General features: G+C 47.7%; 1 protein-coding gene and 2 long non-coding RNA genes across 3 annotated transcripts; all 3 read right to left on the bottom strand.

Annotated features, from left to right (window-relative positions):
- Positions 1–7,592: 7,592 nt before the first annotated feature.
- man1a1 (mannosidase, alpha, class 1A, member 1) lies at positions 7,593–130,041 on the bottom strand. The gene is made up of 12 exons (XM_064340144.1): positions 129,270–130,041; positions 96,990–97,086; positions 77,449–77,564; positions 69,228–69,308; positions 39,530–39,624; positions 24,868–24,991; positions 24,481–24,574; positions 21,284–21,399; positions 19,328–19,547; positions 17,589–17,761; positions 16,558–16,673; positions 7,593–10,937 (listed from the first exon to the last, which is right to left on the bottom strand). Exons 1-12 carry the CDS (start codon positions 129,774–129,776, stop codon positions 10,811–10,813), a joined length of 1,866 nt encoding a protein of 621 aa, XP_064196214.1. The 5' UTR covers positions 129,777–130,041; the 3' UTR covers positions 7,593–10,810.
- A 7,120-nt stretch (positions 130,042–137,161) lies between these two features.
- LOC135257428 (uncharacterized) lies at positions 137,162–139,211 on the bottom strand. Its single transcript, XR_010330650.1, has 2 exons — positions 137,505–139,211; positions 137,162–137,331 (listed from the first exon to the last, which is right to left on the bottom strand). It is a non-coding gene; the product is annotated as an uncharacterized LOC135257428 (long non-coding RNA).
- Positions 139,212–167,270: 28,059 nt separating this feature from the next.
- LOC135258023 (uncharacterized) lies at positions 167,271–168,523 on the bottom strand. The gene is made up of 2 exons (XR_010330850.1): positions 167,748–168,523; positions 167,271–167,558 (listed from the first exon to the last, which is right to left on the bottom strand). It is a non-coding gene; the product is annotated as an uncharacterized LOC135258023 (long non-coding RNA).
- Positions 168,524–237,989: the final 69,466 nt, after the last annotated feature.

Raw genomic sequence — 237,989 nt, 5'->3', positions numbered from 1 at the left:
AAATTGTGCAAAAACTAAGTCAAGACTGTGAATTCCATAGTACAAATGCTAAAAAATATATTTGAGGCCTTAAAAAAAAAAATGTTTTCCCAGAAAAAATATGTATATATTCCATAGCTTATGGTCATAGGTACCTATACTAGTATATACAAAATGTTTGGCTCGTCCAAAATCGAAAAAGAACCAATGTCCCAACCTTTCTTTAACCTGCTGAACACAGCCGTGAACTTGCCTCGACCCTCAGACTTACCGTTTTCATAACCCTAACCCTAAGTTGAGCCCTAAAACGTAATTGAAGCCATAGGAACTTCTGAAAACATGTGATTACTCATTTAAAATTGTGGAAAAACTAAGTCAAGACTGTGAATTCCATAGTACAAATGCTAAAAAATATATTTGAGGCCTTAAAAAAAAAACGTTTTCCCAGAAAAAATATGTATATATTCCATAGCTTGTTATGGTCATAGGTACCTATACTAGTATATACAAAATTTTTGGCTCGTCCAAAATCGAAAAAGAACCAATGTCCCAACCTTTCTTTAACCTGCTGAACACAGCCGTGAACTTGCCTCGACCCTCAGACTTATCGTTTTCATAACCCTAACCCTAAGTTGAGCCCTAAAACGTAATTGAAGCCATAGGAACTTCTGAAAACATGTGATTACTCATTTAAAATTGTGGAAAAACTAAGTCAAGACTGTGAATTCCATAGTACAAATGCTAAAAAATATATTTGAGGCCTTAAAAAAAAAATGTTTTCCCAGAAAAAATATGTATATATTCCATGGCTTGTTATGGTCATAGGTACCTATACTAGTATATACAAAATTTTTGGCTCGTCCAAAATCGAAAAAGAACCAATGTCCCAACCATTCTTTAACCTGCTGAACACAGCCGTGAACTTGCCTCGACCCTCAGACTTATCGTTTTCATAACCCTAACCCTAAGTTGAGCCCTAAAACGTAATTGAAGCCATAGGAACTTCTGAAAACATGTGATTACTCATTTAAAATTGTGGAAAAACTAAGTCAAGACTGTGAATTCCATAGTACAAATGCTAAAAAATATATTTGAGGCCTTAAAAAAAAATGGTTTCCCAGAAAAAATATGTATATATTCCATATCTTGTTATGGTCATAGGTACCTATACTAGTATATACAAAATTTTTGGCACGTCCAAAATCGAAAAAGAACCAATGTCCCAACTTTTCTTTAATTGGGCCCCACCACACTGGAAAATCCTATGGTCAAATATTTTTTGAGGCCCCTTTTCAGTCAGGGCACATGGAACCGTCCAAACGCTGCCGCCCCCCATCCCACCTTGCCCCAAACGCCCCCACCCCCCACCCCCCACAACACCCCTGGTGAAGAGCAGGGTGTAATTATAGTGAAGCTAATCGGCATTAACATACGCAACTATGGCTGGGATTCAGTAGTTGGCTTCAGTGAGGGAATGAGGGAATGCCACTCTCGTAGCCTGTGTCTGCATTACTGCGTGGGAGGCTGGGTGTTTAATTAAAGGAAATTTCTGGTTGGAGGGTAGCTGAAGGACACGTTTAAAAAAGGCCTCAGGCAGGTGAACTGCAGAGCAAACAGGAACATTAAATGGACAGGGGCAGCGGTTCGTGGTCTTATGAAAAACACAAGAAGTAATTTTCAGAAACACTGGCTTTGTCCTTCGGCAGGTACAGAAAGACCTGCCATTCTGGAGGCAATAGGCGAACTTGCGATCTTCTCTTTGCACTAGTGGGATATTTTTCACATTAATCTGATCTGCCCCCCCCCCCACCCACCCACCACCCCCAACCCCTTGCTGTGCCAGAGCATCAGTTTACCTCCTCGTGTTTCTCCTTCATGAAGAGTATGACACACTCCAAGTGCGACGCCCGCTCCCGTGTTTTGACACAATTCACACTCCTGGTATGACACTTTCCAAAACTCCATTATCATGTCCGATACCTGGCGGAATCCCAGGGGCGGCCCGGTCTCTGGCTCCCACTCTTTTTTTCCGGTGTGAGAAAACGGGAATATTTCACACGATCGTTCAGGGTTGAGTAGCCTTGTCCGTGTGCGTTATCCCCACAAAGAGCCGTTGCCTCCGGAGGGAGAGCTGCATCGAGCTTCCCGGCTTCACCCGAAGAAAGCAGAGAACAACGAGGCCTGAATATGAATTAGGTGCATTAAAGCTTGGAAGTGGCGGCCATCGCGGCTAATTTTGATGAGCTTGATTAATGCGATTTAAAATGCTGCAGAGCTCTTCAAAATTACAGATTTTAAAGCAATGTGTAAAGTCCTGTGCGCTAGACAAAATCTTTGGGGACAAACAACTCTGTAAAATGATACACCAGAACATTGTATATGGTCCCCAAATTTATTACCTAAGAGCTGATCTCAAAACATTCTTCACATTTTTGCTCTCAGGTAGCTTTCTTTCAATGTGCTTCCCAACGCTAAACAACTTAAAACAAATAAGTAGTGTAGGCATACATTTCATAGACTTATCTATTTTCTATCACAGATTTCAGTGAGAATTACCCCCAAAACAATTTGTCGACCTGCATCGTGGCTACGACTGTGATCGATGTCGAGTCATCACGCTACTACTTCTCTACCGTTAACAGATCAGTATTGGTATTCATCGAATTACCGACATCAAAGAAGGTTCATTTCCGCCTAACAAATCGACGTCATATCGTCCTCCACAGCTGCCGTTGATTAGACGTCTAACCGACATCAAAATGCTCGGTGGGGAATATGCTACGGCTGAATTCCCCCCCACCCCCAGGCAGCATCCCTGTTGCTTTTCTCACAAGTTCTGTGCTGCAGAGGAGATTTTCATGTACAGTGTATTCCCAGATGTGAGCAGAAAGCGGAAATAGGATGATGTGTCCTGAGAAAATCTTCCAAAATGTAATATTTATCGGGATTTGCAGCTGCAGTGCATCTTGCCCTTGATTATTCAGTCACACTGGTTTTACTATTAATCGCCAGGGTTACTATCACCGGCATGCTTGATGCCAATTGATGCCATCATGCAATGTGCATAGATCACACACTTAGAGACATCAATTATTTGCGGCCAACTCAAGCCTTTTTTCTGTGTATTTGACAAAGGTTTGACATTGCACATAACAAATAAAATTCAACACTTTCAGGCTACAGTCAATAGCTATTGCGAAAGCCGGTTAATCCTCCATAATACCACCACAATCCCTATCTATCCAGCAGCTGTGTGTTGGTGTTATTTAGATTAGAGGCGTGCCCTTGGTGTTTCATTGCAGTGACAATTCCAAGGCAGCACCCCCTGGTGGGGGAAAGCAGAAGGGTTAGGCTCCAGAGCTATGCTAATTGACTATGTGGGATTTTGCATCAGATAGCAAGGCAGAGCTCCACCAGAGCAGGTCTGCAAGAAATGTTTGGGAGCGAGAGGAGGGAGATCAAAGCAAAACTTAAAGAGCACTGCTGACGCATGTCTGTTCTTTCAAAAAGGAAATTACACGAATGACATTTATTTTATTAATTAGCTTGAATTTTCGCTTCCAAGATCAATGTGCATATTTTTAAATTATATTTAAAAATGTATTTCTATATAAATGTCATTAATATACAAAACAGAAAATGATTCTTAAATAGGATTGTGTTCTAAAAAGAGTATTAAATATATACTTAGAGTCAGCATTTGGATAAAGATAAAATTAACTAAGAGTGATAATTTGCTGAGAATGTAATGTTATTTCTTAATTTGGTGAGACACAATGTCCAGGGTGACTTTCATAGAACAAGTAGATAGTTAAATTAGACTGTGCTCAATCACAAAGCAATATATAGATTACTAAAAATAAATAATAAAAAAATAATATAGGACCATTGTATCCGTTCCTCCGGTTCTACAAGCACAATAAGAGAATAATGTCATTTAGAGCGCACGCGGGGGCTCACGAGTCAAGAGATCCAAAAACAGCAAATATGAAGGAAAAGGTGAAGCAGCGAGTAATGACCTGAAATTGGCTAGCTCAGAGGCTGGGCAACAAAACAATGGCTTTAGCTGTAGGCTACGTCGCGCTCAACAGTGCCATCGCCTTGCAATGAGCGAATATAGGCTAATATAATATGCTAAACAAATTAAATATTGAGTCATTGACAACGAAGAAAAAAAGTATTACCGCAGAATCTGCTTCGGGTATTTTGAAAAGTAGCCTACACAGATAAAATGTTGACAGGGGAATTGTAGAACGCAGTCTACAGCAGATTACGATCCCTGTTTGTTGAAAACAACCAGAATGCGTCACGTGCCATTAGTCCCTTTGCAGAGAGAAAATGTTTGACGCGCAATGTGCTACCGCTGGAAATGACATCGAACAAGGCAGTGACGGGCTCTTCTGTAATGAATGGTGACGTTAAAGAATAGAGGGCTGGAAGAGGAAGGAAATAACCATTTCTCTGAGCCGCTGAACACTGTCTCGCTGTCCCCCCGCCTGGATGATGCATAACTCTCAAGTTTCCGTTGCCATTCTCCAAAGCATGATGAAGCTTTAAAATACATTCCCTAGACAGACTGCCAACCTATTGTAGCTCCATTGCACCCTGTCGTGGGCTACAGAGTGCTGAAATGTCATTACAATATGATGTATTCGCTTAGTAGATGCCCCTTTCCAGGGCAGTGGACAAAATTCATATTTCAAATATTATCCCAGCTAATTCAATCGAAGCAACCGTAACAGAGAGTCTGCTCAAACTAACAGACAGCATTGTCTCGTGTGGGAACGGAACATACAACCTAGGGGTTAAATGCCCAGCTCCGCTACACTGCTGCTTGCGGACACTTTTCTTTCAGACCAGATAATGTGGATTAAAGAGTAGTTTGACATTTGTATGAATATTTGGAAATCTGAGGTATATTCTCAGATTCCTACATAGTGACGACCGAGTTTACTGTGTGATCATATAGGTACAGTAGTCAGTCTTGGATGGCCTTAAAATAACAACATATGAAGAGATACAATTTAATCTGAGGAAAAAAAAAAACAAAAAGAAAAAAAAACAAGAAACATTACTTTGCCTCACTAAACAAGTTCAACAAGACCTGATAAATTGTAAGATATAAATTTATGTTGTACTGCCACCTGGTGGCGACAACGTGTTTGAGCAGTAAACAGTATTATATGGGAAGCATATAATTTGCAGTTACCTGACAAAATCGTGTTGTATATCCTACAACTTTTAAAATTCACGGCAATGCGAGAAAATAAGACGTTAGATATTTTCATTTTCAATTAATAATAATAATTTTAAAAGATTTTTTTTTACTCAGTTCCGAATATTGAGAACATGGTTACAAAGAATTCTTGTTGCAAATCGACACTTCGCAAAAAATGTTCAGATAAAAAATGATGAAATAACACCCGTTATCAAAATTATTAAGTGTACAATTATTCTCAGGGCGTACAGGTAATATCGGACAAGGACTTTTAAATCGTTACGTACGCCATCTGGTGGTCATTACATCTCTTTATTGCACAGGCACCTGAACAGCTGAGGGCTTAGAGAATTTTTTTTAAACAACCTGGTGGGTTTGAAAAACAGCTGTTATTCTCCATCCGTGAGAAAATGAATTAACCTTCCGGTAAAAAAAAAAAAAAAAAAACACAATTGTTTATATGCATTTGTTATTTACTCGTTTTATGCTAAGCTTCCAGTCCTCATTAATTCAATCTTTTGATGTCAAGGCAGAGTAACACAACTGTAGGTATGGTTCTATCTTGCAACCTACCATTGTAGTGGAGTTCCAGATATTTAAATTAATCGAATTACAGGTGTGTACTAGTTTCCCCTCCCAAAATTACCCTTTATGAATTTCCATTTGTATACTGCAGTAGGTTTGTATGAGTTTTTAGCAGCACACAGATGTTGAGTTCAGTTTGATGTAAATGGCTTTACAACTCTCCTTTGAAGAAAGGTGAGGGCTTGAATATGGTCAGGCTAGCCAGACAAATCACTGTGCTTTCATTTCGGCTTGTTTTCACCAGGGCCTTATAAAGCTCCTGGTTTTTTTTTTTTTCGAAATTCAACGATCACGTGTGATCCAAATTCAAATGGAACCATCTATAATATTTTCCTCCCCATTTTGTCTCTGTACTGGATTATGCTACAATGTCTTCTGTAAACATCAGACAGGTATTTTCGCGCAAGCTGAATGTTGAAGTAACAGGAAGAATCGGACCTGCTGCAAAGCTCTAAGGGGAAGGCCATTATCATCACAGAAATAAAAATTCAGGAGTAGGTTTAGATCATTAAACACCACAATTAAATGGCACAACATGCAATTTAGTCACTAACATCTGAAAATGACCCAATAAAAATCAAAAGCCTCACTCTAAAGCCTATTAGGCCAATGTACCATTAGACAACTAAGAGTACTGACAATGAATGTGAATATCAAATTAAATACAGCAGAAAAATATCTATTTACCTCTTTACTGATGCAAAACAACTTCTAACTTATAACAACTTCTAGTATGCTTGTATTTTAGTCATCTTGATATCAAACATGGTTAAGTTTAAATTGGTACACATCCACCTGGAATGCTTATCAAACCAGGCCCACCAAAATACTGATATACCTGAAAAAATATTCTGCTTTCCAAAGTAAAACAAATTATTTAAAAATCTGCATTTCAAGGGGGTTAAAATGCCTGAGGAACACTTTACTTACAAAGGATCATTTTTCAGGTAGGCTATTTATCCAGGGTTAAAAAAAGTGAAAATGAACTGCATAAATGACCAGCATCCACAACGATCAAATACTAGGATGTTTTCATTTTACTAGTAGAATCAGCGAGACACAGTGCAGGTAGAGCAATCTTCCATTTTCATCCATAAACACAAAATTGATGAAGCAACACAGAAAGAAAAATGGGTGATGTAATGACTTTAAGGACCATTTCTGCAAAATGTTAACAAGTAAGGGTTCATTGCTAAGGCATTCATCTCCATGGTTCATATACAGCAGCTGAGGATTCTGGGTAATTTCCGCAGCTGCTGAACCCCATTATCATTACACATCTAAAATGGTAGACTTCTCCCTCCCTCCCTGGTTAGAGACAGTCAGATAGTGGCTGTCAAGGAAACTCACTGATTCGGCAATTTCTGTGTTCACCTTGCCAAGGTATTCTACGACAAATCAATTTAATCAATGTACAGCGTTAATAATGCACACATCAGGTTCAATGTAAAAGCCCATCTTTGATATTAAACTGGCTGAAGTCCAAAACGCTATGGGTAGAGTGTAGCAGTTGGCAGCTGTGTTGCTTAGTCAGACGACATAGGCCTACACAATCTAATTTGTTCATTTTAAAATACAACTGCGCTACCTACAGCAGAAAATACTGTTCTTTGAGCTATAGCCTTTGTGCATGTATACCAAGGACACAATAATGCATAGGTAACGTTTCATAAAATGAAGAATTTTCTACCTGTTGCCTCCATGGTTACCACAGTGTATAGTGTTAGTCTGATATTCCATGTCAGGATAAGGAAAACGTAAAAATGCAGCATGTATTTCTTTAAAAAAGCACAACACGCTTCAAACAATATATTAAAAGATTTCTTTTATTCACAATAGAAGTGTAACAAATATAGTTTATTAAAAATTTTGCTGCTTGGTAATATCTTTTATTCCATAAGGTCATAGGATTTATATAAATGTAGACCGGCATATTTGCCTGAATGGAATATTTACATAAAAAAAAACAAAAAAACACACACACAAAACAAAAAAACATAAACAAAACAAATAGAACAATCCCCCCCAAATTAATTGCATATAAATGAAAATAAAATATGTGCAATGGAATGATTATCGGCAATATAGTACAATTACATCTGGAGGTTGTTTCACGAAACCATTAACAAGAGATTCACAAATAAAAAGGCATTTTAAAGCAAGATCGTCAACACGATATTTAACCACAAATTCAATTGAAAAAAAAAAAAAACAGCACATCATCTAATATGCAAACCGAAAGAAAGATGCAAGGAAATGACAGAATAATGTACATTTTAAAGCGTTTCAGTGTGTTTCCAGCGCGAGCCTCGGGCTCACCGTGTCCTATTACTGTAGCGCCAAACCTGCCTGTCCTCGTCAAGTTCTCGTGACACCCATGCGGAACAGAGATGTCAGTTTAAAAATGCCATCATGAGCACAAAGCCGGAAAAAATATGATAAAGAGCGCATCTCAGCGTGTGGCAAAATGTCAGCGAAACAGTATTCTGAATGAACAGTGTCACAGTGATTAGCGATAGCTTTCCCTCGCACAGTGGCAGCTGAATTAGGAGTCTTGGTTTTTGTGAGGGCGAGTCTCTCCTTGCGGTACAGTACAGTATTTCTTCCGAACGCTAACTCCCGCGCATCTTAAAAAACACCAGGAGCTAAGAGCGGAATAGCAAGGGAAAGCACACCGATTTCACAACTCAGTGCCCTGCACCGAGGATTGATCTCAGGCTGCTACAACAGCACGATAAAGAGAGATGACAGTCCTTCATTATAGTCCTTCAAATAGAAAACAACAGGCTCGAAACGTGGCGGTTCAACGAAGCTCACTGCGGTTAGTCGACCGTGTCTTTTTAAAATGTACAACTCAGGGGCTATAGTGTTCTCATTTTGTAAAGGTCTTGATATGGATCCCAATAATGGACCGAAAAATGTCAGAAATGTCAGAAGTGTTAATTGGAACAACAAAGTGTGAGAGGGCAGAAACAAGTGTGATTGTCAGTATAGTCTGCAGCGCCCCCTATCGACCACAAATTGTTTGACAAAAGAGATCAGAAATTCCTTAGGTCCCGCAACACCAGTTGGGCACGCAATGCTGAAGGGGAGTTTTGAACTCACAGGACTTAGAAGAAATCAAAGATTCAAAGTACGTAGCTATTGTGTGTATGTACGTGTGTGTAATGGAATACTATCAGCAATATAATACAATTACAAGTATATGCGTGTGTATTTATGTGTGTGTGTGTGTAGTGCGTGCCCACAAGACTCCTGGAATGAGAGTGACGGAATTCCTACAAGAAAGACACGTCATTTCTCCCCTTTGCGTCTTATATACAGTTATACACAGAATCCAGTGTAGGACAGATCGTTTAGTTCTCGTTTTCCTTGCATCTTTTCATTGCATTTAATTACATTTTATGATATTCCTGCTTGTGCTCGTTTTTTCTAAATGGCACCCTGAAACATCTTTCTTGAGTTACGAGACACCGTTTCAGCATTTTGTGCTTTCGAGAGAGAAAAAAAAGCAACACAAAAGGCAAAATGATTTTCACTTCACATTTGATGGTACATTCATACGATTCATTCATTCCACAAAACTCCTACATCCTATTTCCTGCCGTCCTCTGCTCCATCTCTACTTTTCCCCATCAATTTAATATCAACACAACTCCACAGAGCCCCCTAGGGGAAACCTCTGATACTGCAGATGAACTTTATGAGTATTAAATAAATTAACACCAGTAAATGAACCAAGTGTAATCTCCTCGATAGATTTCTTGGTTTGTACTACAAACAGACTACCATGTAATTCTTTGTCGATTCCAGAATGCTGACTGGATGGATCTGCTGAATCTTGATTAGATTAATTAATGCGTGTTGATATGTGTGATTAACTAAAATGTCTACGCAATCCCCATTCTAAGAAGAAAGGTCATAAATACGCCCACCTCGTTAATTCAGTTTCAAGGGCCTCTCCTCAGGGTACTTCATTCTGTTTATTACTCACAGATTTGGGCATTGAGCTCTGGTGTGGTGGCCACCAGCAGGTGGCAGTGTGGCGCAGGTTATAAAATTATCAAGCTGAGAAAACCCTTCAAAGCTACATAAATTCTTTCAAGAAATAAATTAAAACCTTGCGATTTTTGTAAAAACTGCTTATTTTACACACCATTTTAGACTAAAGGCACTATTTTAATCTGACTGGATATAACTACTGAAAAACTGGCTACCAGCATTAAAACAGAGCCCCACGTCTGCATACTAAGACAAAATCCTAATTAATCAAACCATTTAACGGCCACTAAAATCAAAACAAAAACGAACGTCACAGGCAAAAATATTCGGATTTTAAAGATCAGTTTTTTTTTTTTTTTTTTACATATATGCACAAAACAAATGAACAAAATATGAGCAACTCCCAAATCATATAAAGCTTTGTCTTCAATTCCGTATGGCTTTTTTTTTTCTAGATTTTTTCTTGATTTTTTTTTTTTTTTTTTTTTTGTGACAGCAAAACTTACAGCGGAAAGTGTCCTAGGACTCCTCACGGAGGAGAGGGTTGGATCTCGCAGCCTCAAACGCTGGAGGGGTTTCGGATAAAAGGAGAAGGAACGGGCAGCATGCGGCCTGCTATCTTTGTTGGCATGACGACGACAAGGGCACTCGGGTCGACTGGCCATTTAGAGTTACTCACAGTCTCGGGGAGGAGGGAGGGAGGGAGGGAGGGAGGGGGGCGGTGCCTCTGAACATCAGCCAGCTTGCAGACGCGCGAGGGGGGGGGAGGGGTGATGGGCCGCGGGCGGGGTCGAGATCCCAACCTGGCCGCGTGGACCGGAACGTTCCCGGACGGCTCCGCCCAAAACAGGAAGTGGGAGGTCACTAGCCCTGCCCGTGAAAGGAAAAGCGGTTGGTCTCTCTGCCCGTTGTGGGAGGGGATCGTGTAGCTGCCCACTGGTAAGGGGGCGGGGCTGTGAGTGTCAGGGGGCGGTGCTAATGAAGGCAGAGTTCCGGCATGGGCGTGGCTGTGGGGTGGAGGCGGGCCTACTCCAGCTGGCTTGGCTTCTCTGTGTTGTCCTTCTTGATGACAGGCAGGGGGTGGGCCTCGGTGTTGAATACCCAGTGCTCGAATGACAGGTGGTCATCTTCAGAGAACAGAAGGTACAGGTATCTGCAAGAAGAAGAGGGCGGAAGGTTCAGGAACACTGTAGCACATGGAAACCAGTATAAACTGGCTGAATGAAACTGGTCACTGGTCAAATTTTTTGATCAATGGCTGAGGCAAACGCGTTTGTCTAACGCTGTTTCTAAATCTGTTTTTCTAACGCTGCCAAAAAATGATGCAGCAGATTATTTAATTTTCAGAAGACAACATGTTTCTGTCAGAAGGGCACTGCTGCAGCATGACTGTTGTAGCAAAGCTGTGGTAAATGTTGCCGCCTAATTTCCTAAAATCAATGATTTTCACTCACTGACATCATTACCTGCTCTTTGAATTCAGTTGAACGGGTTTTTAAAACGAGTCAAAATCACAGACTAATGGTTTACCTTTGAGCCAGCACCTCCCATTGTACAGTATTCCTATCACAGCACTGAAACATTTATGTTGTATTCTGTTTGGAGGAGACACTGCCACCTAGTGGTTGACCAGCACAACTTAGAGTAGCAATCTGGCATTCCCAGGCAGGGGGTGGGAAGTATATACAGTACCCAGCCCAAGACCAGCTTCCAGTGTTTGGTTTGGCAGGGGAAAACCATGGAAGGGTATGATGATGATTTTGCATTGATGAAATCACTGTATAACATTATGCTCTAAATAAGCTTTTCAAAAAGGGCCGAAATATAAATGTTTTTTTCCTGTGGTGTAGCTAAACTCAAACGTGAAAAGGTAGGCAGGCCTATTTGAGTTTGGGCATTGAGTTAGAGAAAAGTTCATACAGTACTAATGCAGCATTTAATAGCTATAGTGTAAATGCAGGATAATGAGTGGGCTTTTTTTTTTAACACAGCAGTACTGAATTAGCACAGACAGTGATATTACTCATTAGAACTAATTAAAAACACGTCGAAAGTTGTTAGCGCTTCTGACAAATAGACAGCTCTGTGAAACTGCCAACAGATTCGACCAGTAAATAGCGAGGATGCTGACAGGCAAACAACATCAAATATTGGTGACAAACGCCAAACAGAACGAAAGCTTGTCAGAATAACTTTAGAGCGTTTTTAAAACACTGCACGACTAATGATATCGGCCGTGTATTACGGCTACAGCCCTGCAGTTTATTTAATTTTTTACGAGAATACTGGAAGTCTGAAAGACGGGGATTGTTTTTTCTGAGCTGATTTATACACGGACCTTCGAAGCAATAAGTCAGAAGAGGCTGTGGCGTATTGTGAGCAGAAGCAGGGCTAGGGGCGTCTGAATTCCACATCAACGGCTCCCGAGCCCCGTCAATATTCACACCGCATCAAAGCCGCGAGCGCCTTATTACTTTCAGAAAAACAGATCGGCTCCCTCGCTGCTTTTAGATATTCATAGCTTTCCACAGAACTATATACATTTAAAAAAAAAATAAATATTGTTGTTTTTCTTTCGTAGTTGCACTTCACAACCAAAAATATAGTGCCTGTAAATTTTCATTCGTTGCTAATCGCCATATCACTGTTACATAAAAGTGTAAGTGTACATTTTTACGCATTTTTATTTTACGTCTTTGGGTTCTCGGATGACTAAGAAATCCCCAGTTGCATTTCCAGTCGAGAAAATACACAGAAAGGAAAGCTATACTCGTTCATACGTCGAAAAAAAAAAGAATCTTGTTAGGATGAAGGTCAAATGCAGGACTACGGGAACGTGCTAATGTTTGAGCAATTAGCCTGATGCTCGTCAGATGCAGCACACTTTCATTTGAACGCTGTGCTCAGGCGCAATCAGCATAAAGCTTCACCATTTTAAGGATGAAAATAAAAGATGAAAGACGAGTTCGTTCCGCATTAACTGTGTTCTGTAGCGTAGAGGTCTTACGCTTTCTCAGTGGGCAGCACATCACTCGAGTACCCACTAATCTTTATTTGATGGTTGCCAGCGACTACAGCAGGACCTGTGACCACTGAGAGATGTAATGTGCATATCAAAGCACGGCAGAGGCTGTGCTTAGAGAATGCTGAAGGTTACGCGGATAGTCTGCATTGTTAAGACCTGGACTGGCGTGCTCTAACCTCTAACTGACAACTTCTATCATCCCATGCTGGTTATTATCGGTCCTCAAAACTGAAATTGGCGAAGGTGGGGGTGGAATACCATGTTGCTGGAGCCATACTTCCCGGGTCACACATATTTTCTTAATATATACTGTAATATTGTATATTCATTTACATTTTTAAGTCTTAAGGCAGACTGGTCTACTGTGCTGAAAAACTGCGACTGCAGTGAAATTTATAATGAACACTCACCCAAGCAGCAGGCAGTGAGTGTGAGGGACAGACAGTTAATGAGTACTAGCAACAGAGACTTACTCAGTACCAGGAATGGACAGTTAATGAGTACCAGCAACAGATACTTACTACCAGGAATGGACAGTTAATGAGTACCAGCAACAGAGACTTACTCAGTACCAGGAATGGACAGTTAATGAGTACCAGCAACAGAGACTTACTCAGTACCAGGAATGGACAGTTAATGAGTACCAGCAACAGAGACTTACTCAGTACCAGGAATGGACAGTTATTGAGTACCAGCAACAGACTTACTCAGTACCAGTTATGGACGGTTAATGAGTACCAGCAACAGAGACTTACTCAGTACCAGGAATGGACAGTTACTGAGTACCAGCAACAGAGACTTACTCAGTACCAGTTATGGACGGTTAATGAGTACCAGCAACAGAGACTTACTCAGTACCAGGAATGGACAGTTACTGAGTACCGGGAACAGACAGTTAGTCAGTAGCACTGCTCGGCTGAGAGGCGGAGTTTTTGATGCGCTCTGCCGTTGGCGGTAAATCCCGTCCGCTGTGGCGGCTCTCTGAAGGCCGCGGCCCCCGAGGGAGCCGGCGGCCCAGACGCGATTACATCACGTCCCAAGGAGCCAATCACAGGCAGCCCCGGGGTTCGCGTGGCCCAGCGCGGAGCGCAGCCCTCCACGGCAACGCTGGCGGCGCGCCTTCAGAGCAGGCGAACTCCGGGAGCCAAAACCGACGGTCTGCCGTTCGCTTGCCAAGAGCGGCGGGGCGGGCCCAGCACAGCAAATCGATGAGCGTAGAAAAACAAAAACAAAAAACTCTCAGCAATTTATGTTTGGTGCCGGAGAACAGGAGGCGGTCCCAATCCATGGCAAAAAAACAAACAAAAAAACAAAACAAAACATCAAACCTACGCGTGACCCTCCCCCAGGCAACGAAAACCGTCAGCAGTGACGTATCGACAACGGCGCTGGAAACGACGGCCATTAAACTTCCGAACGATAACGTGAACCCGGCCTGGGTATGGAGCTTCCCGCGCTCCGGTGCGTGTGTGTGATCTCGTCCCGCTCTCGTTACTCCCCGCTCCGCCATCCAAGCCGCCGGATTGAAGACCCCACCCGGGGCCGGCGGTGCTGTGGCGCAGGTGATCGATTGACGGCCGCCTGACCCTCGCGCCGCCCGGATGGCGGAACGGCCGCGTACGGAATAAGGACAAGGACCCCCTGACGCCCTGTAAGGACCGTGTGCTGTGAAGGGGGGGTCAGTCAACCGCCAGTCAGACCCCCAGACTTTACACATTTCTGCAAGGCTCCTCCAATCACACAGCGCGTTGGTAACAAGTAATGGAAGAACATCCATGCTGATTGGCTATACCTCCTGGTAGAGGCCACAGGGCGCAAGGAAGTATAGCCCAGAAGTGAAACCATGTTTCTAATTACCACTGAACACGATTGGCTGATTCCTCTCTGATTTCTGCGCTTGAGACTCAGACAGGCCGTCCTGTCCCCACTTTACTGCGCCAGATTTCAGCAGTGCTCCGCAGACACCCCCCCAACCTCCCACCCCCAAGGGCTGCCCGCTCCCCCCCCCAAGCCCCTGCTGTAGATGAGAGGAGTCTGATTAAAGAGACAGCAACCACAGCAGCGGGAGGACTCGGGGGGGTGGGGGGGGGATGACAGGTCCTCTCGGTGTGATTACCCTCTCCTGAAGAGCACGCATCTGCGGCCCCCGCCGCCGGGATCCGATTACCGAGACCCCCCCCCCACCGAGCCCCGCACCTGTTTGTACCAGCCGACGCCGTGCTGTTTATCCTGCCGATTACGCCGATGCCCCCCCCCCCCCCCCATCCCCCGCCTCCGCGCCGTAACGAGCTCGGAGAACACCTCGGGGCTCCTGTTCACCAGAGCCCAGCTTCCGAGCGCGCTCACAAACCGCCGCGGAACAGAGAGCGTAAACGCCCCCGGAAAAAAACAACGCCCTCCCGGCAAAAAAACGGAGGATAGAGGAAGTGAAATGACGGGGAGTCGCGTTTTCGGAAGGGGGGGGCGTCCGGCGTTTAACACCGCTCTGCTTCGCGGGAGCGAGAGGGGGCGCGCTCGGGCCAGGAGAGGCGGATCTGCCCGCGTCGGGAGAAACGAAGACGTTCCGTGGGGCCGCCCTCGCAGGGCGAATCCGATTGGCCGAATCGCTGCGCTTCGCGGAGCCATTACATGCGAGAGGAAGCCTGGAATTGCCCAATTAAGGAGGGGAGTCGCGCCGAGCCTCTCGTTTTAACATCCGAGCGCAGCGTCAGCTCGAGCGCTTTCCAGCCTCTGAATATAACAGCCAATCAAACGGCTGCAGAGTTAGTTACTGTGCAAGGGGGGGGGGGGTAATGTTCCGGCCAATGGTCTATTCCCACGCAGCCCTCTCTAGCCAATCGCAGCCTTTGCCTCCTGGGTCTGAGGGGCGGGGCAGCCCTCGTACCGAGCCAGAGAGGAACATGCAAGGCTTATTCCACCACTGAGAAAGTTCCCCCAAAAACCTGTAGTTCTTTCTGACCAATATCAAAAAATAAACACCAAACCACAAATCCATTAAAGATAGTCTCTCAGGCCCCAGTAGCACTGAGTTCTTTAGGCCCCCTGGAGGTGAGTGGTGGAAGTGCAGGGCCTGTGTGGGTAAACTGCAGGACTCTGCCTCAGTCATAGCCCTCTCCCTGCATTGCGCTGGGTCGAATCTCGGGTTCACCGGACACGGCACCACACTGAGCGCGCGTAACCTTCCTGTCGGGTCTGAGGGCGGCAAGGCCAGGTTCTGCGGATACGGCTATCTCCCGTGGGGGGAGTGGGGTGAGGGGGGGAAGGGGGCTTGGTAATCCCTCACTCAGCATAACTCTATTTGGTAGACCGGGGCCAAGACCCACGGAAAACCAGCGGCACTGTCACAATCTGTCAAAACAATTCTCGCGGCCCATTGTGCTGACTGGGTGGAAACGATGGAAAAGTTTTACGGTGGCCATTTTTAAAAGCTTTTCATTTTTAAAAATAACTGTTTCCGGGCTGTCAGGAGGAGGAAACAAATTCACAGAGCACCGAGCTCGCGGAGCTGGTCCGCAGTTTCAAATCAGGGGCAAATTTCACTCTACTGTAGTTCCCCCTACCTAGGCACTGAACCTGCTCGCAAATCATCTATTTTACTATACACAGAACACAGGGCAGTCTGGGTAAGGAAATGTACCCAAATAATGTTCTATAACGTGTGACTGATGAAAGGGTCATGGACAGCTGGGACAAAGTCAAGCTGAAAACACCACGGCAGCTCTCTGTGCCCCGTGGGGGAGAGTCTTACTTGAGCGTCTCGGCCAGGTAGAAGCTCTGCTGGACGTCGTCGTGGTTGGGGTGGGCGGCGTAGACGTCCCGGACCCCACTGTACCCCCCCTCCAGCCTGCAGTGCTGCTCCAGGGCCTGTGCGGGGTTGGGGGGGGGGGATAAAGAAAGAGGGAGAGAGATACATAGAAAGAGATAAAAAGAGACAAAGAGGGAGAAAGAGAAAGACAGACAGAGGGGGAGGTGGAAAGAGATGGAGAGAGGAGAGAGGTGGAGAGAGAGAAGACAGAGAGAGAGAGGGAGTAAGAGTCAAAGAGAGAGAAAGAGAGGGAGTCAGGGAAATAGAGAGAGAGAGAGGGAGGTAGAGAGAGAGAGAGAGAGAGTTCAGAACGAACGGCTGTTTTATTTCCCCGTTAGATGTATCCTCTCTGCCGAGCCAGCACATTTCCCTCAGCCTTGGGGAGTGCGGGTGGCATTAAGCGCAAATGACAGGGGTTGTGGGGGGGTGGGGGGATGGGGGGGGGCGCGGCATTCATACGCTCACGCTGTGTGAACACCGAGAATCCGCAGGCGGCCAGGGATTTATGGGTAATACAGTGCCCATCAGAGGTAATCTCAAGCCATTATTGGAAACAATTACAGGCCTGGGGGGCGGCTGGCAATCTGCATCCCACATTATCATACCCCCCCCCCCCCCCCGACCCACTCCCAGGAGGGGGGCGAGTGTGTGGGGAGCACAGAGGGGTGACTGCGTCCTCTGCGCTCTCCCTGCGAAATTCAACTGCATCGGACTGCAGCAGGCGGGAGGGGGCGGAGCTGGATGTCGATGGGCGGGGTTTCACATCCAACTCCGCCCATCGATGCCTGCAATTTTTTTTAAAACAAACGTGCTTTCAAAGCTCCGGATTGGACTAGGGGGTTGAATGTCCAAGGGTTGAGTTTTACATTGAGCCCCGCCCTCCTGCGGCATGCAGTCAGATGCCTCTTGGGAAATCGGCTGCATTGTGGGAAGGCGGGAAGGGTGAGGGAGGAGGAGGGGGCGGGGTTTCTCACCTGCACGGCCTCCCAGCCCCACTGCCTGTACTTGGGGTCGTGGGTGAACCTCCACATGTACATGTAGGTCTCGATGACCTCGGGCCGCAGGATGAAGTACTTCTCGTTCTGCCGCGTGGCGATGGCCTCCACCCCGCCGTCGAAGCGGAAGGCTTCAGGGCCCAGCTTCAGACCTGGGGAGGGGGGGGGAGAAGGAGAGGAAAGCCAAAATAAACACGCGCGCCCATCCACACGCGCCAACACGGACTGTGGAAGTAAGCGTCTCGCCCCTCGACTACCGTGATAAGTACTGAACAGTGGAAACAGGGAGCGTAGCTAAAAAGCGTGAGATGAAAGGGGGAAGTCGTGCTACCGGATCAATGTTCCACCAGCCCTTTGTGACAGGCGTTTGATGACGGTCCCTTCTCACACAGACACACACTCAGGATGGGCGTTTGATGACGATCCCTTCTCACACAGACACACACTCAGGATGGGCGTTTGATGACGGTCCCTTCTCACACAGACACACAGGAGCGCTGAGGGGCCCCGTGTCATTTCTTCATAAGCGGAGCGGAGAACATTCCGGATCTGAGGAGCGCCCGTACGAGCCTCGCTCCCGGACACGGATCGGGGGATAATCCGGTCCGAGCCGCAGCGGTCGACAAAGAACAAAGAGCGGGGCCTCCTCCTCGACCCGGTCTCTCCATAAAAGCGCCGCGGTCGACCGCCGTTCGCTTGACCACATCAGTCTTCGCCGCCGAGCGCCGTCGTTTCCGCGGGCGACCGTTAACCGAGCCGCACGCCTCCCTCTGGCGGGGTTCGCTCCCCGCCCCACGTCCGGAGCCCACATTACAGACGGCGAGCCGAAGCAATCAGAGGGCGCCATTAATCATCATAATGCTCCGCGTGCGGGCGACTGATACCGGAGAGCTAGCTCCCCATTATTAGCGCTCACGCACGTTTCCATAAGCAACATCACACGCGCCGCGGCTAACGCAATCACAGAGTGTCATTAATCATCATATTAGCTCCGCGGACCGAGCGATGCGTCTGAAAGTCGGATAAGAGCCCTCTGACAGGCATTTATTCTCGGAGGAATGGGCCTGATATCGAGATCTGCGCGGATCCTTGGAAAGGAGATTTATGTATCAGCGGGACTCACCAAGATAAATAACGGATAAACAGAGTAAATAAAAACACACCTGTATAAAGTGTATCTCAGCTCCACTTAATATGTATTAGCTCAACTAACACTGAGCATTAACTCTGAGTTTAGCAGTCGAACCCGTGCTACGTCTGACACTGTACCCTCGCACCAGTCATGCTCAATCTCCCGCTAGCGCTAACTGCGGCTCGTAACTTTGTGCTGTAGGTGTACGTACCGACCGCCGTTATCGCTTCTGACACTGATAGCTGGCCACTGTCGCTGCTTATTACCTAAACCTTTATGCTTGCACTTCTGCAAGCTGCTCCAGGTAAGAGCCTCTGCTGCAGGCCTATGCAGCGCTCAGTGAGGTACAGTTTATCACAGTGGCGCCCAATCATGTGCCACAGAGAGTATGCAGGTTTTCATCCCAACCAATCACTACACTTGCTGATTTCACCAATTAACACAACTTTCAACCAGAGAGGTGGGAACTAATAGGTGAAATCAGCAGGTGAAATGATTGGTTGGAATGAAAACACTCTCAGCCATCGGCGGCACATGATTGGACGCTGCTGGTCCGGCGCTTCATCGGCAGGGCGTTCACACTCACTGGTGCGGGCGTACGACTCGTGGCACGTCCGGGCGATCTCCGCCGCCAGCTCCATCTGGTGCCCGGTCTTGTCGTCGGGGGCGCCGTCGGCCCCCAGGGCGAACATGCCCCCGGCGAAGCAGGTCAGGTGACCCATCTTGTGCTCCAGCAGCCCCCCCTTCCACTCGGCGATGTAGGTGAGGCCCCCGCTCGACTTCCGGATCAGGTTGGTCTCGATGGCCTGGGGGGGGGGTCACACAGAGGTCGCGGAGGTCATTAGCCTGCTGGGTGGGGGTCGTGTACGCTTCGCTGGGTAACCAGGCGCGTGCGGCGAACCATCGATCGCCCTGCACCTCATCTCTCTCCATCACGGGGCGGGTGCCCTCCGTCACCCGGTGACTGACGGCGTGGGTCAGCTTGTTACGGGAGCCGCGTGATGAAGAGGCTCCAGTGCGCCGCACTTCATCAGCCGATAAAGAACTCCCCCGCTCCCCCGCTCCCTCCCCCCTGGCGCGGCCTGCAGCCCATTCCTTCTGTTCTACTCCTCTGTTCTGTGTCGTCAGCCTTCTTTCATCCAGCAAAGGCTCTTACAGCCTTTTCATTTCACGCAACGGCTCGGAACGACGCAATGCTGAGGCAATCTCGCAAAAAAATCAAAAATAAAAAATAAAAATATCCAAAGTAATGTATATTATGTGGTCGGAAACACCGTCGCGTAAAAATTCTGAACGGCCTGTTTCCTCGGTCGGGGGAAACTGGGATGGGGTTCAGCTTATTGTTTAATCTTAAACACCGTAGGCGTGCGGCGTCCTGTTTAGCGAGTAACTGCAGCAGGGCTGCTTTGTGAAATCCAGAACGAACCGGTTACCTAAACCTGAGAACAGTGCTTGCGCCGTCGGAAGAGAAGGCAGTTAACCCGGACGAACCCCTTGTGACTGGGCGAAGGTTTCAGACGGCTTGAGAATCGACAGAGTTGTGTAATCGCTTATGACTTATTCCTGGAAGACTTCAATTAAATATACCGTGGCATGAAGTCAAAGTGTTTCCAAGGACACTTTGCAGAAATCAGTAAATACTATGACCTGTGCGTTACATACAGATCCAATCCACTAACACAGAGCCAAGAAATGCAGACTTGCTGGTTAACTGGTACGCGTGTACCGGAACCACAGAACAATTTAGCCGTGATTCGAGCACGTGGATCCTGTGACCCTGGGCTCTGCTTGTCAGCTAAATACCTACACAATCAGCGCTGCCAGGAGAAGCATTAAAAACACCGTCGACCTGCCGACACGAACCTGCCCGAGATCACGCAGGGATGCTCTGATTGGGCAGAAGGCCCGGGGAAAGACTGTGGGAGCGTTGCTATAAACAGAGCGCCTGTCGCCGTGTCAGTCAAACGGGACGTGACAGGCAGGCTGTATTTCGGCGGCTCTCTGTGTCTGCGTCCTCGCTGTGTCGCCTCTGTTTAACTCTGTGAGGAGGGCTGCTTCCTCTGAAACACATCCATTTTCCAAGATCGGGGCTTTTCAACCTTTTACGATGCAGAGACACCCGCCCAGACCGGAAGGCATCCAAGGGACCCCCATCAAGTTAAAAAAGGGTTATATTTAAAAAACGTTTTATATTTTGAAATATTTTCCTAAATCTGTGCTCGCCCCCCTCTTGTTGGGCTGAAGGCTCGCGGGGAGCGCTGCTGGCACCGCGGCGTGACGGGGAGCGAAAATTCGGCACCTGGCAGCAGAACGCCGCGCTCCGCTGCAGCCGACTGCACTGCACGCTGCAGCCTCTCTTTGGGGGGGGGGCTGTCAGCATTTCTGCACCCCTCTCTGCTCTGCTGCGTGTGGGGACGGGACCTGCATGCGGGAGAGAACAGAGAACCCCCAAACACACGCACCACACACCCACACCGCACACGCACACACACACACACACACACACACGCACCACGCACACACACACACACTCCCCGTTTACCTGCAGAGCGTCATAGTACAGCTTCTTCCCCTCCTCGTCCGTCTTGTCGGACATGAGCCAGGCCTTCAGCAGGTACTCGTAGAAGCTGTCTCCCAGCCCCCCCACCGACACGTGATCTGCAAGGCAGGGGCGCGAGCAGGGAGTCAGGAGGGGGGGGTCAGGAAGGGGGGTGGGGGGGGTCATGTGCACCTCTCTCCTCCCGCAGACAGAGCCCCCTGCTCTGGCTGACAAGGTAATGACTACTGCCGAAACCCATCCACCCCGCGAGCGTGTGTGCGCTGGGCCTGGATCCCTCCCTGGCGAGACCGCGCCTTTCCGCCAAGCCACACGGACGTGGACAGGGCCTGTAAGCAGGGAACTGCGGGGGGGGGGGAGGGGCTAATGGGACTGAGGACTGTCACGGCGAATGTTATGGAGGAGGTGTCTGGAAGAATGAGATTTCAGGGGGAGGGGGGAGAGCCTTTACCAGGGCCTGCGGTGGGGCAGGGCAGAGCGGGGGAGGGGCGCGCGGTTCGGAACGCCGCGGCGGCCCTCGGGCGCTCCCCCGTCCGCCTCGCTCACGGTGACGGATGAGCGCGAGGTCGCGGGAACCGTGTTTGTCATATCGATCGTCATACTTCCTCATACATATTTATGCGCCATTATCGGGCCGGCCTTGTTGGCGGGATAAAGATTGCACGTCAGCCGCGATATCGCTGACGGGCTCTCTGAAAGGCTGCCGGAGCGCGCGGCCTTGCCGTTCGACAGGGACGCACTTCCTGTGCGGGTCTGCGGCACGGTCATAGTGTCAATGCCACCGGGGGTCAGGACTGTGACAGCGCGGTCAAGGACCTCGACCGCAACGCGACCGTATAATTCCAGTGACAAGAAGGAGTAAGGCATGGAGGGGGCGGGGGTTGGGAGAAGACCTCCGCTGTAACATTGTGTCACCAAGAACACGGCAGAGGTTCTCCTCCAGGATTCTGACTGACATCTCCAGTTGCCACGGCGACAGTATCAAAAGGAACATAAGCTAGCTGGCTTTCATTCGGGGGGGGGGCGAGGTCATCGCCGGGTCTCCCAGAGGACACGAGCGTCGGCCGTCCGTCAGCCCTGAAAGACACCGGTTATTTACGACCGGCCCGTCCTCGTAAACGAGAAACGCGATCGACGGAGCCGGAGCGTCAGCGGGGGAGCGTGTTTCTGAGCCCAGGGGGGCGCGACGAGGGAACGGCGAGGGCGTGCGCGCGACGGAAGGCGCGGGATCGCCATCGATCCCTCCCGCCGCGCGAGAAATGTGAAAAGGGATTAGAGTTTAAAAAGCCCCGCGGGGCGGACAAAGGTTCATGCAATCGTTAGGCCGGATCACCTCTGAGACTTACACGGCCAAAGTTCAGGTCATCTAGCAGGCTTATTAAACCCCCTCACCCCCCCCCCACACCCCCCACCCCCCCCACACCCCCCACCCCCCCTCCACCCCCACCCCACACCCCCCCGCAATTCTTCAGCTTAAAATACGCAGTCCCTAAAATCACAATAGCCAGACGACATGTACAACAGGCAAAAAAAAAGATTAAAGATAGTTTTTTCTATCCTGGTTATATTATCTTCGTCCATTTTCATGCACTCCGCATTTTGGGAGGAGACGCGACTGATTCCGGATCGTTCCCGACGAATCCCCAGTGACCTCGGTGGAAGCGCTGCCATGTTTTCTCACGACCGCAGGACGCGCGTGGACTACATACGAGGCCGGGCCCGTGACCCCGGCCTTGGCGGCGGGGTCATGGGAGTTGTTGTTTTTGTCATAATTCCCAAGTCCGCGCCGCGCGCTTAAGTGAGCCCCTCTCTGCGGGAGAGCGGGCTGGTTTCGAGCGGGGCCATTAAGACCCAAAGCACTCTGCTGTTCCCGGCTCCGGGTCAGCGCCTCTCAAATACTCCTGGCGTCCCGCGAAATGACTGACCCGCGGTTTCGCCGGGATTAATCCCTCTGAGAGGCTCGCTGTGTAAACAGAACCGTTACGGGACAAACAGAGCGAGCGACCCCCTTTCCCATCTGCGCATCTGGAAGCTGGGGGTCGGGGGCGCGTGAGTTCTGGGGAGGGGAGGGGGTGTGGGGGGGTGTCGTGTTGGTCGTTGGCCAGCCCCCCCCCCAGCTGGAGAGCTCTCTGTTTATGGCAGGAGAGCTGAGGGCCGGTTCCTGGCTCAGAGCCCTCTGCTGCTCTCGCATGGCTGTGAACCCCGGCCCCTGGGGATTATCCCGCTTTAATGTGCCTCCGGCGGGAGGGCGGGCGAGCGGTTACTGGCCAGGTGGTTGTCATGGATATGGGAGGAGGAGCCGATGTAACGACGCGTCTTTGAAACGGGCCGTCTCGCATCGTCTGGAAGCGGACCAACCCAGACCGCTCGCCGCCGGGCGCTCAGAAGCCCGGCGACGGCTTCCGCGGATTGCACGTCTATGGTTTTCCGGTCGGTCGCGTGTGGCGTGAAATCACCGCCGTGATCACGCCGCTCGTCTGCCGGCCGATCCGTCCGCTTTTCCAAAAACAGGCAGATTTCCGCCCCCGGGGGGACGAGCGACCATCTGCTGTCCTCCTTCAGGGACGCGGCGCTAATGATCCCGTCATCCCGCCAGCGCGGTCGGGCTGGACGCCCGCCACGCCCGCCACGCCGCCGCCGCCTCCGTTACCGGGCTGCGGAGAGCCGGACTCGGGCTCCGGCTGGTACCGAGCGCAGGGCCGGGTGGCGCGGCTACCGGGCGGCTTCTGCACACACTGCCCTGAGAGAGCGAGGAATTTACCGGAACGCTAACGGCTAGGCTAACTCCGAGAGGGAAAAAAAAAAAAGGTGGGTGAGAGCTCACTTTGCGCCTGAATAGCCTCCCACAAGTTGTCCAAATTTCATATTTACTTTTTTTTCCAATATCACACACCTCAATCACGTCTTCCCCCCCCCCTTGAGTATTTTCTCTCCTCACGGTGATGTATAAAAGTATAAACTGTCCAAACTCCATTAAGTGCTTTGTTACGGTGCCGGTAAGAAGAAAGCAATTCAAACAGAGTGGGATGGCTCTGGTGCACAGCACTCGGGCACACCGAGTCCTAATGACGGGAAGATTGGTGTGTTTAGTCCGTCAGCTCTGCAGACAGTGCGCTGGGGGCTGGGTTAATAGAGGTGAGTGAAGGAGGAGGAGGAGGAGGAGGAGGGTCAGGCTGACTTACGCTGGCCCCACTGCCCGCTGTTGGGGTTCAGGTAGTTGGGGTACAGTCCCTGCGGCTTGTCCAGCCGATTCAGAACCTTCCGGATGTTCATAACCTTGAAGTGAAGCAAACACGTGTACGCACACACAGACAGAGAGAGAGAGAGAGACACACACACACACACACACACGGTCACACACACACGCACAGTATTAAAAAAAGCTGCACGTATGAAATGCAATGCGATTCTGACACACAGGCTTACTGTAAAGACAAGGCGTTGCATTAATAATGACTCTCTCACAGCGAGCTCGTACCCCGGGGGGGATAAAAATATACGAGGGCCGGGGCTCCGGGGAACCGCCGGTGCCTGCTAGCCGCTAACGCTAAGGCTAGCGCTAGCCTTACCTTCTCGGCGAACACGGGCTTCCCGGACAGCTTGCTCAGGTGCATGAACTCCAGGTGCAGGGTGCCGTACTCCGCCAGAATGCTGCTGCCGCCGGACGCCCAGGGCCAGTTCCTCCCGATCCCGCTGCAAAGCAGGCACACCCGCGACCTTTAGAGGGGCCGTCGCGCCACGGCGGGTCCCGGGAGCGGGACATCGCTTGCAATTTTCTAAAGTGGACGAGCGGCGTACTCTTCCAGGACGAGGGCCAACATTTTTTATGATATTTTTCTTTGTATTCCTCAAAAAAGCCTCAGCTGAGCGGTGACAAATGGTGGTGATTGACCTCTTAACGTGACCGCAAACTGATGCCAAGGCGTTAGCACCAAGTCTGGTCCTAGTGGAGACCACTGGCTCCTCCCACTACAAGAGCACATGGTAAAAGTGCAGCATTACCAGCCCATGATGACCATCTGAGAGAGGAACATGAGAACAAATGCAGTGTACGGCCAAAGATGCTACATCGAGAGTAGTCAAGATGCTCTACTCCGTATGTATTCGTTGCTGTCAATTTTCAGAACGTCTTGGCGCTGCTACATCCTTGGAAGTCCTCAGGTTCATTATCATTCATGCACGGACTAGCGAGCCCAAATGACTGTGACCTCTGACAGCGTGTTTCAAGACTCTTTCCTGCCGACGAACACTGCCGCACCGTCAACAGAAACCAGCCGTGTCTAGTCAGATTCTCGTGCAAAATCACTACAAAACAATTTGGAGGGCGAGAAAATGGCCTGGTTCCCCATTGCAAGAGTGTGGATGTCAGCACCTGGCCTGTACCTATAGTCCATATGAGACCTTAGCGTAGCATTCTGTCCATTCTGGCTAATTTCAATTACCGATAATTCAAGTGTAGCACTGCCTCCCGAGCTCACCAGATTGCGCGCTCGTGCCGGCACCAATTATTAAGACAAATAGTGTAGCGTCGGAGTGCTAATGGCGCATAATCACAGCCTCCCAAAAATAATGGCTATTGTCACTTTCGTTATTAAACCTTTTGTCTGGAAGACGAAGTGCACGAGACATTTTTTTCATTAACACTGTATGATTCGGTCGGATTAATGCAGAGGAGCTTGAGGAACGGGTTGATAAGGTGTAAAAGACTACAGCTCCTACAAACCTGAGAAAGAGATGGAGATGGGAGGGACAGAGGGAGAGAGAGAGAGAGAGAGATATGTATCAGTGCATGTACATGAGAGGTGTGTGTGTGTGTGTGTGTGTGTCTGAGAGAGAGAGAAAGACCGAGCGAGAGAGAGACAGAGATTGGAACAGAGTGGGGGAGCGTGTGTACGGAATACTGAGTAGGTCTTCACTCTGAAACAGTGGGTCTAATATCAGCACAGGAGATGGGATTCTGTTCATCACTTTGACTGTACTTTTCCAGGAGAGTTAGAGTGAACGCACTGTAAGCAGAACGAATGTGCTTTCAGTCCAGCCGACTCAATGTCACCACCTGGGGTTGTACCTCTGCTCACAGAAGCGTAGCGCTCGATAAGTCATAGAGATGACCTGAACAAGAGGTGAGCCCAGCCAACCATGATGAAATTTTGATATCTGTAACTAGGAGGGAAATGCGCCACTAGTGTATCTAACACTCAATCTTAATTCATTGTACATACTGTACAGTGTGAATGGATAAAATGCACCAGAATATAAGGAACATAAACTACCTTGATGAGGGAGGCATCTAAGTGACAAGTTGGCCACTGATGTCAAAGGAATAAGCTGCCTAAAAAGCGATTACTCAGCAGCTCGACTGATCACACGGTTTTACTTCCTGCACGTGGGCGTTCTGGAAGCTGGGACTGAGCGCGTGCACACGCCCCGCTCTCCTGCACGCGCTTCGCTGTTCAGAAATGCTGAAATGCTGGTCACGCCACCGTCAAGAGACCAGAGTATCGGTGTGCATAATGACAACAGATCCCTGCCTCTTCCCTGCACATCCAGGCAAAACGACTTGCTTTTCATTATACGGGTGATTCAACCACGTTACGCAAATTCTGCAAATCACAAAATATCGGTATGGAGGGAAAAATTCTTCTTTTCATGTTCCAGTCCCCGAAATGCATAATCGGCAGGTGCAGTTAACACATTGTGATGGTTGGCAAAGATGGGGGGGGGGTTGGACGCTCGGCGGGAGCGGGGCTCGCGGGACGAACGCCGCCGCCAGCCCCCGGTCGCTGGGAGCGAGGCCCTCACCGCCGAACCGCTGCCCACTTAAGCGCGGCGTGCGACCCGATGCAACCCGACGCAAGGTTGGAAACCGTCGCCGAGGCCATCGGCGAACTAAGATGAGGGTCAGACGGGAATCGCCATGGCAACGGCAGGGAACCGCGAACCCTCGACAAACAGCCTAACTCTATTTATGACCCTCCCTCTCCACCTTTAACCCGGGAGGAATCGGGGCCTTACCGCTTGGGACGGGTACCGTCAGGCTTTTGGGAGTCAGGCCTCATGTGCTGACTCATCTGCGGTGCTGAGCGCAGGACGTAAAAGCAGACGGCACCTTGAGAGAATGAAAATGGCCCCGGCGGCCATATTAACGGCAGAAGTGGCCGTGCTTCCCGTATCCAGATTGCGGCGACGCGGAACCTTGGCGGGCCCGCTCGCCGTTAACTTCCCCCGAACTGCAAACGTCGTAATTCTCCCCGCTTCCTGCGATTCCACCCCCCTGCCCCCCCCATCGCCCGGGAGACGAGCATCCGTCATTCAGGGCCTAATTAAATTCTTTAAATCAAGCTGGCGCTCCTGCGGGCGGAGCCTTCTGAAGGCCTAGCGGAGGAGAGGGAGAGAGGGAGGGAGGGAGGGAGGGAGGGAGGGAGCGAAGGAGGAGATAACTCAGGGAGCCCGGCTTGTCGTGGCGAAAGCCCGGCGCAAGGTGGGGGAATGAGCTACAATCCGTTTTGCAGCGCTAACTCAAGATCAAGTGCCCCACGCCCCCCTCCCCATCCCCAAACGACTCAGTAAATACTGAGGACTCACCCCACCAGTTTTATGCTTGAATTTGTTTCAGGATGTGGAGTCAATGGAGGGGGGGAGATAGCCTCAAGGGTGTGCAGATTCATAGCCATCATCACATCGCACTCTTAGCTTGTTCTTGAACTCTACAAAAACCGCTTCAGACCTGCTCAAAAACATCCTCTTTACATTCCTGTAAAAATATTCCCCCCTTCCTTTGTCTAGCCTTTTTTGAGGACTCCTTGCCCAATCAGCATGGAGGGGAGCCCAGTGCTTGTCAAGGCTCTCAGATAGTTTTCAGATCGGGAGAATGAAAGCTACGATGCATGGTGAAAGCAGTTGTACACGGCTGTGTGGGAGAGAGTGACCACAGCTTAAATTGGCATCTTAATTGAGCGTAAGAATGCAAGCATATCGATCGAGAAATTTCCCCAGATACTGAAAAATGATTACGCAGCTTGAAAAGTAAGGGGAAATAGGTCTGCTTGACGGCTATATTTCTGGTCGAGAGCAAGGGAGCGAGAGAAGGTACAAGTTAAACTGTGTGGAGGCATAAAAGAAGTAAAGTTCATTGACATCTGAAAGCAATTTCTTGCTGCTCGTTTTACCAGGGGGGAGAGAGGGGACTTCTACAAGACGTATCAAATAAGATATCTTTCCCGGGAGAGGGATGGTAATGTTTGATGTGAGAGCAAATTATCAGCACAGGCACAAAGCCCTGATGGACAATTTGAGAAGGGCCTACAGGGACAACCTCTCCATGCCTGAGAGAAAACAGACGGAGAGAAATGTTGCAGGTCTACATGCAGGTTACAAAAAAAACCTAAATCCTACAGGACTGGAGGACCACACAGAATGTACCCACACTTCGTTCTCAAACTCAGCTTGGAGACAGTCTCCAACATCTAGCCTTACACATTCAACTAAGAATAGTGCATTTTCTTAACCATATTTCCAAAAGTAACAGCCAAGGAAATGTCACATTCGTTTGCTTGATGTTGAGAGCACTCACACTGTTTCACTTCAGTTGCAGCATTTAGTTCAGATTATGTGTCACTGCGAGACACTTGACACTACTTCAAGCTGCAAGTCAGCTACATTTAAAAGATGTCACCGGCAGATAACGGAAATGTGGGCAGCATTGGCGAAAAAAGAAGAAGCTATCAGCCCTGTTGCTATGGCGTCACCAAGGACACCGAAGGTAGCGTTCTCAAAACTAGCCTTCCTTACTGTCCTGACACAACTCAAGATGCAATTACCAACCATTTCGCAGAAGTGGTCTCCGAAGGCTTTCGCCGACGGTGCCGGCATGTTGTTGCCTTGACGTCCACAGTGAACCGCGGGGTAATAACAGCCCATAAAAAGGCCGCGTCTAAATTACGTGGCAAGTACCTGGAGATTTAAGTGGCGGGAGCCGAGAGGGCAAGTGAGGGTTCTGGGACGCTGCCAGCCTTACCCTGAACACAAAAGTGCTCAGTGTCACGTGCAGTGTGGAGTTCTAAACTGTAAACATAATAATACTAAAAGATACATATTCTAAACATTTGTATTTACCCCCCCCAGTTTATAATGGCCATCTGTGACACTTCCACCTGCAGAATAAGTATGAGTTCTCCTCCACAGTAGTGACTGTTATAGGCTCTACAGGCTGCATAGTATTCTGGGAGAGAGCTAGCAAAAACAGCCAGTTCTTCCAGGCAGCAGCTGGTAGCTTATGGGGCAACTGCATTTTCTGCACCCCCACCATCTCTCAGGGGGACCACACAGACCATTTCCTCACTGCTATCCACTCTCGGTCATAAATGCCAGGCAGCACTGTGGCACCACGGACATGACTACATTTCCCAGCCTGCACCTGTGGCGAGCGGATTTTGTGCCAACTGAGCCAAGATGGTAATAGGAAACGAACCTGACCTGGCTGTGGGTTACTCTACACCCACTGAGTATGAGGCATTTTCATGACAAACTAAGCAGGACTGTTTGTTGGGGATGATATTCATGACGCTCGGTTTACCCAGAGACAAGGCGAGAGCAGCGAAAAGCACTGCGAGTGCCTTTTTTCCCCCCTGTAAAATACCTCATTCAGACAGGCCTTAACAACACTTACACGCGCAGCGAGGGACAAATAATACCTCTCGGTTCCCACGGCATTCATAATTCATGTTAGAGAATAAACAAATGTTTATACTCGCCTATGCCGCGTGCCAGTTCCTCTGCACATCAGAGATAACAGAAGAACACTCTTCCCCAGCCGAGGCTAGCGCGCAAACTACTGTAGCGGCAGCTTAAAGGCCCCAGATTAGATAGCTAGCTTTCCACACCAGTCTTCTCCAATGTCTCTTGTCAACCGAGAGCACGTCCTGCGGTATTAGCGCTACAACAGGAAGCTGAAAACCGCACCAGCCGCTCTGTAAACAGCGAGGTCCGAGTATCCGGCAGATCCGCGTGGTGGATGGGTTCCACCGTGTGGGTATTGGTGGTCGCCCGCTCCCGCGCCCGTGTCAGAGCCGGCAGCCCCGCGGGGTGGTGAATGATTGGCCGTAGCTTGGCAACGCGCGGACCGGCGCTCAGTCCTATGCTGCCTTGCCTGGATGCACTATGCACTATAAGGCTACTGTTAGCCGCTAATCCGGACACGCAGATGATTTTCTGAACACATGCTCAGAGGATAGTTGCCAACTGTCAATCACCCAGCAGCAAAGTACTAACCAATAACACACTTCACTAACGCTAACGCATCGCTGTCATCACAATAGCACCGACGCAATCAGCACACAAAGTTCTGCTTATTTCTTCACGTTTAGAACCACATTAGTGGTTTCTGATTACACCTTGTCACACAAACACCTCCCCTTCTGTGCCAACTTTTCAGGTATCTGGAAAAAGAAAAGTCTAAAACACTACCGCTGGTGAGGATAGCCAGAAACGCAAACGTCAACGTTTTATGAACAAACAGCCCCCCCCCCTCCCTCCCCCCCAACCCCGCCCCCCTGTGCGTTTTTAAGCCTTTCCCCCTCCCGGGGCACCAAACCCCCTTCCCGCCAGCAGAAACAAGACTGCGGTGCGTGCAGAGCGGATGAGGTCTAATACAGCCCCCCCCCCCCCGCAGCGACCATCCCCGGGGAGAGGGGGGGGGGGGGTTCGGGAGTGAGCGCGAGCGCTGCGTGAAGCCCCCGCTGCGCTCTCATGCCCCCTGCATATCAAAAGAGATATTTTACATTTATTTGCTTGATTTTTTCCCCCCAAAGCCATGTATGCTTTGAGTCTTCTGCTAAGCTTCAAACAAACTTCTATCACGTTTCCTTAAAGGAATACAACAGCTGCATAATGAAATCCTGTCATGTTTTCCCTTATTGTTCTGTGTTTAGGGTTTTGTTAGTCATGCTGTGCGTGTGTGTGTGTGCGTGTGTATGTGCGTATAATGTAAAAAGCTTAATATATTCCCTTCTGAGCAGGCAGTATTTCCATATAATGTAAACTGGCTCTCCATATCTGCTTTACAAGAGTGTAGAATGCACGTGTTACATTTTTCTGAACTCCTTTTATGTGCTTTATATTCAGACACAACCAAAATCAAGCAAATTTGCAGAGATGAAATTACTTCTCAGGAAAAAAAAAACCATACAAATTACTGTTCTTTTTTATTTTGAATTGCATGGCAAGCTACGAACGGCCAATGTTCAAACTGAGCACTGCATTAAATTGCCTAATCAAAATGACTCCATCGAAACTGGGTAGAGGGGGTAGAGTCCAGTGTTTTGGTAATACCAGCCCCATGCCAACGATACTGAATCGTCAACAATGACCGCGAACCAATGGTCTGGTTCTCACCCCTACTGAGAACACCCAGAAGGCACTGCAACGAAGCCCACTCTCTGTCAGCCTCTCTGCCAGCCTGCCTCTCTGCCTGTCCCTCTGTCTGTCCGTCTGTCTGTGTGCCTGGTAACAGTATCCCTGGACCCTGCCGGACCTCCTGGTCCCTGACCGAGCATCCTGCTCTAACGATTTCCCATTTAATTGAATTTAGGCCGGTTGAGTCGAGTCAAACTGATGTCAGGCTCCAGCAGCAGGGAAAATTTGATTTGGGAATCCTTTATCTTGCTTATGGTCCGAATAAAGGGAAGCGGGAGGGGGTGCGGGGCGCAGATAAGCTGGAGGAAATGGGTTCGGGAGAAATATCTCACAGGCCCACCACTGCCAGGGTTCACTGGCTCACAGAGTCCTGGAAAAGGGAAAGCGAGAGATGGTGTGTGTGTGTGTGCACATGTGCGTGTGTGTGTTTGGAAGGGTGTGTGTGTGTGAGTGTGGGCTGTGTGTGCTTGTGTTTGTGTGGGGTGTGCGAGTGTATGACTGTGGGGTGTGTGTGTATGTGTGCGTGTGTATGTATATGTTTGGGCTGTGTGTGGTGTGCATGTGCGTGTGTGCATGTGGTGGGGGGGGGGTAAAAGGATCTAAGGGACTGTGATCCTGAAGTGCTCATCAGAGGCCAGTTGCGTGTGAACCCACAGGACAGATGTTGAGCAGGAATGCACAGACAGACACCGCAGTGCAGAAAAGCCCTCATAGAACACGCATGGCGCCAAAGCTTGTTCCCCCTTGCAGAAGCCGCGCGTTTCAGCAGCACAACGCACAGAGGGGAAAAGAGCCAGTGAGCTTAAAGACAGCAGCGTCTGCAGCAGCGCGCAGAGGGAAAAGAGCCAGTGAGCTTAAAGACAGCAGCGTCTGCAGCAGCGCGCAGAGGGAAAAGAGCCAGTGAGCTTAAAGACAGCAGTGTCTGCAGCAGCGCGCAGAGTCTGTGAAGCTCGATCATCCCCGAGCTCGTGTCGCCCAAACCCGCGATGCCCATCGCCCCCGCGCCACGCCTCCGCCAGCGCTCGAGTCCCGGACCTCCCGCCGTTTGACGAATGAGTTACGGCTCCGTCTCTGGCGGCCGTGCCGACCACGTGCCCGCCCGCTGACGGCTCTTTTCTGTCAGCGGTGTGATTGACATCTCGGCAGGTGAGGAGGCGGGGCCTAACACACCTGGGCCGCCAGCTGTAGCCTCCGCCTAAACTGAAGTCTGCTAAATGAGATTTTTTTTTTCTCCGGGCTGTTTGATCTCAACCAATCCCTCTGCTCCCGATTCCATATCTGAGCTAAAATAAGCCCGCGTGCCACGCGTGGGGATGACAGGCATCCAATTTGCCACGTTACGGATCCGGCCGGGGGGGGGGGCCAGTGGGATTTCAATATCCGAGGAGCACAAAGGGCTAGCTGAAGATTCCTGACCCGCCATCAAATTTCAGTTTGTTTCATAGAATGTGAGCATTTAACCCAAGATCAGAAATATGCTGCAACGGATTGGCGACCTGTCCACCGTGTTTTCCTGCCTCTCGCCCGGTGCATGCTGGGATAGGCTCCAGCCCTCCCGTGACCCTGAGCAGAAATAAGCGGTTTAGATGAAGGATGAATGGATCACAAGTATGTCATCGGAATGTTCTTAACTGAACGTTCTAATGCTGATGTCACAATCACTCCTGGTAATTGAAAGCAGTGGAGTTATGGAACTGAATTCTGAGAAAACATTCCACAAAACCTGCACTTCAAAGGGGTTAAAGGTATTACTGCAGCAGCACCCGGAAGACAAGGGGACCGGAATGACACACATAATCTTTCTTTGGACAGAGAACAAATATCCCCTTTCACAAGACTTCACTGTGAACAGTCTTGTGAAATAGCACACACTTTTCCTCACTGCCTTGTCGCAGAGCCATTCCAATTAATCTCAACAGCTTTTATTTATTTTATTGGAGAGATTTTATAAGAGAAAAATTCGATCCTTTCATGTTTGGGAAAAGCTAATTAAATTGATGATCAGATCCCAAAGGTTTTGACTGGACTGATTATTCTGTGTGCGCGACTTCATTGTACACCATGCAAAAAAACCCCCCAAATTTTTAGTATTTTCCCAGAGTGCATAAATAAAAACTGGAGAAAGAAATGAAGACAAACTATTTGGGCGAAGCGGGGCTGAAATGGGCTCGATAAGGCGCCCAGAGCTTCGCCATGGCGAGAGACGGTTCGCGACCTTCGTTCTCTCCTCCGCCGCCGCTTTCCGGAAGCCCGTCGTTCTCACCGCTTCCGTGACGTGGGGCGCTTTTTTTAAAGTACGAAAATAAGTGAGATCCCTTAACACAACGCTGCCCAACCCTGTCCCTGGAGATCTACCGTCACGTAGGATTTCCTACAACAAAAAAGGTTTTCCTATGAACAAAACAAAACAAAACAAATCCGTCCGAAAATAATTTGACTTAGAGGCGAGGCAGGTGGCCGCAGGTTCAAATCCAGCTCTTGCAGGTCTGCTGCAGCCTTTAGATAATTATTTATGCGTTGACAATAAGGCATTAACCCATGCAATGTTGTTTTTAAGCTCACCACACCAACATAAAATATGGTTGCCACTCAAGCGACACGTCTACCGATTGACCTTGATCTAAGATTTATGCCACACTTGGCTGTTAGCTTTGAAGTTTCACTTTATTTCCCATCAAAATATCAATGCCACCACACTTGGCTTCCGCAAACGGCTATTAACCTTGAGATTTCCCTTTTTTTTTTTCCTCCATCAAAATATCGATGCTATATTTTTTTTGTACCGCGTCCATTTATATCAAACTGAAATCTAACTGATGTGAAGAGCAGTTTTACGGTTAATTAATTCTTCTAACTTTTAACTTGAAAATGAAAAAAAAAAAAAAACATCCCAGAAATACTTAGGATGTCAAGGCTCGCCGGTGAAACCTCTCATCGGTGCTGAGTCTTGCGCGCTGTCTAACTTTCAATGTCAGCCGCCTCTACCTACCTAGCATGCTCCCCAGCGGAATGTGGAGGAGAGCTGCCCCTGGCTTAATGAAATTGGGCTAGAGTAAATATTTAACGCGTTTAATGAAAGGGGGGGGGGGGGAGAGTCGAGGTGACGAACAGAAGTGGGTCAGACCGGAGATCCGAGCGCGGCTAAGATTACTGTTCCTCCTGTTTTCCTAACAAATTGAAAATGTCAGATCGCTGTCTTTCCGAATGGCGTACGAGCGACGCGGCCGCGCCCTGCAGCCGCGGGCAGGTCTACACAGGCCAGCACGTGTCCCCTTTTCACACCGCGGATACCGGAGACAGGGTCTGCCGGTTCTCACCGAAACCCCAGGACTTTCAGATGCGGTTCTCCGTTTCGACACTACAAATGAAGCGCAGTGCGGTACGGCCTAAACAGGAAAAACAGGCTGGAAAAAAACACACTTTAGTAACGGTTTAGCAACTCAAGAAGAGTCTAACAAGTTCTCGCTGCGAGCAAGCAGGGGAATGAGGCTGTTGACATTCACGTTTCTGCAGCGTTTCGATGCCTTGTGAGAGAAACCTGCAAACACACGCTACCGCACGCAGCCACGCATCAGGAGCAGGCCTTCCGCACACGCAGCACCGCCGCAGCCAGACCGCAGCTGACGCACCCGGGTCCGGGGAGGCCGGGCGGAACGCGCGACCGGGCGCGGGAGCGGCTGTCGGGCTGTAACCCGCCTCGCGGCGCTCGTGTGATCACGACGCGCCGGGGAACGCCGCGCGGCGCTAACGCGCTCGTCTGGGGGCGAGACGGCCCGTCCCCCGAAATACTCTGTACACGAACGTCCCGGGACGCACGGCATCAAAAACTGCACATGCCACACTGTCAGGCTTGTAATGAGACTTAAAGTCTTATTTTCTTCTCTCAGGTAGAAAATACTTGGCTTGTGTTAAAAGTTGCTTTTTGCTTGAAATTGTCTTTCCCCATTGGCAACTCTTAAAATGAGCCAAACTGTCTCACCTCATTGGCAATCTCGCGGTCCCATAGTAACAGATGCAAGGGTTAAGTCTGAATATAAGACTACAGGACTTATTAAGCCTGATTTATCTTCTGGTTTTCGCAGTGCAGCAATTGAAAAATCAAACTGTCCTGGCTTGAACCCTCAGAACCTGGGTGGTCTCAAGAGTTAGAGTCAGAAAAAGGGGGGGGTGGGGGGGCAGATAAAAGCTAAAGCATGGGGGCATTAAAAATAAAACACTAAAATATATTGCTATTGTGACTAAATCAGCAAATAACTTCCTTTCCACTGGGAGGGAAAGGTCATCTTCCTGTCACCATCTTTGAGAGAATTACTGAGCCCTCCTTTTAATCTAGCTGCGGTGCACTTTGACTCCAGCTATAAATAAAACTCTCGAGCAATAGATTTTTTAGAGTTCGGCGGCCCTTGAAGTAAACAGAATTTGTAGCGCTACGAGCTGAAAGTGTGTGCCTCTGAAGTCTCGAGTTTGAAGCAGTCTCTTCAGCCGAAGCCCGGGTTCGCCCGTGATGATCAGGGAACAGAGCCGGTGACTCAGAGGTTGCAGGTTTGATTCCCAAGTGGGACACTGCAGTTGTTTACCTGAACAAGGCTCTTAACCCGAATTGCCTCAGCACACAGCTGTATTAACGGACTGTGCAAAAAACTACAGCACGCTGTGTAAGGCGCCCTTGGAAGAAGCGCCTGCCAAATGCGCGAACGCGAATGTAAACGCAATTTAAACGCAGAGTGCTTTGCGGGTTAGGACTGCAGCAGATTGAATACAGGCGATCCCCATTCGGACGCGTCGTTGCCCGGGAACGGTTACTGCCGATCCGCTGCTGATCTGATCAGTGTTCATTACGGTCTTTATCAGCCCAACGCGAGTGGGTTTAGTGCTCTGCGGACCGGCGCGTTCAGGCCCGGATAAATAAATCGACATCGGCGCGTCCTCCCGTGGGGTGCGAAGATGGGTCGGGGGGGGGGGGGGGGACCGCCGGCTGGTTTTGGCGGGGGGCGTTCGCGGGGCATTCCGTGCCCCTGGGGCTGAGGGTGAGGTAGGCTGCCGGGACGATGCGTACAGAGAACCCTTTCATTCGCTCCCAAGCCCGGGGAAGATTAATTGGCTGCGCGCACACGTGCAGCTGTCTCCACGACAACCTGGAATTCAATTAATAACCTGAGAGCTGAACTACGATTGGGAAGAAAAAAAGAAAAGAACAAAATAGGTTCAGATGACATATAGGGTGAGTGAAATAACACTTCAGTCTGTTGACTAATTATTTTCTTTAATTTCCCTTAATGTGTATTTTTTAAATCCATTATTCGCGTCCCACAATTTTCGCAATTTCTCTCACGCAATTAAGAACAGTAGAAAGCTACCTTTTATATGAACAGCATTTTGAATATGAAATGCACTAAACATTATGTCTGAATGTTTACTGGGATTATTTAATTGTGAATACTCCGCTCCTAATTATTTTATTAGATTAATGAGCCATCAAATAATCAGGGAGGCGCTGAACAGCAGAGAGACAGGCCGGAGGGCCGGAAGGTGAAAAGCTGTTCCTGATAGAGACGATCAAAGACCGACTTCTTTTCATTCGCGAGCTTCCATTACGGCTCAAAACCCTAATCTGCTGCAAAGACGGACTGGAAACGAACCCGGCGAAACGCGGCAAGGTCGCCCAAGCCCCCCCAGGCCCGTTCAGAGATTTTTCAAAACTTACATTCGGAAACTAACGAGGTTTATGAAAAAAAGCTTACCAATCAACAGAGTGTAATTTCGCTGAACGTTAGCTGTTGAAAATCAGGCCTGTGGTTGTAATGTGCTGAGAAGGCCTGAACGCTGTCATCAGTGAGATTAGGGAGTTCACTGAGAGGTGGGTGGGGACTGCGGTCAGGTGACAGGGGACAGATGACTGAGAGGGGGGTGGGGACTGTGGTCAGGTGACAGGGGACAGATGACTGAGAGGGGGGTGGGGACTGTGGTCAGGTGACAGGGGACAGATGACTGAGGGGGGTGGGGACTGTGGTCAGGTGACAGGGGACAGACTGGGGAGAGCCAAGGGAGCATGTGACTCTGGAATGACTGATAAGGCCCTGAAATGGAAGGGCTGTGAATGTGGGATGCTGCAATGTGACGACTGGGACAGGCTAAAACTGGCTGCAGTTCCTCATTGTGCTGTGCTGCCGTCTCTCCCTCCCTCCCTCCCTCCCTCCCTCCCTCCCTCTCTCTTTCTCTCTCTCCCTCCCTCTCACCTTCACTATCTCTCTGACACTATCTCTCATCCTCTCTCTTTGACTCACTTACACACAGTCATACTCTCACTGTCCCACACACTCTCTAACACACTGTCTAGCTGTCTCCCTCGTTTTCTCTCTCTTCCTCCCTCCCCCAATCCCTCCCTCCCTCCCTCGCAATCTTTCTGACACTATTTCTCTTCCTCTCTCTCTCTGACTCACTTGCACCCTGTCACACTCTCACTGTCTCACTCTCTCTCCCACACTGTCTGTCTGGGTGGGGGCGCTGGAGGGGTTCTTTGCCATGTTGGTGATGATGGGTAGTTGACTTAATTAGGTTATTTTTAACTTGCCCTGGCCATGCAAAGCGTATGAGTTTTGTTTGTTGTGACATAAAAAGGGAAAATGGCTGAGATGTATTGACTGAGTATTGCAGTTGAGGTTAACCCACTACCAATGTAAAACAAATGGAACACTAAAGGCTTTATTAAACTCTAAACTCTCTCACACACACACGCGCACACACACACTCTCTCCCTGTCTCTCTCACTTACACACACCTTAACTGTCTCTCTCACTCTGTGTTTCAGAACCCTGTTACCCTGTAGGCTGACGTGACTAATCCTCACTGTGTGTTTGGAACAGAAACACAGACAGTGCAGACAATTCACCAGTCAAATCTCATCGAAGGGCTCCAGTTTTGTGTCAGTTTGACTTATTCATTCCAGAAGTTTTGAACATGGCTGCTAATGCATTATCTCACTGATATTTGACCCCCAAAAAAAACAAACAAAAAACAAAGTAAAAGCAAAACAACAGCTATTATGTAATTGTGGTCTATGACTGTGCACAGAAGTCGTGGAAGGTAAGCGGTTTGCTGCTGTGCAGTGCGTCAGCGCTCCAGTAGGGGCAGCAGTGAGTCAGTGCTGGTGTATTATTGGTAAGGCTCATTGTTTTCAGTTTTTATTCTTATTCTTATTGTTGATTTTGAATATCAAAAAAGGGTGTAAATCCTCTAAGATGACACAGGAAATCGTTTGATGTGAAACTTATTGATCGAACTAAAGCATTTGTTTTTCAAGTCACGTCGAGGAAATAACTAGTTAAAGCAAGCTTGCACATACATAACTGTCTATGTACTTAGACAGGAAAATAAGGAATCGCTTGATTAACAAGGGGGTAGTCTGTGTTCAATCTGATAAAGTCAATCAGGAGCCACAAATACAAGCTAATATAACTGACGGGTCCCCCTCAGTGGGTTTTCTATGGAAACAAGCCTTCCAAAGCGAAAGCTTGACGGAATTAGCAACAGTAACTAAGGAGAACGGGACTTGGGCGGAGCTTAACAATGGTCAATTTCGCCACAGGAGGACACTACATGCCTAATCTCACACAAACAGGAACAACTTTTTAAAAACGCGTGAAAACATAAAATCAGGGTGGAATTCGATAGGCTCCTTTTTAAAATCTGGGTATTTTTAGGTGAAACTGTAGAAACGGGGAACAATGAGCCCTAATGATTAGTGAAGGCAGCCTCAGGCAGCGGAGGGAAGTGAAAGAGCTCAGCTCAGCCGGAGAGAGCAGGCCGGCAGGGTCTGACCTCTTCATATTCAGCAGGGCCCAGGGGATGCCCGTGGGGGTTTTGAAGGCCGGCAGCAGCCTCTCACCCAGCTCCACCGCTTTCTTCCTGTACACCTGCGGGAGGGGGGGGGGGGAGAAACTTCGGTCAGCAAACGGCTCTTTCAGACCAGCAGGGGAGAGAGAGAGAGGCGAGCCACGATTTGAGAGGATGAGAGAGAGGGTTGATTACGAAAACCAGAATGTGTACAAACCGACCACAGTCAGTCTCTCACACTCTCTCTCACTGACTCACTGGCACACACACTTACACATACACACATATACACATGCACGCACATACACTGGCACGCTCGCTCAGTCAGTCAGTCTTTGCATGCTTGCTTGCTCACTCATTCACCGACTCTCTCCCACACACACACACACACACTTACACATACACACATATACACATGCACGCACATACACTGGACTGCTCGCCTTTCGAGGTTTTGCATGCTGTTACTCCTCATGCACTGACTCTCTCCCACACACACACACACACACACACACACACACAGTCACACACACACGCCAGCCCCCCTCCCCTCCCTCACAGACACAGTGAGACGGCTCTGCCTTTGAAAGGGGGGGCAGGACGGACCCTGAAGGCTGCTGATATGACTGGATCAGATAAGGGCCAGCGGGCTGTCCCGAGCACGCTGACTTCCTGCTTAACGCATCATCGCCACCCCCCCCCACCCCCCCCGCACCCCCAGCCTCTCCCTCGTCTCACACCAGGCCTCACAGCCCTACCCATCAGATGGCGGAAATGAGACGTCCGTCAATACTGCCCGCCAGAAAAATGAGAAAACGCTCACGAAGCACGAGGCAGACCCACCGAGCATTATGGGTAGACTGGCCAAACTCCCAGGGCTGTGGGCTCGAATCGGTTTTTGAGCCCGTGTCCCTGAGCCGCTTAACCCAATTGATTCAGGAAACAGCAGCAATGGTTTCCAAAAAACAAAAAAAAAAGTAATCTGGATAAGGGCACCCGCCAAACTCCGAAGTGCAATGTCATGTGCTCCATATTTCATGTCGGGGAAGGGGGGGAGAAAAAAAACCCCCCCCGGCCTGTCCCGTCCCGTGTTATTGAGGACGGGGGCACATGACACCAATCCTTCAAATTACAGAGGAGGGGAGGGGGGGAGAGGAGGCCGGGGGCGGGGGGGAGGGGAAGAGAGGTCACATCCTTCTACGAAAGGCAGAGTGATGGCGCTCCAGGGCGTGGGCCTGTGCGCCGCGGGTACTGAGACGCGCTAGCGGCGCGGTGGCGCAGGCTGATATACGGCCCGGGCCCCACACATCACCCGCCGTAATTACGTGTCAGGTGACGGCTCTGCGGCGGGGCGGCGGGGGGGAGAGATAGCGGGGCGCGGCATGCCGGATGTTTCTAGGGGTTGGGGTGGGGGGGAGATGGTATCGGCGCGCCCATCACTCACCGGCACCGGGGCGGTTCTGCACGGCGGCCCGTCCGTAAATCCCGCTTGTTAAACACGGGGGGGAGCAGAGCGACGGAGAAGGGAGGGGTGTAACACACACACCTAAACATACATACACACACACACACGCTAACATACATACAGACATACATACAAACACACACACACACTAACATACATACACACACACACACACACACACACACACACACACACACACGCTAACATACATACAGACATACATACAAACACACACACACACTAACATACATACACACACACACACACACACACACACACACACACACTAACATACATACATACATACATACATACACACACACACACACGAGCACGCACGGTTTATCTGCAGCCTAGTGTTACAGTAACAGTCACGGTGTGAAGTGTGCAAAGCGGATTCGGCTCTACAAAGGGATTTGCGTCCGGCTTTCAAGTCTCACAATAGCCAGTGTGAGACGCACAATGCAGAATACAGTCCCCACAGTGCTGCTACTGGAGCTGAATCTCTACACCAGCAGGTACACACTGCAGAATACAGTCACTCCTGAGGACAGTCCCCACAGTCCTGCTACTGAAGCTGAACCTCTAAACCAGCAGGTACACACTGCAGAATACAGTCACTCCTGGGGACAGGTACACACTGCAGAATACAGTCACTCCTGGGGACAGTCCCCACAGTGCTGCTACTGAAGCTGAATCTCTACACAGGCAGGTACACAATGCAGAATACAGTCACTCCTGGGGACAGGTACACACTGCAGAATACAGTCACTCCTGGGGACAGTCCCCACAGTGCTGCTACTGAAGCTGAATCTCTACACAGGCAGGTACACAATGCAGAATACAGTCACTCCTGGGGACAGTCCCCACAGTGCTGCTACTGAAGCTGAATCTCTACACAGGCAGGTACACAATGCAGAATACAGTCACTCCTGGGGACAGTCCCCACAGTGCTGCTACTGAAGCTGAATCTCTACACAGGCAGGTACACACTGCAGAATACAGTCACTCCTGGGGACAGGTACACACTGCAGAATACAGTCACTCCTGGGGACAGGTACACACTGCAGAATACAGTCACTCCTGGGGACAGTCCCCACAGTGCACCAGCAGGTACACACTGCAGAATACAGTCACTCCTGGGGACAGGTACACACTGCAGAATACAGTCACTCCTGGGGACAGGTACACACTGCAGAATACAGTCACTCCTGGGGACAGTCCCCATAGCGCTGCTTCTGGAGCTGAACCTCGACAGCAGCAGGCAGGCCGACAGGAAGGGCTCCATGGCAACACTAATGAAAGGGTGAAAGGGAGCAGGGAGTAATGACGGCAGTGCGAATGGCTCAATCCCCTCCATGCGAACGGCTGACGGCCCAGACGATGAGACGGCTCTAAGCAGGAGGCCGTGAACGAGGCCGCCGCGAAGAAACCCGCCGTTTCCGCGTAGGAATGCAGCCTGCCGCTCGCTCTGATGAGTCTCATTCGGGGCCCGGTTCCCTAAAGTAGGCCGAGAAGGGGGTGGGGGGGGGGTGAGGTGAGCGTTGGGAGAGTTCTGTAAATCGCTTCCAGAGCCAGGCGAGACTCCGTCCTCGTCCTTGGGGCCTCGGAGCAAGGTCGCCCCGTTACCCGTCCGGCGAAACTGGGCGAGGAATTCCCCCGACTCGCCCCGCACCGCGCCGAAGTAGGTAAGGAGGGCTTCCTGGAGAAAGCTTCCGGAAACTTCCATCGTTTTTCGCGCCGCGACTTTTAGGACAAGCTGCAGAGGACTTTTTGTGAAAAGTAACCCAAAGACCCGCTCGCTAAAACGCAACGCGCTGAAGTCGTCATGGCGATTCGCCGCGTTCCCGCGTCGGCGCACAGCCGGAGCGCTAAGCATCCCGTCCAGTCTGTTTGATTAACGTCTTTAATAAAAACCCGGGGCAGGCCGAATAAATAAATAAATAAATAAACAGGCTCCTCGGCCGCAATCGCTCAGCGGAGCGTCGCCGAGGGTTACCGACCAATTAAACAAGCCGCCTCAGACGGGGAGCGGAGGAGATGGAGAGACGCCGCGGCGGCGTATCCGGGGCGACCATCGCACGCGCGGCTTAAGCACGGGCGAATGGCGGTCGAGTCGTACGCGAAAAAACGACGCGGCCGTATAATAAGGCCATAGCGGTTTTTTTTTTAATACGCACGCGTGCATGCGCAGCGGGCGAACGTAAACGCGGACAACGCCGGGGCCCTGTCCTAAACTCAGCAGGCTCGCCGGCGGGGGCCCTGTCCTAAACTCAGCAGGCTCGCCGGCGGGGGCCCGGGGTAGATTAAAAGCCCTCGGGTGGACAGCGCGTGAGGGTGTGAGTGTATTCTCAACGCGGCGGCAGATAGCGGCGAGCCGTCGTGTGTCAGCGCGTCCCACCGCGTCCCACCGAGGCTTGACTGCTTTCTTCGCTCCTCCGCCGCGGACGGCGATGAGCGGTCCGACAGGCTAGCAATCTGCGTGAATAACTTAACTTTAAAAAAACGGCTGTTTGGATCAGGGACGGATTGGACGTGACGCTTTTCAAGGGGTGAGGAAAGAGAAAGGCGCTATAAATAACCCCGACGTGCTGAATCGCATTAAAGAACACAAGAACAGGTGTTCCGAGGGGGGGTGGGGGGGGTTGTGCTCGGCCGCCAGGTTTCTGTGAAGGAGGAGAGAGCGAGCAGGACACTGGTTCTGGGTGTGTGTGTGTGTCTGTGTGTGTGTACGCATGTGTGCGTGTATATGTGTCTAAGGGTGTGTGCACACGTTTATGGGTGTGTGTGTGTGTCTGTTTGTGTGCATGTGTGTATGTGTGTGTGTGTATGTGTGTGCGTCTGTTTGTGTGCACGCGTTTGTGTGCGTGTGGTGAGTGTGTGTGTGTGTGTGAGTGTGTACAGGTATATGCGTTTGTGTGTGTGTGTGTGTGTGTGAGTGTGTACAGGTATATGCGTTTGTGTGTGTGTGTGTGGTGTGTGTGAGTGTGTACAGGTATATGCGTTTGTGTGTGTGTGTGTGTTTGTGTGTGAGTGTGTACAGGTACATGCATTTGTGTGTGTGTGTGTGTGAGTGTGTGAGTGTGTACAGGTATATGCGTTTGTGTGTGTGAGTGTGTGGGGGGTTGGATAAGGATGGGGACCAGCAGGGCCGGTGTGCGGGACACACAGCTAAACAAGATGAATTACCGTGCTGTCTCAGGGTGACTGGGCCGCCTCGCGGGACGGGGCCTAAATTGCTCTGCACCCCCTCGTCTGCGGGGAGGGACTCGGAGCGGCTCTGACCTATCCCACCCCCGCTCCCACCCCCCCCGGCCCGTACCCAGCCGTCCTGCGACCTGTGGGGGTGAGGGCTGGAGTGCAGGGAGGCGCTGTAGGGATCTGGGGGTGGTGGCGGTGGAGGGGGGGCAGGTCCCAGAGCAGTATGAAGACTCTATCACTGTTCAGTAGCTACCAACGGCCTGTGTGCAGCAGGCAGCCCTGTAAGGAAGCACAGCTTCCTGCAGGTCCTAAAGCTACACAGCAAAAGGCAGCTAGTCACAGCTACAAAGCTAATGGCAGATACCGCTACAGCTACACAGCAAAAGGCAGCTACTGTTACTGCTACAGAGAAAGGCCGCTAGTCACAGCTACACATTAAATGGCAGCTACAGCTACAGCTACACAGCAAACGGCAGCTACAGCTACAGCTTCCCAGCAAAAGGCAGCTACAGCTACAGCTTCCCAGCAAAAGGCAGCTACAGCTACAGCTTCCCAGTAAAAGGCAGCTACAGCTACAGCTTCCCAGCAAACGGCAGCTACAGCTACAGCTTCCCAGCAAAAGGCAGCTACAGCTACAGCTTCCCAGCAAACGGCAGCTACAGCTACAGCTTCCCAGCAAAAGGCAGCTACAGTCACAGGCTACACAGCAAAAGGCCGCTGAAGCTAGTTCCACACAGTGGCGCTGTGCTCAGGGTACGAGGCGTGTAACCAGATGCTGTCGTTACGCCCGTAAACGATGTACTTACAATTCCTCCAGTATAAATGATGGATAGTTAGTTAAAAGCAAATGATGGATAACTGCACAAATGGATACATAAATAGTAATATGGATGCTATACTGCATGTACACACGCATGAATATGTAATACTGCAATACATATTTATCAAAGTAAAATATAGCCTAACGCTGCATTTGTAAACATGCAGAGGATGAATTCATCATGCTAATAATAAAGTGTGCATTAAGCATGCAATGTGAACACGCTTAATCCCAACCAGCTCCTCCATGCGAGTGTCAGCCACACAGCGTGAAAGGACGTTAAAACCGCAATTCCCAAAAGACACTGGGGCCACATACATCTCTGAAGATAAAGATGGCAGGAAACAGACTGGACCAGCAGGACTGATGCTGGAAAATTTAAAGGAGACGTCTGAGTGGCGGGGAGGAAACCACACTCTGCAGAGTGGGGGGGCGGGGGGGGGCGGAGGGGTGGCTGAAGACAGCCGATATTCCAAGAGAGGGGCAAGAACCAGGCAGAGCTGTTCCGTCCTAATTCTTCTTCATGAGAGCCTATTTAAGGCGGTTCGCTTCAGCTTCTCTTAACTTTACTTTCTTCTCTGTTTTTAATTTGAGCTCATTTAGAGCGAAGCACCGACACTCCTAAGTGTGATCTGTGAGTGAACGGAATAAGTAATGCCCCATTATTAAAACACCCCTCACCTCCTTCACACTCCAGCACTTATCTGATATTAGCCTCCGCTGCAAACGCGAAGCAGAGAGTGCGGCACTAATCAGCCGACGGACCCGGAGCCTAACAGGCCTGTGGAGGCCTCTCTCTCCGCCTGTTATGCATTACCTGTGGGGGCCTCTCTCAGTCTGTTAAACATTAGCGCAGGGTCAGGTTGTTCCGAAGCTAATGGGGAGGCACACTTTTTTAAGGGGAGGGGGGGGGGGCCTTTAATTGCGTTAGCTTTAATTGCGTTAGCTTCCTCGAGCTCAGTGACGTGACCTGAAAGATATTCTCCCAAACTTTCAGGGGCGTGATTCCAGAACACGCAGAATGTTCCGGAGGTGCCCGGAGATTCTCTCGCGGGCGTCGGCACGTGCCGTCGTTCTGGCGCCTCTCTCGCCGTCCGCGCCGCTCCCGCTCCCTGGCGCGGGACGCGGCCGCCGTGCGGGAGGCGGAGCCGAACGCGGTTCTGAGGCATTAACGGGCGGGGAAGAGTGGGCGGGCGGAGCGCGGCGACCGTGAAACGCGCCGCTGGAGGTCAAACCGCACGGCTAAACGGCAGCGCCCAATCGCGCGGCCCCGCTTTATTTACGCATCGAGGAGCCGCGGCTGACGAACGTCCCGCCTTCCCGGCCGTGCCGAGGGGGGCGGGGGGGGTGAGCGGGCATGGGGGGGGGTCTGGCGGGCCCGGCGCTGAGCAGCACTGCCTCGTGGGGAAGAAAATCAAATCAGAAAAGAGGAGTCAGTCCCTTCCCCTAATGAACACTAACACCGCGCCATGAAACTGAATTAGAGCTGTCTGTTAGCGGGAGAGGGAGCCCTGGCTGAGGCTCTTTACCGGCCCGGCCTCCCTTTAACCGCGTTAGGCCAGCTCCCCACCCCGCCGGCGAGCCTGGCGGCACCGCGGACGCGCCGCACCGAGCGCTACATCACAGCCGGGCAGCTGCCGCCGACGTCTGCGACAGGGCACTTCAAGGCAATTACCGCTCTAATTCGGAGGGATTTGTCTTTAGTCAGCACTGCGGGCCGGCGGAGTGTGTGCGCGTGTGTGTGGGTGTGTGAGAGAGAGAGAGAGAGAGAGAGAGAGAGAGAGGGGGGGTGTGTGTGTGTGTGTGAGAGAGAGAGAGAGAGAGAGAGAGAGGGTGTGCGCATGTGTGTGTGTGTGTGTGTTTGTGTGTGCAGAGTGTGTGATGTGTGTGCGGAGTGTGTGTGAGTGTGTGTGAGTGTGTGTGTGTGTGTGTGTGCGTGTGTGTGCGCGTGCCTGTGTTTGTGCCTGTGTGTGTGTGTGTGCCTGTGTTTGTGCCTGTGTGTATGTGTGTGCTTGTGTTTGTGCCTGTGTTTGTGCCTGTGTGTGTGTGTTGTGTGCCTGTGTGTGTGTGTGTGTGTGTGTGGGGAATGCCACTCCTCTGCCAGCTAATTTACTAAGAACACACCAGAGAGAGTGCAGGGAGAGGGAGAGAGAGATGCAAAGTGAAAGCAAATACATCAGAGAGAGTAGGAAGGACTGCTTCCTTGTAAAGCGAGGGAGGGCGGGCGAGAGAGAATTAAATGACGGTAAGAGAGGGAGAGAGAGTCTAAAAGAGAGAGGAATAATGAGAGAAAGTAAAGTGGGAGAATGAAAGACTGAGAGGAAAAGCAGAGAGACGGAATAGTACAGAGGCTGTACTCCAGATGGTAGGAGGGCTGGCTCCACAGGAGAGAACAGGTCTGAAGGGCGGGGCTATGGGCCTTGGGGGGGCGGGGCTACTGGGCTGAAGCTGAGGCTGAGGGGGTGGGGTGAACGTGTTATGAAGCCAGGGCTGAGGGGAGGGATTGGGTCTGTGAGGCGGGGCTATGAGGCTGAGTGAGGGGGGTTTGGGATATGAAGCTGGGGTGAGGGTGGTCACGAGGACGGGCTTTTGGGATATGAAGCTGGGGCTGAGGGGTGGGGTTGGCGCCGAGGGGCGGGGCTAGAGCTGGCACTGTATCCAGACAGAGCCTCTCAGCCAGTGCAACACTCTGTCAAAAAAAAGTAAATAACACAGCCGGAGGAAGCCTGGGCAGCTCCAGAGCTCTATAAATCTGACCCGTCGGACAGATCCAGGTGCCTGTCAGCTCTCTCCCATTTATCACCGTGGTGACTGGTGCACAGGGTGTGTCCACCAGTAGGTTGCTCCAAGGTGACTGGTGATGAGTACAGCAGGGGTTTGTCCACTAGCAGCTCGCTTAATGGTGATTGGTGGGGAATTTAGCAGGGGTGTGTTAACTAGCAGCTTGCTTAATGGTGATTAGTGGGAAGTTTAGCAGAAGTGCATTAACTAGCGGCACGCTTAATGGTGATTGGTGGGGAGAGTAGCGGGGGCGTGTTAAATAGCGGCACGCTTAATGGTGATTGGTGGAGGGTATAGCGGTCGTGCATTAACTAGCAGATTAGCTTAATGGTGATTGGTGGGGAGAGAAGTGTGGGCGTGTCCACCAGCCCTGCTCTCTGTTCCTCCTCCTCCTCCTCCTCCGCGGCCAGCGCTCCCCCCGTCGGCCTCTACATCAGCCCCGGCTCACGGTTCAAAAAGCAGGAGGCAGAGAGGCCCATCCATCAGCGCTCGCTCACACAGACGGTCCTGCTGCTCTCAAAGTGCCACCAGACCCCTCTCCAGCCCCGCTCCTCAGCCAGCCCACGCTGGGACAGAGCGCCTTTTGAAAGGGGGCTCAGCCGACGAGGGGGGGGGCAGGGGAGGGGGGGGCACGCTGTGTAGGTCACACAAGGACATCCATTCATCGAGGAGCCGGGGCTTCAAGGCCGAGCGCAATCAGAGAGAAGCAGCAGGACCCGGCTGATAGAGGCCTTTTCTTTTTCTGTTTTTCACTCAGGCTAAGTACGGGACGCCCGGAGACCCCGCGCCCCGCCCCACCCCACCCCGGCTCCCTGATTAGCCTATCGGCGACCGCGATCTAACTGCGGCTGAACCGCGCGGTCGATCCGACCGAGCCCGGAGGCGAGCTCTGGATGATTGCGATTAGCGGCTCCAAACTTTCAAGTGTTTCCCGAAGCCGTCTGCATGCAGAGGATTAACTTCTCTGAGAACAGAGCAGCACATTTCTGCCACTTAGTTCGTGACTTTCCTATGTCCTTAGCATCCCAGTGCAGGATCCTGGAGCAGTATGCAGTCTACTGCAGTTTCACACGCAAAAAAAGAGCACTGCTACAACAGGAAGTGACATCAGACATGGCGTAACTCTGGGTCACGACTTCTCCTTTTACTTTATTTTGTCCTCAGGATCCCCGGAAAGCCTCCTTGCACAATACACAATCTACTGCACAATTTCACACAAACAAAAACGAGTATCTTCATGTTCCTATAACAGGAAGTGACATCACGTGGCGTAATTCTGGGTCACAACTCCTCCTTTTACTTTATTATGTCCTTGGCATACCAGTAAAGCCTCCTTGCACAGTACACAATCTACTGCACAATTTCACACCAATTCATGATTCATGTCATTTGCGATGTCACGTCTTGTTATAGGAACTGACATCACAAATGACATGAATCTGGGTCACGATCTACCCTCAACAACACTGTCAGGACTTTGCCCTTTTTGGTGGGGGGGAGGAGGGTGGCAAACACAGACAAGGCCCCGTCTCAAAAAGCAGGAAACGCAGGCGAATCCTAAATGCCGTGTCCTTCCAGCGTTCTCTGAGGAAATTCGGTTTGCCGCTTGGAACGCGGTGCGCTACTCCGCCGTGACAGCTCATCGCTTTCCCGGCCCGCTCCTCATCAATTACCGAGCCGCGAAAATAGGAAGGGCGGGGGGGGGGGGGGAGGGAAATGATCTTCCCCCGACGCGCGGGTTCGCATCGACTGATTGAAAAAGGGGGGAAAACAGAGGCGGCGTGCGGTACGGGGATGATTGCGTTCGGCCCGCCGCCGCGTCTCTCCTTAATTAACTCGTTCCAGCCGCGACGGCGGGGACGCGCCCGGAGGCACGCGGCGTATCGGCATCACGGGGCGGGCGGGCCGGGGAATCGACCCCCCCCACCCAGCCCGTCTCTATCGCGCCGGCAGAGAACAGGGAACCGCCTGTTACCGCGTGAGGTCGGCGCAGGAACAGGATGACCGAACCGACCGGGGCGCGCGGTCGCAGTTAGCGAGACAGACGGCTTTGTCGACGCGCTCGTCCTGCCACAGAGCTAATGTGAAATTAGAGACGGAGAGAGCCGGGCGCACGGCGGGCCTAAGGAAAGCAGGTGGAGAGGTTAACGGCAGCCGGGCATATTTCCCTGGTTAGCGTAGCGTAGCCGTTGCCAGGCGACGGAGTCGTCTGCGCCGCTCAAACGGAGGACAGGTGCCAGGGGCGGGGCGGAGGGGAGGAGGAGGGGAGGAGGGGCTGTGGCTTCCTGTCGGCCGGGCGCCCGCGGGCCCCGCCGGGGGCGGCGTGTCGCGGGCGATAAAGCGGATTGGGGCGGGATCCAGGAGACGCGCCGGGGCCCCGGCTGGCGGGGGCCTTTGTTCCCGCCGCAGCAGAGGGAGCGGGGCGCTGGGTCTCCGCCACGGCGGCGTTCTCGGCGGTGTTTGGGTCACCGGGACCGCGGTCTAACGCTGAGCCAAAACCTCTCCGGTTCACTGAGGATAAAGCGCGCGAGCTGTGGCCCTCAGAGGAAGTGACATCATCGCTGGCGCGCCGTGAATAGGACTGAACGTACAGGGAGCTGCAATGCCTTACTGAAGCCCTGCACTGTGTAGAACACAACCTCTCAACACCAACAAAAACTGAATCCCTCACATAATGCCTTTCGCTGGGGAGATAAAAATGTTCTTCGCCTTCCCCTAACAGGCTTGGGAGAGGACAGAGCGAGTATCCGTTTCCCGAGCTTGCAGAATGTCAGCGCTATGAGGCTTGGATGTCGGCGATTTGTGTTGGGCCAGGAGAAGATCAGTGACTGATACACGACTGTTATAGCAGTCTGAGGGATAGAGGGAGGAGAGGGAGAGAGGGAGAGTGATAGAGAGAGAGCATGCTGGGAGAAAACGTCAGCTCTTTTTGCCTTCTTCAATCAGATGAAAAACCAAACGAACAGGAGATATGAATTATGGATCGCCATAAAAAACCAACAGAGGAGAGTCATGACTTCCCATACCCGACCACTGATCAGCAAACACATTAAAGCAAAGCATCGAGATGCCTTCATATTTCCACATAAACGTGTAGCACACCTACAAACACCTACAGCGATAATGTAGCCCAAATAGCACACTGTTTGGTATTTGACGCACTAATACCTGGGCCTAATACTAATACAGAATGTATCTGTGTCCATTACACATTCCATATGATTGCAATGAAGACCTCTGGACGCGAGGAACGAGAGTTATTCCAATCTCTTTAATGGCTCATGGCCCTGGACTGACAAGTTTCCCATCTGAATACCAAATTTCTGCAGCTCTGATGTTTTGTTGACACTCCCCCCCCCCGTCCTCCCGCTCAGAATATGCTATCAGCCGACGGGCTGACGCAGCAGGATTGTTGCGACTACGGGGACGAAACGAGGTCGTTTGCAGGGAAAACTGCGCCGGTCGCGGGAAAACCGCCAAGAAAGCTCTCGAGAAAGGAAACGACTCGCCGGTCTGCTCGTGCCCGACGGCCGCCGGTGCGCGGGAGGTGGACCCGAAGCGCCGCTACGTGCGAGCGAAGCTCCGCGGATGACAGAAGAGCCGCTCAGGCTTCGACGGGCCGCCTACCCCCCCAAAAAAAGGGCGCGCGCCAAACGAAAGCTCGGGGGCGCTCCTCGGGCCGTCGGGCGCGGGCCCTCAGATCTCCGGGACGCGGCTCGCCCCCCGTTTTTAAGATTCGGTAAGATACGCTAGACGGACTGGGACTCGAGCGCATACTGACACGCAGACGCACGGGCATAAATACTGCACCGGGATGACGTAACCGAGCCATAACTATGGAACATGCCGGTAAATAGTTCCCAGGGTCGTGAATATTCATGAGGCCTCGGAGCTCGCACGGCTCGGGTGATTCCAATGCGGCGTGAGGCTCGGGGGAGCGTGATTGGCTGCTGTGGTGGAGTCTGGGAGGGCGTGCTAGTGCGCCTGCGCGTGCGTACCTGTCAGCTTCTGACTGACTCAACAATCCGGGTTGCAGCCAGCGTGTTGGGTCTGCACCCTCTCTCTGGGCTTGGCCCGCACTTTCAACACTGCATTTACCCGCTTCATTATTTATCAGGGCCAGAAACTCTCAGCGCTTTTCCTCTGCCTGAAAGACAATGAGAAAGCACGGCACAGACTGAAGCTTTATGAATCCACGCGCTCCTTTCAAGCTTTGCCTGCGCTAGCCATACGGGCTCCACACCCAGAGAGCACTTAGCACCGGGATCGGGTGTGTACTGTACATGTGTGTATGCATACACACACTCAGTACACACACTACAGAATAGACTATGAAAAGGCAAAGCTCTGCAGCTCACTGTATAAGGACAGAATAACCTACAGGGTCCAAGTTAAACTACGCGGTCGTTCCCTGCACTTGGTACCCTACTTCCCTCTAGGGTTTTCAGCACACTTGTTCCTGGTTATGGTTACACACCTTGTTGTACGTCGCTCTGGATAAGAGCGTCTGCCAAACGCCTGTGATGTAATGTAATGTAATGTAATGTAATGGGCAGTACTGCAGTGTGTGGGGGAAACACACACGGTTCAGCTGGTCAGACCGGGCCTGAAAGCAGCCAGCTCTGGCTCTCTGTGAGGCGGGCTGCGCTCGGTCAAACTGAGGCCCCCGTCAGCGCCGCGCGAACTTCAAAGAGCCTCGCTTTCCGCGCCCCGATAGCGCTATCTCCATCTGCAGGAAGTCCGCGCCCGTCCCGCGCCCCGCTGCCCTGACCCCCTACTCCCCCACCGCCCCCCCCCACCGCTCCAATCCGCCACGCGCCGTGTGTACACAGACGCTGGAAAATAAACAGAACGTGCAAGCGCTCCCTTTCCCTGGTGTGAGTCGGGAAACGAGCAGAGATACGCCATGGGGTTGAGTGGAGAGACGAGAAGCAGGCAGGCAGTGCAGACCTGCAGATTAGGAGCGGGCCGGGATGAACGTGCACAGGCTGCTAAGTGCGCTTAACCTAAATACGGCCGGGAGTCACAGAAAATTCCGGAGCCAAGCGACGCGCAGGATTATGGGCGTGGTCTCCGGTGGCTCGAGTGCGCTAATTCAATTAGAAGAGGTCGCGAGCGGCGCGTTCCCTTTCCGATGATTGTATCGTAAGCGGGTCTGTCAGAGGTTGCCATGATAATGAATGCACCGTATGCTCAGCATTAATGCTCAGACTCCCCCGTGCTGGGTGAGCACGGCGCGGACCTGGCAACCCAAGGAGCCGGAGGCTAAAGGAAGTGCCCTTGAGCGCTGGAGGTGCTCCTGTCCACTGCTTAATGACTTAATTGGATCAGTCCCTGGCCTAAATCAGTGCTTCCCAACCTCGGCCCCGAGGACCTCTTGCGTATGCTGGTTTTCCTTCCAACTGCAACTGCAATCCCAGAATCTTAACAAGCTGTTAATTTTTCCTAATTAGGTGCTTTTCATGTTTTGAAGGCCTCTTAAGCCACATTATGCCAGAAACAACTATGCGCGCTATGTAGAATAAACTCCCATGTTTACATTGTGCTTATTCTGCTGGGTTGCAAACTGGCACAGGTGGTCATGGGGCTGGACACGCCGCTTCACCTTACGCACACAGAGCTAGAAAATCTCTGGGACTGTGGAGCATCAGGAGCAGGGCCAGTCTCGCCATAAATCACCATGACACCTCAAATGAGCTTCTCGATGCGTTGCGGCGCGTTAGCGCGGGCGGACGGACGGACGGCCTTTCTTTAGCCGGGGAGGAGCAGGGCCGCCGGCTCCCCCGCCGGGGCTCTCCAGAAACGAAGGAGCCATTAAGCAATGAAACTCATCACCGCCGCTTAGCTCGGTCGATAGCCGGCTCGGACCCGGCCGCATTAAAATAAGTTCGGGCCCGACGCCGGGGACGCCTCTGTCTTTCAGACACCGGGCCGGCCGCAGCGAAAGCTCCGTGCACTTATCTGGCAGAGGGATAATTAAGGAATAAGCCGCCATTGATTTTTCCTTTCTCCGAGCTACGTAACAAGATATATATATACGGCTTTACCGATAGCTGTCCGGCTAATGCCAAAAGTGTGTTAATTCTTTTTTTTTTTTTTTTGAAACCGCAGACCTTCTTTGTATTTAAGGATGGCTCGGAGTTCCCAGCAACCTCTGAAAGACATCCCGTTACCTTGGAAATAAGAGCTCAGAAAGCATTTACACCAGGGAAGCGAAACGCAGAGGGGAAAAAAAACCTGCTGACTTTCGATAGCATGCTTTGATTCGTCGGTGACGATGCGAAACGCAAAGGAGAAACATCCGAAAAGTTTGGGGTGCCTATGCCTTTTACACAGCCCAAGTAACGAGTCAAGTTAGCGCACGCTGAGCGATACGAGTCCAGTGCTGCGCTCGAACAGGAGCGTGCGGTTTCGTGGAACGTGGTTTCGCTCGCGCTGTGCTGAACTGACCGAATTCAGACGTGGAATGCCAACTCGCACACTCCATAAATCACGCGTGTCAGAGAGCGGGGGGGGGGAGGGGGGAAGGCTGATTAAAACCGCGGACGCCCGCCGGACGCCGTCCTGACGGACGTCTGGACTCGACGAGGGGGCGAATCGCGTGACTTCTCTATTTCCCCGGAAACCAGGAAATCGCGGCGAGTGCTTCAGCGACAAGGTTTTCTCCCGAAGAGGCGGGGCCAGAAGGAGCGGCAGCTACAGCCAACGCAGACGGGAACGTCCCGGGCGCTACTGGACAAACCGAGCTTTGAGCTGTCGGTCTTGTGACAGGCTTGTCGTTATCAATTCCGCTCAGTAGCGCTTCATTCTGACGTCTGCCTATCGCTCATGCAAATGGGGAGGGAAAAATTCAAATGCCCTCCTTTGAATGGACGCTTAACATGCGAGTCACGCATCGAGCGTCCTCGAATTTGCGTTGTTTGAACAGGTTCGTGCGCGCATATTTGCCTGTCAATCACCTCGCAGGTTCGGAAACAAGTCAGTCAGCCCCCCCCCCCCCCCCGAGGGCGGTCTCATTTTCGTTGACGTCCAATTCTTTGCTTGACGGCTGCGGAATGCTAACCGCTAATTCCTTTTTGCATCGTCAGGTTGGTCACCAAGCAACTGACCCGCACTTCCGAGCAAAGTCCTAAAATATTTAGCGGGCGATTCTTCTTTTGGATAATGCAGGTCACGCCGCACTGAAGCCGTTCACTGAGACAATGCGCTCCTCCGCTCTCGAGAGCAAGGCCCCTAAGCAGAATCAATCCGCACGCTTTCAATGCCCGAGAAAAAACACAGGGTTTAAAAGCTCCTGCTCTGGTCAGAGTGAATATCTCTCCATCCCAGTACAACACGTTATTAAAAGGGAAGATTCCATACATCTCAGAGCTTCAGGCCCTGACCACAGAGACAAGGGCTCTACACTATGCTTCAGGCCCTGACCATAGAGACAACAACTCTATACTACACTTCAGAATCTGACCATAGAGACAACAGCTCTACACTATGCTTCAGGCCCTGACCATAGAGACAACAACTCTATACTACACTTCAGAATCTGACCATAGAGACAACAGCTCTACACTATGCTTCAGGCCCTGACCATAGAGACAACGACTCTATACTACACTTCAGGCCCTGACCATAGAGACAACAGCTCTACACTACGCTTCAGGCCCTGACCATAGAGACAACGGCTCTGCACTACGCTTCAGGCCCTGACCATAGAGACAACCGCTGTACACTACAATTCAGGCCCTGACCATAGAGACAACGGCTCTACACTACACTTCTCATTACAGTCAAGAAACGTCAGCACAGAGAGTCAAACACACAGAGCACTCCACTCCACAAGGAACGGATGCTTCAGATGAACTGCAGGGCTTTCAGGGGTAAAAAAAAGAAAAAAATCCATTTAGACTTGTAGCCAGGACACACGGGTCACTGGGTGACAAATCGTCAGGTTGGGCTACACTCAACCGTGTCAAATTACAGTAGGAGGGGAAAAAACAAAACCCAAATGAGTAATTTTACGCTCATCAGATTAAGCGATAAAGCGGCATATGGGGGCTCGTGGTGAGGGAGAGAGAAATATGCAGGTGCCGGTAAGCACTCTGAATTATAATGAGCATACAGACGCTCTCTCGTAGAACGCTTACACGCGCCCACATAAGAGCTGCGCTTGCAGCCGTAAAGAACAACAAAAAAAAAAAAAACGATGACCAAAACACACAATTGTTTTCACAGGACTGTTGAGAATTGTTGAGAATGGCCAATTTCCAGAGGAACTACTTATTGTTCTGTCAAGACAATAAAATGATATCTGGCGGGATTTAATTAATGGTCCGCATTTTCGCGGTTCGGTTCTGAAATCCGTATTTAACGCCGTCCAGATGTGCTGCATGGTCACGGCTGGCTGCGCGAGGAGGCTGGAGACTGTAAACACCGCCGCTTCTCTCCGGAAGCCTCCGTCTCTGAGTGACAGGGACCCAGGTGGCGCGTCTCCGCCGCCGCCGCCTGTCAGACACTATCTGCGATCTTCAGCGCTTAAACAGCCTACCCCGCCCCACCCCCGGCGACAGAACACCCCCGGCGCTCGGTGTAAAAGATCAGAGCGCCGTCGTCCCCGCTCCGACCCGCCGCCGGTACCCCTGCGGGAGAACGCGGCCCCCGTCACGTGACGCGGAGACGGCAAAGCTCGAAACCCTCAGCCGGGAGGCGAGCGTCCTCGCTGCCTTCCTGGTTACCGGCCGGCTAAAAACGGAACGGCGGCTGCAAATGGCTCAACTTGCCGCCGGGGCCTGCGCTGGAAAAGGGCCTTGATTTACGACCGGGGGCGATTTACGGACTGCGAGGGAGAGGACGCTCAAACGGACGAATCAGGGAGCGAGCAGGCCGAGGTCAACGCCTCGCCCCGAAATTCGACGGCTCACGGAGGACTCGGAACCCGCCTCTCGGCGAGAATCCATTTCCAGCCGAGCGAACGACGCGTCAGTGAGAAATTGCACACTAATGATAAACACGTCCGACACGCTGTCGTTCTGCGCCATTCGTCGACTCTGCACATCACAATGTACATTACAGCCTGACTCGCGGATTGCTGTGTTCCCACGGTCGCTGTTCCAAAGCAGGCATCAAAACGGACGGAGCTACCAGCAAAGGCTAAACAAATCCTGCCGAGGACGACCTAACAAAAGAGCAGCCCCACGAATGAAGTGCTATTCAGCGCACTTGAAGAACCGGACAGGACAAAACCGCGCTCTCAGCTTCTGCAAGGAGCGCTTCGTTTTCAACCGCGGAAGACGGTTGAGAAAGACGTCAGACGTCGAAACTTCGGCCTCCTGGTGTCCTGCTCATTTTCTCGCGCTAAACACAAAAGCACCGCAGGCTGCTAATTCTGTGGGTGAGCCTCTTTTTGAAGTTACCTGGCTAATGATTTTCTATCGCACAAAACGTCCTGGCTGTGGAGCACCACTCTTCCTTCACAGTGTGCTCAGCGAAGCCCGTCAGGCACGACTTTTTCCAGCCACCGCCTAATATTTGGATAAGTGGTTCATTATGTAATCCGGCTAAAACGGTCTAACGTCATTCATTAGCGCTCGTTAAGCACTCCACCGCTCCTTCCATCTCCGAGACCGTTTGGGGGGATATTTTAGGCAGAGCCCTGACTTCCTGCTAACGGGTATCCACAACAGGACCCGAACGGCAGCTCGAATGAAACCAGCGGCTGGTAATTAGCGACACCCGGGAGGTTAGCCGATGAGCCCGAGGGCGGCGGCGCAGGGCTGTCGTGCCGCGGTAGCTTTGCAGAGAAGGCATCAACAGGTTGGCGGTGCCCGGCGGGTTTAATTAGAGGTGTTGGCAGACGTGCGGCGCGCGGCGTCGAGGGTTCTCATTGTTCCCGGGGCAGATGGCGCGGGCGCCAAGCGGCCCGGTTAGAGGGCGACACCGCCGCGGACGCGCGGGAGAGCCGGGATTCGGCACCAGGCCCCGGGACCCGGGCGGAGGTACCGCCGTGTCCCCGCGTCCAAAGCTCTGTCCCCGGGACCAGCTGGCTGCGTGTCCCCCCGTTCCGCCGGTCGCAACTCGCGGGAAATGGCGGGAATTGCCTGCGGGGCCGACCGGCGACCTCTTGCAGGTGTTTGGCAGGAAGCGTGGCGGTCCAGGCAGCGACTCAGAGATGGCGACCTGCCGCAATCGCACAGGAACAGGACAGAGCCTCCCCCCCTTGCAGAGGAAAAGTCGTTTCCCCAAATTTTATAATCCACTAAAGGAAATTGAACGGAAATGGCCACGTGTCCAGCAGGACCCCCACCAGACCCGCCAAACGGGGGGGAGGGCAGCGAGCTGCGCCACAAACGACGGAGGGGTAAAAGATCTCGCCCGGGCCAGAGAAAGAGAGCGGCGTCAGCGCTCACTTCCTGCTCAGGCTCAGGCACTGCGGCGCCCGCCGCGGCCGTCACGCTGATGAGGAGTTTGGCTGAGTTAGCGGGACGGAGCAGCGCTCCGGGGCAGGGACCGAATCAGACGCCTGCAATCTGGCCGCGGCGGGCGAGACGGTAATTCTGCACAGCTCAGCGGGGGGGCCGCCGAGCTGAAAGGAGGAGCGGCTTTTCAGAAAGAATTTTGGAGGAACGGCGTACCAGCGCCCTAAAGACCAGGGCTGCCCGACCCTGATCCTGGAGATCTACGTGCTTTCAATTCAACCCGAATTTGGCACACGATGCTACTAACTAGCAGCTCAAAGAGGTCTCTGGCTGTTGAGTGAGGTGTGCTGGGTTAGGGTCGGAGTGAAAAGCTACAGGACGGTGGACCTCCAGGAACAGGGCTGGGCAGCCCCGCGCTGGGAACCTAACGAGGTTACCGCACATGGACGGATGTTCGGTTATGATCAGCCATTCTGAACGCGGGGAAGAAAATAAAAAGGCAAATAAAAGTATGGAAAAGAATAAAATTCAAATCTCAAAGGTACTTTACTGCACACATTTGGATGATTATGCAGAATAAGACCTGCTATGCCTGCTGATATCTACAAGAAAATGAATATACCTTTTATTATCTCTATATATAGCACTAATTCAATCAGCACAAAAAATACTAAAAAAGGTACAATAAATAAAGTCAAACAACTGAAACTCCTAAAAAAAAGGATTCTAACTATCCATTGGTGCCTGTGGCCGGTTCAATATAAAACATCATTTTGAGAGCCACTCAAATAAAACGAGAGGTACAAGCAAGCTCAAGGCATCGAAAACTAGGGATAAACACAAAATTACCACATATATTGGAAGCGCGAACATGCTTCTCTTATTCTCACTAAAAGCACACTAAATAATAACAGGGAATATTTTTTCCCCCTGCAAGACATACAGGGGCTGCGAGCTTGTTTTTACAACAGGCAGGCTGTAAACACCAGCTTCTCGCCGCACTAAATTTTTGATTTCCTTAACCAAATTGCTTTTTTTTTTTTTATAGGTTTACCGAGGCGCTTTTCTGAACAGTCGTTGGGGAGGCTGTTGACATACAGTGCGTTAATACAAAGAGCACACACCGCGGGTCAGGTTACCCGCTGCATTAGGCAGAAACTCAAACAAGCCGGTTCCTGTTCCAACAGCAGCATTGCGGAGCGTGAAATCCGCACTCGAGCTGGATGAGACTCGCTCACTGTAAACCACCAGAGCGACCGCACTGCTGGACAGGCAATATCTTTAGTGCCTTCACCTGGGTCCAACACTACCGGCAACAGAAGCTCTAAACTCAAATTACCAATAAAAAAAAAACCGGGCCCGGAATATAAAATAAATAAACGCAGGGTTATTGGCTAGCAGAGAAAACTAACAAGCGGACAGAAAAAAACGGAGGGAAATGGAAAGCGCTGGCGGCCGTGGACTGAAAAGGCCGGTGCATTACATGCGCGTGTGATCTTTTTTTAAAATATCTTTTTCGTGGCCAGAACAGAAAGGGAAGGGTGGGGGGTGGTGGGGAGGGGGGGGGTGTGCGGAACTCGCCTCTCCCCCCCTCTAATGGCCCGGGCCCTTTGTGTGGAGGACAGTACGGCTCGTCTCTTCTGAAGGGGCGACGCGCGTCCACGGGGGGGTCCTCGACGCGCCGAGCGGCAGGCGCTCAGAAGGCAGACGTTTTCGGGCGCGCGCGGCGTGGTTAATTAGGGACCAGGACGAACGCGCCGTTCGCCAGTAACAGGCGATGTCTTCTTCTGACGGAAACAAACGGCTCCGCACCCAGGGCTGTGATTAATTTCCTCAGTGGCTGGCGGTAAACAACCGAAAAAAATAAATATATATATATATTTTTTTTTTAATCATGTGAAACGAAAACAGCGGTAAACAATGGTAACGAGCCTTCGGCCCCGCTGGTCGCTAATTAGCGGTGATTCACACGCGCGATGCGGGGGAGCGGAGAGGCCGCGGGAGGGGGGGGGAGGCGGGCCGTCGCGGTAATGCGGCCCGGAGGAGCACCGAGGTGCCGCAACCGATCCGCTACCGCGCCGCTCTCCTCACGCGGTCTGATACGACGGCAGCCGTCATGGGCGGCGTGGCGGCGCAGTGGTTAGCGCTGGCGCTAACCGCGAGAAGGTCCTCGGTCCGAATCCCGGTCGGGGCCTTTCTGTGTGGAGTTTGCATGTTCTCCCCGTGTCTGTGTGGGTTTCCTCCGGGTACTCCAGTTTTCTCCCACAGCGAAAGGCATGCATGCCAGGTTAGGTACACTCCTGCCATTGCTCTTGACCCAGCACTGTGGCTGCCCACTGCTCCTAAGTAGCTAGGATGGGTCGAATGCAGAGGACAAATTACCCCACAGGGTTAATAAAGTATAACTAGCTTTATACAGGACACCCAAATAAACGCTGTCGCAGCTCTGTGCAGCTCAAAATGGCGGGTGGAAGAGCGCGTGGGTCCGGATTCGATCAGCGGCTCCCGAAGTCGGTCTGTATCTCCCCCCAGCATCTACTGCTGAGTTCAGCAATCAGCGAAATTCAGCTCGCCCGACTGCGAGAGGAAAGCAAACAAAAGCGCGGAGTTACACAAACGCCGCTGGAACCCAGGCCCTCGCCTGCCCCGCTTTTCGCTTTCTGCTGATAAGCTCCATCCGCGCGGACGTGACGAGGGTTCGTTTGCCTGCAGGGCGCAGAGGATTTAGGAGCTGAGAGTTTTTGAAATGTTTTGGTAGAAGAGGAGGTTTACCCCCCCCCCCCCACACCCCCACCCCACAGGGCTCAGCTTCCTGCGTACTTTCTCTCTTCTCCCGGGGAAAACGCTACGCTTCTCGCCTGGCCGTTCCTGGCGAGGTAAAGCGAAAAAGGGTGTAAAGTGTGATTGTGGAATAAAGTTTGAGGGCTCGCGCTCTATCTGTCTACGCCGCGCGGATCAAACAGGGGCGAGGCGGGGGGGGGGCAGATAAACAGAGCCGGCTGAGCCCCCGCCGAAAGCACAGGAACGCATTTGGGGGGGGGGGAGGTGGAGGTAGAGGGCGCCTAACGAATGCGAGCCCAGCTACTGCTAACGAGCGGCCTCGTCCTCCTGCGGAAGTTCCGTTCCTCCTGACCGGCCGCTTGCCCTCGCCGCACTGACCGCTTCACGCTCTCTCACCTTTCCCCCGCAGCCAGCGCGCCAGCCAGGGCTAAAATTAGAAACCTCCCCCCCCCCCGCCACCTCCCCACACACCACACACACACACAACACACCACCCACACACACACACACACACACACACACACACACAACACACACACACACACGCTGCGCCTTGCGTCCGCCAGGAAAGTTTAACCGACTCGTCGACAGGAAATTAGCCGCTAATCCCACCGCCCATTTCCTTCACTTCTCCTTCCTCCCACCGAGCTTCACTCCACACACACCCACATGACACCACCCAGCTTAAACGGCCGGCCTTAGCGTCCAACTCTCCGATAGGTCGAAAGCCCTGGCAACATTCCGAAAACAATAGGCGGCCTTAATCCTTCGCCCATCCGTATCCGTAACCCGGCCGGAGAACTCCTCCTGCTCGACGGGATGGACGAAGCCCGCCCGGCAAGCGAGGCGCTCCGGCGCTTCTTCAGGATCAAGAACACCCGAACCTGTTCGCGAATGCTAACGGAGGCATACAGTTAGCGATCTTGAACGCACTGACCATTTTGCGGACGCGCAAGTTCCCAAGTTCAGCTACTTCATTAGTCCGACAACAACAAAGTCTACTGAGCGCAAAAAATTTTTTTTATAAATAAAAATAAAAAACTGAGGACACAAATCAAAGCGCTGGAGTCCCTGCTCATGTGTTTCATAAATCTCGGCGCTGTGTTTTATATGTTTCTGGGCTCTTCTGTTTGAGGCCTGTGGTCGTACAGAGGCTTAAAATCACTCTCTGGGGTCTGCACAGTCCATTACAGTGTGGGACTTACAGACCAGTGAAATGACTCAACACAGACCCCTCAGCACAAGGGCAGCTTTTACACACACCGAGCCGGAGTGAAGCCAGGCCAGGCCAGGATTTACGCCCCGCCGATGGAGCTCGGCAGGCTCACGTTTTTGTTTTCCAGAAAACCGGGCCTTTCTCCACTTACCACTTACAAAAGAATATATAAAACAAACAAATTAGAGCGGAGCTGGACTGAGAGAGCGAGAGGGGGAGACAGAGAGTGAGAGAGAGAGAGGGGGGTTGGAGAATGAAGAGGGGAGGGAGAGAGAGCGAAAAGAGGAGGCAAGTGAGGAGAGAGGGTGAAAGAGGGAGGGAGGCTTAAAGACTCAAACACAGAAGTAGAAAAAATGACAGCTAAAATGTTTCGCCATTGTGGCAAAATCGCTGTGATTGTGAAATACAGACAGAGTGCCTGTGAGAGATAGCGTGAGAGAGGGAGAGACAGAGAGAGAGAGAGAGAGGGAGAGGAAGAGAGAGAAGGACTGAGCTTGACTGTGTGTACTACATGGGAGAGTGAGAGGGAAAGCTTAAACTCGTCTTTCACACACATTCCAGCCTGTCACCGTCAGATACTGTATCCAAACATGGCTGGCAAACCACACTCTCACACACACATACACAAAGACACATACGCACACACAAACACACACACACGCTCTGCTAAAGGACCTCACAGGAGGCGGGGGGTGCGGTGGGACAGGAGGAGCAGGAGATACCGCCGCTCCTGTGGAGGTGACAGAGACACCTGCCAAAATAGCTGAGTCAGATGTGCCCAATTAGGGACCTATCCCTGCCCCGGCCCCGTTAAGACGGGAGTGTTTGGACTGAAGAGGCACTGCAGTTTACACAGGGACAGTGACACACTGTCAGCAGTGCTCCAAACACACACACACACACACAGTACGGAACACCAGTGCGGTAAGACAGACCGACCCACAACCTCACAGCTCGTTGGGTACACGAGGAGTCATGTCCAGCATCCGTAATGACTGCGGCGGGAGAGGCGCAGCTATTGGGGCAGGGCGCCGGTCAAATCCTCCCCAACCCGGCAGGGCGTGGGACGCAGCCGAGCGTGAGCGGCGCAAACGCGCCCAACACGCCCCCGTGCCGAGGCGGCTGCGTGTCGACACGGGACGGCCAGGCGACAGACGCCAGGAGAGGAGATGAAAACAGGTTTTTTTTGACGGTTTGCGCAGCGTGGTTTCCCGTATTGCACTTCCCACGTCTGTCAACTTTATCAACTCAAAACCATCTACACTGCACATGGCAAGAGCAATGTCCATGACTGCTATCATTTATTTTAGCTTAAAGGGGAATCCCACAGGCTAAACTTGGGTTTAAGAAAACACCCACACATACCCACACACGCACACGCACTCACACACATACCCACACACGCACACGCACGCACGCACACACACACACACAGAGGCTAATCTCATCGTAAAAATGAATGAAGCGTGGCGGGGACGCAGAAAGGGAAAGGCCCGTGCCGCGGTGTCGGCGAAGCGCGACCAGTCCGCACGGCCGCCGGCCCAAACGGAGCGAGAGAAGCGTTAAAAAAACACCAAAACCAAAACCAAACAAGGGGACGGGCGCCGCCGAGGGCCCGCATGCATATGAATGGAGCTCGTTTCTGAATGAGCTCGGCCGAGGCGTGAGGCGTGAGGCGTGAGGTGCGGGCGGGGCCTCTGACCTCCAGCTGGAAGAGCGCCAGGTTAACGCTCGGCGGCGGCGGCGGACGCGCTGCTGATGGACTCTTAATGAACGACGCTCCTGCTCCTCTCCTATCCACGGACACCTGGATCCACTTTTAAAAAGCCGGCGTCTGCCAGGCGGAGAAACGCAAAGCCCTTTGAGGACCGGAGAGGGGTCGGCTGCCTGAAATGGGCTTTTACTGAACCCTTTCCGAAAAAGGGCCACCTCTCTGCCGTCTCTCGAGTGGGGTAAATTCAGGCCAGACATGCCAATGGTGGCACAGATATGGAGAGAAGGCCTAGAGACCTGAAGACTGGTGATGCAGAGAGGACCTGGTGATCAGCGGTCTTCAGGTCTGGTGATATAGAGAGGAGCGGTGGTGGTCTTCAGGCTTGGTGATATAAAGAGGAACAGCGGTCTTCAGGCCTAATGATACAGGGAGGAGCAGCAGTGGTCTTATAGAGGACGGCTGCTCCTCTCTATATCACCAGGCCTGAAGACAACTGCTCCTCTCTGTATCACCAGACCTGGAGACTGCTGCTCCTCTCTAACACCAGGCCTGAAGACCACCACCGCTCCTCTCTATATCACCAGACCTGAAGACCGCTGATCACCAGGCCTGAAGACCGCCGCTCCTCTCTGTATCACCAGGCCTGCGGACCGCTGCTCCTCTCTATATCACCAGGCATTTAAGACCATCAGTCTCAGGAGCATCGTTGGAGCCAAACAGCTCTGAAAAACAGCCTCAATAACATAAACACGGCCATAAAAACATGCTCAAGCAGCCGAGATAACCTGAGCGATAACAGCAGGGGAGGCAGAGATGGTATCGGTGACTGGCAGACAGAGCAGAGTCTTAAAAACAGCCCATATTCCAGGCTCATTACTGCCACTGTCCCGGCGTCGCTGGAAGCGTGAAGCCCACACACATCACCGCGTTTAAATATTCATAAGTAACACATTTACACATCACGATTTTCTGTGTGAGTGAACAGCACATAGATGCTCTGTCATCATATGATTTCTCCCTGGTAGACGGTGATGCTGGGTTCACTGGGGGGATGTACGCTTAGCTTGTCTTGGTTTAGTGTGCAATGTCAAGTACAGAGACATTACCGTCCCCAGGATAGAGACTGTGGACTTAACTAGCCAAGGATTCTCATTTAGGTGCAACAATGTGAAGTACACACCGTGATTATATCTTGTACACGGGCACTAATGGCCTTGCACCCAAAACAAATTCTGACGTACCACTCTTCCAACCTTCAGAAGAGGCCCGAAATCCTCACGGTCTACCAGAAGCACCTGTCACCAGAAGCACATTCACATGTTTGTGAAGGCCGGGCGTGACGTTCCTAATCCCAAGGGCACGGGGCGGTGAGAACCGACTGTCCCGGAAACGCGGTGGCCTACCGGTCCGTCACGCGAGGTGATTAACGGCCCCCGGAAATGGATTCGCGGCGTCGGGGGCCGGGCCGCTTAGCCGCGACGGGACGAGCCGCCTCGGCCGCGATGAGAACCCGCTCGCGCGTAAATAACGGGGACCTAAATCAGCGGGCGGGTTAAAGCCCTCAATAGTCACGCGGAAGGAAGCGGCCTCGGACCCCAGCCGAGGCTCACCTTGGGGGGGGTGGGCCCTACACTCCAGCGCAACTTTGAAACGGTTCAGCGGTTCAGCCCGACTCTCGACCTCGCCTGCTCGGTCCGGACAGCCCTGGTTTTAATCGACGCGGTCGTAAATAACGTCTCCTTGCGCGGTGGTGTGAGGCGCCCCCCGCCTCCCCCCCCCCGAGCAGACAGGTGTCCGTAAGGAGCCTCCTCGCTGCGGATTTATGTAGTGGCGCCGGATTGGAATGCAGCCCGCTCCGCGTGCAGTTTCGCCGATAAAAATTTCATCAAAGGGGGCCGACCCCGCTTTGAGCTCCAGCCAAAAGGGGCCCCGGGAGCCTGCGATGGGGGCCCGATAGAAACCGCGCGGCTTGTGGGTTTTAGCGCTCCCCCCCCCCCCGGCGTCGCCCGCCGACGTCCGCTTTTTCTGCAGGCATGAAAAGGACGGCCTCCTCCTCCTGGCGCTCCCCTAGGACCGGCCTTATTCCTCGGGGGGGGAGGGGTGGGGGTGGAGGAGAGGGGGAGGGGGGGTTCTGAAGCTCACTTCAATGAGCGCTCCTCTCACAGAGGATGAAAGCCGTTTGAAGCCGGGCTTCCGGTTCCTTCCTTTTCCCCGAGGGCTTTTTTCCCCGAGAGTGAAAAACTTGCCGTCGTGCCGGGGGGGGGGACAGGCGCGCCGACAGGTGGCCCGACGGGGGAGCGCGAGGGCCGTCAGAGGGGAGTCCGCGCCCGATCCTCGCCGATGTCGCTGCCTCGCGTTTCAATTCGTACCTTCGCCCGGCGACAACGCCGCCCGCTCTCCGGTGACACGCACCGCGCTTAGAAAGATGCGACCGCGGCATCGCGACACGAGGACGTCGCAACGTTCGTCGCCTCCTTCGCCGCGAAGCGGGCTCGGAGCGAGAAGGTCACGGATTCGTATTCATACCGTCGCGCGCCAGCGTTCTCCAGCACGGACCCTTATTTACCGGGGTTGACATTCAGCTCCATAAAAGGACTCTGAGCGACGCGTGAATTCAAATTCGACATAATCGTTTCAGACCTCCTCAGCGGCCCCTAGAAAAGCAGCATTAACCCCGGCAGATATAAAAAGAGGAGAAGGGACACGGATGGACCGGGCTGTGGAGAGCTAGACCCACTCAGACACAGCTGTACGCCCGAGTTTATCTGGGAAGATTAGGGGGGGACGGGGGGGGGAAGCCGGCGCGGACGCTCCATTTGTTGCCTCTTTCAAGAGGCCATCGAATCTCGGGGCGGTAATGTCCGGGCGTGACTCGCGAGCAGATGCGCGCGCTGCGGTAAATCAGGGGAAGCGAGCGCGTTTCTGACTCTCCCCGAACTCAGCCGCGTTTTCCTCTAAAGCGGCCGACCCCCGTCGCCGGCCCCGTCCGCTCCTGAAAGCTGAGGGGGGGACGCGTCCTCCCCCCTCCTCAGGATCACTGAGGGGGGATTTGGGAAATGTAAAAAATCTGCATGTGTAAACAGAGCGGAAAAAGCGATTGGCTCACTAAACCGTTAAAAAAACCCTTCAGACTGGAACAATGCTGCCTTCTTATTAAAAAAGAAGAGGAAATAAGGAAGAAAATTAAGTCCGTACATCATGTTCAGCATCGCTGCGTTACTGTGGCTGTAGGTAGCGGCTTTCGCGGTTTATCTCCATGATCGCATCTACGCCGCGCTTTACCGTTCGGAAAACGGGCGGCGTCGAGAACACGTCGGCTAATTCGGCGTGCAGCGCCACTTGGGCCGGTGGCGGGCGCTAATTCGCTAATTCGTTCTTCGCGGGCCGCTTTCGCGTTCGTTAGTGGGAAGGAGGGGGGGTTTTCATAACCCGACCGGCGGACGCTTCCCTCACGCGACCGCGCAAACTGATGAATGGAGCGACCGAGCTCGCGGGAAATCCGCGGGACCGCTCCGTTATCCACGACGCATCCGTCCCGTCCGCAACCAGCGGCGGCGGGCGGCTTTTAGGGGGTTACAGCATTACATCATCATCACCATCGCCGCCGCCGCCGCCGTCATCATCTCCTACAGTAACACCCATTACCGGGACGAACCCATTCATCCCATTTTGCCGTAACCGGGGTGGAGATTACGTTTAATCGGATAACTTCGCCCGGAGTAATTGCCAGCCGGTGATGAACGAGTGAAGCGCGGAGTGAAGCGCGGCTACACGCGCTCGCCGCTGTGGCCCTCTCTGCTGAGGGGTGGGGGGGTGAGGAACATTTCTGAAAGCTCTACGATTCATTAAAAACCTCTCAGAGCCAAATGAATAAGATGAGGCTATTATTCTTGTTCAAAAAGCAGACGGAGGGCGCCTGCTTCCCTGGTCTCCGCGGTACTGTACACCGATTGGATGAGACTGAGACAGCCGCCGCCCGGCGATGACTGGAAACCCACAGAAACAGTAGCCACGCCGCAGAAGCAGCTTTCTTCCTGCTCTCCGTCTTCTTCTTTAATTAACCCGGAGACGACAAGATGGAGTCCGCTTGCAAGCGGAAGCTTTTTAGTTCTTTCAGTCCTATCAGCTAGTGAGTTTTTCATTTAACATATTTATTACATTTAATACATGTAATATACAAGATACAGTGGACAGTTCAGAAGATGCCTGTGTTTCAGCACCTTCGGCAGTCAAATTCCTTATTTTTGTACGTTGTAACTTGCAAGTTAGCACATTTAAAACATGCTAGAGTACAGACGTAACATTTCTATTAAAATTGTTACAATTTGTTTGTTTATCGCTCCGATTAAAAAAACAAATAAAAACCATGAAATAACTTATTAAAAATAAGCCCTTGAACAAAGCCTTCAGCTTCAGAACAGACCAGCCAAACTCTGTTGAGCCCTTCCACTGCACGGATTTGAGACCCTGAGAGAGAGCTACGGCTTCCCACAAATCCTTGAGGGGAGGGAATTCGCCTCCGTGGAGATTTGCAAAAAACCCTCCTTTGATAAGTTTCTAGCGGTTTCCGCCTCTACCTGAAGGACCGTTTTACACTCAGAGACTGGCAGCGGGAGCGGCAGCTCCTTCACATCTCCAATCCCATCATCTCCAGCCCTGCGTTTGGCACCTTCCGGATCGAAAATAAGTCCTGCGACTGTGAAGTGTGACTGCGGACGGTTTAAATGACGCAAGCAGTGAATACGAGGGGGAGGGGGTCGCAGACGTGCTGGTAGCGCATTATACAGAGAGAATTTTATATGCTAAATACCGCATAATTGGCAGATATCTGATAATTGGCTGAGTCTGATATTTGTACAAGCCTGTGGATTCATACGGGTTTTACAGTTAATCACAGAAATCTCTGCTCTACATTTCTGCTTGGAGTTACTAAGGGCAGAGGGGTATGTGTGTGTGTGTTTGCTTTGGAATGGCTCAGTTTTGAATGGTTCAGGAGTCTGCACGCACACATGCGCACGGACACATGCACACGCACACACACACACTGAGTCACTTGCTCTAAGGTACATACATCCCCATAGCTCTCACTGCTTCTCCGTGTGCGTCACACTCACACACTCGCTCACCCAACACGCGCGCATGCACACAACCACACGTCAGCACACGCACACGTTCCTCTCGTCAGCCCGCACAGTACAGCCTGTCCTTGTCTGGGCCCCGCATGCAGTCTCTGCAGGCTGCTGCAGCCCTAAATCACCCCCCCCCCCACCAGCCCCCCAGCCCTGCGAGCACTCACCTCTTTGCCCGAGAGATAGTAGGCCGACAGCAGCCCTCCGACGAACCGGATGTTCACTTCGAAGACGGACACCTCGGAGTTCTGTGGGGAGAAGAAAACAGGAGGAGGGGGAGGGGGAGGAGGAGGAGGAGGAGGAGAAGAGGTGATTAGCGTTGCCGGGCGCTGAGTCACCCGCCCGCGGCGCTGGAAGACGTAACGGAGGACAGGATACACCGCGGAGGAGAGGACAGACACCGCTGTGGGCTACACCCGCCAAAAAACCGCTAAGCCCTTCGGCGAAAAAAAAAAAAGAGAGAGACTAACACACAAAAAAAGAGAGATAGAAATCTGTCAGAATTTTCCTTTCAGCACTTCAAAGCAAAAAAAGAGTTTCAAAAACATTTCTTTTTTCTTCCAGTTGTTTTTTAAAAATAATTGCAGGTGTCGTGCACGGAATTGACGGAGCCTACGAGCTGACCGATATTCGGTTTGGGCACGCTTGACGTCGCCACGGCATCAACAGCCACATAAGCTAATTTGGTCTAAACGGCAACAACGCTGTGGGGGGGGGAGTTTTCCTGCAATTTGTCCACAGCTCGTACCAGAGGCTGTTAAGCTGGGTGAAACAACACGGATAGAGGTCAGCGCTGTAATGACAGTTGATTACACAGGCCTTTAAAGCGGACGCGTTGAACCGCGTGAGAGATGCACAGAAGGATCCTTTATCGTTGTTTTGCTTGTTAACCGAACAACTGGATGCGTCCAGCGAGCGGTCCCCACCAACCGGGGAAAACGACCAGCGGGAGGCCGTTCATTCACGAATCCGGAGAGAGGCCTAATTCTTCTGGATGGACGGGGGCCACGCAGAGGGTTCGATGGCACCCCTGGAGTCACGACCATTAACGCTTCCGTTTCTGGTCAGAAAGAAAGGGGGGATGGGGGGGGGGTCGGTCTGGCTTCAAATTCAAATTCAATTTCGTCCTCACGTCTGTGCAAAAGCTTCGAAACGGAACACGTTTCATGCCTAAACACCTCCTTCAAAGGTAATAACGGTCCACCGCGAATAGATGTGGATCTGAGCTCGGCGGTGGAATTTAATAAAAACGGGAGTGAGTTTAAGTGCGTATATAAAAATATATATATATATATATCTCGGGCCACGGAGAAAAAAATAAAACGTTATGCCTGCCCGCAAAATCGGTTTCGAGCGCTTTTCAGAACGGTCAAATTTAAAACAATGCTAAGGCTGGGAGCCTTGAGGGCACTGTCTTCCATCATAATAAGAGCCCATTACTCCTCTGCCTTCTCCAGGTGAGCGTAATCTCTAATGAAACGCAGCGCGGATCCTCTTCCGCGTTTACGACAAATGTAATTCTCTCCAAACACGGCGGCCTGGGTTTTCAGCAGGATCCTCTGAAAAATTCACTTGCTTTATTTCCATAAAAATTTTAGTGGTACGGCGGGCTTTTTTTGTCTCCCTCAAGCGTAGTACATGCAGAAGCGCAGCAACATTCAAAACCGCATTTCAGTCGAGCATCCGAGTAGGACTGAAGGGCCTTCGGGTAAGTTTGAAACATCCATTTTTTGAGAGTTTTTTTTGGAAGCAGCGGACAAACAATCCGTTAAAAAACGCACAAAATAAATTTGTGATGATTATTTTTTTGGAGGCGCCGTCGGTGCAGGGCGATGACCGTGGCCCCATAGCATTCTGGGAGGTTTCTGGACAGCCCGAAAGAACTTGTTCCAGGATCGCTACATAGAGGAAATTCACCAGAAAAATGAGGGATTTTTTGAAAATTATCACAAGGTAAGTTTCAGGGGAAGAACTGGCAATGAGAAGGGAAGTTTTGGAGAGCAGAGACAAACTTCTAAAAATATCTATGGGAGTCAACAGAAGACAGGGGATTTAGAAAAATATTTTGGTGAAGATTATCGAGAGCACCTGGCAACACAGTTCATGCATCACCGGAGTTTTTAGGTCAGACAGATCTTCATTATTTGCTTTAGGTTCATTTTTAATGACCAGATGGCAGCAGCTATGTTGGGCTATTTTTTTCCCCTCTTGCCTTTTGTCACTGCTCCAAGCTTTGTACATTCCGGTCAATAAAGTTCATTTTTATGTTTTATAAATAATTAATACGTCTGCGTAAAATATTTTCCCTGAAATTCTGGAGTGTCGTCATCCATTACCTTCAAAGCCTCCGGTTAAAAGTTAATTTCAATACAAATCAAACTCATGAACACACATATTTCACTGCACCTGGTCTAAAATTTGTTCTGGAGTCACCTGTGCTGAATTAACTTATGTTTTCTTACTCCGTATTCACTCAGCATAAAAACATGGGCTAAATAAATATGATGTAATGTCAGATATTTTAACATCACCCACAGTACCGCGGATAACATCAGGTTCAGAGAACCTCTAACGAAGCCTAAAAGATTGATTTTTGAGCAGTAATGGAGCAAAATGAATGAATAATTCCTTCACATCTACAACGTACCCCTACAGGTCCGTAATCTACAATAAGAATGGAAATATGTCTTCATGTCATATGCATGAGACAGGGGAGAAGCAAAACCAAAACCCCAACATTAACACAATAAAATGACTCGGTATATGCTGAATTATGCATTCACAATTCTTAATGCCACCATTTTTTTAATTAACAGACTCTAAAACTTTCCTCTCATTACGCCACCCTCCATCCCCCAAAAGAAACAAAAAGTATTCTTTTCTCTGGTCCACCAGTGAACTGGCCCACCAAGATAGAATTATATTCCCTGGCAAATAATACCAACTGTCTGCATTATCACTTAAGCTCTCCAAAGCAGAGAATGTATGCAAATTACACTAAGACACAATTTGCATAACAGAACAACAGGACGATTAAAAAGTATTTCATAAATTGCTGCAAAACCATAAACTTTCATGACAAGTTCTGATTACAGTTTCGTAAACTCTTTGCGTTAACCCCATGAAGCCAAAAACGCAAGAAGAAGAATCTTCTAGAGAAAACTTGAACATCCCTTTAGAGAAACAAACACACCACTCCCTCCTCTGTATGGCCCAAGTAAAGCCAAACCTGTCCTCCTGGTCAAAACGCAGGAAGCTAACGCACGGAGAGCTGGAGAGACCTCGATGCACAGAGACTCTCCTCTAACCCTTTCCCCGCTGCCCAGACAGGAAGCAGCGACTCGGTCCACTTCCTGCTCCGCAGCTCTTTCTTGATCACGGAGGGCTGCGGCCATATTGGATGCTAGCTCCAGCAGCGGTTCAGGGAGTAATTATCAGAAGTTTGCTTTGTGATTTTAATAAAGGAACACTAATAACACAACTGCCTTTAGCTGGTGGCTTAACCCCTCAAGGTGTAAGATCACAAATATGGGATTAGAATGCTCTGAACATTCTACCTGAACATTCTAATGCTGATGTAACAATCAGTACTGGTAACTGAAAACAGTGGAGGTCCAGAACACAGACAGGGGAAAAAAAGATCCCAAAAAAACCCTACTCTTCAAAGGGTTAAAATTAATCTCCAGCGTTCCGTTTAAATGCACAGTCAGTCTTGCTCGGCACAAACAAAGGGATGATCTGTAAACGCTCTGAGAATCCAACCAAGCCTTCCCCCAGGTGCTTCTCGTTCCCTCAGAAGGACATTGGTTCTTTCTGAAACAGGAGGACGAGGAAACAAGCCACTGAAGCTGCACTTGACGACATGACTTCTGTTGAGCGCGAGGAGTGAGGTTCGGGGTGCTGAAGAGACGGGGGCAGACGAGCCCCCCCCCGCCCCCGCCCCCCCGCCGCCCCCGCCACCGCTCGGCGCGGATGTCACAGACCGTAACGTCTGCATCAATATTTACCGTGCCAGAGCGAGTGTGTCGGCACACGGCTAAATACCAGTTACATTACATTACAGGCATTTAGCAGACGCCCTTATCCAGAGAGACTTACACAGCTTTTACACAGCATTTACACTGCATCCATTTATACAGCTGGATATACACTGAAGCATTAAGCAGGTTTAGTACCTTGCACAAGGGTACAACGGCAGTGTCCTACCCAGGAATCGAACCCGTGACCTTCATGTTACAAGACCAGCTCCTTAGCCATTATGCTACCCTGCCGCCCAGCGCTGCAGTGTGGGGACTATAGCATATTTGGGCTGTGCCTACGAGCCGTCTTGTGACAGCCCGGTTAAGAAAGCGGGGTCTTGGCGCTAGACGGACCCTGCCCTCCCCCCCGACAGACACCCCTGCGGAATGCCCCCCCCCCCCCCCGCAGGCCGGCGCGGGACGGACGAGCCCCCAAGGCCCCCGGAAAGCCGCGCCGCCAGCTGGCCTTAATCAGGGAGAGAGGCCCCGAGTCACACCCCGCAGCCCGGAGCAGGGGAACCAGAAATCACCGCCAATGCAGCCCGAACCACGCCTCGCTCCGGGGAGGGATGGAGGGAGGGAGAGAGGGAGGGAGAGAGAAAGAGAGAGAACATGAGAGAAAAAAGAGACCTGCCTTTTTTTTTTACAGTCCCTTTGTTTAAACACTATATGTTCTGTGGTAAGATAGAGAAACAGAGCAGGAGAAAGAGAAAGACTGAACAAGAGGGAGAGAGAGCAAAGGGAGAACAGGAGAAAGAGAAAGAGTGTGCGAGAGGGAGAGAGCGAAAGGAGAGCAGGAGAAAGAGAAAGACCGAACAAGAGGGAGAGAGAGCAAAGGGAGAACAGGAGAAAGAGAAAGAGTGCGCGAGAGGGAGAGAGGGCTGGAGGGAGAACAGGAGAAAGAGAAAGAGTGTGCGAGAGGGAGAGAGGGCTGGAGGGAGAACAGGAGAAAAAGAAAGAGTGTGTGTGAGGAAGAAAGAGCGAGAGGCAGGGACAGCCTGATTTAACACGACACTGAAGGGCTGAGGGGATATTCCTCAAGAAGAGCAGTGATGGCAGCGGCTCATTCATGTGTACTGTCATGCCACTGATACAGTGTGGCGGTGGCCGCTGGGTAAAGCAGTGCTGGGGGGGGGGGGGGGGAGGGGGAAGGGGGGAGCTAACGGCAGAATTGAACTGTAGTACTGAAGACGGAGGAGAAAAGGACACTGAAAGCAAGGCCTGACAGCCCTGCACTGTGACCACAGACCCAACGAAACGAACACAGAGGCGCAGCCCTTGGCCAGTTAACCCCCCCTTTAGGAAGACCCGTCGATTCCACGCTGCTTCATCGCGGCCGACAGCGTCCGGCAGCGATCCGGTCCGGTCCGATGGCGAGCGGCTGGCTCTCCAGAGCCTCGTAAGAGCGACTGCACAGCTCAGTACTGAAACGGAGCGCACAGGGCTAGAAGGGCCTAGCCGTGGTGTGAGCCTCCTCTGCGGACAACACATGCAGCACATTTTCACGGTAGCATTACAGATGCCAGCGATTTGTGTGACGGTCGCTCCATTCGCGCACGCCCCCAAACGTCCCCGTCCCCCCGTGTGGGAGTGTTTGCGTTCGGGTTGAATGGCGGCGACGCCAGACGTGTCGTTTCCTTTTTCCAGACAAAAAAGCCCTGCCGCAAAGTAAACATCACAGCAACGGATAAAAAAGCGCTAATCTGGAGCGAAGGCTCGGCGCGTTCGATAATCGAGGTTTTTAGGCGGAGCCATTTGCCGGGATTAGCCGCTACACAATGAGCCTGAGCCGACAGGCCGGAGAATAGCGAGCGCCGCCGGTCGCGGTGGCATCCCATTGTAAATTCCCAGCGCACTGACTACCCCATTGAGCGCTGACTGGCCCGTCTGGCTTTCATCCAGAAACATGCTCGATTTCATTTTAGTGAGTCGTAGAGCTTGTGATAGGAGTAAGTATGATTAATTATTCTGAGGGCTAGACGGCAGCCCCAGCGGGCCTGGGTGAAGAACGGGAGGCAGGGTAGCGTAATGGGCGAGGAGCCGGACTTGTAACCTAAAGGTCGTAGGTTCGATTCCCGGGTAGGACACTGCCGTTGCACCCTTGAGCAAGGTGCTTAACCTGCATTGCTTCGGTATGTTTCCAGCTGTATAAATGGATGCAATGTAAATCCTATGGATGCCATGTAAATCGTATGTAAACGTTGTGCAAGTCCCTCTGGATAAGATGCTAAATGCCTGCAATATAATGTAGGCTAATGTAAGAAGCGTGACTGGAACGCTCAATAGGCACGCACAAGCGGAGAAGGAGTTTTTGTTCCTTTATTTTCCTCTTTCTTTATTCATTTTCTTTGGTCTGAGGCAATTCAGCAGAAATGCGGCGGGTGCTCCAGGTGTCGATGAACTACCGACTGAGATCAAGCGCCCGCTCCCCGCCACCTGCGTCTGCAGTCGACAGCCAATCAGCCGTCACCCCCCCGCCACCCCCCCAGAGGACTGCCTTCCTCGTTAACCAGGGCTAAACAACGCCGGAATATTCTACGCTAGCATCTGAGCTCGTCTCAATGCTTCAGAGCAGCAGACGCCGTTGTGACGCCCTATGTAAGAGAGAGATGCCTGGATAAGAGTAGGCCAGGTTAATGCAGACGGTACGACCAGTCACAGGGATCAATGGAAGGTCAATGAGCCATTAAGAGGAGTCATTTATGTGCTGACCTGGGCTCTGTTACTCACTAATTAATGCAATCAATTATTTCGCTTTCTCCTCCCACTGTTTTAATGCTAACGAGAACTATTCTGGCAAAGAAGAGCAGCCCGGAAAAAAAAAAAATCTACAAAATACAAAACACCCACACGAGCTCAGTCACTGCAGCACAACACGCATCTGCACGATTGGTTAAAATAAAATAAAGAAATAAAATCCCATCAAATTAATTGCTGGTAGGCTTCCACTGGGTATTGCAGCATGTAGATACGCCTGGCTGCACTTCAGACTGAACGAGCCGCCAAAATTCGGGGCTGTTGTTTTGGCTCTGGCGGGACGCTTTGTTACCTGACAGGAAACCAAATTTTAAAAATAAAAAAAATAGCTTTAACCCTGCCAAGTACGATATCAGGCCATTTCGTCCATAATTTCAAAAAACATTATTACCGCTTTCATGGGCACATTATCTTTATAACGCACGTTCGCGAGTATTTGAACACTGCATTCGGTTGAACGCTGAAAAATCTCGCCGTTTTGCTATTGCCGCTGTTTTTATCCGGGCTCCCGAAGCGCGGGGCCGGCGTAACCTCTCAGTATTCTTCCCATCAGGCCCGGGGTTCGCTCGGGGCGATATGACGGCGACGGAGGTCAAACGAAAAAAAAAAAAAAAAAAGCGGGAGGGCCCATCTCCGAAGCGGAGGCGGCGGCGGCGGCGGCGAGAGGAGGAAGGAGCGGGGTTTTTATTTATCTTTGAATTAGGGCCGGGTATCGGGCAGGCGAGCGGAATGCTAATGCGCGATCCGCCGGGGCCTCGGCAAGCGCTTTTATTCTCCGAATTGCTGGAGGGCAGCGAAGAAAAGCCTTTCAATTAAAAGTTTGTTAGCGCCGTTCATTAAGGCTTCTGATCGTTAATATATTTTTACTCTCCCGCCGAAGAAAGCGAGAAGGGTGGACGGGAGAAATCTGGCGTTCTGCGCGGGGGTGGGGGCGGGGGCGGGGGGGCGGGGGTCTCGGAGGGGAAATGAATAATGAATAATCTTATGGGCGCAGGGGCGGGATCTCTGTAAACCGGGGAGGATGAAAGAAGAGGATTGTGGGTATTTTCATCACTCCTCCAGGTTCTGCTAACTGCAGCGCACGTTTCTCCCTCCATCATTCACCGCTTGCACTCCGAAGCCGTTATGTCAGGCGGTAATGCATTGCATCAGCACGACGGCAGGTTTTGTAAACATGCATTTAACATATTTGTAGCAACTTGCTGGAATTTATTTATTTATTTTTTTGGTGATTTGCTTTCTTGGCCAGACTCCCGCGGTGATTTGTAACGCCCGGCACGTTCTTCAGACGGCGCGCCTGTTAGGGTCCGGGCCGTAATGGAGACCGCACACACCGAAGTGCGGCGTTCCTCCCCGCCAAATGGCCAAGCGCGTGTAAATGGCGGTGGGAGGAATGAACCACGGAATGCGATTGGGGTAATGCCAGCCAGGAAAGACACACCCTGCGGTACCACGCTGCACTGAGCGTGCTCGGCCCGAGGGACCGCACAGCGGACGGAAAGGCGCTGGGTTGTGCCGAAACCGGAGGCTGGGGAAACTGTGGGAAAAAAAGGCACCTTGAAATGGAAAACCTCTAAATCTCCCAGTAACCCTGACGACGGTAGATTCTCACCACGTTGAAGTCCAGGTTCTTCTCCACCCACTCGGTGGCGGCGTCAAACTCCTCGTACATCTCCATGATGTACAGCGTGTCCAGGGCGTCCACGATGGTGGCGCCCTGGATGCTCCCTGTGGAAGAGAAAAGAGAATGGAAAACAACATGAGACTTTACACTGAGGAAGAGAACACAGTACAGAGAAAAGCATGAAAGAGCTGGACGCTCCACTTGGATATCTGAAGTAATTCAGGCCAAACCCCAGTCCCTAGACAGCAATGCCCCACCGAGGATTTGAACCTGCAACCTAGATTACATACACCTTTACCTAGACCAACCTCACATTGTAACACACTATCAATTTATAGAACTTTACATTCAAAGAAGCAAATCGGGTTAGGTCCCTTGCTTCAGGGTACAAGAGCGGTTCCCCGACTAGGAACTGAACTTGCAACCTCTGAATCGTAACTTACATATGCGGCGTAGCATAATTTATAGCGCGGCACTGGTGCTACAGCAAACCTCTCAGGACTAGGATGACATTGCAGCAGGATGAAACAGAGGCGCAACCGGGCTTTATGCCACACGGCTGCGTAGCTACAGATACTCGGCTATCGCCGAACGCCGGGAGCCCTCCACCGGGGGCCAGGCTTTTCATCCGCGCGCGGCAGCCTCAGACCGCCTCTTTCCCCGGGCCAAACTCCCAGCGACCGCCGAACGGATTACACCGCGAACAACGGCCGCCGCTGGTCTGGTCCGGCCGAACCAATGACACGCCGCCGTTCCGCTTAATTAGCATAAAAACCCTGAGATAAATTCAATCACGGGGCTATGAATAAACACAAATACAGCGTGAAAAAGGGGCCAGCTTAAACTCGCCAGTTTTCCTATTCCTCATAAGGAGGAGAGTGAGCGGAATTGGCTAAGTGCATTTAGTGCTCTAATGGCATAAAATTGTATCAGAGTAAATGGGAAAAGTGGGACTATAACATTACAAAACGCCATAAACGTCCTTCCATGTACACAGAAACGCGCGGCGCCCGACGTTAGCGTTGGTGTAGAGCGAGCGCTTTTAAGTCGCAGGCTCCGAATCAGAGGCCTGAATAGAGAGACGGACGCGGGCCGCAGGTCTCCCCCGCGGGGCTTCGTTTCAGCCTAAATGTCACGCGTAGCGGCGGGGAGGGGAAAAAGCACCGGCAGGTGATCCGATCCACAGCGGAGCTTTCAGTCACGGCGAAGATCCGACCGAACGCTGAGCGTAAAGTTAAAGCAGATTCATCACCGCTAGAGAGAGGGCGCCAGGAGCAAGGCATGCTGGGAAGACTAATAACGCGGTGGCGGGTTCTACGGGGGGAAAGGGATGTCCGAATACAGGATGGCAGTGTGGGACAGTGCAAGGAGTTTTGGAATGGCCAATCAGAGTCCAGACTTTAACCCAATTGAGAAGAGGCCTGACCTGAAAAGAGCTGTCCATGCAGGAAACCTGAAAGCAACACTGGAGCAGCACTGTAAGGAGGAATCTAAAATTCCACCTGACCATTGTGTAAGCATTACTGGCAGCTATAGAGAACATTTGGGGGAGGTTATTGCTGCTAAAGAGGTCACTCTAGTTACTAGACACGAGGGTTCACACACTTTAGCCAGCCTGAACTGTGAATGTTCAGACAGTGTGTTCAATAAAGACGTGAAAAGTGCAATCGATTGTGCGTTATTAGTTCAGGCAGAACGTGTTTGTCTATTATTGTGACTTAAATGAAATTCAGACCACATTTAAAATGCAATTAATGCCAAAATCCAGGCAATTCCAAAGGGTTCACAAACTTTTTCCAGTAACAGTATATAATGACACAGTCCACCTCACTTACAGTATTTGGATATGACTGTATGGCCAGCATTAATCATAGACGTCTTTCATGAATGCTAATAAGGGTCTTGCATTAGGGATGGAGCTTCTCTTCCTGACAAGCTGCTTCTTGCTCTTTGGCATTTCAGCGCTGAATTATTGAAGTCCTCAGCTTGCCTTTCAAATTTATTTCTCAGAGATTTCATTAACCTGACATTCCCGCTATTTCCCATGAGGGTGAGAGATTATGAGGGGGGAGGGGAATCATTTAAAAAAAATAATTTTAACAAAATCCTGGGGATTATGAGAACCTTGGAAAACATTTTTTGTAACATGCGCACACGAGTGCATACAAACGTGCACACGCATGCACACACACACACACTCACTTTCACAGACACCCACCCCCCACCAACACACACACACACATATACCCCCCTCCCCACAACCACCCACCCACCCACCCACGCACACCCAGAGGCAGATGCACACCCACCCACCACACCCACCCACACCCCACACGCACACCACACCGTACAAACACACACATCCCCCACGCACACTCAATAACCACACACACACACAAAGCGCACACAGACACACACAGCACACACACAAAAGGCCACACACACACACACACACACCCCCACGCACAAGCGGGACTGAGTGAAGCGAGCTCTGAAGCCTGAGCTGGCGCGCTCTGTGGCAGACGGGCTTTGATTTGAGCGTCTCTCTCTCTCAGAGTGCACCTTCTCAGGGGCCGGCGTAATCAAGCACCACTCGCCGCTCGACGCCCTTCGTCCGCCGCCGCCCCCGACAGCCAGGAGCTGAGTAGTCATCCTCGGCCGGGGCAAGGTTCAAACCCGCCATGTCTGGCTGCAGACTTCAGCCGTCTGGATCAATGCTCCTCTTCACTTGATTCGTGGGTTAATGGTGTCACTCCTCCAACTTCGGGAGTCTATATTTAATTATGCGGAAAACTGAGGCAAGCCGGAGTGTTTTCCGTTAGGCTTTTAAGTGCATCATGTCTTCTGAATTTAAAAAAATACATGTTCCATTTTATGCAATGTATGTTTATTAACCCAAAAATAAAATCCATTCCAATCGAATTCAGACCTCCTTCAGCTGGTCCTCCAACTGCTCTGAGGTCCTCATTCTCCTGGGTAACATGTCCTCACAGAAGAATATTAGCCAGGTGTGTACCATTCCATGGTATCCATGGCGTCTTCTACGCGTCTCTGATGTTGCCATGCGACTTCTTCCCGTCTGCGCGGCGGCCCGACTTAGCGCCGTTTCTGTCACGCCGTTTGGCATGTGCCGCCTTGCGCCCCGGCCCGCGGTCTCATCCCCGAAAACGCAGCCGCGGCGCGATTAGGGAACGCGGATGTGATGTGACACGTGCAGCCGTGGAAAATGACTGCTCGCAGACAGCCTTATTCGTGCGATCATGGGCCAGATTAAAAATAAAAATGAAAAAGCTGTACATCATCGACTGTGGGTCTCTCCGATACATTTCACAAGTGGCAACAGCTTTCTCCTGGTATCCTGTTCCACTGGGAAGGGTACTGAGACTATGGAACCCCTCCCAGTATCCTGTTCCACTGGGAAGGGTACTGAGACTATGGAACCCCTCCCAGTATCCTGTTCCACTGGGAAGGGTACTGAGACTATGGGACCTCTCCCAGTATCCTGTTCCACTGGGAAGGAAAATAAGATTATGGGTGGCTGCTGCTGAATGTTAATCGTGCCATGACAGGGACAAATTTTTTTGTTTTTTTTCACCTTCCAAGTGGATCAATCTTGCTGCCTCTATTGTGACCTGATTTTCACAATGCCCTTTCTTATAGCTCAAAATGTTAATCAAAGTACCAAACAACAATACCAGACTGGGGGGAAAAAAACAAAACAACAACAAAAAAGCAAGCGGTTTTTATCAATTCTCTCTTATGACAACAATGAGCGGCCTCTTAAAGAGGACCTTGTTTATAATTTCTCCAGGGAAATGGATTAAGCCCAACAGGCTCCTCTCCAGCGACCACCTCTTAATGCATTTCCGCCACACAAAAGAGGTCGGTGACTGATGTTAGCGTGTCAGCTAACCGGCGGCGGATGCATCATCTCCGAGCCCCCCACACCCCCCCCCCCCCCACCCCCGCGCTTCATCAGACGCCCTCCTCTCTCCTCCTCTGCCCTCCGCACGTCTCCCAGCAGCACAGCGCCCATTTACTGACGGATGATTCCCGCTAATAGAGTTCCCACATCGTTAGCGACAGCGTGTCAAACGAGGGCCGCGGCTGTGAGCGGAGGTGATCCGCCGACTAAACGAAGCAACGACGTTCGGAGAAAAAAAGGCAGCCTTCGCCTTCGAGTCGGCAAAGGTCGTGCCGGGTGTAGCCTCTCTAGGAAAACGGGGTCCGAACGTCTCTTCGTGTCGCCCCCCCAAATATAAAAGCTTGCGCTATCGAACGAACGGGGGTTCTGAAATGTTTTGACGTCCCTAAAATGCTGAGGTGTAGCTCAAGGAGCCAGCATTCGCCAGAATGTCTCCTTTTCAGCTCCCGTACCGAAGGCCTCTGCTCAGGAGCATCAGCGATGCAATGAAAGTGGTCTGCAAACTTTATACAAACCCGACAAAGCCATGAAAGCGGAGTTAAAAGGACTTCACATGTACACACTTCAAAGACATTCCAGACAGACGGTATTAGGACATTCCGAATTCCAAAGACATTCTTTTATTCTTCCCCCGGTTTCGGTGCTGCTGAGAACTTGTTAAAAGCAGCCCACTGATGTTCCGTAAAAAGGAATAAAAGATCCAGAGTTCCGCCCGCTGCCTAGCGTGTCAGGCGCCACGTACCCCTTTAGCGCTCTGAAAAGCTTCGGGGTCCCCCGAGTCAGACCGCAGGTGGAACGCGCCACGCGCTCGTCGAGCTAGCGGCCTTCACACGCGGGTATTTACGAATTCTCGGGACGTCCGACCGGAAAGTTTCCCCGGGTTTAGTATTCTGTATTGAGTAGCGCTCCGGCCGGCCCTCTGGGTAAATTGCTAAATTGCAGGGTTTGGCCGCCGAGCTGCGGCTCGAACCCGGAGCCAGGCTTTCTCCGCTGACGGTGACGGACGGGCGCTGGCGCGGGAGCCATTAGGTAATTATTCAGGACGCTGGCCGCCGCTCGGTCCTTTCGGCCTGCTGCAGGCGAGCCGGAGAATAGCCCAGCCTCTCTGCTGCAGGGACGCGTCCTTTGACAGAAAGTATGAAAGCACGCCTCCCTCATTTCCACCTATATTACCTGCCAGGGCGACGCGCCAGTGAGCTGAGGAAATGTTCTGGGACAACAGAAAGAAAACAAAACGAGAAAAAAAAAGAAAAAGAAAAAGAAAAAAAAAAGCTGTGGTTTTCTGGCTGTTCAGGAGAACCTGAAACTGGAGACAATAGCGGGGCATTGTTCATATTGTGTTCCATTAGACATGGCTCGTGCTACAGATGCCCAATTTGATAGAAGAAAATCTGTACTGCGTTTCTGTGTTGTGTGTGTGTGCATGCATGTGTAAGCATGTGTGGTGTGTGTCTGAGCGTGTGTGAGCGTGTTAGAGTCTGTGTGTGAGCATGTGTGTGTGTCTGTGTGAGCGTGTGTGTCTGTCTCTGTGTGTATGTGTGTGCGAGCGTGAGCATGTGTGTGTGTCAGCGTGTGTGTCTGTCTCTGTGTCCGTGTGTGAGTGTGCGAGCGTGCATGAGCATGTGTGTGTGTCAGCCTGTGTGTGTCTGCCTGTGTGTGTGTGTGTGTGTGCGAGCGCGTGTGAGCATGTGTGTGTGTCAGCCTATGTGTGTGTGTGTCAGCGTGTGTGTGTGTGTGTGTGCCTGTGAGACAGTAGGCTTCCTGGAGAGGGCTTAAGGAAATAAACACAGATATGTTGTTCTTGGCAGAATGCCCGTGCCATGAACGTGGAAACAAGAAGTGATACATCTGAGGAGGGGGGGAGTGGGGGAATGAGTGAGTGAACGAGTGAGAGAGAGCAAGAGAGAACATGAGAGAGAGATATATAAAATATGAAAGGAGATCTGAAAGGAGAGAGAATGAGAGAGAGTGAGAGAGAGATAGAATGTGAGTATAAGAGTATTAGTGTGTATGTGAGTGAGAGAGAGTGAGACAGAAAAAAGAGCAATAAAGAATATGAGAGAAAGAGAGAGACAGAGATAGAGTGTGAAAGTATTTGCGTGTGTGTGAGACAGAGTGTTTGAGAGAGAGAGAGAGAGAGAGAGAACGAGAGACAGAGAATGATAGTGTGAGAGTATGTGTGTGTGTACAGGTGTGTGCGTGTGTGTGTTAGAGAGAGAGAGAGAGAGAACGAGAGACAGAGAGAGATAGTGTGAGAGTATGTGTGTGTGTACGGGTGTGTGTGCGTGTGTAAGAGAGAGACAGAGAGATAGTGTGAGAGTATGTGTGTGTGTACGTGTGTGTGTGCGTGTGTAAGAGAGAGACAGAGAGAGAGATTAGGGCAGTATTTCTGGGGACGGGGGGGAGAGAGCAGGGTCTGCCGGCCAGGTGCAGGGCAGGATTAATCACATGCTGAGCAGGGCCGCGGTGCTCTAATCAAAACCAGGTAGGGGGGGAGGAGAGGGGGGTGGGGGAAGGCCTTAGTTACAGGGCAGGCCTAGGAATCGCACGCCCCGCGTTCCCCTCTCACCCACCCCCCGTGATAAATCTCCCCCTTCCGGCGTTCCCCGCTCGCCACGGGGGAGCGCGCCTCGTTCCGCAAACCCCCGCGGGACGTCCTGCCGCAGGCGGGGGGGGGGGGGGTGGGGGGGGACCCGGCCCGCGGAATACCGAACGGGTAAATGAGATGCACCGCGTGTGCTGCGTTCGCCGGTCCTTCCTCTTCCTCGCGGCCCCGGATGCGGCGAACATCAAGGGCGGTGCTCACCGGCCCGGCGGGGGAAAGGAAAGACAGCCGCGGAATGCTAATGGAGGCGCGGGCCTTTCTGCTGAAAACCCGCGTCTGCGCCGCATGTCTGATCTTCCATTAAGGAACAAAATAAAAGCCTTTTTTAAAGGGATCTGGTTAATAATAAATATTTGCGTGTGCGTGCGTCTATGTGCGTGTGTGTGTTTGTGTGTGTGTGCGCGTGCTTATGTACGTAGTTCTTATGTGTGTTTCTGTGTGTGTGTGTTTGCTTATGTGCAGGTGTGTGTGTGTGTTTATGTGCAGGTGTGTGTGTGTGAGCTTATATGCACTTCTGTGTGTGTACCTGCGTGTGTGTGTGTGTGTGTGTGTGTGTGTGTGTGTGTGTGTGTGTGTGTGTACGTGTGTGTGTGTGTGTGTACGTGTGTGTGTGTGTGTGTGTGTGTACGTGCGTGTGTGTGTGTGTGTGTACGTGTGTGTGTGTGTGTGTGTACGTGCGTGTGTGTGTGTGTGTGTGTACGTGTGTGTGTGTGTGTGTGTGTGTACGTGCGTGTGTGTGTGTGTGTGTTGTGTGTGTGTGTGTGTGTGTGTGTGTGTACGTGCGTGTGTGTGTGTGTGTGTACTGTGTGTGTGCGTGTGTAGTGTGTTGTGTACGTGTGTGTGTGTGTGTGTGTGTGTGTGTACGTGTGAGCACACGGTAGGTTAAGCAGACAGACAGACTTGGTGTACATGCTGGGTTCTGTCTCTCCCAGCCCGTAGCTCCTACTTAGCCTCTCAGAGCGAAACGCGATGACGGGGTCGTGACCCCTCGCAGCGAGGCTCGTCCGTGCGCGGGCGCTCCCCGCCGTCCCCACCCCCCTCCCCACCCGCCCCCACGCGGCTGCACGGCGCCGTCAGCGCTCGCGGGCCGACAGCAGAGCTCCGTTTCCAGGGGGTGGAGCCGGGCCAGGACGGCAGATGGGAGCGCGTTTACAAACTCCGCCAGGCCAGACGCTTCATTCGCCGGGGGTTCTGGGAGTGGGATCATCAGCATGCGAGCGCACCTCCGTAAAAATTTTTTGGCGGCGCCCGCGTCTCCGAGGGCGTCGGCCCGGGACGCCAGACGGCGTCCGTCGGCTATTTTCCCGCGAAAGCGAGGGACGGGACGCGTCAAAAATGAGAGCGAGGGTTCGAAGCGGCAGCGAGACTTCAAACGACGAGGCTCGTCACCCGCAAACGGCGGCAGTCGGCCGCACTTCACAGGCGATGTTTCTAAGTTACGAGGCGGCCGCTTCCCCGTCGTCTGCGTGCTTTACGCTGCTTTCTTGGCGCGAGCGCTCGATGAGTTTCTCTTCCCCGCTGGGGGGGGGGGGGGGGGGGGGTTTAGGGGGGTTGCAGTTGCTGTTGTTAGCGGTTTGGCCGGATAAATTGGCTTCCGTTCATACCCCACAGCCGCAACGCCACGGCAAGATGGCGTCCTCGGAAGACGACTCATCACTATTCACGCTTTCTGCCTCCTTGGGCTGGAGTCAGCAGGAAGCCGCCGCCGCCCCCGATGCGTCTCCCTGTCCGTAGAGCAGGTGCTGATGAATGCGCTGTACGCGAGCGCAGAGGGAGCCCGTCGGCTCTGCTCAGCTTTCTGTCCCGGCGCAATTAGGAGGGAGCGCTCAAGGGACCTCACCATGTGCAGGAGCAGGGTGACGGGGGGGGGGGGGGGGTTTGGGAACTGTGTCCCGCATTTTTCTTTGAGGAGCGTCCGCTGCGGAACACATCAGTCGCGAAGGTGCTTTAAAACGCGGCGTGACTCAGCAGGAGTGGGCGGGCGGACGCCAGGCGAGCGTTAGGGGCCCGCGCGGAAAAAGACGTCGGCGGCTTTCCCACAAAGGTGGACGGGACGGATCGGAACGGATCTTTCACTTAGAGAGCTTCCTCCTCCTCTTCTCCTCGGGGAGAGAAGTCGCTGACCTCAGGAGGACGACTGCGTTGGCGATTATGGCGTAGCCGGGCGGCCCGTTTCGCTCCGCCTGTTCGGGGACGCGCCGTGGCGTGACCCCTAAACCGCTCTCGGAGATGACCCGTCGCCAGGACGCGGCTCCAGACGGAGCGCGTCGCCCGCGGCCGCGTTCGCGACGAACGGGTTTGGGTTGAACCATGGCGCGTTGTGTAACCGAACACCGACTCCGCAGGCGCCGAGCCTCGTGAATCTCTGCCCGAGCAGTCGCTAATCCTGTTCTCTGGCAACCGAAATCAAAAAATAAACAGATAAATAAATAAATAAATAAAACATACAACAAACCTGTTTGCTTCCAGGCAAAAATTCACCTCTCTGTATCACCACCGCACTTCAGGTGACTCAGCTTCGAGAACACCGAGAGAAATGATTTCTCTCTCTCTCTCTCTCTCTCTCTCTCCTTTTCAGATTTTCTCTCGCCTTTCAACCCCCCACACTGTGCACCACCTCACACACTCAAACTGGGGCTGCATTCCACACCATTCAGTCGGGTATCAGAGAAAAGGGCCGTTTGTACAGAGGCCATGGGCAGCACAGGTGCTTCACGGTCCAGCGGCATTCTGGGTAAGTGAGTTCAGCGAGGTCCCGCTCTCTAAAGCCCGCCTCCGAGACCCGGGCCTTTTACCAGCCCAATGGATCTTTAACCTCGCTGCAACGCTGCACCAGGGTGGCAGCAGGGCCTCTTCATAACGCCGGAGAGCGGAAGGTTCCAGAAGGTTCCGCCCGCGCCCTGTCGAGGGGGGGGGACGGCAGCCCGGGCCAGCCCTCTTCCCGCCGGCTTATTACCCCCGTCCCTCAAAACGGGGCTTGAGACGAAGCAGAAAAGGCGCGCCCCCCCCGAAAAGGCGGTCCACTTTGGGGAGCGGCGTTAATGAAGTATCGATCCGAACACCTGGGCATTCGGGGCTGGGCGCCATGGCGGCTCCTCGGGGCACCTCCCCGCGCACCTCCGGTCACACGCGCCCGGGAAAGAGAAAGGGAATCAGTCATCCTGCTGGCGAAACGCCGAAAGAAAGAGAGAGAGGCCCCGTGACATCGGAGGCGGCCATCGCTCTGGCGGGGAGGAGGGCCCGACGGCTTCCGTTCCCCCCCTCATCTCACTCCATTCACTCCCAGATCCGCTCAGCGGAGCCATTACCCAAAGCTGCTGACAGGGCCCCCACCGCATACAGCAGAGAACGGCCTGACGCAGGCCCACACAATGTCAAAGACAAACGCACACACACACACAGACACACTCGTACACACACGCGCACACACACACACTAACTCACGCATACATGCACACACAAACACGCATTCAAAGGCAAACGCACACACACACACACACACACACACACACACACACACAGACACACTCGTACACACACACACACACACACACAGACACACACGCGCGCACACACACACTAACTCACGCATACAGGGCCAGACACACACTCGCACATGCGTGCACACTAACTCACACATACAGGGCCACACACACACACGCATTCAAAGGCAAACGCACACACACAGACACACACACACACATACATACTCACACACATACATGCACACACAGACACACATGCACACGCACACACAAAGTACAGTCAGGCCTCACTTATAACCACTCTATATGGGGTGGAGGGGGGTCACTGGTTAAGTGCAGAAGGCGGTTAATAGATGGGGCTCTACCAGGGACTAGCCTTTAAGGGAGCAGACACTCAAGGAGCGCTACAACCGCTAACCCAGCAACCTGTGCGCTAACCGCTTAAGGAGGACAGTGACGGAGTGGCTTCACGGGCCCTTTAGTGCTGACTGCATATTCAGATTGGGAAAGGGTAGGGGGGAAAAAAACGGGCTCGTAATTTAGACACGTTTCCTCGGGGTAGTAATAAAGCATCTCCCTTTGAATCCCTGCCAAACTGCACCGGTACTGCCGGCAGACAACGCAATTTACTCAATATTATGGATCACATTTAAACTAACAACGGATAGGAAATATTGCCTATACGCGCACGCACACACACACACGCACACATATACACACACACACATGCAGACACATACATGCTCGGTCACACTCACACACACACACACACGCGCACACATGTATGCTCACACACACACATATGCACACACATTCACACATACGCAGACACATACACGCTCTCACACACACATACAGAGGACCTTCATGGGACATGCATAAAAAGTCTTATCATGCTCCTTACTCAAATACTTGTTTTCCCCCCTTTAAAGCCAGAGAAGCAGGCTGACGTCCTCGTTTTTTGTTTTCGTTCCGGCTTCAGACGAAACACAAAGACGTGAGTGGCAGGAGGCCTATTTCCGGGATCTCTGAAGTGCGGAGCCACGTATGATGTTTTATTCCTATCGCTTTCAGACTGTCAGCCCGCATTACACTCCATTTCCCTATTTGCTCTCTCGTGAGCCGGAGGCTGGCATTAAGAGACGTTACGGTAATCCGGTAAAGAAGGGGGGGGGCTTTGCGCTCGCTAACGGCTGTCGCCCCGTCCAGCGGTTATTCATCTTAACCGATAATCACTGATAACTCGGAGTGACAGATATGAAGAAGCTGGCAGAACTGCGGTAGCTTGGATGCCGAGCCACTCTTCATAGCCAAATGTAATTAGATTCTGCGCTCCTCTCAAGGATCGGGGTTCTGCTTTTACCCTCCCAGCAACGGGGCGCTGCGAGACTTCGCAGAGACGGTGACGAGAAGGCCGAGCGAAATGCTGGCCCTGAATTTTCTCAAGTGCGAAATGAAAATGAACACGCAGCAAACAGGCTAATTTTGTAATGTACGGCGCATATGGTGGAGTCTGAAACATGCCGCGTGTGACACCAGCTCCTCCGCTGAATGTGGACGCAAAGCATTTTTACAGCCTTCAAAAACAGTATTTTTTTCTCCTCAAAAACAGGACAGGTTCTGCTTCTAAACACTGCAGCGGGCGTGGCTACTTTGTCCCTGGCTTCACCAGACAAACGGGCGGGTCTGTCAGTCTGAGGTTTCTCTTTGCACTGTTGGGAGGAGCCACACAGGCGAGCCCCGTCACCCACAGAGAATAGTCACAATCGCGTTGGTAAAGATCCTTTATCTGTGTGACACAAGACCCTGTCACTCCACACAAAGACGGGGAAAAACCCCGGATTCGCGCTGGAATGGCCGACCTCTCTTTCCTGACAAAAAAGCGACTGTTGACAAAACCTACTGTAAAGAAATTCCCCGTCCCTCGAATACCGGATGACCCAGGCACAGGTGACCGTGCCGACTCCGAGCAGCGAGGGACTAGCCAACAAAAGGCTTCTTTTAGCAAGCAGTCAGGGACACTCCCTCCCCCCCCGCCTGTAGAGGAACCACCTACAGGGTTCCCTCGAGGCCTCCCCACGGCTCCAAAGCCTGCTTTCGCCTGCATTCGCCTGCAGCGATGCATTCATCAGGCCTGCGACTAACCGCGCTGCGATTACCGCACTGTGCGCCAGGCCCGAGTCGCACAGCTCGGGCGAATCCGCGCCGCGGTCCAGGCTTACTACACGATCGCCGAACGGATATGGAACCCGGTCGGCCTGAAACGGAAGCGGGTCGCCTGCGGCTCCCGAAATTGACGTCGCGCTTAATCAAAAGGGGGGACGCGACGTGAGCCAAGATGCCCCAAACAGACTTTTAGGAGATTTTTAATATTAACGCTGGTGGGAGGGAGAGAGAGGACCGTCCTGGTATCAGAAGTGCAAAATAAGAACTAGGACTGTCTACAGGCCTTAGGCCTTACGCTAAATTTAATTACTGTAATACACCAAACCTCTTAAGCAGAACAGAAACTGCATTTTATTTATCTACTGGATAACAAATGTTATAATGATCCATAATGAAAAGTATGGGCGCTTGCATAAGCACAACTGGCAATTAACTTGTAATAAACATTGAAGCTTTTAAGTTAAATATTATTGACGAGGAGCCACTGTGACCTTTATATTTGACCTGGTGACCTGAGAATCAAGAACTGACAACATCTGTTGAACGTCATCTAATTCCATCAACACCACATGTATGTTTTAAAAAAACATTCTGACGCCTTTTTGACCTTTCGTCGCGACGATACAAAAGCCTCCACGTCGCAGCGATCGGTTGGGAAAAGTACACTGAAACGCGGCGTCAGCGATTTCCGGAAACGCGCCATTTTAAAAACCCGCTCCCACCCGCCTCGAGGTCGCGCACCGAAACTTTTCAAACTGTTTTAAGTAATCCGCGCTATCCGGAGCACTGTGCGGCACTCACCGTTCCATCTATTTACCCCTTTATTTATTTATAGCCGAGGGACGGCTCCCCTGTTAGCGGTTAGAGCGACCTTCCGCGGGGAGACGCCTTCTCTCCCTGCTCCCGGGTCCTAAAGGGAGCCCCCGCTCGATTGCAGACGAGGGACGGGGGCGGGGGGGGTGGGTGGTGGTGGTCACCAGCAACGTGGCGATCGATGCCTCTGCTTCAAATTTCCCAGGTAAACAGACAGTCGCTGTGCGGATGCCTGGGCCATGCATAATGCATCGGTCGGGCTCCCATTAGCCTAGCGCTCCCGTAAATGAATAAGGCCCCCCCCCCCTTTCCGCTTGATTAACGGCGGCTGACTGAGTTTATCTTTGGCGGGTCCCGCTCAGATGGACTCCAGCGAGGGGGGCCTGGGAGAGCAAACCCCTCCGTTTTCGGGCAGGAGGCCCTCCGAGCCGGGCCAGGAAATAAAAGCCTGGCGTCGGGGGAGGCCCGCCGGTAACGGCCGGGCAGCGCCCCCCCCACCCCCCCCGCGCTGGTGTTCAGTCGGCGACGCCCCCGCGCCTTCATAAACCGCCGTGGCGGAGAGGGACGCCAGCGGCGGTGCCGGTGCCAGGGCGCACGACTCCAGCCTCCCTGGCTAAATTAAGGGGGTTAATCAAACCCGCTCCATAAATCCCCAGCCTGTCCTCCTGCCCACTGAACGGAGCTGGAGAACAGCAGAGGGGGAAAAAAAAACACACACAGGCTTTCACTGCACAGGAAAAGAGTGCCGGCGTAGCGCGGATGAATCTTTCATAAGATGAGGTGTGTGGTTCGGTCGCTGGTTTGGCCCTGTTCCCCAGACACTAGCAGGTTGGGTAGCGCTCCGGTCACCCGCCCGAATGTTGCTCCGGGAAGCCGCCCGTACCAGGGCTCCACTTGGGAGAGGAAACGAGGGCGAACTCGGGCAGCGCCCGCCCGGTTAAGTGGGCACGTGCGCGGGGGGGTCGCGTCGCTAATCAGGCCGGGGTTTTAAAGCGCGCCACTTTCCACAGCAGGCCACCGGACCGGAACCGCGCGCCGCGAGAGCGAAAAGCCGTCCTGCCGTTTCGACATCTCCGGTCTTGGCTTTTTGTTTTATTCAATCGTTTTCATAAACGGAGAAGACGCCGGCTTATTTGTTTTGTTTGTTTATCCACACGCTCTCCCGCTCTAATAAGAAAAGGGCTGGATCGAGCCGATTTCCCGGGGTCCGAGCCGCCGCGCCCTTCCCCCGAGGCGTCGACGGCGGCTTTCAGCTCCGATCAATTTATTTCGCCGCTCCCTTTGTCCAGAAAACGGCCGACGAAATCACGCGGAGGAAAGGACGAGACAATCGAGTTGGAAACGGCGCGTTAAGCGGGCCGCGACTTAATTGGTTTCATCTTGCCTCCGCAATGCCGAACCGCACTAATGCAGTCGCTTTTCTTCACAATCAATTAGCCACCTTCAGCCACAGCTTGAATTGAAGTCAACATTTAAAAAAGAAAACAAAAACGCTTTAATTACAAACATCCTTCAAAAAGTTTTCGCAGCACGAGCACAAAACACTTTTTTTTGATGCTTTTCTATCGGCGGTTCTGTGATCTATCGTTTCTAATTCTAAACTTTCTCCGGTTGATGAAGAGCCCGAAAATGAGGAAGACGCGAATATGACTTCTGCGTGCAATAATCATGCTGGTGGCGCGTATTACGTTACAATGCTAATTAAGGGCTGATTAATGTCGTGAAGCTATTTTGCTGTAAGTCATTATAAGAAATTAGTCTAGCAGGCCAACATCATAAATCACGGCGTACCATCAAAACACAATCACGACAGCGCTCAGAGGAGCCATAAGCTACGGAATCCTGCATTAAATAAGAGGTTATTACAACGCGCAAATCCATTTAAAAGGTATTAGCTTTGGGCCCAACGCAGTGCGAGACCGACGGAGGCCTCAAACAGGCCTCGTTATCGCTCGCCGCACGCCGTCGCATCCAGGAGAGAGGTCCGCTAAACGGGGGCTCATTTCGAAAAATCGTAGGAGTCAAAAACCGCTCGGCTTGCAAGGTAAAAAAATCCGACTTCCGGTATCATCCGAACCTCCGGAGTGCCGCCCGAGGAGCACTCGGAGAGAGAGCCGGCGACTACCGCACCTCGTACGCGGGAACTCTCGGGAAAAATTTCGGAGCGCAGAAAAGTTGAAGCGGCCGGCGGCTGAAGTGGACCCTCGGACCTCGGGGAACGGGCGGGGGCGAGAGCGCTGCCGCGCCCGGGCCCTGCGTGCGGCCGATTACGCACTCGCTAAACGTCGCCTTTTTAATCCAGCCCGCGAAATTCGGGCCCTGCTGTTGTGGGGGACGTGGACACGCCGTGAGCTCCCGCGCTTCGGAAAGCCTAAACGCACCTTTATCTGCGATTCATCCGCGCTCGCTGATCCGCATTTGCTCGTCTTGCCACGGCTGAGCGAATGTCTTTCTCTCCGGATTTAATTACGTCTTGCGCAGAGAAAGAAAGTGAAAGTCAAGAGTGAGAGTCGGAGAGAGGGAGGGAGGGAGGCAGAGAGAGAGAGAGAGACCACGGTAACGGTAATCCTTCATAATAACACAAATGTCACTTTAAATGAAAACAATCATGTAAAGAATAATAGGTTTCCCATGTACACACCACTCAGTCTATGTTTAATACAATACAAAATGTTCTAGCTACTCACTTGCATAAATGTTTCACCTCCTTGGAGCATAAAATCTTTGTACCCTCACTGTGAAGTATTTAGAGCTTCGGTAGCAAAAGATACATTTGCAAAGTATACGTAAGACATGTATTCTGTGCAGAACTGATGACACAATCAAACATCAGGTCACCGGTACAGATTCTGACCACTAATGTGCCAGCACTGCAATGCTTCCTGTTCCAGGCAGAGTGCTGCAGTACTTCCAGGTCAATCAGGAGTTATTTCCACTGACAGACTCTCCCATTAAGGTGCTCGTGTCAGTTAACAGGGGAGAATGGACAGCGGAGAACGCGGCCATCTATCGACCCGAGCCCGGCTGGGGGATCGCCAGGAGCGTGCCGCTCGAGAAAGGCTTCGCGGGAGAGAGGTAGCGGAGGAAAATACCCAGAGTACCGTTGTACTTCCCTTCGGCGTCTCGGGGCGTCTAAAGAAAGCCGGTCCGCAGGGCTTTGTGAGATACAGAGAAAACTGCGCTCCGCAGTGCAAACAAGAGCGGAGGGGATGAGAACGGCGAAGCAGCAAAGCTTCCCCTGGGCTACATAACCCAGCAGCCACTGCTTTAATACCCCCCCACACTCCCACCTCCCCCCTGGGCTACATAGACCAGCAGCCACTGCTTCAATCCCCCCCCACATCCCCCCACTCCCCCCGGCTACATCAACCAGCAGCCACTGCTTCAATACCCCCCTACACCCCCACACTACCACCTTCCCCCTGGACTACATCAACCAGCAGCCACTGCTTCAATACCCCCCCACTCCCTTCTAGACTACATCAACCAGCAGCCACTGCTTCAATACCCCCCACTCCCCCCGGACTACATCAACCAGCAGTCACTGCTTCAATACCCCCCTACACCCCCACACAACCACCTTCCCCCTGGACTACATCAACCAGCAGCCACTGTTTCAATATCCCCCTACACCCCCACCTCCCTCCACCTCCAACTAGACACCTCGGAGCTTCCAACGCCACAGTGCTGCATGTTTAACACGGTTGCCGGTCTGCTCGTTAGGAGCGTGGAAGCTTAATGAACCGGCACGGTCGATACGCGGCGGCCCTGTGGCGGGGGGTGGGGGGTTTTAGGGGTGGGGGGGGGGGGGGGGGGTTGCACGCGTGCCCCGCGGGTCCCCGGCAGCCGCTCACACCGCCGTCTCCGGGGGGAGGCGGGCGGGACAAAAACAATAGGACGACGCTCGCCCCCGCGCTTCATTACGAACCCCGGCCACCAGGCAGGGGAGGCCGGGGGGGGGCTGTGAGTGCGGGGGGGGGGGGGGGGGGCAGCACGGCAGCGCGGCCCTTTTCATTCCTCCTCCAGTGATTTGTGAAACCCAGGCACACAATGGGCTGCTAATGAATATTCGGCAGGCAGAAACAAAGCGGTCCGCGGCGGGGCTCCCTGCTGGATTGCTCGCCGCGGCTCGGCGACTGTGACCTAGATACGGCGGCGATACACAAAGCGCCCCGCCAACGTAAATAACTCGTGTGGGGAACCTCTGGGGGTCCCCGGCCCCACGGGGGCGAAGCACAGCCCTGAAAATGTCCAGGGACAGGAGCCGTAGGTACGGGAGAGCGAGGTGTCAGGAACTCCAACAGGGGTGAAGCTCAATCACTGACTTGTTTGAACCAATCACAAGACACCGCACCCGACAGCAAAACACAATGATTGGCTCAAGCCAGTGAGTGACAGACAGCACACGTTGCTTGACTACCTCCTGCCATTACTAAGGGCAGAACCCCTGGGTTATGCACCAGTCGCGCTCCTGAGGAACCACTGACTGCAGTGACGAATCTGACAGCAGGGGCAGGCTGGAGCAAATGACAGCTGACAGCTCTTTGACTACATTTCCCACGTGTCCGTGCAAAAATGGGCTGGCTGTCAGTTACGACAGCTTGGCCTTTCGCATTCACACAGTGATCTCCAATTTAAACCTGGAGCACACGCCGCGATTCTTCAGAGCTCCAGAGCGGGAGAGCGGCGGGCGACCGTGACGAGCATCCGGAGCGGCACGCCGGCGGGCCGAGGGGGCGGCGGTCGCTCGAACAAACGAGTCTGAGAACCGCCGAATCACGTCGCCGTCGTCGCCGCGGGGGCCGTTCGGCGCCGCCCGCAGGCCACAGACGGCGGCCCCCACAGGGTCAGAAAGCCGCTCTCCGAAAAAACTTCAGCGCGCACACACGCGGGCCGTTCGTGTGTTCCGCGGTCAAACGCTCGGGCTTGGCGCTTCCATGGCGACGCCGCTGCAGGTGCCCGCGGTCGGATCTGCCGAGACCTCCCGCTCTCGCCCCGGCTCCCATAATTCCTCATCCAGCCGGTGTTCCCTCTCCCGGGAGCTCGCGTCCTTAGCATTCCACCCGCTACACGGCTCCCTGTCTTACAGGCTCTGCTTCTGGCTCTACAGGAAAAACCAGCCGCTTATACAAAACAGCGAATTTCCTTCTGCTGACTAATTACAGTAATTGCTCTCGGAAATGATGAAACCAGCCGCCTAACAATCTCTAAAACCCCCCCCCCACACCACCCTAAAAAATTTTTTTTTAAAACACTTGATTTTCATTTGCAGCTCACAAAGCACTTGTAAGTACTTTATGAGCTCCTCTATAAATTGCCACTGTCGAGGCTATAAATGGTCAGACACACCAGGCGCACGCACACACATTTTAAGCCAAGGTACAATTTTAGTACGTACTTGTCGAATATCAGCTGGAATCGCACCAACTAGCAAGCAAAAAGCGAAGGAGTGAAATCTGTAAAAATCGAGCGTGCAAACCAAGCGCAGACGTTTACGGGCAATAAGGTTTGCGGATTAATTAAATTAATAAAAGATGTTTTTTTTAATTGGACTTCAGTTACCAACGATGTTCGTTACTAACAATGTTCTAGCAAACACCGGGGACCTCGTTTACTGCGGCAGGCGCTAATTAATTTTAAATATACCGGCCTACTAAAGACAGGCGATTGGCTAATGGTGGGCAGAACTGGTGTGGCAGCTCCTTGTCTCGCGTCCAATGGGGTGGCTCGGGTGGCACTGGCCACCTCTGGGATTTCATTGGCCGCCCCAAGTGCCACCCCTGTTTTCCCACCTAAAATAGCGCATTATCATTGGCTGATTTTTTATTTAACCTTTATTTAACCAGGAAAACCCCCAATGAGATCAAAATCTCTTTTTCAAGGGGGACCTGACAATATATAACAGTTGGCGATAAAGTGGCCCTTTCTTATAGAGCCTGTGACCCCCCTGGCCCCCCCATGAAGAAAACCCCGGTAACCCCCCCTGTTCTCTCTTCCTACTGTGATAATCCAGCTCGAACGAGAACCGATTAAAAATTCTCTGAAGACGTGGCCAGTGCACACCGTGTGAATTTCGGTTAAATGCCAGTCACTGCAGAAGAAGATCTGTCTCTGATGAAGGGCCCCGTCACCAAATCCTAAATACGAATGAATATTCAGGGAGGTCATCAGTCAGCGTGCCGCGGAGTACCGGGGCGTGCCGGAGTCTGCCGCTCCTCCCTTAGCAACCGCGGTCCGGGACCGGCGCAGGCGGCGGGGAGGGGGAGGCGGAGCCGAGCGGCTCCACCCGGCACGGGCTGCGCCGTAAAGGGGGGAGGGAGGCCTCCCCCCCGCCGCTCTCTGAGGTCTAATGTGTGGTGACGTATTGATCGATGTCCCGGGCCGGACTGACCCATCGCCGATACGCCCCCGACGTGAGGGGCAAGGCCGATTAGGCGGAACCGCCACATCCGTCTCCCGGGGGAGAGCGGCGGGGCGGGAGGAGAGCGGGAGAGGGGAGGGGAGCGGGGGCGAGGGACGCAGGGTGGACACTCACCGAACAAATTGCTGGAGTGGCCTTGCTTGGAGACGGGTCGGAGTTCATTGGATCCCCAGGCGTAGCGCTTGTAGCTGTCCCAGGCGAACTTCATCATCTGCAAAGGGGAGACACGGGGGGGGGGGGGGGTTAGTCTTCAATCACACTGAGCCAGGCCGTTTCCACTGGTCCGTGGCTCTAGCCCGTTAGCGTCGCTAGCTACTGAATGTCCGATTAAAGCAGGCGAACAGACGCCGGGCTGCGCGGAGCACGTTTTAAGTCGCTCTTGGAGACCACCTGTACCTGTAGGAGTGTGCGTCGGTGGGCTTCGTGAATCGTGAGAGAGGAAAAAAACAACGCGGCAGACGCCACCGGCGAGCCGCTGAGAGGAACGGGACACGCGTCAGGCGAAATGCGTCAACACTACTAATGCGCCGACAAATCTGGGAATATTCTGTTCCTGTCCGAGATTTCGTAAAGGATGTCTAATCCTACATAAAATCGATCGAGTCACGGCTGGGAGACACTAAATGGAGATTAGAAAAGATAAAGTCTGTTTTTTTTTTTTTTTCTACCCACTTTCGTTAAGACATCCAGATGGTTTGAGATTCAGGGTAGGGGGGGAAATGTACAAAGCAGGCGGATGCACTGACTTTATTAAAAAAAATGAATAATAAATCAGCAGCAACAGAGGAAAAAACTAAATTAGGACAAAGTCTGCGTAATTGAAGGAGGAGAAAACAGACAAATGAAAGTAGGACGAGGTGGCGGGCTGGCAGGCGGCACTTTTTAACGGCGGTGCAATCGCGCCGGGCCGGCCGAGGCCCAACCCGAACCCGGTCACGGCCCAGCGGTGCCAGAGGCCCTCTCAGGGCCCTTCCTCCTTCCACGGCGACACGGAGGCTGACCTAACGACCGGAGCCCAGCCGGCTTCACTTAAAAACACCAGAGGGGGCGGGGAGGGGGACGAGGGGGGCGACCACGAGGCGGCCGTCGATTTTAACGCGCCGCTCGACCGCCCGCCCGCCTCACGCGGTCTCTAACGGGTGACCGTTACCAGCGTCCTCCTGGAGAAGGCCGCTCGCTTCTCTCTGGGACACGAGGCTCTTAAAAAGACCCGGAACGGAAAAGCTAGCGCCGCGTAGCTAAACAAACACGCTAAAGAAACCCCGAGATGTAGACAAACAAAGGAGAAAGACGAAATCAAACAATGTTCTCTACCCAGGATCCCCGCGCTTCGAGGTGAGCGAGGTGCTATCCGCGCTTCTGCAGAACGCAGACGGAAAACAATCGCAGTACGCCGGGCGGCGGAGTGGGCCCAGGCGCCGTTAAAAACTGAAGGGAGGCTCAGAGTCCTCGGAGGCCCAGACGAATTTAAATAGCAGCGGGTATTTCGCTGAGGGAAATCAATGGCGCGTGTGAGATTCTCTTGGTTTGTTTACAGATGCGCGCTTTTCCCCGCCGCGGAGTTACGGGAACAGGAGCCACGTCGAGCCGAGAAGGAAATAAAACGAGCGGAGAGCGAGAGAAAGCGTTTATTAACGACGCGTGTCCCGCCCCCGCGCGATCCGGGCACCGTGGCAACCGGTAACGCGACCGCTCGGGCGCAATGCTAATACGCGGGGGCGCTAACGGCTCAGGGCGGTGCGCGACTAGACCGAGCGAAGCAGGCTTGTGCGGCGGGTCTGGCGGGTCTGGCGAGGCCGGGGACCCGGCGCGTCGCTGCGAGCCCGTCGGCGCGGGCAACGGGCGTGTAACATGCGTAACGCTCGAGCATAACACCCAAGAGTAACACCAGAGAGTAACACCCGAGAGTAACACCAGAGCGTAACACCAGAGAGTAATGTGCGTATATGTGTGTGTGTGTGTGTGAGTATGAGTGTGTGTGCGCGTGCGCATGTGCGTGAATGTGTGTCGTGTATGTGTGTGTTGTGTGTGTGTGTGTGTGTGAGTGCGTGCGTGTCTGTGAGCGAGTGTGTGTGTGTGCATGTGTGTGTGTGTGTGTTTATTGGAGGGGGGCGATCACAGAAATAATCCGGAGCCTGTGGGTACTGGGCGGGCGAGCGCCCGTCGAGCGCCCGGGAGGCCCATCGCTCAGCTGAGAGAGCGCGGAGCGCACTGAGCGCGCTCAGAGCACGGCTCTTCCAGGAGCCTCCCGCAGACCCCGCCAGCGTGAAGTCATTTGCGCCTCAGCGTGGACTCCAAATATCAGCTGCCTGCCTCCCCTGAAATTAGATTACTTTATCGACTGCAACAGAGAGAGAGAGAGGGAGGCAGGGAGGGAGGGAGGGGAGAGGAGAGGAGGGAGGGAGGGGGAGAGGGAGAGAGGGAGGGAGGGAGAGAGTTAGAGAGGGAGGGAGAGAGAGAGAGGGAGGGAGAAAGAGAGGGAGGGAGAGAGAGACGGAGTGGGAGAGAGAGAGAGAGAGAGAGAGGGAGGGAGGGAGAGAGAGAGGGAAGGAGAGATAGACAGAGAGGGAGGGAGAGAGAGAGATAAAGAGGGAGGGAGAGAATGTGAGAGAGTGGGAGAGAATGAGATAAGGAAAGAGTGAGTGAGAGGATAAGAGAGACAGAGAACAAGAGATAGAAAGTCAGAAGGTGAAAAAGAGCTCCAAAAGCAGCCATTAACAGGTCCTGCCCCCCCCTCCACCCCCACCCCCTCCCCCATGCAGACACGCAAACCGCAGGAGATAAAAGGGAAGAGCGCCAGTAACAGCCCCCCCGCTGCGTTAACACCGGCCACAGACAGCCCCCCTCTTACGCCCGACCTCGGCCACGCTTTATCTAGACATGGCTTGAAGAGCAGAATGGATGAGAGAAGAAGAGAAGAGAGAGGAGAGAGAAGAGAGAGAAGAGAGAGAGGAGAGGAGGAGAGAGAGGAAGAGAGAGAGAGAGAGAGAGGAGAGGAGAGGGGAGAGAGAGAGAGAGAGAGAGGGAGGGGGAGGGAGAGAGAGAGAGAGGAGAAGAGGAGAGAGAGGGAGGGAGAGAGAGAGAGAGAGAGGAGAGGGAGAGGAGGAGAGGGGAGAGAGAGAGGAGAGAGGGAGGGGGGAGAGAGAGAGAGAGAGAGACGAGAGAGAGGGAGAGAGACAGAGAGAGGGAGAGAGAGGGAGGCGAGGCGTCGGGCGGCCGGCCGGCCCGATCGATCCCCGCTCGGCAGCGCCGGGGTTTGTTTGCAATACAAAGTAGCGGGGCTCTCTGCGGGAGCGCTCGCTGTGGGAGCTGCCTTTTGAGCGCCGGGGCTACCTGCCTTCACCCTGACAGCTCTATAACCAGCCCGCCGTCTCCATGCAGAGCACGCCGCGCCTTTAAACCAACCGGAGAACGCCGACCCGCTGCCTGTCCGTCAGGCCCCTCGAGCCCCGCCCCCCCGGGCACACGCCCCGCCCCTCGAGCCCCGCCCCCCCGGTCACACGCCCCGCCCCCAGTCACACACCCTGCCCCTCCACCCGCTGCAGCTCTGGGTCCAGGGAGCTCGGTGTCCAAGGTGAAAGACGCTTGGTGGTTGGGGGGCGGGGGGGGGTGAGCCGGTAAGCTCCTGACACACAGCGCTGTGGCTGTAATTGCTTTTGCGGTCAGGGTTTAAGTCGGAACGTAATCTGGTCATCGGTGGCTCCGCGGTGGACGCTGTTCGCTCAAAACACGTCAGACGGGAGCGCGGCGAGGCGGGGGGCCCAGATGTGTTTACGGCCGGCCCCCCAGCCAGGCTCCAGGCGGGGGGGGGAAGGGGAGGGAGAGGTGTGAATTTGGGAGCCGAGTAAAATTGGAACACAAACAACAGGACTGCAGGAATGCTGTTAATCTTCTACGGTGCGAGATCACAATATGTGATTAGAACGTTCTTAACTTTCCAATGCTGAGGTCACTGAAAGCAGCCGGGTTGTAGAACACCGACTTAAAATTCTGAAGAAAAAAAACATTCCAAAATAACCAGCACTTCAAAGGGTTAAAAAGCCCTCCCCAGTTCGGGGCTCCGTGTGATGTTGCGTCTCAGAGCAGATGGAGAAGCATCAGCGTTGCGGCCGGCCCGTGCTCCCCGGTGTCGGTGAGGGGTGAGGGGTGGGGGGTGGGGGGGCGGGCGGACCCCTGACGCTCGTCAGGCAGAGAAGCGCAGTGGCCCATCTTTGATCCAGTAGCGATCCTTCGCGAGGCACGCGTGCCTGTCGGGCGTTCTGCCGGACGACTCCGGCGAGGGACCAATAAGGCGGCCGAACTTTCGGCCTACTCCTGACACTCCGAGCCAAATATCCGGCGGCTCGGAACGCAGCGCGAGGCTTCCGAGGAGCCCAAGAGCCCGCAGCTCTTACCGGAGCGAAAAGAGCTGGACACAACCGCAGGACCCGCGTGCACCACCTAGTTACAGAACGGCTAGAACCCGACCAGGGTTCTCCAACTGCCGGAACACCGGGTTCCAAGAATCTGCAGTCACCCACATCCTTTAGCTTAATCACTAATTAATTACCGATTACTGATTATCGATTACTTGTTACCAATTACTGATTACCGATTACTGATTGCCGATTATTGATGACTAATTACTGATTACAAGTACATGACTAAGCATTCTGATGAAAGCAGGACCAGAGGTGCGTTCTGTTTTCCCACCAGCAGACCTCACTGGAGCGGAACCGAATGCAAAGCGAGCTCGAGCCTTCCCCGAGAAGAAAATGAGTCAGCAGCAGCGCAAATACGATGAGACAGCGCGCGGCCATCTGCATGAAAAACACCGTCTAGCGCAGAGACTCCAGGACCGGGTACTTACACGCCCAAACGCCGCCTCGGCTCGGCCCGGCTCACAAACCATAATCATCAAAAAACACAGAGCCCCGAATGGAGAGCCTCGCGTTTGCATTCATTTCAGCCTTTCACTGAAAGGCCAGAGTAGGGTCCTATGCTAGGACCCTATGCTCACTCAAGTGCACAACGCAGGTCTCTTTGCAAGCAGGATGTTTACCTAGCCATAACGGCAGGGCCCTACGCTCAGACCCTATGCTCACTCAAGTGCGCAACGCAGGCCTCTTTGCGAGCGTAATGTTTACCTAGCCACAACGAAGAGAACTGGAGTTTTCCTGTGACCCCCGTGACCCCGGCCCGGAGCAGAGGGGCCCCTGGAGGCGGACGCGGTCTGCGTGGCTCCCCGCGCCGGCGGTTCGTCTGCGGTAATTAGCGCATTACTCACACGCCAGATGCCGGAGCATTACTCACGCCGTTACGTAACGAGGCGTGAAGGGTAGCGGCGGTAATGGACCGCGCGCGGGGGGGGGGGGGGGTACACCTGGGGGCAGGTGCGCGGGACGCCAGACGGCCTGGTTTCCCCGTCGGCCCCCGAGGAGCCTGGGAAACGAGGACAAGCGTCTCCCCCTGAGAGGGGCCCGGCCGCTAACTGCTAATCTCTCCCCGATGCTCGTGCTCACTCTTCCCTCCCTCCCCTTCTCGCTCAGTCTCTCCTTATTTACTCCCTTTCTCCTCTTCCCTCCCTCCCCTCCTCACTCCCTCTTTCCTCATGTACTCCCTTTCTCCTCTTCCCTCCCTCTCTCCCTATTTACTCCCTTTCTCCTCTTCCCTCCCTCCCCTTCTCACTCCCTCTTTTCTCATGTACTCCCTTTCTCCTCTTCCCTCTCTCCCCTTCTCACTCCCTCTCTCCGTATTTACTCCCTTTCTCCTCTTCCCTCCCTCCCCTTCTCACTCCCTTTCCTCATGTACTCCTTTTCTCCTCTTCCCTCTCTCCCCTTCTCACCTCCTCTCTCCGTATTTACTCCCTTTCTCCTCTTCCCTCCCTCCCCTTCTCACTCCCTTTCCTCATGTACTCCTTTTCTCCTCTTCCCTCTCTCCCCTTCTCACTCCCTCTCTCCGTATTTACTCCCTTTCTCCTCTTCCCTCTCTCCCCTTCTCGCTCAGTTTCTCCTCATGTACTCCCTTTCTCCTCTTCCCTCGCTCCACACAGAACCTGAAGACGCGATTTGGAGGAGACTGAGACCTAGGCCGTCACTGTAAGGTTGTGGAAACGTGGCTTTCTGGGACCGGGAGCCGAAATGTGGGCGACACAAACAGCCACAGCCCCGGCTCCAATTTACCGCCCAGCGAGGACAGGGCCCCAGCGCACGGCGGCCATCTTGACGCGCGAGCGTTAAAACTGGAGCAGGGACGGGCGTCCCGTCGCCTCGCGCAGAGCGGGGCTTTGAGCGGCGGACATCGACCCGTCGGGCGGAGACCGGGAGGGACGCCGCCGTCCGAAGCAGCGGGAGGACGAGACGGCGGCTCGCGGCGCGGTTTCAGATCTCACCAACGGCCTTCGAGAAAAATCCTCCCCGACGTGTAAAGAGAAATCGATACCGAACATGGCCGCCCCGTATACATCAAGTGCGTGCGCCGGGAACAGAGCCAAAAATCTAAGGCTTCTCCCCCCCCTCTGTGTGGGGGACAGAAATGCCTCCGGTGGTCAGGAAAGGACAGCCCGGCTGCGAAAGCTAAACGGATATAAATTGCCTTGTCGAGGCAGAGTGTCAAGACGACATTTTTCTTCCAGAAGCCCGGGCGTGACGGACGTGCAGCTCCGTTTCACGGGAGACGAGTCGGGCAAAGTCTGCACCGCTATCGGAAATATGCAAAAAGGAACTGTAGGATAGAGAAACAAAAACTAATCTGGGAGGGGGGTGGGTACGTGAGTGTGTTTTCCATCAGCACACATCCTGGGCCACAGGACAGAATTCCACTATCCTGGTTATGCAAATTGTGAGCGCAGTAAAGCCGTTCTCCCCACCTTGCCCCCCCCCACTCCCCACCGACGTGTTTTCCACCGCCAAGACGATCCACTTACAGGGCGCTCTCTCCGCCAGGCTAATCAGGAGGTTGCATAATGCCTGCGTGGGACGGACCTGCTCGTTACTGACCATGCCGAGAGGTGTGTGTGTGTGTGTGTGTCTGTGTGTGTGAGTGCGTGTGTGAGTGCGCGTGTGTGTGTGTGTGTGTGTGTGTGTGTGAGTGCGCGTGTGTGTGTGTGTGAGTGCGCGTGTGTGTGAGAGGGGATGGGGGGGAAGAGAGCTGGGAGTAAGAGCACAATGGCTGAAGGAGGTTAGAGTTCAGCTGCAATGCAAATGATTGACATGCCTGTCCTATCACAGGAAATGCCTCGGTTTTGCCATCGTCCTGATAACAAACGTGTAGACGTGTCACGCGTATCAAACATAGGCCGTGAGTGCTGCGTACGTGAATCGTTCCGTTTTAAACACGGCTGCTTTAATTTAAAGGGACATTCATGTTATAATGGGGGACTGCTCACGCTGTCTCACAGGGAGAGACGAAATATGTGTGTGTGCCACTTATACGGTGTGCCATATGCCGGCTGACGCACCTCTTACTCACCCCCTCCTGGAAAGCGAGGGGGGGTGGGATTAGCATTCACAGACAGCGTCAGCCCCTCAGAGCCCAGAGAGAGAGAGAGAGAGAGAGAGAGAAACATGCAGAGCAGCCCTGTTCTGCAGCGTTCAGGCACGGTCACCAAGGAGCCTTAATGAGCACAGTCACGCAGTGTTAATGACAGCGGTAACAGGCCAGGAGTCAGCGTTCTGAGCTCTGGCTCCGACCCCCCCGGGGGGCGAGGGAGAGGCCGGTTCGTCCGGCTCGACGTCGCTACGTGGCCAGGAGCATATCTGCTGGCGGTGAGCTCTTCCATCTCGCAAGACCTGTTCCCACGCCTGCCCTGGGGGGGGTCGCCCTCCGCAGACGAGCCGAAGGCGCGTTTGCTTTGCCGCTACGTACGTCCGGCCGGCGCGGATTCGCCGTAGCGTCGTTAGCCTGGCGCGGCTCGCCTGGCCGGCCATTATGGCTCGGAGCCGCAGGCTCGCGATGGCCAACGCCACGCAGAAGGCTGTGGCATCTTCTCCCCACCCCCCCACCCCCCACCCCCCCAAACCCCCGTGACTGATCAGGGGGACCAATAACGGCGCTCCATCTGCTAAAGGGCGGCAGGCAGTGGAAATCAACCCCCAGTGCAACTGCGTAATTGGGCCATCCGTAAGACTTAGCGCACCCCCCGACGGTTCCTGTGTCATAATCACGGGCTGAAATTATTCCTGAGAAGGAGCCGCTGTTTGTTTTGAGCTCACAAACAAAGCCATTAGCCGATAAAGAGGCTCCCTTCATTTATTGATGTGCCTCTCGCACATTGTTCATTTGAGAAAAATGCATATTTAAACACACGCATCCTCTCACTAATATGAAACAGAAACCAAGAGAAAATGGCCTTGGATAATTGTGCGCGTGTGTAAGTGTGTTTGTGTGTGTGCTTGTGTTATACAGTCCTGGTGATCCATGTGACGCACCCACACCCAAGAGAAGAAGGGGGAGGGAAGGACTCGGACCATACATCTCTGACCACACACTCTCCACACCCCTGGCACAGAGCCCTGGACGTACAGAAACAACGCACACAAACCATAAATCTGCAGACATGCTTTCACTCCTAATGCGGCCCATTTAGGAAAAGACTGCAGGTAAACCCACGCTGGTTACTGATGAAGGGAGCTGACTGTCACTCAGAGCCGAAGCAGATCTGTGCCAGCGTGCGCTCGCTCGTACAGGAGCCAGGGACCCGAAACGGAAAGCCTGCGCCTGTCCAACAACCAAATAAAAAAATACTTTAAACACGAGGACACAAAAACTCATCCTCTGAAGGACGGATAAGTGGCTGTCCATCGCTGTTCTCTTTGGAGAGCGCGGCCAATACAACTGAGAAGAGGGTGCGGTTCTGCTGACCTGAACACACACACATACACACACACACACACACACACTCACACTGACATGCTTGCACATGCACCCACACACACGCACTCACAGACACACACACACACACACACACACAGTCACACTCACATGCTTGCACATGCACCCACACACACACACACACACACACACACACACACACACACACACACGCACTCACAGACACACACACACACACACACACACACACACACACACACACACACACACACACACACACACACACACACACACACACACACAGTCACACTCACATGCTTGCACATGCACATACACACACACACACGCACACTCACACGCTTGAACATACAAACAAACACACAGACACACACACACACACACGCACACTCACACATACACAAACCACACACACGCACACTCACATACACAAACACACACACACACACACACACGCTCACACGCTCACACATACCCACACGCACAGTAAAAGTCACATTTTTACAATGTGAAAAAGAGAGGATATTTTTAAAGAAGACAAGACTTGCGAGACAGGACCAGGCATACGAGGCCTATATTTTTTTTACGGTTCCCTCTATTGCTCATCCTCAAACCCGTTGTATTTTTTATTGGTTTTCACCCCTTACTAAACAATCTAGCGCGCCTCCCTCCCTGCGCGCTGGAGCGTAACAGGTAATGAAGCCCTCGCAGAATATGATGTCTGGAAGACGAAGAACCGCTCCGGGGGCTCCCCCGCCGCCCCCCTCCGGGCCCGGAAGGCGAGCGGCTCGTTCTGCCGCGTGTATCACGGTCGTTTCTCACCCCCCGGTTCGGCCTGTCGCGCCGCGCCCGTCCCCGGCTCTGCGCTTCACCTGAGGCCTGCGGAGAATGCACAGAGCAGCGAGAGCCCTGGAAAATGCATTTGCTCCTCCCATCCTGTAGGGGTCGCTGTCTGCTCCAAGCTGCTTTGCTATACATACAAAAGTCAGCAGTGAAGGAAAGCAGAAAAAGAATATGGTATTCTGATTCGGTAGTGCACTTCACAAAGTACACCGCCAAAAAAACTGCAATTCCAAGTACACTGCATATAAACCCACTGACAAAATCGTGAAATGTCTTAATTCAGAGAGCTTTGAAAGACTGACGGGTTAATTACTTTTGTACGTTTCTACTGTGCGCTGCGCTGCAAGAAGAAAACACTATAAAAACGAGAACAACAGATCATTTCTTTGACAGGACCGCAAACCAAGACTGACAACTCCAAAAGCGGTAAAATATCGAGGTCTGCTTTTGAAAAGCGTTCTTTTTTTCGCCTGTAACGCTCTCGCTGCGCGAGCCTGGTAAGTTCGGCGGGCGCGTCTCCGACGCATCAACCGAATTTGGCACCGCCCCGAAAACTGCTAGCAGTACAGATATTAAAATATCAACGAAAAAAAAGGAAGTAAACATGACAAACAAGATCAACGTTTCCCCCGGAACACGAAAAAGTGAGAAGTGAGATATGAAAAAAGTTATCAGGGCGTGTGGATTCAGCAGGCATATGGGAACATAACCTTTACGTAAGATTCACATAACCTTACATTAAGGTTATGTAAACTCATCGAGGTTAAGTCAGGTCTTCCCTTTCCTTATGTGTACGCACTAACGATTCGCTACATGGGAAAGGCAATATTGTGATACGTTCGCTTTTAATTTGCATTGATGTGGTCTGTACCAGTTTAACTAGCATGTGTAAAAATGATATAGGCCTACGTGTGCCATTACAAAGTGCGCAATTATTTATGGAGTGGGGAAAAGAGGTGGGCTGTTCTTTATAGTAAGCCCACGACAGGGACGGTAATTACAGCCTTCTGTGGCGAAGCCAGAAGCTTTTGTTTGATGCCGGCAAGACCTTAAGGAAGATCTCCGAGACGAAAACAAAGATGACGCAGGCGTCCGTTTGAACGAGCCGTCTACTGCGAGCGGGACAACGAGACGATGCGCTCGGCGTGAGAAAACTTACGTTTTCCAACGATCCGCCTGGATGAGAAACTCCGGAAGCGCTCTGGCCTGTTGACGAACCGAGCGAGCTTTCCGAACAGTCGGAACGGCGCTCACGTCAACGAACCCCACGAAACCGGAAAGACTGGCGAGACAACCGGAAAGACTGGCGAGACAAAACAAGCCGATATCGAGACGTGTCGATTACCGATCGTCAGCTTGTCGCTGCACTGCGAGGGAAAAAAACTTCGCGTCCATGAACAGTGTTGAGAATTATCCACCTAAAACAGCCCAGCCCGTCGTCAGACCAGGAATTCCCAAACCAGACGATTCCCAGGGGGATGGTAGTACTGAAAGATTCATACGTTGATTTTACATATACTATATTGTCGTACAGACCAATGGCCGTAGATGCTGAGGAGGGTTTCTGTCCTGGACCGCGCCGAACGCTCCGGGCTCGTCTGTAAACGCCGGCGGCGTGTTCAGACACGCGCCCCCATCGTTAACCTTCAGTCGGCGCGCCTCGCCGCCATCCTCACCTCTCAGCTGCTGCCGCCATCAAAACTAAAGGCTACCGCACGGCGGGCACTTAACACATCAGCACAAGGACACGTACGCTGTGAGACGGCACGTACTGTGAATCGCTATCATATACGTCGATATAATATATGTAAAATCAATGTATGAATCTTTCAGTATTACGATCCCCCTAAGACTGAGGGCAACACGTCTGGATAAGAGGTCTAAACAGGCTGACCTTAAAAGAGCAGTAAAAACATAACACACACACTCACACACACACACACACATAGACACACACACACAGAGCAAACAATGGGTTTTCTGCGAGGCAGGCTCTCTGCGATGGGTCTCCTGCATTGAAAGTCACCGCGCACGAAAGGCTCTTTCAGTCAAAAGACGGAAACTCCTGGTGTTTCTAAATGATACGAGAGCTCTCACAAGAACAGCGAGACTCATGCATCTTTCAGCTGCGCGCTCCGGGGCTGGTACTGAGGCCACCTCACCCCACCGCCTGGAGGACTGGACGGGCTTACGGACGGCGGACCAGAATGTTCAATCACGCATCCAAGTAGCAACCTGATACATACGTTAGAACAAAGCCAGTTTTTTTCTTTTTTCCCCCTCCCAAGCTCTTAACACAGTTAATTTAACACAGCTAATTTGGCGGTGCTTTATTTTATAGAGCCTCAATAACCAAGCAATGCCCCCCAGCGATTAGGCAGCACAACCCAGCGCCACGTGCTAACCCTCGTGATTCACCAATAACACTAACGTCCCAGTACTTAGGCTCGAACATGAAGTTATGGGCTACATAAGCAATTAAGACGGCAACAACACATTATACCCCATTAATAAACACCAAGCATTACCACAGTAGTTGGGAAGTAACACTCTATAAAACCAGAGTAATTAGCCAGCGACACCAAGCAGTACCCCGCTAATTAGCCATGTAGTAACGGTCGCAATAGAGGTCAGTATTGGCAGAGCCCTCTATATCTTGTGCAATAAAACACGACATTAAAGCAGTAAAAGATCTTCTGTTAAAGTCTGGACATCTGTAGGCCTATATATCTTGAATATTATTCCGGATATTGCCTCCGTGCCACGTTTAAAAAATTCTTTTTTTTTTCTCCATGCGCCAACATAGTACTATGGTTTGGAATATGGGGTTTTTGAATAAGCCTATTTTTTGATGAATTATGAGACATTTAGGCGACAACACACGGAGCTGGAAGAAAACATTCAATGTGTGCAAAAACTACAAAAAAGTAGATACGTTGTTTCCACCAACAACGACATCATTTAATCACACGAATAACTTTGCTTCCCGTCGATATGTGTACAATATGTGCATTGGCATGTGCACACACGAGCACGCACACATACAGACCACACACACGCATGCACGCGCACACACACACACACACACACACACGCACACACACACACACACACACACACGCACACACACACACACACACACACACACGCACACACACACACGAGCACGCACACATACAGACCACACACACACACGCACACACACACGCACACGCACACACGCACACGCACACGCACACGCGCACACGCGCACACGCACACGCACACACGCACACGCACACGCACACACGCACACACACACACACACACACGCACAGACGCACACACACACACACACACGCACAGACGCACAGCCATTTTTCACTAAAGGAATTAAAAACAGAAGCAGTCTCCCGCTTCACCTAACTTTCATCGAGCCTCACAGCCATAAAACTGCAGATAAAACAAGCTCATTTCCAAATCGTGCTAAAATAAATTAACTCCCTTTTATTCCGTTCCTGTCCCCGACCCCCCCCCCCCTTCCTTCCTAAACCCGTTCCATCTGACGCCTCAGCAGCCCCGCAGAGCCGATTCAGCGGGTTTAGCGGGGGCCAGTTCCCGCCAGACGGGTCGGCGCTCGGGGGCCACGGGGGACTTCGCCGGCGCGAGGTGGACATGTGACACAGCGAGAGCGCGTCGGGGTCGACGGCCAGAGCATCCGCGGTCGGACCGCACAAACGAGCCCGCCGACCGCACCGCGGAGACGGGCCACTTCCTGCGGCCAGATAAACCGCTTCAGCCCGAGATCATAAAAGCTTTTTGTTTTTTTGCCCGCCCCCCCCCCCCCAAAAAAAGCTATTTAAAAAAATAGGTCTGTTAAAACAGCCTGATAAACAGTTTTTTTTGCCTAAGATAATAGCTTCTTGTTTTTTGTCTTGTTGCCTCTCCAAAAAAACAAAAAAAAAAATTAAAAAACGTCAAATCAGAGCTCTACCAGTGCTTCCATTTTGCAAACATTTGCTCCTGAAAATTGAAGTGCGCAAACTCGAAAAATTATTTAGGAGCACATCCGTTAAACTTTCAACGGTCTCCTAAATTTTTCCAACTTAGGAGCACAAGTGCTCCGCGGAAAAAATGGTCACGTAGAGCCCTGTAAATAAAACATTTGTACCACCGTGACATGCTTGCTATAGCCTAGTTATATTTTAATAAACAGGCCTAAATACTGTGTATATCAGCTATTTATTTCCATCGTCCATCAAGCATAGGCCTACACAGATGGGTCTGCACAGTTACAGAGAACTAATTATATAAATAAAAATATATTTAATCAGCGTCTTTTTGAAGAAAAATCCTGGTGGGTGGGTGGAGGTGGGCTTACCAAAGAGACACACTTAAAGAACTTAAGATTCCTTTGCTAATTGCATCACACTTTCTTTAACTGTACATTTTACATTTACAACTGACATCCAGGCATTTTCTTTCAATGTAGAAAGCAATTAATAACTCATTCGAGCCCAGACCTGTTAAGATAAAAAGCAGAACATGCATTTAGAGAAGTTGCTAATTAGCCTAATCAAAATTCACTCACCAATATGACAAGCCTTAAAACTTAAAAACTTGTCTTAAAATAAAATGCAAAACATACACAGCCACACAAGTGGCTACACCTACAGTACACATACGAGTACACACAAACGCCCTCATAAAAGCACACACAAGCAGGTGAACACCCAAGAGCAGACTACAGTGCACTGTGTTAAAGTGTTGAGTGTTAAATCAACTTAGCCTATACAGAGCACACACGGTCCCTACTGGACTCACTCTGTTAGGAGTAGAATTAACACAGGGCGTTTTACTGTGCACAGACTGCGGTTCCTTTATTAATAGAGATTAAAGATTAAAGCACAATTCAGTACACAGAAGCAATATAAACTGGGCCTTAATCAGGAGAGGGCCGTAATCAATAAAGGCTTTTAAATCTTTAATGGAAAGAGTGCCTGGAATTTGCCTTTTATTAATTTGGTCCAGAAATGCACCGTTTTACAGCCATTTTACTTGGAAGCATTTCTCTTTTGCTCTCGTTTCTTAACATATGTAGTTGGTTCTCAGCTGCAGCAGAGAGAGAAGGCACAGGGTGGGGGTGGGGGGGGGGGGGCAGTGTAGTATAACGGGTAAGGAACGAGTCTTGTAACCTAAAGGTCACAGGTTCGATTCCTGGGTAGGAAACTGCTATTGTACCCTTCAGCAAGGTACTTAACCTGCATTGCTTCAGTATATACCCAGCTGTATAAACGGATGCAATGTAAAAGTTGTGTAAGTCGCTCTGGATAAGAGCGTCCGCACAATGCCAGTAATGTAATGCAATGTAATGCAATGTAATGGTAATGGGTGGGGCTAGACCGCGGCACGAGTAGCACAGACAGCCAAAACCAGGGTGAGCGGGCCGCGGCAAACACCAAACCCCGTGTATACAACCGGTGAACCCGCAGCCCGGCACCCAGGACCTGCCGAGGCCGGCGCAGACGTCCCCGACGCTGTCAGGACGCCGTCGCCCCGCTCCGCCGGTGCCGCACGCACCTGACGGGCCCGCGGGTTCGATGCCTCTCCCTCCGCACGGCCATTCATCTCAATAAAGGTGTTTTACGAGCTCTCTCTCCGCCGCTTGACACAAGACAAACATAATAAATGGCGACCGTAAAAAAATAACGGACGAAGCAAGAACCGCAAAGCAAAAACAAACAACAAAGGAAAGGAAAGAAAAAAAGAAGAAAAGAAATAAAAGTATGACCGCTGGCGCTCTTTCAAAAAAAAATTGAAACATTCCGCCGGGCTGTTCACGTTTATGACGAATGCGGCCGTCAATCCATACGTGCAGCCCCCCGAGCCAACCGCTCCAACAAGACCCAGCAGGCCGGGACCCTCCACTAGCCTGAAACGCTCCTCAGAAACCTGCCTCGCAGGAGCCAGGGATGGGAGCAGCCTGACTGTGCGCACGCGGGTAGAATGATTAACACCTTCAGATTCACTCCAGGCTCTTCTTCTGCACCAAATGCGCACAGGAAGACCTCTTCGTTTCATCCAAACTGAGAGGGCACACGCCCTACACTGCAGTACTTGGCAGCGCAAAGGTCCTGGCTGTAGGCCCCTGTACTCAGTAGGTACTCGGTAGGCCCCATCCCAAAGATAGTCCATTAGCCAGACAGGTTGCCTTTGGAGCAGAGAGGGTATCGCAGTGCCCAAAGTCCCTCCATAAGGACCCAGCAAAGACGAGGAGCAGGAAGGTGGGAAGGGCTTCGGCTTTCTCCCGGAGCAGAGAGTCGTGGACAGGGGCCGTTGTGTGGCTCTGTGCTCCTCCCCGTGGGGACGCTGGGCCTGATGTGGGCCGCTACGCCTCCGCGGAGACGCGGGACACCGTATCCCTCGGCTCCCGGCTGATCGCAAATCATTGACGGCCGAGCGAAGATCTGCCGGTTAATGACCCCCGTTCCCCGGAGGTGTCCTATTGAGTAATGTGAAACTGGGGAGGCATGCGAGAGCGCGCGCGTGTCTGTGTGTGTGTGTGTGTCTGTGTGTGTGTGTGAGAATGTGTGCGTGTGTGTGTGTGTGTGTCTGTGAGAATGCGTGTGTCTGTGTGTGTTTTTGTGTGTGTGCGGGTGTGTTTTGTTGTGTTTGGTGATGAATGGTGATCTAATGTGCTGATTGTACTGTTCCTGGTGATTCACCCTGCATCTAATGCGCAAAGTACACCCTCCTGTGGCCCACCTGCCAGCGCCGGGAGTCGGCGACCGGACACGGGTGGGAGTGCGAGGTGGGGGTTTGGGTGCGGGTGGGGGTGTAGGTGGGGGAGCTGACGAGGCAGACGCCCGCGGGCCCTGTTACGCGGTAAGCAGTGGACCACACAGCTCGGGCTCCCTCGAGAGCGAACGCCAGACACAGCCTGAGCTCCCGTTCAGCTCAAAATCAGAGACGCACTGGAGGCCACAGACCACTGGATCTGATTCAGAGGCCCTGTGTAGTTTCCTAAGGCCAGTGGATCTGATTCAGAGGCCCTGTGTAGTTTCCTAAGGCCACTGGATCTGATTCAGAGGCCCTGTGTGGTTTCCTAAGGCCAGTGGATCTGATTCAGAGGCCCTGTGTAGTTTCCTAAGGCCACTGGATCTGATTCAGAGGCCCTGTGTGGTTTCCTAAGGCCAGTGGATCTGATTCAGAGGCCTTGTGTAGTTTCTTAAGGCTAGTGGATCTGATTCAGCAAGCCTGTGCAGTTTCCTAAGGCCAGTGGATCTGATTCAGAGGCCCTGTGTAGTTTCCTAAGGCCACTGGATCTGATTCAGAGGCCCTGTGTGGTTTCCAAAGGCCAGTGGATCTGATTCAGAGGCCCTATGTAGTTTCTTAAGGCTAGTGGATCTGATTCAGCAAGCCTGTGCAGTTTCCTAAGACCAGTGGATCTGATTCAGAGGCCCTGTGCAGTTTCCTAAGACCAGTGGATCTGATTCAGAGGCCCTGTGTAGTTTCCTAAGACCAGTGGATCTGATTCAGAGGCCCTGTGTAGTTTCCTAAGACCAGTGGATCTGATTCAGAGGCTTTGTGTAGTTTCTTAAGGCTAGTGGATCTGATTCAGCAAGCCTGTGCAGTTTCCTAAGGCTGTGCCATTCTTTTGGTGTTATTTTCCTGGGGAACAAAATTGCCTACAGTACATAATGTGTTTGTCCATCTTTGGGTGGGTGGTAAAACGACATCAATAATGGACACTCTTGTGCTGTTCAAAACGGCTGACCTGAAGGTCTCGGTACAAAAGAACACAGAGGTCAGCCGGTGCATTTTCAAGAGCAACAAGACTATTTTTAAAGAAAGATGAGTGTTTTCTAAACTGTTACTCCGCTGAACCTGCAATAAAGAAAGAACATTCGACGAGTTCCAGTCTGCAACGAGTTCAAAACAAACCCAAACCATGCCTTTCTCCGTGTGGTTTAAATTGAGCAAAAACAAAGAGCAAAAGAGGGGAAAAACAAGCAGCCGAATGGTACAACGTGTCCTACTATGAGAGTAGGACGCATTTCAAACCTTCAATACCTTAAAAGGTCGTCTGCATATCGGGAAAATCCCGAGCGCCGTTAAAGTCGGCGGTTACGAGAGCCGCTATCTTAACGCTCCGTTTCCGTAAAGCGGCACGGCCCGGCCGGACTTCCAGTAAATCTGGGAACGTTCCGGTGCCCGATTTTACACGGGCGAATTAGCCGGGAAATGGACGGCTCGTTGCAGTCTTAAGTGCGACCGGACACAGTCTTTAGAGTGGTGGCATAGGGCGCGTATGCCAGGGTGGGAGAAGTCCTGAACGGAGGGTAGCATCGATATTCAGAACACTGAGCTACCGTACAGCTTGGCCTTCGCCGCCAGCGGGAATCGAATGTTTGAGGCGGTTATAATTTTGGCCTGGCCATTATCCTTCTGTCAAACAATGTAACATTTGTAAGTAAAAAGAAAAAAAAAATGTGGTCATTACTAGAAAAGCCTTGTTCAATCAGCAACCTATGCAGGAACCCCTTGAGAACACGGTAAATGTAAGCTAGCTATCTGGAGAAGGTGATTGGAAAATACTCAGCTGACACTTGTTTTGAAAAAAAGAAGGAAAAACACATCTGAAGAAAGAAAGGAAGTATACGGCCAACAGAAACGTGAACTTTTTGGTTAATCTGGGCACATAACTTCCTGTGCTGTACTTCATACTTCCCTTGTCTTATCAGCCCGGTGCAAAAGAGCAACAGCCAGCAATAAATAAGACTTCACTCACCAACCTACTTCTAAACCTGCGATATTTGCATTAAACATCAGAAAAGTGTAGATTTTTTTTATTTATTGAAGAATCTCTTACTTGGGTAGTTCCCTTTCTGTTTTTTCTTCTTTTTTTACATATTATTTTCAGTATCAGTGCATTATTTCAGTTTCAGTGTATGTTTTCAGTTGGTTAAAATTAGAAGAGGGAACGAATACTTGCCAGCAGTTAATTAAAAGTTTAGAAAAAAAAGTTAATGGAAAGAAATGCTTTTTTTCCCCCCTCTGCATCTTTCAAAAATAATGGCCATAGTAATGTGTCAAAGCGTGTACAGCCTACTTGTGCAACCCATTACATTACATTTGTTTGGCAAACACCTTTATCCAAAGCGACGTGCAATAAGTGCATACCAAAGGTCATTGGAACAACTACAAACCTCAGGTGCGATAAGGTGCAGTACTCATTATGTAACGGTTATTCATAGCCACAAACACATTAGGTCCAGTTCACACAGTAAGCATAGGCTAGGTCAGTGTGTAATGTCAAGTCAAACTAGGAGGCATGACAGGCCACATCATCAAGATAACGATAAGGGTAACCCGTCCTCCCCCGTCCATGATCGCTCCTACTAACCCCTCCCCCCCAGTCTGTAATCTCACCCAGAGCTGTGGCCTGACGACGGTAAAAAAACAAGGTTCTTATCAGTGGCCGTTGTGCTGCGGACAAACTTCTGCATGACGCCTTTAAAAGGATCTGCTGCTGCAAAACCAGCTGTAGGCAGTGGACGCCAAAAAATAAAAAAACAGAAAAGGGGGAGCCCGAGTGAACGCACGGACTAATCGGCCTGTTGCCGTTCAGCGGAAACCGAAATATGTCCCACTCCTAGTCCAGAAAGGTTTTGTGAAGGATATTTTAGATGCTTCCAGAAGTTTCTGATGACCGGCTGGCTTCACAATGGCTGCCATTGGGGCACTCTGGGACTAGTTGCACGTTAATGATCTGGAATGCAGCTTGGACAACTGCAGCTACTCAGCGTACTTTCTCGCTTTACATCATGAATACTGCTATACCAGCCACTGTACAGCCAACAGGTTGTCGGATAAGTCTCTAAATATCCTTCACTGTACACAAAAACTCATGAAAGTGAACTACCCCTTTGAGAGATGTGCACTAATGCAGCAAGAAGAGAAAATCACCCATCTTTTGATGTTTAATGCAAATGTCGCGTGTACCGTAATTTGCGTTAGCGCAGATATAGGCCTTTAATATCACGTTCTCTGTAAATGGTAAATGGTAAATGGACTGCATTTATATAGCGCTTTTATCCAAAGCGCTTTACAATTGATGCCTCTCATTCGCCAGAGCAGTTAGGGGTTAGGGGTTAGGTGTCTTGCTCAAGGACACTTCGACATGCCCAGGGCGGGGTTTGAACCGGCAACCCTCCGACTACCAGACAATCGGTCTTACCTCCTGAGCTATATCGCCCCCTCTGTGGTGGTTTTGCAGAGACAAAACTTATACCGACAGGCAAAGACAATCACCCAACAGGCAGGTGCTCCTTGCCTTTCCCATCTGTGGACAGGAGCATGTTTATTTGAAGACGCCGGTCTCACAATTATGCATTCTTCACCAGATGGCTCGCTGTCACTGCAGATGGCTGAGCACGCCACAAAAGGCACCGGGACGCACTTTCCTTTAAGGTCACAGTGATTAGTGATGACATCCGTCCATCAAATGACTGCAGCCTATCAGGGTCCAGGAACGCAGAACCGGTGACACGCGCCACTGTCTTCTGTGACGGGCCGCGGCTGACTGCTTCGACACAGCCTGGGATGATTTTTATCAAGTCCAGGAAAGCACAGCTTTAGTCAGAGCAGCGACCGTGTCCGTCTTTTTTATTTTTTCCCAGAGCACTCCAAGGTCGACGACGAGTGCCTGTTAAGTGTCAACAGACCAGGTGGCTTCAAAAATGATGGGATGGGGCCCTCTCCACGCCTTGGGAGGAGCTAAATCGCCCTCTTTCAGTCACCTTCCACAGAACAGGAGGCTTTACCAAGCACTCGTCTCCAGTTGTTACCCTTGAGGCAATGACATACCATTCAAGGGCTGTCACGAACATCTTTCTCCAATACGCTATCTTGCACGAAACAATCATAATGGCACACGCTGAATACCGCGAATACATGAGCACAGTTTCGACATACCGGCAAGGCATTCCAGAAGAACCGCGACGTCAAAGGACGTAAACGGACGAGGTGCAGCGTGCATTTTTAATTGTCATTATGCACATTATGCATATGAGATATTACTCAGCAGAACAATTTTACCCCCGCAGGATACAGCAGATTAAAGAAGAGGAGGAAAATCCAATTGAGCACGGACAGGGAAAAGATGAATGCAAGTGCGCGAGATCGATAAATACCTACAGATCAGTAAATCGCATGATGGTTTAATTATTTTTTTAAAAGCCACAAGGGTGGTCTTATCAGCTTGTCTTTGATGCGACAGTACAGGCAATCGCACGGAGTTACTCTGGTGGGGGGGGGGGGGGGCACGATAACACAGATTTATGAGTCGAGAACTTTTTAAGTTACTGGAACTTTCCCTTCCTTCCGGTGCTGATGACCTCACAGCGGTCACCAACTGTCAAAGACGACCGCTAATTTGACGCGGTAAACAAGAAAAAGAGCCGGGCGGAATCGGTCGAAAATGAAGACCCGAGCGTTCTTCTTAACCCCAACCCAAATCGCTATCGACTTGCCCTTTCCCTCACATCGCTGAGAAGGCCGGCCTGACCTCCCCAGCAGGCGGAAGGAGGACAAATGAACACCTTAAGAAAGCCCATTGATCTTATTTTCCCCCACACCAATAAGGACGCGCTCACGTCCGCCCTCACGTACTTAATGAAGTCGTTTGTCAAACACTGACTGATCTGTTCAGACAGATATTACATCAATTAAACGCAGATATTAAATTACGCTCTGTAACCACCTTAATTAAGATACAACACATGCATTAGTTCTTCGGCGAAATTGTTTTACGCACACAAAATAACTATTTACAGACAAACAACGCAGAAATGAAGCAATTAAATCAGCAAGGTCAAGGGCAATTCCAGATAAACAGTCACAGATGCTTTAGAAAATAAAAACTAAAAATAAAGCCGCAAGATTTATTTCAAGATGCACTTTGCAGATTCTGGTGCAAGAAATGGAAGGATTTTCAGCATTTAGACTGCCATCAAAATCAAAATGAAGAAGAAAATTCACTAAGATAAAATTGTTACATATGCACCATGACTTCAAGGACGTGGGAGTGGATCGTTAGCAGGAAGAGGGGCATCACAGCCCACATAATCAAAGGGTGCTGACAGTTACTCCTGATATCCATTTCAAGTAGTAGGCTACTACAAATCATGGATTGTCTTCTTGTTATATCAATTAACACATAACACAAGAACTGTAATGTGAGATGTTTGGGCTGTCTGCCCACAAACACAATAATCTAATATGTCCATAGATGGGTACTAAAGTTAGTAAATAAAGTTTCAAATAAAATGTTTTGTTGTGGCAATTACAGTTCAACGAGATTGCCAAAGCAAAAATATGGCATCTGACTTTTTCAACAACTCTTCCAAGAAAAATTAGGAAAGATATGCAATATTTCACTTGGCCTTACAGTGATAATAGTGATTATGAGTACCATTTTTATCACGATTGCACAAAATGGCTACGTCACAGGGACTAAGGGTAGGGTACTCCTGTCTTTTATTCCAAGGCTATGAGAAAGAACATCAAGGTCATGCGCTGCATGGCGACAGACAGACAGACAGACAGACACACACACACACACACACACAAACACAGAAATTCAGACACAAATAGACACAGAGAAACAAACAGACACGCACAAACACATACAGACACACACACACACACACACACACACAGCTCCTGAAGGCGAGCGGCCTCTCTAAAGGCACGGCTCTCTCTCTCTCTCTCTCCACCCGAAGCCCAGGCTGCTCCAGACTAGCGGCAGAAACTCGACGCCTGACGGACGGCTCTGGGCCTCGGCTGCGTCGCTCCGCTCCACCGGCCGATCGGTCCCGCCTCGGGGCCGCCGCCTCCATCCCCCGCGCCGCCCGCGGCGCCTCCCCTGCGTTTCGCTTCGCTAAGCGCCGCCGTTCCTCCCGCGCATCCCGTCCGCTCCCCTCCCGCCCGCCGGACTGGAGACGCGCTCCGAGCAGCGCTGCCGGCGGACGGCGAATCTCCCGCCATCGGTGGCGTCCCCCGCCACTCCCCGCGCTTCACTCCGAGGCTCAGCTACAGCGCAGGCCCTGCCGCGAGTTCCGCTCTCCCCCTCCCGCCGTTCCCACGGCATCCCACGCCCCCCCCACCCCCCCCCCCACCCTTCTGCTGACCAGGGGCCGGGTGATTGGTGGAGCGGCGTCGGCCCGTCACGACTCCCCCTGCCCCTGCCGAAGGGACGGCGAGCGGACTGGCTGGAGAATGCGCCCCGCCCTTCTGAAGAATGACACAGACTGCCCCCCCCCCGCCCTCTGGCCTGGCAGAGGAACCGGCTGTCCCGGATCTCCATTACTGACCGGGCGCTGGAGTGCTCCCGTCTGTAGCACTTACTGCAGCGCTGAGACCCACTTTCCACTGCTGCTCTCTCCTGAGTAGTGTTACAGGCTGGGAGCTGGTCCGTGAGGTCACTCATTTTCCTGTCTGTGTGTGTGTGCGTGCGCGCATGTATACATGCCTGTGAGTGTGTGTGTGTGTGTGTTTGCATGTATATATGCCTGTGAGTCAGAGAGTGTGTGTGTATGTTTGTGTTTGCATGCATATATGCCTGTGAAAGTGTATGTGTGTGTTTGCATTTGTGCTGCATGTGTATATTCCTTCTGTGTGTGTGAGTGGGTGTGTTTGCATCTGTTTGCATGTACACGTGTGTGGGCTTGTTTGTTTGTGTGTGTATTTGCCTGTGTGCGCACATTGTGACGTGTGTATGTGTATATGTAAGAGTTTTCGTATGCACACACTAATAAATTGATGTCACCTTAGCATCGTCACGAGTGCTTTACAACACACTGCTAAAGCTGCACTCCTCCCACGCAGCGGGCCTGAAATAGTGCGCTCTGTGAGCGCGAGTCATGAGGAAAGGGAAGGCCGGAGCCGTAATGGCCGTCTGCCAAACGCCAGCGGCGACCCGCTCCGCTGAAAGCCCAGAGACCAGCGGGCCGACCTCCCGCTCCCCGGCGGCCATTACGGCTCCGGCGCGGCCTCCGGTCGCCCGGCCTCGGCTGCGGTCGGAGTGCGGTCTCGGCTGCGGTCGGAGTGTGGTGTCGGCTGCGGTCGGAGTGTGGTCTCGGCTGCGGTCGGAGTGTGGTGTCGGCTGCGGTCGGAGTGTGGGCTCGGCTGCGGTCGGAGTGTGGGGTCGGCTGCGGTCGGAGTGTGGTCTCGGCTGCGGTCGGAGTGTGGGCTCGGCTGCGGTCGGAGTGTGGTCTCGGCGGCGACGGATAAAGGGGGGGGGGGGGGCTTTGTGTCAGAGCCGCCCCCGTAATCTGACATGAGAGAGCGAGATCGTCTCAGGTCGGGGAGGGGGGGTGGGAGGGGCGGGGGGGGCAGGGGGGCGCAGAAACAAAGAGCTTTTACAGATAATGCGCCCCCGTTTGAAGGATGGGGTGAGATGTGGCCGGCTCGCCTCCAGCCTCTCTCTCTCTCTCTGTCTCTCTCTTTCTCCTTTCCAATACCTTTCCTGCCGCCCATGTCTTATTTACGAGTGAAGGGGAAAAAAATAAGAGGATGCTGGCTGAATTATTTAGGGTGTGTACGCCGTTTCTTCCATCCCGGCGAGTTTGCCGTGCGCGGCGAGGCTCGGGGCCGCTGCCAGGCCCCAACCAAGCCCCAAACCTGAGCGAAACCGGAGCAAAGCTGGATTTTGGGTCCAACCGCCAAAATGCATAAAAAACCGCGGCGGTAGAGGGTAAGGAATTACCGGTTAATCGTTCTATTGGATTCAGCGCCTCGTGCAGCTACGCGCCAAAAAAGGACCTGCACCCAGAGGGTGGAACACTACACTACTGGCTGAAGTTTGACTAAAAACAAGACCAGGTTAAAACCTAGTATATGGCTGGATCTAACACACTTCATCCGGCCGACCAATGGTGTAACTCCGTAACACGCCCGACCAATGGTGTAACTTCATCGCTCAGTGACTCCGTCGCAGACATTCGCGTTTGTTGGGCTGGCCCCGCTGTTGTGGTTCGGCCAAAAACACCAAAATGACGACGCGTCTGAGCTTAGAGCACGTATGTAATATTCAGGCTGGAATCACGCAGGTCCCGCTGGGCGTGGTCTGAGACAGCGCCCCCCCCGGGGCCCTGTGCGGAAGATTAGAGTTAATTAGAGCTAAACGCCAGTCACCGCGTCACCTTTCATTCCAGCCGCCGGTACCGCCACGAATTCATCAGCGGCGGTATTACTTACAGAAATGGCAGGTTATTAAAAGCGGAGCCACAGCCTTGGCATTTTGACTGAAAAGCCGACTTCATAATTCCTGGGTTACCTGATAACGTTTTTTTTTTTTTTTTCTTTTAATGCCGTGACAATTCCCGAGCGGATGCGATGAGCAGTTCCTCCTGTCTCCTGTTCCCAGTTGCGTCGCTGCGTTTCCCTTCACAGTAAGTCATTCGTGAACGCGCCGGCGCAGAACGCTTGATTTGTAGCGCGTCACTGGCTCACGCAAGACAAAAGAATGCGGACGGACAGAGCAACCGCAAACGCATCTCACAAAGCCAAAGTGCTCGTGTAATGATTCATCAGTGACAACCACGACTGCTGCTCCATAAATGCACCGTTAGAACTGTTCAGCAGGCCCGTGGGCTTGGGGTAGATATGAGCGAGCAGAGAAAATGAACCACCGAATATTTGAATGGCAGCAGGGGGTGGCCATTTTCTTTCTTTAAAAAAAAAACCAATCAAAAATCCCCCATCGGTGTGGCTGGCACCGTGGTTACCCGGCAGCCAAACGGGGAGGCTCATTCCGAGCTCCCGTCCGAGCCCAGCTGATCGGAAACGCTTCTCCCAGGAGCAGCCGCTCAATTCAATCATCCCCGACGCAATTCAATCAGGCCCGTGACTGGCAGGACCTCTGCCCGCCAGAGATTACCTTTCCTCTCCCATAAGCCCTTATTTCAGATGCGTCCCCCTTCCCTCACATCTGCAAATGCGCTGCTTAATTGAAAGTGGGGTCGGGGGGGGGGGGGGGAGCTCACCTATTTATAATAGGCGAGCGGTTGGGGAACCGAACTGGGGCGACGCGTTTCCGCTGGAAGGCTAACCCCAGAATGAATGCAATCGCATTCTGCAGACGGTCCACCCAGTTGAACTTAAACATATAAGAAGGACTTAAACAGGCGAAGCTCCGCTGGATCGCGGAGACGTCCCAGTACGGGCGGAATGACTTTTGCCCCAATCGGGAGCCCTGACCGCACGGGGCCAGACCCCGCTGCACGGGCGCGGTCGGTTTTTCGGGCGCTCTTTGAACCGAGCGAAGCCACGGGCGGGCGGGCGGGCCACGTGTCGCTGGGATTTACATAAACGAGGAATTCCGGTCGAAAGCGGGAACGTGCTTCCCGAAACGTAGCCCACCGAGCCCCCCGGGCCGCTCTGCGAGCCTGGGACATGTCTTACGACCTGCTCTTCAGGAGAGCTTCATTTTGGGCTTTTAATCAGCATCTGAAAAATAGCCTGAGTTTCATTTATTTTTATGAAGACCGAACTGGAGCGCGTGCCAAGCGCTTGGCTGACTGACGACGCTGAAATCCTATCTCTGGGCTATCAGTCAAGAAGTGCCGCAATACTGCACAAAAGGAGTGGCAGAATATTTCAATCAGATGTTAAAGTCCCACGAGGACTTAATGTACGATATGCTCAACTGCCATTCGAGCCCCGCTTGAGGAGCCATTCTGCCTCAGAGGCCAAATTGAGAAGCACATCGATCGCGTTGATGAAACGGTCAGAAAACGATCCGATCAGATCGGTTTGGAATAAAAGCAGGACACCCGCGGCACCGCGCGTACACGACCGGGCCGTCGCCGTCTCCTCCTGCCACTTTCGTTTCGCCAAGCTAGCGACCCCGAAAAGACGTGGCTGGGGGGAGGGGGGGGGGGCTCCTTTATTAGGCTCCTCCGCCAGACCGAAGCATGGCCCCCTCCGCCCCGCCCGCTCCCCGCAGCCCTGCCAAAACGCACCGCCGGCGAGAGCCATCTGCGTCCGAGGACGACGGCGCAGAATCCAAATCGCGGCCCCGCCCCTTTAATTGAAAGCGAGCCCCGCCGGTGAACACGGGCCCGGCTTTCACCGAGCCAGCGCCGAGGGGGAAGGAAAAACAAAAACAAAAAACAAACAAAGCAAACCAAAAAAACAAAAAAAACGAATCGATAACGGCCGCTCGCTGGACTCAAATTATAGTTCACCTCGAGGCGGGCGGGAAAAAGAGCGGCGGCACCTGTCTAATGTCGCATTAGCGCGTTGGCGGGGAAACGGAGCGGCGGTCCTCGCCGCGCTCACCTGGCACGGAACCCGAGAGTGCGCATCTGCCGCGTCGGACCGCCAAAACGCCGCCGCCGCAGCCACCGCCGAGGGGTTCGGCGAGGCTCGCTGCCAGCCGCCCGTCAGAACGTCCCTGGCGTGGAAGCGCGGCTTCTTCACGCTCGCGGGGAAAAGAGGAACACAACGGCGATTACACCACACTCCAGGCCGTGGATGCGCAAAGCCTGCGCGGAGCCAATGTCATCAAACGCTTGTGTCCTGCACCCACCTCCCTGCCGGAGAGAAGGGACCAGGCAAAGAGGACTCGCTCAGACTCAGAGGCGTGGCCTGTTAGAGAATGGAGGTGTGGAGGGGGGGAGTGGGGGGGGGGGGGGGTTGCGCGTTCCTGCTGTGGTCCTGATCTACTGGATCAGATTCTGGCGCACAGCTGAGAAACATCACTCGCGACAGGGGAAGGAGAGGGGTGGCGCTGTGGGTGGGGATAGGGTCACCATGGCGACAGGTATGGGGTGGGGATAGGGCACAGGTTTCCCATCAGGGCACGTATGGGATGAGGATAAAGGGTGTGGTTTCCATCAGGACAGGTTTAGGATGAGGATAAGGGGTGTGGTTTCCATCAGGACAGGTTTGGGAAGAGGATAATGGGTGTGGTTTCCATCAGGACAGGTGTGAGATGAGGATAAGGGGCGGGGTAGCCATCAGGACGGGTGTGAGGGGAGGTCACTGCAGGACAGATAACAGAATGAGAAGCAGTGGATGTGCTACAGTATGTGAAACAGTACTTTGAACCCAAATGCCAGTTTTCTATGCCAACAAAATGGGCTCTGAAGTCAATCCTTGTCAGTTCACTTGCTGCAGATTCAGCTAAACGTATTAAAAGCAGGGCAGGAAAGCTGCATTAAGAAATGTGGTACAACTTCTACGGTGCAACTGGTGAGCTGAACCCCAAAGTCAATGCATGCTTCTGCTGCTCCTGCCTGGGGGGGGGATTGGAGGGGGGGTGAATGCACACTAGCACACTGCAGGGCAGCGCTAACGCGATTATCCCCAGTGACGCAGTCCTGGGAGAGTAATCCCGGCTTTGAAAAATGTAGGCTGCGCAATCGCTCTTCTTAAGACCGCAGTGACACCATTGCCGCCGCTCCTGAGGTAGCCTAACCGAAGTCTCGGGTAACTGCCGCTCGACGCGAGGGTACCTGCGCCGTTTTTTCGACTCCCCCGCCTTCTTCGCGCGGTTTCCGCTTCAGGATTCTCGGCGCGCCTCGCGGAAGCCAGGATGTGGTCGGGGCCGTAACCGGCGGCGACGCGGCGGAGAGAAGAAGCGCACGGGCAGCTGTTTCCCGCTCTTTAGGCTATTCGGCCGTGAAACGCGCAGAAACCGTCTGGCGGGAATCCAACAGAAATGCTTGCTGACGCTGCGCGTACGCAATCTGCCAGTAACCCGTCGTGCCGTTCCTGCATTCGTTTCTCCCCCTGAAGTCGCGGAGGCCCGGGCGTCGCTGTCGAGGGGCGTCGGCTCAGCGTCGAACGAACGCGCGACGCAGGAAATCGCAGGCGGCGGAGTCGACAGCCGAAGAACTGCCGCGTTCGCCAAAGCTCCCCGCATGCAAACCTTCGGCCCGTGCGTGAGGCCTGTGAGAGAGCGCCCACGGGACATTTAAGACCCGTCCGGGGAGAGCGGCCATGCCTGACCGAGCCCGGGCCATTAAACTGATTACGCCATTAAACACCTGGAGCACCGCTCTGGAAACGCGCCCGGCCAACCGTACCTGGAGCAGGGTTTCAACCTGACCTTTTTACGCAGAAGGGCCCCAACGACAGCTCTGTCAACGAGATAAAGAACAGGCCGCACAAGACACCCTAACAAATAAAAAGCGGCACGGTGAAATTCGACCGCGCCTCATGGAAAGAAAACAAGAGGCCAAGGCTCACGGGCCGAACGCGTTTAAATAGCGAGGCGAGCCGAGCGGCCATTTCAGAGCCCTGCCGGGAAGCTCCACGTCATCCCCTCCGCTCACGGCCTCCAGAAAGCACAGGTCGGAGATGGAGAAACCAGCTCGGCCAGACCCTCACGGCCGGCCTGACCAGGTTAGGGGTCGCCATCGATTTGCTGCGGCCCTCGCGGGCGGCACTGTTGTCTAATCCCGGCGCTCCGTGGTGGCGGGGGGGGGGGGGGGTGGGGGGGGGTAGCACGAGGGGATAGACTGACAGAGTGTTATCCGATTGCCCTTCACGATACAGACCGCAGCTGATGAAGAGGTCAGTGCCGTGCCGCGGCGGCAGGCCCTGAACTCATTTGCATGCGATTTGCGCGCCGGGGCCCGGCCCCCATCCGCGGTCGGCGACGTCGCCAAGGGAAACGACGAACCAGCCCAACTCCGCGCGCGGCTCGGGGCGGAGGATTATGAAAACGAGAGACTTCACTGCGCCGCAATTAAGACGGGCCGATATCGCTCCGCGGACGAGGCGGACGGCCGCATCCTCCGAATCGGAGGATTCCCGCGACGGGGCTTCCTCGCTGAGATTGGGCAGGAGGGGACGGGGGCGCGCGGTCTGCCCGCGCTCCGAGCTTCCGCGGAAAAACGACCGTCAGCGAAGCCGGGGGAAACAAAAGGACGGAGCGGCTGGCTTCCGCTTGGCACCGCAACCTGGCAGAGACGGCTGGTGGCTGGCCGTCCTTTTCTGATGAAGACAATGCCCTGGCGCCGGTGGCAGGCAAGCTGGCAGGAAGGCATCAGCGAGCACACGAGGACATCATTCCCCCCAGTGGCTGGAGCACCCTTTGTGAGAGCACGTTTATGCTGAGCACAAGGGGGCAGTTTCCAACACCTTAAGAGTTAAAGCAGAGAAACAGCCCAAAGGCCCCACTGCAATTTTTCACATGGAAAATTATGTGCCACAAGAAAATTCAAAGAAAGCACAAGGCCCTGGTGAAGTAGCTAATTCATACATGAAACATGTTTTTTTTTTTTTTTTTTTTATCCAGTGTGGTTCATGTTGGTAAGACTTTTGAATCCCCACAATAATATGTAACTGAATAAATATGCATAAGGAACTAATAAATATACTCAATTACTCAGCATTAGGGTGAGGGTGGATCCGTCTCAAGTCTCACACACGTATCAACTGCTGATACTAAAGTTTTCCCAACATTATCATTCTGGGATATGAATTTATTCTACTCAATGAATTTATTCTAGCAAAATTCCAGCTTCAAGCATTTCCGGGTATCACTACCCGCCCAACTGTACTGTAACTGTCACTTGCGCCACATTTACAAGTCCACAGTGGGATTACATTTCATTTAAATTGTATCGGAAATACACTCTCCTGCCCATGACTCAGTGTTATTAATAGGTTCAGCCTTTGTTGTGGTTTCAGACACCCAGGAATCGCATTTAACTCAACTGTTCCTTTCAGTCACGTAGCAAGAATCAAGACTACATTTGGCCTCGTTTGGACCACGTCAGCATACCAAATACAGGACAATCAGTTGCCAAAAAAAACAAACAAATAAATCGAAGAGGTTAGTGCTAAATTACTAATGTTGATGCTAAGGCGTGAGATAAGGAAACGGAGCGACAGCATTGCACCCACGAGCGCGAAACATTTTGATTGACTGCTGAGAAATTTGCAGTCGCTGCATTTCCCCCTCCCAAGTCACCTCATTCTTTTTGAATAATCTGATCCCTGGCAAGTCCTGTATCAGTCAGCGAAAGAGTTGTGGGAAAAGCTGATTTTTGACGTCAGGACGTCACAAAAGAATGAAACGAGGCCCGACAATTCTGACGCAATTATAGCAAGAGACCTATGATCTTACAGTACGAATGCAGAACTGAAAATGCAGGCTCTACGCAACAGTGACTCGCTGCAGTAAAGATAAAGTCCAGTTACAATGTCGTATATTTTTCAATTCTCCTTTGTGATTGCTAAAAGCAGTAAATGTGACGAAAACATTGATTACCAGACTATTAGACCACGAGGACAGCTAGACTAAATTCAGCAGTAGGCTGTATGCAGATATGAGTTTAAGTAACAATTCAGAATATGTGCGTCAAGATAGGATGTTACATCTTGCATTTGCCAATGTCTAGGTTTGTAGTCATCTTCAAAATTGAAGTTATAATCCTAGTGAAAAAATACTTGTGGAAAGAATTCATGAAAATTAAGTGAATTAGGTACAACTATACAATTAGTTGCAACTGCAGATTTGACATCATATTATAATCCTAATGCCAAACTGATTATACTTGTTAAAGGCATGTGCTCAGGTCCTCGTGCACGTTTGTACTCGTGATCTGTGTGTGTGACGCGTTCCCCGGCCTCCAAGTAATGTTGGAACCCCCTTACTCAACCTGCGGCTACTCCGACAGACCTGGCATTACTGCTGTTCTATACATATTAATTCAAAAGCTGTGTTTTAACATACATTTAACTGTATAGTTTTCTTTGTTAAGCCAGCTCAAACGAAGTGTAACGACCTAAAAGCATTTCTATTGCAAATATGTTTTTTTCCTGTTTTCATAGACTGCAAGGACATACTAACAACAAAATAAATGTTGCAGTTAATTCATAATTACAAGACCAATTCTGTCCATTGACGTTACAAGCGCGGTCAAAACATAAATTGTTTAGCATCTAAAAGGCGTGAAAAGGGATCACAAATGAATATCGAATAAATGAATAAACGATCAAAAAATGAATGTCGCTAAGATTATATGCAAGTTTATGCAAAATGATAATTTGAAAGTCGCAGGATCTTAATGAGGAAAATAGCTAGCTCGGTGATACAGACGAGATGCACAGACTGTGCTCAACAATAAAGCAGGTCATCTTGCAAGCTTGCGAGGGGTTGAAATCTTGTGAGATTGACGTGTGAGCCAGATTTGAAAGCAGATCACTTGTAGGCTACTCGTCAGGTAATCCGTTTCATTGGTCCGCTCTACGTCACCCAGTCCAACAGTACAGCGCTGAAAATGCAACAACCCTAGCTGCGAAAGTCACTGGATAGGCTGCTGTCAAATTAAGTTTGAAACGAATCTATGAATGAGAACAACATTTACCTGGTTTTATGAAGTCAAATACTAGCCAGCAGTTCCATTTACGAAAATAACAAAAGACTACCAATGTGTATAGTTAACTAGCCAATTAGGTAATTAGCGCATAGTTCCAGATAAAACTACAGGCCAGTGAAAATGCAGTGAAACGCAACGCGGCGTTCATACTGCTTTGCTATCCAAATACCAAACGTTTGACATTAACTAAACGTGAGCTCAATCATGTCACTGACACAACTGAAACCAAGGACAAAGCTACATAACTATGCCGTACAGTAGCACCCGCCGTTCAAGTGATGCAAAAATAAGAAACCAGAGCGCTTTGAGAAACACGCGTGCCAGTGCCTGCGCCACTCACCTCCTTTATTTTATTCCTTCTCTCTCGGGTTTCCGGATCTGACGGCTCGTGCCCGGTTGCTCCGGGTGGTCGAACATATTCTAAAACTGGTAAACTGTTATCTTTTTCTCCTTTCCCGACACCTTCTTTGGCAACTTTTTCCTTTTCGATTTTAATATCTTGCTGGATCTCTTCTGCTCGTTTCTGAAGAGTGTCCTTAGCTTCAAGCAGCGCCTTTTCGTGGTCTTTTCGAATTTTGGCCAGTATCTTCTCATCGTTTCCCACTCCAATGCTGGTATCGCTGTCAGTACCTGTTCGAGTGTTCGTTTCCACTGAAGACGAATGGAAGAAAACTCCACTGAGAAGCTTGGACGAATCCGGTAAGAAGAAGATTGCTCCGAAACAGAGAGTGATAAAAGCGCTGAAAACTAAAAGTAAAATAAATTTCTCCGTCAGTCTGAAGGAAGTCGGGCTGGCAGACTTCCTACTCGGAGTAGCCGTGAAAGGCAACAGAGTTGCTACTGGCATTTTTTCTTGTCGAGCTAAAAAAGAATAGCCTAAATGAATAAAAATTCACAGGTCAGTTTAAGTAGAGCACAGGTAACTCCCCGGTCAATATATTCCGCGTTCCATTTACGAAGGATCTTTTATTGTTGAAGAACAAAATTATTTTCAAAAAGTTGTGATACTGAGTAGCTAGCGTATGGCTCGTTGTTTCAACTACCCATGCTGAAACACATCTGCAAAAAGTCTTCTCTACACTGAGTACAGAACGGAAGGAATGGCAGCAATGTGTTATTGACAGCCGTGCTTGTCCAATCGCTTTGCTCTGTGTGTGCTGTCAGACTAATACAATTGTGGGCGTGTTTTCCGGATTTGTAAAGGTGATTCGTGCCTTCTGCTTGATGCGCAGAACTGTTCGAACTTTATTGGTTAAGATTAAGCGCTGCATAAGAAGTCTTAAAAGACGTTGTGTTGCCTATTTTGTATTTAAACTTTAACGTGTAAATATTTTCTCGATAAGTTACAATCGTTAAAGGTTGCAAGATGCACACATGTCCGAAAAAACCTGAGGTACCAACCATTAGGTACGCAGAATTTCGAAGCGTCGCTCGCTTTAACCGCAGCGTTTGGAAGAAGACGTAAACGTTACAGTGTCGCAGAAATGGTATAATTCAGTAATCAGATATAACTATTAAATTGCATGCTAGCTAACGTTTAGCAATCGGTCTCTTCAGAATTTTAAAACGGACAATTTCATAACGTCTCGTTACTCCCTCGTGCCTTTTGCGGGGACGTCGCTTTCCTTATTGTCCTTTCGAGTTCACATGACAAACGTACAAATGCTAGGCTATATATTTATATTTTAATGTGCTAATGCACCCTCATCCAGCAGACACTGCTTAATAGAGACTTTAAGGCTCATATGTCTTTCTGCATTCTCTATTGTAAATAATTAAGTACTGATCTATCAACATGGATTATGGATGAACGTTCCGACTCAGACATATTTTGGTACTGCTTCGTCAATGATAACTTGTAGGTCTACGTGTCGAAGTACTCGCTGTCTGTTGCATTGCCGTGCAATTGTCCATTGCTGTATGCGATGCTATATGGATCAGCTTCATTAAAACAGCAGCCGACATCACAGTATGCTTATGAGTACATAGCCAAATTAAATATGGTTATTTATGTACAGTACTTACGAAAAAGCAGCTATATTGATATTAATCAGCACTCATCCTACAATGTTACTTTGGAATTTGCAACATGTGGAATGTGATGGCATGCAAAGTACTATTCTTTTTTCCTGGATGTTTACTTAATATTATAGTTTTATTGTTTTGCTGCTTGCCACTACTCCTTAAGTTTTTAATTGCACTCACAAAACATGGCATGGATGTACTCCCCAGAAGCTCCTTTAAGTAGCTATGTAAACTATCCTTCATTGTACATGAAAACTCTGAGCCAACTGAAAACACACAAACAACTTGAATAATATACTTTTTTAATACATATTCAATTCCAGAAAGTGAACTTTCCCATTAAAGACTACAGCACCTTTGCATTATCTCATCAATCTCCTGGGGTAGGGGCCTGGACTTATTTTTAGAGAAGACAACAGTTGCAATATGTCTGATGTTCTGCTTAACAACACATTTCCCCAGAAAGCCGCAAAATAAAACAGACAGGGTCTCTTTTTTCCCCCTTTTTCTTTTTTTTCCCGTACAACCAAGTCATTTATTTGGAAGAAACATGTTCAGTGGGAACAGAGGCAGCAGGGCATGAGTTCCATCATGCAGCGCTGTGGATTGTTTGATGTATTCCCCCGTTCACCTATCAATGGGAGATAACCACTGCTATTGTCTGTCAGAAGGAGACAGAAATCGGTTACATTTTAGCTCCTATAATGTGAGGCTGTGTGTTTGCACTTATGATGACATTTTTAGAAGTAATAGAGCTCCTGTTGTTCTGCACTGTGTAATAGAAGGTGGCAAATGGATGAAGAAATACCAAGAAAAAAAAGTGTTTATTTTGAGATTCTCTTTAATTGCCTGTTTCTGGGACAGGAGTTTTCAAATTCTTGTTCACCAGGACTTGTTTCAGTTTCACACAAACTAAGATAATTGACACTTCATGCAAATATTAATCTAATTTTAACAGATATTCCATAGTTGACTGTCTGGACTACTAGTCATGCTGCTTCTCATAAAAGATTATTCCCATGCATGTGCTATATGATACTTTTAAAACAATTTTGGCTGAGTCCATAACCTTTTCAGCATAACATAACATCAACTTTATAGGAAGGTCATGCATTTAATGAAGTCCATAATTTTATGCCCGGATGTAGTTATGTTAAAAAAAAAAAAGCCTTCCTTATCATGACCTTTTAAGGTAACTACTGTTTTTGTTCAATGCTTGCTTTGTGACAGAATGTTCCTCCTGACCTACCCTACAACTTAAGAATCTTGACTGTTCTCAATGTCGCACTGTCTGTGGTGCACGTGCATGGGACTAGACCTTGTAGAGGCTCGGGCCTGAGGAGGACCAACTGCTGGAATGCTTATTTGCCGTACAGTTGTACTCAGTGTGCAAATGCATAAGAACACAAGTCCATATTGGCTCGCTGGGTCCGGTGGGTGGAGGAAGAGCTGCGGGTTATGAGGTCATGGCATGGCATGCATGCCCAAAGAAGGGCATGGGGCTGCCTGTAGTGGAGGGCCTATAAAATAATGTAACAGAAGTAGCTACATGGCTATTGTGAAGCTTCTTCTCTTTTTGTTTCTTTGTGAAGATATATATATGTATACAGTATATGAACTATATATAGGCCACATTGGTTACAAAAGATTCACTCACTTATTAGGTTATTATTTAGTTTTATTCACTGCTTTATGCCGTTTGTATTTGTTCTCCTGCACTGTAATCATTGTGTATTATTCTGTTGTGCTGTTTATGATGAACTTATTTCCCCCTTTGGATAAATAGCGATTTCATAAAAAAAATGTTGCTTTAGATAAAGAAAACTATTGCATTATCCAGGATTCTATTTAAGATATTAGTCCCAGTTTTCACTATTTTAACAGTATGACTTGTCAAACCTACTGTAACTTAAAAATTTGTGACAAGCCTGAAAACCATTGCTACATCTGGTCTCATGAGATATGTAATATGTAAGAAGTGCGTGGTGGTAATTTACTCTGCAGATATCTGTAGCCAGTCTGATGTTAAGTAGGCCATGTCACCCAGCTGTTGTGTCCCTTGCTATGTCTTCGGCTATAGTCCAAATATAACCAGTATTGAATCAGGTTCAGCCATCTTCACTTCGTCCCTCAGGCCAGATACGCTCGTTTGTGCAGTGTTGTGGAAAAAAAGCAACGGAGTCAGGGAGAAGGGCTTCTGATTGGATAGAGCTTTAAATGTAAGCTCTTACTCCCCTAACCCATTTAATTAAGTTCAAAATAAAATATACGGCGTCTTTGAGGAAGCACTTTAGCATAGCCAGCTTTTAATATGATGCTATTATTAATTCCAATTATATGAACATGAGTAGGATCCATGTGTGCTGGGGTGTGTGTGTGTGTGTTTGGGGTGGGGTGGGGTGGGGTGGGGGTGGGGGGGTTGAATTGTGCTTGGTCTGCTCCCATTTCAAAGAAACAGTTCCATTGTAAATGCTCAGGCAACATGCCGCATGCAAAGGCCGCATTCGTGTCAGCTGAAGTTCAAAATCTAAAGCTGCATCTGTTTTCTGCACCAGTGAGCTCAAATCTTTATCATCTTTGTTATTTCCCAATGGGTCCAATGAGATGTCCACAGGAAGGAAAATAGAAATTTGAACACGCTTTCCTTACAGGAATAAATCCTGGATTGCCTGATAACCAACAGAAATATTTCAGAAAATTGACACTCTTTGTGTAGATGATTCCTCTGATGAGTCCGGATCATCGCTGTTTTTGTTATTGTCTTCAATAACGGAAAATAATTTCAAGATAAGTAGCTTGCATCCTGTGCCATTTGAAAATAGGGCACAAAAAAGTAGTTCGCTAAGTTTTCCCAGAACACCCTTTAAATGGGTTTCTCTGGCTATGATTAATTTTTTTATATACACAAGTTCTAACATTTACCGCAGTTACCACACAATCTGTAACATCTACTACAGTTATTGGGCTTCTACAATTTTATTTAGCTTAGCATTTGGATATACATTTCACAATTTATTAAACTGTCAGTTAAGAAATTTATTGATGTTTGTGTTGTCATATTGTTATTGGTAAATATTATCTGTTCTCCATCTATTGCATTGATTCACTTTATTTGCACAAATGCTTTTATATCTTTGTAATTTCCTCAATGTATTTTTCTCCTTCACAATTCCTATAAATGGTGATTGCACAGTTGTACGAACGTGCAAATGTTTTATATCTTTCCACTTTGTAGACCTCCATAAACGTTCTCAATTACTGACTGAAAAGCATGTCCTTCCTTCGACCCTCCGCTGAGACTTACAAAGAAATTAAGCAACCATACCCAGGACAGATAATTGCGTTGATTTGCTAAAGGGAATTGTAGAGTGTTAGTGTTATATAAATGAAAACATCAGGTATTTTTTGGTTTGAAGCCAGCCAAAGAAAACGACCAAAAGATCCTGTGAAATGCATGCCGGAAACAGAAATGACTGCAATTTCATCAGCTTAAAAAAAAAAACTAAAAACTGAAATTTCTCTTTCTAAGTGTTGCTGGTTCAAAGCATAGTTGTTAAAACAGCAAGACAGTCTCTGCCACAATGGTTACCGTGGCAAACTGTTTGACCTTTACTTGGAACCATCATGCATCTACATTTGTGTTAAATGTGCTACTGCCACACCGTTTGATATGGCATTGAATTTTAAGTGCACAAAATGACTTCTGACAACAATAGGTATCTCTGACTTTTAAAATCTTAATGCAGAAGCACCACAATGGCTAAGAAATTTTTCGTTCTGCTTATTAACATGTCATCTGCAATAATAATATAATGGTTCCCTCATTTGCATAAGATTAAAAAAAATTTTTTTTTTTAGTTCCAGCGGAGTCTTGCCGTTGTCAGGGCAACATGACCTTGCGCCCTGTCGTTAACACCATTCGTGCTTTCGGGTGTCGCGGCGTTGCGCAAGCAAATCAGAGACGACTGACTCATTGTTTCCTCCTGCGCGTTTGATTTGGGAACCTTCAGCCCACACGCACAAACATCCCACAGAGCGGTGAGAAAATAGCGCCGGCGACGCGGAAGCCGGGGAGGAGGAAGACGCAAGCGGGAGGACGCGGAGTCGGAGAGCCGCCGCCGCGGAGACGGGTGGGCTCGGAGCGCGTGGGCCACAGGAGCTCCGGGCGGACTTGGCGTGAGCGTAGGCAACAGCAGCTTCCTGTGCGCGAAGACACTCGAGCGCCGTTTACTGTACTGGGTTTCCCGGTATACTGTACACACTGGGAGGCAGGGACATCACAGCAGGGGGGGGATAGTGGCACTGACTACCTAGGACCTCGGGCCTTCAAAAGGCCTGAGCTAAAAAGCTTGCTTTGGGCTACAATTTTTATGGGGCCCAGAGACTGCATATGCACGGGGCCCAGAATTTTATGCTACACCCGTGCTGGGAGGCACCTGTATTCACTTGCTACACACACCTCTTTTCTTGAATGAGAGACAGCAGGAAGTCTCTCAATCGGGGGCCTGGTGCTGGAAGCCACGCCCACTGAACACCTGCAGAAACGCCCCACCTGAAGCGCAAAGCATCTGTCCGTGGATAATTTATCACTTTTTTAACAGAATGGTACTGAAGCTAATTTCATACACCATTAGGAATACTGGCTACTTTTTATTGATTGAGCGGTTGATTTTTATTTTTCGGTATTTAATGCCTCACCAGTCAATCAATAACCCATGAAGGTAGACGTAAGCATTACTTTGTTTTGCATAAATCACACATCTATGCTCTTGTATGTCTTTGTCTGACAATGCGAGTGACCAGATCAAAGGAAGTACCTGTACAGCGTCATTGCTGAAACTTATGAATGGCCATTAATATTGTCCATCACATTTATATTGAGGCAATTGAATGGTGGCTTTTACAATGAAAGTTTACAATGTTGTATGTTATGCTTTGTGGTTGTTTATGCTGGAACATCTTTGCCTGGGCTCCACTGGAAAAGTGATTTATATCAGATCACTTGGATGAATAAAGGATTATTTATAAATGCCTACATTTTCCTGTAAGGCATGTTATGTTTTTGACAACAGAAAAAGTTGTCAAAGGGACTGTTCCAGTTGAAATCAAAAATGAGTAATCCTTGTACATTGCATTCGCAATTATATTAAACATTCCCTTAAATTTGGAAGCCATCACCGCAGCCACTTTCAACAAGCACAAATAACGACGTGAAGTAAATCGTTAGCCAAAGTGGAAAGGAATCCAATGTTTAGTCCTGCTGGTGATAATCAAATCCCTGGATAAATCTTTGGTGGTGCTCAGAAAACACCTCCCAGAGAACGTGCCTTCATTACAGTTTCCACTGGATAATGAAATCTCAGCAAGGGGCTTGCTTTACTCAATAAACATCTCTGAAAACAACCCAGAGGTCTCTTCGTAAGCACAATTTCCACAGTGCCCTGAGTTCTACTCCAGATCAAGTGAAATTGACTGGAGGCTAGCGATCCACAAAATTGCGAAGATGCATTTTGAACCGACTATCCGATGCCTCCATTGATTCGTCCAGTAAACGCGCTGGTAAATCATAAGCAGTTGTGCACAGTCCCTTCTCATCTGAAAGCTTCGTTTAGCAGAACGTACTTTGTAAGCTCCAGTAACCTCGTATGGATAAAGATAAAGAACCCATATTTTCTGTCCTCAGAGGAGGTGGCGTGCGTTTTGAGAGGTACATCGCCAGTCTGTCGAAGTACCAGGGCGTTAGAAACTCTGAAACCACCCGCCAATCCGGGTGTCCTACTGCTGAGCTGAATTCTTGTGATGTCACCGCCTGTGAGGCGTATAGCTGCAGTAGCTACCTTTCATCCAAAAGGTCACCTTTCACGCGTTACCTAGACGTGTTTTCTTTTCTTTTGCATAACAAGGGAAGGGCTGCTGCACTGGTCTTTTTATTGATACCGACAATAAAATTCCCCGCGTAAAAACATTAAACCTTTGATGGAGCGCGTGACGCGTTCACGCAGGGAGCCAGTGGACGAGCAAAGTTAGCTACGGCTTCCCAGGCTGTTTCAAACTCACATGCCCGCGCGCTCTCGCCCTTACCCTGACCACGTTCCCATGATTCCAATTATAAAAGTGGAAAAAAATGCATTTAATGAAATACTGCTCATTGGAGCTGCTTTGTTGTTGCTCAAACTGAGAAAGAAAGAAAAATTCCCAGGTCTGTCATTTTGATTTCCATTCTATTTATTTTTCAGAGAACACGCGGCGGCTAAAAAGCAATCACCTTCGCTGGGTAGAAGCGCGCCTGACGGCTATTCAATGAGCGGCAGGCTTTCTGAAAATTGGCTTTAGTGGTGCTCGGTTGTTGCATGAGAATTACCCAGGTGAAATTAAATCTGCAATGCAAAAAGAAAAAAATAAACACATTTTAAATTAAGACGGTTACCGAATGAATGGTTTAAAACTTAACTATGGATAAAACACACAATTGAATAATCATAGAATACGCAGGCATACTGGCTTTACATACGCATATCGGCTTTATTAAACAAATAAGACATGGGCCTACCTTTAAATGATTATTTCTTCTTTAAGCCCGGCACCGTCGACTCCGGGGCCTTCTTTGACTTTGAGGGCTGCGTTTATAGACTGGCGGGGGCAGTGCAGTTTGTGAAGAATCTCCTGAGAGCTGCTCCCTGGCTGATATGGCGGCTCGTGTTTATGGAGAGCGTCTTCCCCGTCTGCCGAGCTGTCAGTTTGGGTTACCCAAACCCGTCCTTCCCGCGGCTCCGCGGTCTCGCTGTGAGTTTGCATCATGACGCCTTAAAATGAACTTTAGCGTGATGAGCGCTGCTGCGCGGTGATGTTAAAAGCAAGTCCCTCTCGTTTCGATGGATGAGCGCGCTGACTCGAATAGCAAACAGAGAGGTTATTGGAATGGCCTGCGCAGCCCATGCTGTCTAGCTCCAATCCAGACGCTGTTCAGGCACTGAAATGATACGGCCGCCTTGGAGAAACACGCATGGTCAGTTGTGTTAGGCGCTGGGTTTGAAATACGTTCAAAAAAGGTGCGTTTTAAAAAAATTCATGTGAATAAAAAAATGAACCAAGCATATAAAACGAGTGAAACAGTCGGAAATGGGAAGACGGTTCCATGCACACACATAAAATAAAGAAATAAAGAAATAAATGACAGAGACAGAATAACTTTTAAAAAATGAAAAGAGAATATCAAGAAAGAGCACTTTGAAAATCATGCTTGATCCATACCGAACGCTTTCTAACGCACACTGGGTTGGAAATGCACAGTACAGAGCGTTCCACAGGTAGGGACCATGGTATAACACAACTGAGCCAACACACAGTAGGCATCAAAGAACAATACTCCATGCTTCCTTTTCTTGCATTAATTTGCATATCGTTCAGTATTCTCGACAGTGTATCTTGATTATACCAGTTGACTGATAACCTTTGTGACCCTGTCTTTCTTTTGAATAGCTTTTGTGACAGAGGACAATGGGCTCATTTAAAATGACAGTTTGACAGAAGTGAAAACATTGTAATTCTTATTTCTCATTTTGAAAAGTTACAAAAAAATACAAGTCAAATGCAAATTGCCAAAACATTTAAAATACCAGGCCTTTAGTTGGTCATTAAATGTGCATGTAGGCCTATTTTCCGTATTCATCCCATTGATACGTCACCAAGACAAAAGACACTAAAGACAAACGCTTTGTCTTAGATAATTTCACTCTCATTTCTACTCATTACTTTTAATGACTCGAGCACACAGCAGCTTAAAATGAACAAATAAGAAAAAGTTACTAACAAGATTATCAGTTAATGATCAGTTAAGAAATCTAATTCAAATTAGATTAAAATTCTTAATTTAAATGTGGAATGTTGAGAGCCTGTATACCAAATGTATATTAAAAGATTATGGCCTGTCTGATTATCAATCTGGAATGTCATTTTAAAAAACGTGGGAGAAAAATGAGGCTCTTGCTTAAGGACAGAACACAGTCTTGTAAAACATCTGTAGGGGATTGTGTCTGATGTATACTGTTTCCTCATAAAAGTAGATGTTTAACATATGTGCTGCTGCTGTGTTGTGAGTCACTCTTGCTAAAGCAGAATTTAAAAAATCTAGCATTTGTGCATGTGTGTGTGTGTGTGTGAGTGTGTGTGTGTGTGTGTGAGAGAGAGAGAGTGTGTGCTTGTGTGTGTGTGTGTGTGTGAGAAAGAGTGTGTCTGTGTGTGTGTGAGAGAGAGAGAGAGAGAGGAGTGCTGTTGTGGAGAGAGGTGTGTGTGTGAGGTGTGTGTGTGTGTAGTGGAGAGAGAGAAGAGGTGGTGAGAGAGAGAGAGAGCGTGTGTGTGTGTGCGCGTGTGTGTGTGTGTGAGCATGTGTGTGGGGTTGTGCCATGTTCTGGCAGAAAGAGGGGGATTGTGCCCAGACAGTGATGTCAGCAGAAATCCATGGGTCACATGAAGAAATAATTACAGTCCCCCGCGCCCTCCTCCACGTCTTTAAAATCTCATTGGTCTCCCCGGCTCCCTCCGTGGCATTCCTTGGGCCCGGCCAGCCAATCAGAGGGGTAGGCCTGTCCTTCTGGGGTGAAGGGCAGGGTAGCGACCCCCGGTTTCCATTCCACCGCTGGAAAGGAACTTTGCCTTTTAGAAAAAGAGAGAGAGAGAGAGTAACAAGTGAGATCCAGGCCACACAGACCCTCTGCATTTTAAAACATGCCCATAGCGATAATTAATGGTAATTAACATTGTCGTGAACAGCACTTAGTATGGGCCAGCATTCAGAGGTTGAGTGGGGAAAGCATAATTATGACTGTACAATGCCACCATTTGCATGTAAAGCTCAAAATACTAGAACTGCTTCATTTTTTTCATCTGTGCCCTTTGCATGTTTATGCAATGTAAGAACCAGTTGTCCAATATACCTGAATTAGTATATGTCCTTCACGGCCTATTGTATGGTTTAAATTTCTCACAGCAGTCATTTTATTATGGAAAGTGTTTGTAGTCCTTGTCATCCCTGAAATACATTAATCATTCAAGCATTAAAGCAGGCAAGAGAGGCTCTTATTAGTTATGCATTAGATTGCCTCTTTGACCTCGGTTATAATAAAATGCATTAAAATGCAATGGCAATTATAATATCCTCTCCAAGCAATGCCAAAGCATCTTCTCATTTCTTTATGATCTTTGATACTGTGTCATTTGTACCATTATTACTTTACAATTAACTGGTAAACAAGAAATATGTGTCAGTTTTTTTTTTGCACCTGTTGCAGGTTTTTCCTGAGGTAAGATCACAAATATGTGATTAGAATGTTCTTAACATTCCTAACATGTTCTTAACATTTTAATGCCAATGTAACAATCACTACAAGTAAGTGTAAGCAGTGTAACTCAAGAACACTGACTTAGAATTTTGAAAAAACATTTTAAAAAACCCACTCTTCAAAGTGTTAAAGGAATCATGGTCTGCTCTCTTCTAAAACCTCTGTCTAACTGGAACTTGCACATTAATTTAAATTGACTTAGCAAATGGTTTTGAAAATATCTGTGGAAAGTGTATAGTTTGGAGGAATAAAATTGCATATAATTTATCAGTGACGCACCGCATTAAGTAACTGGACCCCGCATGCAAATCTAACCACTTTCCATCTTTTACACGTGGTTTAGATGCAGTACACATTTCAAATGCATTAGAAAAACCTATTTACCTCAACTATTTCATATGCGTTAAATTATAGTTATGTCATTCTGTCAGCGATCACTCATAAATTTTTCGCTTTGTGATATTCTGAACATCGTTCTTTTTTTTTCCCCCCTGAACCTTCTATTATCATAACCCGCACATCCATTTAAGTAAATAATGGTCAATCTTGCAAATAAAACATCCCCCTTTCTGCAGTTTTTAAATCACGTTGACATTTCCCAGCTCTTAATTGCTGGGAGTGACCTTTCTTCTGCCATCTTATGGTCCCGGCGACCTTCACGATGCTTCAACTCACGCCGAATGCAGCGTGGAAGAGGGAAAACAGGAAGTTACATTTCCGGAGGCTTCCTGTGACATTTCAGTGAGAAGCCAAACTAATTCCTGGTACTCCGCAACAAAAATGCTCATTTAAAAGCCTGTGCCAATAGATGTGTTTACATTTGCATGTCACGCTATTGGACTCTGTCAACTGAACTTCTAAAATGGAATGTCACAGGACAAAGGTCATTTACACAATGTGAAATGCTTTGCAAGACAGGTCATATTCAAATGGACTTATTGTAGATATGGCTTTCTGTCACTTAATTATGCTTGCGATGCAGTGATTTTACCCTTGTCTTGCAGTGTTAAATTAAATAACTTTGATGTTGGCTTTTGTTCATTTAGCTGAATATAAACTTTGTCCTCTCACTGTTTAATGTTTTTATTTAACATGCCTTTCATTGATTTCAGTGACTATCAGACTCATAATATTGTGTGTACTAAAAAACTAATGCTGTCTTGTCTCCGAACTGCTGTGCAGTTTTTGGTTGAGAATTAAATCTTGTTTTGAAATTAATGCACATTTTGGAAATGTAATCTCTCCCCTAATAATTTGTTCCCCGATACTTGGGGAAATAAAGTGAGTGCATTTGCACTTAAAGTGTATTTGCAGTTAGTTGAAATGTGTAATTTTATTACCCCATAAGCTACCACAGATAAAGTTTATTTCTGTCTGTACACATTCATAAAATACACAAGATATCATTTTGCCCCATTTAGTTTAGTCTAAGCACAAACAACATCCTTCAAAACTCAGCACTTAATATCTGAATTATAAACTGAAAACATGTCATCGGTTAACTTAGTCATGTACAAAACCCAAACAAAATATGATGAGTGTCTTAATATGGTAGCATTAACAAAAATATTTCCTATGAAATTAATCGCATCTCACATTGTAATAAATAGACAGAATAAATTATAGATAACGTAATTTTATTATTGCATTTAGTTACAAATTGGTACGTCTGGCTTCCAGAGGAAAAAAGCTTTAATATACACAACAAACATTTTAGAACATCTTTGTATTTTGCAGTAAAAACTGAACGCATTAGCATTCTGCACAGTAGCTCTCATGGGGGACAATAAGACAGAGCAGAATACTTAATATCCACCATATAAATTACTGCCAATTGAAAACAGTCTTATGCAGTGAGTGGTAAACAGAGGGATGTGGTAGATTTGGACTGCTTCCTGACTTTTTAGCCCAGGTGCTTTTTTTTTTTTGCAAGGTTATTCTTAAGGTAATCACGAGGAAGAACAACGCAATGAAAAACATATCTCAACAGACGTGCATAGTGACTGGAGAATAACACTAATTTGGTTTCTGCTTCATCTACAGAAGAGAAGTGAGATGAAAACGTTTCACTGGGGTAAAGAAAATGAACAAGACAAATGTGTGACAATGCCTCTCTCTCTCTCGCATACGCATACGCACACAAACAATGCCAACTGAGGTCAGTCCAATTCAAATGTTAGATTTCTGAATATACTTTCTCATATATTGTCTGAATATGAGGTCATCACCCTCAATCCCCCCACCCCCACCCCACCCCCACAGCTCACGGAATACACCCAGACATACTGCGCTACAAGACATATCATCCCATTGTCTGGCCACTCGGTACATTCAGCGTGTGCACAGACCCTTGTCGTTTGAAGCAACATTAACACACCCTGAAGTTGATGATGATTTTGCATGACAAGACTTACAAGCTCTGGTATCGGACAGGACATAAAAATGCAACAACAGCGCCCCGTTTCTAAATATAAAGATTGGTACACTCGCGCATTTCATCAACTCTCTGATGAATAGAACACCGCTGAACCCCCGACCATTTCATTAAGAAATCCATACACCTGTTTGGGAAACCTATCCTTTCGAAATATTGTGACCTTGAGATCTAGGCCTGACCCTAGCTCTGTTTTATTTTGCACGACTGGCTGACGTATGGATCAATTATAGTAAAAAGTTCTGTCTAAGCATTCTCTGGGTTGAAAGGAGTGCAGGGAACATTAGAAAGATTAAATTACGGAGGGATGTGTGGATGGCACCGGACCAAGGAAAACTTCTCCTGTATAATGCATGAGCGTACCCTTGAGAGCTCCTCCTGGAGCATTTGCGCGACTTCTCCGGTTCGGAGGTTCTTGGCACGTGACCAAACCTTTACCCCGCGCGTTTGTGCTATATCAATAGAATGGCTCTGTAGGACAGCCAGGCTTTTTTGTGTGTCAATCTCATTTGCAGCGGCGCAGGAGGAAAATCACTTTTCCAGACTAATTCAAATTTACTGTCACAGAACTCAATTACGGGCATCCGCTTGCAGCTCCAGTCATCTGCTTCGTTTCGTGGGCATTTAAAGGAGACAATAAGACGAACAGTTAATGCGGATTTGCTGAGGTAAATCATGCAGGTCTCCGCCATTTGACTGAAGTATCTTTTATTCATTTGAAACGGTCTTTGTGTGTTTAAAATGCTTTTTCATCGTGGCTTTTAATGTCTGCATTTCCAAAACACACATCTAGAAATTTACCAAAATAAATGGTCACATTTAGTTGATGTGGCTTAATAACATTTTGGGAATTTGGATTTTAGGGAAAATGGCAATTTGTTGCTAGGTGATGATACTCCCCATTGGTGTTAAGTCAGATAATGTTTTCTACAGATTAGATTCTGTCTTTAGTGCTGAGGGAAATCATTGTGTGTGTTTTTTCTAGTAGCACACTGTTTCAGGAGCAAAGTGCTGTGCTTTTGAACCTGGCATGTGTGTCATTTTGATCAATGGGACAAAGAACTGACAGATTCAGGCAGTGCTGTGTGGTAGTGGCTAGAGAACTGGATTCATAAGGAGGGAGTTTGAAAGATTTAAATCCCTGGAGGAGCACTACTGTTCTTCCTTTGAGAAAGATCCTTAGTGAATATTTCTCAAGTGAATAACGATAACGTGCAAAAGGCAAGCTGTGTAAATTTGCCCCTGTGAAGGTGTCTGTCAGGAATGTCACAAATGTAAAATTAGATTATATTTACACACAAAAAAAATACTGTAAAAACAGTCACATCTTACCTCCCACTGACATTGTACTTTGTACTCAGGTGTTCAGTTCTGTTTTCTCCCCATATCCCTTTGTGTAGGCGGTTCTGTCTGACCTCATGCGGTTCTGGTTCCATTAGCATTGTTGCGTTAGCTACAGAGGTTCTACACTCTACCGCATCGCTTAATAAACATCATAAACAAAAAGAGACATCAAATCAGAATTCTTTTAGTTTCACCAACAAACATGGCAGTCATATAATAGTGGTAGTAAATATAATATCTGTGATTATCTGCCAAAATGACAATATAACAATTATGGAGGCCTGCCATCAAGCGGAACAGGAAGTTGAGGAAATACCTCATGAAGGCAATCGTGTTGTTATGTAACATGTTGTATGGGGACTTTTGATGAGGATTCAAGACTGGGAGCTTGTGGTGCATCTCCTCATTAGTCCCTGGTTCCCTGGGAAATTCCTCAAACATGTTTTTCATCATATTGTTTGGTGGGAACACAAACATCAATCAAACTGGCTTGCTAACCCTTCACATCAAGCAAATGACTGCGACACAAGGTTTCCGGCTAGTTTATGACATCTGTTCTTATTGTACATCTGTATTTCATGAAATGAAAAAGGAATGGAACTGCTGTTCAAAAAAAATAAATAAAAATGAGTAGTCTCGAGAGATGCCGCTGCCATTTCTACGGCGAAATGAGTAAATAAATTCATCAAAAATGATGTGCCCTATGAGAACCTGCCTTTGTGCTTTCATTATGTTCTGACCGTGCTATTCTAATAGAAAAAAAAGAGGGGAATGCTACGATCTCACATCGACGGCACAGTGTTGTTTAGATTGAAACTTTAAAAGCAGCACCAGAGCCAGGTCGAATGATAGATCGCACCTGCTCCGTAAACTAGCGGTATGCGAGTGCCAGATGCGTTTAATTGCAAATCATTGTTATTTCTGAACTTGTACAGATCTGCCAACGTGCATCTGCCCAAGCCTTCAGTTTGCAGAGGTGCTGTCTACAGAGCGCCTGGGGACGTCGACGCAATGTTCTGTTTGGCATATCTGATGAACCTGCCGAATTCCCCATGCATATATTTACAGGGCTCGATCTCAGAAATGCAAGTCAGTTTCTGATGAGCGTGTCCTTTGAATACATCCCATGATCCTTCATTCCAGTGACCTTTTCATACCTGTCTCTGAAGCATTTCCAAATCTTTTAAACATGTCAGGTCTCTGAAATCATGCTCAAATGTTGTATTAGATAGTAGTCTGTTTTTTAAATGTGCATATATAAATCTTTTTTTTAAATATACAGTACAGTGGTAAGTTTTGCACTATGAAAGAGATGATTAAATTGTGTTTTAAAGCACTTTTACTCAATGTTTATGGCATATTTTTCATTTTTTTCTTCCAGTTTACAATAACAAATTACATTTGCAGGCCTGTCTCATCGAAGCAGAGCCTGGAAATCTGTGAAAGCGCAGACAAACATGTCCCTTATTTTCACTATGCAGTGCACCAGCTGAGCTGTGCAGTCACTAAATCAGATGAGTAACCGTCATGTGCAATGAACATGGGAATGCCACGGGTACCCTTCAAACTAGAGGAGAGTCAAAGATAATACTGTCAACTGGAAGCATCCCATTCCTGGCCAATTAGACACCATCCTGCATGGTTTTTGGCAACAGCAGGGACTGCCATGGTCAGGATTAAATACAGGGCCGTGTGGCCCATCACTGTAAACTGTAAGCATGTTTAACAGGACATGCTACCCAACAACTGCAAACATGGCAGTTTAATGCTTTCTACCTGTTTAATCTATTATTGTTATAAGCTGGCAGCAGAGAATTATAATGCAGTAAAATACAATGTAAAATGTAGCAGTTCTGTTTGGCTATCACAGGATAGCGACCCATGGCTATACTACATGTTGTAGAAACAATAGTGCATATATATTGTCTACCTCAAAATTGGCTCCTGGATGGGCTTTTGAATCAATCAGTTGGCAGACATTCTGCTGACTGACCCTATCATGGGCTGTAGCCACGGATAGTTCATTATCCAAATATGCCTGGAAGACTGCATAGGTTAGACACTTCGTTTCTGGAGGTAGGGCAAGTTTAAGTCAGCCAGGGTTTCTCGATGCGCTGCTGCATCAGATCATCCTCTCAACCACAAGCAAAGCAGACTTCTCTTCCGGCTGGCGACAGCTCCCCTGTAGTGCAGTGTGGCCTCTTCTGTGGAAAATAGCCACTGCGTCAGAGGTGAGGAGGCAATTTAGTTGCACGGCTCATTTCCAGAGCTTCAAATGCACGGCCCCCAATTCCAAATTTATGAGAAAGAAAAAGCGGAAAATAAGAATAATTGATAGGGAATAGCCGAGCCAAAATATATTAGCATTTGCTAACATTTCATTTTCCAACTAATTCTGCAGACCTACGGTGTATGGTGGAAAATGGGCCTTTTCAACGGCAAAGCCAGCTTCATTAGAATTTTATCAGTTCGGTTTGTGTGAATCCACTGCAGGCCCCAGACCGGAGCAGGCGGCAGGTAATTTAGTGTTTGCATCCAGCCAGCTGATGAGTGGCTGTTTGTGAAGAGGGGGTTCTATTTATGCTGCCTTATTGGGTCTGCTCTTTAAAGCACACACTACTGGTCCACTGGCCCAGCTCCCCTTGGGCTTACAGCTCAGATTCACGGCAGCTGTAAAAAAAAAAAAAATCCCCAGCTAGGCAGCCATGCATTCAACCACAGTGCACAATGTAATTACATATTTCTGTGTACGGCTCCACCTTTAATCGGAAACCCGGATCTCGGACAACAAACAGCCGATTAAATCACCACAGTGCTAATGCAAATCCGTCGCTTGGTATGAATCGTGCAGAAGCGTGTGGTAATGATGGTGTGTCGCTCGCGTTCAGGATGACGTACGTATGCACAGCACATGGAGTTCAGAGCACAGCTGATCCAGCGGACCCTCACCACCTCATCTCTCTACCTCTTTAAACCCATCGCCCGGCTGTCAGCCAGAACGGAAACGGCCTTGTTATGACACGCGCTTCGTGTTTGCACGCGCTCCGAGATACAGTCGGGGGGGGGGGGGGGCGTCTCGTACGGATCCGCTGATGCCGCGGAGCGACTTCCTTCAGAGCGGCGACCGAGCCCGAGGTGGGCCTCCAGTCACGACTGTCACATCAGTAGCGAGCAGATCGGCGGGGGCGAGGAGGGGGGAGAGCGGCAGGGACGGCTCTTATCCAGGAGAGCGCGTTGAGACAGCTGGGCTCTGATGGCACTTGACACGGTAAAGATAACAAACTGTCAGTTCCCCCCTGCCCCGCTCGGGCATCATATTCAATCAGAAGAGCGGAGGACTGCCGCACTAACCCTTCATCCCCGCTACATTTTTATTTAGCGGTGCCCTTTATTCCCGGCTCTGGGCTGGGAAGGCGAAACGTCTGCAGACACAAAGGTGGAGACTGACAAGCTCTCTCCCTCAACAGAACATTAAAGGGACAGCTACCCAGCGCCAAGGCCTGCTGTTAGTTTCTCCACTTTTGATCCCCTTTTTTGGCCTTTCTTTTTTAAAACATACATATAGTGTGTACCCGACCTGGGTCAAATACATATTTGTTTTGGATTCAAATACTTTTCTGTGCTCTGTTGATCTTGCCTGGCACAATTGAGCCTGCCAAGAGGACCAGGTGAAAAGGTGGGGTTTGCACTTTTTCAGAGTGTTATATAGGTTCCAGTACACCAGACAAGCTCAGTAAAGTTCAGAAAAGTATCCAAAACAAATATGTATTTGACTCGGGTCTGGTGTACACCTTTAAAATTCTCTGAACAAATGCTTTAGTACAAAAGGATATAATTTTCACTTTTTTTGAGTATATAATAAAGCTCATTACTTGTCTGGTTTATTTTATGCAGAATCTTTTCCTCAAGGGTGCCGGCGGTGTTGGAGGAAACTGTAAAACCTGATGTAAAACAACTGACTGCAATACAAAGTTCCTCTCGTTAGTTTTTATAGCAATCCATGCTGACGCATTGGTCTCGTGTATCGGCACGGCCTGTTTTAAGTCCTAGCGAGAGGCACAAATTGATTGTTGAACGATATTTACATACAGGGTGACACGGGATTAAGCACCACAGATACTTCATGTATCGCCAGCAGAACCCCGTAGGCTGCATTAGCCGACACAAGCCGCCTACCCCACCCCTATGTGCTTTTAATCACTGGCAACCCTCAGTGATTTGGAGCTTTTTATTTTTGCCTGACGCACAACAAATTGTACTGTGTAGTTCAGCGACCACATGAATCATTTTGCTTTGCCAGTTCTAATGTATGGAACCGTGAGATTCTCCAGCATATTGTGAAAAAGTGATGATTATGTTATTAAAAAAACTGTATATAGCAACATGAAATGCCGCATATGTTGCCACCAAGAGTAGGCTCATGCTCTCAAGTGGCCAGCCAATCAATAATTCATTTGTCGATCCGAATCATATAATCTCATTGAACTTTTTTCCTCATGGGAAGTTTAATTGAACGCAGCGTGCCAAGTGTATCATAATCACTAATGTATGATGTGTCCTCAAACTAGAATGAAATCCAATATTATGTACTACATAAACAAATATATTGAATTGCCACAGCTGCTACCTTATGGGGACTTTTACACACCTTTAAGCTCCTTGGATGCTATATTGAGTGATACACCATTGAAATATGCCGTGTTTTCAAACAAAGACATGATTTAATATTAGTCTGCCGCAGAAAAAAATCGATCGCATTGGAGGGTTACGAGAAGCAAAATCATGTCAATGCACCACAGAGATACACTTTTCAATTTCCTTAAATCCCAGTGGCTTCCATCCAGACTACTCTTATTTATTTAATCAGAAAATTTACTGAGTATCATTTAATTATGATTTGAAAAATCTAATTTCCTACGGACATGTTTTCCCAAAGGCGATTGCAGAAGTTTGATAGGTATGTGGCCAGTGTTGTGTGTTGGAATCTCTTGCTTCTACAGATTTGTTAAGAGTTCTTTTATGTAAACAGAATTGCATAATTAAGCAGATGGAAATATGTTGGGATAACAGAGACCCTGAAAACAAAAATAAAGGGGTCAATGTTGGCGAAGAGAAACACTTGGAAGCCCAGGGGTCTGAATGCATTAAGACTCCCAGAATGCATCAGTGGTCAGAGAAGTGCTGAATCTCAGTCATTCCCACCGGCGGCCAGGCTGGATTTGCATAGTTCCTGGAGCGGTTGGCTTACACAGTCCTCACAGCTTTAAAATCTGAACTGAATGTTCCTTTCTAAGGTGAGGGCAGATGTAAAAAAAAAAAAAAAACTACCAAGGAGAATATAACGCATAATAATGATAATGTGCAAATGAAAACGAGTGAGTGTAAAAGGACTCTGTTCAGAACCACGGACAGCAACAATCCTTCCAAGTTAAGAGGACAAACGGGGAGCGGGTTTTAAAAGTGGACTATTCCAAGGCGCTCTTTCGACTGAAATGGATTACAGGATAACCCCACTATCTTATATCATACCTTTTTCTGAAGGTATGGTCTAATGCGCTAACGTTCGTACTCTCCCCGTAATATTCCTCACTTATAGTAGCACTCAGCGTGCTATTTTAGCTACGAGTGGCCATCTGGGATGCTGTGTGAAAAAGTCAAGGTCACCTTTTAACTTCCCCTCTGCTAAAAACCTCTCTCGTTCGATTTTCTGGGTGACTGACAAAGGCTTCTGAAAGTGATTGTTTTTCTTTTGAGACAATCTTGTCGTTTTCTCAGACACAGCTGCTTCACACAACCTTGTGTGGTTTGGAGCAAAACTATTGAAATGTAGTTAAATATAAATACTACAGATTTTTAAATCACATATTGTCTCAGCATTCCTACTGGTATTTAATTTTTTATTCTCACAAATAATTGAGACGTGAATATATACATTAGCATTATGTCATATATACTAGGAGGCAGTAGACACAGCCCAAAACCTAAACGTCTGTATATCAGTGACTGAAACCCTATCTAAAGATTGATGTGATACAGGACACATACGTTTTTTTGTCGAGCTCCTGAGGATTAAATTGTGGTTGCACAAAAAGTAATTTTGTGAAAAGAATAAGTCATAAAATTTTAATGGCAGTACACCGGTTCCCTTTTCTGTTACAGATACCCCTGCGGGATAAATTCCATTTGTTCCTATTGCATCTTTCAGCTTCTCGACAACTTCCAACCACTATGAGGAATGTTTGTATCCCCTCCGAGATTCATTTTGTCCAGTGGCACGCTGTCTGTGTTCAGTAGATACCATCAGACAGGAGGGCTGAAGCACCCATGCAAAAGAGCACAACCACGGACTGATAGAGCAAACACAATATTTTCTCTTCACTTGACTGTGATAGAATTCGCCCCTGATAAACAGAGGTGAAACACCTGTAGGAAACAGATCATGATGAGGTCATTTAAGTTGCTTTTTCTTTAACTAATGTTTTTATTTTCTTTAGCAAGAAAAAACTGGGTGGAAAAATATTATTTTAATTAAATTACAAGCCTGTGGATTGGTGCATCGTCATTCAATCAACCTATCATACAGGCCTATCATAACCTATCATGACAAACAAAAGGAACAAACTGCGGACAGGCAGGCAAGTGGCAGAAATCACACATTGGGATTTCCTGAACTGGAGAGCACTGCATGGCGGCATTACACTACAGAATGTTGAATCATGTGTCAACCCCCTCCCCCCCCAACACCAACTTCTGAAATGATTAAGGCAGACCCTTATTAAACCCTGGGTGCATACACACGCTCATTTCACACCATTGTTCGGCAGCAACATCGAAGATCACAGGAATTACCATGCAGATCGGCGCTGTTCCCACTGAGCAACCCGCCCTCATCGCTGTTCTCTCGCCATGCGGATCAGATGCGTCACGTCAGACTGAGGAGACCCCAGAGAAGTACCCGCAAAGTTCCTCCCTCGCGGTGAACTCAATAAATCCCCTCCTTTTTGTTAGCGTGGGTAGGCTTTATTTCACAGATGCCTGCGAGGCCAAGACAGGAGCTGAAACGCGGCCAAGATCCGGAGTGCATTTCCCCGATATGACGGTGTCAATCCCGAGAGTGCGGGACGGGGAGGGGGGGTTGTTGGAGGGGTGGGGGGGTGCGCTTTAGATTTTGTTGGAAGATGCCATGACTGATGAACTGAAAAAGAACTAATTGAATTGAGACATAAATCAGCAGGCAGAGTGGGATGGTGAGTGGCAGAGGTGGGGGGGTGGGGGAGGCTTTTGGCGGGAAGGGAGGGGGGGGCAAGTGAGGTGATTAGATGGGTGTACTGAGAGATGGTTGGCGAAGAAGTTGGAGGTTCCCAGAGGGCGTGGCCTCTTCACAGGTGTGGAACACCCTGACCTGGGTCAGAATGGATGAAATGTACCCCCCCCCGCCAGCCCTTGAGGGGTGTGGGCCAGCCCAGATGCAGACTGGCTGCTGATGTGTGGGCCAGCTGATTAGAGTGACCCCCTCCCCCCCACTTCACGCACCAGATGGTGCATGGCACTGGTACCCAGAGGTTTCTGGACGGTCCCAGAGGAGCCCATCTGCTCTGCTGCACAATGTTCCATTCAGCATTCTGGGCCGGTACAGCCCGTCTGGTCCTTCCCGCCTTTCCCAATTTCTACATGCTCTCCCCACTGCTTCTCCTCCTCCTCCTCCTCCTCCACCTACTCCTCCTCTCCCGCTGGCTGACGGACCCTCTCTGCTCCTGACCTGCGTAAACTCCTCATTACTCCACATGATCACTCTCCCCAGCAGGCAGTAAACGAACTCAGCGCCGGCCAACACGCGGTGCTGCCGTCTCTGGTGACATCACACTGCTCTGGTTGCCAGCTGGGAGTATTAGAAGATACCTCATTCTCCTCAGAAAACTGGGAAGCACATCAGCCCTCCGCATCATATAACACAGAGAAATATACAAATGTGTGTGTATATATATATATTAATCTTTATTGTGTTATGTAAACAAACACAGACACAAAGAAATACTTCAATGAAAATTGACATCTTTGGAAAGCTGTGTACTTTACTATTCCAAATTTGCTTGGATTCCACATCTATTTTCTCTTGAAATGTGACAGGCTCAACTCTAAAATCAACTCTGTTAGGGTACATTGTGGTCGCCCAGGCTGCATTTCATTAATAACAACAAACACTTTATTGCACGTATGCCTTTCTTTTTGTTTGATTTAAAGTTCTGCTTCAAAGACTTCTTTAGACATTAAGGGGAAACGTATCAGATCTTCCTCTCATGAAACAACAGATTTATATTTTTCAGTGCACAAAAAAATGTGTAGGCTTGAAATAATACTAATCCTTTGAAGTCCATTCCATTTGTGAATCTTTCAATGTGAGAGGTAGGTAAATCCAACCAGTTCTGCAGAAACATAACTTAACCGGCTCACGAAAGAGCGCTATCTGACATTATATAACTATTTCCTGTTGGACATCGAAAACTTTTCAGTGAATACATTTGTGCAGTATCAAAATTCCTAGATTACAAAGTTGTAAAAACATACAAAGCCATGATTAAGCTGCAAGTTTACGGCGTATGCATGCACAGCATTGTTAGGTCAAACAAAGAAACTCAACATGACTATGTCTGCATCATTTTAGCTTCTTAATTTGGGGTGGGGGGGGGGACTTTATATTTACTATTTTTCAGCAGTTAATGTGTTGTAATTTCTTTGTGAAATAAATGTGCTGCAAGATATACTGAAATTCAAAAAAGTAATAAAAAAGAAAGGGGTTTATAAAATTTCCATTTATCAACATTTCCCTGACAAACGTGGGGGCAGCTGTACCAAGGAAAACTAATTAGAGAGGAAATTAACGATTTAGGTCCTATAAAGCAGATTAAGAGCTTACCTGGAATTACGTACACATTGTTTCCAAGGATTGGTTTTAGCAAACAATGTTCAATAATGTTCAATATTTTTTCCATATTTAAATAAATGATTCATACCACAGAATGACTGTATTTATTCCAAATGTATGGTCAATTCTTCAAGTTAAATTCTAACAGATATCAAGTCAAAATAAACCTAAATAAAGACTATTTAAAGTCAGGCCCTAGTTTGTGTTGTAGCATTATCTGGACAGGTCATTCATTTAATCCCTCTTCAGCTGCATTCTCACCGAATTCGGCAAGGATGTGTGGTGACGCACTGGACCTCCGAGATTTCCGTTTAATGGGCGGTACTATGCAAATACTGTAGGGTTAGTCCATTGGATCGATGCCTCTGTGGCATCAATACAAACAAGTGACACAGCCTGCCAGGGAACACTGCCGGCACCTGATTGGCCAGATGCAATCTGGTCCCTTGGTTTTGGCTCACTGTTTTCAAAACCAAACAAATGGCAGAGCAGAGACAAACTTTCTTTTTTTCCCACCTAAACTGTCCCACTAAAATATATTTCTGGAAATATCTGAGGTGAGAAATAGGCAATGCAGTTGCTGAATTGTGGTTCATATTTGATCTACAACACAACACCTAGTTTGAAAGTTTGATCTGAGTTCTGTGAGCCCGGACGAGCTACGCCGGACGGCTTCATTTGCGTAGAACTGGGGTGCGCAACAAGGGCCAATCCATTTCAGGATTTTGTGCGAACATTTGACAACATTTATTTAATTGGCCCAATAATATCTTGATCTGACTTGTGTATAAGCACCAGCTACCAGCCGTCGACTGCTAGTGTATCCTGGAGATTTTACTGTGCTCAAGTACAGGAGTGAAGCAGTGTAGTTTATGGAGCAGTAAGAAATGGTAATCGGTTGTAACAAAAACCAGCACACAGATCGGCCCTCCAGGACCAGAGTTGTGCACCCCTGGCGTAGAACAAGGACGGAGTGCATTCTATACAAATACAGAACCGGCGACGCTGACACATCACTCGCCGGACTGCCTCCACCATGCACCGTGCAGCCTGTCCACAGAAAATGAACAGGACGCGGTGAGTGCCAGATTCGATGAGAACGCCCCATTACACTTATTCAACCGCTGCAACATTTACACAATACACAGTAACGGGGTGTTCTCACTGAATCCGGCACTCAACTAGTTCTATTCATTTTATTCATTCATCTAGCACTGTATCAAACCTGGTCATGAATACTGACACTCTGATTCTATTAGCCCACAGTACATGATCTAGCAGTCAAATATTGCTGGATAAACTAGTGATGTAAGCCGTTTCAAATATTAACAACTCTCTCCATTCTAGTGGTGTCTAATTTCCACCTATAAACCCTTGTTGGGCAGACAGAACTGAACAGCTTCTGTTATTCTCCATTTAACAATGCTTCATTCCACCTTTTCTGCCAACATCTTCTGCACAGACCAGGCATATAAATACAACACGGAACAACAAGAAGATGACAATACATTCTGACTATCCCCCACTGAAATACTGTATGAAGCCTTTATCCTCTGACTATCTGCTGTGGGGTTGTTTGAACAATGTAAGCTAGGCCCTCATTATCATTGTTCCATAAATGTAAAACATGAAGATAGTGACTCAACAGACAACAAAGCAGTGTGATGTCCAGTAATTCTCATTAAAACGCTTGACTTGTCTTCCAGACAGACATTAAAAATCAATAGTCAAATAGTCAAAAGGTCAAATATGGAACTAAAGAAGTCTGATAATATTATATTTTTTTTCTAAAAATTTCTGAGTGAGATATTACCGCTGGTGGTAAGCTGTAGGTAGTAATTAGTCAAACACTGTTAAAATAAAGATGAAAAACAAGCACAACAGAATTTAATCATGTGTGGAAATGACAATGGCGATGTGTAGCATACAAAGGATACTCATTCTGTGGAGACAGATTGAAATGACCAAAACCTGCCTTTAGCAAAGGCCTATCTGCTAAAGGAAATGAACTGGCAGTCAACACAAAATAAGTGACAGCCTGCAAATGATCATGTGTACGCATGTGAGCCTAACAGCACATTTCCTGTCTGAAATTACAAAATAACGAGAGGGTTTTCTCCATCAATTAAAAAAACCCAGAAAGCAGCAGCAGACCCTCGCTACATAACAGGAAACGGATGAGCGGGAGATTGTGATTAGTACACTGAGGTGTCAATTACTCAGTGAATGATGAGCCCGCCTTGATCGAAGCCCTTCATTCCAAAAGAGGGCAACACATCCCGTTTACATCAATATGACGACAAGAAAAGAAGAAAGCTCTATTTGAATTGCCCTTATTACTCCAAGTGGGCTCCACAATGCATGAATTACTGCCAAAATGCCATGAGTCATCGTCCGAAGAGAACATCTCTCAAAGAGAAAGGAAATCTCCGGAAAAAAAAGGAAGAGGATCAATGGCGAGTGTGCGTCGACATCTCTGCGATGTCACATGATCAAATATTAATAAGGGGAACATCGGATCTGAGGGCATAACCAGCGATGGTATCATGCGGCCACGGTATAGGGCTGCTCGGTTCCCGGAGAAGTTTGCGAAGATGAAGTGCTCCCTTGTTTCTGATTCATTTCTTTATTTATTTGACACACCTCTCCGGGGCACCATTATCCATTATTAGAGAAGAACCCAAAGCCGCCGCCTTCCCCTGAGTGCTCTATTTGTGTAAACAAGGAAACTTGCCAGGAAAGCAATACATTACATTACATTTCTTGTCATCACCCACCATGGGCACAGACCCAATCAATAGAAGACTTTTCTTAAAACTCTGTCTGTGGAGAACCGAACAAAGATAGTCTTCAGGCTACACATTTCTCGGTGGCGGCTTTTCTCCCTGGTGCCGATATATAAAACAACAATTCTGTTTTCTTAAACTGGGAAGATGACACGATTTTTCGCTTTCTTTGTAGCTGTAAAAAGACATAGAATTCTTTGGTGGGAAAACACGGTGGCTATCAGCTGTCCCCATGTTAGCACTAAACAAGGTAATATATCGCGGCAACAGGATGTTCCAGGAAGGAGAGAACATACCGAAATCTAATGAAGACCCTGTAGACTGGAATAGAGGGTAGTTACCAGAACACACAAAACCATACCTGGTCACTCCATCTCACACTTTCATTGGAGCTGGGTGGCACATGAACCACCTTTACTTGCAACGCTGCCACCTGCTGGTGGCTGACTGGAAACATACGGATTACTAGAGCTAAACAGTCCGTGTCATTCCTGCGCCCTGGTAGCAAATCACTAGCCCCGATCCAAGAATTTTCTGCTCTGGCTAAGTTGCTTTTGCAAGTCTCAATTTCTGATTTATCAAGACGCCTCAGCCAGTAAACTGTAGTCTGAAAGGTGCAGTCTAACGGGTTTTCGAGGAAGAGGCTGATGGGACTTCAACTTCCTTTTCGAAGCCCTCATTAAAACTCAGTCAAAACTGTTTTCCTCCAGGAAAAAGTCTTACGCTTCAAAAGACGGCCTGTTTCCCACCGTCTCTCCCCGGCTTGCTGTCCCTCCAGAGGCAGCTAATTACGGGACCCCGATCAAACAAAGGGGGGGGAAGGAGCTGGCATTCGGCAAATGTGGTCTACCCAAAAATCGTGTCACGGAGAGTCGCGAAACGCGGAAAAGCGTCACTCAGCCTAAACATAGATCAATAGCTACATCCCCAGCTGTCGCTGCTCATTAATGCGCCGGCCCTGATCTTTTATTAAAGAGGATGTGCTCGACGGCGCACCTGACAGGCACAGTAAGCATCAGCCCACAGAACGCCACGCGTGCATCACAGGCGAGGAACACAAACTGCTGTGAGTGGGCTTGAGAAAAAAAAAAAGCTACAGTGCCCAACTAGAATTCAGATATAAATGTCAGCAAACAGCTCTCCGTGACAACTACGCACTGTCTATTTCACGATTATCATTTGTTATGAGTGACTGCTTGGGAAATGAAGTTCATTTGATCTATTCTAGAAAAAGACGATAGCCAGGTTATTTGAAAATCAACCCTGAGGCAAGTTTTCAGTCACAGATACTGCACTAGGCACACACCAGTGTCAGTGGGCCGTTGAAGGTTAATTTTTTTTTTTTAATAAATGATTGCTTTTGTCCAACCAAGCACTTTAACTGGATTTAATTTTCACATAGAGGACTATGAGTGTGCAGTGGCTTCGCACTCTAACACCATCCCTTTTGCAACCACAGTGCACAGAGCCATTCATTCATCCAAAAAAAATAAATAACAACAACACACGGGATACTATATCACAACAGATGACATGAAGACATATGTGTAATATGGTACACTCCAAATACCTTTATTGGAACAAAGTGCCATGCACTCTGGTGACCGGTGTCTGTTATAAGGTCTCGAAAATGCTTTTCAGGAGCCGGAGGGCAGAACGAAAAAAATATCTTTAGTTCTTTAATCAAAAACCTCCTTTCCTCAATGTAGAGGTACAGTTTTTTGATTCAGTAATGGCTACAGAGGTCAGTTATGGTTGCCCATAAATTTTATATGCACTTAAATGGAGTGCTGGCACAGACCATAAAGCACACCCATCTGCTACACACATCATTCATTTTTATTTTCCCTGTGCCACTTTATATATCTCTGGGTTACTCCCCCTCCCCTCCCTGTCTCTACTGCAAGTTTTTTTTTTTTTTGCACTGCATCACTGTTATTATCTCTGTCGGCTGGCTTCCTCGATGGCACCTGAGTGATGACTGAGCCGGAGAGATATGCAGTTTGTAACCTTGAGAAACAATTACGTTAAATATCACGCCACTTTCCTCTAATGGATAAGTGATCCACTCTTCCAGCTGGGCATTATGAATATATCCTTTAGCCCTGATTTTATTTGTTCCAGTACACACGCACATGCCCGCACGCGCACACACACGCACTGCTTATGCGTCTCTTTTCCGCTAACGATGATGACACATACGAGCAACCAGCCGGCCCAGCAGGTTCCCGCTCCCCATGGCACCAGGAGGAGCCACCCCTTCCTTTTCCCAGGAAGCCACAGCTGCGCGTACAAGCCTCCGTAGTTCTTTCTCTGGACCATCGGAACGCGCCGCAGCCCGGCTCACTGGTCTGTACTGTCTGTCGGGCCACCGCAGCCGGTCCAGAACACCGCTGACCACCCGGCCTCCAACCTGCCCGCACTCACACGTGCCGCACCCGCTTCCAGCAGCCGCCCGCGCGCAATTCAAATCGGCATGGCGAGCTGTGGGCGGTACCGGCCCTTCCCATCTTCAGTCGATGATCGCGCCGCACGCTCCAAATCAGACCTCTCCGCTCAGCAGCACGCCCTCGCCAGCTGGCGGCTGTCTCGTCCCCGCAAGCATCCGGCAGCCCTGGCTGGCTCCTCCCCTCACTTCGGAATGCCATTCTCCGGACTCAGTCAGTAGCTTAAGCAGGGCTGGCCCTAGGATTTTGGTGGCCCTAAACAAATGTGTGGGCTGCGTTCGAGCGGGGGGGGGAGTTGCGGGGGGTGCTGTTAGACTCTGTCGTGGGGGGTGCTCTTAGAGTCTGTCGAGCGGGGGTGGGGGTGGGGGGGGTGCGCTGTTGGATTCTGTCGAGAATACAACAGCGCATTTAAAATTTATACCACTAGTTCCGCGATAGGGGATGAATAACGTAATTACGAAAATAATGTTATTTACCTTAGATAAACAATGGATAGTGTGGCCCCCCCTCGTGGTCGTGTGCCCCCCCTTCCCCCAGCGGTTGTGGCCCTAAACATCCGCATAGAGCATTTATGCCACGGGCCGGCCCTGAGCCTAAGGCCGAGTCAAGTTCCGCAAAAGCATCTAAAAACAAACGTTTCTGAGCACGCCACCATATAGCCTTCCCTTTTACAGTGTTTCACAGGTGGTATGGCATGCGCCGTGATGGTGGCGTGTAGATAGCTGTGACTGTGCCTGTCTCTGGCGGCATTTGCTGACCGGAGAGTAAAATGTCCAGCCTTGATTAAACTCTAACAGAGTTTAATATGAGTCCAGTAGGGACCACACGTGCACTGTAAGAGTTAATGTAACACTGAATATTTTACTGTGCGTATGAAATGTGCATTTTAGAGGAGCAGCTGCCGAAAGACTCCATTGTAAATCGCGAGTGCTTCAAATCGTCTGACAAAGCATGTGCATTAAAAGGCTCTGGCTTTGAGCTGGATTCGAAGGACTGAAACGGGATTCGTGCCGACCTTTCGTTCCGCAGCAGGATGTTTGATTGTTTCCGTTATTTCTGTTACTCAAGCGAAATCATTAGTTTCGGGTCCGCGCAGGGCCAGGCACTTTGCCTCCTGTTTTCCAAAGTCAAACGTTTGTTCGGTAATTCCTCGGTTCCCTCGTTTGAATAAAGCAACAGGGGACTGTTTTTGAACAATATTTCTCCTGTCGTTGTGACACGCTTGTGAAAGTGTGCAGACCGATGTGCACCTCCCACTCCATCACAACAAAACGACTGCCTTACCGCGACTCTGAGAGGAATTTACATTGATTGAAGAAGATATTCAAATGAGTCCCTTCTCCCTTCAGCCCTTTCCCTGCTCTGTTGCAGGTGCAGGCGGAGCACTCAGAAATGCGGAGGGACACGTGAAGATGCACTTCACGATGAAAGCCTGATTTCCTAACCGCTCTTCGATGCACGAGCACCTGGGCGTTCCGCATTGATCCGCTGTTTACTGTTTATTCGGATAAATGTTGTGCGCGGCGTTGTGCTTCCCCAGAGGCGAAAGTCTTGAGCGTGTTTCGAAAGCAACCTCATTAACGTTCATGTTTGCAATTATTCGTGTTAACACATCTGAACAATGGCAAACATCAAGCTTAATCCACGAGAAGACTTTTCACGTTCACGTACGGTTAGGCCTATATAGATTTGCTTCAGATTCCTGTGATACCTTGTATCTCAGCATATATGGAAGAGGTAAATTGGGAATTCAAATAAATACTCAATTATATGATCAGAGGAGACAAATAAAGGAAACAGATCAAAGGTTTACATCCTAGACAACAACAGACAATTAAAATGTGAGAAAATAGCAGCCTTGGAATGCTTACTGTTTATCAGTGCTCTGCTCAGAGTACCTCATCTATCTCAAAGCAATACAAGATTAAGCCCTCCATTGTCTTTGGGTTCATTTTGTAAAAGAGCATTTAATACCTCAGAATCAAAACAGTAAATAATGACAACATTTTGCAGGAACTATTGATGTAAAAAAGAATAAAACAGAAGAATTCATTTTGTTGACTCAATTAATGGACAGGGCTTCTGATGTTCCCAAGCGGCCCGGGGCTACTCTTTTTTCCCCTCTATTCATCAATTTGAGCAAAGCATAATGATTGATTCAGAAATTATAGATTTTTTTGTCAAGACCAGTGATATAATAATGTATTTTATAGGCTTTAAAAAGACCCTCGCGTCTGAAGGGAAATTGAATTTAAACTGTGAATTAGCAGATAAATGACAAGTACGACTGTATCATAGCATTGGATTCCGGTGGGTGCAAAGACACCTGGTTTAGCCGTTGGCTTAAGTGTGCATTGACATCCGAAGCTGCCTGTGACTTTAATTGGGCGCCTGGGGATTCCATCGCTAATTAATTGTGAAAATTCTAAGCCTCATCGTTAATGGCTCACCTAATGAGGGAGGAACACGCAGTCGGCTGCTGCTCTCAGACCCGCATCGCATTCGACTCCTGATCCCCTTTGCTTGATAGTGCGCCCTCTCTCTCCTCTATCTCTATCTCTCTCTCCCCCTCTCACTCAGGTGATTCAGAGAGAAAGCCGTCCAGTGCTCAGAGTCTATTCACTGGGTGTTTGGTTCGTTAGCCTTATTGAAATTCCGCGTCGCTTTCCCTCTGCAAGCCATTGGGCGGCTCATGCAGCAGAGTGTCAATAACCTTAAAGGATCCTCGCAAATGCCTTGTAAATGGGTGCGCCACAGGCACTCGGCAGCATTTCAAAGACTGTGTCGAAGCCGCAGCTCATGCACCACGATGCTGCTAATTGCTCGTCTTGGCCTTTTGTGGCATCTGCGCATATTGGATTGCACTGGCTTGGGGGTGGGAAGACTTAAGGAGGTGATGAGCAAATGCAACAAGATGTTCGATTCGTGGACAGTAATTTGTGAACCGCACTAATTACTAATTTGTGTTTCCATTTTAGTTACGCCCGTGCGACCAGGCAAGTTCTTAAAATTAACAGGAAAAAAAACCGCAACTAAAAAAATAAGGTCTCGGCTCACGTTGTGCCGGTACCGTCATCTATGTGACAGCCGTCCAAACTGCCTTCCATCACGTAAAACGATAAGCGAAAGCTGTACGGAGAGCAAAACACATTATCTGCAGGTCATTCCCGCTGTATTAGTGGAATGATTGACACGTACAACATTGTATTCGTCTGAGAGTTAATTGGAGGCGCCTTCATTCCACCAGTGCGCTGCGTGAGCCCTCTTCGCCGCGGAGAAAGTCGACGCCGCTCCCGCGACTCGTCCCCAGACCCGGAGAGCTGAAACAATAACGGAATTCCCATCGACACGAGAACAATGCAGCGCATTGTCACATCCGTATATTATCCCCGTCATTACATGCACGGGCACATACCTCTAAAGCGCCTCAGTTCCCGGCCGTTGGAACAGTGCGAAAATTCGACACGCGCAAGAAGCATAAGACAGGCACTGGGATTCAGCGAGATCATGCATGAGGTTTAAATCAGTGCTGGCGAGATCGAGAAGGACGGAACGTGCAGTCTTTTTAAATAATACGTAATGCGGTTTGTGCATGGAAAAGGGAAACGCATACTGATGACAACAGTCATGAATATGAGCCGAGGTAGAATGGTGTATTCCTCCTCAAGGAAATATATGCACATAATTACATCCTGTATTTAAAGCAGCTATACCTTCCATCCATACACTGAAAGCAATCAAAAAAATGGTGTCAGAATGATATTTTGAATTTATCTCATTCCATTGACTTGTCAAATACATATTAAGTAACGTATATAAGCTACTTACAATGAGTACCTCATAGAAATGACAATTAATGCTTGCTAATCATATTACACTATACTCATGATTCTATAACCATAAAGTATGAGTAAATTATGCTATAAGCTACATACACGAATGTCGTGATTTATTAATGTAGACACAAAGCAGTTACATGTGCACTTATCAACATCGGTATATTTCCAACTTGATCTGATGCTAGTAAATATTTACGAATTTAAATATGTGATATGCACTTCTTAAAGCAAAGTAATACAAAGAAATGAAAAAATACACTCAAACCCAAAGCCTACAAGCAAAGTGCAAGTGAGTAGCCAAATAACTTGCCAAGCTATGTTTGTAAAGAAAAAAAGAGAAGAAATTTCATTTAATCCTGAGGCAAGGTGGAAGACAAATGTCCGTAATAATCAAGGTGAGAATTCACAATGAAAAAAAATGGACTGGTATTGTTACCAATCACTGCACGAAGACGAGGGGTAGAGAAGCTTCTCACTCAAAACAACCCTCACAGGTGTCAGTGATAAGGAGACCTTTGGGTTTGAATGGTTGGAAAGGAGGAGGGAGTAAGGCTTAGATGTTATGAGAAAAAGCCGGAAGACTCACACATTACAGTATGTACTACTTGGATGTGAGTGGGTTGTGAGACGAAAATGGATAATTGGTTTTAGGGTTTGAGAATTCCAGACCTCTTGAGCCCCAGTTTAATAAACTTGCACTTATAGAAAGAAAAGACTCTCGGTGTTGCAAAAATAAAAATATCACCCTGGCCAACAAAATATCATTCTGCGGTATAAGACAACAGTACTTTTATGAGGTCTGCCAATTTAATTAACAGCAAATCACAGAGCCATAACCACAACGATATGCTTGTCTCATAAAGTCAGATGTAGCTCATGTTAGGAGTGAATATAAGCACACAATGCACACCCATTTCCTGTATTGAGGGATGAGAGGGTGTTTGTTGTTGTTGTTGTTACAGCAATGTGAAAATCATTGCAATATGTTCAGGAAGCTTCCATCGCTATCGAATATGAAATCCAGACTAAACTGGCTGAATGTGTGTGTGGCAAACACGCCTGCCACAGGCCACCGAAGTGGCTTTCTTTGGGGCCCTCCAGCACAGAGACACAGGGAGAAGATGTTAAAACAGTCCACATTTATTCCACGAGGGTTTGGCAAGATGGTATAGCCAAATGAGCAGATGTTAAACCCTGTCATGACAGAGAGCTCCTGGTGTGGGTGGGGATGGCAGATTTAACCTGTGCGCAGTGATTACCTCACTACGCACAGGTGCAGCCACTCCTGTTCCTGGGTCCAATTAGCCTGGCCAATTATCTAATTCTTCACCAATTATCCAATTGGCCAGGTCTAATTAGCTTGACCCAGGGCAGGTGTGGCTGCTTAAACCAGCCATCCCCACACCACATACCCCCAACGCCAAACTGAGGCCAGGGAGAATCACTGGCCGAAGCCTACATCCCCCCCCCCCTGCACTCCCAACAAAGCAAAAGACAAATAAAAATAAACTCTAAACACGCTAAAAAAAAAAAAAAAAAGTCAGGGTGGGTGGCCCCGGAACAGTCCAGTACATGCTGTGCCCCTCCTTTTGACGACAAGGCAGCCCTTCTTCCTCCTCCCTCCCGGAGCACGGGAAGTCCTGGGCCGCTCCGCTGGCTGGTGGGGGCGTCACCGGCCCGGGCTGTTCCAGGGGCCGTGGCGGGGTGGCTGGGCCGGTGGGCTGGTGGACTGGCCGTGTGGTGCTGGGGACCAGGAACCCTCGTGGCTGTGGTGGCCGCCAGTCGGCTCTGCTGGCAGGCGGCTGCAGGCTTATCCCCTCATGGGCTCCGGGCAAACCAACCAGGCCAAAACAAAGAACTAAAAACAACCAAAACGGACGAGAAAGGAAGCAAAACGGCGCGGCCACCGCTCGTGCGCCGCCCGTGGCTGACCCGCCTTCCCGGCCAAGTCCAGCTCACAGCGCGACCACCTCTCGTGCACCGCCCGTCGCTGACCTGCCTTCTCGGCCAGGTGCAGCTCCTCAGCATCCCAGCTGAGGATTGCCTCCTTCCCCTCCCTGGTCATCTTCAGCTCCCCATTTTTGGCCCGGAGGATCCACCCGAAGCCCTGTCGGGAACACCTCAGCCGCCCCTCCTCCAGTGTGCTTCCTGGCTGGCCCTCCTGTGCCTCTTTGCTGTGCCGGAGGAGCCCCACGTTGGGCGCCACTGTGGCAAACACGCCTGCCACAGGCCACCGAAGTGGCTTTCTTTGGGGCCCTCCAGCACAGAGACACAGGGAGAAGATGTTAAAACAGTCCACATTTATTCCACGAGGGTTTGGCAAGATGGTATAGCCAAATGAGCAGATGTTAAACCCTGTCATGACAGAGAGCTCCTGGTGTGGGTGGGGATGGCAGATTTAACCTGTGCGCAGTGATTACCTCACTACGCACAGGTGCAGCCACTCCTGTTCCTGGGTCCAATTAGCCTGGCCAATTATCTAATTCTTCACCAATTATCCAATTGGCCAGGTCTAATTAGCTTGACCCAGGGCAGGTGTGGCTGCTTAAACCAGCCATCCCCACACCACAGTGTGCAAAGAGAACAATGATACATGTGAGGGGCAATGTGGGAATGACACACCGCTTTCTGAATATGCATCATCGGCGTCCGGAAAGAAGGGGGTGGGGTACAGCCCCCCTGCTTTTAGAAAACGTAAACTGACAAACGTGAGCAATCCTGTCGAATTGCCAACTCGGTCCAGACATCGTATATGGGTATCCATCAGCAGTTCCTTTGCCCGGAAGTATGACGGCTAATTTGGTTTCAGCGACTGGTATACAGCACATACAGCGTCGCTGTTATTCCTAAAACATGCCTCTAATTTCTCTGCGGTAGCTGCAGAGGATCGATTAAAAACATATTTCACAGTATTGCGTGAAACTTGAGGCTAACAAGCCACTCAAGGCAACGGAGTCTTTTAAGTATGATGTCATAATTTATTTCCCCAATACCAAGTGGTCTGATGTTGTAAACACATGAAGGTAGCCTCATTTTCAATTTCCTGCCTGTCTGAATATAACTGTTATTTGGGTCCAGTTCTCGTTTATGCTTCTTCTGGATATTTTTGTAGCTGTTGAGCCAAAGTGCATGTGCATGTTCATGATTCATGTTCAAGGCCTATTATGATAAAAATATATTTTTGGTTTCATGTACGCAAAAACAACGATAACGTTGAACCTTTCATGTGCAACTGATTGGCTTACTCATCATTTCACCAAAGTGCAGGACCTTGTTGTCAATCATGACGTCACTGCAACTTGCCCGTTAGCTAGCCCCCCCACTTCAAAACTTGTACTCGCCCCTCTGATAAGCATGGCCATGTTTCAACTGTGGAGACTGTCAGCTGCTAATTGCATATCAAAGTTGCCAGAGTTGGCTAGTCCAACTCATTAGCATAGAACAGTGAACATATGGCTCACACTTGTATTTTACTTGAGTAATGACTTTGGCTCTATTTTATGACGCATTAATTCTTTTTTTAATAGTTAGTCATACCACAGAAGAAGAAGAAGGGTGTTCTTTTTATTTTTTTGTTGAGCAATTGAAACTTTCACATCTTGTTCACAGAATGTTATTGTGCACATCACTTGTATTTGATAAAACACTTTCGGGATTGTGTTTGATGTGTATGCTCTTACTGACTGAAGTGGTTAAGACCTGCCATCACTACAAATAAGCCTTCTTATTGGAATAATATTCACTACAAAACTTCATGACAGCTTGCTACTACTTTCTTTTTCAGATGAAATATTTATGGGCAATCTCTTCAATTCCACAATATATGAATTACTTTGAAAATATGACATTCCATAGCACACTCTCAAGGACAGTTCAACCCAGAACTAGTTTCCAAACCAGTATCTACAGCCTTGAGGGCGTAGAGCCGCAATGCATTCTGGTCGCCCACCGAAGGCTCCGCGGGGGCCTCGGTAACGAACAGGACCAAAGACGCCCGGCCCCGACGCAGCCCAGGAACACGCCGCGTGAGACAAAGCGCCAGCAAACCAATATCGGATCTGAGGAAGTCACCTTCCGGAAATCAAATACACGCAGCCACGACTCCCGGGGCACGCCGGCACAGACGCCGCTGGTCTTTGATATTGGCGCACAGCTGGAACCAATCTTCAGGTTAACTCCTCTGGCGTCCCCCCCCCCCCCCGAAAGGCCGGGTTAGTGCTCCCTCCTCGCCTCTAATTGGAGTCAGCGCTCAGTCCTCACCCACTGATAACTCTGCATTAGCTCACTTCCTCCAAAGGTCAGTCTTTTTTTTTTTTTTTTTAAATCGATATTTCTTTTCCAAAGCCATCAAAAAAAGAAAGGCATTCTGCGGGGACGAGTGGGGGGTCTCACCCCTGGCCCCGTTATTTTACGGCTGCGGTCTCGGCACTGCCAGGGGTAAATACAATGCGCGTCCCTCGTCTACCGTGACCTGTCCTCCTGGGGGGTGAGGTGGGAAGTTTGCTCGAAGATGAGACCGCGGATAATGGTGTCAGAGGTTTTTGCCAGCGGACTTGTTTCTGAGGAAATATCTTTTGACAGGTAGTAATTAGTGTGACTACGCACAACTGTGTTTCTGAAATGAGAAGGCCTTTGAACTTTGGACGAGCGAGCAAACAAGAATAGTGGTTTTTTGAAGTTCTAACAATGTAATAGCCCTGGTCTGGACTTGGGCTATTCACAATTTCATACAAATAGAAAGGAGCTTTAGACCTGGACTACACATTCAACTGAAATTCAATGAACAAAAATCTTTAAAAAAATTCTATTAGCAGCTGCAACCAAAGGGCAATAGAGATCTTAAAAGTGAAGCAACTTGATAAAAAAAGTCAGTGAATACAACAAACACTGCTTGAGCAGATGAGTTATAACATTTGCTTATTGTAAAAAGATAAAATAATGCAAAAAAATCAAAGATAACAACCTGCAAGAATATTGCGATGGATTCTTTACTGGCATTTAGCAGATGGTCTTCTTCATAGCAACTGACAATCCAAGCGTAAGAGCAAAGGTCATGGGTCAAAGTGCAGCAGTTCCCTTGAGGGTGGAAAATACTCCCAAGAGATAGAGAAAGTAAAAAAGTGCATTTGATTGATATCTTGTCAACTACCCTATTGAACACTAAACTAAGATACAGAGATGAGAAAAAAATGACACTAACGAGCATTAAATACATTAAACTTTATTAAATGAACAACAATAGAGGACCACAGGCTCCAAAACAAGCAAAACAAAAACGTACACCGATGACACAGTTCTGGAGTTGCTTTATCAAAGCCACAAACGAGCACAGTCTTGCTATACAAGATTTTTAAATATGTTACACATTTCACATTATTACTGCAATCACTCACTTTGCTAAATCTCACTTTCGTGAAGCTTAAATCCCCGTGAATGGGACTTGCTTATCTCGCAGCGTGTGCTTGACATCTCTTCTGACGTGAATGCGCACGGCTGTGAAAGGGAAATAATGGGGAAATCAGAGTTTATTCAGTGCAGAGAAACCTGCGTTTAAAAAGCTTTTTCGTGCTGCTAAACACCGCAGCTGTTGCTGCACCGGAATACACAGATTATGTAAAAAAAAGAAAAACGACATTCTTTATTAATTCAAAAGAAGTGAAGTAAACTAAAAGGAATAATTACAAGAAAATGAGTCCCAAGTGCTGTGTCTCCTCTTTTTGAAGAGAACGATGATTTCTCATAGACCGTAAACTTCATTCAGCCCAGCAAAACCTTGTGTCCTTCAACGGAATATCCAACTTTGAATAGCTCTGCATAGTCACCTATCATTATGAGTTACTAGACACTGGCTGTGTAAAAAAACGTTAGTACACAGCGATTTCATTATTATAAGCAGTTTAATAGAACAAGAGAAGCCTTTTAAATAGAACGGGTTGATTTATCCGTGATTGCTATGAGTAAAGTACACTGTTCATAGGGCATTTAAGATCTATAGCTACAAGCCAGTGATCCATAGCTAGTATAACATCCCTCTGGAGAGAATAGAGTTCAATAGCCTGGGACATAAATCTATCCCACAGCTCAACTAGCTTCTTTCATCTAGCTGCTATAAAGAGGTGAGTGCAACACAGACAATATTTTGAAACTACTGCTGTACACGCCGCATGACCGACTTCTGCGGGGGACGTGGTGCAAATGTCACGATGGTGCAAAAACATAATAGACAGGTGTTTAAAAAATAGGAATCGAAATTGCCAGAAGTACCAAGGGAAACAGAAACATGCTCTGGCAACAAGAGTCCTTATCAGTGTGTGTTCTTGTTTGTGTTTGCTATTTATATGCTATTTATAATTCACATCTGAGTTCTAAATAAAGTAGTGCTCCCTTCGTGACCACATGGAAACGAAAAACAGGAACTGGGGATGGAATTTTAAACAAATGTTTGAAGGCTAAATAAACTCCAGCACTTGCCGGTTGAAATTTCCGGTTGGAAAGCACTCAGATCTTCATATACATTCATGCCTGGAATCAAAGGTGACAAACCACTCTGAGAGATACATTTCTCCCAGCGAAGGAGCTGGGAACGTACTTTCCGCCTGTACCCTCATAACTGACACGACAGAGGGGATCTGGAGACACAGATCTGAATACTGTCGCTCAAACTAGACTAGGAAGCTTTGAAGACTGAAGTATCCGACTTTTCTGACAGGGAAAATTCATTCATTGAATTTTCCTCTGGCTCCTCCGAGAGGCGGATTTAAACTGAGAGAAGGAACAGCTGTAATGTATGGGTACAATAACGTGGTTGCAGTCAGGATTATGTTAGCAAACAACTTACTAAAAAAACCATTAAGGAAAGCTAATTTATCCAATGCTGATTCAGCAAATTTATTTTACCCTTAATTTTACCTTGGAAACCACATTGAAATTGAAGTATTTTACAACAGCGGTCGGGGACTAACAATGCCGTTACTCTAAAGAAATAAATTATTGTTTCAGTTAGCAAGACACACTTTGCAGAACCAAACAGACAGAACAGTGGCCTTTTAAGTGTCTTAAAAATGGATGCCATAAAAAGTTTTTCAGTGGAAAAAAAAAGCACCAAATTAAGTTGCAAAATAAAACAAATGAAAGCAGTGTAGGCAGTTTGTTGACCATGGACCACCAGAAACAAGTAGGAAGGAACAGGTGCAAGGCTGAATAATTACTGACCTAATCGGACCTAATCATCCTCCTGTTTCGTTCCTGTCCAGCTCAGCTGATGTGTGATGAGCCTTGTGGTGCAAAATGGCTGCCGCGCATCACCAAGGCGGTTGTTACACACTGGTGGTGGTGGCTGTGGCGGATTCCCCCCTCCCCCCCTTCACTGTGAAGCTCTCAGAGATCATGTGATCAATAGTGCAGTATGAATGCAATCCATCAACCCATTCCGACAAATCAAGCTCCTGTGGAGACCAAAACCACCCAACCCCGGTGTGATTCAAGCCAGCCTAACCACTGACCTGTAATTCAATGGTGGCTAAATCCAGCGACGGCCAATTAGACAGCAGGAGACCAATTTCACAGAACTTCCCCTTTCTGACATTCTGTAGATAAAAAGCCTGAAGGTTGAGACCATACTGGTGCTGGCTGTGGCCAGTAACCTTATAGGTGGGTATAGGGTACTGTCAGCGGGGTTCTATTAAGACTTCCTGTTCTATTTAGTTTTGTGCAGCTAGGAACTAGAATTGGAAATGGAAGTACCAGTAATCACCATCTTTAAAAAAAGGTAAAAACCACTCCACCTGGAGTATTCGCCTATTAGTAAGTAGAATGCAATTTAATTTAATTAAATTAATTTATTTCTCAAATCTTTGTTGGATGTTGCCCAGCCACACAGAGCTGAGCCATCTTTTGTTGTCCATATTTCAAGGACCACAATGGAAATAAATGAGCCTGTGGCTTTGTTGTGCTATCCTTGGCATTTAAGCTATGATGTAATCTTTTTCTTGTCTTACTTCTATTGTCAAATGCACTAAACTAAAACTAAATACTGCCTCATTGAACAAGAGGGACTCAGTTGGACATGCAGTTTGCCTGCACCAGTTGCATACGTATTGCATGTCTGTTCCACCTAGATAGATAGGTGGATACTTTTATTTGTCCCCGTGGGGAAATTGGTTTGCAGCATAATCACAAGGAATTTCATCATAACATCACAAAAATCACTAATAGACAAACGCATACACATACTTCCCACCTTGCAATAAATTAGGTGTAAAAAAAGAAAAGAAGAAAGAACAATAGTTAGGACGGGGGCAAATCCAGCCCAGACCAGCTGGACATCCTTTGTGACCAGGAAGGAGTGGTCAAAGTGCAGGCATTGTGCATCAGCAAACCTATGAGATCTACTGTATATCAGGCACAATAATAGAAGGTATTGGTGGTAAGTCTGTTTGTTCTGTTTGGTACATCAATAATACAAACACCGTTGTTTTTAAAATATTTCCAAGGATCATTGTTCATTTGCTTCTTTGATGTATAACATGACATGAGCATCGTTTTATGAATCAGGATGAAGGAAAGCACACTACAATAACACCCTTTCAAACGAAAGATGTATTGAGCTTCTTCATAATGTTGTTTATGCGACTACATTCCGTACTCACGCAGCAAGTGATAATGCATGCTCTTCAAAGGTCGTACCATTTCCGTGCTAATATGGGGCTTGTATATAATATCGGTTGTTGTGAATTGAGCAGAATAAATCATGCTCAAAACTAAAAACTAAAAACTCAGAATATATCCAAGCTACACAGTACATAGACCGCAACAATCAACAATTGCAAATATAAACAATTGTGATGTTAAATTGCCTGGATTTAAGGGTCCCACCTTGGGGTTTGTTATTCATTTAGAGTGGCGAATTTAAGCTAAAACGGCCTTTTTAATTTCAGGATCGACTGAATGTACTGTAAGATGCAAAAAAATAAAAAATAATAAAACCGTAACATTTTCTCAGATTCCCTTCCAAAAATGAAGGAACGGTCAGATTTAATAGAGCCTTCGGGTCATACGCAGAAAAGCAAGCGCATGAATAAAAAAAAACTTTTATGGTCCCGGCTCAAGGCCTTTTTCCCCAGCTCTGAAAAAAATAAATAATAAATTGACGAGGAAACTAAACAGAAACAGGGATCGAATCTGGGGCCTATATCTTCCCCACACTTGGCTTAAAGACAGCGTGCGTCACTGTGAGCTGCTGCATGAAGTTTAAAATGAGCCTGATAGAGAACCTCCTTTATCGTGTTGCCTGGATCTTAGAGATATAGAGCGTGCACAGAGAAAAACTTTTGCAGCCTTAAAGCAAAGACGTGCACCCCGAAAAACATGGCAGGATTAGAGTTGTGGTCCGTCCATTCGCGATAGTGCAGGTCTGCTTTCTTCAGTGGTATGTGCTTGGTCAGGAAGGGGCCGACGTGAAGCAAGGGCATAATTAATGGGTGGGGGTATAGAGGGATCACAACCCCCCTCCAATAGTACAAAACTGGCCAAATAACCAATAAAATAGCATGATATGATGGAAAAAAATAAAGATGGGGATTTCATGTTGTGATTGGAATATGTTAATCAGTAGTATAACGTATTTTCACTTTGGCATTCCCCGGAAATAATAATTTTAGAATTTATTTTAAAAAAAAAAATTCTTCTGGGGGTGCATCCCTGGGCTGCCTCTGAAGGGTTTCAGTTCTTGGGGTCTGTGGAATTCAACCCACTCAATATTTAACCTAAAGTTATGCCCCTCCTGTGAAGGTTTCTGTGCCTCTGTGAAATACTCTAATGTGCCCTACATCCTCCTCCGTTTCTCTCAGCTCTTGAGGGAATGAAAGTCATCTCTTCAGTCTGATGTTAGAAGAGGTACAACAAGAGAAGGAAGAGGAGCTGCACTGACACACTTTGTTTTAAAATATTAGATATTGCGTGTGTGTGTGTGCGTGCGTGTGTGTGTGTGTGTGTATGTGTGTATGAGTGCATTTGTATATGTTGTTGTGTGGGTGTGTGTGCATGCGTGTGTGTGGCCGTGTGTGTGTGTGTGTGTGTGTGTGTGTGTGTGTGCGTGCGTGCATTTCAGAGAGAGAGGAAACGTTGTCCTGACCTTGGGAAACTTATGAAGGTAAGTTTGAATAAGGTGAGTAAGAAACTTGGGTGTTTAAAATGCATTCAGTCCACATGCGTTTCATTTGACAATGTGCCCGCTAGCCAGCCAAGTGGGAGAAAGAAACAGCAATAACCACAAATATTACAGAGATAATGAAGCAGAAAGTGAAACAGTAAAAACACTGTATTCATTATTGATTTCATCTAATGCCCAGACACTTTGGTTCCATTGATCCTGACGTCCCTCCATTGACACTTACTGCTGTTTACCAATTCATCCCTTATTCAATATTAATCACTGTAATATTGTAGTGAACTGGCCTGAAACCGTTGCACTGGCATTGCTGAGGTCACCTCTCTTTGGAGAGATTAATTTCCTGCTTTTAGTGCTCGGGTTCAATTCAGGAGCTACCAGCTCGTCTCTAACTGCAGCTGCTTGATGGTCAGTAACGATTCCAAATTTCTTTTTTTTATTCTTTTTTAAAAATGTTTCGCTCGTGAAAGATTGAGTCCAAGCGCCTTGTTTGTGCATGCTAATGTATGTGCATTTTGAAAGGAGTGCATTCTTTACGAAGCCTCTGTTTACCTTCGTTAGCGTCCGCGCCTGTCCGCGTCTTTGGGAGGTAATTGCGAATTTCGCCTGTCAAGAATGATCCGTGTGGTGAAACGTGTTTGTTGTTCTCTCTCCCCTAGCCTCGTCTGGCGGTTGGAATGAATGCAAACACTTCTTACTGCAAACATGGGAGACAGGCTTTTCAGCAAGGGTCTCATCCAACCTGTCAGGCATCTGACATCAGCTGATTATTTCTGTCAAGCGGTCATTAAAAAAAGTGCTTTATGTAATAAATCAGGGCTCTATTACTAGGGCTACCTCTAGCTCAGAAGCAGACAAACGTCTATCTTAAACAGGACAAAAAAAAGACTAGATTGGAGATATTATGGATATTTTGTGTCTGAATGTTGATTGATGAAGTATATATTTGCCATGTCCTTCTGTGCTGGAATACATACTTGTTCATGAATTTTTCAGACCGTCGTACTCGTTGAAACTTAATGATGATGCAATACCACATTTGATTCGTTCGAACAAAAGATTAGTTCAAAGCTCTGAACCAAAGCTCTCCATCATTGGCCCTGAAGAGCAGCATTGTATTAAAATAGTCTGAAAAAAAAGACAGAACACGAATCTGTAACAAAGAACACGGTGATATGAGTTTTGTAATATAATGCTCTCATCGACCAATTGAAGGCAGAATGACACAAAAAAATAAAAAATAAAAAAACCCAAAAAAGACTTGTAGTGCCCAAGGACCACGGTTGGGGATTGCTGGATGGTAAAAAAAAATAATATCAGTTGAGCAAATAACCACTTTAATTAATTATGAGTTTCATTGACTTAAAAGACATGCTAAGGCCCACCAATGGTACACTAGCAATACTGAGTCCAGATCACGCGGCATGGTTTTATAATGTTAGCCTCACATGAAATGAGTTCACGCTAACTTCGCTAACTGCAGAGCACCGCACGCCGCCGTGCTGCTCTTCGATTGGACGGCCGCCGCGCGTGTCAGGAGGGCAAACGCGAGCGCCGTTAAAAAGCAAAGACCGCGGTTAAGCACAGACCAGGAGCGCTGCTCGTACCACGGTGCCGCTGCCCCGCGAGGAGCGGGCAAACGTCTGTTAGCATTACTCGCAGCATCTGCGCGCCTAATGAAATGATCCAGCGCATTATTACCGTTTGATAAAGCCGTCGCAGAATCAATTACGCGCCCTCGGGAGGCTCGCCTCCGGGCCCGGCTCGCCAGGTTAACCTCGCCGCGGTCGCGCGCCGCACCGGGAGGGAGGGAGGGAGGGAGGGACGCCGCCAGCGCCCGGAACGGGGACCGAGGACCCCGGAGGAGCCCACTGAAGATTTTCATTTCCAATTATCTCTGGAGTATGTAAGCTGTCAGAATCAATTTCTTCTGCTTTCCAAGTGTGAACTCATTTGTGTGCGTGCGCACGTGTGTGGGGAATCTTAATTAGCACTGTATCATTATTATTATTATTATTATTATTATTATTATTATTATTATTATTATTAATTACATAATTATATTGTAACTCAGGCTAAACAGCCTGTTGCCTTAATTATTGTACTTTGGCCAACACAGATTGTAAAAACAATCATGTGCTGCATTGTCTTGGACATGCAGTACAGCGACAGCAGTAATTGTTATCGTAAACAATACTTGGCGCATAGAGACCACGAAAGTTTGTCTCTTCTGGGGGTGTATTTACAGGTGAGCACTTTATGACACCTGTACCGACAGCACTTTCAAGATATGCGGTCACACCGTGTCCTCTGCTGGCTTTATTTACCACCAGCCATCAGAAAATCTGTTTTTTTCTTTTGGAAATTTCTGCATTATGATTTTAAACTATGTTTTATTTGTGCAATTCTGCAGGGTGTAAATAAACAGCTGCTCCGCTGTTCCCCCACCACCCTTTCAACCATCTGGCTCTGTGTTTGCGAAGAAAAAAAAATACTGGAAAAGAATAAATAAAATATCAGCATATGTTTCTTGTCTCGTGTACAACACAGTGGGCTGCACGGCTCTGAGGGACTAATTCTTGGTTACTTAAAGTCATTACATCCTGGTGAGAAGCTGACATGTTCAGATCAGATCCACTAAGGTGGATACAAGTAGCACAATGCATGCGCAGTGCAACGTTTCAGTAGAAAATCCCATGTGTGTTTATGGGTCTGTAAATAAGATTCTTAGGCCCACACACGCACACACTCAAGCATGCATACACGCACAGACACACAGACACACACACACACACACACGCACACAGACACACATGCCAGCACACACAGACACAGACACAACACACACACACACACACACACACTTTTTTGGACTTTGCTTTTCTGGCTGCTATCTACATAGATACAGAATATTTTGATTTATTGCTAAAGAGGACTTGGCTCCACTGCTGCCAGTCCAGCAGTGATGTTGACTCATCGGCGAACGCTGACGTGAGCAAAGGGTTTGTTCCGACTGGTAAACAATGACTGTGCAGTACCCTCCTTGTAAAGGACAGCGGGACTGTATTGCCTAACAATTCTAATCTGAAGCGAGACAACCTTGATGAGAGTTTACAAGAGAATGAGGTTCCATTTATGTAATATTTAACTGAGATACATAATTAAAACATTGAAGAACAACAGGTAACAACATACTTTTGGTATGATCACATGCCTGTGGTACTTTGAGCCTGGCTCATCCACTAAAATCTTGCAAACTTTTAAACAGATCTGGCGGAGAGTTCCAGAGACAGAATCCCTTTACAAAAAAGCTGACGATCATTGCCTTACATGGAAGAACTCTACAGTTACTGACAGTAGCCCTCTGAGTATATGTACCTGCGGATTGCAATGTAGCCACATGGTTACAGAATGGCTCAGGGGCAAGTTCGTTCAGACATCTGAAAATCAATTTTATGCGGTATGAACAGTTGGCTCTCGTAGTATTAGCCTGAAGAATACTGTTAAGACATGCATGTTTGATATATGTCAGGCTGCAGGAGAAAAATGATTCATACTGGTTATGAAGGTACAAAGCTTTGGCAAGGTGCCAAGTGTGGGTGCCATGTTGTCTGTTGTTCGAGGCTGAGAGACAACATGACAAGAATGAATTGGAAAATGGCCAAACTTCAGAGATTTCTAACAGGAGAAACCCAAGGACTTGGGAAAACTCTGAAAGTGTTTCCTGCCACAGAGGCCGAAAGGATGAGTTACTACCTGCCAGAACGCCAAGCTGGTCTCAAAATCCAATGCCAAGTCGATATATAAAAGTCAATGCCTGCAAACACCATTCTTTCTGGAAAAAGCCAAAAAAAGTCCCAAACTGCCAACTGGTTTCTGAAAACAAATTAATCACTCAGGTAACACAAATATGGTCATTTCCAAGAAGGAATTAATCCATCTTGCTGTTATGACTCAAACTGTGAGCTTTCATTGAGATGATATGATTTTATGGAAGAAGGCAACACACACACACACACACATGCGCACACACATGCGCGCACACATGCGCGCACACACACACAGTGGCAGTCGACTTTTCAGTCCCACAAGTCAAGTATAAATTCATAACAATTCAGACAATTTAGCTGAAAATGTGCAGCATCAGTGTAGATAAGCACATTTAATCCATAGTTCTTTTCTTTTTTGTGCAAATTCCCAGTTGCATTTGTGAGTGCCCCACGGCTGCAGCATCCTCATTGATGTCAGGAGAGTACAGATTAAAATGGGCACACCCTGAAGTGCATGTTACTGGCTGCCCCCTCCTGCCCCCACAGCACACACCGACTGAGCTGCACAGCCTTTGTACTGGAGCATCGATAAAAGTACCCTGCAGGTGCCTGAACAACAGTATGAGCCGCCATTTTGTGATGCAGAGGGAAAATCCAACTGAACCCCGCCAACCCTGGAATGCTTTGGCTAACTGTACATCACAAAGTGGGATTCATAGCTACAGTTTTCATGAGTAACATAGGCCATGTGACTTTACCAAGGACAAATGCTTTAGCCAAGGGTTTTACTGTGCCTCCTCAGTGTTGACATCTTTGATGGGGAATGCCAGTTCACACCTTGCCTGGCGAAAGGTACAAGGCCTTTATCAGAGAAACGGTTTCAATAAACTGTCATGTACACACCCTTTCTTGCACACACCATCTCTTAATTCTTTCCATTGAGAATTAATAACGCAAAACAGGGGTCCTCAATCTTACCCAGAAAGGGCTGGTGTAGGTGCAAACTTTTGTTTCAACCAAGTAGTTGCACACCTGATTTTACTCATCAGGGCCATTAGCAAAGACACTAGTGGTTGATAAATAGAATCAGGTGTGTAACTGCTTGGTTGTAATGAAAGCCTGCACCCATCACCTTACCCATTCAGGGTAAGATGGAGGACTTGTTATGTCGAACATAGTGAATAAAGGCATGCTAAATCCTGTTTCTGCGTGAAACTTATTTATATATGGAAAATGGCGCATATTTTTTTTTTTTCCCTGAGAGATACTCCATTAATATTTAAAGCGTGGCAGATTTTCCAAATTAATTATGCCTGACAGGGAGAAATGGGAAGAGAGCCTTATCGTCGCTAGAGTGGGACGGGGGTGTGGAATGACTGAACTGGGTGAACAAGGCTCCGGGGATACGTTCCGGTATCATTTTTTACTTAATTCAATGCGCTCGGCAACACACGGAGCACAAAGGAGATAATGCCAAATTGCGCACATTTTTAATGGAGTGACAGCATTTAGATGAGAAGGAATTAATCCTTCCCTTTTGTTGTGAGCCTAATGCATCCACTTACTCAGCCATTATGAGAGGAGTAACTGGATTTGATAAACAGCGACTGAAAAGCCAGAGAGTGGAGTGTTTGCTGGATAAAAAGACAGAGGAAAAGTCACTCTCCTGACATTGATAGTCAAAAGGGTTTATGGGTGACTGACAGCTGAAGTATAGAGGCAAGGAACTTAGGTACTGTGACAGATGTAGAGGTTGCTCTTGCCCTTTATCAGGAAAAGAGAAAAACAGGAATATATAATCTACGTGAACAGCACAACTTTTCTGTGTTGATATTGCTGGGTCAAATGGTTATTTTGTATAAAAAAAGAGTTTTCATTTTATGTTTTTATTTGCACATTAAACCTAGGCTTGGTTAATTTCCGTAACCCAAATTTCAACCTTTGACAGCGGCAAGTCAATTTGTAATCTACAGAGCTTTACAGAATTAATAGCTTCTATATTCAAAGGGGATTAATGTCATTATATGGAAAGCTGAATTCTATCACAAAGAACATTATAAATTACATTTTTGAAAAAAAAACTCCAATTTTCACTCAAAATGCAAAATGGCAGATTATTGTACAACCACGACGCTCATTATAAAATGCCAATACTGACTTTCCCAGGGGAAGCAGTTGTTCATGACTGATATCAGTTTCGGCTCTGATAATGGATCCTCGTTCCCTGAAGACGAGGAAAGGAGTTCACTTCCAGGAAGTGTGGACGTTTAGCCCGGAAACAACATTAATTACAAATCACAAAGTTCTTTGATCCATAAACAGGCTAATCATTGCTGACAGTGAGTGAGGAAGAAAGAGCATACGGATATATTAGATGATTTAGAGATTAAAGATGTTTCCCCCAAATGACCTTCTACTTTGCAGACTACTCCAGAAAGTGAAAAAAAACAAACCAACAAATCAGTAAAACTTTCTCTGTGCAGAGAGGGAAGTTTCATCGGTTCTGTGCACAGAGCCGACCGCTGGCATAAATGGCGTACGCGATCGTTTAGGGCCACGATCATCCGGTTTTTCTAATGCCACCCCCTCATGGATTTTGTCTGCCACCCCCTCCCTCGACTTCTCCACACCCTCTCCCCCCCACACCCCCCCGGCCCATCCACGATTGGTTCACCCCGGCTCGTTCTTGTTCAGGGCCACCGAAGACCCTTGAGCCGGGTCTGTCTACGCACAATCCCGAGCAAAGATCACGGACTCCACAAATCCTACTTATTACAAGAGAGATCAGAGCCGGTGAGCTGCTGTCACTCAGGAATTCCCCTGTTCCAGGAAGCAGTGCAGACTGACACCCGCAGTCCTGCAGTCCTCCTCTCTCTCACCGCCTCTGCTCAAATTAAATCAGGAACTTTATAATACATAGAAGAGGCTTACAGTATGCAGCTTTTTGTCCCTTAGACTATGGAGATCATCTCCCATCAGGCACCTCTCTTTCAGTCAGAAAAATGGTACATTTTGGGATTTGCGGGAAATTGAAGGTTATCATTTTCGTCCTCAAAAGTCTTACATTAATGAAAAATCCTTATCTTTGGGTTCTTATAAACCTTAAGTAGCAGCACACATTCTATATCTGATATAAATGTTGACTTTTAATATGTTTCAAAAAGAATAATAATGAGCAGATATGTCATTATTATGATAGCAATATTTTTAAAATTTTAAACTTCTTAGATCTGCACCAGCATTTGGTGTTAGCTAAGTGACTTGAGTCCTCAAAACAGAGCTCTATGGTAGGTTTCCCAAAAGCCTCTTAATGCTAAGAACCTCTTTAAATGCCTCTTACGATCACTCTCAAAATAATGTGGATTACCCAAACACATTCATAACAAAGGTGTCTCTTTAATTCTGTTTTAAGTTATGAGCCATCATCTGCTCCTGCAGCACACACAATGTGCATGCACTTTCAATGCATGTTTACAATCCCAGTTTACAATACCCTATAAAGTGTAGTAGCCTGATAACCTATTCTTTTTCATGCACATTCAAAGTAAATATTGTAGAAGTATAAAATATATACCCATAAAATAAAAATGACTTGAATATGATTTGGAATGACAGCACATTAAATTAAATTGAACATGATTGATAACTTAATAACTTGATTATTTGTAATCCAATTAAATGGCATCAATAAGCAAATATATTGCATTACATTGCAAGCATTTAGCAGACACTCTTATCCAGAGTGACGTACACAACTTTTTTTTTTTTTTTTTTACATTGCATTTATACAGCTGCATATATACTGAAGCATTGCAGGTTAAGTACCTTGCTCAAGGGTACAATGGCAGTGTCCTACCTGGGAATCAAACCTATGACCATTAGGTTACGATACCAAGTTCTTACCCATTTTACTACACTGCCGCCCAAATGACCATTTAATTACATTTCACCTGTATAATTGCATAAAACAAGGCCAAAACAACAGCCCTGCATTGTGGAGAATAGGCTAAATTCCCATGGCTGCACTTCAGAGAATCCTTCACCTGAACCAAAGGTACAGGAGAATACGTTTATGAGGAAGTTATATTGTTAGAATAAATTCTCCATTCAGGGTCGACCACTTCACAGATGAAACCAGGGGTGGGTAATTTTCATGAGATGAAAATATATGGAATATATGGAACATTTTGTTTTAATACCCATCTATATATATCATAAATATGCTCAGAATCAAAATGGTTGATTTTGAGCACATTTTGAGCACATTTTTCAGGAATGCGCTTGGCAAAGAAGCTCTTTGTTAAGTTCCTCTTGAGAGTCCTTCCTACAATTCTGTTTTTGGAAAACTCACTTACTGAGAGAATCTTCGTTGCTTAAGAACATTGTAAACACACTCGCTAATCCTAAGACTCAATTTTATCAGGAAACCCCCAAGCATTAATTGGGTTTTCATAAGACTGCTTTGAGACATGGAACTACTCTTGTTGCTCTTCTTTGTTCTTTCTCTAGTCCTTATATCTTTTTATAATGCACTTACCAAAACTGAGCAGTGTTGTATACATTTTGAAAACATTTGGAATTATTTTAGTACATTTGCCTTTGACTTACTGTATATCCATTATTAACTACAATGGCAGTGTGTGTGTGTGTGAGAGAGAGAGGGAGGGAGAGAGAGAGAGAGAGAGAGAGAGAGAAATAAGAGATATTTCCAAATGAACAATGAAATGGAATTATTGTAAGTCAGATGAAGTGAAACCATCTTAAATGAAATCAGACAATGTGCTTAGATTTGTTTCTACCTCATTAGTCCAAAAGACTTCAAATTTATGAAACAAATTACAAATATGGGAAATGGCAAAAAGGTTAATGAAATCGGGCATAAAACAGACACTTCATTTTTCCAGTATCAGAACCTTTAAATTCCTATTATCTCCTGTTTACTATTTGCATTGTTACGTTTGACACCAGTGGAGCTAATGCTAATTCTTGACTTCTTTTGTAATCAGTTGCCTAGTTCCCTCCTGTGTTCTACTGATCTACTCAATAGTAGAGATAAACAATATAAAGTTTTAAAACAAGAGGGAAAATATTGCCTACTTGCTAAGAGGCAAAATCTGAAATGTGTTGAGAAATTCATGAGCTAGCAGAAATTCCTATCTTTCCTTTTTTTCGCTGACCAGGTTAAAAAAGATATAAGAGATTGTGGTGTGGGGATGGCTGGTTTAAGCAGCCACACCTGCCCTGGGTCAAGCTAATTAGACCTGGCCAATTGGATAATTGGTTAAGAAGTAGATAATTGGCCAGGCTAATTGGACCCAGGAACAGGAGTGGCTGCACCTGTGCGTAGTGAGGTAATCACTGCGCACAGGTTAAATCTGCCATCCCCACCCACACAGGGGAGCTCTCTGTCATGACAGGGTTTTTACATCTGCTCATTTGGCGTTACCATCTTGCCAAACCCTTGTACAATAAAATCTGGACTGCTTGAACATCATCTCCCTGTGTCTCTGTGCTGGAGGGCCCCAAGGAAAGCCACTTCGGTGGCCTGTGGCAGGCGTGTTTGCCACAGAGATTCATATAATTTTGAATGCATTGACACTTTATTACCCTGTTCATTTTATTTATTGATCTTTCTAAACCGATACAACATAAGTTAATTAATCCAGAATACCTCCACGTGCAAATTATAGTGTCACCATCCGTTGATACATCACATACAATTATTCAACTCTAACCAAATACGTATTAGTCCAAATGGGACCATATGCCCCTTGTAAGAGTTAACTTAACACTGAACATTTTTTTTCTGTGTGGCTCTCTAAGCTATGAGTTCCTTTATGCTATTTTTGCAGAGAATGGCCTGGTAGAACAAGCTGTAAATTGTCGCACCTGGCTCCTATAATTTTTCATATACTAAATGTCATTGGCCCCTCCATGTTTCACTTTATTGACATGTCCCTTTAATGGAGACATAATCTTGATTTATACTGACAAGATCGTGTAATTAATCGTTGATGGTGTAATTAGTTGTGCACCTGTGTTGTTTATTAGAGTACCTGCAGTAATGTCTGAGGGTTGTAATACTAGTCACGTGTCTCTTAGGTTAGAAATTTTCACACTCCCTAAACATCAATAATAGCCAAACAGATATATATGCCAAGCAATAAAGATGTGATCCAATAATTTAAATCGTCCACTCACCTTTTTTTTTGGTGTTACTATCTCCCATTGTTTCATTTTCACACTGTGGTTTAAGTGGTACCAAATCGGATATAAATTAGGATTTCTATCCTAATTAAGAGATTATCTCTTGACTTGTGATTCAAAATGTCCCAATGCAAATGTGATGCTTTTATATTAGAAACCTTTCATAGACTTTATTTTGAAAAAATCCACTGGCTAACCCTCAAATCTTCATAAATGGTTGGCAGTGGTTAGATAATGTGACATTTGAGCTTTGCATTTTGTTTTTTCATAATAAATGGGGCGGCTACAGAATTCAGGCAGAAAGCAAAAATGAAGAATATAATTACAGTCCTGTCACATGATCCAATAGCCTGTTATTATCCGTTACAGAGACTTTTTATGCTTTTAACAGGGTTTAATTATTATTGCGCTGCCTCAAATTCAGCTCTTGTCGAAATGTCATTTATTTTAATTGCTCATGCATTTGAGTAATCCCCGCTTTGGAAGTCCCGTCCTGCTCTCTCGTTTAATTTAAATGCTTCAAAAAAAAAAAAAAAAAAAAAAAAAATTAAATAAAATAAAAAACTAAAATAAGCTCAGCAAGCTTAAAGTTATATCTCGTCCTGTTTATCGACCCATCCATTGATTGCTGATTAAATTGGGAATCCCATGTGACAAATATGCTGGCAACAAATGTGTTATTAACAATAAGGGGTATACTTCAATAAACTTCACCCCATCTTGGTCAAAATGCTTATATGATGTGATTCATGTTCGTGAGTGATGTAAGTCATATATTTGATTCCTTTTTTGTTTATAGAATGTAAAATCCATAGAAACAAGAGAAAGACAGGCAGGCACACACACGCACGCACGCACGCACGCACGCAGGCGCACACACACACACACACACACACACACAGTGAAATATTTTTCAGGTTTTCCCTTTAAAGCAACAAAATTAAACCTTGTCTGACACTTTATTTTCTACATCTTGGCATTATTTCTACATAAAAAGCGAGAACGTGTTTTATTTCTTGAAATGCTGAATTCAGAATTTCACCATGATGGATAATTCATGAATAATGTCACTGAAATCTGCAATGGTAATGAAAGATTATTGTTTTGCACCTCTTCAAATAGTGGCCTTTTTGGATTTGATTCAGAGATTGCATTGGAAAAAGCTTCACAGTACTTCTTTCCTTTAAATCCTAGTTCTGTACAAAATTGCACATGTGCATGTACACTTGCACACACACACACACACACACACACATAAAAAACAAGCAGCCAGTCTTGGTTGAAACGAGTTTGAGGGTAAATCTGAATTTACAAGCATATCATATCCCCAAAGTGCAGATGGGGAGTCCAAGGTTGGGTGGAGGTAGAAAACAGAACTATATTCCAGCAGCTTGTTCTGCACAGTCTGCTGGCTGACTGAGGTCTTGCAGATGTGTTTTCCTGCCTCCTTCACCACCGCAATTCGCAGGGAGATGGCTTTTTGATTTGCAGTCCTCCAATTCACATGATAATATCCTATTTTCATATTTTCGACTGGATTTGTATTTACATATTCATATATACACGCACGGAGCCTTCATTTTGAATGGGGGAAATAAATTACTTCAATCTGATAGCCTGGAAATGTGCATAGCTAAAAAGAAGATTTGTGGTTTTTTTCCTCACGATTTAAAGAATCACTTAGCGATTTAATCATTTTCTGTTGTTGCTCTTCCGGTTATAATTGAAATACATCTGATTAAGCAAAGAACATGCACAGACGCTAGCATGCAGACACACAAGTGCACACACAGACACACACTGTTCCATATTTCATTATGCTTGTGACGTGATTGTGTTCTCCAAATATGCCTCATCATTTTCCCATCATTCATAAATGCTCCCATTGAAAGTTTTTTTTTTTTTGGTACACTGGCAAGGAGGCTGCATTGCTCGTAATCATTTGAAGCACAGATCTTAAGGCCAGGGTTCAGAAATGATGGAATGATCAAGGTAATCTCTAACAAGGGACTGAAAAAAAATGGAAAAGGACAAAAAGCAAAAAGAACTGGGTATGTTGGCCTGGGCCTTGAAAAAGGGAAGGGGAGGGGATTAGTTAACCTGTGTGTCTACATTCAACAGGAGACTATAATAATGGTGCGTATGTCACAATTGCATGCAGAGAAAAGAAAGCGTGTTCCAGCCAGGGATTGTGCTAAAATATATTTTACTTCACAAATCTACAGATTGATATCAAATCTTATGAGTTATAAGGATGTCTCTCTAGATTCGTTTTAAAATAGCTTTTCAGAGAGCAAAAAAAAAAAAAAAAAACCTGAAAATGTAAGACTGGGTAATAACGGAACATTTATTTTCTTTTCAGTGCATGAAACGAGATCAAGATTGAACATGTTCATTTTCCATTAATTTAGACACTGTTGTCCAGAAAATGAGGAAATGTAGAATCAGTTCTGTGTGATAAATAGAGTTTGGATTGTGCATTCAGTGTGAAAATAGCTGGAATTTCAAATGAAGCAATTTGACAACACAAGTGACGCAAACTTGAGAAAGATGAAGATTTGTTTTTCTCTGTGTAGAGGTCTCAAACAGCCCTTTATTCTGCTCAGGTAGCAGTTGCTTTTCAAGCAGTAAAAAAAAAAACCAAAATGAATCATCGGCTTCCTTTGCTCAGCTGAATTAAATAAGAAAGTCTGCTGTTTTATAAAAATGTTAAAACTTTGAGTGGACAGCAGTTAACCAACTGGAAAAATTGTACCATATTGCACTATAATTACAAATATATAAATAACACCATAGTAGTCACTATAGTCTACAAAAATGGATTAATGATTGCTGAAATTGCATTAAATTGCTGGGCAGTGATGCATTTTAGGGATGGGAGTAAACTGTGATACCGTATTTGACTGTTTTGTGCCAGCCTAAGAGTGGGATGACAGATACTTCTTTCTTTTGATTACAGATTTGGGAGAAACACTATCCCTCTATCTCAACTTTTCGGTACAAGAGAAGGGAGGGAGGGAGATGCCCAATTTAAAAATAACATGCAGAGAGCGAGAGAGATCGTGCTCTTTGGGCATTTCAAATGGCAACATTAAAGGGATAAACTATTCGTGTTTTCCATGCCTGTCATTTTTTCATGAGTTGTGCTGTTTTGACATGGTTCATGAGCACTTAAAAAAGTTTCACAGAACTTCCACTCTGGCTAATGGCTGAAGAAAAAAACAAAAAACACATTAATATTTTCAAAGACATTTAAGGATGATTTTGTGCCAAGATGAGGGTTTTGCAAAACAGTCTAATGAGATGTGTATATAATTATCCCCAATTGTTTTCTTCTAATTTTAAATTCACAGTTTTACTTCTAGGCCTGTCCCTTCACAGTCAGAACTGGCATCGTTAGGATTGGGGCATGCCATTACACTGAAAAGCAGTGTTTTAACCAGCTATGCCACTACAGCCGCCCCACATGGGTCAAAGGTCGTACCAAGAATTAAATATGACTTAAATGGCAGAGAGTTAATCTGTTACAGAAAAAAGCTTTAGGAAAAAGCCAAAAAAAAGCATGTTGTCACAGGTGGTGGAAGTGGTGCATTCAAAGGAAATCGTAAAAGATAATGTGGGAAATTATGTACTGTCATCCTGCACTGTCAGAGTTCCAGAGGTTAGTTACCAACTGGCTTCCAACAGACAATGCAAACCAGTTTCCTGTTAGGCACACAAAAAGATACATGAAACAGCTGCCTGGGACATTAAAATGTGTTCTGTAACCTAAATAATAACATGGAATTTGATTAAATTAAACCAAGAAGGGAATAGTAAGGTACAATGCATTATCGGGTGCATGCAGATGCAGATTTTTACATTATCTAAGGCAGTGGAACACAACTGTATTCAGCATAGTCTAAGGAATTCACAACAGTTGACATACATTTTCATTAGCCGTTAAAAGACTGCGGTTGGCTGAGGGTATGAGTAACTCTGGCTCTTGGCTAAGAGACCCCTCTTTTTTTTTTTGTTGCTGAAAACCTAGAAACAATTGCAAACAGTTGTAAAAGCGTAAACAAATGTTAGCCTGTGCGCCCGGGCAATTTGTAGTTCGAAAACCGCTAGGTTGAAACATATGGGGTTTTCTCAGTGGGGTTCCTTCCTCCTGACGGACCCGGCCGACCGTGACGGGATTTGACTGCGCCGCAGCTCCAGCCCAGCATCGCTGGCGGTTCCATTAAAAACGGTTCTGATACCAAACAGGGTCTAAACGTTTCCGCATTTGCCCGTTTCCTCTGCGTAATCACAGACTTTAATTAAAAGCAGAGAATGTGCTTGAACGAGCACACTCTCTGCCTCTGAAAAGCCATTTATAAAGACCTAATGGAATTCATTACTTTCTTCATTTGCAAACTCCTCGCGCGAGGGTTTGAGCAACTTAGCATGAACAGTTCATCACTTTTTTTTTTCTGCCCGTTTGACAGATGGCTTCTGGCTCCTGTAAGCTGGAGCACAAACACTCCGCAGCGGGCAGGAAGCAATAACAGTGGCAGCCTTTCTGAATTTCTGCTTATTTCCCCAGAAAAAAGGGGAACAGGACACAATATCCAAATTACAAAGCAATACGGAGGAAGGTGTCAGCCCCCACTGGGTATATTGTGACACTCTGATTGGTTGATTTGTGCAGTGGAAAAGCAGTTTCCTGTCAGAAGGTTAGAAGAATGTCATGCTAAATACACAATGCGCCATTTTCAGAACATTTCAAAGGAATATGCTGCGTTTAAATTTTTTCATATGCCAAAACTGGGAATGCTTGCACAGCTATTGATGTTCACCTTTTTCCTAGTCCAAGTTTGGCATTTCATGTTTGAAAAGAAACCCAAAAACTCTTTCTTGTTGTCAAAATAGGATATGTAAGCTTATGAATTTAGTAATTCAATTTTCAATTAAAAACTTGTTTTGATGGCAAAAGGTTTTTTTTTTTTTTTTGATATTCTGAAGTGGTAATGCACTGACAGGAATGTCAAAATAAATGTGCACATCCAAATCATAAACACTCTCCAATATGCAATACATGGAGGCACATCACAATAGATGAGGAAATCTATGATATCTATCAACAAAAATTCCATAGATATTTATTAAGCAACATGCAGAATTGGAATCCAAACTGCTAAGGAATCTGCTAGTATGAATGCTATTGGTCATTGGACCACTGTTCTACGTATATCTCAGATGTGATCTCACAGTTGTTGGTTTCACGTCTATTTTCGACCAGTGTGTACGACAGGGTCCTTGGCACGCATCCCGCTGAATTACTATGGTTAGCGCATCCTGATGGTTTCGGGTCGGTAATTGCCTGCGCCCACTCCTAAATTGTGAAAATCTGCCTCCTCTCACTTCCACTGCCAGCAGAGACACGGCTTGGCAGCGTGGTCCATCGCACTGATCCCTTCTCGCCCATGCCGCACAAAAAAACGATGCCATGGCAGTGGGAAGATGGGAGAAGTGTGCAAATTGTCATTATTATTTTGTTTCCCATTCATAATTCCCTTAAACAATCACGGCAGCTGCACCTTCGACTGTGCAATCAGCAAGCCTGTGGAGAGCGGTTGGCTTTGGTGATGTTGCTTTTTTTAGTTGTTGTTCAAATTCATGCCTGGACAATGTCTTTTGAGCATAACTATACAAACAGGCATGTTACACGAAAGCCATATTTTTATGATAGTTACTCTGTATTATTAAAAACCGGGTAGAATAAGCAGATTATAGTGGCAGTGTAGTATGATGTTTAGGGAACTGGTTTTGTAACCTAAGGGTCACTGGTTCAATTCCTGGGTAGGACACTGCCATTGTACCCTTGAGCAACATACTTAACCTGCATTGCTTAAGGATATATCCAGCCGTATAAATGGATACAATGTAAATGCAATGTAAAAGTTGAAGAAGTTGTGTAAGTCGCTCTGGATAAGAGCATCTGCTAAATGCCTGCAATGTTATGCAATGTTATGGTCCCCACCAATTAAACCATGTTGCACTCATCATAGTCATAAGCAGTCATGAAGTAGTCACACACACCATGTCACAGTCAACAGCCCCTGCATCATAAAGAAAAAGCCACAAAGAATAAATCTGCTCAGTTCTTGTACAGGAAAGCTCAGGTCTCCTTTTTCTTGAGTCCTACTTCATGTTATGCATAGCCCTGAGTGACAAACTCACAGAGACATTAATTAGTTTGCCTGCGACTACGAGCTTCTCTTCCCCGCCAGAGAAAGTTACACAAGACGCAGCAATTCCGCACTGTCCTTTTGCCGGAGATTAATCAGCCTGTTCTGTCGATGAGAAAGCCCAGAGCCACACTTTTAAACGCCTGCTTTTTCAAGACGCGCAAGCAACACTGTACGTGGCAGACGGGAAAAACAGTCGCAACAGAAACAATTAACCGCTCGCTGGAAGTATATGTTTTCTGAAGTGTCCCCGCTCGCCTGACAAGCGCATCTTTTTTGCTGTGTCTTCCAAGTGGTTTTTCACAGGGCTCCAAAAATCTTTCGGCTTTGGAGATTTCTCGTCGTGCCAGCCAGCTTTTAAAGTGGAATTAGTATTCTTTAGCTGTGTGTGGCTATCATTTTCATTGAAAAAGGTTTGATGGAATTAATTCTCAAATAAATAGTGGGCCTTTGTTGTTGTAAACACAGGCTGCTGTCCCCTTATGGCAAAGGCCAAGATATTATGAAAGTGTTTAAAAATGATTACTCCTTTGCTAAATGTGAAAATTAATTTCAGGTTTTCAATGGAAGCCTAGCTAATGTAAAAAATAAGTGTGAATGAAAATTAATGATCTAGAATGATCATAAAACAATTCATAAAATGAGGAATAACATTTTAAATGAATGAAATACATTTTAAATTAAATGAGAATTTCTGAGGCATAATTTAAACATTTGACTATCACCTTATTAAGCACACATAACCTATTCATGAACACTGTTAAAATGGCAAACCATCGATATGAAGCATATGCAATTTTCACTGCTGCATATGACCTTTACAGATTTCATGATATAGCATGTTCTTGCAGTATGTCAGAGACCTCCTAAATAAAGCCATGTTGCCAAGTCCAAGCATGAATTCTACCTTCCTATGAGCCTCATTAGTGAGTTTCTGGCAGCTTGAAATGCATTAGATTTACCATTTAGAACAATGAATCGTTGGTGTAGTGGGTAACACTGTCGCCTCACAGCAAGAAGATCCTGCGTTTGAATCCTGAGCCTTTCTGTGTGGGGTTTGCATGGGAGTCGTTCTCCTCATAGGCTAATGGGAGCCCATAGGTACGAGTGTGTGAGAGAATGGCATGTGTGCCCTGCGATAGATTGGCGGCCTGTCCAGGGTGCATTCCTGCCTCTCGCCCAACGCATGCTGGGATATGCTCCAGCGCCGCACGCAACCCTACCCAGGATGTTTGTCCCATGACATGAGAGGAGAGTTAACAGGCACAACATTTTAAAGAGTGTTATTCATTCATACCTGCTTTAGTATAAAATACCGGCCCTGGGCACACTACATATTTTTGACTCCCATAAAAGTTGCAGCTGGTATCATGAAAAACTATAAGTTCTTGTCTGTGCCATAGGTAGTCATACGGCTAAGCTTCCTCCAGATCGATCCATAACTTTTCAGCTATCCTGTCTGCAGACAGAAAGGTACACAAACAATCAAAAAGGTTTACCACATAACCTTCACGCCACGTGATGACGGCAGAGAAAAAGTATCAGTTATTTATGTGAAAGATATAGAAAAGCATGATTTTTTATTTTATTTTTAATTTTTTAAAATAAAGTTGGAAACCACCGTGGGGCTGAGCATGTCCAATTTCCAACCCAATTTGGAATGGCCAATCATGTGCACCGGCAGCCGCGTTCATGTCACGACCCCCACCGCTGATTTGTGAGTGTAGACATCAAAGCTTGTCCTACGAAACACGTGGTGTCACCTGCTGCTTCTTTTCACACCGCAGATTATCGCTAAACTCGCATAAAGCCGAGTTGGAGGAACGCCTTTCGTATGTGGCTCTAGCATGCAGTCCGCGGGGTCGCTAACCGACCGAACCCTCCCTGGAGCCTCACCCTATGGTGCTGCCAGCAGCAATAAGCATTATTTTACAGCAATTCCAAAAGCCCCGACACACATAGTCAACTGTGCCGGTTGGTTATGGATGGATTCAATTTCCTGGAATCTAGGCTGCAGAATCTTAATTAGCAGACCCTTCACATGCTACAGGAGAATACAGGGGGTATAGCGTGAGGATCATCTGAGCTTCTGCGTTTGAACGCTGGCAAAAAAAGGCACAACTGTCACCGTTCAAAAAGCGAAAAATTTATGAAAAAGAAAATTCTGCGTGCATGGCTAAAAAGTAGAAACGCAAGTGCTTTTAAAAACTCAAGAATTACACCATTAAACTGACATGATAAATGACAAAACAACAGGCACATCACATAACAGACATTACAGTTCATTTTCTCCTGACCGGAAAAAAAAGAGTATATTTTTACTCTTGATGGGGACGAAGAACCGTTTAGCCGCTGTCCAATGTGCTTAGTTGGTCCTTTTCTCCTCGACGGGTGATTTCAAAGATCGTTCAGAGACTATTTTGCCAGTGTGTTCTGGTGAGTCATATACGGAAGAAATAGTCATTAGCGGAGGTGGGAAGTCCAGGGGTCAGAAAGTAAAAGTCCTGCCGTGTGTTTCTTCCACCCGTGAACTCAGCCAGCTGATTTCGCTAATTAGTTCTACCCCCTGGCTGAAGAATTGTGGTAATGAGCGAATCCAGGTGACTGGAACAAAATACTGGGGAGAACTTTTACTTTCTGAACCTGGATTTTCAAATTCAGCAGAATATAGCCTTTTAGAGACATTCCCAGATAAAAAGTTGAGCTCTTTAAAATAACTTTAGTGTTCACTTGGATAAATAATCTCATATGGGTAAATACAAAATCTTACTCAGCAGCACCATGTAAATGTATGTGCCAGTATTCTTAAGTATGCTGTAGTGTAATGTTCATGAGCATAAATGGCCTTTCATTAGTCTTTAAGATCACAGTGCATTATCTAGGACAGTTAGCATCAGTTTTAATGAATTAGAAGTAATTATTAATTTTATTAATAAAATTATGATGCAGAATTATTATTATTATATTCAATTTTATTATTTTGGTTAGCTTAATATTAGACTGAAGCAAAAAATTAGCAAAATTCTAAAGTTCCTTTGCAGGGTATTGAATACAAATGAAAAAAAAAAAAACAGCCGGCAAACTACTGGGCTTAAATGCATCCAGCAGTGCTTTGTGTAGCTGCTGTTAGCGTGTTTCAGTGTTTGTACAGGTTTATGTTGCCTTTAGTGCATTTCCCTTATTGTAAAGTCTTTTGTCAATGCATGCTCCCCAAGCTGGATCAACATCAGCTTTGTCCTCACGCCTCAAAGGAAGAAGATTGATTTATTTGTATTGCTCTCTCATATCTCACACACATCTGTATTTGATGTAGATGGCAGAAAGCTTTCTGATTGCTATAGCCCTGCTTTGCTGAGAGGAGCAAATCCTTTGTCGGTGACTCCTGGCCCACGTTCAGAAAAGCGCCGGTCCTCCCGCGGTAATGTTAGAACGTCGTCCTTTGTTCGCTGTTTCCACGCGCTGTGTTTCTCAAGCGAAATGCGGAAACAAACAAACAAACAAAAAAAAAGCATTTTATGAGGCTGCTGGCTCGGTGCCGGCGTGCAAATTGAGCGAAAGGTTTCTTTCATGTCGCGGCGCTGGTGACACGGCGAACTCCGCGGGTCCGTTTCCCCGTCGCTTTCATCCGCCAGCGTGTTTCTACATTCGCAACAAGTGTACTTCACAACCGGGCCCCGTCTGTTCTTAACTCACACTCAGATCACTGAAGCTGGCCAAGGAGAGATGAAACACCAGTACGGTTTAAGTGCTAAAAGACTGATACATACACGATCGATGCATTCTATGCAAGACTGTGCCCGTGTATTTATTTTCTTACAGAACATCTCCTGGTATGAGCACAGTCAGAATAAAGACTGGTCCACATTTATGTGTATGAGCTTGGTTCTGGTTAGGATATAGAATGGTCAATATTAGCATAGTGTCAGTTCAGAACATAGACTGGTCTACATGTGTATGTATGAGTCTGGTTCTGGTGAGTATTATAGACTGGTCTGCAAGCTTGTGTATGACCTGATTTTGCATGGACTTCTTACAGAGATCAGAGGGTTATATTATTAGTGGGTTGGCACATTTGCACATGTGGAAGTTGTTAGGAATGTTCAGCAAATGTTAATAATACACATCTATTTAAAGTTAAGGTAAAAAAAAAGAAACAATTGTTCACCGTCAGCACCATACTGCTGCCCCACATCAGTGTAATACTCCTCCTGTGAGCCCAATGGACACATGTTAGGAGAATGATACAGGGTTGTCATAGACACCGGCATATAGCACTAACCATCAAAATCCTGCTGTCAAGTCAGTCCAGACAGTTCCTAAACTGCCACATTCCATCCAGGTTGTGAAGTTGTACTTGTAATGTGTGTGTGTGTGTGCTGATGTGTATGCTGTATGTGTGTGTTCAAATAGGAAAGGACATTCCTCTTCTTACCGGCTGAAATATTCTTTAAATTCACCAAAATTGTGTGACTGAGTGTGTGTGTGTGGGTGTGTGCGCGCACCAAGGGATTCTGCTTACTGTGTGAGCATTCCAACAAGTCAGTGCATTACCAGACCATTTACAAATCAAAGTGATTCACCCGCATTACAGTTAAGTAAACCACTCACTAAACGAGTTCATGCAACTGCTGAAATAAATCTGTGTAGCATTTTAATTATTTGGGCTATTAAAGAAAATATATTTATTATAGTAAGATAAGAAAGTATTTAAAGAAATTTACAGCACAAACAAACATTCATCTGATAGCTACTCCTTGGATATTTACTGTTTTTAATTACTCCCTGTCCTCATGGTTATATGGAAATGTTTACCCATCTACTTTATGGAAGATCAGTATCTGAACTATGAGCCTCTAAGCTCTTACAGTGTTTCGTACGCTGAATTCAGCACCTATCCTATGCACGTGACCTGCCGTGAATGTTAAACACGTTATCGAAGATGGGGGCGGACGGGCGAGCGAGAGAGTATCGCGAATAAAATCAACACGCGACAACGCGCGAGCCACACTTTGATTATTCCTGCACGCAATTGATCTGGCGAGGCTCTTTGTATGTAGAGCGGTTCACGGGCCAATTAATTCAATCACGGGAACAAGGGTGGAACGCACCCCGGAATTCAAAGCAGCCAGCCTCGACGGCGTGCTCAAAAAACCGGGGGACGCGTGCGAGGGCAAGTGAAACGAAGCGTGAGGGATCGAGCGCCGTCTAACCGACCTGAATGTACGCGGAATCTATAGAGTACTTTTTTAAAATGGCGGATGATTTTGAAATGGTTATTCGATCAGAGCTTCGCTTCCCCGCTGCAGGTGAAGGCGAGCAATAGCGTCTGACATCGGTGATGAATGCCTTTTCAACGCACCGCAAATCGACGTATCAGAAACCGCTTGCCTGCGCTCCCAATAAGAGCTTGAATATTTTGAGTCTGTAAAGAGTGTCCACCGTGCGCCGCGTTGTAGCCCTCGCTAATAGCATCGAGCCTTTTTTTTTCATGCAATCATGTGACCCCACCTCCCCCGGTTGAATCCCTATCAAATGCTCATAATGTATTCTTTATTCAGACCCGAAGGCGAACTCTCTCCTGCGTGATGACGGCTAATGCGAATTAGAGAGAGCCATGAGGACAGACATTTATCTTGAAGCATGACCAGGAAATGAAAGGCTCTTGATTAAACAGAGTCCTTATGGGAGAGAACAGCTGACAGAGTTTAGGTGCGAATGCAATCTGTCTCTGATTGATTGTGTGGTATATGGAATTATCGCACGCTGGCCATGGGTGTCGAGCACTGCGGGAGTTTTCTGAAAACCCCCCCAGTCCCTGACGTACTCAATCTATGGTAGCCCTTCGTGGTCACATGTGGTCACCGTCTCTTCCTGGTCGTGTTCATGTCTATTTCTTGTAATGTAACACAACACAACACAACATAACAACAATGATGAGAACAGGCCATTCAGCCCACCAATGCTCACCATTTTCCTACCAGTAAAGGGTACCTAGTGCTCAATGTTCACCTAGATAGTGTCTAGCACTGTACCAAGCCTGGTCTTGAAAACCCCCAGAGTTTCTGCCTCTACTTCTATGACCTGGAAAGCTGTTCAACACAGCCACTACTCTCTGGGAAGAAACTTCCTAATGTAAATAAAGAGGACTCCTACACACTGTGTTACTTTTTATACCAAAAAAAAAAATTGATTGAGTGCAGTGTTTCCATCACATCACAATGTCAATGTCTAAATAATGTTCATGGCATTAATCTGTATGTACTTCATCGACATGCAAAAATGTTAACCTAGAACGCTAATTATGTACAGCTTAGACGCAAACTACATTTGTATTTGTTTATAAATCTAAAATCTCCACGCAGAGAGCCCCCCCCCCCACCCCCAGCATGATGAAGTTCATAATTCGGCACGTCCTTCTACAGCTGCATTTCCTTGCTATTAGTTGATGGATTGCTGAGTCAATGATAAATTATTTCAGTGCAGCGGGCTCCGAAATGTCTCGCAGCCCCAAAAGCCGAAGAACCCTTCGCGGGCGCCATTTTAATTACGAGCGCGCGGCCCGAAAAGCTTACGGACCCTGTGGCGGTCATTACTGTTGCACCCGCAGTAATTACTGCTGACTGCTGGTCGCTGCTTTCCCCTGGCACTGATGATCTACCATGGCACGGATCCTCTTTCCCAGTCTAGAGGGTGGCAATTATCGCACAGTTCAGAGCTCTCTTCACTTGTCACCTGCCAAGCGAAAAAAAAATTTTCTATGGGAGTTGATAGTAACTCTGAGCATATATTTGAATGAATGCACAATTGAACGTTTAGGATTTCATGACTGACAGTATATGCTATTTCATGAAGCTACCAGTGATCTTTTCTTTGGAGCCGAATGTAGTGCATGTGTGTGAACAGGAACGGGAGAAATGTCTGCTTGCGTGTATCAGTGAGAACACGGTGCAGATCCATTCACAGTTCCGTGCCACTTCATTTTCCCAAGAAACATTGCTCTCCGCTCAATTTTTGGGAGACTTTCACTAGATTGGCACCACAATTAGAAATATTTGTTTGCCTCTGCAGGCAAATCACACTTCTCTAACATTTTCAGATGGGTGAGATCTAGATTTCCAGTGCCTAACTGAGCAGAGGAGCTGCTATTGAATGATGAAACGTCAGTTACCCTGCCAACCGCAACTCTCCCTCCACTGATCACATGGTTGATTATTTGGTACAACCAGAAACAGCACGGTGCATCACTGTTACATTCAAGTGTGATATCTTCCCAAATATATATTTACTATCTTGTAACAACAACAACAACAATAATAATAATAATCACTTGGCAGATGTTCTTATTAAGAACAACTTACTTTATTTCAAATATACAATGTATTTATACAGCTGGATGTTAAATGATACAACACAAGTTAAGTACCATGCTTGAAGGTACAAAGACGGTGCTTCACCTGGGAATTAAACCAACAACCTGCGAGTTACGAGCTCAATTCCCCAGCCACTACGCTACACTGCTGCACTAATCAGGTTGTCACACAGCACATTAATGCTAGAGTAGCACATTAGGCCCCTGAACACAAACAAATAGAGCGGGTACCTTTAAGACCGGCTGGACGACTCTAGTATTTTAATGGCCAAACCTGCACATCATTTCTAAGAATGAGGCTATCTGATTGGATTTTAAAATGAAGTCCTTGAGGCTTTGAGGTTCTACGCAGGAAGGACACACTTCTCTGCTAGAGAGAGAGAGAGGGGTGAATATTTCACCCAATGGACCTTGTTTTTCACGAGCTTATGATGGCAGTACACAGTGGTTCACAACTGCCTAGGCAGAATGAGGTGAGTCAGGTGCAGCTAAATAGACTTTCACAATGACAGTATGAGTAAAAGTATTCATAAAAGGAGCCTGAAAATATTCAATGTAAAATATTCAACTGACGACTTCCTGCCCTCACGATGTGAAAACTTAACAGTCAGTAATTCAAGTCAAGATACTTGAAAAATTGATTGCAGTGCAGCTGTAATTGTTGAAAATGATTTAGAGAACCATGTGTGAAACCTTTTTGAAAGACTGTTTTTGGACTGAGGTGAGCCAGATATTTTTGGTGGATGATCTACAAAATGTTGACCTACATTTTTGAGTACTTTTGGTGCAGAAGTTTACATTTAAGCATGCTAAAGGTTTTTACACTGTGGCTTTGCCCAAGTGACTGTGACACTTATTCTGAGGAGAACTCCGTCTGAAATACTGCCTGAACTCTGCCTACTTTGTCTCTGCACTCGAAACTGGTGTTTCTGCGATTAATATGCTAATTACTTCACCCCAAAACGCCCCGTGTTTAGGTTTACTGCTTGTGGAACGAGGTCCTACGATGAATGCACAATTTGTAGAATTTAATGCAATTAATGCAAGTCTGCCTGTGGCCTCCTCTATCAGATTATGGAGAGTTACTGATGAAGTATCCATGAGCACACTGCCATTCAGATTTTAGTGATTTTGTGATTTTGGTGATTTTAGCTTAAAAAGAAAAAGCACAATGCAGCTTGCTTTTCCCTGACATTATATTTGGTTTATTCACTGTTAATGGTCCTTTAGTCATTAAAACCTTGGTAATGGATCTGCCCAATGAGTTTATATAGGCATTAGTGTCTGAATTTATTTACCATGTAAAATATTGCTTGAGATGAACAGTTTGCTTCAAGAGTTCGGAGTTTGTTCTTTAAATCCTCCTGGCAGTTAGACGTGCAATACTTACGGTGCCTAATATTCACTTCAACTTATTTTTCTCTGTGTCCCACGATGGATATTTCTCCATTAGTTTAATATTCATTAAGAAAGGAAATTCTTAGGCATAACCATTTGATCTGCAGAAATGCTGCTTCCCAATGCCCAATGGCATTTGTTTTTAATGTCAGCAAGTCATCAGTGTATATCTCAGAATGAATTGCGTCATTGTTTGCTTCATCCACTCTCCTGGTTGACAGTTTGCCCATCAGGTGACGAGAACAGGCCATTCAGCCCAGCAATGCTTGCCTACAACTAGACAGTATCTAGCACTGAATGAAGCCTGGTCTTGAAAACCCCCAGAGTTTCTGCCTCTAAGTTAATTGTGCAACAACAGCGTAACAATAAAAACCAGCAGACCCTGCAGCCTTCTAAGACCAAGGTTGAGAGCACCTGCATCAGAGCCATTTAAAGTTTCAATTAGACGTGTCAGACCACATGCCAACGGAACGAATCCACATTATCATAGCTGACAAGCATAAACATTGCGTATTTTTAGAATAGTTAATAATATGCTAAATGACTAGTGGATAAGCGAATTAGATATCCAGAATTACAAAACACTAGTGGATGAAGTAAACAGAAATGGGGCAGAGGGAGAGGAACACAACGGCTTAATTTAAACAAACAATTATTTGGTCACTGAGAGACCAGGACATAGCATGAGTATTTAAAGAAGAGAAATATCTCTATCTGCAGTGTCGTGATAAAAATTACATCAAGATTTTTCAAAGCTCATAAAACACAAATGACAAAATTAAAATGCAAAAGTATTTGATATATGTATTTTAAATGCATGTAATTGAAATACTGCCCATCTGGTCTAGGAAGTCGGAATATGTAATCATATGCGGTCACTTCCAAAGCTGCACTATGTGGCAATAAACCAGAACTATTGTGACTCACCCTGACTAATTGTGGTCATTAAAGGCTTCATGGTACTTATCACAATGAGCATGTAGGTTGCTACCCAGTGTCACAGCAAATTACAAATTCCATATTTAGCACTATCAATCTAGGAGTTTAACAATATTCCTGTCGAATGGGCTCAATGTACCCATTCTGTTCAAGGTTAGTGGTGAGTTTGTCTTGCATAACCAGGTTGTATAGTGCATATCAGATGTAGATGAAAGGCTTCACTATGAAGCAATTTATAATCTTTATACAAAAGCCACTATGTAACAAAATTGTTACGTACGAAGCACTGACATGAATTTGTGTTTAATCTGTGATGATGTGAACACGTGTCTGATGTTGCAGCCATTGAGTGAGATAGAGCGGTAACAGTGAATGTGTGTATAGTCTTAGGGAAGATTCGGCAGTTTGCATCTATCACCAGTCCCCAGTGAATTACGACTCATTTTCCCATTGTACCCTCACACAGGGGAAAAGAATATGCATTAACTGACTGCAGAAAGAAATTAACACAGGAGGGAATGCATAATTTCCTCTGTCATTATCTGTCATTTACCATGTACTGCATCATAGCTGGCACTTATTCTGGTCACATTTATTAATAACAATAAAAACCTATCTCTCCTTTCCCAAATGACTTATTACAATTTTGTTTTTTGGTAATTAAATGTTCACTTCCCTTCATAATACAGCGTTTTTATTCTCAATGCATTGTAGGATGTTCTAGGCAAAATGATAACATAACATAATTAACAATTATGCACAGTATGTGTTTCCAAATGATGTTATCCATCCACTGCAGGACTGAAGCAAAAACAATGAATACATTACAGTAGCAAATCCTGATTTGATTTTACATCTGGGATGAACCTCAAATGATCAGACCACTATAGGTAATAATCTAAAATATCAGTAAATTAATAAAAGGAGATTTGATCATAGTATTTGTAATAGTCCAGGAAGTTAATCATGATCATTTACCATTTTTCCTTAACCATTACTCACATTTAAACGGCAGAGTTACATTTTTTTTTAATGATTATTCATGAACTTTGGCAAGGTCATTTTGGTGTCAAACCATCTTTGTGCAAAGAAACGGGATTGGATTTATTTTTAAGCCCACCTGTTATTTCCACACTCGTCTCCGTCACTTAACAGCTCAGCCACAGACGCTGAAGAACCAGATTGGATGACTGATCAACAAAGAGAGATTGACAATGCATTATTCCTGCCGATGGAAATTGTTGCGGATTATCTACCTTCCTATGGCTGTGATTTTATGAGGGATTTACATGGAGATTTAGAGAATTACTGTAACTGGCGATGGGATTTTATGGAGATTCGTACACCAGTAGCTCTCTGAGCCCCCGGCGATAATGAGAAACAAAAAGAAAACCCGACGAGGTAGCAGAGGTTGATGGCGCTGACGTCGTTTTTGATTTTGGCAACTCTGACACAATTAAGGCCCGGGCTGTCTTTCGGAATGCAAATGGCGCCGTGTTGTCGGAGCGCGCTCCGTAGAACGGTCTTCGCAGTTCACGCGGCGAACATTCAGTGATTGCATTTTGTCTGGCTCTGTTTTCACATCTTTCCAAATGAATTGGTATATGTGTGGATTGGTCTAACTGGCTATGACTGAATGTGAATTAGGGTTTAATGCACACGTCACTGGTAAGCTATGTAATAAGGTCCTCACAATTCATACGTAAATATAGAAAATAGAGTTATATATGTGAGACATTAATAAGCCACGTGCATTTGAATTCCATCTCGTTCTTATAGCAATACAGATGACTGTGTGCACAATGTTCCCAGAGTGTGTTTACACTACTTAAATGGAGCTTAAAGAACACTAACGAGGCATGCTCCTTAAGACCTTTCATTTTGCTACTGGAAATGGGTTTAAACAGCACTGTCTTGACTGCACCACCAACACACAAACAGAAATGAAAAACATCCCCCACCCCTCCCACACCGTCCCGACCTCCCCAGTCCCAAAACCAGCCATATTCTAATAAATGAGATACGTGATGACAAGGCTCAAACCAGCATGATCAAACAAATGGACCTGTTGGGGTGTGACTCGCAATCTCTCTCAAGGTTACACAGGGATGCATAATCGCACAGAATCGCGTGCTGCCACAACAACAAAAATAAGCCGCTAAGCCTCTTCTTCCTGATTCAGGGCCCCCCAGGGGGCCCCTCATGCCCGGCGGACACCTTCAGCGCTTGACCCTGAGAACGCTGATCCCCTCCAATCCCAGAATTTCTGAGGGGCGGGGGTGCGCTGGGGTCAGTGCAATCATCTACACAGCAAGCGTTATGTTTCAGCGGTCATTCCACCGCATAGGCCCTACTCTGCAGCCACCACCTCCTTTACACACCAAACACATGTCTGCATTCATGCTTTCCTCATGCAGCAAAATGCAATTTGCAGGCAATGGGCTACCTTCTGAAATGTATCACACACCGACGTACAAAGGCGGGTAGATTGCCAAACCTCAACAAGCCCCCCTTCTCTATTTAAAATAATGAACAATTGCAAATTACTCAACCGAGAACAAACAACAGGGTTGCTCTCAAAGTAGTTACTGGCCATTCTCTGCTTTTCATTTCGGTGTTTCTGAAGTTATTGTACATTGTGTGGCTTGAAATTACGGTTATTGCTGAAAACAGTATTATTGCGAGCATGAAAATCACAGTTACCCTAGCTACGAGGCACTAAAGGGACGCTATCCGTAGCCCTCCCCTCCTTCAGCAGCAAAGGACATTTTACACGGTGACGTTCAATTAAAGAATACATCGCCGAGAAGCAGCCTTCCCTGGCGAATATCTGAGTGCTTATCGAAATGACAACGTCGGCCATTAAGACCATCCATCCTGCATCTCCGTCATTGATTTATTCATCGATAATCTTTTAAATGAATTCATAAAGGCATAAACACAAATAGGTCTCGGAGAGAGACAGTTCCTGAAGCCGTTCCTCTCTGGCTCGTCGAGAAACGAGCAATTAAAAAAAAAAAACATTGCCGAATTAGTATTCCAAATCGTGGTGCGTGGTGCATTTTGACGCAGGTCGTCGTGCGGGGCGATGTTTCCAAATCCCACATGCCTTTGTTTTCATCTGCGCACACATTTGTTATTCTTTGAGCACACACATACACTCCCTGATCGCACACAAAGAGGAGCCAACTGACATTCACACACGTGCTAATGGTATTCATTAAAAATGACCTACCAACCCAGCTGTTTGAGACCGCTTGGCGCTGGTTTTGGTCTTAACTATCGGTCTTCTTTTCTGGATAAAACTACTAAATGTCAACAGCACAGAGACAAAGAAGTATGGTGCCTTTTCTTCTGTACTGCTATCCCATTCATCAGGAAAGACTTCTTCATGGAAACTGGAAATCTTGTGAAAGGGCTTTGATATCCTGGTGGATCTATTTGTTCCATACATTCAATGCTGGTTTCACAAGACCCCGATGCCCTCTGTGCTAGAAATCAATCCAGACAATAATCAATCCAACTTGGTGAACTCATGGCTGCTCATGGAAGTAACCTGCAAAATCAACAGGCTAAGATATTGCTGTCTATGTGTATACTATTTAAACATAAATCTTTAAGTCGTGGAGCACCTTGTTCTACAAGTATTTCATTAGAAAAATGAGTTTGTTTTGTAAATTAATACCACTATTATCACTATATATGTGCAAGGGTAACAGGAAAAATGAACTGCTCTAAACATCACGCTGTGTGAATTTAAGCCAGCAGTATTATTAAAATATATCTTCCAGTTTCCCATCAATGTCTTCCCCCAGTGTTTCTTGATGTGCATGTTTGCATTTTACATTGGGTCTTGACATATTTGACCAATTATATCCAAAGGTCACAGGAAGTTAAAATGTTTTGCTCTTGACAAACTTTCACAAGTGACCTTTAATTAGTCCTAGAAGATGAAACATCTCAACACCATTTGTGTGTCATGACAGTCACTGTTGTGAAACACATATAGGGGTGTACTTTTGAAGTTATAAATAATTTGCCTTTAAGCGTTTATTGATATAAGTGGATATGAGTGGACCACACACTGATGGCATTTCACAATGAATCAGAATTTCTCAACACATGTTAATACTATTGAAATAAACAATATAATGCTATAATTCACATAAATGGATTAACATTAAAAAATATTAAATCACAAACAAATGTAGTCCTAATTAGTTTAGCTGACCTTCCATAGGGTTGCGGAGTTGTGGCAATTTGGTTTCAAAAAAAGCCTCACTACACCCTCAGTTTGAGTGGGTTCGTTTGGATGTTTTACTCAAATCAATTAGCGAACGGGAATGCTAATCCTAAGGACAGGCAAGTGCGGTCACGTTACCGGGGAGCAGGGCTGGAGACCCGCGCTGCATACCCAATCGAGTGGCTTCTCTCGGGGGACTGAGGCTGGTAACCAAGGGGAACAAGCTGCTAGTTTGAGAGAGACGGTTAAGCGCGTTTGCACCGTGCGGCACACACCGACACGCGCGTGTGCATCTGAATATTATTTCCCCCGGGGATAACTAACAGCAAATCGTGTACCCCACAAAAAATATGCTGTGGAGAGGGAACAAATGTATTCATGGAGAGTGCCTGGTATTTATGGAGAGTGCCTGGAATTCAAACATGTACAGTATATGGTGTCTATTTAATGACATTCTGCTCATCTTTTTACGACTTCATCCTCAACTTGCCATGGGAGGACTACCTCCCAAATAACCCATTCATTTTTTTCATGATATGTGTATGGTGTTCAGCTAGCCAGCTACCTAGCTACTGTAAGTAGCAAACTCCCTGTTGTGCTATATTGTTGGATTCAATGCCATTGATTCATTGAGAAACGTATTTAACACTAGTACTCAGCATGTTAAGGTGGTAGTTAGGTACCTTCTTGTTTGAGTGTTTAGCATAACAATGAAGTTCTCATATCAGAGCACTGTTTGAAAAGCTATGGCTGACATTTCTAAAGTCAGCAAGCTACCATGTCATGGAGAAAATGTAGCTTGCTATTACAAAGTGGGTATGTGGGTAGTAAAGCAAATATTCGTAATGGTAATGCTTGTGTGATTCTTTCCTTTACTCAATTTTGTAATCTTTCTTTTATCGTATGTGTTGTAATAGAATTATTTTACAAGGTATATTGTTGTAAATGGTGAAATGTTGAATTGTTAAAAAGTTGATATCAGATGTGGAAATTGACAGAGTTTGCTCTTACTTGAGGGAATACGCCTCCCTTCCTACGCCAAACTCCTTGCAGGGTTTGAGCTTAGAAATGGAAAAATATGAAGTTCAGAAATGTAAAACAGTAAATAAAAAAGAAAAAGAAAATATTAAATATTACGTAAAGCAGAATTATTTTCATGGGTTTGAAAAGGTTCTGCAAATTATGGGAAAAGCCATTATGATCAGTTTTTTTTTACTGATGCCAGAGGAAGAGTGATCAACACATTTCATAACAAACACTTTAAAAAAAAATATATATATTTTCCGGCCTAATTTATTTCGATGTAATTTCTGCTCTTCTTGATATGTTGAAAGCACAAATGAGGCATTGATCCTGGCAGCCAATCAGTCTTCCCAGAGCTATCATAATGAACAAGCCCCTTGCTGGACTGTTAATTTAATCCTCTGTATGTTCTATTAATGAGAAGATGCACGAGTCTGAGAAAGCAATTCACCCGAGGCCTACAATTTGGTCAGTCTTCTCCACATAATTTCACCTACTGTCAAGTGAAGAACTGCATGAATATTTTCTGTGAAAAATAAATCTTGTTATTATCCTCACATCGCATTTCTTTTCTTTTTTTTTTTGACCCGTGAAATATGGAATGCATATTTGCTCTCATCTTTGCTAGCTGAATCCACAGGATTGCTTTTGATATCCATTTGTGTTCAAAAAGAACCACTTGTATATGTAATAGGATGCTACAGGGTAATATAGATGGAATTATTTTTTTTTTTGTCTCCTTCCAATGTCTCTTCGACTTCAAATAACATAATTAAGGTAGTCGTACGCTGTTTAGTTATTTAAACAAATTTCGTTCAAGGAAAGTAAATGAACGAGAAGAAATGTTTATTTTTTCCATTCAAAAGCGAAAAAAAAGAGAAAGAATTCTCTAAAATTCTTTTATTAAATCAATTAGTAAATTATTGTTCACATTGACCGGTGAGCATGTTCAAATACAGAGTGAAATATTCTAACCCAGAAGCAAGTGATTAGTTACAGAAGCTCTATTGGACTGCATGAAGTGATTGAACACCACCTCTGAGCAAGCAAGCAATTATGCACAAGGCCTGTGATGTACCATGGTGACACTCTAAGTTTATTTTTTTAACTCTAGCTTTATATATAAAAAAAGCCTGATTTATAATTAGAGAAAGCTATGGGGAAATATGTGAGCTGGCTAATCAGATAAACCAAAGATAATTTAATGTGGTAGTCAATAAAAAAAAAGTTTTCATTTCCTTTAAGAATTTTGCACTGACAGCTTGATGTGTGATTGATGCGCGATGTCAAAATGGAAATATTTCAACGTTTCCGTGCCACATGCCATTCTGACAGTGATGAAATGTCATCTCGTCTCTGCAGATGGCACCGACATTTCATTCGGGCTCTGCCATGTGTGAACGGGGAGGGGTGTGCCATCCACACACTTTCAGATTTTATCACCAGAGATAAATTTTTAAATATTTCATCACCAGATTTCTGAATTAAGATGACCCACAGGCATCTTTTACAGGAGCATCTTGTTTGAAGCTGGCGCTGTCGGGTCCTGCTGCAGAACTTTTGAAATGGTACGTACCGCACTGTTTTCTTCTGACTTTGCACTTCCCAGTTTATATGGAGATTCATGACAATAGGATACATGGCAAAGTGTCAGGAACACAATGTTCCGGGTTTCCTTTTTCGGAAAATGCAGCGCTGTCTGAAACCGTCCTTTAATATTGTCGGGTCAACCTATTCTGACTGTGTCCAAGCCCCTGAGCGCGCTCTGGAATTGCTAAAAGGCTGTACCAGCCACTGACGGCCCCCGTGGAAATCTCACTTCGTTGAAAGTGAAGTCTGTCAGTAATGCTGCACTTTAATTCTGATTGTATGTCAGCTAAATCTGCATGAAAAACTCACCACGGAATAGTGAGTCATCCGTGTCACAATGCAGCGAACCTGCAAAATGCACTTGCTTAAGATCCGGAACATCCATCAGATCCAAACTGCGCCGTATTTTTTGTCCTCGCTCCTTGTAAAAACGCTATATCTCTCGCAAGATGTCAGGCAACCTGTTATATTTAAAAAATGAGCAACCGTTTCATTCCCTCCGTAGCAAATCTGTAACTAGTGAGAAATGCATCTCTAATGTGTTACTCTGTACCGGAGTGGAGAAGAAGGATGCTCCTGAGGCAGTCAGAAATCTGAATTAGTGAGGGATGCACTGGAATATCTGAACCCTACCCGTGGATTTTACAGTGATCCTGCTCAGAAATGAAAGCTTTGGGGAATTTCTAGTATGACAAACACAATGGAACACATACTGGCAAACGGATTCAAAAAGACTGGATGCTTTCTCAGGGGAATCTGAGATGGAGAGACGTCCTTGAGAAGAAACCCCAGAGAGGTACAGGGGTATAAACCGGCTCTGAAATCCAGGACACATCCCAAACAGCTCCCTCTCTCCCACCTTTCCTCAGAAACGCTCATCTACGATCAGTGCTACGTGAGTGACTGTTCTCTGTCTTCTCTATACCCTGCTCAGAGATCCATGATTCACAGTGGAGAGGAGAGTAAGGTAGGTGTTTGTACTTCATCAATGATCTTTCAGGAACACAAGCATCTCAGCCTTTGCAAATCTGAATCGGGATCAAAATTCATTCGTTGGTCTACGACGCTGCAGTAAAAGGCTACACAACCAATACATGTCCGTTAAAATCCCGGGCTCAAAAGCCAAGAACAATCCACGGAATCAAAAGGCCGGTCAATTTAACGACAGTTAGCATCTCCAGGGGAAAGACGCTGTACTTGCCAGCAGCCAGTATGAGTTAATAAGGGAACAGTGTTATTCTTGCCAAATGGTCCGAGAAGACTGCGGAATTGAAGATTCATTCGATGCATCCCTGGAAGTGGAGAAAGCCGGGGATTTTCTTCATGGATAAGCACTCCGACGCCTTTCCGGCTCAAAGACCGTGTATCATCCTGCTCTAAATGGAGCTGGGCTTAGCGAGCGCTCGGATGAGAGAAGCCTGGTGCTGCTGGAAGCGGTACTGGTGGGTCAGCAAGGCACGGTCCGGACCCACCTAGGACTTCGGACCGAGAAGAAAACAATGTCACCGTTCATTGACGGGAACACTGTGCTGCAGGAGGTCATGGTGACATTTCTGGTGCAAAACCAATTAAATAATTCAATGACCGAGAGGGAGGAACTCATTAGTGTTTCGGGCATGATAGAAATGAAATCAGTTTATGTAAACATTTGGATGACTGTGGGCTACATATTAACCTACCCAGCTAGGCAAATATTAAAAGAAAGATCTAAAAGGATGATTTCAAATTTCATCTTTTTTAACTGTCGAGGAGGACGATGCAATCACAGTTGCATCTGTGAAGTTGATTATACCGCGATATGCGATGTGCGAAGATTTCACGGCCATTCGCATGAACGCATGAACGAACGCACGCACTCACGCACAGAATTTTTTATAGGACTGCTACATCCGAAGGTGGAATAATTAGTATATATCCCATGAACAGTGAAGTGTTGTAATATCTTCAAAACATATTTTATTTCATTGCATTGCAGTGTATACCCCTTCTATAAGGAAAGTATGTTTGTTTGAAGAAAGGCTCTCAGACATTTAATGTAATTCAAGACGATGTCCACGATGACCTCAAGCCTGAATTTCACGAGAGAGTGAACATACTGTAATCACCTACAGCATTCTCACCATGACCCCAAAGCCAGAACATTTGGATAGTAAAGCTCAGACTGTTTTTGTCCACTCAGCACCAATTTATGGATTCCAGTATTCAGCTGAATTACCTCTGACTGTTTTTCAAATCGAGGCTGCAAAAACAATTTTGGTATCGAGCTTTCTATTATTACTAATCTTCCGGAAAAGATATTGTAGGCCCGGAGCTTGGAAAGTGCTCTTATGATACAATCTGTACTACTGTGCCTTCACAGGTATCACCATTAAAAAGAAGAATAAGGCTTTATTTTATTATTTTTCCGGTAGTATTTCCCCATTGAGCAATGCAGCCAGGAGGAAGGAAATAAGTAGAGTTGCTTTATACAGCTTGATGTCCCACAAACCTCTTTTTCATTCCAGCCGAGGTTAACTTAAATTCCCCATAAGCCATTTGTCACTCCGGGTGTCTAACAAGTAATAATGAGGCTTGATTTCACCTTTTTTGATGTCATAAAAATAGTTCAAAGGAATAACTTCCTGGGGAGTCTAAGACAATGACACTAGTGGAAGACACCTCTGTGCTTTAAGCAGTCCCTACAGTATGGGATGTACAGTGTTGGCGAATGCAATTTGCAGGCCGAATCGTAGCTTTATTGCGTGTCAACAAGGTTCTTGTTTAGGTGGCGAGAAATAAAATTGGATCCATTTAATGAGCAGCGGGTGTGCTTTTTCTCACAACAGCTTATTCAGCTGTCTCAAAATGTCTTCTTTTTTAGTACACTCTGGGAACTCGTTGGCTACAAATTACAATAAACTACATCTTATTAATCAAACCAGCGCGTTTATGTTTTGCTAAAGGTCTTACACATTTAGAAATGTTCTCGGCCTCTCAGCTCGCTTCCCTTTCCTCCAGGGGCAGGTCCTAAACCGGATAAATCCACCAATGTTTCCTGTCAGTCATCTCTTTTAAGCTCTCATTAATGCGAGGAACTTGTCAAGATCCAGTCGAAAGGATATCCAAGCCTCCGCTTTTCGGCTGGAAGGGCCGGGAGCTGTTGAGAGAAGCAGTCAGGGAACGGGCAGAGGAATTTCTTGCGGGGATAAAACAAGATTATCTGCGCAAAGCCGACGAAATCCAAAAGGTCAGGATATCTGTACTTCAGATGGGAGGCGAGAGGAGACAGCTTCTCAAATAGAGGGGGGGGGAGAAAGGAGACGTTTACACGGCCCAGATTTAACCCCGTCCGCTCTCCTGGAGCACAAAGCGTAAGAGCGGGTGAGTGATCTGATCGAGGTAGAGACCCCGGGGGGGGGGAAGAGCCGTGACCTTTGGCAGGGGCGTTTAAAGGGGGAGCTTTGCCCAAAACAAAAAAGAAAATCGAGCGAAAAACACTTCGCCGGATTTCTTCGCGTCTCCTCCTCTAACTTTTGACAAAGGTTTCATTTCACAACTTTGTAATATACTGAGCGAAAAGACATTTGGTGCATCGGTTGTCGCACTATTGGCTTAGACATATGACATTGGGGACTGGCAGAGTTTGCTGCCTCCCCAACACATTTTATTGTTTGCACTGATAGATCCCTCATTACATTTCTGTAACCATTCATTCTATCTTAACTATTACTCCGGGCCAGCCAGCTGAGGATGAGTTCCCCTCTATAGCCGGGTTCCTCCCCAAATCTCTTCCCATCGGGGAGTTTTTTCTCACCACCATTTGAGTGTTTTTCTTCCTACGGGGGTTTTTTAGCCTCAATTGCTGGCTTTTTCGGGGATTGAGGGCCAGACTTTTGCCAAGTTTTCCTTTTCCGTTTCCCCTGGAAAGCACCTCTGCCATCGTGTCTCTCCAAGAAGCATTATACAAATAAAACAGTATCGAAGTCCGCGAGCTGCCATTAGCGTAGATGGATTAAGCAGCGCAGTAGCGCATTTGGTGCTCCACGTTGTGACACACAATAAATTCCGCAGTTTCATATTTGCTACTCGCCGCTCTCCCGCAGACAGTCACGATCCCCCAGCGATACCACACAGAGCCGCTCGAAACGCATTGTAATACGAGCTTTATCTCATGAATAGATCACACTGACAGCTCTGTTCTGTTTCTCCAACCCCCTCACCTGCCCCCGTCCCACTGTAGAGCAACAGCACCCCCCCCCCCCCACATGTTGCAGAACATAGTATAAATCACAACGTACACCGTGGGTTACAGTGAACGCTACTGCTCTCGCATCAAAATTGCTTCCCTTAATTTACATTGCACAGTATCTGTCCTATGCACACTATATTAGCCAGATGATATATAATTGCTTTATGTCAATTTTAATATTACATGTTAAAATTAAAGTGAAAATGTTTAAAAATATATAGAAATAAACATTATAAATATGTGGCAACACTTCACATACACACATACATCATCACAATATTTTCCACCAAGTTCACATATATACAATATATTGCAGCATATTTTTTCATCAGTGGAAGCAGACAGTGATCAGCTGATTAAAGCCCAAATGACCCCTGCTATGGTCTATCCAGACCCTCGTAGAGCATTACTTGAAAGTACAAAACAACAATATGCTTGTGACAAAGACCTTTATACATGTAAAAAGATCCTTCAGGCCAACTTCTGTCCCCCCTGTCTCACATCAACTAGACTGGAATTCCCAAAGGCATAGCTCATACCGCAACACTCACCCATTCAGATGTCTGCTCGTCAATCTGTCTCTCAGTCCATTTTCTACACACGCACATGCACGCACACACACACAAATGCACACAGTTTTTCTGGCCCAGACAAACCCCACTTTTCTGTCTTTCAAACAAACGGCAAGGTGGAGCCGGTGTGAGGCCACATTCCCTACGTCACCTTAACGACTTCACCTGTGGAACGAGAACAGGCTGCCTCTCCAGCCAATCAGCAGAGCAGGCAAGGAGGAACAGGTGTGTCCGAGCGGCTGGTTAAGGGCTGCTAACAAGGTAATTAATGGACAGCTGCATCGGCCCCCGCTCTTTTCTATCTGAGCTGTCAGCTCCTGACAGAAAGTCCATATATTCACTCAATATAGAGCCGGCTCTGTCAGCAGGCTCCTGTGCTGTTCCCTGCCCAGCAATGGATGATGGAAGAAAGAACCACATTATGGGTGGAGTTACAACAAGCTGTCAATCATGCACCCATTTGGCCCAATCAAATTAATTTGCTCTCCACAGCATAAACAAACAAACAACAAAGAAACAAACAAACAAATAAATAAATCAACAAATAAATAAATAAATAAATAAATAAATGCATTTACAGTGGCACATATAATTGCAATCTTAGCTCAGATTAGCTACTCCATAAAATATTGATTATTTAATAAATATTTTGCTACGGTGATTTGTGAAACTGAGGAAGTTTCAAACAGCTTGTGCTCGCTGACACACTCACACACACACACACACACACACACACACACACAAACACACATGCACACGCACACACACACACAGTTAACAATTATATTCTACAGTGGAGAATATTTTGCTTGTGAATTCACACAGATTTATTGTATTCATTTTACTCCAGTTCACATACCCCCTACCAGCAACAAAGAAGGTGTTCCCTACTGAGGAAGACTACAAGTATGCACAATTTATTTTTTTTTGAAATACAAAATTACAGAAAATGTGAAAGAAAAAAAAAAACATTAACAGCATCTTTCGGTTCACGTAATATCAGAGAAAATATGAAATAGGTTCTGGTGAACCGAGAGCTGGGACTCTCTCAGAATAATCCGCCTGCTGACTGCCTTGTTTCCTTCAGATCCAAACAGCATTTTCCCTCACTGACAACTGTTTGAGGCAATATATCCATCTCATAAAGAAAGGCATCCAGCCCACGGTATTGCACGGATACGCACATAAATCTCAAAGCTTTTTCTTCATTTGTTTCAAAATGAGCCGCTGGAACAATCTGTTTACTGATACTCCTTCACACATATTTCCCTAGACATCCATACATGCTTCTGTACATGAAAAACAAGGACACAAAATCATAACATCCTGTTGCTCTTGGACACAAGAAGGACTTTCAGATCGGCAAGATTTTATCTTTCCGCAAATTCATTTGGATTATTTGAACCATCTCATCAGTGGACACTGGAAAAGAAGAAACCAGACAGATCAAATTTAATTCTTCACATTTTTCAGACAGAGCAGAAGCTTATTAGAGTGCCCAGGTTGTACTTTTTTTGACTACACTTCTGTCCCACCCAGTCACACTGATCTGCCATGGCCCTGGCTCACCAGTTGTGTCAGAGAGACTAAAAGGAAGGAGAACTAGGGTCAGCTCGACTCCCCAGACCAGCTTCACCATCTCAGCTTGCTTTCTTCCCTCACCTTTCCCACCTCATTCAGATAAATTGTAAATTGCATTTCCCGCACCAACTAATTAGCCATTCTTTTCCACTTTCTGATGCACAGATAGATGCTGGCAGACTGACTGTCTGGTGTGTGTAAGGACCGCTAGATAGAAAAAGAAAAGATTCTGAAAAGTAAGGTCAATCTTAATATTTTTTCTCTGGGTTTTACTAAATAGAAAGTTGTGCATTTGAATTCGAGACCCATTTTTATTTGCTGTCTATCTAATATGTATACAGATTTACTTTTAGTTTATTCTCTGAAGTTGCTAACTAATGTTTCAGTGAGTGGGTACACTAATAATCAGCAAATCCTGTGCATCAGTAATAATAAGATTCACCCAGGGAGATTCTTTAAAAAATTAGAATTTACTACAGTTGACTTACCACCAGTTGACCGAGTGAGTTGCTCATGGCTCCCCAGTTACGAATTAATCCGGCTTGACGACAGGTTTTCCAAACTTCATCAAGAAGACATCACTTTAAGTCAGACACATCCGGGTTCTAACCACTGAGACAGCAGGTATGAGAAAAGGAGCAGGGCAACGATCACCTGACTTCCAAGCAACACAATAAAGTGTATTAGCAATATCAATTAAGTTTATATACTGTTTTTCTATTATATAAGGCAACTGGGAATAGTAACATGTCTTACAGTTTAAAAGAATAGCAGGTTTGCCTGAGAGAAGAACTTTTTAGATTTGTAAACTAATCACATAGACTTCAAAACTCCTGCCCACTAGCAGACCTTATAGCCACAATGGTTTGATGTTTTGTACTGTGAGAAAGTCATGTTTATTTATGGTTGTGCTATGTGGTTTTGAAGGCATGGATTCAATATCCAGTTCTACCACAATAGAAATATTAGATTTTTAGCACAGGGTGTTATACAGTAGTATACTCTTTAGAATTCCAAATATATTGCCGTATTAATGCATACTATGTTATATATTGTACATTTTAACTGCAGTAAATGCAGAAAATGAAACTTCTGGCATATAATAAAATGTTCTTTACCACAAAGTTAGCTATCTAGTTTCCAAAAAGCAGTGTTTATATTCTTTTTTGATTGTCTGTCTGTAGCATAGCGCTCCACATGGATTTAAACCGATGTAGAAACCTCCTGTTCAATAATTCAACTCCACTGGTCTCACAATGAATCTGTAATTTGTGTTTCTTCCCTCACAGAAAATAAACATTTTCCCAATGTATTATTAAGTAATGCACAGAGTAATTTGTATTTTGCTACTTGGTTTCTTAGGTGCTGGTAATAAACACACACACACACAGTTTGTGTGACAGTTTGTGATGAAAAATGCCACTGCAGTTTAGTCTCAGTTTGGCATAGCTGAGACCACTCTTGCACTCGATTATTTCTTTGTTGAAAAATTTCACGTCATTTTCAATGTTGATTAAGAGACGTTGAAGTACCTCTTTCTTATGCTTTTCAAATGGCGTCTAAGTTTCACATCCTAGTGATGAAAAGGACTTGATTGGTCCTCACTGTTATTACATGTGACTAAATAAATAACTGATATTGGATTGCAAATTTCAGGTATATATATTTCACACCAGCAGACTGGAGGTATTCAGTTGTACGAAATCTAATCAGAAAGAGGCGAGAAAGATTTCTGCAGATGGATGTTCTCCTGTCTGAGCCTGGAATCCATTTCTGATTCAGGCTTAACATTCACAAATGCGTTTTGCTAAAATTCAGTCTTAAATAACCATTGCCACCTATGCTTACATGATTAAAAAGAGAGAATCAGGACACTTAACCAACCAGATAGACCTGTCTGCACACAAGTATAGGCAATACAAGGTTGAAAGGCTTACTAATAAAGACAAGACCCTATATCATGTCAGGTCCAAAGAGGCATCGGGCTTACATCCACATATGGTAAGTTTAAAACATCTAAAGCGTGAAATATCTTGGTTGATATTGCGTCAAAATACATTTGCTTAATTGCAAGACTAGATTAAAAACCTTAGGCACCATATATAATTAAGGCATGAGTCAAATCTCATACACTGCACACAAATCCACAAATGCTTATTTTGTGCCATTTATAACTTCACCAAGATCCCTAATGAGACAAAAGCAGGAAAATGCTGAAACAACAAATCGTGTAATGTTTCGACATATTTTATTGCACAACAAATATCGACGCTAAAGTTTGGTGTAACAACGCACGTAGAGTTGATAACTTACGTTTGCCGTGAATAAAACTGACATCCCGCTGATCAACTGGGTTTTCTAAAGGGGGATTTTCCCGTGGAGGCGGTGATGTGTACTTGGTTTTAGGTAAGCTCTGTGCTCAGTCACTCGTGTGCTCACGGATTTGTGGACTCGTGCTCAGTGTCCTGTGAAGCCTTCAGGGGCGTCTGCTCAGCCTCCTCAAACAGGGAACCGACTGCGCCGGATCCATCGGTTCACTATACATTTACTTCAACATGACTCACCATCACTACATCCGTCTGCTTCATGTAAAATACTCATTGAGTTGCCTTTTAAAGAAGAAAAAAAGGCATGTGTTATTTAAATCACAATGTGTGTGTGTGTGTGTCTGTGATTTAAATAACAATATGTGTGTGTGTTTGTGTGTGTGTGTGATTTAAATCACAATATATATATGTGTGTGTGTGTGTGTGTGTGTGTTCTCATCTACCTAGTAATCCAGGATCCTTGGTGTTGTCACACATGAGGGGCCCCTCAAAAAATAAATAAATAAATAAATAAATAAAAAATGTTTCCTGCTAGAAAAGGACATCTACTTTAGAAGAAGTGTTCTTCAAATTTTTTAACAGAAAAAAGCTCTTTCTGAAAACCTTTTTGTAAGATGTAAAATGGCCCCCATATGAGGACCTTTTAGGGTCTCACTGTGCTTATGCCTATTTCTGAGAGAGGGCATTTTGAGGTAGAAGGAGGCTGGTGACGAAGCACTGCTGGTACCTCTTTCCACTTTCACAGGAAACATGTGTCGTATGTCCCGAAATATGAAACATATTGCTTTCGGTTACAAGGTGGTTTGTGCTGGGGGGGGTTAGACACATACAGCTGATCCCTGGGGTACCATTTAAAAGAGAGCCAGTCTTTCTAGTTGTTGCTAGAAAGGCATGGCTGTCTGTGAACGTCAATAAGACTATTAAACCGCTTCCAGTGTACAATTCAAGATTGATGATCTTCCTCATTTTTGAAAATTTAAGAATGCACAAAAGTACTCCCGCCAGCGTAAAATAACTCAACAGCTCCGCAAAGTTGTGTCTTACACGTGCAATATATGTGTCAGAGATCAATAGAAAGCACAGGGTATTAGTCTTTCCTGGTGCTCCATATTTCAGGAAGAACTCAATACCTGTGATGTCACAACTTCTCACATTCTACTTTAGTGAACATTGTGCCATTGCAGTACAGTGGCCAGCCACATTCATCACCACTGTTTACTTAGAATTATGTCCATTCTGCTTTCTGTCATTGTGTGTGTGTGTGTGTGTGTGATTAAAATCACAATGTTTGTGTGTGTTGTATGTGTGCATGTGTGTGATTTAATTCACAATGTTTGTGTGTATGTGTGCATGTGAGATTTAATTCACATTGTTTATGTGCATGTGTGTGTGTGATTTAAATCACAATGTGTGTGTGTGTGTGATTAATGAAGCAAAACTGTGTGTGTGCACATTTGTGCACATTGCCAGCCATAACTGCCTTTTTGATCATGCAGTCTATACATACTCAGTCAAATTCCCAATACCAAGTGTGTCTGAAAGGCTAGTGCACAATGGTGAAAGTGTGCAATGGGGGCACATAATTCAGTCTTGCACAAGCCTGCTGTGACGTAAATTACCTTCGACCCTTTGTGAAGTCATTACGCTTTTGTACTGACCTATCAGGTGCAGAATCTGTGGTTGAGGAAAAGGTTTTATGGCAAGTGGGAACAGCATTTTGTGTATATAAGAGATGTTTCTCACAGCACGTGGAACCCACTCTTTCTAAATGTTCCAATATTAAGACATTTATATTTCATATTTTAAAATCAGAACATTTAAATTTACTCCACTCTGTGAACCGCAGGCACAATGCGGATACAAGTGCAGCAGTCACACTGTGATCTAGGAGAACATCTATTTTATGAAAAAAATATTAGTGGAAATTTATTTACTTGGAACTGATTTTGTGATGAATCTCAGGCTAGCAAAGTCAAGCCAGAAGTACTGCAAGTAAATATGGGGGGTATTTGTGTGTGTGTGTGTGTGTGTGTGTGTGTGTACGTGTGTGTGTGTGCGTGTGTGTGCGTGTGTGTGTGTACGTGCGTGTCTGTGTGCCTACAAATATCCCTAAATACGCTTGCAGCACTTAGCCACTGACTTCCCAAGCCTAGGATATGCTTCATGCAACCAGCTGAGTCCAAAGTACATGTTCTCAGGCAGAAATGGTTCAATTTCCCAATCTTGAAATATTGCAGCCGGTTAACTATGCCATTTAAATTCAAGACTGTTTCCATTTAATTGGAAAATAGCTCATAGCTAGCCGCCAACCCTATCACCACAGCCATAACACATTACAGACCAGATAACAGAGCTGATGTTTGACCAAAAATAATGCCTTTTGTGCCCCTTTGAGCTCTTCCCTAGTTAGATTGCCCTCTCATGGAAAATGCCACACAAAGTGACCTCTTGATCACGTACTGTGTGGACAAGTGTGTTGTTTGGGAAGATATGTGTGTGCGCGTGTGTGTGCGTATGTCTGTTTGCGTGTGTGTGAGTGTGTGCGTGTGTGTGAGTGTGTGTGCGTGTGCATATGTATATATGCAAGTGCATGTCTGTGGGTACTGTGTGAGGGCTAGGTAGCACTTCCCCAAGTATCACATTATTCAACATTTCCCCATTGCTAATTTACACTTTGGCTGGAGAAGGTAAATTACAGGCCTGAAATAACAGCATACGTGCGGTCGGTGGATATCTCTGACTCCTCAGCTCGAGCCGATATATTCTTTTTCGGTTTCCCTCATTCCGGTGAGCCGGCACTTCGTCTAATTTGAGAGCAGCTGACATCTCCGCGAGCTTCCGAGCCCAGCGTGGAATTCCAACTGTTTCGAGGGAGACCGTCGACTGAGGCCGCTCGGTCCCCCTCCGGGAGGGCATCATTTCAGGGCTGCTCTGCCATCAATCCTCCACCGTGACGTGCGAGCATGAATTAAACAGCAACAAAGCAAAAAAAAAAAAAAAAAAAGAGGCTCGGTTCCCCCACTCTCCGGCTGTGTGCTCGGGTTTCTTGATTAGAGTCGATCGCGTCTGGGCTTCTGTGTGTCGAGCCGACCTCCAGCTTTCCGCTCTTCTCTCGGACTGGAGAAATTGGGCCGGATGAAGTGTTTGATATCGAGGGGTTTTGGGCCAGGTGAAGAGTGAAGTGATTCCTCTGCCGGTCGAGCCTCGGGGTTTTATTCACTCTGGAGTACTCTGGAGCCGTAAGTGCGCTCTCCTGCAATTTCATTTTTCCTCCTCGTCTTCAGCGAGCGCCTTGTTACATGCAGCTTGTTGCCGTCTTCGCTCAAAATAAAAAAGAGTCCTTCGTTGCGGCGTTTGTCACTGTTCAGTGATTATTGCACTTTTGTTTTTTCTTCTGGGCCCTTGCCATTAAAATAACGGTAAACATGCTTCCAACAACACTAATTCTGCAGTAATTATGGGCGGACTCAGGTTTGTTTGGCTCGTTAAGGGTAAACGGCTGCGCTAGAATTTCTCAGGATTGTTTTTGGAATTGTCTTGGCATTCACAGACCATGATGTGCCATAAGAGAAGCTAGCAATTTTGCTGATTGCAGGTTAGCCTTCATACATAGTCATTTATGAGTCATACATATGCAATCTGGGCATTGTTATATCTCACTGGAAATGTCTATTTGGTTCTATGCAAATGAATGTTGGGGATGTGCCACATTGGATTTTGAAACTAGGGAAAGATAGCGGGGGGTTGTCACGGTTAGACTGTATCAAGAGGTCCAAGCTGTCAGTCAGACAGCAGCCATTTTTAGAAAAGAGAAAGTGTCACAAGTGACATTGACAAAGTCAGGATCATATCTGCCAGGATGACACTTCCTCCATTTTCCCTTGTGCTGATCTGAACACCTCACCTACCCGTGAGACTGTTGTGACACACCTGACAGGGTTGCAAGAGTGGAAGGGGTCGCTGTCCTGGGCAAAGGCAATCCCGTCCAATCCGGTGTCAATCACAGCCTGACAGAACTCACGCTGCATGCCCACCTGTCTCTAAGGTTACCCACGCTGGCCACGGACCCCTCACTGACAGTCGAACAGGAACAGGAGCAGCAGGAGCACCACACCGTACTCCTCCCACAGAGGAGGACAGTGCGTGACCTCTGTGATGAGCACCGGTAGCGCCTCCTTCGCTGTAGCGTTCCATCGCCTCTGTTCGAGCAGGGCCAACCTGTCAGCCCACAGAGGAACCCTTGGGGATGAGGGGGGAGGGGAGACCGCAGGCTTCTCTAACTATGACCGTGATTTGCGGCTTGACTTGTATTCGGCCATCTGTGACTTGAGACTTGACCTGGATGTTATTTGACTTGGACTTGATTCATTTTTTTTGTGTAGTAGTTACCTTATAATGAGCTATTCATGCTGCCTAAATAAAATGTCTTTCTCTGTTCTTGTAATCAGTTTTTTAATAGCCGTAAAATGTGATTTTTTTTTCTTTGTTATTTACTTCAGGACATTAACATGAGTATCTTAGAGAGAATTTGAATGGGACTTGGACTTGGTCTCGAACATGAGTGCTGGAGACTTGGGCTTCAAGTAATTTGACTACAATACTGCTTATTAGAAAACTTGGCGTATCTTCAATAGTGTCGCCCCGGGTGGGTCAAGGAGAATTTCTTGAACTCATTTGCAGATTTCCCATGCAAATACCATTTGGTTGAATGTGAATTTGTGGAACACCGTCAGTATTGTCATTGGTGCACACACTTGCACTTTGTCTGAGGATGAATTATTGATTGAAAACACAAAACGCATTTCTTTGAGTGTGAAATAGATTTCTTTGAGGATAAGCATGAATACAAAACACTCTGCACTGCTAGAATAACTTTAATTACAAATGTGCGGGTAGGCACTTTTTCTCTGCGATCAATTCTTAGAAGAACATTTTTTTTAAAAAGTGCTGGGAACAAACTCGGGCCTGTCAAAAAAAAATGCCGGGACACATCCTTGGTGGAAATTATGCTCCCGCTCCAGGGCGTTTTGTTCAAGTGCCGTGACAAATCGCTCACGCATAGCATTACCGTGACCGGTCACAGGAGCTTGCCTGGCTTCCGAATCACTGGGGTCAGCCTCCTCAGCCACAGTCACCTGCCGCTCACGCACCGACGGTGCATCCTGCGGTGGCGAGCAGGACCGTACCGCACAGGCGTAATCGTCGAAAGGATCTTAGCTAATGTGTGGTGAGTGTTCTGGCGCAAAATGGCTGCTGTGCATCATCCAGGTGGGTGCTACACATTGCTGGTGGTTGGGGTGAGTTCCTCTCTTTCATGTATAGCACATTGAGCTTCTGGAGAAGTGCTATATAAATGTAACGATTCATTCATTCATTCATTCATTCATTCATTCATTCATTCATGCATCTTCCCTCCATAGCATTTTGGCAAAGCAGACCCAGTGTTTGCCAGGTGTATCCAATCAAATTTAGTCTTGGCGGCGTCGCTCCATGCAGCAGCTTGCACTCTTCTTCTTCCAGCAGATGGAAATGCATCCATTAAGATGTCTATTCCAGAGCAATGTGCAATACGTGCACATTGAAATTTGCTTGTGCAATGTTATGAAAGCTCACGAAAGAACAAAAAGCCTTCCCTGTGCAGTTACTATGTTCCTAAGTGCCGCAATTAGAAATTCCGAAACGCACTGAAACGTATTAGGCACTCCATTTAAAGACTGATATAAACGGAGAGAAATGCAGCTAATATCCTGGCTTTTTCAGGCACCGAGGAGCAGGTGGCATTTTTCACTGCTCGATTTCCTCTTTATGAATCACCTTGATGATATGCAAATGCAAAAAGGGAAGCAACTTCTGATAAAGGTGGTCACGGCAGTGCTAAAAAGCAGCAATAACCATGGCTTATGAATCTAAAAAATGCTCTAAAAGGATAGTGTCTGCGTCTATTGCAGCAGAAACACGGACGGACATTTTTATGAATCACCCCTAATGACTCTTGTGTTCAGTTCGCAGAATTCTGAGAATTTTGCATGCTATTATTATAAACAAGACTTGAAAAAGGGGGCTGTTTTTTTCAGCCATTTTCCAACATACCAATACATACAGAGGCAATGACAGAGGACTTCTTGTTGAAACATTTTTCTTCAAAGGAACATGCTTTCTCAACATAATTGACCAGATATATTAGGATTGATGGCCTCTTTTGACATATGTCAGGATGTTTGATAAGGTTGCACTCTGTATACATAAAGGCCATGACAAGTTGATGATACAAACATGCACCTTTAGAAACGGGCAATTTTGTTCACACTGCATGCTTACATATGGGAAATGAATCATTAGTATGTATGATAGGATGCACCTCTAACCGCATATAACAGATATCTATAGGTGGCATGCGAGCGTGAATTTTGGAACGCAGCCACAGGCAGATGGTAACCGTGAGTACAAGGTTCAAAAACACCTGTGCACAATTTACGTTGGAATTGTTTATGAGTTGCCATAATTTCTGCAAATGCAGTTGTTAATTTAAATCCGGAGCTTGTTTGTTTAGGGGGAGATTGGATCACTCACGGCTCTCGGAATTCTAAAGAGCTAAATGTCTTTTCCGATTTAATACGAAGCCACAGGAGTCCATCTTGCCACTCATTTCATTTTGGAAGTGGCACGAGAAATATGGCACCTGAAATGGAACAACACATTGCGGGTTTTTTTTTTTGCAGCTAATAGGCAGCATTAATTGAAGTGCACCCGTTCCCCCCAGACGACATATGCCTCCTTGTTAAGAATTCCTGGGTAAAAGCCTTAATGCTAACATGTCATTATGTCACAATAAAAGTGTCCACTGCCAGCTAGCTACAGTAACTAGCTACATAAATCAACTTTATTGATACGGCCTATGGTAGCCTGTTAGCGATGCTGAGGGTGATACATTGCTCCCGGGATAAACCTGGAAGGTTTATTTACCCAAATTGCATGTCAAAGACCTAGCAAAGAGCTGACTGGTTTCAATGAGAGGAATAAATCAGGCAGTTTGCCGCAATTCACGAAAAGGACCGACGTTCATTGTTTGGCATCTTTATATGCTCGGCTTCAACAGCACATACACTGTGTTCTGAAGCCGTTCTTCCATTCAGCTCTTCAGTGTCAGGAGATGAGACGTCCTTCCTCTTCACACATCTTCACAGATCTCTTTAAAAAAAGTGCACTTCAGGCTGGTGTTCATTTCTGTGATCTTGGGATGCCTGTATTTCTCCAGTTTGGCTTCTTTCCCCGTCACTCGGGCCCAGCCAAGCGCTAAACTGGCAATGCTCGAGAATCCACTGATCTGCGCCATTTACATTTTTATATCCCCGTCTTACTCTGTGTGCGCATCCCCCCTGCTGTAACTGCGTGTTAAATCACGGCGTAGACTGCGCACGGCAGTCCCATAACCGCCCCTCCATTTTGTTTACATTTGAATGAGCGCGTGTGAGTTCCGCGCGTAATGTTTGATTACGTGCCAACGGGGCACCTCTAGGTGAAATCAGTTAGCGCGGGATTTCATTATCTTGGCTGCGGACAATAAAATAAAATGGATGCCGGTGATTGCTATGCGGGGTCGAGTGAATGCTGCAATCCGAGCGCAAGAAGGGCCATTTGAATAAGCGTGCCGCGACAAACACCTATGATTGCAAACGGCCCGCTCAAACAAATCACAGTCGTCCCTGAAATAAGGGAGGGTGAGAGGGAACGCGGGGCAGGGGAGAGGAGGGGCGGGGGGGCAGAGTTTGGCCCCTGGGCGTTTCGGATGCTTGTTTCAGCTCAGCCTTGTTGGGGCCTGCTTGTCACTTGGTCCTGCTCTGGGGCAGTTTTATTGGTGCATTACTGTCAGCCAGATAAATGGCAGTAATGGAGATCTCCTGCTCTGCCACAATAACCAGGGTGCAAGGGCCAGCCTGTCCCCATAACTGTCACAAGGAATATATTACAGCTGCAAAGCCCTGATAATCAAAAAGTTCTCTCCCAGGTATGCTCACACACACACACACATAAACACATGTACACATACACACACACAAGTACACACAGCCACGTACACACACACAAACATGTACACACAGCCACGTACACACACACAAACATGTACACACAGACACACACACAAAAACACACACACATACACACAGGCACACACACAGACACAGGCACACACATACACATGCACAAGCAGCGTTCTTGCACACACACTCACACATACACTGAATAATAAGAGGCACAAGTGTCATATCAGAAGCTAGGATGGCACTTTCATCTAGATACTAAATCTAATTGACCAGTCTTTGTGCTGTCTCTGAACTCGCCCATACCAAATAAAATGACAGAAGACGTGTATGTGAAGTTGTTTTGTAGTTTGCTTCACTGTTGTGGAGGACTGTGGGTAAATCAAGCTCTCCGTGTGGTGTAAACACGTCCATAACAGGAACCTGGCCTTCACAGACCCTCCGCCTAATTACATGGACAGGCACGGGCAAGCAAGCCGACTCTCCATCCACTTGGAGAGCTTGACCCCCTGTCACAGAACGCGATGAAGTCATTTCCTCCGATGCGAAAATAAAGCACTGGCAGATTAGTTTCAAGGCAATGACATCCATCCGAGCCCTGACACCAGCTGTATCTGAGCCTTGTTAATTTGCGTGAGGAAAAGGTCTTCTTAGAATTTCATTTCCTTTCCCCTGAACCGTGCGCAAAATTGTTATCACAAGGACAACAACAGCCTTATTTAATGATAGCATCTGGATGTATTACAGTGCCTTTTTTTATTATAAAGAATCAGTTTACATTCATTGCGCTTTTTGATGCTCTCCGGATGAACCAGCACTAGAGGTTGACATGGTAACCTTATATAGTGACAAGCCTCAGGGTGTGATGTCACACGAGCTCTATCTGACGTCCATTCGCATTTTCAGAGTATTATTTCACTCAACATTTAAACAACATCGTTCCATGAACTACTGAACATACAGTGAGCTCCATAACGTTCGGAACAGACATACTTTTTCTTGATTGGGCTCTGTACTCCACAGTTTTACATTTGTAGACAAATAATTCACATGTGGTTAAAGTGCACATTTTATACTTACATTTTATTTGTAATCAAATCCTTAGATTACAAATTTACTCAAATTGTACCGTACAGAGTACAGAGCCAAATCAAGAAAAAACGTCATTGTCCCAAACATTATGGGGCTCACTGCATCTGCCTTCAAAGAATAAAGCTGCGGTATGTACAGAGATCTCTCAGTCCAGACAGGCCTTAGATATGGACACACTAAAGGCACGGACTGATATATTCAAGAGTTTCTGCAAACATTCGGCCCTTTTTCATAAGATTTTTCGGAACACTTTGCCTCTCAAATATTTTATGTGCTCCTTTTTTCTTAAAAGAATTGCACAATATGAAATAAAGTGCTTAAATGAAGCCATGGAGGAAAGGATTCCTCCCTTCGATGAGTGCCTGTGTGTCAGTCAAGTGGGGAAAGGCTGAAATTATAATCTGCTTGCCTTGGTTTCTCTGTAATTACTGACATTGTGCAGATGCAAATTTGTGCATTGGATGTGTAATTTAAATCAGATGAATGCTTGCAAGGGAGTTCTTGGTAGGTTGCCCACTATAATGTGGAATATTTTGAAGTATTTTTTTTTAAATTATTTTTTTAATACCCTTTCTCTGTCAGGCATTTTAAAAATTTTAATGGCTGTAAACCGTAAGCGGCCAATCAGACGGGACCGCCCGTCTAAATGTTTCTTTTAATCATGTCCAGCTCATTTACGCTATTTATTAATTCCTTGGAGAGACTTTAACCTATTATTTAACCGAACGGCATTATGTAGCGTTAGCGCATTTGGATTTGAGTGCTTCGCAAATAATCCATAATTCGCCACTGGTCTGCTCCCTTTGTCGTGCAGTTCAACCTGGGGGGCTCAGCATGGTGGACACTCCAGGATACCGTCGGTCCAGGGGCCAAGTGACTTTTCTTTCAGGTTTAGCGGTAAAGGGGAGGCAATTATCACAGAAAATGCGTGGTATGGACCTGGCGTGTGTTCACAAATGACCTTGCCGGGGCACGGCGTGGAACAGTGCACTCAAAGTCCTCTGTGAGCGATGGAGACACTCCTACTTTTCTAAAAGTGAACACACTCAACACTCTTCCGTCCCCACGGCCACAGGTGCACAGGTGCCCAATGGAATTCACAGTTCCGCCATGAATATGTGCTGATAATCATTGTCTGTCAGGCCGCAATTCCCTTGATTTCCTTCACTCGAATTCAGGCAGCACCTGTTTTAAATATTAACCCTTTGAAATCCCAATGGGTCGCTGGTGAAAAATACCGCAGCATTCTTTCATATTATTGCTTTTATCAGTCACTGACCCAAGGTGCACTGCTGTAAAACCTACACCGCTGTAAAGCTTAGACTCTCAGCACTTTGACGCAAAAAACTAACCCTGTCTAGATTGGTAAAACCACTAGAGATAACAAAAGAAAAACAAGGCAGACCCCTTCTCCAAAGTAGGGCTGACACTGACACCCCAGGTTGATGATTATGGTATTTTATAATCCAATAACTGTCTGAAACAAGTCAAACGACCGCTAATACCACAGTGATGGTATTGATATCACTAAAATGCCCCTCTGAGCCTTAAGCAATCAATCTGCTCTTTGTACACAGGCTACCAAAAGTCATTATTGATTCTGCATTATTCCAATGAGCGGGAAACAAACATTTCTATGTACACACACATAATTTCACATACATATAAATTTACTGTGAAAAAATCAACTGAATTAGACATTTCAGTGACAAGTAAATTAGCTAAAAGCAAGCCACTACCTGAAAAACTGACCCTTTTTCAGATCTACCCAATGTGACTTTTGCCCATGCTTGGAAACCCCATATATATTTTACAATAATCATACCACTAACATTCCTTGAACTGCCAACATGGTCCCATGTTTATGAAATCAAGGGCCTAGTACTACATGCAAAACCCTTAACAGAGATTTTGTTGGACGTCAGTCAATCAATCAAACATATAAATAAAAAAATGAATTTTTGGTGACAAAGGAGTTTCTACAGAGTGCATTTCACAGAAACAATTCAATTCATAGAGGACACAATATCTTAACAGGCAAATAATGGTCGCACCTACAACCCAGTGGACTGGTCTTCTGTGTGAGGCAGCCCCTGCGCTATGGAGATACCGGAGCTCATTGTAACCCAGATCACTGCGTCGGGGAGAAGCCGGGGGCACATCATTAATTACAAGTGGAATAATCACAGCCCCACGCGGAACTTTGCAGGGACTCCAAGGCTGCTGCAGCTGCGGCCAAATTAATGTCACTATCTTAAGACTAATGTTGCCTTTCTATTTTTACACCAATTGAAATAATAGAAATAATAGAAATAATCTAAACAATTATAGACCAATCTCCAAATTACCATGCCTAGCTAAAATTCTGGAATCTCTGGCAAATAATCAACTCAAAGTATTTCTTTCTAGTCATTCAGTTCTAAGCCCACATCAATCCGGATTTAGAGCCAAGCATAGCACTATCTCAGCTGTTACGCTAGTTACAAACAATATTATGTCTGCTCTAGACAGTAAGAAACACTGTGCTGCCCTTTTTGTAGATCTGTCTAAAGCTTTCGACACAGTCGATCACGCTTTGCTTTTACAGAAGCTGTGCAGCATTGGTTTAGATGGTAAAGCTTGTGATTGGTTTCATAATTACTTGTATGGGAGATTTCAGTGTGTGAAGTCTGGGAGCACCCAGTCTGGGTTCCTGCCTGTGTCGAAGGGGTTCCGCAGGGATCAGTTCTGGGCCCTATCCTTTTCACCATTTACATTAATAATATTGTTTCCCCACTAAATGATTGTCAAGTCCATCTATACGCAGACGATACTATTGTATATTGTATTGCTGATTCTGCTCAGCTTGCCATTGAGAAACTGCAGCTTGCTTTTAATGCCCTTCAGGAGGCTCTTGTTAAGCTTAAGCTGGTTCTTAATGCAAGCAAAACAAAATTCATGTTGTTTACTAGGGCCAGAAGCACTGATTATGATAGCATATTTATATCCACTGCAAATAGTTCTAAAATTGAGAGAGTTTCTGAATATAAATATCTTGGCATCTGGCTTGATGAGAAATTCTCATTTAAATTCCATATAGATAATCTTGTCAGCAAACTGAGACAAAAAATTGGCTTCCTTTATAGAAACAGATCTTGCTTCCCTATGATCAGTAGAAAAAGAATTGTTGAAGCAGTTTTCCTTTCAGTATTAGACTATGGTGACATTATTTATAGAATTGCTGCTCCTTCTTCCCTTAAGCGCTTGGACACAGTCTATCACTCTGCCCTCAGATTTATTACTGGCGATAGTTATGGTACCCACCACTGTGTCCTCTATGCCAAGGTGGGTCTGTCTTCTCTGGCAGTGAGGCGTGATAAACACTGGTTTTTGTTTATCTTTAAGGCCATTGTCGGAATGCTTCCACCTTATATTACAAGGTTGTTAGAGTGGCGCTCTGGACCCTATCAAACCCGATCAAATGGCTTGCTTATGCTTAAGGTCCCTCGGGCTCGATCAGAAATTGGGAAGTCAGCATTCCATTTTAGTGCCCCATCCTCCTGGAATGAGCTCCAACAATTGCTGAAAATCAGCTCTCTACCTACTTATGGGCAGTTTAGATCGCTGGTTTTGAACATTCCTGTCTCTGAGTGCATCTGTTTTTGATCGTATCTGTGCTGATTTTATTTATTTTATTATTTTATTTTATTTTTATTTTTAATCATATTTTACTGTATTTTTATTACTGTTATTTTATTATTTACTATGTTAGTTGCTGTTGCTATATTCTATGATCTTTTATTACACCTATTGTGTTTTAATTGTGTTTGTAATCTCGGCTACATTGAAAATGAGGGCCTGGCCCTCAATTGTACCTCCGAGAATTTAAATAAAGGTTCTGAATTGGTAACGGCCATTAGCTCCGCTGGGTATTTTACTGGTGATGTCGGTACATTTCCAGCACATCAATCTCTGGCGTCAGATTCACACCGCGGTACGGGTTCTGTCAGCAGGAAGCCGGAATTCCGGAACGATTTCGCTTGGATATCGTACGGAAGGTTTTCTTTTTGCTGTTTACCAAGTGCCATTTTATGGCCAATGCATTTTATTACCACGCATTATGAAGGTAATTTTATCACCTTCAAAATATATGTCCTTATTATCTGGTGATTAATATGACTTACATCACTCATAAATATGAAGTCTTTATATACATACATAATATTTTAATGGACACAAAATCTAACGTAATTCGTAGAAACGCCTGACATTAGCCAGGCCGGTAATGAGAGGAGTCCTTGCTGTGCCTTGCTAATGCTGGATGTATTCATTAGATCAATACCGGGAGGGGAAGTGTGAACTTTCTAGGGTCTAGTTAATTAAACTGGAGAAATTGTTTGGAATGAGAATAAGACGAAACGAAGAGGCTGCGCTTATTATGTATGTCAGCTGCCGCGCCTCAAATGACAATCCCCCCCCCCCGTTGTTTTTCCCCCTCCTCGCGTCTGTTCTGCTCTGCTCTGCCCCAGGGCAATTGCACACACAATAGATCCTAATTGAGTAATTGAGATTGCTGTGATGTTAACAAGTGTGGAAAAAATGCAAAATTTGAATATGGCGGTGGTTTTTTTTATTTTATTTTTTTTAGGGGGGTGATTTTGAGACTGCTATAAATTATTGTCCTGCCATCTGCTTGCTTGGGTAGACGAGGAAGAACACTTGTCGGTAATTTCAATGCGGAATCTCAATTTGGAGAATCGTTCAAAGTACTGTCATTTCAGCTGGACGGGAATTTTGTGTACAACTTCTCTGAATAAACTGAAGACGCTCCCAATTGTAGTTTGTATGACTTCAGTAAATTGGAGCTCAGTTTCCAGCCATATCGGAATAGTGGGACTGCAGTACATTCACGCTAGAGTTTCGATTACATGAAGCTGGTCTTTTGAAACATTTGTGGTTGAATTCAGTGTGACTCATATGCCATCGTACGGAAAATGAATAAAATAAAAGCAAAGATTAGTATGCAGGTAGATGAAATCGAATGACTCAGAAAGGTATCCAGCTGTCGTTATGACATCTTGGGAATGAAGGCATTTTCGTTCAATGCTTCTGCTTGAACTTTGCCAGGTGTGACTTATTTGAATTGTTTACAAAAGGATGATGTCCTCCACAGATACATGGACATGCTTTCAGCATGTTCTACGCATGATGAAAACACCAGTAAGAAGAGCTCTGCAAACAGGGTGTCTGCATTTTCACTTACACCCCAACATTATCCTGAGAACTCACCAGCGCACTTCTGCTGCAGGTGACTGACAAGTAAACTCAGCAAAACAAGCCGGAAATTCTATGCGAAACCAGTGGAATCCTCGTCCACAGTTTGCAGCAAGTTGACAAACCAATTAAACATGAATTAATTTGCATTTTAATTCAGGTTTTTCCGGATCTGAAGTGAAGCAAACTTCACTGTCAGCACGCGCACACCCACACGCACGTACCGTATATAGGTCTGTATCCATGCAACAACCCAGCCAGTTCCCATTAATTAAAACACTCGGAACAAACACCTTTATAAAGAGTGAGCCCTGAGGACCCGTGTTGGGAAACCTGCCCTTGAGACCTACTTAGATGTATAACATAAGTCATCTTTTTGTCTTTGAACCGACGCATCTTTAATCAAGGCAAGTCCCCATGTGCCCCTAGAGACACTGAGCGTTTTGGCTTTTGGCAAAAAGCACAGTTTCGCTCCATTTCACAACTTCCGTACACAGACACAGTATGGCAAAGTCACAGAAGGTTCTTGAAAAAAGTTGATGGCTTGTCTCAAAAGGTCTGTAGTGGCTAATTTACTTATTTTATTTTCAACTCCACTGAGTTTTCAATTTTGTCTGATCTGGTTTCTAAGCTGATGCCCTGAATCACTCTGAAAACATATTATCCATTTCATATAGTTGAATTCATTTACAGATAAATTAAATCTCATGTACATTTCTTTTTACATTTTCTACTGCATTTCAGGTTAAGCCATTTCTTCAGGAATGTAAAACATGCTCCCCACTTTAAATCCAGGTAGCTTCTACCTACATGACCTCTGGTGACCGTACATAGAGTCTCCACACTGGTTTCCCACAGAGTGCCTGCAGGCGGTGACACTCAGTGACCTTTGACCTCTCATTGCCCTGGAAGTCACAGGTAATCACCACCGGAGCAGCGAAGTTCTGGAAAGATCCGCTGCATCCATTGGCTTTAGCCTGGATTCCGTTTCCGCAGTCATCTGCTGTTGATTCTCAGCAATCAGCAGATGAGACATCTATCATGTGCAGATGGAGAAAAGGTCTTGTTAGCAGACCTCATGTTTATTGCAAGCAGCTCCGTGTCAGATGCTTTCTGTTCCAGCGGACGCAGAGATCCATCACGTAAACCTGACCTTTCGTTCTCCCCGCGGAGCTCTGGGAAAAAATGCCACTCTCCGCCAAATTCATATTTATATACCTCCTTCCGCAGCGCTCCCCCCCCCCCCCGAAAACTTCGCCGCTGATGAACAGGAACGGAAAACCGCGAATCGAAACAAACAAAGCGGACGGGCCGCGACGGAGGGACGGAAGCGATCCGGGCCCGGTTATTATAATCGCATTAATCTCGGGCGGTGGGTTCCCGCGCCCTGTCCCGTTTCCCTTAAAGGGGTGGCCTGCCCTGGCCCCGGCCCGGCCCGGCCCGTGGCTTCTAATTTTAGAGCCCTCTCCGTGCTCGTCGGCTAAGCCCTGTCATTATCGATCTCGTCTCCCGGCCCGACTCGCACCGGGGCGCTTCTGCGGCTCGGCTCGGAGATTGCCTCGTGCCGCTCATGCGTTGCGACATTATGATTAATTTTTCACCGCCAGCCTCCCCGTGAAACTGCGTACCGCCGCCCCGGGGGGGCTGCCTTGATAAATGGCTGAGGGAGGGCTAAGTTCTGTAGCCCGGAGAGGGGGTTGGGGGGTGGGGGGGTGGGTTTGCATTGATATATGGGGAGTTCCGGGATGCACTTGTTGGATCGGTTGACTCAAGGCTGTAAAAGGGATACGTAACATGCCAATCCACTGCCGCCATTAATCTTTCACCGCGCTTTTGTTTGTCACGCCGATGATAAACAAGCCCGGATTTTCATACGCCGCCGTTCTTTCCCAGGTACGCACCGTTATCTCCTCGCGGCTGCCAGGGAAATGCGGATAGCCGGAACCGATCGGGAAAAGACCACGGGATACGTTCTAATTGTGTCACGCGGGCTTTCCAGGAGAACTTCTGCACTTCGTCTAGCACCTTCAGCAGCTGCTCAAATAGCCAAAAGTGAGAGCCTGACGAGGTGTGGAAGAAACAATGTTTACATTCTCATTCACTGTCATTGACACGCTGCAGCAGTTAAACATGGATTGCACTTGCATATAAACTCCCCACTCGCACCATACGTGCGATTTAGCTGCGTATTCACAGTCAAGAACGATGACATCACAGGCAAGACAAATACTGACTGTGATCTAGGTAGTCTAGGGCAGTGACCCACGACTGCAGTATTACTAGGCACCTTTCAAAGTCTTGAATTTCACAGCCTTGAGTCAACCGGTCAAGGTCATTCCGAATGTGTACAAATAGAAATTTCCATCTAGAGAAGCAAAACTGCGCAATAATTCAAACCTTCAAGCAAATAATTAGATTATACACTCGAATGAACACTGCTTAAATTATCATTCTCTACGGTACTTATGAAGCCATTAACTAACGTGGTTGACTGGTTATTGATATGTTGTACACTTCATACATGAAGGCCTCCCCTAAAAATATCATTTTGGCTCTGAGGTTTGATGAATTAACAGCTTAGGTTCAGACACACTGTGCTGCTCAACTCCATTAAAAAATTAATTAATCAAAAGCTCAAAAAACAGCATTGTGTTTAGCAAGAGGCAAAGCAGCCTGTGAATAAACTGAATCACCATAAATTCAGTCCTTAATTTTGAATTAATACCACTAACGTTTAGTGTTTCATCTTCAAAATCTTTTGTCATTTCAGTGACCAATGACTGCACCGCACTGGTGAAACTGGAGGACACTCTTCCAGTGTGTACATGAACCGTGCAGTTGAACTCTACTACAGGCAATGGTGTTACCTGGGGCGGGAGGGATTCATTTGGTGGGAAGATTGTGTCTGATTGCGCAACTTCAACTCGATCAGGCGCCAGAAATCTGCTTGCACCAGCTGCAGATTAATTGTACCACTCCAGTACAATGACTGTGCCAGCTCAAATGATGGAGAGTGGGGTGCAAAACAGTGGATAACATAATGCATTTGATTTGGAGGAGAGCTTGCACTTGTGCCAATTTAAGAGAAACAATGAAAAGCAATAAAGAGCAGTTTAAACCTTCTTTTCATGTACTGCGGTACACTGGTTGCACTGACATACTAATGTTAATTTAACAAGCTTTACCATACCATCGCTGACTAACACATTCATATATTGTATTCTGCAGATTAAATTACATGAGTAATTTAAAAAAAACTGATTTATGTTTAGAAGACAGGAAATAAGTAATGCACAAACTACACTAATCATTTTAGTTAAAAAAAGAATGCTTATGTTGCTTCAATGCTATGTTCAGTAGAAATAAAGATGACCGAAAATAACCATGGCTTTAACAAAACAACTGTTTGCGTGACAGTGGCAAGCCAACTTGGAAGAAAAAAAAAATCTTGGAACTGAAAGCCTTTCTAAATTTCCGAAACACTGATCAAACGATAAATAATTCAGCGTGCGCTTTTTTTTTTTTTTGGACAATTCTGATCAGTCGTCCTCTCAAAATTCCAGCCGGGGTCTGTTTTAATAAAGAACGGAAGCGTAATGACATTCCTCGCGCGACCTTTAAAAGGACGAGCGCGCGAAACGCGCCGTTACCCGTCTCCTCCTCCGGCGCGGCCCGTCCGTCGCCGGGGCGACCTCGCGGCGCGGCCGGCGTCCTCCCCGGAGCGGTGGCATTCAGGCACCCGGAGCTGCGCTGACCTCCTGACGCCTGGCTGACATTTCCCTCCCATGAATACAAGCTGTTGGGCTCGTGAACCGCCTCGTACCGGCACCTTCTCCGGGGCAACCCCCCCAAAACATCGCCCGGTCGAGCTCGACGGGAGCGAAAGCTGAGTCACCACTATGCTATTGACCCTACTGTAGTAGTAGTAGTAGTAGTAGTTGTAATTTATTTCGGTCCTTATTAACAATTTTCCAAAAAGAACGCACATAGAAATAAACGAATAACAATAAGGCATTAAATTAAAAGGAAATCAAAAAATATATACTGTGTTTATAAGACCGTTACTGTACAGTGAGGTTTGTTAAGTAAGAGTCTCCTTCAGCATAATCCATAAATCCATGTCACCCATAGATTAGAAATCTGTGCATGTAGATAGGTGCACAGTAAAATGCCCAGTGTTAATTCAACTCTAACACAGTTCATATGAGTGCAATAGGGACCATATGCACTATGCAAGGGGAGATTTAGCACTGAACATTTTGCAGTGTGGTTGGCTTACCGATCATTCTGAAATCAAATCACTTCCAATTCTCATTACGGGCTAAGAAACTATCATAAACATACCTATAATAAATATAAGCAAGTATGAATAAAAATATCTTCCATGCCCTCACAGGACCTGGCTATTCCATATATTCAAAAAGCATTTATTTTACTATGCTAAAACCTACACTACAAGGGACATTCAATAAAAATAAAATAAGCAATATTTCTTAAAATAATTTCACTGCAACACATTTTTTGTCATGCAAGACACTCACATTATGTCAAAAAATCTAAATACTGAAACTTATTTTCGGCATGGCCTCAGGAGGATATATTATAGAGTGGAATTTCCTGAACAGAATGAAAATGTCTTCAGCTACTTACCTACCTATCAGTGTAGGCAATAAACATCTAATATCGCTCATGAATAACTTACCTGCATTAGAACAGGAAACCGGTGTGATATGTTGACATGTGAGCATATTGTCCTACGTGGGTAATGCAATGACACTGTTCATTTTCAGACTCAGTCAAACACATTAGTTTCTGAGAAATAACAACCTTTTTGCTGGCATGTGTTTGAGACTCTCCAATGATTCACACCAGCCGTGAAAATGAGTTAATTTTCTCTACTGTACCCTTTCTGATGGAATTTGTATGAGTTCTCCTCTGGACTGAAACACAAAAGATTCAACAAATGGTACAATGTGGATCCCACACATTCACCTTGCTGTATTCAACCATAAATTCATTCATATTCAAGGGCATTTTTCTCTGGTTTGGAGTGCTCTCTTCCTTTGTGTGTGTACAGGATGCGCGTGTGCGTGCGTGTGTGTGTGTGTGTGTGTGTGTGTGTGTGCATGTTTGTCCCACTGTCAGCACACTGTTGGAACCCAGGAGAATTTGTCTGGTATTAATAACAGAATTTGGCTATGAAGCAATCGTTCCGACAAGACGGGCAGGATCTTTTAGACTCGAGAGGACAGATTATAATCACAGATAAAACAATAATCAATCACGAGGTCCCCAAAGTAGAACTAATCCCAAATAATGAAATTCAGAGAATCAATAGACATTCAAAGGGCGCGCATTAAGTTATTTCGCTGAAATAGTCTATTATGGAGTCACTGAATGGAGCTGATTTTTATCGGTCTTCAGCATACCACACATTTTATGCAAAAAGCAATTTATTTGTGTATTAACGGCAGCGCACTGTAACACTCGGGTGGAGATAATTCATACAGTACTGCAGCAGCCTGCATGCTTTGCGAAATGCCCAAGCCCTCTCTGTTTTCTTGCTTACAGAAAGAAGAGTTGTTCAAGATGTAATTTTCTCGCTTATTCCGGTGGGGCTTCTCTTAGTATTCCCCTTAAAGGCACAAGTTCACCCAAAAATGAAATGAAGTTCTGTTTCCACTTACCTGGAGCGCTCTCTATCCACCGAGATAGTTTCGCTGAGATTTAACAAGTTTTCTGGATATCTGCTGCAGCTCACCCCAATACAACAAACCTCAATGGGGCAAAGTTTTTCTGGTGCTCCAAGTGCCCAAACTTTACACAGGAAAAACTCAACAGCAACATCTCTTTACAGCATAATGACATGGTTCCTTACGAACATCCACAGACCTTGCTGTGCATGGTTTCCCACGAAAACATTGTTTTCAACCATTGTTGAGACCATTCTTTGCCCACCTTCGGTCCGCTGTATTTCATCTTCGGGTGAACTGCCCCTTTAAGCTTTAGGGACAGAACTGCGTTCAGTCACCTGCCTTTTCCTGTCACCTGCCCTCTTCGGCATGCGCCTGGGGTATGCGACGCCGCCGTTCTGCGCTGTCACGGTGATGTACGCGCGTGCGGACGGCTCTGACACACCGCCCTTCAGTCACAGTCACACGAAACGCGGCAGGCCAGTTAAAACGGTTGGTCTCTCGTGTACCCCAGCTACGCTGGTACACCCCGTGAATCCCACACATTCGGCTGTATTGCTGTATTCACCCAAATATTCACACATAATAGAGGGCATTTTTCTCTGGCTTTGAAAGCTTTCTTCCTTTATGTGTGCATATGTATGTGTGTGTGTGTGTGTGTGTGTGTGTGTGCATGTCCCATTTTGGGAACACAGAATTTATCCGGTGACGTACACAAGTGCGGACGGCTGTGCCATGCTGTCCGTCAGTCACGCCGTGCCTCTTTTCCATGGCGAAATGCGGCGGGCCAGTCAAAACGATCCGTCTCTCGTGCAGCGGAGCTCCTCCGGCTCGGCCCCCGATCTCTCACTCATGTTTGAGGGTCAGATTGACATTCCCCCCCCCCCCGCCGGCACGATGCAGGAGTTTGACCACCACCGGCCCTCGCATCGATCCGCTCTCACGCGAGTTAGCCCTTTCTGCTTTTCACTCTAAACTGACTTAAGATTGCCATTGATCCCCTCCTCGGCCAAGTGCGTGAGTCACTTTATAACCGACAGATGGTGCATCGAGTGGCTTAACAAACCCCATCCATCTCGCGGGCTTTGATCCCAAATTCAAACAAGGATCATATGAAATCACAACAATCGCATTACTCAAAGGGGTAAATGCCTCCAGCGAAGGACAGAGGCCAACGCGGGCCGCAGCAAATCCCTTCGGGGGATTGAAGACTTTCCCCCCCCCCCGCACGGGATCAGAACAGACGTCTCGTCCGTAGCGTTCCAGCGCTAAATTAACTGCCGCTGCTCGTTTTGGAAACTATGATTGCGTCCCAAACTCAGAGAAAAGGGCAGAACGTAGGCAAGTTTTTTATTAATGGCGGTGCGGCGCCATTTATTCTCGCTGCCAGATCGGTATTAGCTGCCCGCTCTCGTCTGGAGGTTCCGTGCTGCGCCTCGCATTTGTGCCTTTTCGGGAGCCGCGATTTCCCAGATTGCTCCCTAATTGCGGGATTTTTTCATTCCCCAAACGAACCCGCCGCCGACGCCGCCAAGCCTGGCTCTGGGTAGACGCTCGTGCTGAGGAGCGGAGACGGAGGGTGCGTGTGCGAGCCTGTGTGTGCGCGTGGGGAACGGCGATGGCGTTCTGTGGGTGTGCGTGTGTGTGTGTGGGGGGGAGAGGTAGCCAGCGTATGTGTGTGTGTACACATATATGGGGACGGGAGATGGCGTGGTGGTGGGTGCTTGTGTGTGTGTGTGTACATGTGTGTGTGTGTGGAGGTAGTCAGCAGTGCATGAGTACGGGTCTGTGTGTGTGGGTAAAGGACATGACCATCCCTTGTGTGTGTGGGTCTGCGTGTGTAAGCGTACGTGCTTCTGCTGGGAGGCAGCCAGTGTGTGTATGTGTGCGGGTATGTCCCCCCCGTGTGTGTGCGTGCGTGTATGCGAGTGTGTGTGTGTGTGAGTGTGTGTGTGTGTGCGCGTGTGCATGTGTGTGTACTCGAGTGTGTGTGTGTGTGTGTGTATGTGTTTGTGTGTGCTTGTGTGTGTGTGTGTATGTGTGTATGTGTTTGTGCGTGCGTGTGTGCGTGCGTGTATGCGAGTGTGTGTGTGTGTGTGTGTGTAGGTGTTTGTGCGTGCGTGTGTGCGTGCGTGTATGCGAGTGTGTGTGTGTGTGTGTGTGTGCGCGTGTGCATGTGTGTGTACTCGAGTGTGTGTGTGTGTGTGTTTGTGTGTGCTTGTGTGTGGGTGTGTGTAATTGAGTGAGTGTGTGTGTGTGTGTATGTGTGTGCGGGTGCGTGTAGGTGTGCGTGTGTGTGTGTATGTGTGTACGGGTGTGTGTACTCGAGTGTGTGTGTGTGTGTGTGTGTGTGTGTGTGTGTGTAATTGAGAGAGTGTGTGTGTGTGTGCGCGTGTGCATGTGTGTGTGCGCGTGTGTATGTGTGTGTGTATGTGCGTGTAGGTGCGTGTGTGTGTGTGTGTGTGTGTGTGTGTGCGTAAGGGCACAGGTAGCCCGGGTCCCTACGGTGCACTTGAGCAGTGCACAGAGGAGAGGTTTTTGCAGGCAGCTCCGGCCCGCGGCCCCTCAGATGTGAACTCATTCGTAAGAAGCGCTGGGTGCGGGGCGGCCGCCGGCTCAATCCAGCTCCTGGATGATTAATGTGCTATCGATCCCGCCCCCCCCCCCACTGCCAAGGGCCCGGAGTCTCCAGGCAATCTACAGGTCAATTTACAGTTCTCTCTCAGACCCCCCCCCCCCACCTCCCACCTCCCCCGGGGGGTCAAAGGTCACCGGCCCGTGTCCGGCGAGGCCCTGCGCGCGGCGTAACCCCCCCCGAAAACCCGATCTCCGCCACGCCAAACCGTGACGCCCCCCCCCCGCCGCCCCAGTCCGTTCCCGCTTCCCCTCACCTGAACCCCGCGTGACGGGCGAGCGCCGCCGCGCCGCGATTGGACGGCGTCTGCTCGGCGAAGCGCGGATGATTTATGGAAGCCCCCTCTCCGGTCGGGGCTCCTTCTTTCCGCCGCTTCCGAGATTATCATTCATTTTTAATGGGAAGCCGAGCCGAGCCGTTTAGCGCTGGGAAAACACTGACGGTGACGAGGATTAGCCGCCATTAACCCGGAGCCTGCCGGAGACGGCGTCAGGTGCGCCTGGTTTTAAATTTACCGTCGCCGTTACGCGAAAAGGTCGGACGATCCGGGCCGAGCGCGGGCGTCGCTCGTCTCTGACCGTGCGGTCTGCGGACGACGCGTAAGGGCTGTAGTGGGATTTGGGCGGAGCAGAGAAACTGCGCCACCGTAAAAGGAAATATGTCACCGCGCTGATCTACGCCGTGTCATTAGCGAGGGGGCGGGGGGAACGGCCTGGTGCGCCATTAAGGGCCGACTGGAGCGGAAACTGAGCCTCCCCTTAATTATTCCACCCGGATTCCACCCCCCCCCCCCCCACACCCCTGCGTCTCAGCACATCTGTGCGGTCCGATACGCACCGCCAGACACCAGTCAGAGAATGTGAGAACCCGTCCCATTGGCCCCGTGCGCAGCCCCCGCCGAAGCGAACGTCTGGTTTCCGTGACAATGCGGGGCGGCAAGATTGTTCCGAAACCGCCCGACTGTGACCCCCCCGGACGTCCGCGCCCCGCTCGGCCTCTAACGAACGGTCCAAAACCGGTCAGGCCCAGCGGTCGCACCCGTCCGCCCGCGGTCACGGTCCAAGCGGCTTCCGTTCCTTTTTTTAAAAAACAGAGCGAGCGGCTTGTCTCCGTGCATCAAGCCCCCCCCCCCCAATCTCTCTGACATCATTTTGCCAGCATTTCCCATCCTGGGGGGGGGGGGGGCGCATATTTATCCTCTCCGTCTCGCCGCTCGGTCACGGAGGAGACCGGCTGTCAGGCGCCCGTCGGGCCGAACGGGGCGTCGGCCCGGGGGAGAAGCCGCCGCACTCGCGTTTCAAATCCAGACCCGGTGCGTTCAGACGAAAAGAGACGCGGCGCCGGCCGGCGAGAGAGAGAGAAGTCCAATCGCTCGACGCGCTTTTTTGATCGATAAACAATTACGCGCGGCCGCAGTCAGCAGAAGCGGGCCGGTATGATAGGGGGTCTGGTTAAACTACAAGCGCCGCCTGACGTGTTTACGGCCAGAAATATGAGCCGCCCGCGGCTTTTTACCGCTAAATCGGTCATGGGGTCCAGCATTTTTGCAAGTAAGGAGTTAGCCCGATATCTAAAGAATTCTGAC

Source organism: Anguilla rostrata, chromosome 6, assembly GCF_018555375.3.
Source record: "Anguilla rostrata isolate EN2019 chromosome 6, ASM1855537v3, whole genome shotgun sequence".
NCBI classification, from domain to species: domain Eukaryota; kingdom Metazoa; phylum Chordata; class Actinopteri; order Anguilliformes; family Anguillidae; genus Anguilla; species Anguilla rostrata.
The sequence above is the reverse complement of the archived record's forward strand: the minus strand, read 5'-3'. Positions and strand labels throughout refer to the sequence as shown.

Bases quoted from the DNA above. Each gene is read 5' to 3' on its own strand.
- man1a1 (XM_064340144.1), bottom strand. From the start codon at position 129,776: ATGCCAGTAGCAACTCTGTTGCCTTTCACGGCTACTCCGAGTAGGAAG. The intron at 77,565-96,989 runs GTGAGTGTCCAC...TCTCTTCCACAG, and splicing joins CCACTCCAGCAATTTGTTCG to GGAGCATCCAGGGCGCCACC. The intron at 19,548-21,283 runs GTAAACGGGGAG...CCCCCCCCCCAG, and splicing joins TGTACTATGACGCTCTGCAG to GCCATCGAGACCAACCTGAT.